Source organism: Plasmodium coatneyi, chromosome 9, assembly GCF_001680005.1.
Source record: "Plasmodium coatneyi strain Hackeri chromosome 9, complete sequence".
NCBI lineage: Eukaryota > Apicomplexa > Aconoidasida > Haemosporida > Plasmodiidae > Plasmodium > Plasmodium coatneyi.
Genome location: NC_033564.1, coordinates 82,563 through 342,024, shown reverse-complemented (window position 1 = coordinate 342,024; position 259,462 = coordinate 82,563). Strand labels below are relative to the sequence as shown.

Genomic DNA, 259,462 nt, shown 5'->3' with positions numbered 1-259,462 from the left:
ATGGAACCCTACAAAATGGCAAAATTGCCGAGTCGCGCGCAAAAAGTATACGTACAAGGTTTGTTAAGGTGTGCAAGTGGGGAACCAGGCCATATGTCCCCAATACGCAGCTCACCTGTTCATGCGTTGCTCCTTTACTGTTGCCACTTACACTCTACATTTAGGCGGAAAAAAACAATTTTCTGCTAGCTGAGTTATAACACTCTTTTTACAAAATCCTTCTTTAACGTATCGCATCAATGTGCCTGTCAAGTGGCTAAACAATACAGGTGGGTAAATTTACGGCTGGGGTTGGCAATACCTTGTCAGGTGTCTCCTCCCCTACTTCACAAATTTATTGTCGTTGAAATGAAGGAAGAATTAACTTCCTCACACTTAGGTGGCACGCTTTGGGGAAACATCCCCAAAGGGGGCTATCACAAAAGAGAGAGGTAAAGAAACACACACAAAACGGGACATCTTTCAACACAGCTCATTGAACATCACGATCCTGCATCACTTACGCGGTTGCAGTGGAATGTGTAAACACGTAACTCATAGTATATGTTTACCTGCTCATTCTTATAAATGTGCAACCTGGTCGGCCTCACACCATCTCGCGGAAAGGAGGTATGCCCCTTCCACCTTTTTTTTAATTCGAATGGGCGCAACGTGAATATAAGGTGAACCATTTTTTCCCTTCATAGGGGAAAATACAAAGGCGTCATTCACAACACTTCAGTTGAAACGTACACGTATAGTAGTATGCCGAACGTTACATGGACATTCGCATGCTTCCCAGTTTTGCATAAGGGTAGAGATGTGCTTGCGGCATGGTTTGGACCCTTCGATACTTGACCATTGTAAAGATAAGAGGAAAAAAAGGTGGAAATTGTCTCGGTTTGTCTAGTTAAGTGTACTGTTCGAACGCGTACACATAAGCATATAAGTGTTTCCTGGGGGGGAGGGCAAATTACCATACCTCACTTAACACAGACATGTCTGTTATGCAGGTCTCTACATTAATGACACTGCGTAATGCATCGGCAGACATATGGAGGGGGTTCACAAGTTGGAAATTTTTATAACATTAAAAAAATATATATATATATTAAAAAGGACATATACATACGATGAACGCAGATAAAAAAATGGCGTTTCTTCACTGCTTCGTCTCTTTTGTGGTGTGAAGAATTACTTTCCAAATGGGAATCCCCACAATTGTGCCTTCACATTTTGGGAAAACAATTCGTACATATGAGTAACGCCCGATAGGCCGCTAAACATATTAAAATACCCCACAAAAAAAGGCCCTGCGTAGAGAGAGGCACCACACTGGGTGTAGCTATACAAGTCAGCACGAAAAGTTGTGTTGCAACAATTTGATGTAAGATTTATTTCTTAGCAAAATTTTGCTTCCCGTCCTTTGTGTGTCACGTATATGTACACGCGCACGCCGGTTGATTGTCCTCCGTTGCCTTGTGCGGACTTTTTTTTTTCTTTTTTTCCGTCCTTCCGTGCGCACATACATATGTGTATAATTCCTCTTTGCGAACGTACGAACCATCATTTAAGGAGGCTCTAAACCAGGCTGCAATTCGGGCTCCTACGCAACGACGGGTGATGATATGAACAGGTGGACCACGTCATTGGCATTTTTTCTGCCCCAAAGTGTTCCATGCATGTGTAAAAATTGCAACGATTTACGCAAGTCATGCATGAACAAAATGTAGAGGGGGCAAAAGTTTGTCCTTTTTGCTCTACAGTGGAGGAAACCCCCCAAAAGAAAGTTCACATGTTGGCAAATTTACAACCTGTTATTATGCAGACACTTTGCCGAGATAAATTTTATGGATGATGGGAGAACTGAAAAGTTTTTTTTCTTTTTTTCTTCGGCAGGTTTTACGTTGTACATGTTGCTTGGCTTACTAAAACGTGTGCAGAGGTGATTTTTTTTTTTTTTTTTTTTTTTTTTTTTTTCCCTCTTGGCAACTGGGCATATTTTTCAAAGGGGTGCATTTTACGTGAGTTGCCTTTTTTTGACTCATAGTTTTTCCCATGTGGGTGCCCACGAAACGTTTTAAAGTAAAATAGTTTTTCGTAAATACGTGGTTACAGGATGAGAACAACTGGTTGTTCTTTTTTTAAAGCTGTCAATATTTTTTCCATTTTTCAATTCAAACAAAATTGTTACATATTTTTTTAAATGGGCTAATATTCTGTTAAATCGGTTTGTTAGACCTATGTCATGACCTGTTCTTGGCGTTCACGGGTGAGGTGGTTTCCGGCCACTTGCGGAAGCCTATCGCCGAAAAGACGTCCACAAGTGGCGGTTGATGTGGAGCGACAGAGATGGGGAAAGGCAAATGAGTGAACTGATACGCACGTACATCGCGCAGTGGCATTTGCATCTTCATTCACATGTGCATGTACATTATGTATATATGCGTAGCTCTGCCGTGCAGACGAATACCAAGTAGGGGATCCCCCTGATTGGAAGCTCTGGCTTGCCACATGTTGCCCCCCATGGACCCACAGGCGCAGTTTCCTCCCTATAGACATGTGCGTAACGCCTTGTGTGAGTGAGTACACACACGCGTGTATGCATATGTAATGCTACGCATGGCTATAAGAGAGGGGGAGCGAATTTACGCCCAGTGGATACCATTTTTTTTTTTTTTCCGAATGCTGAAGGGAAGCTACCCGGGCGCCCCCCTCCCATGGTGAAAAAATTGTTTGTCTAAAATTCCCTCTGTCGATTTTAAAAAATTTCTAATTTTTTTGAAAACGCCATTACACTGATCCGAGACAAAAAAAAAAAAAAAAAAATGCGCACCTGATGAGGGCACAGAATCACGCAGGAAAGAATCACTGCGCAGGGTGATGTGTGCGTAGGATGAGTAAACTCACCAATGCATTGTATACGCCTGCGCGTTGGTAATTTCGCGAAACTTCGAAGAGAGTAAAGTAAATATGAAGAGAAGCTAGGGACTAATCGGAGGGAGATAATTATATGAAACATTTGAACCTTCAAAAGTGTGCGAAGCGACGCGATAAGCTAGGGTAGACAAATCCGGTGTATCTGCTTGTGGGGGTGGGGAGGTGTAAGGCCACGTGAGGGAGCGGACAGCCGAATAGGTCTCACGGCTGGGAGAGGAGAGTACCTCCCCCGGATCCCGCTATAAAAGAGACCACATCAGTTAACAAGGGACAACTGAAGTCAACCCGATGAAAACACAAAAGAGCGAACAAGATGAATGACACGAGGGAAGAAAATTACAAAAGCGGGTCGAAGACAAAATACCCGCAGTCACTCATGATGGATATGTCAAGATCGTACATGAACAGGCAAGACAGAATTAACGCCCTGAATTTGTATATCCAAAAATCATCGTACAACCCTCAATTTTTGCAAGACGATGAGGAAGAAGAAGACGAAAGTGAGAGTGAAACATTAGGAGATATTATCCTGAGAATTCTGTCGATAATATATCCGGACCTATCCCCAGGGTTATGGTTTATAATTCACTTTATCATGAATTTGATTGTTCTATGTGTAAGTTTGAGTTCTTTATCGGAACCGAATTTACACGATCCGATAGCCGAACCGAAATATAATAGGACGTTCATCTATGGGAGCATCTACTGTTGCTTCCTCATTTTGGGTGTGAATATTGCTTCTTTTACACTCATCATGGTGATTCATGCGATAATTCAGAAGGTGTTTTTGGAAAAGCTCCTCCAGCCAAGTGCCCTATGTGCAGCTTTTTACAACACAGTGGATCCGGAGCTGGTGTACCTCTTATGGTCATCTGTTCAGGTCATCTACTGGAGGAGTAACATTATTTTAAAAAAGGGAGCACACGAAAATGAGAATTACTTTGTTCTTCGTATTTTTGGATACAAAGATCAGGACAACCCCTTCATATTTTTAAATAGCATCAGTTGGTTAATAACCTTTCCTACATTATTGTACATTGTATTTGCAGCCAGGTTGCTTTTCCTTTCCATCATATCTTTTGTATTCGAGTTGGGTTTTCTGATGAACGCCCATGATTTATTAGGGAAGTATTTGTCCAAGTATGGCATTCTCAGAAAATTTAATATTGAATGGTTTATGTTCATGGCGGATAAGCAGGAAAATATTAGATCCTTGTTTGGCTACGAACTATACCAGGATGAGAAGATGATCAGACAGCTAGAAACGAATGATATTAGCAAGAAGTTTGTCCAAGATAAGGCTGAGTTGTTACTGTTTAAGAATTTGCCTCGTAACTGTACTTGCTGTAAAATCGCTCTAAATAGGAATAAAAAAAAAAATGCCATGAAGCTTTTGGTCCCTCCAATTTTTGAGACAAAAAATATTGTAAAGACGGAACACTCGACTATTAAAAATTGGCTAGCTTGTCACTATGTTGTGAATACACCTCCTTTGATTTTTCTTCTAAATAATAGTATTCCACTGATAAATAAAAATTCCGTTAAAATAGGTGGAGATATACTTTTTAGACAAATCATCATGTCCTTGAAGATGTACTACCAGGAGAAGAACGACACTTATGCCTTCACGGGATCCGCCATGCATAATATGCCTTCCGATGAGTTTTCTCCAAATAGGAATATCATGACTTTGAATTTGAACAGGGACTCTAATTTAACTCCTCTGCAGGGTCCCTTTCCGTTCAGCCCAAAGAATCTTGTGAACAACTCCGATTCAGAATCCAGAGCGAAGAAGAAAATAAACTTGGAGAATATTTTTAATGACATCGATTTGGACGCCATCCGGTTGGAGGCTGCGCAGGAGGGGGCAACGAACAGAGCAGCTGAGGTGGGGGGACAAACGGGTGCTTCACCCGGGGTTAGCGAACCAGGACCCTTGGCCAAGACAAAAAGTCGGTCCAAGCAGAGGCCCAAGGGAAAGCGAGGATCCAGAAATGGCAGCAGCGTGGCTCAAAGGAGAAGGGATAAATCGGGAGCTTCCGAACGGGGGGAAGATGTGAAGAATAGAGGCACCTCACCTGGTGGAAGTGACCTGGTGGCACAACCCGGTGAGAGACGCTCCCGTGGGTTGATTAGCAGGGGGTCCAGCCAAAAGGCAGAGAAGAGGACGCCCTCCGCGGTGAGCGACACGATCGAAGTGAAGAGGGAGAAGCAGAGAGGCGAGCCCCTGGATGGTGTAACTTCAGGTGCTTCTACCCGTGCGCACCAAGGTAAAAGTCTCCAAGTAACAGACGGGGGGGTGAAAGGGCATCATACATCGAATGACGAACCGGCTGACAAACGGGGTGGAAATGCCGCACGGGCGAATCTAGACAGAGAAGCACGAAATGGTGGTACGGGTGACGGAGAGGCGATTCTCTCCCCCACAGCGATCCGAGGAAAGGATGAAATGGACGAAGAACCAAACTTCAACAGGAAAGGAACGTCCATTTTGGAAGGCACTAAGTTCAACATTTGCATCACGCCGTCCCTGTCCGGCATTCAGGAAAGGGCGGCCGAGAAGAAGGACCCCAACGGAGGCACCATCGGTATTAGCAACCCGCTGTATGACGATCTTAAAGGCGCGGAAGAGGGGACGTTTTACCCACCGCTGGAAAACTACAACAGCATGCAGGTGCAGATAAAGGACTTCACTATCGAGGACGTCCTGCAGAAGAAGTACACCATGGACTCGACGCATAAGTGTGAAATGGGGAGAGGCCCCTCCGAGAAGGGGGCACCATTCGGAACGGGTGAAACATACGATGCGGATGAGGAGGCCCCCCCACGCGACATCGAGGTAGGGAACACAACGCAGCGGCTGGACAGTGAGCACACCGTGGGGGCTCCCCTACAAAATGCACCAGCGAAGCGAAACACCACCCTGAACATTTCCAGCGATGAAAGCAATAAAGATTCCTACACCAGAGAAGTGAACTCATCGTACCAGCTATTCGGAGATAGGAAGAAAAAAACGAACAACAAAATAAAGGAGTCCATAAAATTAAGCAGGAAAATGAAAAACAACGGATCTACAAACAAAAACCCGCAGTACTATCATTCGCATCTCCTGAACGAGGAATTGAACGTTCTGGAGAGGAGCGATGCAATCAACGTGAAGAAATTGAAGGAAAATAGAAAGACAAAATTGTGCCCATGTCTATGCTTTAAGAAAAATAAAAAAGGACGATTCAGCAGAATAAAGAAAGATATTTCTCTGGATATTGACGACCCGTTCGTTATGAATGTTAGAAGTCCGATGCAGATGAGCATAAACGGAAACGAATTCATAACAAAGGAAATGATAGAAGTGTTTTTGAAGCCAGAAGAGACGGAAGAATTCATGAAAGAGTTTGATTTGTCTGGACATGGAAAGATCGACATGCTCATGTTTAGAAATGCAATAAAGAGAGCTATATCTTGTAGAAAAAAATTCATAAAAAGTTTAAAGGGACAAGAAAGTATTCTCAAATTGGTTCGTCGGTTGATGTCTATTCTTCTTTCCTTCTTGGCATCCGTCGTTCTGTTATTCATCTTTGGGGTTTCGGTCGACACGATCATTGTAACAGGCGCTGCATTCATAACTGCTGTGACAGTAATTCTGAGCTATATGTATACCAGCTTTATCACCTCCGTCATTTTTATTGCCTTCTCTAATCCGTACAACATAGGGGATCGTATAAGACTCGACGGGGGAGAAGCCATGTATATTAAAAAGATCAAAACGTATACCACCGAGTTTGAAACGACGACTGGAAAAATTGTTATCTACGAAAATTCAAAGCTCAGTAATGCAAAAATATACAATGAAAGTAGGTCCAAAAATGCTTACATAGATATATCCTTCAAGGTAGACATTAACACTCCTCTGCTTGCACTTAAGGAGCTCAGGAAGAGCTTACAGTTTTTGGTGGATAGTAGACCTAGCGACTTTTGCAAAACGAAGAATTTATACTTTGGCTATTCACTGCAGCCGGGTCATTTCTACGAAATAAGCTTTTGGATCAAGTGCGTCGAGGGGTGGGGAAATTGGAGGAAAGTATTTGAGCTGCGGACCGACATTTACGATTTTATCATTCTGCAACTGAGGCTGCTGAGCATATCTTACAGATTGCCCACACAGAAGGTCGGCTTCACTGCGCCGCTCAATATTATGGACACAAGTAATTTAAAGCCGAACAGGAACAAGCCGTATGACTACTCCAGCCCTCCCAAGGAGATCAGAAATCCGCTCTTCATGCAGTCTGCGAAGCACAAGAGGGAGTTCGACTGGTCAGTTGGTGATGAACAATGCGGTGATGAGCGAAGTGGGGAGATCCCCTCGCGGCAGCAAATTTGTTTGCCCATTTACGGGGCGGACCGGACAGGTGCACTGGTTCAGGATATCCCTACCCATTTTTGCCCCACCGAAGGGGTGGACCGTCCATTACTACACAGGAGGAGAAGCGGCAACACCGAGCAGCGTGGAGCGGGGTGGGCTCAAAATAGTGCAACCGATCAGGAGCAGACGGGCATTGCCGCCACTGGGTTGTTCCTCCCAAAGGGGAGATCCCCTCTTGCGAATCATTTTCCTTATGAAGAAAGTTACACATATGGAGGAGGAGCACCTCCCCAAGGAGGACACACCAATGGGGATGACAACATAGGAGTGGGTACACCACCTGTACCGTTTTGGAAGAATTTCAAAGCGGGTCATCCCGCCATTCCTGTGAAGAATAGGTCCACCGTGTGGGACGACAGTGAGGAAACGATTCCAAAACGATGGCCACATGAAGCAATGCATAACTGGAAAACACATCCAAGTGGTGATGCAGACGGAGTGAATCCCCATAGTGGAACTACCTTCCTGTATGGGCAGTACAATAGTGAACAGCCCAACTATATGCTCCATCCGCAGAGTACTTTGCACACCTCAGAGCAGTTACAAGAAATGAAATATGATGAGGTAGAAGAATACTCCTATGACAGTTCCTCCGGTTATGACAGCTTCGAATACGTAAAGCACTTTACAAATCTTCACGATGGAGTTCGCAGGGGTGTCCCCGTAAAAAGTGGCAAAACCTTTGGGCGCAAAAGGGACTACAATAAGAAGGACGAGTAGTCAGTTTATTTGCTTTAACCATTTAGTGGGGTAAGGAAGTATGTACGGATGCTCCTTTGGCTGTTTTTCCATCAAGGTCAGATTTGTCAATGGGGATTTGCCTTTTTTCCCTCCCTTTACTGTTCCCTACAGGTGCGTTCGCATTTGTGGAGAGCCGTATCTATGGTTCACCAGTGACCTTTCTCCTTTGCAATAAAAAAAAAAAAAAAAAGTTTCAAAATTAAAACCTGTTTGTATTTTTTTCTTCCCCCACCCCCCTTGTCTTAGTGTCGGGATAGTTGTAAAACTTTTCCTGTGTTCCGTACTTCCATTATGTCACCATTTCGACGTCGTCTCCGTGAGATGTTGGCTCCTTTGTGTGTGTGCTTGTGTGTCGGGGGAAATACACGAATACATGCTTGTGTCGGCGTACACATAAGTCCACGCGCCTACGTCTTTTTCTTCCTTCATATGCGGGGGGAGTTAGTATACATTTATTTTCCACCCCTTGTCGTAGTATTTCGATACTAAGCGGGCATATGTACTATTTATGTGCCTATGCCTATGCGTATGTATGTGCGTGTTTTCTTTTTTCTCCTTTTTATGGGATAATTTGATATATTTGTCAATTGTTTAGTTCGTTAGCTGCACACGCGTAAATGAGTCGTTTTTCCTCCCCCACATTATTTCACCCGTCCATCCTCCGCTAGACCTACTTCAACTTTTCCCCTTTTTATCTGTCAACAAAATAGTCAAGTTTTCAAAATTGGCAAAAACGTCAAACGAGGGAACACATAAGAGAGAGAGAAAAAAAAGGCACATGTTTCCCAATGTGGTAAAGGCATCGCGCAGGGGGGGGACCTTTATGTCCCTAACGTTTTCGCAAAATGGTACTGTCCGACGTTACATGGCTGATGTTTTTTCCCGGTCGATAAGGGATAACCAACGGAAGGTATAATTTACTAACTGGTACGCCCCCCATCGAGATTGCTAACGAATTGGTAGAAGCAGCGTGTTTTACCATTTGGGAGGCTCATATTGGGTCGATTTTGTGGAATTGCACTGTTTGTGGCGTGCATGATGACGCTGGTAACCTTTCTGTTTGTCTGGAGAAAAATGCGAGTTGCACTTTGTCGTACTCAGTGCAGTGCCTATGGGCATCATTTTAGCACATCTTTACCGAAGTTCGTTCTTAACGGGTAAGAGCTCAGAGTGCCAACAGAGGGGCAAATGCTTTGGTTCGCACCATCAATGCGTTGAAGTAATAACCTGTATGCAGCGCGTTGTTGTAGAAATGGGCGTAGACAACTTCATGCATGCGCAAATGGGAAGGACGTCCCCGGATTTTCTTCCCATTTGAGCGATGTTGCGATGATCGGGGAGAAAGATCGGTGGGGCAACCTCCACATTGACGCTATGCCAATGTGTCCGAATTCGTTCCCCTCAGTTTTTCCTTTTTTTACGCACACACTGGAAAGTCGAGAAGAAAAATCTACAAATGATGTTGCGCAATTGGCTGGTACAGCAGTTGTAAAAAAGGACCATCGTGCGTGAATTCTTGGGCTAGTGTGTAATGGTAACATGTGCGTCGTGACTAATTAAACTAAATTTGACTTAAAAAATGGCTAACCAATTTGGCTACCATAAAAGGAGGTAATTTTTAAAGGTGCTTTTTTATTCTTTGTGTGTAACCATGTGACTTTACTTTTTTATTTTTTTTTTTTTCCTGCCATTTTGACATGCGCAAATTTTACAAAATGGTTGAATTTATTTGCAGGAGGGAAAAAATAAGGGTAAAATTGACATAACGAAAGGAGGGTTCCAAATTACCGTTGTTTTTCTAACTCGATGAGCAGCAATTGGGCGAGATGTTGTTTTCCTGTGTGCTGCCTCTCGAAATGTGTAGAAAAGAAAAAAATAAAATGAGCAGAAAATATGCTAGTTTCCAAAAATGGGGGAGAAAAAGTGCGCAGCAAAAATACGACGTGGGGGTGATTCCGCTTAAACGTTGGCATCTTTGGGAGTGGCGTATAGATAGCGGCAAAATGGGAAAGCAATGTAGCAGAAAGTAAGGCGAGGCGAAATATAGTGAAACGCAACGGCGCCAAATGTTGGAAGGCGAAACAAAATAACCCGTTGCACACAAAAAATGCGATTTATTTTTTTTTTCCCCCTGAGAGTTGTGTACAACTGGGCAGTCTGTATTTGCCACACGGGCCAGTTTTAATGATTCTACAAATGTCGAATATTCGCCGCGTCGTTTTTCCGTTGTATGGCGAATTGCATATTTCTCCACTTTGCCTGGGCTGTCACGGAAAACAAACAGTTCGCGGAGAAGAGGTATACACGTAGACGTGGACGTGTGGTGTGTATAGGGGTACATGTGTACACTACACACTCCTTATGCGGTACGCGTGTAAATACATATGTGCTTTTAGTCTTGCCAATTTATCACCCATTTCACACACAAATCAAATCGCAGGATACAGCTAAATGTATATGCACACACTTCACGTGAAAAAAAAAAAAAAAAAATGTCGGAAAAAATAAAATAAAATAAATAAATAAAACGGCATTCTACCACGCAAATCGCTTTTACAACAACATGGAAAAAAAAAAAAAATTAATTACACTTTCATCATTCATCCATTTTTTTGTCAACCTTTGGAAAAATACACAATTAACTATATCTGATAGAAATAACATTTTAGCTTTTATCGTCAATATTTTAGATTTACAATTTTAATTTTTTAATGGAAATAAAAGGTACATTTTCAAGTAAAATTTAATATCACAACTGTAACTGCAACATTGTCCGTGATCCGAAAGTTTGAACAATATACCGTTATAGAAGTTTACAAAAAAGTTATGTAGATTTCACGAAGCGCGCACGTCACTCCGCCTTTGCGACTGAGTACATTCGCCAAGTTTCTGCGTGTGCCACGTGTTCCCCGTCATGTGATTGATTTACACGTTTGTGTGCCACGTTTGAGTAACACCTTTGCGTTACTCCACCTTACATGGCTCCCCCCGTTGGGTGAGTCACGAACTGGCGAGCGCGACTATTTTCGTGAACATATGAAGCGGGATAATTTTGCGTCATCTCCGCTGACATATATGCATCGTTACGTAATCGCCCAGTGGTGTAGTCACCTTTTCATCCACCCATTTAGCAAAGGGGTGGTCGTTATTCTCCACTTTTAAAGCCGTTCAAATGCTTCCCCTGTTAGTCATATTTTCCGCCACCACCCCCCTACCTCATTTGAGTACATTCTTTTTTTCCCGTATATAAGTTGCTAAAAATACAAATGCATATTAAACTTGTTTACTCATTCGTTACAAAATCTTTTTGTCGTTAGATCGTTTGAACGCACACACTTTTGTGTGCGCATTTCAGTCTGCCTGTGCATCACGGCTACCTGTGTAGAGGTACTCTGGCTTGTGAGTAACTACTCCTGGCAGAACAGTGCTTGCCCACAGGGCGTGAAATGTATGCATGTGCATTCGTGTGTAATCATGTGCACATTTGTATATGTATGCATAAGTGAGCGTTTACAGTAAAATTTTGCATATTTTTTCAAATTTTATATAAGCTCACGAAATTAGAATAGAGCATGAGAAGACGCACGGAGAAGCCAAAGTCTACGCTTTCCATGTGTTTCGCATTTGCGCATGCTTCTCGTTCTTTAAAGTACGTTCCTTTGTTTATATTCCCCACTGGAACTGCCTTAAACAGTGTGTGTATATGTGTCGTATTTTTTTGGTATACATTTTTACACCTGCTTACGCCTTTTTTTTTTTTTTTTTTGCATATGCTGAAACGTGTGCAGGCTGTACGTGCACATATGTAATGTGTATATATAGTGGCATATACATACGTACGTACAGGTAATTCTACAAAGTTTTTCACTCCAGAAAAAAAGGTATGGCGCGTTGGTGAAATACTGACGTGTGGGCAAGAAGGTGTAGGCGTCCCAAGCATATCCATGCTTACATACATACGTGCGTACATGTGTGGTTATTTACTCTTACAAGCATATGCACGCCTCGCCGTGTGAGTAAAGAGCGGAGGCAGTTGCTTCCTCCTTGCCGCTCGCATACACAACACGAATAGGACTTACAGAGCATACCTGGTGTATTTTTAAAGAAATATATTTTACGATCGTTTGAAGAACGTATTTTTTTTCACACTTACATTTTTGCATTATTTTATTTATTATATTTTTTTTTGTTGCCCCTTCTTTGTTGTTTTTAATTAACCTATTAAAATTGTGCACTCCGTAGAACATTTCGCACGTTGATATACCGCGCATAGGCATTCTTACCTACACGCGTACATGCCCAATTTGCGAATGTAAAATGGTGTAAACATTTTCCGCTTGCACATATCACATTTGCAGCAGAGCATTTCTTCTGAGGAATATTTCTTTTACACGTGGGCTTTTTGGCATCTTTGTGTACTGCGTTCTGCCCATTCGATTTTATTTGGCACAGTTTGATTTGTTCTGCTATGATGTGATATTATATGATTTTATTTTATTTATTTTTTTTTTTTTCGTATGAACGCGTGAAGACATGCATTTTTATGGCACACGGAAACACACATTGATAATACGTAATCACCCTGCATGCAGCTGTCCTAATACATATTTGTTAGCTATTCCTGTGTAACGCAACATAGCTGTGGGTGTATACGCGATATGTACGATATAAGTCATATGAGGCGTACGTGACACATATGCCCCCCATGCGATATGCTGGGAATATCACGCTGGAGTGTTATTGTGTGATGTGCCTGAATTGTTTCCTTCACCGCATATTCCTGACCCTATGTTAAAAGTACATGCACATGAAAGAGGGCATCTTTTTTGCATTTTTTCTGAACCATAAGAAGTGGCAAAAATATGCTGTATAGAATGCGCTGTTATTTCGTTCTGTTTTGTTTTATGTTATGTTATTTTTTTTTTATTTTTTATTTTTACTTTGTTTAACATCCTGTTGTAGAAAATTAAAGCGCGCGCTTTTTTAGTCAACTGGTGTAAGCCATTAACCATATGTGATAAGTTCACCTTTTTTTTTTTTTTTTTTTTTGCATTCACATCATTTTTTTTTTTTTTTGTCCGCTTTATTCTGTGCGAGGTATTAGCACGCAGTCATACACATGCGCGATTGCGTACTGGTGATATACGTCTTTGTGTAACGTTCGTTCGCGTGATGCATATACGTGCGGATGCATACGTTCGTGGGCGTATAAAGTAGGACACATACGTGTATACATGTATACATCCATGCTTGATTACGTACATGCGAACATACATGTGTACGTACATACGCATATACCTACGCATATGCATTTTTCCGTTTTTTTCACCTCTCCCGGGCATCTAAAACATGCACATATTTGAGTAAAAAATTCGTGCCCATCCCCCACTGTGTTGTCACGGGCATCGCGATTAGTGTTCATTAAAAAAAAAAAAAGCAAGCAAAATAAAGCATAATCAACAAATGCGTGATAACGAGAGATAGGAAAAAAATTTATTCAACTGTTTTTTGCGCAACCTTTTTACATGACATAAAAAAACATCCTTTCTTTTTACGTTTTGATATTTTTTTACATCCGTTTGTATGAGTCTACATGTGCATATTTTTTCCGTTGATATTCTTGCGCGTGTACGTGTATGTTTTGTATGCATGGTATGTACGCTTGTTAAGTTAGCTACTTGTGTGCCAGTTAAGGAACACTCCGTGCTCGCGAAGGAATGGACCATTTTGCAATTCTTTCGTGGACGGCCTCCCTTTTTTGAACGTTCTGTCGATATATTGCCAGATCGACGAACGCATTTTTTTTTTGTGCCCCGTTTTGTTGACCCTTTGCCCGGTAAAGCGGCGCTCCCATTCATGCGCTAAAAATAGCCACACATGGGATGCCTGTGTGAATGTATGTATGAATATATATAAATATATACATAATTATACATATACATATATATGTGCATATATGTATCTATATGTTCGTGCATGTGTCCTGCGCGCGCGCTGAGTGATGTCACACTTTTGTACATTTGCGAAATAACTTGCCGCTCCGCGAACGTCGCAGAACGGGCCACACTTTCCGACAGCGGCCGTATTCCTCACCGCGCATACGTATGCCGTGTATTGGCACGCGTGTACAGGTATCCACACCACATCCACTTTGTTATGTTCCATTTTTTCCGCCTCTGCATTTTCTGTTAAACGAGATTTACTTAAACTTCGAAAGAAATTTTGAAAAAAAAAGCGGCGAAAAGTGGCATATTTTACCCAGCGTTACACCCATAACCCCATACCGTGGCAATTTTAGCACCGCTACACCTTTTCCGTTTACACGTATTTACATTTTTTCTAAACAAAATTGGCTGCATAATTTGCTACTGCGCGGTATTTTTATATTCATTTATTTTTACTTTATTTTATTCTACTTTATTTATTTTTTTTTTTTTGTGAACCCCCTGAGTTTGTTCATTTTCTACGTAAATATTTGATAGCTTCCGCACATTGTTTATTGCTTCCTATTTTTTCTGTTATTTATAATACACCGAAGAGGAGAGAAAATAAAAGAAAACAGCCGCTGCGGAGCACGTACAGAGAAATAGCACCGAATCCTGCGCAGCAGCGCACAAAAATACACAAGTACAAATAGCGGCGGTGGCCCACAGGTGCTATAATAAGTACATCCTACATGCGGCGCGCTGCATGTCGTAGTTATATATGTGCATAGGAGTGTACGCGAAATACGTTTTATTTCAAGCGTGGTATATAAATACGGCAAGGGAATGCAAAAATACATGTATGCATTTATATATATGTATTATGTGTTATATACCACGAGCCAATACGCACAATACCGCAGGGTACGTACATATAACATGTGATGGATCGACCGAGCGTGTCATATATATTTATGTGACATGTACAATTTGATTGTGGCCTAATTAATTTTATATGAATCAGCGTATTCCCTGAAAAAATTTTATACCTTTTTGTTTATTTTTTATTTTTCGAAAAATATTTTTTTTCTATGCTCTTCATTTCTTTCTTGTTTTTAAAACATGTACACCACATATGTATATATAGTTACATATTTGAGTTGTGAATATGTGCCATGTATTATGTATGTATAATCCCCCACCCCTCTGTATGTATACATGAGTGTAAACATTATATATACATTTCTTTAATGTACTAAGTGAGATAATTCTACATAAACGCTTCATTTGAAGTTTTTCACACCTATTTTTTCCTCTTTTTTTTTTTTTGTTTCACCAGTGAAGTATATGAGTAACTGGGATACATGTCATGTATTTAATATATATTATAGAATTTTTTCCTCTATTTTTGTTTTTCCCTTTTTTGTGTGCCCCAAAATTTGTATGAACGAGGAAGAGGCTAGCTAGCAGCAGCGTATGCGTGGGTTAGTCATACGTATGTACATATGCATATGTACGTATGTACATTGACGTGGAACCTATCGCCCTTCACACTTTCTGTTTGTCGTAGCCGCGGAGAGAACCCACGGTATCATTCATTTTTGTATGCGCGCAAACAAGTGGGGCAAACATACCTGCAGTACTGGCCGCGTAGCTATAAGCATATTTATAGTGTACGTCCGTTAACCTCCGGCATACACATTTTGCCAACTACGTATAGAAAAAAAAAATACGTACGAGGAAAAAAGATACACCCTCTTTTTTTTCGTGGCACTTAATGAAATATTATATGTACGGAAAAAGTGAATTTTCCTTTTTTCCATTCTTGTATATTTTTTTTTTATGTTTTGAGAATACTTCCTAAAATTATAATCCTTTTTTGTGTGACTTTTGCGCTTTGTGGAGTTATGCGGATGCCGGAACGGAATGCAATAATGCATAGTACGCAGTAAAGTTGCATATATATGTTCTGAGAGCTGCATGCGCAATCCGTTCGTGTAGAAATACAGGAACTGTGTCACACGTGTAGCGTATAAAAGCTACCCGGAAGTATTTGTTTATTTCCTTTTTCCATTTTTTGCACCCCCTCTGAATTAATGAACCAAGTAATTGTGTGTCCCAACTTCTGCCTGCGTGTTGGGACTGTATGTTAATGTTTGAACATTTTTTGAACCCGTTTTTTTAAATATTATTTTTATATGTACAATTAGAGCACCCATTTTCCCGCTGTTTTGTATTTCCACCTCTTTTTTTTTTTTCCTTTTTTTTCCGATTTTTTTCCATTCTTTTCCCAATTTATTCTTTTTTTTTTTTTTCTTACCCTATTTTGCGCGCTTAATCCTTGTATCCTTTTTTAAATTTGCTTAAAAAAAAATTAACCGTCCGTATTTTATGAGTAATTAAGCCATATATCGCGCAGAACATTTGCGAAGTTTTGTGTGTTTTTGTAACACGTGTGCCTTGCATGAGTAGGTGACGTAAAGTTTGATTAAAAAGTTGAACTTTGCGAAACTGGCCCAGTAGACCTACACGCCTGTGTCTGTGAGCGCTTGTGTATGTGCTAAAACACATGTGCACATTTGCGCGGAATTGAGACGCAACGCGTTAGGCGGCACAGCAAACCTTAGGCTGCAATCCCGTCTTAAGGACTTTATAGATGGGAGCAGACTGGGGAGTATGTTTTGTTAGTCGTGCGTGCAACCATTTTGTACATAACCGTAGACATGCTTCGTCGCTTGTTTGTTTGCGGTATGTTTGTGGTTCGTTCGCGTTTAGCATACCATGCTTCGTTTGTTTTGCGTTGTTTCATTGTTGCTTGTTTTGTACGCTTGTTTAATTTTTTTCCTTGTTTACCCCCCTTTTGTTTAATTACCCATTTGTTTAATTACCCATTTGTTTAATTTTCCTTTTTGTTTAATTTCCCTTATTGTTTATTTTCCCATTTTGTTTAATTTTCTTTTTGTTTTATTATTGCAGTTTTCCAGCATTTTAACATGAAATTTTTTTTTTTCTATTTTTTTTTTTTTGGGTAACTATTTTTGAACAAACAAATGTTTATTTTTTTTTTTTTTTTGGGTAACAATTTTTGAACAAAGAAATGTGTATTTTTTTTTTTTTTTTTTGGGTAGCTATTTTTAAACAAACAACTGTGTATTTTTTTTTTTTTTTTTTTGGGTAGCTATTTTTAAACAAACAACTGTGTATTTTTTTTTATATTTTTTTTTGGGTAGCTATTTTTGAACAAAGAAATGTGTATTTTTTTTTTTTTTTTTTTTTGGGTAGCTATTTTTAAACATAGAAATGTGTATTTTTTTTATTTTTTTTTGGGTAGCTATTTTTAAACAAACAACTGTGTATTTTTTTTATTTTTTTTTGGGTAGCTATTTTTGAACAAAGAAATGTGTATTTTTTTTATTTTTTTTTTTCCCAGTAACTTTGAAGTGTACATAGCCCTTGAGTATATGTACATGTTGTAGAAATTAAGATTGTCTTTTTTTTTTTTTTTTTTTTTTTAACGCATATAACTTTCCCATTTTGTGTTTTTGTTTTTGCATTTTCTCGTCACCTTTTAATGCATGTGCTTTTTTTAAAAATTGCATCAAGCCGTGTAATATGTAAACACGTGCATGTGCATACATAGCAGTGTAAGTTTGTGAAGAGAACGTTGCATTTGTTTGCCTGCCCTTTCAATCCCCCTTCCCCGTTGAGGGAAACCAATCTAGACAGACAATAGACAGAGGGAATAATTGCATTTATGCCAGGGCCTCTAGCAAAGGAGAGCACACGCGTGAATCCCTATGTTTTAAATTTGCATTAACTTTATTTTTTAAGTTAAATGTATTTTTTTAGACAATTTTGCACAAATCTGAAGTTTTGTTTTTTCAATTTTTTTCTGCCCCTTCTAAGCGTTTAACTCGCGTTCGCGTATTTTTTTTTTTTTTTTTTTGCGTCGTTCGTGTGTTTCATTTCCATGTTGTTCGTATTTTTTTTGTTATCTGTTTGGTAAACTTGGCGATTCAGCTTTCCCGCCATTTTTTTTTATTTTCCATTTGGTTTACACGCCCGTCCTTTTTCCCCTCCCGTACGTCTAACCAATCGCCTCGACAATGTTCTCCCTAAGAAGTAGCTCTAACAGCAACAAGAAGCAACCCATTGAGGTGGATGGAAATGGGAAGGGAGCCACAAGCAACAAGGGGGAAACCGAACAGGAGGAAGATGACCAAGTAAAGAATTTGTACAATGAAAATCCATTAGCCAATGTAGAAAGTTATATGGATTATGTGCAGCAAGAGACACAGGTTTATCCAATCAGCAGAACTACCACCCCCCATCAGATCAACATTGGAAGTATGGAAAGTGTCCATGAGGATGACGGGACCTTTAACCCGATTGCACAATCGTCAACACTGTTATCTCATGATGAGGATGAGCTAGCCAAAGATATAAACGAGAATGACGATGAGAATGAGGAAGGGGTGATGCGAAGACAGACCAGAAATGTCAACAGAAATGAGTACCCTCTTAGTGGTGAGCAGAGGGGTGAGGAGGATATTATGTTCGATTCGGGAGGAGTGAGGGAATCTGGTATAAATGAAAAGAGACAGAATTCCCCGAGGGATGAGGCCATGCAGGGTGTGTGCGCTCCACAGGATGACAGCGTCCACATGGAGAATAATGTTAGCTACGGTAATGGTGAAAGTGAAAGTGGACAGCAGTTTGACCCCAATTGTGAGAAGGAGGAGCCCGCTGAGGGAAAGGAGATCGAAGCGGACGTCGAAGTGGACGAAGATAAAATGGGGAAATTGCCCCTCGAGCAGAATAACAGAGTGGAGGGAGTCAGTGTAGGGTCGCATGTAGAGGAGTCACGCCTCCATAACGAACTGGTACCCACATTTAACGAAGGGAAGCCAAACGATGGTGAGCCCAATCCGGATGAGAACAGTCTAAACGCCCTCCAACATAGGAACGAAATGTGCAAAAATGAAGAATCGAAGGAAAAATTCGACGAGTCGTTAATTAGTGAAAGCTGTGTATACAACGAGGATGAACAAGTAAAATCGGAGAATCAGCTGGATGGTAAATTGAACGTTGACATGCAAAGGAAGAATGAAAACAGTGAAGGGAACAGCAACGAGCATTTTAAGAATTCATTAGTAAAAGATATGTTAATGCAGAAGGAGAGTGGTACTGAACATCCTTCCCCCATTGACCAGAACAAAACACTTTCCTTGATAGATAACCTCCTTAGCATTAAGGGGGAGGAGGGGGTGAAGAACCAGTGTGGGAAATTATTCCCAGAGGATAGAAGAGACCCGGTTAGCAATGCCTATGGAAGTGTGCCCATTGTGAATGAATCGATTGCGGGTGGAAACCCATGCGGAGGGGCGCATGTAGCAGGGGGAATCCCCGCACATGTGCACGGCGGTGGTGTCGATCCTGTTGCTGGTGTTGGGAAGAGTGCCTACATGAGCCATAGGGAGACCCCCATTAATGAGTGCGTAGGGAATGGTGCCGTGAGAAACAACCTAGTAGGAAGCAACCCCGTTGGAAGTAACCATGTTGGAGGTAACCTTGTAGGGAGTAACCTTGTAGGTGGTGCCCCATTTGGAAGTACCCCCTTTGGCAGCCTCCCGAGCGGAGGAATATACGAGGGCTACGCCATGGCCAGCAAAGAAGCCCAGAATAAAAGTGAAAACATAAGGAAGTCGAAAATCATGTGCCTGAGCTACCTACGTATATTGAAGCGATTAACCTCCATCTGGAGTGAAACGAACAAGTCCTTCGAATACCATTTTGTGAATATCCTGAACAACGTTGAAATGAACAACTTGGATGTGTACCTGTGCTGTTTTTCGAATATAAGAATATCTGCAGCGAAAAGTTTGTTCCTTGATTCGATTGTTGAATGCATGGACGAGCTGGAGATTATAAAGAAGTTAAAAAGCGTGCAGGGTAAGGAGGAGAATAACCTGTATGATAAGAGCACTTCCTTCAGTTCTTCTTCCTCAAGTGGAAATAATAAAAATGGGAAAAGTGAAATGTTAAAACAGATCATGGATGAAGTAGAGAGTAACTTATCCAAAGATATTGTCGACGAGATGCATGACTTGTCCTTGAGGAATCCCTACGTCAGTAGCACTTACCATGGGAACAACAGTGTGAGTAATGTTATGCCAGCAGGACCTCCCCATGTGGAGGATGGAGAGCCTAGCGTATTGTCCCTGTACAGCTGTGCGAATAGGAAGGGTAGCGGTAACCACAACGTGTGTAACGATTCAAGTGGAAACGTCGATTTGAAAAGGGGCAAAGACTTCCAAACCTGCGGAGGTAGGAGTCAGTGCGGTGTATCTGGTGCCTGCTCAGGTGGGGCAGCATCTGCCGGTGGGGGAAGCTTCCCCAGTTACGCTTGCAACTCGCATGGCAACCACTTCGCCTGCCCCAGTGGACACATGCACAGCAACTGCTTAGGCAACAACGGTAACAACAAGGTGAACCCCCTGAGTAATAACTACAGCGCGAATATGATGGGTGTGGCTGGAAATAACCCTCTAAGCTATAGCAACAGCTTCGGTTCCGCCTCCAACTCGTGCAAGAAGAAATGCAGCTACTCGGATGAAAATATTCTGAACAAATTGAACGTCAGCATAGACTACAATTCGTATAACGACTACAGTAACAACTACATTCAGGAGGCCGAGAAGGTGGTAGAGAAATACAAGAATCTGAGCAAGCTCAATTCGAAGGAGAGTGAAAATATGTATAGTACATGCAGCCAGTCCAGTGTGAACGACGTCGGTAACGCTAATGTGAATGCCTATTTGCATTTTAAATCGTTTTTGGCGGAGTATGCAAATATGCAAAAGGGAGGCGGTGCAGAGAAGAACAAATTGAAGGATGGAGACTTGACCTCCAGTGACTTGAGCTTTTTGCGCTGTCTCTGCGCGCATTTGTGCGGATCCGGCAGATGGGAGGTGAGTTTCATCTCATAATGTGTTGCACAATGGGGACGTTCTTGTGATAGGTGCATAGCAACTAGTGGGTGCTCATTTTTCTGTGTCATGCGTAGCTAGTAAATGATTCATTGTTATGACAAGCATCATTTTATTTTTTATTTTTTTTTCCACTTCGTCCTCCTCCTGCAGGATAATGGACCCAACCACGTATTCTCTCATGAGAAGGACGTGAACAAATTTCTCCAGGAGTACAAACTTAGTGACGAGGACAACTTTGACGAGAGGGAGTACTATACGAAATACGGACGAAGCGGCAACAAAGGAGGCATCCTAAGCGGATGTGATGGTAACGCCAATTTTTCATCGAACAGTTTTCAGAGTATAATGAGGAAGAGAAAGTTGAGGGACACGTCTGGTGCGCACCATCATCAGAATTATCACTCTATGCAGAAATGTAGCGGAACCAGTGTAGGGGGTGCGGTGGGGAATGCAAGCGGGGTCACAGATTTGGGGGGAAACTCCACAGGTGTGGGTAGCTATGACCTGAACTACCTCCTAAGTAACACGAATTTGCTGAAGAAGTTGAAGTTTAATTTGTTGGAGGAAAAGAAGGGTGGCGTTGGAAACGTTAACGGTGTTGTAGGGGAAGGTAGCCTGCCCGGAAGCAGCGGCAACAGCCTGCTTGGGGTTATAGACTTCTTGAAGAAGGATTCCAACGACTACTCCGTGGAGGAGAACGGCGGCCCGCACATGAATACGAGAAGAAGCGTGGCCAACAAGAATAACATGAAAAACTACAAGGATATGTTGAATCTGTCTCAGGAAATTTTGGGCAAGAAGGGAACCAACGGAGGTGCATCTGCAGCTGCAGCTGGATCGTCCTCACCGTACAAAAATGGGAACGGTCGTGACCGCGAAAGAGAGCGCGATTCTGACATTTTTCAACATCAAAACTACCCTCTGCATCATCCTTCTCTCCGACACCACCACATAAACCCCAGCGCATTGTACGACTTTATAATGAACACAAATACTTCCTCCAGTGGATATATGGAGAATTCGCTGCGTCATCCAGGGAGCCTCCTTATGAACAGCCAGAACGGGAACCATGGAAATGACAGTAACCTGCGGGAGAATGGAAGCGGTCACCACAACAACAGCATTGGTAATAACAATAATGGCACGAGCACCACGACGGCGAACGGACTACAGAAGAAAAGCAGCTACGATTTCAGTGCAGATTATAATTCAAAGATGAGTGCCAATGAGTCGGAGTTATCACTAAGCAATAACGATAATAGTAGTGAGCTATTGTTGGGTAGTGGCAAAATGGAGGGAGGGTCGTCTGTAGCTGCTGGGTTAGGTAGTGGTATCTCTGCAGGTGGGGTGCACGGAGGGATGAGTCCCTACAAACATAGTAAGAATGAAAATGGAAAGACAGTTGGAATGAATACCCCCAATGGTGGAAGTAAGAATATGAAAAATTTGAAAAGTTCCTCTACCATCGCGCCAGTGCAAGCAACGAACTATGGAATGGGGAAATTGAAGTATGAAATGCCTGTTGGTGTGAACCCAAATGATGACAAAGTGAAGGGAGTTTATTTTTCCAAGTCGCCAAGAGGAGTTGGTAAGTGGAATGCGTACTTTCAGATAGCGAATAATAAGAGGCTCTTTACGAGCTTCAGTGTGAGCAAGTACGGATACAACGAGGCCAGGAAGTTGTCTATTTTGAAAAGAACCGAGTGGGAAAAGGAATACAGACACCACACCGATTTGAAGAACGCAGAGGTGAAGAAGGGGAAGAAGAAATCTAATAATTACCACCACCAGCAAGAACAGGCGCAACAACAGCCGCAACGACACCACGATGTTAACGGCAATTTGGTGAAAAATAATGTTAAAGGTTTGCCAAAGGGGAATAACAACCATTCAATAAATTCCAACAGTGAGGAGTCCATATCGTACGGGAAGGAAAACAAATTGAATGAGGACAGCAGTCTGATGTATTCGAATGACGACGAGGAGGGATGCTTAATTAGCGACAAACTGGCGGCAGACATTTCGAGTGAGCTGAACGATTTGGGCGACTTGAACCATCTGAACGGTCTGAACGGTCTGAACAATCTGAACGGTTTTGACGATTCGCATGTTTTATCTGGTGGGGGTGGGAAGAAGGTGAATAAGTTAAGCATGTCCAGTGGGAATAATGGCAACAGTGGGGGAGGAGGTAATGTTGCTACAGCTGGGGTGGGGGTCGGCGAAGGAAACAATTTGGACGACAATATGGACTTCTTCATCGAGTGTACGAAGGACGATAATGATGTGTTTAACTCCATGGATCTTCTGCGTTCAAGTTTGAATGGCGTGGCCCCAGATGACAGTAATAATAATAATGATGGGAAAGGCCCCTCCAGGAGAAGCGCCCTCAACGGTAGTGGGAAGTTCCCCTCGAATTCGCTAGTAGATTCCTATGGCAGCGGGGCAGAGAACAACAACACCATGAACAACAGCAACAACAGGAACCACAGCAACAACAGCAAGGAGTCCGTGAACTCCTCCAGGGTGCTGTCCAACTCGATTGGGTTGCCAAACAAGTACATCCGCAATTTGCAATTTCCTGCGATTGATTCGCACACGGTGAGCAACTTTTTGGAGGCCGTCACGGACGACCAGAAAATTTCATCTTAGGGGGGGAAGCGACCAAGTGGTCAAGCAACGTCCGAAAGGGGCATGTGTGTGTATTTACATGCGCCTCTGCATTTGCATTGGTAGCTTTTTTTTTCTTTTTTTTAACTCCAAGGTTGCGCCATTGTTTTGTGCCTACCACAATAGCACTATTGTCCATAGAACATTTTGGATAATTTTGCTTTTTTTTTTTAACATTTTTTTTTTTGTGCAAATGTTTTGTATCATCATCCGTGCATACACAGATTTGTACACGCGTGGCGCACGCGCCAACTGTTATGTTGTATGTACCTTTAAACAAATCCCTTTTTAAGTTCCAGCTACGTTAACATAACAGTTTACTTGGGCGTGCACTTTCCCCATCATGCTTTAGGAGGGAAGGAGAAACGGCCCATTGGGCAGACAGATTAATACTCCGTGTTCGTTTTTATGACCCACACGTGGGGTCACACACATATGGGTATATTTTTGCCTTAAAGTAGGCACCGTTTGGGGAGCAAATTGTGATAAAAATGGAAAGTGTTTTTTAAGTTAAAAAAAAGGTGACAGAGGGGTGGACGCAAAAGTGTACACTTGAGAAGCAACACGTGGAGGTGCACATTTTGCAGGTCAAATAAGCTTCACCTATATCAGGATGCCCTCAAAAAGGTGAACCGTTTGTAGAGCTTCCCTTCGTCCATTGTGATAAGATTATGTCTTCTTTAAAGCGCAGTTACTGTGCGCCACTAAGGAGAGGTACTTGTGTATGCCCATGCATGAGATTCTTATGTTATTAATTATCTACTGGATCTACAGATCAGCTTTTCGCTGCAAACTCGTTAGGGGCCGTACAAAATGGGATACACAAGTACGTGCATACATATAAGTACGTCTTGTGTAAGCAAGTGGAAGCATCTTCTTCCCCGATAAATAGGCGCCGCTCTTCGCACGTTATAAGCCCACCCCAGATACAAACACTGATAAGCACATGCTCAACGGGAAGCATATCCTCGGGAAGACTTCCCTTTGCACGGTTTATCGAAATAGAGGTATTACTCACCAACTGTGCGGTGGCTACGTGGGCCAATTGCCCCATTAATTATATGGCCCCCTCCGTGCACCGCTTCAATTTTTGTTTTTTTTTTTCGACCCCCCAGTTAGTTTCTTCGCTTTTGCTTTATTAATAAACTTGTTGATGGCCATTTTTTGTTTCTTTTCGGCTCTTTCAATTCTTGTGTACAACTTTCGCTTCTTTTTACTGAGGGCGATTTTATGTCTCTGTATATTTTCCCTCGTTTGTTCTGAATGCACCTCCTTGGCATTGTGCGCACCATTCGTGATGGTTTCCCCGATTGGAACGTAATTGTCTTCATCTTCCAACTCCATCTGGTTATTTAAGCATGCATTTCTAAGTAGTTGCAGTTTTTCCTTACTTACTTCATCGTCTGATTTGAGGAATTCCTCGTCTTTATTTTCCTGACCGTGTTCATATTCTTTTGTCTCCTCTGCGTCACTGTTTTGGCCATTTTTCTCTGCCTCTTCATTCAACAGTTTGTTAATCGTGTATTCCTCCTTTTTCACGAAATTTTTAAAGTTATCGTCTTCAATGAATGGAGAGAGGTGCACAGGTAAATTTTTCACATCCACGGAGTAGTCACTACATGGAAGGATTTTCTTCCTGTTCAGGCAATCGAATATGTATTGTGGTTGTACATACATCCTTTCAATTTTTTGCTGCTCTATTTGTTTTCCTTCTCCATAGGGTTCTAATATTTCGTGCGTGATTTTGTCATCCCCCAGATGATAAGGCGAATAGGGGGAATTCCATCCGACCGCACCTCCACAGGAGAGGATAATGAGGGAGAGTATCTCGAGCGGCATGTCCGTGTGGATATAATATACTTGATTTTTGAACAGATCCTTGAGGGTATCATTTTGTTCATCTATGTCGTGTTTTATTTCTTCTTCTTCGTGGTGGTTTTCACTTTGGCTTTGTTCTCCTACTTGGGGGGCACCCTCCTCTGGTGCAGTTTCCACAGGGTGGGCGTCTGCTACAAGACCGCTATCCAGTGTGTGCTGACTAGGGAACCTCTCCTTGCAGAGCGAAATTAAATACTCATCGTATGAAAGGTGTTTGAGTTTTTCATTTTTCAGCAGTTCGCTCTGCTCAGGGGGGTATGTCATATTGTGCATTTTGTAAAGTTTGAAGAGGACAAATTTGAGCAGACAGATGTAGTACTCGATAAAATTGGTGATGATGGAAAAGTCTATGGTGTTGTCTAAGTAAGGCGTAAATGTATGGGGGATAAGCCAGGTAACTTTTTTCTGTAAAATTTCTGCCTGTAGGTAGTATCCCTTTACAGTTATAAACCCTTTTTTTATTCTGTTCGTTTTGTAAACGTAGTGATGAAAGTGATTCTTTAGGACTTCACAGTTGGTAACAAATCGGTTCATAATTCCGACCTTCTCGTTGGAAGGAAGTAACGAATAAGCGACTACTGCACTTAGAGCATCGTCTAATTCTTCTATTGCGTAGGAAAATACAGGGAACCTTTCCTTAATTATATGGTCTAATTTATACTTGGGGAAATTTTTTATTAAGTTTTTACATTTTTCCTTATCCTCTAATGCTAGTTTATATTTTTTATACTTTTTCAAATATGCTGTGATTTTTCGAAAATCTTGGATAATTTTTTCATGGGCCAATTTCTTGAAGTCATTTTTGGAGTAGAATACCTTTTGCCTGTAGAACTTGTTTCGGAATTTCAATGGGATTTCCTTAAAATCTTTGGGGTAGATTCCCTTAAAAATACAAAGCTTCCGGAACTCCTTTTCCTTCAGGTATAGCTTCTTTACTATACTCTTCCTGGTGAAGTACTTTCCCTCCTTCTTCTTCTTTACCTTCTTGCGCAGCTTGTGGATATGCATTTTGGGCAGCTGCAGGTTTGGCGAATTGCAAAAGATGCAGTGGTTACGTGGGTCCTACGCGTTTACAATGCGGGGATAGGCTGGTATTTACCCCTCGATTGGTCACTAACCAACGGCAACCGCGCTGGAGGATGCTCCAAAAGGGGAAAAACAAAAATGAAAGAGTACAAAATGTGATACAACAGGAATGGAAAAATAAATGAATAAACGAACAAACAAACCGCTAGCAACGTTTCATTAACTGAGCGGGAATTTTTTAAAACATACGGAATGGTACATTTGTGGATTAATGGAAAGATTGCTACTTAGCGCAGATCAGGCAATTTTTTTTTTTTTTTTTTTTTTCCCGATTCTTTCTACAATTACATATGCACTGCTAATGGTTTGGTTCTCACAATATTTTTTGCGGTTCCCCCCTGCTCCGTTGGTTCCTGTATGCATAACGCGCTAACAATCCTTTCGGTGAATAAAATATGTTCGGCGTTTTTATTTTTCGCGAGGAAACTGTCACGTCGGCAGTGGTTTTTTTAGTCACCCAGCGCGTCATACATTTTGCAGCGCATGGAAAAGCAGTGCGTTGAAAATGCATGGCCCCGTTTACACCCCCATTTGGAGGATATCCAAGCGGCGCACTAATCCCGTGGCAACAGTATTTTTTTTTAATCTTACCCACAATAACCGCCATGTGAACTTAACTTTTTAGGAGTTTTTAATTCGCCTTTCCCATGTTAAGATGATGTAGCTTTTGAAGATAATAATATTCGCGTATCAATAGGGATGATGTTCCCCTTTTATTTGGCGATTATTTACGCCACCACATTGGACGCACCTGAATGGACCTGTTTGCATATGCCGGTAGAACATTCCTGTTCTCATTTTGTTGTTGGTAAAAGCGTAAAATGGGCGGGGGAACTAGAGATGAAAAGGCTCACCGTGTGGGGGCTCATTCCCCCCGCGCATCCCCGTGACCAGTCAATAATCACTGAGTCAATTTTCTCGACATGAAAAAATAGGAACATTACCACATGCGAATGCGCACATTTGGTTTTTCCCTACCTGCTCTGCTTTAAGGTCTAGTGGTAATTTCATCCCAAAAAAAAAAACTTTTCTTTGTGTTCGGAACCCCAAAGGAGTGCCTTATCTTCGTACGGAGGCTCCCCTTCTTGTAACCTTTCTTTGCATCGTCTGTAGAGCTAAAGTAGGGGAACTTTTGCGACCTTTAACAGTTTACCCATTTTCCAGCGGGAGGGAGCACCTGCGCCGTGCGCTGCTGTCCGCGCAGCAAGAGATCAGGAAGCAAATAATGGACAGCAGAAAAAGGGGATCTGCGAAATGCCATTTTTTACACAATTAATGTCAGCCCACCTGGGTGATATATATATTTTTTTTGTTCGATAAGAATGGGGTTCATTTGGGAGCATCTCTCTTTCTGCCTTTTTCCGTTTTGAGTGGACGCGTCGGTAAATTTTTTCGGGTGGAACAGTGGGAGAATTTGCTGCTGCGCGAATGCGCGGTCGCTTATCATAGTTCGCCCTTGCCTCCTCTTTGGTTTTTTTTTTTTTTTTTTTTTTTGTCTACCTTTATGCGGAGGCTCAATGTGGCCCCAAAGAGGGTAGGGCAATTTTCCCCCCCCTTGCGCATGCAAATAACGGGACCTTTCCCCTGGAGCGTTTTCTCCAGAGAGGAATACCCCGTGTCGCTGTTGCGATAAAGTGGGTTCCAATGTTAAGTCTCGGATATGCAAAAAAAAAAAGAAAAAAGGGGTGAACAATAGAGGGTCTATAGAACATCTGCAAAGGGGTAGGAATTTTCTCCATTATTGGCACTTTTCTTTTTTTTCCCCCCCCAATTTACATTGTGGAGGCTTTTTTTTTTTTTTTTTTTTTTTCGCGAAGGGGAGATAGACAAATATGGTTCGTACGGACGATTTTTTCATGTTGAAAAATGAAGAATGTGCAAAGAGAACAAAAAGGAAAAAAATATAAGGATAAGAAAGTTAGGAGTAGTGAGACGAACTATGATCCTTCGTGTAGCGAAAATAAAAAATGGATTGACGAGACTTCGTTCGAATTGAATACAGTGTGTAGTAATATCACTGTAGATTCCTCCGTTGGCAAAAGTAGGGTGCGCGCCGGGGAGGGGGAAGCAATTGGAGAGGTGTTCAAAAGGGTGGGTGCTCACTCCAAGGGGGATGACATCCCAAGTAAGGATGTGCACATCCTAATGGAAAAAATAGACGGAGGGAAGCGTGAAGTACTGCGTAAGGGGGATGAACCCATTGGGGGCAGCAAAACAGGTAGTGCTTTCACAAAGGGAGACCATTCATCCGATCAGCCCAGCGATGAAAATGGCTATGAACGAACGGGCTACGTCAATGTGACCCCCTCGGGGGGGAAAGAAGTAAAGAAAAAGTTTAAACAGAAGAAGTGGTCAAGTAAAAAGAGAGTAGAAAGACAGACAAACGGAACAAGTACAATGCTTGACCAACCGGGAAGCGAAAAGCTGGAACACCTGAAAGACATCCTACACGAACAGCTAAAAAAGAAAAAACAAATTTTGGAGGAAAAGCTAAGGGTGAGGCAGCACGAAAGGAATAAACTAGAGGAAGACGTAAAAAACGCAGGAGTAGAACTGTTTCGAGTGAACAAAGAAAACGACTTTTTAAATAAAAAGGAAGAAGAATTAAGTGAAGCGATAAAGTATATGAAAAATGAGAGGGAGAAGCAACTTGGAAAGCAAATCGAATTGAAAAAAAATTACAACAAACAAATGGCAAATTTGAAGAAAGAGCTGAATTACCAATCTGATGTTTTTAGCAAGTTTAATAATAGCCTTCTCGAACTGAACAATCTGAGGAGGTATTTCGATTTGGTGAATGCCAACACGCGCATTAGTGAAAATGTGTTGGGTGCGGTGCGGCAGAAGCGGCAGGGGAAGGTGAGAAGTGGAGAGGGAGCGCCTTCCTTGGAGGGAAGTGCGTGTGAGGGAGAGGCCCCCCTGGTAATAACCCAGTCAGCCATACAGAAGAAGGAAAATATTCTGAACAAAATGAACCACGATTTGAACGAAATACAAAACGACATTGATACGAAGAAGGACATAGAAAGGAATGAACGGACGGAATGTAAAAATTTGGAAAGACTGATAAGGGAGGAGAAGGAAGAGTATGCACAGTTAAAGAAGGGGAGGCAGGACATGCTGAATGATCTAAACGATTCGATCAGCAAAATGAAACAGAGGGATGAAGCGATTGAAGAAATGAACACAAAACTGATGGAGCTGAAGTCAACCATATACGATATGGAAATACAAAAGGATGTTTTAACAAAGGAACTTACAACGGAAAAGGAGAAAAAGGAAAAAATTCAGTCCGAACTTGGGGCACTGAAAAAGGAGACAGAACGAACAATAGAGGGGAAAGAAAAGATCCAACAGGAGGTACACACCGTTGTGAAGCAAATTGAAGAGGTCAAAGTGGACATACAAAATGAGCGAAACAAGTCTGTACAAATGAACGATGAAATAGGAAAACTAAAAAAAGACATTCGAAACAGGGAGAACAAAATAAAGATAGTAAAAAATGACATTAACAAAAATATCGACAAAATAATAAACATGTATACAGAAGAAATTAAAGTGAGTCATTTTTCCGCCAAATTGAAAAACGATTTAGCCAGCGTGAAGGAAAATATAACAAGAAAGGAAAACGAAATTGAAAATTACAAAAATGGTATTATCCGAATTAAGATACAACAAATTTTGGAAAGTACAAAAATTGAAAATGTGCAAGAAAAGGTAAAAAAATTAAATGAAGAATTTGAGCAAAAGCATGAACTGCTAAGTAACTATGATCTTGTGATAAAGAAGAATCATTACTTGATTGAAAATAAGCAACTCGAGGTAGACAGACTGAACGAGGAATTTGACAAGAAGAATAGAAAAAACTGTGATGACCATGGAATGCCTCTCACATTAAACATAAAAATAGAAAAGCTAAACAAACAGATAAGGGATGTATTAAAGCAAAGCAGACATTTGGAAAAAGACTGGTTTTTGAAACAATCGGAAATGATAAAAATACAAAATGAAAACCAAAAAATGAACGAAGAAATGCTCAGGGGGAGAGACTTAAGACTCATTCTGAATCAGAAGAAATGCGAATTACAGGAAAATTTTAAAAACGCACAAAATGGACTTAAAAAAATAAATAAAAATATTATGTATATACGCTTACAGCTGGAAAAGTTCGCCTCCAAAAATTCTGACACGCTGGGGGAGATCGACAAAATGGAAGACGACATGCTGAAGTGGAGTGAGAAGAAAAATATCAAAGCTGAAGAATATAAGCGGAAAAAGGAAAACTTAAAAAATGATATAAACTCGTTAAAATGTGAAAAGGAAAAATACCAACAAGACCTCCTAAATTATGAAAATAAAATTCTCCTTTTGGAAAACAAAATTGAACAAAAAAAAAAGCTACAAGGGGTTATCAAAGAATACACGGAGAATAAGGACATCCTCCTTTTGAAGAAAAACATACAGGCGAAAAATGATCTCATAGAAAATGCAAAAAAACAACAAAATATTCTCCTCGCGAATATCAAACAGGCACTAAACAAGAGAAACGAACTGGACAATAAGAAAGAAGCTTTCCAAAAAAATATTGACAACGGAGTTAATGTCTCCTTTAAAATAAAGCACGAAATTTCTTTTGCTAAAAAAAATGTCAAGGAATTTAAAGGAAAAAAGGTGTCCCTTTGTAACTACTTAACCGAGCTGATCCACTCGTATGAAGAACTCACGAACCAGACACAACAAGAGAAGACACACCTCCTAAATCTGAACAGACTGTGTGACATCTACGAGGGGATACTGAAGATTCAAAATTGTGAAAAGAAGCAGCGGTTCCAGGAATTGCTAAAATTTCAAAACGCAGTAAAAAATGGTGGCTCTTTGTACAACTCGAAGAAGCCCTATGAAACTCTGCGGAAGAGCTGCGCCTCTTACAGGAGGAAGCTCGTCGTCATTGAGAACAAGTTGCGTGGCTTGGTCACCACGGATGAGGCGTATGCCAAGTTGATTGGGGTGCTGCTCGAGTGGCTTGCCAACTGAGAGGGAACAGCTCATGGGAGGGTTTCATTTGGCGCACACCCCGTTGAGGCCCCCCTTTTGGTGATCCGTTCGTTGTACCACCCCCGTTGGAAGACGTGCAGGATTGCCCCGTTTTTCCTTTCCCCACTGTGGCGTGACTCACCTTAGCAGTTTATTCCCTCCCATATTGAATTGGTAGGCAGCTAGCCACCATGTGCGCATCTTTCCTGGCGTTTCATTTTAGGTCCCCACACTGACCTATTTTCAAAACGTGGCGTTTCTTCTCCCGTGCGCCCCCAACTTTATGCACATTTCATTTATTTCATTTTTTTTTTTTTTTTATGTGACAACCGGGCAACACACTTTACGATCTTCTCCCCCTTTCGAAGAAGAGCCCATTTGGCTAAAAGTGTAAAATTTTTTAATTCAAAAAAAGAAAGTGTAAACAGAGTGGAAAGATGTATGGGTGGCGCTGAACGTGACGGTAAAATATAGCAGCTTCTGAAAAAGGGCGCAATTTCCTAGGGCTAGCGCGTTGGTTAAGGGACCGCACAGGGAAAAAACGTTACCTTGTGCCTAACGGTGTATACACCCAGGTGTTGCCTCCCCAGTTGTCATTCGTCCTTTGGGGCCACGGCACGTTAAACAAGTTAATTCACCCTACCCACTTGGAATCCACAAAACAGTAAAATGCAAGCAAAATGAATTACTACGAAGCATTAGGGAACGCTGCAATAAATGAGGAAAATAAAGAGGATTTTAAAAAGCTAATTTTGAAGAGCGAAAGTTTTATCGATGATGTGCTGCACGAGCAACTTAGGGAACGACAAAAAAGGAGGGATGAAATTCTGCAGGACATTTTTGACATGTGAGTTAGCCAAGGAGGAAAGCGCCTTCACCCATGGGGAGGAAGGATCTGTCCATTCGCGCATACACCACACTTACGTTTTCATTTATTTGTATTCACATTGAGTGATATTTCGACTTAGGGAGATGTATCCCCCGATATGAAAATACATGAGCATGAGTGCTTATGGGTGTAGCCCGATTGGCTCGATACCCAGCACACTTTGCTAACACCGGTGACACGTTACCCCTGCAGGGAAATCCTCGTTCAGAATCTTAAGCTTTTCATTAACATGAAGGACCAAAAGGAAATCGAGACGCTTACCATGCTGGGATGCGATAGTTACGTTTACGCCGACATGTAATGAACGGAAAAGGGCGCAATGGGCACAAAAAGACGACCCAGAGGGAGCATGTTCGTTGTTGCTCCACAAGCATATTTGCGGCGAAGGAACACTCACGCATGTGTGATCATTCCTGGGGCATCCACTTAATCACTCGCGTAGAATATACGTATACCCACGTGATTACTACCTATCTCTACCACCACACATGCTGCACGAACATTTCCCCCATTGGCAGATTAGACAAGAACAAAATTTTCATCCAAATAGGATATGAGTTTTATTTGGAGATGTCCCTCGAGGACGCCATCGTATTCTTGAAGAAGAAGATAAATCTTTACGAGGAGTGAGTGCTGAAGGACTCTACGCGAGTGTAGACGTGTGGGTCCACATCCGGATTATGCATGAAACAATTTTATTTACCCTGGGGGAGGTCCTTTTTTTAATAGTTTCCCCCTTTTTTATGAGACATTTCCCTACCCCCCTAACAAATGGTGTGCCGTTTCCACCCCTTTGCAGTAAAGTGGCCTACTGGAACAAGCAGATATCGCGGGTCAAGGCTCACATACAAATAGTAATCACGCTGAGAATTTCATTCTTCACTGAGCGCTTTTATGAATGGTACATTTTAGTTTATGTTCGCGTGTTTATGATGATGACAAATTTTTATTTCTTCCCTCCCTCGTATTGCAGCTGATGAGAGCTATTTCAAATTTGACTTGACTTGCTTCGGGGACCTCTTGAAGGGTGCCTGAGCCGGTGGACGTATTGACAGATTAAGCGATACTGCGTATTCAATGGATTCGAATAAGTACACCCCCTTTTTTTCGTTTCCTTCGATGGAAAAGAAAATATTTTCCACTTTGTGCAAGCGTGTGTGTATATCTGTATACATGCGTCTCCTGATACTCATATAGTGACGCACATTTAACTTCTTAAGCCTTCCTCTGCGCAAAATTCGTATGTCTCCCCGCACATGTCACAATTTACGCAACAATTGAACGTGTATGCCCAGTATGCGCATAGGTTGTCAATAAGAACGCCAATAATAAACCGTTAGTAGGGGTCATTTTACACTCCAGTGGAGCGTTCGTTTAGCCCTCCGTTTGAATATCCATTCTATATTCAATAAAGTGAAGCAATAAAAAAAAAAAAATTTTTTATATGCCGTTTTGCCTGAACAGTGCTAGCCATGGAACATTTGAATTCGCTTCATTTTTTTTTTTTTTAACAAAACGGATGAGAAGTTACACATTTTGTGGAAAACGCATGTGTGTTCCAGAGTAAAACTACATTTTGAGGAAAAAATTCTGAACAAGTCAGGTATATTTTGCATAAATGTGCAAAATGGGGGAAAAAAAAAAAAAAAAAAAAAAAAAAAATGAGAAATAGCTGTTCCATTTTGTGTATGCCCTCTGATTGCGTTTTTTTTTTTTGCTTCATTTTCCTTTCTTTTATTTACACCCTTTATTTTATTATTATTTTCAACAGTGGAGTGTTACGTTACTGCCAACCTTTTAATCGCACATTTCTTTTAATTTTATTTACAACGTGAAAGTTTGTTTTTTTTTTTGCCAACCATTCTTAACTGTGTCGGTTCACGATGAGTTGACAATTAACTTTGTTGTGTGATCATTTTGAACTTGATGAAAAGGAATACACAGTTGGTGAATGGTGAATAGAATAAAACGAGTGAGAAGTTTTTCCTTTAACGAGGGGGAAGAAACTCCATGGGAAATTGTATGATGTGGGGTCTCGACTGCTTCAGTTTGTGTAGCCTGTTGTGCAGTTCTCTGCGGGAACTGTGAGAATTATTTTAACACACGCACGGGAGTATCGCGCGAGTTGCGTGGCATACCATTCATTTTTGCTTCATACAACGCTGTTAATTTTTGTGTAGTTTTGCATATTTGTTCTTAAATTTGCCGCGTTTTAATCCCTTTCGTTTAACTTCTTAACCCGCGCGCGCAATTTGTCCTCCCCCCCATAATGTCTAACAATGAAAGCTGCCAACGCGAGGCCAGATGAGACCCAGAAAATTACTAATAACAATGCTGAGGAAGAAGTAGAAGAGGAGCCCCTGTACTCAGGGCCCCTAAAGATTGAACAGCTACTGGCGAAGGGGTTCGTAAAAAGGGATTTGGAGTTACTGAAGGAAGGAGGACTACAGACAGTGGAGTGCGTAGCATACGCTCCTATGCGCACATTATGTGCAATAAAAGGCATAAGTGAACAAAAGGCGGAGAAGTTAAAAAAAGCGTGTAAAGAATTATGTAACTCTGGCTTTTGTAATGCCGTGGATTATCATGATGCCAGGCAAAATTTAATAAAATTCACAACGGGATCGAAACAGTTAGATTCTTTACTAAAGGGTGGCATAGAAACTGGAGGGATAACTGAATTATTTGGAGAATTTCGTACAGGTAAAAGTCAGCTATGTCACACGTTAGCTATAACGTGTCAGTTGCCAATAGAGCAATCAGGTGGAGAAGGCAAATGCCTTTGGATAGACACAGAAGGAACTTTCCGTCCAGAGCGCATTGTAGCTATAGCGAAAAGATACGGCTTACACCCAACGGATTGTTTGAATAATATAGCCTATGCAAAGGCGTACAATTGTGACCACCAGACAGAATTATTGATAGATGCAAGTGCAATGATGGCAGATGCCAGATTTGCTTTGTTAATTGTCGATTCGGCGACGGCCTTGTATCGATCCGAATACATAGGTAGAGGAGAGCTAGCCAGTAGGCAGTCCCACCTGTGCAGGTTTTTAAGAGGCTTACAAAGAATTGCCGACATTTATGGCGTTGCTGTTATTATAACAAATCAAGTTGTGGCCAAGGTCGATGCGATGAATGTGTTCGGAGGGAATGATAAAATCCCCATAGGGGGGAACATCATAGCGCATGCTAGCCAAACGAGACTCTACTTGAGGAAGAGCAGAGGAGAAAGCAGGATTTGCAAAATTTACGATTCGCCAGTTCTTCCGGAGGCCGAGGCCGTGTTCGCTATTACGGAGGGGGGGATAGCAGACTACGAGGAGAAGTGACACATGCATGTGCAGACTTCCCCGCGTGCTAGTTGTTGCAAACGTGCATGTATTTTTATCCACGTTGTGGATGTACTTGCCTGTTTCATTATTATAATCCAGATTTGACATCCATGTGAAAGTTTTATGTGTCGGATTATAAGTCCTTTCCCTGTTGCTTCTTAATCACCACTTTATTATTGTTTTACTAGCATTTCATTAGTGCTTCTTTTTCAAACTGTGGAAAGAAGTGGTCCAGAAATGCACAGATAAAAGCCAAGCGCCCTTTCTGTTTATGCCCTTCACAATTTGGAGGGGGCCACGAGCATGCGCAATACAGCCACTTTGTTTTTATATTCCCCTTCACCCTACTAATTAATTTTTTTTGCTAACAAAGATAAGACAACTTTTTTTTTTTTTTTTTTTTTTTTTTCGTTGTAATTACACCATTATTATTAGTAGTAATTCGTCACGTTTTGCACATTGCACCGTATGGGATCGCACACAGGTAGCTCCTTTGGACTTGCTACTTCTGACAATTTCTGGTGAGTTAACCAACCATTCTTAACGCTGTTTGTGCGAGGCAGGAGGTAGCGCAGATATATATCCCTTGGTTTGAACGCCTGTACGTACAGAGGTGCATCCGCGTAGGCTGCGTTACCCCGAGTTATGTTTTTTTTATAAAACCCTACGTGTCAGCATACGTCTGACTTTTCCATGTCAAGAGAGAGGTCTTGAAACGGAGTTACAATTTAGTCGGCATAAGCTGGTTGGAACATTTGGTAGAAATGGGTAATCGGAGGTGGCAACCTTTCATGTGCCTTATTTTGGGATGCAAAATGTATAGTGTGCATGGTGGGGAAGCTCCACGTGAGGAATTTTGCTCAGGGAAGAATTGCGCGGAGGTCTTTTGTGCATATGGATGTGAAGAAGTAAAGATGTTGATGTGCTTTATGCACTTTACAAATGAAGATAATTTTTTTTCCTTTTCTTGCAACGTACATTTGGGGTGGAAATGGCGATAATGAGCCAAAGGAAGAAGGGGGGATAGATAATACCTACACGGTGGTTATACAAATGGGTGTATATCTTTCCACTCGGTTCGCGTCATCGTTGCTCAAGATGCGGCAGAGGGATTGCGTACACTTTCGTTGGTCGTTCCCTTCAACCATTGTGGTTGGGGAGTTGCTAGGGATATAATTCCTAACCTGACCCGACCTGACGATCGCATTTGCCTCGTATTTTCCCACATGGGGTTTAAACCCAAAGCGGTGAGAAGGTGGCATACATGCAACAGCAATTGATGGGTGTATTTTTTACCCGCACCTGAATATGCCGCATCGATCGTATATATGCATTTCAAAAGGGGTTAACAATATTTTGCCACTCCGATGGTTACGCTGGTAAATTAATAAAACAGGCTTAATTTTACTGCGCACCACATATATGCATTTCCTTTGCGTTAGCGCAATGGTGAAAAGCCTTACGATGTGACATGCGTTTGCTTAAAGTGCGCACCCTGACTGGGCTGTTGCGCCTGGAGATGTTTGCGTTGTAATGAAGAGTATCTGCCAAACGTGACAACCACACCGTTGTTCGCAAAAAAAACCGTGGGATCGAAATGGCTTACTTCACCTACCACATTTGCCCCATGTGACATTTTATTCATACGGCTATGGTGTTCTACAAAATGGGGAAAGCACCCCCGCATGGATGGTACATATATTACAGGTTGCTTGAACGTATGCATGTACCGGTGGCGTAGCAAGTTGGGGGAAAATGCGCGCGGAAAACGGGTGCGGAACTGTCAGCCTATGCGCGCCAGGAAATGTAGAGAATTTGATTTTGACTATCCCGCTTAGTAGAGGCGGCTTCCTTGGCGCATTAAATGAAGCGTAAATGGGTGCCATGTGAAATACGCCCTTTCGCGTTGAAACAACGGGTGTATGAGTGTAAATATAAAGGCGCATGCCTTTTCAAGTGCGTATGCTAAAGGGTACATTTGGGGGAATACGTTTTGGCATGCATTTCTCTGCCCCTCTTTTGTACGGCTTTTTGCATGTCGCTGGGTCAGGTCACCAAAAATAGGCCTGGGGCGGTAAACATAAAGTAAAATGAAAATAAAAGCGCTGTGTTCCGCGCGAATTGGAATCACGTAAAATATACGTATTAAAAAGGCAACGCGCATACAATATATAATTATGCGTACATTAATCTGTACACAATTTTGTACGTGCGCAACGTTCATTCGATTTTGGGGAGTTTATACATCCACGCAAAAAACCAACGGGTACCACCAAATCGCAGAAGGGTATATTTATAGGCTGGCCAAGTCAACATTTTTTTTTTTTTTTTTTTCCCCCCGAAGGCAGTGTATCATAAGGATATAACGCGAAAAAAAATGCCAAATGTGTCAAAATGGCAAAATGACGAAAATGGCGAAAATGACAAAATTCCCAAAAAATATAGAGATAGAGAATTTTTAAAGCATATGTAAAAAAAAAAAAAAAAAAAAAAAAAAGTAACGCAAGAAAAAACAATTTTTTTAGGGGAAAAAAATTAAGGCGGAAAAAAAAAAAAAAAAAAAAAAAAAAGTACATATAAATATAAATATATATAACATAACAGTATGAATAAAAGCAAACAGTTTATGTATATGCATATATACATATGTAAGCATGTTTAATTCACATATATGGATATATAATCATTTATATATACCTACTTGCTATAATAAGTACGTACGCATATTACGCATGTACTTGTATATACGTGTATACTTAAATGTACATATATATATAGCATGTATGTAAATGTAAAACATACGTAACATACGTAATGTACGTAATGTACGTGCCCCCTCTCTTGCGCGACGTACTCCGTACTCGTTTTCGTTTTCATTTTCACGTTTATGTTCTTTTTCCCTTTCATTTTCTCTTTCGTTTTCGCATCACGTAATATATACGTTCCTTGTGAAGGCATATTTTTGTTCATGCATGGATAAGCGCGCAAAAAATTTACGCGCAAAAATATCCATGTTAATGTTATATCGCATTGTAAGCGCATACAAAAACACGCGCAAACCGTACAGAAGCGTATAATCTGCGCATACCTATGTACATGCATATATACATTACACGTTCGAACGGTTACATATAATTACATATAGACTCCTCCAGAAAACAGGATCCGTGTTGTACCTGTGGAAGAAGGCCAAGGTGAAGGAACACTCCTTCAGCCGTAAAGCCCAGTGTATAACGGCACAGGAGGTGAGACTGACCAGCCTGCCTACCGACCGACTGCCCATATATGCGCGCAGCAACCATATATTACTTGTAAGCCCCCCCACGTATACCAATTTATTTACCAACCGAAGGGGAAACATTTTAACGCTTATTTAAACTACACTGAGATAGTTCCTTTACCGGACGATCCTCTTAAAGGCGACCAAAACGACGTCATCTGTGCTTTTTCCCACTTTATGCATGTGCCCAGCCACACCTTGTGTATGTTGTACGAATCTGCATGTAAAGGCGAATGCGGCAAATTTGCACCAGATTTATTCACTCTTACACCATTTAGGCGATTCGCCCTGTGCTCCTATTTATTTATTCCCCCCGGAGCAAGTCCTCCTTTTTGTTATCGGCATAAGCGCAGTTGTAAGAAACAGTTGTAAGCAGCAGTTGTAAGCAGCAGTTGTAAGTAGCAGTTGTAAGCAGCAATTGTAAGCAGTTGTATCAAGCCGTCCTTCATTTTTTTTCTTCTCCTTCATATTTTTCATTATGACTTTACATTCCACGCGTGACTGTTACATTCCCACGTAAACGTTCTTACAGAGTAACGTAATAACGCACGTGCGCATGTGCACATACAATCGCAAGTAAAATAGCAAGGATTATATCCCCCGTTTGCACTTGCTCCTTAACGCCCACGTGTTGAAGCGTCTGCAATTCTAACGCATGAGTAGTCTACACAGTTGTTATTTACGCGTGTGATCAGAAGAAAAAAGAAAACACATTTATAATGTTATGTTAAAGTACATTTCATCTTCTGCCCCCTTTTAATTTGTGCATGCCTTGTGTTTTTACGTGGCGGTTTACCAGGCCCAATTCACTGCCCAAGCGTGTGTACAAATATATACGCCTACGCACACACGCATGTATACTAACGCCTGAACGTTCGTGAAAGAACGAGAATCCTTTCGACCACTTATACGGATAGACACCTTCACGCGTAACGACCTATGTCCGCACTGATTGGATAGTCGAAGGACTCATTTGCAACGCGCTCCCACGCGGACCACACAGATTTAAGAGGTTAAAAAGGAACAGAAGTACATGTGAAGCCTCACCCTCAGAAGCGCAAGCAACTTAAGTAGCGTAACTAGCATTAGCAGAATTAGCTGCATTGACGCACCTGCACAAGGCTCTCCCCGAAGTAGTTCACGAAGGTAAAATTAATAAAACGAGTTACTCCCTTCTCTGTGCATGTTTGGCAGTCCACCCAAATGTGCATTCTTATAGTTTGTTATGTGGCACCTTGCCGCTTTGCCTTTACATCGGTTGGTTTGCCTTCATTTGGGGTACTCCCTCGAGATCGCTTTCCACACATTATTTATATGCACATTCCTGCGCGTATAAACACAAAGGAGTAGGAGTGTGAGCGGCATTAAGCAAAAGTAGTGCAACCATTTATATGTATGCACTGTATGTGTGCCCCATCGTTTGGATTAAGCTTTTCCCCCCTCATAATAGCTATAACCCATTTTTCCATTTCAGGAGGACTGAAGCGAGTGCACGAATATCGGTGTAGTATATTCCAAATTTTGTGGAAGGCGTGTGCGTACGTATGTAGATATACAGGCAACAGGCAAACGTATATGTATGTATAGGGGTGCGCATTTAGCGTCTTGTACCGGCACGGTTGTATATTGTCACGGTGTGCGTCTGTCCTTTACGATCCCACACGCATTTCGCACGATAATAGAAGGAGAGCATTTTACCCCCCATCCTGAATACTCCAAAATTTGTAACAAACAATGCAAAGCGATATAATCGTAAGCACAGATTTACCTGAGTATAATAAAAGTAGGATGAACATGAACGGTGTGATGGATATAAGTGGCTATAATGGTAGTGGTACCCCTGGTTGCAGGGAGGAAACGAATGAAGACAACACAAGTGGCATATATGAAAAAGGGAATGTAGTTAATTACGACGATACGAGTAGTGCCACATTTAAGGATGGCATTGAAAGTAGGAACGATTGCAATATTTCTCCAGCAGAGATAAAAGTTCCAACAACCCCCTCCCCCATTAATGAAAAGAATGTGAGTAATTCCACCGATACAACACAGGTGACATCCATTTCTGTAACAAGTAAAACGTATGACCAGGCACAGAGTAGTAACTGCGCAAATGGTAATAGTGAAATATTTGCACAAAAGGAGGAAGAGGGGATGGGAGAAACATTTACGCGTAATGTAGAAAATTTGGGAAGCCTCAAAAGCAGTACACATGATAGTTTTGAGGTGATTTCTGCCAGCGGGGTAAAGTCAGCTTCTGCAGGAGACGTCCACCCGGGTGATAATGTAACTCACGCGGATTCACCTATTAATGAGAAGGAACCACCCATGGGTGAGGGGTCGATGGACTCAGGAGTAAGATGCCCCAGTGTGAACGCGTCAGTCGATGCAACAAGTGATTCCAAGAATAACAACACGCCAGTGCGTAACAGCGAAAATGGCGCAGGTGACCAGAACAACGCCAACGCTGTTTACTCCTCCCTGCGTGTAAACAACGTTAACACCACAAGTGACGTTTCCGCCAATGTGTCAAAGTTGAATTCGATGACCGAAAGTAATGCTAAAATGAATAACGTTTCTGAATGTGCAAATTTGATAGAGGGCAGCGATAAAGTGCCAGACTGTAAAGTGGTCACCCGTGAGGAAGGTGACCAGTTCGAAAGTGGGCCCTTCGAGAAGAGCAGTAACAACCACAGTGTCAACATGCACAGTGCAAGTGCAGGTGGGAGCGGCAACGCCAGTGGTAGTGCAAGGAACGATAGCAGTAACAGTGGGGAAAACGCCAACAGTGGCAACAGTGGTAATAGTGGCAATAGTGGTAATAGTGGTAACGGTGGTAACGGTGGTAACGGTGGTAACGGTGGCTACAGTGGTAACAGTGGCAGCAATAGTGGGGAGGATGGGGAAAACGACGGCGATAAGAACAGGAAGAATGGCCAGCATGACGCCGGAAGTGGTGAAGGTACCGGCCCCATGGAGAACCCCAACGAGGGGAAGAACGAGGAAGACTCCAAAAAAAATGGAAATGGTGATGATCCAAGTAATGATCCCAATAATGATCAGAAGGACGAACATAGTAGGAGCAAAAATGCCGATGCCCTTAACCGAAGTAACAATAGTAGTGATAATGGAAAGAAGAAAAAAAACAGTAACAACGTTGAAGGGAAGAATGGTAGCGGTAAAGGCCATTCAGTGTCATCCCCCAAATCGAACAGTAACAATAGCTCTGCGCCAGTTAGTTCACTAAACGCAGATGCACCCGAGTTTGTTCCATCGACCAAAGGAATGCAGGGAAATTTATCCTTCAACAGTTTAATGTGGAACCATTACTACCAGGATATGTCTAATGGAGCATTCGGAGGAGTGGCAACGAATGGATTGATTAGTAACATGGCTGCCCAGGGAAGCAATAGTATGATGAGTCCAAACGGGATGATAGGTCCCCTTGGTGGAATGGGCCATGGTCCAGGGGATCTAATGAATTTAGCAAATTCGACTCATATGTCAGCATCGAATGGGGGCATAGGTTTAAACATTCCCAATAATGCAGGTGTGATGCTCCCCCAAGTGAATAATCTAACTAGCATGGATGGTCGAAACGACAAGGGGAACCTTCCCACGGGTGGCCTGTCTACTACGACTACCGGAAGTATGAATAACAACGCAGGGAATAAATCCGTGAGCAGTTCTAAGCTGGGAAATAGCAATAATAATGCCAATTCAAGTGGCCATGAAAACAGCGTGACGGCAACTTCGTCCAACATGATACACGGTTCGGGGGGGGCTTCTGTACTAGGAAAAGCAGGTGCAAATAATAGCGGAACGGATTCTAACTTTTTAAATTCAAGTGGGATGTTACCAGGAATGAAGAACATGAGGGCTAATAATTTTATGAACGGTTCAGAGAATTCTGGTCCTTCGCCATTTCACACGATGGATCCACATCAAGGTGGACATCCGCAAGCTTTTCAGCCAAATGGATCCATGATGCATCCACCCAATTTTTACGTCAATCCTCCTTACTTAATGAATAACCGTTCGCATGTGCACCCACCTCATCCTCATCACCCTCACCCGAATGCTTTACCTGGACCCCCTCAGTCATTATTCACTCCTCCAATGTCTTATGGAAACGGTTTAGGATCGGGGAATGTCCCTCATGATTTTCCTTTCCCACAACCACCCCCATCTGTATATGGTTCGTTTGGAAATAATACTAACCTGATGGGAAATAATACGACTGCCTTATCATCCTCGAAGAATGGAACTATGAACATTAATCCGTATAGTTTTATGCCATGTGGATTACCTACGCATCCACCCCCTCCTCAGTTACAGCATAATGGTCCCTTAAATTTGACTGCCCCATTGGAAACACACTTCATTTCAGGCAATTCGGGTAATGGAGGTGCGCCGTTGAAAATGTCCTACAATCATGTGGGTCAGCCGAACAGACGAAATATGTATAACCACTTCAACATGGGTAATATGCACGGTGGGGGAAGTAACCTCACGGATGGCAACTTCGATCCCAGCGTTAGTAATAATAACAGTAACATGAGTAATGTGATGGGGGGTGGAGCGGCCGGGGCGGGCATGTCTTACGGGTATGGAAACTTCAGCGGAACGCATAACGTAAATGGTAGCAACAGTGGTAATCTACTTCCTGTTGGGGAAAACGCTGGAAGTAACAACAATAGTGGTAATGTTAACGGTGTAAATGCGGGTGTAAACAGTAACGCAAATAATGGTGCGAACAACAGTGGCAACAACAGTAGTACCAGTGGAATGCACCTAACCCCAGGATTAGGAAACAACATGGGTATGAGCAACACAAGTGGGAATGTAATCTGTATGAATGGACCGTTGCATATGACTAATGTAAGTGCCACTAATGTAACTCCGTTATCGCATCATCATATGAACCAAATGAACAACGTAATGTCGGGAGGAGCTACAGGTGGAGCTACCATGGGAGCAATGACCGCAGGAGGAATGCACATGGGAAATATTCCACTGAATCACAACATGATGGTGAATGGCATGGAAGGAATGGGTGGCCCGGTTGGAGGAGCAATAGTTACGAAGCAACAGAAGAGAAATAATACATACGGAGAAAGGAACATGAACAATGCAGGTGGAACGAATAATAATAATAGCGGTGGTAAGGCAGGAGCCCATCGGGATAGCAAAGGAGGAGGTGTATCTTCAGGTTTGACTTCCTATGGGAAGCAGGACAGTAAGAAAGGCAACAAGTACAGTGGAAGTGGAGCAAATAACATGAACGTAAATTTTAATGCCCATTCGGGTAGTACTGTGAGTCATGCCATGGGTAGTGGATCGAAAAATATATACGTCAGTGGAAAGGCAGCAAAACAGGAAGCACTCCTCTACGGAAGGGACGAAAATGGAAACGTGACTACGATATCCCCTGGGACGACTTTATCCCAAGGGGGGAACAACCATTTTGGCAAAACATCCACAGGGAATAATAATAACAACGCCATTTTGTTAACGGGTCCAGGTAGTAATATAGCGAATAGTAACAATAATATGAGTGGTGCATTACATCAGAAAGAATCGGATTTAAGTGGTTCTATGAATGAAAATTTAGAAGACATGAGTGGAAGTAAGCTTGTGCAGTACGATGGTATTACGAACGAAGGGGGAAAGGGCTCCTTCAAGGGGAAAGCCGGACCATACAGTAGCGTTAATAGTACCAATGCGAGGAACAAAGGCAGAAACAACAGTAGCAATTCGAACAGTTTGGGTTCAACCCATGTGGCTCTGCCCAGCAGTAACAATGAAACCAGCATAACAGGCGAGAAGAGATTCTTTAACAAGCATGAAAAGAATAAGGAAGATTACAAAGGGGGCAAAAGTTACGGAAGTAACAAAGTGGGTGAAGAAAAAGGGACCTACAGTCATATGGGTGGTGCTGCATCAGGAGTGGTAGGGTCTAAGAAGGATGCACCTAAGGATAGCAATAAGGTGGGCACAAAAAATGTTGACGTGCATGTGAAGAAGCCATATAACGATATGCTTGGACATTCGAATAGCGGTAATATGGCAAATCAGCAACAACCCCTCATAAACAACAAGCAGCAGCAACAGGGAAGTTATGCAACTAGTGGAAAGTATCAGAGCAATGTCGACAAGCGAGTGGGACATATGAGAAATGCTGAAGGGGGAAAAAGTGTAAATGAGAAGAAATTGAAAAATGAGGAAGATAAGAAGTTCAAGGAGAAGGATAGCAACAACAACAACAACAACATGGTAGCAGGAACTGCAAAGGGTGTAGCAGCAAAAGCGGGATCCACACCAACGGGAGGAAGAGACGGAAGTAATTTTACCGTCCCGAATATGAATGATCAGGGTTTACTTCCCAATAACGATAACGTGAATGGTAAAAATTTGCCAACTGTTGGAGGAACCGAGGGGGTAAATGGCCCCTACCCCAATAATAACTACAACGCAAATGCCATGAACAACAAACAGAACGCAAGTTATGCGAATGCGAAGAATGCGAAAAATTTTGATAAGAAGAGCACGGAGTTTTCCTCCTGGGTGAAGATTGCCAAGATGAATCCCACCAGTAAAAAGAAAGGATATAAAAACAGCCTGAACGGGCAACAGGAGAGTGGAAGTAATCACGTTACTGGTGCAGGTGTTGCTGGAGCAAGTTCCATGGCGAGTGCTAATTTGAAACACCACGATGGTGGTAACGCAGAGAAGGGAAGCAGTGGTCACCATGGGATTGGAGGTGCAGCTGGGGTGGGAGACCAAACCAATAACACGTTTAATAATGCGAAAAGCCGAGGACACAATAATGAAAGCGCAGCAGGAGGATACTCCAAAGGGGACAATTCAACAATGAACGGAACGTTGCATGTAGGGCACGAAAATGGACCACAGGGTAATACCCAAACTAGCAGGGATGGAAAGAAGAGAAAAGAGGAGGAAGAACAAAGAGCAGAGAGACACAAAGGAATGGTGAACAAAGTTGTGACCGGAATGAACAACAACAATAATCTTCTGCATTACAGCAAATCCAACAGAAAGGGAAGCGAAGACAAAAGCGATATCATGATAAATAGTAACGCCAAGAATAAGAAATTGCCCCCCTATGGAAGCGCAAAAAGTAGTAGTTACCATGAAAAGGAGGGGGTTAAAGAAAGGGGAGGCAAAATGAAGTACGACAGCAGCAGTAGCGGAGTGAAGAAGGTCGATATGTTGAATGAGCGAAAAGGAGGAGGAGGAGGAAGTGGTGGTGGAACTGTTGTTACGAACACGTCTGGAAATATTTATTCCTCCCACCGACAGAGAGAAAAAATGAAAATCCAAAACGTCGAAATTAAGCAGATTAATGAGAAGGTTATGAAGCGAAGAAGTGAGGATCGTAAAGAAGTCACAGAGAAAAAAGGGGAACCCCAGGAACACGGAAAAAGGGTTACTCACCCAGGTAGCAGTAATAAGCATGCCGAGAGGGAGGAACAACCAGATTTAGTAAAGAAGCAAGGAAGGGATCATGCGTATGAGGGAAAAGGCAAAGTGCATTGTAACGGGGAAGTAAAAAATGCCGAATATGAAAAAGAGATGAATGATCAGGAATCCGTAGTAGTAGCAGGGGTTGGAAGGGACGACGCTTATCAGAATGACAACCTGAAGGAGAATAACGCGCAAATGAAAAAGGAAGGCAGCTATAAGTACGAAGCAGGAACAAACGAGTACCACAGCCAGGCGACCCACCAGAACGTCAATCTGGATGCAAATGCAAATGTCAATCTTAGTGGTAGTGCGAATGACAACTGCTCGGCGTCGACCTACTCGAACTCGAAGAACTCCGTGTGGGATGGAAAGATTTCTTTTGCCGAAATGGCCAAGAGGAAGCCAAAGAAAGAAACGAAAGAGCCAAGGGGAGGAGATTCGAAGAATCCAAAGTCGGAACCTTCTCACAACGATAGGAAGAATATGCACCATGGGTTGAATAATAAAGGAGATAAATCGTCTAAGAGGAGAGACCAGCGTGGAAAGAGGTACGACTCGAACAGCACTATTCGAGACAAGCCATCCGGAGGAGGAACGATGTTGCAGCACAGGGGAGGTGAAAATATTGAGAAGAAAAATTACAACAGTGGTAACATGAATGATGGTAGTAACAGCACCAGCAGGGACAGTGTCCGGGGAGGTGCAAACGAAGTTAGAAAGAGAAACGATTTGAAGGAGCATGTGAAAAAAGGATATGATGGTGGAAGTGCGGCATCCAGCATGAGGGATTCTAGGCGACGTGGAGGTGCCATAGCAGATGCACCACAAAAGGGTTACAGTAACAAGAGGGAAGAGAAGGATATGGTGGACCATATAACGGTTGATCAGAATGGCACGCTATCCGAGGTAGAAGGATCGAATGACACGTATCACAAACGCGTGGTTGGGGAAAGCAAGGACGGATTGCGGGACGGCATTATGGAGGCAGACGAAGTGAGCAAGGATAATGCAACGATGGAGGAGGAAGCAGTTGCGGCGGTTAAAGAAGTCGAAGCGGTCGAAGAAGGTGATGGTCACGTTGAGGTCTGTCCCGATGCCGTTCCCCAACCGGACGATATCCAACTGCAAATGGAAAGCTCCAAAAAAATATTCCACGACGGCGCAGAAAGAATGCTTATTCCCGTTGTCCAGCGTGATACGGAAGATGCCAAAATTGTGGAAGGAAGTAGAATCACCGCAAATAACAATAACGTAACGGATCATAGTGTAAGTAGCAGCGTTGCCAAATTTTCACCCCCAACAGATGTAGATGCAGACGCTTCTATGCATCGCACAGATGAATGGAGCGTGAAGGATGCAAAGAGGAACCAAATGAAAGAAGAATCAGAAAAACTATTCCCAGATGGATTGTCAAAGAGTGAGAAAATGAAAGTGGAAAGTGCAAAGGACGAAAAGGACGAAAAGAACGATTTGGAGGTAGTGGCATGTGAGGGAGAGCGCCATGGAGTACATATAGAAGAGACGAAGAAGGTCCACGTAGTAATTACCGCTGATGAGCATTTCTCCGAGAAGAAAGAAGTGAACACCCAAGGGGTGCAAAATAACAGGTTTAGTGTCCTCATAAATGGTAAAATTACGGAGCCAAGTGGAGACGCGAAATGTGTTGACGAGGGTAGTACCAGTAGCGTTGCTGTGAAGAGTAAAGTACCATTGGAGGGTGTAAGTAATGAAAAGGGAATAGAAGGCAAGGAACAAAACGACGGAACGGGAAAATGCCTGGTGGAGGAAGAAACCAAGTCAGCCATTACCATCGACACGGAAGAATCAGTGAAGGTAACGAAATCGACGAACGAAGATTTGGTGGCAGGAAAAAATGAAAAGAGCAAAACGGGAAAGAAAAAGTATGGCCTCTTTAGCGATATTAAGAAATGGGCCAAGGGGAAGCTGACCGATGCGGGAAGCTCAGCAAATGCCGCCCAGCAGGAGAAGAAAAGCAAGGGGGACGTAACTAAGGATGTAGCCAAGGATGTAGCCAAGGATGTAGCCAAGGATGTAACTAAGGATCTAACTAAGGATGCAACCAAGGATGTAACTAAGGATGACGTTACGATCAAAGTTGACGCCCCGAGTAAGGACAACCAAAAGGAAACCAACGTGGAAAGCGCAGGGGACAAGGGCGAAGTGCTGAAAAAGGAGAACGATAATGTGGTGGCAAGTGTCGACGTGAAGGTGGATGAAACGAGTGGCGTAAGCTGCAGCGCTGATGCCGTGCCAGTTGTTTTGAACAGCGAAAAGAAGGAGGCCGCCCCGTCCAGTGAGGAGAAAGAGGAAATGAGTGAAAGCAATGTGGTACCACCAGGGGATGTGGAGTCCAAGAGTAAAGCTGATGGGTTGTTAGATTCGCTGGAAAAAAAAGCAGACGAATTTGAAGTCGAAAAGGAAGGTGATACTGTCGCTGCGAAGAGTGAGAAAGAACAGGAAGAGTCAGAGAAGGAAAAGGAGAGACAACGAATGAAACAGATGAAGTTGGAACAAATGGGGAAGAGTAAAATTTACTCAAAAATTGATTTATTGGAAATATTTGTGGGAAATAAATGGAACAGTGGAGAGGAGAGGTTCAATTTTATGTTGTCATACAATCCAGATGTGGATAGCCAAAAAGTTGGAAACAACGTCATGGGTTCTTGCAACATAAACCATCATATGGATACGAATGGAATGCAGATGCAAATGCAGATGCAGGTGAATAACCATATGGGTTCTAATGCGCTTGCGCATGAAGGGAAGAATGTCATATACAGTAAGAGATACATGAATATGATTGCTGCGGGTGGTGGACACGGTAGTGGTGGAGGCGTAACTATGGGTAATAACTACCTGGGTGGAAATAATAATCATGGCGTTATGGGTGGCAAGCAATTTGGAATGGGTTCTGCTGGTGGAGGAAAGAACAACGACGATGTGTGGAGATACGCCCAAGGGGGTAAAAGTGGAATGAATAGCGGTGGACACTTTGCAAACGGTGGAGTTAATATGGGCATGAATTTTGGTGACATGAATCATAGTGGTGGTAAAGGTGGCATGGGATCCGGTATCGGTTCTCTAGATGCGCATAACATGGGTGGCGGTGCGTTAGGAAAGATGGGTCAGACAAATCTAGAATGGAGAAAAAATGACGGAGATAAATTGAAGGGATTCTTTGATTCTACACGCGCTGTCGAATCGCCAGATGCATGGAGACATAACAACCATAGTGGTGCAACCAAAACTGTGGCAGAAAATAGCTGGCTGGTGAAGCAAAGTCAGTTGAAAGCAGATAAGTACACATGCATGATGAGGAAGCTAAGAGGTATCCTTAACAAACTGACGTTTGAAAAATTTGACCTCCTCTATGAGCAGATAATCCTAGTAGGAATAACAAAGTTAGAAGAAATCATAGGATTGATGAAGTTAGTTTTCGAGAAGGCAGTGACGCAGCATCACTTCGTTCAGATGTATGTCCAGTTGTGTAAAAAATTGAACGTCCATTTTCATAACATGAAGTTGGAGGATGAGAGCATCGTTCAGTTTAAAAAGATTCTAATTAACCAGTGCCAAGATTCTTTTGAAAATAATCTAAAGCCAATTGAATACCCAGAACACTTAACGAATGAAGAGGAAAGATTCGAATTTGAGCAGATGCATAAGAATAAGGTTAGAGGAAATATGCTGTTCGTTGGAGAGTTGGTAAAATCGGGAATTATTTCCATTCCAATTGTCTTTGTTTGTATTAAGCAGTTGTTGGAGAAGAGGGAGAGTTATATTTCTGCGAAGAATGACACCAATGAAGGAAACCTACACTTGGAAGCGCTGTGCATGTTTTTGAACACCGTGGGGGAAATTCTTGATACGCATGAAAAGGCCAATCAGGAAAAAGTGAAGGAGCTTTACAACACTCTTCACGCCTTGATAAATGATGAAAGCATTACCTTCCGTGTGAGGTGCCTCATTAAGGATGTTATTGACAACAGGAATGAAAAATGGAACAAGAAGTTTGCTCACAAATTGGAGGGACCCACCACACTTAGTGTATTGCACGATAAGATATTAAAAGAGTCTATTGATCAAAGTAGTAGAAGCTTCAATAGCAGCAGCAACATGGGTAGTTACCACGACAGTAAGATGAACAGCAGCCTTAGCAACATGAGAAACAATCTCCTTCGTAACGCCAATTTTAATATGGGTAGTAGCAACACTGGTGGGGGTATGAACGTAGGGGGTAGTGGTGGCCTTGGCGGAAACAGCAGCAACAATTCAGGGTTCAGTATGATGGGTATGCGAAACCTTGCTGGAGGAGGAGGGATGAAAAATATAGACCCTAATAAAAATATGAAGAAGCTATCCCTAAATTTGATGAAGGCCAAAAATGCCAGTACGTCGAAAATGATGGGTGACGATATGATGAAGGGAAGTGCACTCAGCGGTGCAGGCCAAGACGGAGCAGCCAATTCGGGTGGTAGTTTCTTCGACATGATGTCAAAGAATCAGTTCGCCTTCAAGAGTGGCCAGCAGGGCTTTATGAATAACGAAAGTGCAAATGGCATTAGCAATGCCAACAGTGGAGGAGGCGGTTTCTTTAGCAATCTGAATTCGAGGTTCCCGGGAAAGGAAAAGAGCAACAACGGTGGAAACGCAAACAGTGGCAGTGCCAATGAGGGAAACTTCTTCATGAGAAACGTTAACCTGAAAAAGAGCGGCGCGGAAGGAAGTGCAGCTGAAGGTGCCCCTATTGGAGGTGGCACCGTTAGCGGTAGTGCAAATGACGAGACGGGAAAAACTGAGGAACAGCCCAATGACGCCTCAACCGGAGAAGAAACCATATTGGCGGGGGAAAGTGGTTCTCCCAATGACGACGCAGAAAAGAACGCCCAAACGGAGGGAACACCGAACGAAGGAACAAATAGTTTAAATGATGATAACGCCTTCACCGAGCAGTACCTCCCCAAGGTGAACGAAATTCTGGAGATGTCCACCATCACAGGATCAGACGAATGGGAAACCCTAACCAGAAAAATCGAAAATTTGAATATCCCCCCGAAATTTAATGAAAAATTACAAACCAACATTTTAAAGCTTACCCTTAAGAAATACGCATGTAACAAAAACGTCGAAAAAAGTGCAGATTATTTTAACTGGCTCATCTCAATAGTCCTGTTGAATAAAATCGACTTGGAATCTTTTAAACCATGTTGGAAGACCTTCATGTTGGAGAGTGACGAAAACAGCTATGAGTGCACCAAGGAGGACTACCCCCTCTTGCCTTGCTTGGCGAAGAATTTCATTAAGGCGATTGAACTGCATGACACGAACCACCTGCTCTACGATGCGGCCACGATTGACCAAATGAAGAGCGTCATCTGATGGGGGGTGCAAACGCAAAGGGGGAACAAGTTAACCAAGGCTAAACGTAGGGAGATGGAGATATATATATATATATATATATATATTTTTTTTTTTTTTTTTTTCTCCCAAGTTTTCACCAGCATAATGTGCGCTCTGTTTTTGGACGATCATTTGTGCATACTGTATATGGTGGAGACGCGTTGCATCATTTTTACTTCACCCTCCCGCCCATTTGAAGGTGCGCTGCATTTTTCCCATTGAGCGTTATATGCCTATTTTGACAAATGCCCCAGGGGTGTGTAACCCACTTTGCATTCCTTGTTAAAACGTCCAATTTAGAACTTTTTATACATTGCCTCCAAGTGGCAAAACTGTAGTTGTAATTTTTATATAATCGCAATTGCTGCAGATTTGTTCCTTCTGTTGGGTAAAAAAAATCGGATCGATTTTAAAAAATGGAGACGAACACGGAGAGTTTAATTTGCGAAGTGAACGCGTCGACGGGTTGGGGGAGGGGGTTGAAACTACCCTTGGAAGCCTGCTTTGTGTGCAAAAAGGCACGCACAAAAAAAAAATAAAAAAAGGAGATATTATACCAAGCAAATTCTTGTCCACGCAGATGATTATGTTGCTTCGTTTATCATGTAGGGGAGGGCAGTCTCTCCTAAACTGGTGCGATGGTTGTGTCCACCTCGGTAAAAACTACATTGCGCTCCCCACTGGGGAAACTTCCTCTAACAAGTGAGAATAGTCAAAAGGGAATAAAACAATGTGGGGGTGCCCTCCTGCTAAACGTATATGTTTGCAAAATTGTGGTCCATTATGTGACGCACGTCGTGCTGCGCTTTGGACAGGGAAATTTTGGAGTCGTCGGGGAAAATAAAAAGTTCCCTCTGAAGGGTCTTCTTGGCAAAAATCCAAGGTCCATTTGCTTCTTTGTAAAATATTTTCTCAATTTTTACATCATCACTAGTATCTTCAAAGAGCTTCCTCTTTAACTCCTCGTTGTAAACTAATTTCAGTTTTTTTTTTCTCTTCCCTTTTGCATTATCATCACCTGCTGCGGTGTGCATTTTTTCCGTTTCGACAGGGGGATCCTTCGTTTCGCCTTTTCGCTCACTTGATTGGTCAGCACTATTAAGGGCAGGATCGTCGCTTAGGTGCGGTTCCTGCATGGGGGATGGTGTCACCTGTTGATTATCCACGTTATTCTTGTTTCCTTCCTTACCATCCTGTGTATGATGCCCACACTGTGAAGAGGAACTTTCCGCTTGATTTACTACCATTGGAGTTTCTTTTGCAAGCGAATCCGGTGCAGTCGGTTTATTACTCTCCCCCTGTGTCGGTTGTCCATTTTTCGAGGCACCTTCATAAATGCAATGATTCTGAAAGTTGAAAAGTTCCTTTGACAAGTGGGACTTTTCCTTTTCCACGGAAGAGCCCCTTTTGTTCCACTTTATTTTGTTCTGCTTAATTTCTGAATCGACTAGTAGGAAGTGGAAGTCAGCCACTAGGAAGAGCTCCTCGTTATTTATTTTTTTGTTGTTAATGGAGTGCTTAATAGAATTGCTAGCGTGGTTGTAATATAGGTACTTGACTGGGTCATCCTTATTTAGATACTTTTTAAACTGCGCGGAGAGGACCTCATTCAGCTTGGACAGGCTGTGTATGCTACTGGAGTTTTCATTTGTGCATTTGTTTTGCACATCGATTAGTATGTCGAAGTCTTCATCCTTGATGGTGCTTCCTTTGATAAGCAGTACGAGGAGGATACCTTTATAAACGAATGCCACGAGTTTGTACTTTTTCTCTGTACCGAGGCTCACCACTGGCATGAAGATGGACGACCTGGGTGTGAAAACAAGGTTGGTGTGTGCATGAGTGGTCGACGTGTAAACAGTTAAACAGTTAAACCGTTAAACAGTTAGAGAGCATTCACACGTTCATACTGAGGAGAACGGATCCACACTTCGTGGTAAGGGGTGTCGGTTAGGATATTTTTCGCTAATCGGATGGGTCTTACTTCTTGATCCCCAGGAGAAAGGCATTTTTCTCGTCGATCGTGTTGCACCGGGCGAAGCTGGACAAACCTCCATTTGACTGACAAAGGGGGAAAAGGAGGTACGACTTGACGAGGCACGAAGTAAAGGACCAAATAGGATTGGCAAGATTGGTCCGATTACCCTGCTGACACATGCTTCATGTGCTGAAGGGGCTTCCCCAGAGAAGAGCAGATTCAACCACGTGCACACTTCCACTTACGTTGATGGCAGCGGAGGATGCAATTTTCCTAAACGGGTGTTGATTTAATTTTAAATTATTTACCTAAAGGGTGAGGGAATAAAAGAAAAGAAGTGTACCCATGTTCATCATATGTACATGTGTGAGCGCATAAACGTGCATGTCTTTATGTTAAACGAGGGAATGGGCTCCAAACACATAATACCCTTTCCTTTTGGTCCCTTTTTTTTGCGTTCTCACCGTTCCCCCGTAGGACACCAAATAATTGTATATCATCTTTGTGTCACTCATTTCAAGGCTTGAGTAAACCAAGTGCCCTTCGTACAGTAGACATCCATGCTTTATCTGCTTCTGTCCTAGTATAAGTGACGAAATGAGGTTCTGCACAGAAAAAAAGGAGGAACAGATAGGTAACAGATTAGGAAACTTACAACACATTTTGATGAAATAATAAAAGGGCGGATGCGCTCAAGGTGGGCAACCCATTTTTACCTGCACAGTAACGTAGGTATGCTTTTCCACTGGGAAGAAATGAAAACTTTGTAGGCCTGCGGGAGGGGCATTTTACACACACCGTGTTGTGGCAGTCATGTGTATGACACCAAACCGTTTCAACGGGGGGAATATGGGGGTGAAGGTGGTGGGTTTTCACCGCAAATGCGCTTGTCAGACGTGCATGCAACATGGACAAGCAATTGATGGGTATTAGTTCCGTGTTAATGCGTCGTAGCGGTGGTAAAACCTTCTTACCGTTGTGAATGCTCACACACTCATTGTTAATCGAATTTATGTAGGTAAAGACGTAGTCATCTAAGAGCGTCTGGAGGCTCGTTTTTCTGTTCATATTTCCTGCACAAGTTTTGTAGAACGGGACAGGTTAGGATGGGTAAGTTATGCAACCCCCTCTACTCTGCATATAGTGGGTCGATTTAATCACCACATGGTCAGTCCAACATAGGAAGAGATGATGTGTTTTTTTTCCTTTCCTGCAGGTTGCCTCACCTGTCGTTTTGTTCTTCTTATATTTCAAGAAGGTCCGGATGTGTCCGTGCAATAGCGTGAAGGTCGAGATAAAGTTGTCCAGAACTGAGTGCAGTAACTTACACATGAGGAGTTCCATTTTCTCATTTTTGTAAACATTTTTCACGACCAGCGTTACGAATATATGCTTGTACCATTTGTGGATAACAATTAAATTTTCTTTTGTTATTATATGGTCCATGTGTGATTTGCTGAACTGGGAGAGGAAGGCAGAGACACCTTCCATGGTGCTCGTGTGCGTTACTTTGACTTGTTCGTCCGTTTCGTTTGGGTAGTAGTAGATGACCTTCTCTGCCTTTGGGAGGGGGAGGTTTACCACGTGGGGAAATGTGAACAATTCATTCATCGGTCTACCCGTTGCCGTGTCTTCGCAATGATCTACCGATGATGACCACGTGAATCTGTCCCTTCCAGCAACTTCTCACTCGCACTGCTCGAGTGACGTATGAGGAAATGAAAAGAGGTAGAAGGGTTTCCTGAGGAACCTCCCCAAACGAATTAACTATAACAATGTGCACTTACCTGTAGCTCTTCATCTGTGACTGACTTGTCGGCCTTTTTCACGTCCTCATCGTAGATGAAGAGAGCCTCTATTTTTGTTTTTTCCATTTTATCTAGCAGTTTGTGTATGGGGGGAAGGAGATCCCCTTTCCCAGATGGGCAAAATGGGCTACCTGCCTACGCGTTCACGTTTGCCACTATACACAACAGAATTGTTTTTACTTTCCCGGTTGGGATGTTGTGCCGATTTGGTGTTTTTTCACGCGCTGATGTTTTGCCACGCAAGGGAGGGTGGGGGTCCCTAATCTGATTGGAGGTTAACATAAGTTACCCGCTTTGCCTTTGTGGCTTGGGGCAGGCCCTCCCTACATATCCTTTAAACACCCCTGCAAGGCACCCCAACTTGTTCCTTCTCCAAGCCCAGGGGGAAGGGTAGTCATTCCGAATGTGCGAAAAAAAAAAAAAAAAAATTGTAGCTGTTCAGACTGATTCGTCAAATGGAGTTAACATAAAAATATTAAAAAAGGAAAAAGATAAAAAAAAATTTTTTTTTCCAAATTGTTAATGAACATTCTAATAATGTGCATCGAAATGGAAAAAAAAAGAAAAAAAGGAAAAAGAAAAAAAAAAAATGAGAATACACACATGATCAAAAAAATACACAAATTTACGACAAAAAAAAAGGAAAAGGTTGAGGTTTTGTTTTTTCACTTGGGAAGATTTACGGGGGCAGGGAAGTCCAAAGTTGACTGTTCATCAGTCAACAGTTTACGTGCCAGTTTTGTCCGCAGGGGGAAGCGCAAAAGGAAGATTTCTTAAATAAAAAAAATTATACAAAACAGGGGGAAGTTAAAGTCGGAATGAAAAAAAAAATAACAGTTAACCCCCAAGGTTAGTGTCGTTCAGTTAAAACGTTCCAGGGAGGAAATATATTCTATGCGCGTAAGACCTACACGCACATGTGCCATACCTTCCATACCTCCGTGTGGGGGGGGACGCAAAAATAAATATATACATGGGCAAATAAACAAATATATAATACTTATCGTATGTATATATGTATATGTACGTCATGCACGGATGGGCGTGGGGGTCAGCTGTGCAGGGGCACATGATTAAAGAAAGGGAATGTCACAACGAAGTTGTAACAACTGAGGGAAAGGGGGGGCAGGAAAAACAACAAAAAGGAAACAAAAAAAGGACTATTGTCGTAGTGTGTATGTATATGTGTGTGTCGGGGGGTGGATAAACATTTGGAACAAATTACACGCGGTCTGAAACAGATCGACGTTTAAGAAAGTTCAGCATTCGAAACGGTTCATCGTTGGAAGAAGTATTCTTTTAATTATTAAAAAGGAAGGCGGTGGATCGTAGAACAATCTTGGGTGAGTTCCACTGAGGTGCGCACCCTCCTTCTCAGGGGTAACACAAATTCTTCTTCGTTTTCGTTTCTGGGTCTGCAAGATCAACGACTACCTGCAAGGGGGGGACGCCATGAGGGTATCACGAAATTGTTTACTACACAGGTACGTACTAAGTCATATGCACACGTATGTATACGCAAGATAGGTCAGCTAAGCTAACCACATCAAACCGTAATAAATAAATGGCGTAATACCCAAACGGCATCGGAAAAAAAAAAAAAAAAAAAAAATCTGTTTCTTACCTCCTTTCCATCAATTATATGCTTTGAATTCTTGTTCGATAGAATTTTCTTCACGCAGTCGTTGTCCAGGAAGGTAACAAAGGCGATGCCACGGGGTCTGTTTGTGCACACATCGTTGGGCATGTAAATGTCGATGATTTCGCCGAAGGTTTCGAAGTAATTCCTGAGCGTTTCGATCGTGGTCACGCTATCTGTAAGGTGGGGAAAAAAAAAAAAAAACATTCGGCAGATGGGTACCATTTTGTGAAAAGTGCATTGTACGCCATGCAATAATCCGTGCTGGGTCCCTCCGCGACTTACTCAACTTGGTGACGAACAGCTTGTATCCTCGTTTGTTCCACTCGTCTCCGCCGGGTAATTTTCGCACAACTACAAAGGGGTGGGTGGTTCGGTTCAAAAGGGTGTTAAAAGCGTGTGCACATGTAAGGCCTGCGGGGTATTGGTGGTGCCGTTCCTTCCTCCATGGGCCACGAGACACATAAAATAAACAAATTTGAGCAGCTTCTCCTGAGCAATCTCTGCCTTCTCTATCCGCGACTTACATGGCTGACCGGGGGAACGGTAACTCCCGCCTGGGAGGACATTCGGGGGGTACTTCATCATGCTCTCCTCCATGGGGCTATTTTTTCGTTGCAATTTGTTTTTGACAATTGGGGGGGGGCCTGCAAAAAAAAAAAAAAAAAAAAAAAAAAAAATGGTTAAATCGCCTGAACAGTTCATAAAAAGTGAACATTTTACCTTGCCGTTCATGCGAAATTAAAAAAAAGTGTAAAAAATGAAAGCGCCGGCCGCAACGGAGATATGCTCCCATTCCACCGCGATAACTACAACACTCCAACTTAAAGCAGGACTTACTCTGATTCATGTACTGCCCGTTACAGACGTAGTAGGGGTATTCCATTTTCTTCGCGTTGTACAAATTTTCATTGTGGAACATCATGTTATTCCAATTGTAATAGTTAGCCATGTTCCAGTAGTAGTCATTGCCCATGTAGTCCAGACAATTCTGGTAGGGCATTTGCTGGTTGTTAAAATATGCAGGGTCCATATTATAACCCGCGGGGGGGAAAATAGGCACGGGCATATTATTCTTGTAGATTTGTTTATTGTTCATTCGGTTGCCTAGTATGTTATACGTTGGGCATAAATTGTAAAAATTTTGCATCACTAAATTGTTATCAATATTTTTGGACATGTCCCTTATGTTGGTCGTTTTGTTATACACATTGTGGTACTTGTTGAAGTTGTTTAGATTGTCGTGCGTCCTGCTGGGGGACTTTTTGCCGTTCTTCGGGTACTTGGCTAGGTAGTGATCCGACGGGAGGTCTGCGGGGTGGAGCGGGGAAATGACAACCGATTAGCAGGGCGGAATTGGAAAGGCACAATTAACAACACACGATTAGCACGCAGCATTATTGTGGCCACTTTTCGTTTGTCTCCTTACGGAAAAGGTGCTTGGTTTTGCTGTCCCTCATAGAAGCAACGTCCACGACGATTTCCTTGCCGCAGATGATGTGCAGCTTGTCCTTCAGGACCTACGGAAAAGGGGAAAGCAGCAGATAATTGGGGAGCACGCATTCACATTGTGATGAATATGCATCATCGCACGGCATGCATGCTCGTTGTTGTTGTTGTTGTTTTTGGTGGTGTGTGTGTGGGGGGGTATACTCCACTAGTGGAAGCTTCCCCTAAAAGGGCACTACGGATTTGCTCGAAAACTTACCTTATCCATGGAGCTCTGCTTCTCGAACGATACAAATCCAAACCCCTTGTTTTTATTATTCGACAAATTCTTGGATACGTAAATGTCTACTATTTTTCCATATTTGGAAAAGTACTTTTCTAAGTCCTTTTTGCCAGCCTCGAAGGGAAGTCTGGTTACGAAAATGCGTGGGTATCCTTTTAGGGCCTACACGGAGGGGGTACAAATATGGGTGCAAATATAGATGGTATAATGAGGTCGTCCCTTTTTGCCATTAACGTTCCCTCCTATACACACGTTCTCATCAGTTCAGTGTAATTCGTTCAGGTCGCCTAGCCACACATGCGGAGGTGTAATTCCCATCTATGCCACGATAGACGAGTGTATAGAATTACCTCATCTGCAAAAACGGCGTGGTCCTCCTTGGAGCCATTTTTCTTTTTCTCCTTTGCACCATCTTTGCCCTTCTTGTCAAACAGCGCATTGGTGCTGTTGTCACTGAATTTTCCCTTTGAATCTCCGTCTTCCTCATCGGACGAATCGGAAGCAATAGACGGAGCATTATCTGTTCCTGTTTTTTTTTTCTTTTTCTCCTCATTTTGCTTTAACGAATGCATTTTTCTCTTTATTCTGTTATCTATTTCACACTTTCCTTTGTTTATATTACTGGCGTCATCACTGTGGTTGTTATGTTCATTTAATTCTTGAACGTCTATTTCGTTTTTATCACTTGGATCCAAGCTTCCTGTATTTATACAATTTTCCGCAAGGAAATTTTCTTCTTCCCTTTGTAGAATTACACTGTGTCGGTCTTCATCGACCTCTTTTGAACTGCTGTTCGTAGTATCGTCGTCCAATTCTTGTTCCTCCGTGGTGGTTTTTATTACCTCTGCAGCGTGTTTTTTAGAGGGGGTACGTGAAGCCTCACGTGAGGAGCCATTTCCCGTGTTGTCCACCACAGTGGCAGGTCCATTGGACATTTGACTAGCATCTTCCGCGAGATTTTTCGTTTCACTTTGCACAAGTTTTTGTTTATCATTGTTACTCTCAGGACTTACATCTCCAGCATTTGGTGATCTGGTTGGTTCATTCAGTGGGTCCCGTTCTTTCGACGACGAAACGGTTTTGCTCATTCTGTTTGTTCCCCTCTTGGTGTTCTTTCTTTTGGGAACATCTTCTACTCCGTTTTCTTTCCCTCCTTTGGGAAGGTTGCTTCCCTTCTTTCCTTTCCCCTTTTCTTTTTCTTTCTCCTTTCCTCCTTTTTCTTCCTTTGGGTGTTCCACCTCTGCGGGTTCTGCTTGCACCCCAGTTTTGCTTAAATCGTGGTCCTCACCACGTTCTTTACTCGAATTGTGTGGAGCTCCCCCAGCCAAAGCAGCTTTATCAGTACTACAACCTTTGTCCTTTCCTTTGTTTCTTTTAAAAAAGAAGAAACTTCCTTTTCCTTCCTCACTTGGCGATCCTCCTTTTTTAATTTCGTCTGACGTACTCATTGGTTGGCGGAATGATTTTAAACAAAATGACAGTACTTGCGTGGGGGTAAGAAAAAAAAAGAAATGGATGGTGCAGGGGTCACACGCGGTAAGAAGAAATGTCAAAAAAGAAAAAAGAAGAAAAAAGAGAACTCTAATTATATCTTAATCATTAAAACGAATTTGTTAAAAATTAATTGCCGGCGCGATGAAGGAAAATCAGTCAATTCGTAATTTATGCGTGACAGCAGGTGGAGGGTGGGCCATAAAAATAATAAAATTTTGGCTTCTCTTGCTTGAAAAATTGTGCGCCCAAAAGTATGCCATATATATATGCTGTGCTATTGCTGCTACTGTATACTGCTATTCATAGGGGGGGAAATCCTTACTGCGGGGAATTACGCATAAGCGGAACGCGGAGCGGGGGGTTCACAAAAGTGCGTAACAGAAATTTTTCGCCGGGAGGAACTTTGCTTTGTACGGATACTCGTATGTGGATGCCAAGTGGGGAAGTACAGTATGCCTTTTCTGTTTTTTTCCTCTTTTTCGTTTTTTTCCGTTGATGAGAAATCGGGAATGTATTTTTTCTTTCACTTACGACGCGGATGCAAAAGCGATGCGATTGGGGGTACGTGTGATAAAGTCATGTACACATCATTTGCGCATAGAATTGCAGTTCGTTCATTTTGTTGAAAAGGCGTTTTTCTCTGTGTATGCGAATTTGTTTGAACGGGGAGGGAAGCAAATGCAAAGTTTAAAAATTGGCAAAGCGAATCGAATTGAATTCATCTTATTTGTTTTGGATCGATGTGAATAGATTTGAATTTAATTGTAGCAGAAGAAATAAAAAAAGGAAAAAAGTACGCAGTTACATGTACACTCGCCTCGTACACTGCACAGGAAAAATAACGCGGCAGGGCCGTATGCATGTGCGTACGATTATAGGTAACTCTTGTCGAGTTTGGCACGCTTATGCAACTATACCTTTCTTTTCATCACCTTTGCATGCTACATATTTATATTATGTACTACGTCATCGCACGTGCGCACATAAGCAAATGCTTATTCAATCCTCCTGGTAATAACACGAAGCTATTTATCGTCCTTCCCCGCTTTGATAGAAATCAAACCAAATGCCGTTCTCTCCCTCGTTCTACACAAACACGCAAACATATGTGTACTGTGGTGAGCTCCCTTTTATTTTTATTTGCCTGCTTTTAGAAAAGTGTTGCTACGCAGTGTGCTGTGCTATACGTATGCGTTCACGCACGTACGGTACGTATGACGTGGTGTACATGTAGTGTAGTTAAATTAGCATAACTGTTCACACGGAAGGATTGCCTCTGTTCAATCGAGGAGTTTGCACAACATTTTCCTTCACGGTGATCTCTCGTCTGCCCCCCAACAGGGGTATGTTCGATTGCGATGCGCGCAATGCGCGTTAAGGGCTCGATGAGTAAAGCATATAGTGTACACTTTGCACGACGAAGTAGTGAGTGTGCTCGCTGTGTTTTATTCTTTTTAGCTTATCCTCACCCTGGGAGCACGTTTTGCGACCTACCACATGCTACATTCTACATGCTACGTGCAGTTCGTGTCCGCCCTGTTGTGTACAACTGTTCGCAGAAATAACGTCATTTTTATTTAAAAAAAAAAAAGGAAACCCATATGGCGGAAGACATAATAGGAAGCTGTCGAATGAAATACCATTTTTTTTTTTTTTTTTTTTTTTTTTCCTCCTCTAAAATGTTCAACCACTTAGTGGTAAAAAAGGCATGAGTCAATCAGTTGGTCAATCCGTCGGCCATTCGTTTGCCGTGTGGCGAGGAGTTCGCGTAACCTCTAAAGGAACACCTTTTTCGGTGATGATGACCCTGTTATGCTATACAGGTGTAAAAAGGTTAACCCGTCCGGGTGTATTAATAAGCGGTGCGTGTAAGCAGCCAAATGGAAATAAAAGTACAGAACTGTTGTAGGTTCTCCATATCTCCCCCGTTGCATAACTTTTGCTTACCTATGTATGTGTGAATGGTTAGAGGTACATACGGTTGCAGTGCTTGCCTGCGTTTTTACCTCCCCCCGTGAAGTTTTTCTCAGATCGGAACGCGCTCCTTTTTATCGGCGCCGACTAATCTGTACCTTTCCACGTGTAAACGTGAGCATAAACTACTATATGTTCATTTTGACTTGCAATGAGTACCTCTGCGAACGCATATGGAGTTAACACAATTAGTACTAGACTGGCCAGTTGGGAAGGAATTACGGCTAACGTGAAACGCAAGCTCGACTTAACCGTTTCGAGGTCATTTCGTAACCACTACGTAATGCTCTCCTAACGGCGCACTTGGAACAATGCCTCTCTGTGCGATAGTTGCACACGTGTAGCAACTTCAGAAACAATAATTTTAAAAGGCAGTTTCGAAGGGTTAAAAGGGGTTACACATACACACGCAGTGCGATTTTAAAAAAGAAAAATGAATCACAAAGATAGGTTATGTAAGACAGTGGTTTGCGCGTAAACGCACACATATAACTTGGTGTGTGTTAACGTGTGCAGGATAGGAAGTACACACATATGATGGTGTGTCAGAATCCCCTTCTTCCTCCTCGCATTTGGCCTCCTCTTCCACCCCTGTTGTCTGTGCCCCTGCCAGACCCGCGTCCCCTACCTCTTCCTCCGCGACCTCTGCCTATATTTCTCGCTTTTTCTACAAAAGGAAAGGAAAAAAAGAAAATGGAGAATGTACATGGGGACTAGCCAAAGTGTAGCTAGCTATTTTGTATTTAATTTTTTTTTTTTTTTTTTTTTTTTTTTTTTTTTTTTCTGATTGCCCTCTTACGTTCGTTCGTTTCCTCTATGGCTTGATCGATGGCCTCATCCTGCACTCGAATATATTTAACGCTATTCCCCCTGACGTAACATTCAGAGATTTTCCAGAATTTATCCCCATCCTTTGACGTGCAAATTATATTTTTCATGTGTAAATTCATAAAGCGATCGCAAAAGACGAGGAAGCCACTGTACGTTTCTCCATTTTTCAGCTCCACCATCTGAAGGAAGTACAAAATGTTGAAAGGGGAAATGTATGTGGCGTTTGTGGGCACTTTTTCCCCTTTACATTTGCAGGATTAAGAGGGTGTACTCCACTATGAGATGGTGATAACAGGTCAAAATGGGGGGAAGGAAGAATGTGCAAAAAAAAAAGAATGTGGACCCCTACGAGGTGTCCATCTTTACGTAGTGAACGTTTTAACCGTGATGACTTACCACCGGCTGGTTTTGCGAGCACTTCAGCAACGTTAACGGGAACTGCAAAAAAAAAAAAAAAAAAAAAAAAAATACAGACACGTTAAATTTATATTAACAAAATGTAATAATGTACGGTACGCTTGGTACACCGCGCGAGCAGCTCACATGATGTATGTGCTTACAACCATAGTGGACTCCTTTTAACTTCGCGTGAGAAAAGAGATCTAAAGGGTGGGAAAAAAAGGGGGTAAGCAAAAAAGAATTTACATAAAATCTTTCTGTGGGGGAGCAGCGTATGCTGTAGTGATGGACTGTCCGCCTCTTGAAGGGGGAAACAGAACGATGAAAAAGTATACAAATCGTTGTGATCGAGGGAGGTTCGTTACGAACACATATGTGAATCCATTTATGCACATTCATATACACTTGCGTGTAGGTTGATGTCCACCGGGATACCCCCCTAAGTGTAGCACGTCCCCCCAGACGACATTTTACCGTAACTTACTTTGGGCTATTTCTGCGAAATGATGGAGAGCTCTACGCGACGTACGCGATTCGGGTAAATCCCGCACTTCATTTATTATTTTTATTTTTTCTTTGTGGCCCCGCTACGCAACTCATCACTTGCAAGTGGTCCATACGGGAAAAAAACTTCTATTCAGCTGGATGCTCCACACAGATAGGAATGTACCTTAGTGCGCATACATGCATAGGGGCATATGCTATATGGACAAACAAGGACCAATTTTAAAGAGGTGCTCATCGATGCTGATAGATACTTAACGAGAGTGGGCTACCTAATTCATCTACATAAATTGAGTAACGATAGACGTGCAGCTGTGTATCCATACACGGGGGTTCTTTATGTTCCCTCACTCATTATTAAATAAAAGCGGCAAACATAAAAACGTAGATATGCTCACAGCAACACGTTACGTGTAAAATGCGTGCGCATATCTCTTCATGGAGGGTGGCGAACGGGTATTCACAGTTGGGACTTCCCCACAAAAAAAAAAAAAAAAAAGGTAAAAAATGTTAAGCCTCTTTTTTGGAAGTATCCCCTCATGTGGTTATATGAAGCCAAATAGGTGCGCCTGGCGAAACGAATCCACCTGCGCGGCTTTTGGTGACTCTACGGTTCTGCGCAACAGCTGTGTACGCTTTAGCCCTTAAACAAACAGAAAAAAAAAAAGGCGAAGGAGAAGTCGAAATGAAATAAATCCCAAGCAATGCAATCAAACGCAACAGGCACCAAACACTTTTTGTTAGCTACTTCTGGTGAAGTTGCTTAAAAAAGGGGGCATAGCTAGCTCTCCTTTCAAAGTGAACCGTTTTTTAAGCATACATTTTGCGCTTTCAAAAAAAAAGGTTGTCAGAAAAAAAAAAAAAAAAAAAAAAAGGGCAATTACACGTGGGCAGGCAATTCTGTAGCTGTATGGCGAGCGTGTATATATGCACATGTACATCTGTTCATACGCACGCAAGTAGAACATGTACGGACGATTATATTACGGTCACCAGCCAGCTCCCTTTTGTTTTTCCAACAATGTTCAGTTAAACCCTTTGGAGTTGTCACATTTCTGTGATTTTATAAATTTTCTTTTTCAAGTTGCATAATGGGAATATCCCCCATTTGACAGGAGGTAAAAAGAAAAAAAAAAGGTAAACTAAAGAACGTATTTTTTTTGGTGTGGAAATTCCCAGGGCAAATTAGATGAGAGACGTTTTACAACCAACATGGGGAAGAAAAAAGAGTTAAAAAAAAAATTAAGGCAGTGCAATCCGATGCAAAATACACTCTCCGATGAAGTCATATTAGGAGGATGGAGTGCAGGCCCCGTTACATGATCGAATTAAGAACCTTTCTAAGCTTTTTATTCGTTTCATTTTTGGTGGCACACATATTCGCTTTGGTTTTACTTAAAAGGTCGACGCAGTGGGTGTTCAGTTCGGACCACTCCCTGTCCTCCAGGTCTTCCAACTCCTTTTTCTCCCGCTCGTACGTTTTCTTGAAGTTTTCCGTTTCGATGTTGAAGTCCTGTGGGGAAAAGCAAGCACACATGTAGGTAGGCATAACGTCGACGCGCAAATATAAACTTTTCCGCACACATGCAGACGCAGCTCACCTTCATCCGCTTCTTGTAATTGTTCACCACCGTGGCTAGGTCCGATTTTAGCTTGAGGTAGTGGCGCCTCTTCTCATTTATGCCCTTCTCATATTTTATGAGATTTTCTCGATAGTTGTTTAGCTTCTCCTCTGCTTCCTTTTTAATACTATTTTTTTCATCGTCAACTTGCGTGAGTAGATTGGACTTGGTGTCCTCCACTAAGTAGTCTATTTCGTTTTCGAACTTGCGTTTGCTCTCCTTTGTTATTTTTTTTATTTGCTGTATCATTTGGAGAACGTCCTCGTCGTTTTCGTACGAGTCCGCCATTGTTTAGCGCAGCAGGGGGGGAAAGATAAAACAGAAGGGGACGAAAAAAAACAAACATTTCTTTTTATGGTCCGCTCGTTTGCTGATCGCTGAGCATTCGTGTGGACAGATCGGAATGACAAGAAGGGAGGTTCTTTGGTTGGGCACACGACGCAGGTTAAAAATGTTCAAAGTGGTAAGGTAAGGAGGAGAAAAATGACACCTGGATGTAGGATCATCCTTTCCATCCCTCACCCCTTTTACAAAAAACTGTGCAGACACACATTTATGCGTATGCACTGCGGGATGTATTTACACGTCAAAAGAGGTGAAAAAAAAAAAAAAAAAAAAAATATATATATATTTTTTTTTTCTGTAAAATTGGGACAGGTAAATCATGCTTTAATTAACAAGCCCAACATGGGGATGTCGCACAAAAAAAAAAAAAAAAAAAAAAAAAAAAAAAAAAAAGGGAAGCCTTTTCCCCGGCCAAACTACTTCAGTTTATTATACAACTTTGTTTTAGTTCGATTTGTTCTGTTTGGGAATTGGTCTACATTATGCTCCATCCATGAAGGACATGAGAGCATCCTCAGCTTTTGTATTTGCCTGCGCGTGTGCAAAGGGGTTGGAGGAAGGACAATGTTAGTATGTCGTCATTTAAAGTAGGGTCAAGTGGCACATGGGGGAAGCGCAATCCACGCCAACGAAAGAACTGCTTTACTTTTTCATATAGCCGGGACAGCTCCGCTAGAATTTGTCCAAAGGTTGGTCTTTTGTACATGTTCCTGTGAACACACGATTTTATCAACCCCTAAAAGAAAAAAAAGAAAAAAAAAAACATGGCTGCTTTGTTCTCCTCGTTCCTTATTTCAAGTGTCCCAATGGAACTCCTTTTTTTTTTTGTGTGTGTGTCCTCTTTGTTTTACTTGAATAGGCTCTGGGATGTTACTGTAGGTCAGTTCTTCTTTCGCGTATCCGACGGAGGCCTACAGGAGGAAAACGAACGGGGCGGAGTGGAAGGCAAATTAACGGACAGGAAAATATGCGCCCCTGTTGATACACTCCTTTGATGAGCCATCCGATCAAGTGATGCATACCACCAGGTGGGACTTGAACGGGTAGTTAAAAGGGACACTGCGGGTTAACTAAAGGGGGGGGAGTAAAAAAATATTTTAAAAATAGTTCAATCAAGCGGGTTAATGAATTGGCATATATATTCTTTTTTTTTTTTTTTTTTTTTTTTTGAGGGGTTACCATTTCCCAGAGCACAATTCCCAGCGCGTAGACATCCTCGTAAAAGGGCTTTCCTCTCTGGCCTCTCAAAATCTACAAAGGGTGCACATGTGGGTACATGTAAGAGGGAGCGTCATTTCCACTGTGGCATATGGAAATAGTCTCCCGGATGAGACATTCACTTGTTATAGGAAGTGTCCCTTTTGTTTTCATTTGTTTTCATTTTCTTTTTTATCTGGCTAACCTCCGGAGGGGTCCAGAACGAAACGGAGGGGTAGGCACTGCTCGGTGAAGCAACTATTCGTTCGACACTGTACAGGTGTAGCTTATCCTCCTCATCATAAACACGCAGAACATCGGTGAAGTCGTTCCTACAGAACTCCATCCTCTGTACTTTCCTGTCTGCTAACGCAGCATCGAATGCGGTTAAGCCGTTGGGGTACACAACGTATGAGTGGTCGATATTCGTGTCGAGGCACTTTTCAATTTCGCAGATTCCAAAGTCGGTTATTTTTGCGTTTAGCGCTTCGTCCAGGAGGATGTTCGTTGGTTTCAGGTTCAGGGGGTGATTCTATAAACGGGGGGGGCACAGAATGACATGCGGTTATCACATTAATCGGTTGCCAACTTGCCGATTAACCGATTAACCAATTTACCGCTGAAACCGGTGACGACTTACCAGGTGCTTTTCCAAGTAGGAACAGGCAAGGGTGACGTCGCTACGGGGTGGTGGTGGAAAAGTTAGAGGTGGGGATAAATGCAACAAAATGCAGCGGGATGTACTAATGTAGCGTGCCAAATGGATCGTTCTACAAAATCACTTACGTTGTAATTTTTAATATCCGTTGGACACTTAGTCGTCTGTCTTCTTTGGGGGCGCTCTCGGGTAGGTTATAATGAAGCTTCGATTGAGGGTAACTAAATAATATTTTTTTTTTTTTTTTTTTTTTTTGCTTTTTTACATACAAAGAGATTTCTTTCTGAAATGGGGGAAACGCGTACGGCTCGTGCAGTTGAATTTGATCTTGTAAAAATAACTTGGTGTGTAATTTTTTTTTTTTTTTCTTTCCGCTTTTTTTGTTTATTCCTTCCATGTGTGAGTTTGTTTTGCTTTGGTTTATGTTCCATTCGTTGGAGGGGCTTTCCACCGAAGTAGGACCACCATGCTCCTCTGCGTAAACACCACAGAAGAGGTCATTTTCCGATATGAATGAGTTATATTTGTTTTTCATCACGGTGCTGATTCTTCCACTGTGGGATTCGAACGTAGCGTTTTCACTTGGGCAAGTGTTCCCAGGGGAGGTGTTCCCTGTGGAATTACCGCAGGTGGAACTGCCGTCCATGGAACTGTCATCCATGCAACTGCCATCCGTGGAGTTATGAGCCGATATGTCCCCTTCCCTGCTGATGCTGCTTGCACTTCCAAGAGGCGCTCTCACTCCACCCCCGTGCTGCCTCACTGACATGTCCTTCACATGACTATCAGCACAATGAAGATAGGAAAATAAGCAACTGTTTTTTAAAAACTCATAAACGATAAAAACGAATGGATATCGAATAGACACTCCCATCATTAGAGCAATATTTCCATGTCTCAATAAATGTAGTTTATAAAGAATTTTGTGAATTTGAGAAAAATCTTTTACTCTCCCTACTAGTACTTTAATAGCTACGTCCTTGCCTAAATACTTGCCTCTGAAGGTTCTACTTTTCATAATTTTACCGTTCGTTAAATCGTCCTTCACATTCATGCTTTTGGGGTTCAGGGTTTGCTTGCTATTCGTTGCGAGCATATTCTGGTTCTGCTCCTGCTTTTGCTTTGCGTTCTTGCATCTACGGGTTCTAATCTCATAATGGTTCCGAATCAGATGCAGGAACGTTAAGTCTTCGTGCGGTATTATAAAGCTGTAGAGGTAGGAGAAGGCCAAGCTGCTGTTCAGGTAGATGTTACTGGGGTATTTGATTATTTGACTGCGGCCGTAAAAGGGGGCGTCGTCTGTTCTGTTCGAGCAGTATGATGAGGAGGATACGGAGGAGGTGGAAGCATGGGGGGAAGTGTCCAAGGAAGAGGATGCGGAAGATGACGCGGAAGAGGAGGAGGTTGAGGCAACGCAAAATTCTAACTCTGCTGAAGGAGCGAGCATGGAATGTTCCCCCCCTTTGGAGTCCCCTCCCCAAGTTGGCACGTTAGACGCGTCAGACTTGCTGGATTCTTCAGACGAAAGGTCAGGACGACTCGATTGGGAAAACGTACTCGTAACAGAGAAGGATGACAAGGAGCAGGAACCAGACGCGTCATCCTTTGGGTCACCGTATAGTACATGGTCTTCCCCTGCCCTGGAATAGGCCCTCGAGCTCCCCCCATTGAATATATAGCCAAAATCATTTATGAGCGAAAAATTTTTATGGAAACTGCGAATGAATTTTTTTTTTTTTTTTTTTTTATCTTCTCGCCTTTGCTTATTGGTATCCTTATGCGGGTGGCTAGATCTTGGTGGTTGCACCGATTCGTTGGGGGTGTTTATTTCACCCACACGCTCCTGATGATGCTCCTCCTTTGGGTACTCTTCCCCTAGTTCCTCCATCTTCCCGTAGCCATCCTCCTTCAAAGTCCGCGTCGAATTGAAAGACGTGGTTGACGTGCACGAGTTGGGGTCCTCCTCCTGGTATATTGCATCTGCATTGTATAGCATTTTTTTGGTGAACACAGCTGCCTCCTCTTCAGGGGGGACACTGCTGGTGGGGGGTTCCCCAAGGGTGAGCGTATGTTTGCTTTGTTGGCTCGAATTTGCCAGATGGTGAAACATGTGCATTTTCTTCCCGTGTGGTCTACTTCGACTGCGGTTGTCGTTTCCCCCGAGGGGGCCATGTCCTGTGTGTATTTTTTTTTTTTTTTTTTTTTTTTTCTTCAGAAAATGTTCGCACTCCTGTATGTTGACGCACCGGGCGAACCTCTTGTTGTAAGCCATGACGCGCAAATTTTTAATTAACTGTAGCAGTTTGATTGCATGTCCGTATGGGAGTATCCCCAGGTGGTTCCTAATAAATTCTATGTCAATTCTGTTGAGAATATTCCCCGTGACGTTATTTTTGTAAAAAGCAGTGATCCATTTTATGGGTGCATTACATAGAGAGAGCCAGTGGACGACTTCCTTCCTGGACCATGATTCATATTTCTCTATCTTAAGACTACTACTACTATGTTTGGTTAATTGCTTAATCATATGTTTTGTTTTTTTTTCCTCCTTTTTTGTTGACGTATGGGTAATGATTGTTACGTCCATATCCTTTCGTGTGCTGTCACACGGATATGTGTCTGTGTAGCATTTTTTTTTTTTTCCCAACTTTACAAAATGGGGGCGGATAAAATGACTACCTGAATCGGAGGACGTGCAGAATATCTCCTCCAAGTTGTCTCTCCTTTTTAACTGTTCGTCAATTCTTTTTTCAGTCAGTTCATCTGTTGGGAGGTTGGCTTCTTCGTTGTGTGAGTTTTCCATGGGGACTTGGAGTTGATTCATCTGGGAGTTTCCTATGGCATCTTCGTGATAACCACTTAACTGACTTGCACCTTTTCCATGTTGGATTTTCGCAAGTGGTAAAATACAACCCGGTTTGCTCACCGGTAGGGTAGAGGCACATCCTTCATCAGTATCTTCTACTGTACAGATATCTGCCATATCATGTTGATTGTTTTGGTATACACTGTGGGGATCCCCCTCCCCTTTTGGAATTCTTCTTTTTGATTTTGCATGCAAACTGTGTTTATGCTTGGGACCACCCCGATAAACTGCACATGAGTGGATAACCCCATTGGAATAAAAAAAGGAAAACACCTTCTCTGAATGGAAGGGTTTAACTTTCACCTCTCCCTCAACTTTACCATTGACCCAGTTGGAAATATATTTTGTTAATTTTTTATCTATGTATATTCCTATGCCATTTTTCTTTCCGTTTGTGAAAAACCCATAGAATGCTTCACCCGATTTATGTAGAATGAGTCCTCTTCCGTTTGGTACATTTTGGCTGTTTAGTTCTCCGATGTAGTGGTAGGTGCTGAACTCTCGTCCCTTTATCGGTTTGCTGTCTGGGGAGTTCCCCATGCTTCCAACGGGGGGCTAATAACAACTGAAGGGGGGATGGACACCAGTTCGGAGGTGTTGAACGCGGTGTGACGTGCAATTGTTAGACTTCGTTCGGCAGAAAATGCCATTATAATTTCGCTGTGACTCGGCTCATGCCCCTGGTTGGCGTGTCCATTCGGGACGCAAAGAAGATGCACGCACAACACGTGCAAGCATTACATTTTACTGTCACGGCGAGCTAAGCCTGCACAAGGACAAACATTCGAATAGTCATTTGGGCACTGCCATTACACACAGAAGGAGTAAACGGGCAGGACGTCCATAAAGGGGCACAAAAAAAGAGCGCACAAGAAAACGTTGTGGTATCATATCATGCTAAACGTTCTTCACAAAAAGGGATGTAACCTACTGGGGGAAACACCCAATACACGTGTAACGTTAGCGCGTATGTGCATGTGTCGTTTTTTTTTTTTTTTTTTTACAAAAACGGAAGGGTTAGCGGCACGGTACTACCTACGACAGTATACGTGTGTTGTACAGTGGACTTCATCACTGCTGAGATTCGAAGGGGGTACTCTCACTAAGCATGTAATGGTACAGTGTTACAAATATAAAGCATTACGGCATAGCATGCACTTGATTTTTAGCCCTACATAGGAGTACAGTTTAAAAGTTGCAATTCGAAGGCCCCAAACAGATGGCACGAAAAATAATAAATAGGTCGTTCAAATTACGGCGTTTTTCTTACTGTTTGGGAATTCCCCACTAGGGAGAAGGCAGGCACCTAGAAACGCTTTTGCGGGGTGCCTTCCACGGGGCACGTAGAAATTAATGGCAACACTGATTAATCTTCCGTGCATGCGATTGGGCGCCTACCCCATGGGCATTTAACAAGCACCGTTATTTTTGCAGAACATTTTTTGGAAACCTTGCTTGGCGTTGTTAACATTGCGTTGACGCTGAGTTTACGCTGATTTTTTTTTGCGTTTCTTTTTTCACTCCCCTTGTTGGTGTAGCTCACTTAAGCCTTGTCCCAAGGGGAATTCCTCCAAGGGTCTCGACGCTGGGCACATATGCTCGTAAAGGTTATGTAAGTAAATTCTTTTTTTGGAAGAATACCCTGACGAGGGGATTATTTTCTTTGCTCCCTTTCCTGATTAGGAGCGTAAGGTGAACTAACCGCTTGTCGTTCTTGTTACCACCTTTTGGTTATTTCCGGGGGGGAGATTGGTCAGAAGCAGTGGCCTCAAACATACACACGTAGTAACATACGTAAATAAATACACATACGCATGAGCACGTGCTAACGCGGAAAAGTGACCCACCACAGACACCACTGTACACAAAGGCAACCGCACATGCGTGAATACGTGTCCACGCCCCGTTGAGGAGTAGCAGAAAAATGGAGAAGCAGGACGAGGTGGAGAAGCAACCCAATGTGGTGACGCCGGGCAAAGGGGATAGAACGGTCGATAGGAAGAAGTCACGGCGACCGCGTGGAAGAGTGCTGGACAAATTTGAGGAGCTGATCAAACTGGAGAACATACACGAAATGAAGGAACTAGAAATGTGTTACGAGCATCTCACCAAAGAAGAGCTCATCGAAAAGGGAATTCTACTAAACGATCTGACTATTAAAACAGCAACGAAATATAATGACAACCAAAATGCATACATTATTAAGCTAGTTAAAAGGAGAAAAAAAATAAAGTCCAATGACTTAAGCGATGAGGAGAATATAGAAAACTTCAACAACAATATGTTTAGTAAGGGGAGTATTGTACATTTCTCGAGGAAGAGGAAAAGATATTGTCTGGATAAGGAGCACACCGTTGTAAATAAGAATTCTGTTATAAAGGATTCTGTGAATATATACGTGTGCACTGTCCATAAAGTGAAAAAAAATCAAATAAACCTTATCGTTAGATATGCAGACGAGTTGTGTAAAGAGCTAAACGTTAGTGGCACCTACCTGCTGGTCGATAAAAGCTACTTTGATGTGTGTCTGGTCAATAGTGAAATTTCTATGCAGCGTCAATTGCAGGCCATTAATTTGATGAAGGGAAGTTTGGAAACTCCCTCCGATGTGGTGAAGATCCTCTTTTTTGGGAAGATTCCCTCGCAGGATGCGTTTCTGCGGCGGGTTCTGGACATCTTCCGCAGGAAAGCGCAGGCGGGGAAGGAGCTAGAAATTGGGGAATCACCCCAATCGGGGGAGTCACCAAAAGTGGAAGAAGCCCCCGATATTAGTGATAATGCAAATGGGGATTCCCCCGTTGGCTACCCCTCTGAGGAGGACCTCGCCAACGAAGCGAACTACATCCACCAATGCGATAAAACAGAGTGGGGAAACAAAAACCTAAACGACAGTCAAAAGAAGGCCGTGTACTTCTGCCTATACTCGAAGGACATTTTCTGTGTCCACGGACCACCAGGGACAGGAAAAACAACAGTGCTCTGCGAAGTGATCTACCAGTTAGTCAAAAGGAATAAAAAAATTCTCGTGACTGGACCAAGTAATGTCTCCGTCGATAACATATTGGCAAAATGTGTAAACATGAATGTGAAGAATGTAGTTCGCATTGGAATAAAGTCAAAAATAAGAAAGGACTTGTGGAGTTATAGTTATGATGAAAAAATAAAAAGCTGCGATTCGTATAAGTTGTGTGAAGACATTGATAAGGACATAGAAAAAATGAAGACAGAAATCAACAAACTGAAGAATAAAAAAAAAAGTGAAAGGACTCCCTTCGATAGAAAAGGAATAGCTAATTTGAAATACGAAATTAGGATGCTAAACAAAAGTCGAAAAAAAAAAAAAAATATTTTTTTTACAGAAATTATGAACAAAAATAACGTCATTTTTTCTACCTGCTCAAGTAGCTCAAATTATGAGTTAAATAAATATGTGAAAAATACGAATTTTCTTTTCGATGTTGTTTGTGTTGATGAGTGTTGTCAGTGCACGGAGCCTCTCTGCTACATGCCTCTATTACTATCGAAGAAAAATGTTTTCCTTTTCGGGGACCACAAACAATTGGCCCCCTTGGTGAAGCACAACAGTAAGGGCAACAAATTAAACGTCACTCTTTTCGAGAGACTTATTAAAAAATATAAAAGGAGAATTTCCTACTTCCTTAAAATTCAGTACCGAATGAATGACCTAATTTTGAAATGGTCCAACAAGGTTTTTTATGAGGATCGACTCGTTTCGCACGACTCCTGCAAGGCCATCACGGTGGAGGAGCTGCTCCTACCCACTCCAGGGGGTAGGCATACTACCCAATCGGTGAAACAAACGAGTGAACGTAAAAAAGACGCCAAGGATAAACAAAAAAAAATGGGGAAAAAGAAAAAGAAGGGGAAAGAAAAAGAGGAGGAAGAAGAGGAAGAACATGAAAACGCCCAGGTGAGCACAAATTTGAGGGACATGATTCAGAGCTACAGCTATTGCCCAATCACTTGGATCGAGACAGATGGGTTCGATGAATTTCTCGATGATACCAAGGAGCTGGACATGATACAGCTGGAGATGAAGGAGAAGAAGGGTGATAATATGCCCAGCAAAGCGGCGTCAGCACATTTGTCAGGGGGGGACCTTGGTGACAGCGAATGGAGGGAACAAAAACGAGCCGATAATGAAGATGCCCGAGAAGAGGCGTTAAACGGCCTTGGTATATATGAGGACGATTTGGAAGAAGCAAACCAAAGTGGGGACAGCGCTGCAGGGGAGGAAGATGCCGTTGAAGATAGTGAGTCCTGCTCCGAACGGAGTTCCCATGCGGAGGAGGAGGTAGCCACTAAGTCAGAGCAGGAGAAGGCACTACAAGACGCCGTCCAAATTGATATTGACGACATAGTAAACCTGAACAACAAGTCCAGAAGCAACAGAGGAGAGGCCTACGTGGTGTATAAGCTAATCGAGCGGATGCTGCATGCAGACCAGATCAGTGCCAAGCATATTTGCGTGATCACTCCATATTCGAAGCAAATGAATTTGCTGAAAAATATTCTTTACGATAATTTATACGATGAGAAGAATTTCACCTCATTTTATAAAGACATCGAAATAGCGACTGTTGATTCTTTCCAAGGGAGGGAAAAAGAGATCGTCATTTTATCTCTTGTGTGTTCCAATTATTTTAAGAACATTGGTTTTTTGAAAGATTATCGACGGTTAAATGTGGCTATTACTAGGGCCAAGCGGCACGTCGTTATAGTGGGGAATTCCAGCACCATATCGAACGATAAGCTGTTGAATGAGCTGTATGAGACGGTCCTCAACCATGGGAAGGTATACATGGTGAACGAGTTGGTGGACGTGGAGCAGATACCCGTAGGGGGGTAGCCACACGGTAGGTAACCACGTGGTAGGTAAGCATGTGTTAACTAGCCACGTGATAGGGCGAAGAAACATACCCACGAATGGTTAACCCTTTCGGAGCTTCTCCATCAGAAGGAAGACACATTTTGTGTGCACTTTGGACCCACCTAACCGGAGCATCACATTGCGGACCAGATAGAGACGAACCTCTATCCACTCAAAAGAGCAACTCCTCCTCATCGTCGTCCCCATCTGCATTACTTTCAAAGTTGTTGAAGATGAGCTTCCCCCGTTTTACTTGCCCGATGAGATAGCAATCCCTGCTTTTGAATCTCTCCACCAGAAATTTCTTGTTGTCAAATTGGACGTTATTCCAGGATGGGATTTTATCACGAGGGAGAGCATCGCCAGTAGGTACTTTCGATTGGTGCCATTTTCGAGGCGATTTTTTTTCTTCACAGGAGGGTATCTCTCCAGGGAACCCATCCATGTGGTCATCATCACCAGCACGTGTTGTGTTACGTTTTGTTTTAGTTTTTCCTTTTTCCGCCGCGCTCCGTTGGGCGAATTTGCTGTGCGGTTGGGTTGCCTCCTCTGCGTTGTCATGTTCATCCTCTTCATCATCATCTTCCTCATCGTCCAGCGAGAAAACGGAGAAGGGCGCCTGGACGTAGACGTTTTTCTCGTCATTTTCGCATGTGGAGGGCTCCCCCCCGTTTGGAAAATAACCATCCATGTGGATATCATCCTCTTCCGCCTCCCCAACGTCGATGTATCTGTTGTCCTCCCCAAGGGCATTATTTTCCTTCCTTTTTATTTTCATTTTGAAAGATTTTTTCCTTGAAAAAAGGGGAAGCAAACTTGCGTTCTGTTGGTCACAACTTCTAATCGACTGTGCCAAGGGGAGATTTGAAAATGACAGGAAGTTTGTCACGAGGACGGTTTTATCTGTTTGGGGAAATGTGTTGTCTTTGTCTTGACCATGGGTTGGAGTATACCCCGAAGTTGTGTCTCCTCGGTGGGATCGCTTCGTTTGTGCTTCTCCACCGATTTGCCCTATTCCGGCACTATTATGACAATTAAGGCCATTATCATTATCATTGTCATGGCCTTTCCTGTTCATTTTCCCGAGCCGGTGCAGGTACGTTATCGCGTCGGAGGGAAAATGGAAATTAATTATGTGATCCACATTTTGGGTGTCTATACCTCTGGTCAACAAATCGGTGGTCACTAAAATGGCAACGTCCGCGTTGTGGAAGCTGTGCAGATTTTGCATCCGTGAATTTATTGATATGTTTTTGTGAAAGCAGAAGACGGGCCAGTTGTGTTTTTTTAAAAAAAAATATATCCGGATGCAATCCTTTACGCTATTAACAAATACGATCGTTTTGTAGACTGCTCTGTTGTCAATTAGGTGGAACTTCCCCCCTTTTGTTGAGCTTGCAAATTTTTTTTTTTTTCCCCCATCGGGGTTGATAGTTGTACCCTTTTCCGCCTGACCATGTTCAGAAAATTCTGCGTGTTGGTACAATTCTGAGCTAGCTGACCATTCGTGATATTTTTTCAAAACGTGGATTAGCAGATCCAGTCTGTGCTCGAAAGAGCTATTCTCCAGTTTGTTGATTTTGCTGGACAGGGCGGCGTCCTTCAGGCTGCCCCCATGGGGGGTGTCAGAACCGCTATACTGAGTGGAGATCGCCTCATCTTTGGGTGCGATCCCCGAGGTATTTTCCCCTTCCTGTGTGGCCCCCTCCCCGCTGCTAAACAGGTAGTGACTTAAAATTTTATCCCTGTTCAATTCTATCCACTGGGTACGTACGTTTCTCGGGATGTGATAATTCTGCGTGCACACAATTTCGACCAGATTGCTGAACCGTTCTGCCAGCATGCTACCCACGGTGGTGTGTCCCACGGAGGGGAGTGTAGAACTGACGTATATCATCTGGAGTAGGGGCAGCTCTTTCTCCTTTTCCTTCGCTCGGGGGGTAAGGTGAGTGGCTTCTTTCGCGTTCACCCGGTTTTTCCCGTGGGAGGCGTTATTGACGTGGGTATCCCCGGGAGGGTTCCCCCCTTTGGCCCCCTCAACAGGGGACATGTCCAGGTCTCCAAATTGGCCGCGTTCGAAGTCGCTGGCAACGGAGTGAAGTCCACTTGAGAAGGTACTTAAAACTTGGGGTTGGGCAAAGGGAGCCTCCTTCTCACCACCTCTGGTTAATGCAGCCTCAATCGAGGTGGCCACATCTTCCAATCCGCTACTGCTAATATCAATATGGGGGTTGTAAATCTCGGGTCTTCTCTTAACAATGTAAAAAATGTTCATCATGGTATTTCTGTAGGCATTATTTTGGAACAGCATATCTACTTCATCGAAAATTATTATGGAGGGAAGGATCTGCTTAGCTCGTTCATTTTGGTATGCATGTAGAAAGATGTCAGGCGTGGTAATCACTATATCTGCACATGTCCACATAATTTCATCTTTGCACAACACGGGGTTGGAAAGTCGATTAACACGTACCACGTGGATATTCTCAGGGTGGTAGTTCTCTTGTAACTGCATTTGCGCCTCTCCGTTGTGCGATTCTACGTCTGTTCTTTCATCCGTAATGAACCGATGGATATCCTCATAAGGAACGTCATTCAACGTTTGTATGTTGATCCGGTTAAGCACGTCCAGTTGTTTTATCACTCGTACAATTTGACTTATATTGTCTTTATTCACCGTTAGGATGATTACTGGCTTATTAATTTGTAAAGGGTTCCTAGTTAGGTATCGGTAGATGCATTCGTCATTATCTGGAGGGGTGTCCACACAATTGGGTTCTTTCTCTTTACCCTTAAAATTGCACATTAGAATACTTTCCAATTTGGCTAGCTCTTCCCTATTGGTATGGTCACTATTTATGTTGTTCAGGTTGATTTTGTTAATTTTTATTACTTCTATCAGTTTGTTCATTAGGGTGACGCGAGTTTGCTGGGCTTCTGCGTGGCCTCCGTGTCTACTACCAGTTTGGTCCCCCATTGATGTATTTTTTTTTTCCCTTTTCTGCGTTCGGTGCATCCTACCCAATGGAGGAGACCCGCACATGGGTTCTTCACCCAGTTCATATTCATCAAAATGATTTGGTAGCAGGTGAAATTTCTGGTTCATCTTCTTACCGACATGGGTTCCACTACCTTCCAGCAGTACATTCTTCCTGTAGTGACTATACTTCAGGAAGTACTTCCTCATTTCGTTGTACAAGTCGAAGTTGTTGTTAAATTTGAAGTTTCCCTGGACGGAGTTTCCAAACCTTTTTTTTTTTTCCCCATGGTGACTTTCAAGGATCAGCTCCTCCAGGTAGTCATGCACAAAGTAGATATTATTCAGGATGGGTAGCAAGTAGGCTACAGTTTTGCCTGACCCGTCCGGGTAATTTATGAGCACATCTTTCCCCTGTTGTATGGTTAGAAAGCTGTTCACTTGCATTTTATTTAATTCGCTTATGTTAAGTTTTTCCAGTCCTAGGAGTAACATTCGATGGATATTTAATTCGTTCACTTGTTCGTAGTTCCTTTCATATGTCTGTACTTTATGCGGGTCGCTTCCTACTCCCTGGTGGTTGTACTTTTGATACAGTTTTTTTTGCACTTCTTGGTACCTTCTACGGAGTTGCTCATTTGGGGGCGTACCCTTTTGTGTGTACTTCTCCTTACTGGGTTCACCTTCATTAGGGATGTTATTTCCCCACATGGTTGTCTCACATTTGTTTTCTTCTTCCCCTGGGGTGGAAGCAGACATGTTACTTTGACTCAGATGCATCCATTCGTCGGTTTCGTCTGCAGTACCCCTCTCCGAAATCTTTATCCATTTCGTCCTCCTTTTTGTTCTCAACAATTTGGCCTGCTGTAAGTAGTGCAACGTAGGGGATGCTTTTCCCCATTGGGGGCACCTCCACCGGGATAGCCACTTGGTATTCATCTTATCCCTGTGGCAGTTGCGGTTGTGATTTGTTTGGAGGAAGAGTTGTAATGTTGTTGTAGTGTTGTTGTTGTTGTTGTTGTTGGTGTGGAGGGTTACATGGCCTTTTTTTGCACCCTCACCAGCGTTGCAGTTAGCCCTCACACATTTGGTGTGAACGGATTTGCTTAATTGAAGTTAGTTATCCAAAGGTGCAGTCATATTTTCGTTACGAGTGCTACTCAGCGTTGACCTCATTTGGACGTTTGTACAAATCGGACGTGTGTGGAGTCATCCCCACAGGGGCGATGTTCCTTGGGCGGATTATTGTTTCTCCCGAGGGGCCATTTCTACTTTGCACGATTACTATTTCGCCCTAGTGTTACCTGCGTAGAAGTGAGCACATTCATGGTGTAACACTCTTTGTGTACCCTCAAAAAATGACTTCATTTTACCCTTCCTCTTCTACATGCGTTTAACCGCCCCCTTTCGCCAAAAAAAAAAAAGCGGAAAACATGAAACGTCAATTTTGTTTTCCCTTTTTGGTGAGTCAAGTATCGTCCTGCTATGCAATCTGCCTAACCCCAAATTTGGTGTGGAGCCCTCCCTTCGGTGATGTAACGGGGTCGAAAAAGGGAGGCAAAAATATATTTATTGGCCACTGTGTGTTGCATATTGTGCAGATGTTCCACCCTTTAATTCAGCTCAAGAAGGGTTTCCTCCCACCTTCAGGTGTATCCGTATACCGCTACTTTTTTTTGCCATTTCGAGGGAACCCTAAATGTAGCTTCTGCTTTTCTTCACCGCGACCGTCGTTCGGAGTGGAGTACTAGTACCCCTTCGGGGATAAAATAAAAAAAAAAAAAGAAAAGATAAATTAAGGTAAGATAAAAGAGTAAATGAGTAAAAGATAATCGAAAACAAGCGAACCAAGCCTATGTAAAGCGAAAGGAACACAATGAAACTCCACCAGATAGCGCCCCACACCGCAAGAAATGATTGGCCGAAATGACTCCACCGAAGCTGCAGAGATAACCCAAAGGCAGAAAAATAATGGAAGGAAGAAGGACCATAAGATGCTATATGCTCAGCTCCTGGCTCTCCTGTTCATAGCCATAAATATCAAGTGCGTAGTTTCTGTAAGAACACACACTTTTGGAAGCAGGTTAAGTATACAACACAAGAACAACGACTTCTTCCATGGTGGTGACCATAACCAAGGAAGACGAAGGGAAGTCCCCACGTTTGTTAATGTAAATTATAAGAAGAATTTGAAGCTCCCCAGTCGGTGCATCTTTGATCGGTTGAGGAATCCTTCTAAATGCTTATCACCCCTAGGGAGCAGTTTCCAAACTGTGCAGGTGAGCAGCAAAGAAAGGAAGGCGGACGCCTCCCCGTTAGAAGATTTTACCATCACACATAGCAGTTCCGTAGCTGTGCTGGAGGATGAAGTTAAAAATGTAGTCAGAGAAAGGAGGGACCTTTTATCCAACGGGTTTAAGGAGCGCACACAAGATAGTCACACGCTGGGTGCAACAAGTGACGCAGTGAGAGGTTATTCGAAGAAGGATCAAATTAAAGACGATGGAGGGAAAGAAATTGGCCAAGGGAAGAGCCCCAGGCGGGACGAGGGGGGATTCAAGCAAATGAGTCAGACATACGGAAGGGTAGGAAGTCTTGTCGGTAGGAACAGAGGTGCCTATCGGAAGAAGGGAACCCCCCAGGGGGTCGTGGATATACAGAATACGAATGTGCGGAGCTTTCTGCAGGGCGCTGAAGAGAACCGGTGAGCTTGCCCCACAGTTTTGACGATCCATTTTGATGGCCATTTTTGCTACAATTTTTGTTACAATTTTATTCATTTCCCCCCCCCCCCCCCCCTTTGCAGATCGCTGGACCTGCTGAACTACATCTACCAATCGTGGAAGGAGAAGAACTTTGCCAACTTCGTCACAGCGATAAAGGACGAAGGGTTCGATCACACATGTGTAGAAAAATGGCTACATAAAATGTCCATTGGGTTAAATAAAAAATACATAAAAATACAGCTGAGGAGGGATTACGTGTTGGTTAAGAATAAATATTTCGATCCAAATCAAACGAGAGTGAAAGAATTTCACCTAACGTATGGAGACATTAACAAATGTTTGGAAATTTTAATAAAAGACATGAATAAATTTTGTTCCTATGAAATGTCTTCCATTCTTTGGGCCATCACAATTATCCTGATAAAGCTTTTCAAAAGTTCCAACAGTATTGACACCAGTAATTATGTGGCTTACTCGGATATTAAGGCGGTGACAAGTACCCTGTTAAATAATTTTGTGAAGTTTTTTTCGCTAATCGTTTTTCACTTGAATAAGGTGAAGGAGTACTTATCGATCGACGAATCCCTGTGGGTGATTTGGAGCTTGTGCAAGTTGCTGCATTTTAATGTGCTGTCCGCGGGGGGGGCCTCTGCAAATAGCAGTGGTGGAATTGACAACGGTAGAAGTGACCTCCCATTGGGTGACATCTCCGTGGGTGAATCTGTCAAGGGAGACCGCCTTTCCGAAGAATCCCCGTACAGCCCCCACCAAATAACCTACCTCAAGAACAAGTTCCATCTGACTGAAGAAAGTGTGAAACACATACTGGACATATTCAACCACATCTACAAGCACCTCCATGGAAACCTCCAATTTCTGCAGGAAAAGTATTACATCTACATCCCCTTTATCATTTTCGAATCGCAAACGTTGTTGCTAAGAAGTAGCGTCTTGTTGTTGAACAAAATAATGTCTATAATTTTGAGGAGAAAAGTTTTGCTCTCCCTTTTCAATTTCGACGCGTTGAAAAGGGAACACAGAAGGAGGATACATCAGAGGCAACGTGAAGGAAGCACTCTCCTTGGCAGCGTTCCCAATAGGAAGAATAGCTACCCCCAAAATGTGGACATTTTTAAAATAAAGACACTGAGCAAAGTATACAAACTGATAAAGTGTATTTCAAAAATATTTTATCCTTTGAAAAATTCCAATATCCGAAACTTAAATTTGCACAATAATTATAGGAACTTGGACGTGGCTCTTTTGGGAGACTTCGTGCGTGCATGCAATGATGTGTTGGTGAAGTATGTGGACTACTTCATGTTCGTCATAGGTAACGACGGGGGGGAACGCACTGTGGATGAGGTTAGGTCGACTCCCTTGGGTGAACCGGTAGAACTAAAGGACCGACCTCCACCTGTAAAAAACATACGTATGGAATATAAGAACGAGCTGATTTTCATTTACAACTGTTTGAAGAGCTCTCTTGTGTCTCTGATCAAGTTGGACCTGAAGGATAAATACATGTACGAGTGGCTGAACGGGCACATGCACCTGTTTCAGTTTGGCCAGCCCCCCGAGGGGGGACAGAAAAGTCATGATGCGCCAATGGGTAGTACTCAAATGGGTAGCGTTTTAGGTAACCATCATAACGACCACTTCGAAAGTAATATTCCCAGTGAGGAGTCCCCCGATGAGGAGCTCCTGGAAGAGGAACCATCCCTTGTGGATAACACCACCGTCGGGGAGACGAATTCTGAGCATCCCTCATATGGCGAACCACAAACTGGTGATTGCAACCACGACCTTAACAAAGGTGAAATGGTCAAATTAACCCCGTTCGACCCAACCGAAGTTGTAGACGTGAATAGGGATTATGAGCAAACGCTGGAAAGACTCCCCCCTCCAGGGGGAATGTCCCCTCCAGATGGTAACGCCAACTCCAATGACGTATGTCTGGATGTGCTGGCTCTGAGCAAATTCACAAAATTATATAGCACCGAAATGAAGAGGAAGCTGATAGAAAATGTGAAGAGAAGCATTGCAGAATCATTGAAGCAGGTTGAGGGTCTGTACCGAAGTAGTGACACAGACCAGGTGCACTACCCGACCTACGTCTCCATGAACGATATATACATTATAGAGGAAAAGCGAATAGAAGAACTATATAACGAGGAGACAATGACTTTTTACAAAAAAAACAAAAGTGTCAACTTTAGGAATATTATAATGCCAAAACAACTAGCCATTTATGTTAATTACATAGGAAGAAATATGAATTTAGTTGAAACGAAAAAACAGCTGGATGAAATTTTCTACCTCTCCGTCATGTATATCAACACTACCAGGTTTAACTACTGCACTTCTAATGACATAATTCACTTCTTGCAGGGGTTGTTAAATTACTACGATTCGGAGAGGAAAGGGATGAACACTTTATCTGAACAGGTGAACAGAATGTTAGTACTGCTTTGTACCATTGTGGAGAATTCTTTCCTAAAATGGAAATCGTCAAATATTTGCCAGCTCATTTATTTGCTTACAAAATACAAGCATATACACAGGAACATTTTTAACAAGTTCGACTGGCTGCTGAACACGGTTGAGTTCCCTCGCTACGTGTATCAGAGGGCGCAGATAGACACATCCGGGGGGGGTGTGCTTGGCACTGATGGGTATGACAATTTTGGGGAGAGCACATCTGTTCAGTCCGATTCGTCAGATTGCAATGCTGTTCAGTTGGATGCTGGAGATAGCACCGATGTGCTGTCCAACCCATCTGCGCGCCGCACAGAGCGAACGAGCAAGTCCACACGCATTAGCATAAACGAGATAAAATACGATAACCTGGGTTCAGCCCTGTGGGCCATGACTTCCCTCAACAAACACGTAATCAAGAAAAAGTATTTCCTAAAATTCTGTTACCTTTTCTCAGTATACATTTCTCTTCACATGAAATTGTTCTTAAGTCAGATGCAACCACATGGATACCACTCAAACGGGTTGGATACGTCGTCTGAGCAAAACGTGAAAGGAAAACCTCAAAATGACAATGAATTCTTACAACACAATGCCAGTTATTTTAAGCTCCCCTTAGACACAATGACGATAAGTATCTACGTGAACACCTTTGCGAGGAAAATAAAAATTGGGTTCAAACATCTGTTCGATGTTATTAGGAATGACGTGAGAGTTGTGTTGAATTTTTCTCTGAAGGAACTTTCTTACATTATGTACTCCCTGGCCAATGTGGATAGCAATGCCTTGGGGGACACTGTCTTCCATGGGGAGCCCGCTTATCACGACGGAAGTGCTTCTACGGAGGAGAATAAACGCCGCTTTGAGGAATTCCTGCACGGGGGGGGCGCCCTGTGGGTGGACGAGCTGGACGGTATATTTGATTCGGCACAGGGGCTACCCCTGAAGGAGGTACGCAGCGAGGAAGAGGAGCCGACCTCTAACGGGGCACCCCATCTGGATGGCAACAGCAGTGATAACAGCAGTGATAACAACAGTGATAACGGCAGTGATAGCAGTAGTAATAACAGTAGTAATAACAGTAGTAATAACAGTAGTGACCAGCCTGCGAAGGGGAACAGCAAAACCATCGTGCGGAAGAAAAACTTCCTAAAGTTTAACAAAGAGAGAATCGAAATTTCCAGCGAGTTCTTAAACAGCCTGATGGAAAAAGTATATAATTGCGCATCAGCCATTTTGCAAAGAAAAAAAAAATACCTCCAAGAAGTCATCTCTCATGATAACCTCTACATGAGTAATGCCAATAAAAAAAAAAAAATTGAAATAATTGACCTGATGAAATTGGTGTATAGCATTTTTGTTTTCCTAAATCAGCGAATTCAGGTCGGTCGGGTAGATGGTATTAAGTTTGACCTGGCTGAAGAGATCATTCGGCTCTACAGCCTCATCGTGAAGAGATTCCCCAGCACGCTCAATTATATCTACCTCATCATCGATACGTATGCCCTCATAAGCAATGTCTACACGTTGGATGCCTTCACTAGGGGTATCATAAAGGTGGGTTTAAGCGTTGGACTGGTTGGATTGGATCGTGGACGATTGAATTGTCCCCATGTGGCACCTCTGCTGGAGTGCTTTTCTTCCCCCCTGTCTGGCAACACACATATCCTCCTCTTCCTCCCCCTATTTTACCCCTTATAGGAATTCGTCCAAATTTGCGTAAAGAAGGTTGAAGAAGAGAAGATGCTGGATCTGGAGAAGAAAAAAATTATGTCTAGCGTTCAAAATTTGAAGGCCACCAACTGAGGCGCCGCCAGCGGTCATCCGTTTGCACACCACAGTTAACCTATTAAGTTGACTCTTTGCAATTTTCTTCTTTTTATCCTCTCATACGTCATCCAAATCGGATATGCGCACAGCTGTGCTTGCAGATATACACACACTGTCCGGAATTTTGTGCTTTCTTTTTTTTTTTTTTTTTTTTTTTGTGCTTCGCTTTTTTTTCACCATGTTTGATGTTTTTGTCCCGTTTTGTTTTGTTTCCTTCAGCTTCATCTCATCTCGTTCCTTCCACGGTAATCCATTTTGCTAATCGAAAGAGGAACCGACCGGGGGCGAGACCAAAGTGAGAAGCATCATTTGGGCATACCCCCCTTGTTGCGTACTGTTGCAGGTACGATTGTGTGTGTTTCCTTCCCTACTTAACGTGCCACATGTTCGTTGCGCTACATTTGGTACACTTTATATTTCCCCTGTTTAGAAACTGCAACACTTTCTTGAGCCCATCCTTGTTCGCAAAGTCGTTCTTTTGTTTGTTAACCCCACATAATCCATTACCATAAATCTGCCTATACAGATTGTCCAGAAGGTGCAGTCCCGGAGTTGTGCTGCTTTCCCGTCCTTTGCTTAGCTCATTCATATCGTAATATTTTTTGGCATACTCCGGGTACGTTTTTTTGAATACCAACTCGCACGCTTCGTTCAGGTAAATGAAATTGTTGCACTTGTTGCAGACAAATTTGCACAGCTCCCTGTTGGTTCGTGTCATCTGTTGTGTAGCGGTGTGTTGGTCTGGCGAAGCAGATGCAAGGTCGATTTGGAATTTCTTCTATTTTGTGTTCACCCAAGGTTTGATCACTCCGTCGTTCGTCGCATCGTTGCTTTGCTGCTTCATAGCTTGGACTCTTCTTTGCTTCCTCCTCTTTTTTGGTATAACAATTTGAACAGCCCGTTCAAGAATTTGCGCGCCGGTTTCACCCTACACCGAACTTTAAAGTGCAAAAAAAAAAAAAGGTACTCCATTGGGGCGCCCAGATGTAGTGCGCACACCCTGCCCTGACAGCTGATTGGTGACTGTTCCTGTGGGTTAGAAGGATCTTCCCTTTACTTTTTTTTTTTTTCTTTCACATCAGGGGAGATAACCTCCTGACGCGGGAGAAGGTGCATCGTTTTGCTGATCGCAGGTTAAGAAAGAGAAAAAAAAACAGCAGCGTGGAAGGATATGCTGTGCGAACACTACACAATTGCCAACGCGCCCCCCACTGCCACACGGCAGCTACTTTTGCTACGGTCGGTATTAACTGTTGGGGTATTTTCCGCAACGTGTGACCCCATGTGGGTGTTATGTTAGTGTGCCTCTGTTCATTCTGCGAGGTCCGTCCCTCCCCCTTCCCCCATGAGAGAAGCAAAAATGCAGATGGCAAAAAAAAAGTACGAATGTAAGCGCGAGGAAGCAGATTGAACATGCGTGTACCATTTTGGCAGGCATGTTCCCTGGCTTGTTCATTGGTATGTTTCCTGTGGTTAGTGACAAGCGGCACAAAGAGGAAGGAACAGCACTTCATTGGGTCATCCAGGAACGTGGTGAAAAATGTAAGACGTGGAAAATATGAATCTGTTGCTAAAAGAAGGGGATATCGAATTTTTGGAATCCCACGAATGTACAAATGGCTAACGTCATACTACCCAACAGTTAGGGAAGAGCTAATCACAAATGACGGACAGAAAGAAGTGGACATATTTTATGTAGACATGAATGGGGTAATACATCACTGCACACATGCGAACAAGGAGACACTACCTGTGCATGATGAACACGAGCTGTTGTCAAATATTTTGCAGTACCTAAAAAATCTCTTCCATTTAGTAAAACCGAGGAAGTTAGTTTATGTGGGCGTAGATGGGGTATCCCCTAAGGCGAAGATGAATCAACAGAGGAAGAGACGCTTCCTTAGCTTATTTAAGGTGAACGATAATTCTAACGGGGCTAATTTGTTTAACCCTAATTGTATCACCACTGGTACAGACTTCATGTATAAGATTAACCTATCGCTGAACAAGTGGTTCCAGATTCTGAAAAAAAAGGGGATCTTCCCCTTCGATGTGATCTTCTCGGGGTCGGATGTGCCTGGCGAGGGCGAGCACAAGATTCTAAAGTTCATTCGGGAGGTAGGCCAATTGCAGTGCAAACTAATCAGTTTAGCGGAAACGCTGCCCGGAGTGGATGGTGGTACATACTACGCCACGATACCGCGTTGCACCGTTACCATAATGCACCATTATCGTGATGCACCGTTAGAGTCGCTGCAATACCATTGTTGCGTGTCCTTTTCACCGCTTCTCCCCCGCAGAACTGCAAGCGGGACGTCGCCTTCCGAAATTATAGTCACTGCATCTACGGACTGGATGCGGACCTCATCATGCTGTCCCTCGTTACGCACCTCAACAACATCTTCATCCTGAGGGACAAGTACAAAATGACCAACGATTCGCAGGCCACGCTGCTGGAAAATTTGGACAAGGCACAGCGGGATTTCACACAAGCCAAGGATACAGCGGCCACAAATGAGGACAACGTGCACAATACCAATGAGGGGGGCAACATGCACGATAACAAAGAGACGGATTCCACTGTGAGCACCGATCCCCCGCAAAGTGATCCCCTCTGCAGAATCCACCACTACACAAAGGACTACTACGTCCACTGCGAACCGCTGAACAGTTACGATTTCGAAATTTTAGATGTGTACAAACTACGCAATTCTATAAGAACCCAAATAGCAACCTACATAAATAAATTGAAAAAAGAAAAAAATGTCGTCTTCAATATCGGTCGAGTGGTAGACGATATTGTCTTCCTCTCCTTCCTAGTGGGAAATGACTTCCTCCCCCACATTCCAAATATCGATATTAACGAAGGGTCCATGAATGAGATACTTAACGCGTATATTTACTACATATACAGGTACAACAATTATATAACCCTTAAGGATAAGGTACACATACAGAGGCTTAAAATTATCCTGAAGATTTTAAGCGCACAAGAATTTTCCTACTTTTTAAAGAGAGGAAATCAGGAAAATGTTAGGGAGTTCACCGATGAGGGGAAGTACAAGAGTTACTACTATAAGCAGAAGTTCGGGGTGGAGGACCCAAAGCAGATTCAGCACATTGTGAAGAAGTACATCGAGGGGTTGTTTTGGAACCTGCACTATTACCACTTTGGATGCGCTAGTTGGTGTTGGTAAGTGGGGGGCGCTTCACGGGGGCATCACCAGGGGACGTCCTTTCGACACGTAACTAGACTCAACCCGTTGTACAAAATGACGCAGAAATATTACATTTGGATTTTTTTTTTTTTTTTTTTTTTTTTTGCAGGGAGTACCCCTACCACTACGCGCCCCTGTGCAGCGATTTGCTATCCTTTGAGAAGTCCGATTTTTTTTTTCGAAAAGGTAAGGACAGGCATGGCATACCTTCTGTGGGATCGCACACAAATGCGGTTGCCGGTATTTACCTACATATACGTAATGTGTAAGCTTATGTTTCGTCGTCCGCCTTATTACCTGCTTCAATCGCTCATTTTACCGCGCCCTCCCCTTAGGGAAAGCCCTATTCGGCCTACACGCACCTCATCAGCGTGCTGCCCCAGAAGGACAACAACCTCCTGCCCGAGGCGTACAAGTGAGTGCAGCGTGGCAACATGTGCACGGGTGCGCCGTTCATATGTACACCCAAATGATACTCCACGACATGCACATACCCTGTTTACTGTGCCCACCCACGTAGAAATATCTACTCCGAAGACGAGGTGAAGTCCTTCTTCCCAGAGAACGTTCGAATCGATCCCAATGGAAAAAAGTACGTTTTGGGGGGAGGGGTGCATAGACGCGTCTACCCCTAACCTAACGGCCGATCGGGTTGATTGATTTGTGAGGTTGTCCCGAGTGCTTGCATGATCACCCACCATCGTTATGGTCATTGTTATTTTTATTTATTTTTTTTTCTTTTTTCCACCCGCGCAGAGAAACGTGGGAGTACATCGTGCACCTGCCCTTCATAAACTGCAACACAATAAACAAGATAATTACGGAGCGCAGTAAAAAGATTTCCAAGCTCAAATACAAGTTGAGGTAAGTTTTTTTTCTTTTTTTGGAGAAGGGGAAGGATAAGAGAGCTCCCACCGTCTGTACTCCGATATGGAATGAATTAGCATGACATAACCATAGGGTAGAATGGAATGGCACCGTATTACATAACGTCAAATGGTGTGACGCCGCTTCTTTCCCTTTTGTAGAGAACTCACCGGACGGGAGCACAGATACTAACGCGTGAATAAATGGACTAGTGTAATTAATGCAAAGGAAGGAAAATGGAAAAACTGGCGTGAGGCTTCTTTTTTTTTTTTAAGTGGAATGGCACCTACCCAGGGAGTCAGCTCCTCATGTGGGTCCAACTTCGTTACCTCTTATTCGTCTCCATTGAGAGGAGAATCTTCGAGTAGGTACTCGTGGGGATGTTTCTGCAGGGGGGATGCGGTTAAAGAAGCGGTTAAGCGTTTGATCCGTTGATCGGTTATACGGCTGCTCGGTTAGCCGATGTACCTTGCTCACGTGCACCTGCGGACTTACATTTTTTCCACCTGGTCCATTTCGCTGGTGGTGATCATGAGGTCCCTCTTGGGGGATAAGGAGAGGTCGTCCCTGAGGGTGGGGGCGGGGAAAGGGCATATGTTCAACGGGTGCAGGAGCAGTGCAGATTAGCAGTGCGATTGTACAGCGTGCTTTGTGGGAAGCCGTTTTTTCCCGTCGAAGGTTAGCTGTGCACACAGGCCTTACTTGTAGGAGGAGAAGCCGAAGGCACTCGGGGAGAGGTAGTTAAAGGTGAGGCTTATTCTGTTCCTGAGCATGTCGGCTACTGTTTGGAGCATGTAGGAAAGGAAGGAGTACTTCCTCAGGGAAAGAAAAGAAGAAGTGAAGTCGTAGTTCCGAACGTATACCCCCTGTGATATGTAGTAGTTTACTATTTCTGTTGTTGTTTCATTCATTGTTTGTAGCAGTTTTGCTTCCATGTGAAGGGCAATGGAGTTAGCTCTTTCACGGAAGTAATCCCCTTTGTTGTTGAAGTAGTGAACAAAGGACATAGACGAATTGTACAGGTGGAACAGATGATCAACCTTTTTTATTTCTTTTGAAAACTCACTAATCATATTTGAATTTATTTTTATTTTTTTTATTCTTTGTCTATACAATTGGTATAACTGTCGAATGAGGTTTTCCAAAAGGTGTTCATATTTTTCTAGCAAGTCTGTTGTGATGATATGGACGAGGTAAGAGTGCTGCTTCCTTCTAATCTGTTCAATCATTTCCTCATCCTTAACGACTTTTTTGTTTAACTGGAAGAGTAAAAATTTGTTAAGCAGCATATCTATTTGTTTGGCCACTTGGCTCATTTTTATTTTCATTTTTCCCGCATCTGGTAGTGGATCAAAATTGTCCATTTTGAGTTGGCTAGCCAATTTTAAATATTCATGCAGGATTGAAATTTTCAAATTGGAAAAAAAATTATAGATGAAATAATTTTGGCTAGTCAGATTCTTCAGCGCATCGGGACGGTAGTTCTCAAAGATGGAGTAGCTTCTGTTATCCCTGATTGGAGGGTTCCCCCCCATGGGGACCTTCACTCGGTGGTAGACCTTCTTCTTCCCAATTTGGTCACGCCATTTATCCACATCGATGCTGTTCTCTTTTGCAAAAATGAATCTCTCCTTTATACACGTGTCGTACCGGTCCTTCAGGTGACTTCGAAGAAACGACTTTACTATATTCACGATGGATGCCTTTTCCTTCTCCACGTAGTTGTCATGGTGTGATCTACCTGTAGACGCATCGTCATCCTCATGAAAATTGTATATGTAAAAAATAACGTTGTGGTTATCCTTCGTTTTGTTCACATAAAGGAGGAAGTCAATCGCATTCAGGAAGTTGCTAAACTGGGCAATGTCCAGGAGATGCTTATTTAAAATGTCGTGGTAGTTCATGGGGACTACAACAACGTCCGACTGTGCTATGTGTGACGCGAAGCTTTCCATTTTGCATTTCGTGCGTTGTAGGTTTCGCTGGAGGTATTCGAAGGGGGGTTCATCGTCCCCCGGTCCTGCGTGGGCAGCACGCCCCTCATCGGTGTTTCCATCGGTTTTGTTATCTGTTTTGTTGGCTATTTTGTTGGCCGTTTTGTTATCCGTTTTGTTATCAGTCCTGTTAATGGCTCCCTCTATGTGTCTGCCTTGTGAACCCCCCTTCTCGCCGCACGGCCAGACGAGCGGCAGAAAGTACACCTTGCATTTGTTCCTGACCTGCTCATACAGTTTCACCCCCTCCTGGTGGTGCGCCCTCCTCACGTAGTCCACTTGGTTGCCCATTTTGACATCGCTACTGATGACGCTGAAAATGGGGGGCACACCAGGGGGGCCCCGTGACGGGTCCACCCCGTGGTTACTCTTGCAGAGGGTTACTCCATGCAGCACGGCGAAGAGAAGCGCCAAACGGGAAAACAAACTGCGGAACCCGTACAGCAGAACGTGAAAGGGGAAAAAAAAATGCGAAACTCCTCGTTCTACATTGTTCCCATGTAGGCAACTCATTTTGGGGAGGAAGTCAAGAAGGGGTGAAAAGGCCGCCCACTCTTATGCCATGTTTAAGTGTGACAATTACTTTTATTAAAAGGGGAAAAAGGGCGAGGAGAAGGGAAGGCACACAAGGTCGAAACAGCTTACAATAAGCGTAGCAAAGGGAACGTGGGATGGTGTGGCGGTGGACCCTCAAACTATACACAGAGAGTGCAGAAATTCACTGCGCGGAAGAGGCCTATCAAATGGGCGGCAATTATTGTTCCGTTCACCAAGCATGTGTTGCGCGAACGGGGGGGAAATTATTTTAAAGTTTCACAGAGGGTGGGAAGAAAAAATAATTATGTGAATGAATCACATTGGGGGAGGAGGTGTAAACAGTACGGATAGGCCTCACTGAGTCGATTCGCCAAAACGGTTTGCACGTGGCGCTTTAAATCGGAGCCACGTGCGACACACCTACGCAATATGTTGTAAAAAAAAGGAATGCACAAAAAGGGGGGATGAAAAAAGCAATGCGAAATGGGGACTTACCACTTCGCTTGTACGTTACGAAAAAAAAAAAAAAAAAAAAAAAAAATATAGCAGAAGATGCTTTCCGCGGAATACACAAATGCGAAGCTACGTTATGAACGTTTCCTTTTTTGTAAAGAATGACGTGCATAATTCTTCACCCCGGAATGGGCACATACATACGTATGTGAGGCAAAAGGTGGAAACTTCTCTATCGTTCTTCCCCCAATCAGTCGCCAAACAAAATTTTGTCCGTCTGCACCTTCTTATTCTTCGCCTTAACCTTTTTCTTCCGTTCTGCGTTGTTTTTAAACCTCTTCGTGTTGTGGAAGTGAACGTATTTGAGATCCTTGTTGTAATATTCAGGCGTCCCTGGAATCAGCGGTTTTTTTATTTTAAAAAAATCTGTTATTTTGTCAAAGATATCTCTGTTTTTCCTGCCTAGGTAGACGAGCAACCTCCTTCGCTGGCTTACACATTTGAAGAGGCCTCTCAGGCAAGCAAAGTCCTGCGAAGGGGAAATGAAATCGTGGTGGTGTGTAACATGTGGTACAATTGGGTTGACCCCCAAAAGAGGTGCCTGCCCGCGGGAGGATACCCCCTCAGTAGGTATTTCAAATATTCCATCACTTGGCTAGCTATTTTGTTAATAATTTTTTTTTTTTTTTTTTTTTTTTTTTTTTTTGTTCCACTTTTGGCTTGCACCTTTTTGTTCCGCTTCATATGCTCCGTGAGGAAAAATATTTTGAACGTCAAAATGATAATTTGAATTTCGCTACTGCCGCAGTCTTTGTCATGGCGCTGAAAGAGCTTCCGGTACTTTTGCGTAATGAGCTCTTTTAGGAGTTCCTACGAGGGGGAGGTGGGGATAAACAGGCATATTGTTACGCACAGTCAAAGCATATGCAGCGTTTTACTGCAGGTAAAGTCAAACAGGCAAAATTGGCCTTGTCTGCCGCGTCTACTTTCGCCCAACCAACGTACCGGATTAATTTTTATGTCACTTCTGTTAAAGGAGAAGGAACGCTCTACTGTTATGTTTTCGCTTTTTTTTATAATTTCCTCGATTTCTTCCTTTTGTTTTTGTGCCTTGCTTTTTACGTTCGTCTTGGAGGGTCCTTCTTTTGTGTCTTCGTCTGGCATCTCTTCGCGCAAGTTGGGCATCTCACCACTCACAGGGGGCGACTCTTCCTGTCCATCTGACATGGCCCACGTCACGTATATACTGTCGGTGTTCACCCCCCTGGAAGGATTATTCCCGTAGCGCTTTCTTTTTCGAAGAGGTCTCCATGATCCACGGGGGGATGAAACAATTCGCTTATCTACACAGGTGGGTGGTGCAAAGGATGGGGATGCATTTCGAGGCATGGAGTAGCGGTGCGGCGGTGCTGAAGCTGGATGGGTTGGCCGACTGGGGGGAAGAAAACGCAACAGGAGTGGGCACATTTGCACGTGTCGATTTATGCGTTGTGGTTTACACGTTGTGGTTTTCGCTCCTCACCTAAGACGAAGCCATGGCAAAAGAGCACACCTAGTGGTAGCTGCACGTGGAGGACTAGCAAAAGCGCTAAGCATGTCCTTATCCTTTTCATTTAAATTTTTGGCTTATCATAATAATTAGTTTTTCTGTTTCGTATTGATGGATAGGGTTGGCATCTCTACGCACGGTTGCGTGTGTGCTCATGTGTGTGTATTGCAACCGGGCAAGGGACGCGGCCCACGTGCGAACAACTCACTTGTTCAGCAAACTGATTCGCTTCCTAATCAGCCCCGCATCATCCTTCCTGGGGATTCTTTCTGAGTATATGTCCCTAAGATGAACGGTAAAACTGCATTTTGGAGGAAGCCACGTACCCTTAGCACATTCGTATATTTCAAATTAACCTGCCCGGATGGGTGATATGTTTTTTTCCCCTTTTTTTTTCGCACTATGGAGAGGGGAAAATGAAAAGGACTTATATACTTGGTCTTCCAGTAAAACAGGCTTTACCACGTTTTGGCGAAACGCTTATTGCGATGATGTCCCGAAGTGAAAATTTAATCACATTGCTTTAAGGTGTATACCCTTCCTGCTGACGCGGAGTACCGTTACCGGGGTGGGAAAAAAAAAAAAAAAAAAAAAAAAAAAAGGTAACCTTAGTTGAGTGCATATACACCGCTGGGACATGCAACACGGAAGAGCGAGCAGCCAATTCGAACGTTCCGAAAGGAAAGCGCAGAGAGGCAGCCGGAGAAACGTCCTAGCCAGTAGCGTACCATGCACCAAGGGAAAGAATCCATTTGAAAAAAATGCATGAGGAATGAGCAACAACATGTTTGGCTGGAAAGAGCGCGTCCCTTCGTTGTAAATTTGTATGTATGTATATGCATATGCATTTTATTTTTATTTTATTTATTTATTTTTTTTTTTTTTTCACCTTTGGGGGCAGCTTATCTCATGCTGCATCTGTATGCGGAACCCATAGAAGCGTGCCCCCTGAACAAACGACGGGCGATGTAACCCTGGCTGGAGATATTTCATTCCGACCTAGCAACTGTGCCCGCATGTCGCGGTTAACGCTGCATATGAATACCAGTTGGAATATCTCCTCGATTTTGCCCCGCATGTACAATAGCTACGTATAAGCGCCCATTTAGGAAGTCCATCCTCTGACACATAGGTGCGACTTGAATTTGCAGGTTACCCACGTTATTGATTTTCGCCAAGCAGAACATTTATGTGTGGTGCGTGGGACAGTTGTTTCCCCGTGAACGTGTGAGAAGAGACCCGAAGAGGAACCTACGCAACGTTGCCACCTAAGGGGAAGGAGAAAATGCAGATCAAACTAGCCAGCGTGAACACGTCAAGCGACGCAAAGAAGGAAAGGGTAAACATCCATAGTCACATCAAGGGGTTGGGCGTAAACACAAATATATACCTGCACGAAAATGACGTGAATTTAACGGATGAGAGGTATTCGATGTTCTTCGACAATTCGTGTGGACTCATTGGGCAATTCAAAGCGAGGGAAGCATCCTTATTCCTTGTGGATTTAATAAAGCAAAAAAAGCTAGCTGGGAAGTGTATCCTGTTAGCGGGTCCAAGTGGAAGCGGGAAGAGCGCCCTAGCAATCGGGATAAGCAGAGAAATAAATAAAAAAATGCCCTTCGTGTTTTTATCAGGTTCCGAAGTGTACAGTAACGAAATAAAAAAAACGGAAGTCATTTTAGAAGCCTTCCGAAAAAGCATACACATAAAAATAAAGGATGAAAAATTGGTGTACGAAGGAGAGGTGGTAGACATGGTGGTGGAAGAAAATGAGTGCATGTATTCGCTAAATAAAGCTAAACAGATTAACGCCATTATTATTACCCTAAAAACGGTCAAGGGTGCAAAGACGTTGAGATTGGCCCCGAAAATACATGAACAAATTGTTAGGGAAAAAATAAAAATTGGAGATGTCATTTATATCGAAACGAACACAGGACATGTGAAAAGGTTAGGTAGATGTAATGTCTACTCGAAGGAGTACGACATTGAGTTTGATGAGTACGTATCTCTACCTAAGGGGGAGGTTCACAAAAAGAAGGAAGTCGTACAACAAATTTCCTTGCACGATATTGATCTAGCTAATGCGAACCCAACAGTAGGCGAAGATCTAGCTTCCGTCTTGAACTCCTATTTGAGACCTAAAAAGACAGAAATTACGGAAAAGTTAAGAATAGAAATTAACAAAACAGTCAATAAATTTTTAGAAATGGGACTAGCCGAAATTATACCGGGGGTTCTATACATAGACGAAGCACATATGTTAGACATAGAATGTTTCTCTTACCTAAATAGGGCCATAGAATCGCCTCTAGCTCCAATTGTTATAATGGCCACGAATAGAGGTATCTGTACAGTTAAGGGCACAGATAATATTGAACCGCATGGGATTTCCGTGGACCTACTAGATAGGCTTATCATCGTCAAAACGTTTCCATACACACTGACAGAAATTGTTCAAATTTTAGCTCTACGGGCCAAGACGGAAAAGATCAATATTAGTGAAGAGGGGATGAATTATCTAGCCAAAATTGGCAGCCAGTCCTCCCTCCGTTTTGCCATGCTGCTGTTGGAGCCCTCTAGAATTATGGCCAGCATTGAGGGAAAAACGGTTATCGATGTAAAGCACATTGAGCAGGCCGACGCTCTGTTTATGGATGCCAAGACTTCTGCGCATAGGGTGGCTGAGCAGTTCAACAAATTCGTCAATTGAGGGGGTTCATCATTGGTAGCGTCGTGTCGGCGTGCATCCCCTGGTGTCCTTTTTCATTTATTTTCCCAATTTAGGGGCCTAAATTGGTTCACTTTTGCTTACGTGTATATTTCTTTTAACCCATTTGAGATGTTTTCCCCAAGCCAACTAGCTATTTTTTTTTTTTTTTTTTTTTTTTTTTTTTTAAATATGTGCAATTTTATTAGTATGCCTCTTTGCCTTTTCAATGGACTGTTTATTCTTCCCCTCTTTTAACCCTTCCCATGTGGGAAAATAACTACAGTGGTGTTACACAAGCAGGGCGCTGAGAAAACCTACGTAGGTACAATTCTCCGTTAAAGGCGGCCAAACGTGAACGCTTACTTTAAAATGGATTTTGCGAAAAATCGCTAGTTCGAGTTGAACGACGTCGTAGCAGGCGTAGCGAGCGCAACGGGTCGCGGTGAAATGCGCACTCATAAGGTGGATAAATTCAAACGAGGAAGACAAATTTTATTCAATTTTTGTAGAAACATATGTGTTAGTAGAACAATGCAGGAAAAACAATTATAGCGTGGAAAAAGCTAGGGGGGGAAAAAATGGTGACATGTGCGGGAACGCAACGCGGGGACGTCACACGGTTAAGCAACAACTTGGTTGGCACGCTTACCAAACGTGGAGCACCTTGAACGTCATTACAGACGCAGCTAGGAAACAGAATGTTGAAGAAAACCCACACACGGATATAAATACATAGTTGGCGCAATTGCTATTGTTATATCTGCATGATGATTTTACCTTCGAATCAGTTACTATTATGTGAAACATTAGCGATATGACAAACATGCAGGCTGTGGCGACTCCGTATGAGAAGACAAAATCTCTTGACTTCTTCGTGCTGGGAATGAAAAACGCCAATATGGTGTACACTGTCATAACCAATCCTAGGAATATGTAACACCCTAAAAGGTAGCTGACGTTGTTGAAGAGCCCCCCGACCACGAACAGGAGAATGGACGCTATGAGCCCAAGAAGGAAGGTGACCTTGTCTTTCTCTATTTTCATTGTTCTGTTGAATTGATGACAGGTTTACTTGCACGTCAGTTTGTTCGTTACTACGTTGCTCTTCAATTTGTTAATTACTGTCTTGTTCGTCTCGGTTTTTCCAATAAGAAGGAGCAGAAAATTATTTGTGTCCTTGTGAGGGTGTCTAACGGGAGTGGATGAGAGAACACATTTGATGAAGCGGACAGGAGTGAACCAAAAAAAAAGCATAAAAAAAAAAAAAGTGCTAAAACTCGAACATACACGAAAAGGGCTGAAAAACGAATGAACATAAATGTAAAATGTGCGGTTGAATAAGCTTTACCCCTTTTTAACATGTTCTTAAGGAGGATGAAGATTTTGGAATTACATCGTTTTTTTGCTCTTCAGCTTATGGAAAGTTTTATATATCCATACTTACCGCTGTGAAATGGTGTGGCATTGTTTTTTTTTTTTTTTTTTTTTATGAACAAGTCAGAAATAATGCTATATTTTTTTTTTTTTTTTTTTTTTTCCCTTTGTTCAAACCACCGTTGTCCAACCTGACATTTTGGCAGTGTGGCTGGCAAAGGCGTAGCAACTTTTAGCGCTTAGGACACATGTTGCATGTCGCTAATTTGTCTTTTAATCAGTGGGTTTGATGGGTATAGATAGAAACCACAGCTGAGTTGGCATTTCTTCTCTTAAAAAAGCCTTTCTTTTGCACGATGATGAAAAAAAAATTTTGCTAAGATAATAGCCCTTTTTGTATGAACTGTTCATATTTTTTTTTTTTTTTTTTTTTTCCCACTTGTGTGCAACTTTGATTGAACATGTGGCTTTACACTTGGCCACCCCTGTGATGGTGGAAATGCAGACAGGAAAACCGATTAAACGATTTTTATGAGGAATGACAACTAGGGTGAGGAAAATGAAAACCCTGTGGAATGGTCAACCATTTTGTGTACCTCACGATGCAAGTATTTACGTCAGCACAGTTTTAAGGTTCACATGCATGATGTTATTAATTGCTCAGTTCGTAATTGATTGTTTGGGCTATCCGCGAGGGCGTGAAGGGAGAGCTATTTTTTATGTAACCATAATGGAGGGTGGGTGAGAACTGTTGCGCGGAAGGAGGTGTTCAACGTGGCATTTGGAAGAAACCTTTTTGGACGCATGGTGGCTACTACATTGTTGGTGTGGTCCTATTTATTTATTTAGCCCCTTCAAATCGATCGAGGGACTTCCATATTTGGGATGAAAAATAGATTAAAAGATAACAAAATATGCAGCATGCTGCAATTTTGTCTTTTGCTAAATTGTTTTGCTGTTAATTTGGAGAAAAAGAAAGGGCATAGCGCAAGAAAAGAAAAAAAGTCGAAGAGCAGTGTAAATAGCATAACGTGGGTGTAAAACCGCGTGATGCGTGATGCATTATGTGTGCCGACACTCGAGCAGGGGAGTGTGGGGCACACGCAACATCAGGTTGCTTTTACATTGGGGCCTAAACCTGGAACATGCACGTACGTGTGCATATGCGCATTATATGAACACTGTGGGGGGGAAATTCAAAAATGGGGATGTAAGAGAAGGCGCAGGAGTAGACATTAGAGCAAAGACAGAGGGGGAAGAAACAAACATTAGTGAAAAAGCATAAAACATTTAAAAGGTAACAACACACAAGCGGGCACCCACATTATGTACACTGTAGGCCTATGTGCGAACACACACATATAGGCACGTATTTATATATTAAATTAATAACATATAAAATGTGTAGAAATATGTTTTTCTTTCTGTAAACGTGAATGCGATGGAGAGCCTTCTCCTTTTTAAAAAAAAAGGGATAATGAAAGGGTACCACGTGGCAATGTTATCCATATACATGACAACAATAGAGCAACACGTAAATATAACGTGTGCTAAAAAGTAAAAACAAAGCAATGTAAAAAATAACCGTTGCTTGAATTATTTTTTTATATTTTTTTTTTTTTTTTTTTGCAAAGCATGATATGATGGATATGTGTACAAGGCGCGTGTTGAAAACTAAAATTTAAACTTTGGTGGGTTGATGGGATGATGGCATGGTGAAGTTAGGCACTCTCCACTACGTCTTCGCCTAGTAGACTCCCTCCTTGTCGCACATAAATTTGAAGTGGTCACTGTAAGGAATGAAAAAAAAGGGGGAAAAAACAATTTAGTAAAACGAAACGCAGCGATGAGGGAAGCAGACAAATGTATTAATTCGTTGTAGCGAAGCTTGAGGGTCGTCCTTACCCCATGAATTTGTTCATAATTGTCTGCATTTGGATGTTCACTCGAGCGAATTCCATATTCTGCAGCGGGAAAAAAAAAAAAAAAAAAAAAAAAAAAAAATTATTACATCTGTGCAAGACCGTTTGGGGGAGTTTTCAAAAGGTGTATATGTACACATTTGCATATACACCCGAATGGGCGAGAACACATGGAGTTGTCTTCCTCACCGAAGTCAGGGCGTATTGCTGGTTGGCAATGGAGGCCTCCACGTCTTCCGAGGTCAAGTTGAATTCCTCCTCCACTTTTGCGCTCACTATGGATTGTATAACTACAAAGGGGGGGCATAACAATTTTTGCGATGTAAAAAATGGGGAAAGTTACAATGGAGGGTAGGGAAGCATGTTACTGCGATGTGCAACTGCGGTGGTCAGCCCTTACACGGACGGGAACGCGCCACAGCCAAATTTCAACAAAGTCACATTTGTACAAACGCGTTTAAGCCATACCTAGTGCTATTAGCTTGGGATCCAGCTCGTGCTTGTTCGGGATCTTCTTAAATTCTGGGTCGATCTTGTACAGTTCATTTAACATGAAGTGGTGAATTTCGATAATTTTGTCGACACTCAGTGTGGCGGTTTCGCTCATGTTGGCATAGTAACTGAGATAGGGGGGAAGAAATGGGGGCACGTTAGAAATGTTCACGGAATGAGGGAGGGATGAAGCATCTTTTTTTTTCTCATCCACTTAGCAGTTGTAAATCGTCGTGCACATCTACACTTTCATGCGCTAATTTGCACACGCGAAAATGCACTGAATCGGTTTTTTACTTTTCTTGGGACGACATGAGCTTGGAGACGGTCTCTTTCACCTCTGCGGGGGTGGTAAGGTGGGGTCATTCATGGGTGAACATTATAGGGGGAACAAATTGGCCATAAGATGACCGGTCAAATGGTAAGGTCATGCCATAAAAAAAAAAAAATAATAAATAATAAATAAATAAATAAATAAGGTACCTGGGTCGAAGTGGTAGTTCTCCACAACCTTGTCAAATTCGGGCATCTCGATTTGATATTTACCCAGGGGGTCCACAGTGTTATATGTCTTGGCCACATTATAGACGGTCATAAAGCTTTGGGGCGAAAAAAAAAAAGGGGAGAAAGAAAATCGATGTTTATATTGCAGGGACATTATGAAGGAATGTCACTGGAAGGATTACGGGCCATCCCAACAAACAAACACACACACATATGCACACACAACGAACGCCGTTATTACTCATTTGGCAACTTACTCGTAACTGTTATTCTTTGAAACTACGATTAAATCTTTAACGATATTTTTCATGTCCGTCTGCAGCTTGAGCATTTCATTCAAGAGTTGCAGGAGATCCTCTCGGGTCATCTGGGGAAGGAAGTGAACAGAGTGGGTGTTTGGAACTGAAGTACACACTGCCAGGAACTTGGTGGGAGTAAAATATACATAGCTGTGCTGGTTCTACAGGAGTATACTTTTTCCTTTACAGTTGTAAAGCCGACTGTTGATATGTTCTTACCGATTCTCCCTTTATAATCCTGTTTCCGTCCTTATTCAATTTTCCGTCTTTTTTTTTCTTTTCATTTTCATCGTCTTTTTCATCGTGACTGTCGTCGTCCTTCATTAGCATGTACGTCAGGGCAACCACGGCTGCCGCCCCTCCTGCAAAGGAAAAAAAAATATATACACATATATATGGTATAAATGGGGTTGCACAGATGGGACAAATATAAAGGCCCAATATAGCAGTGGGCCTTTCTTCGCACTCTGCATCGATCCGGTCTATTCGCCCCTTTGCAGACGGCTCCTCGTTCCGCAACTGTACACACACATTGAGGGGAGATTTTCCTCTTGTGAATTCCCCCCCAATGCGTGGCACATAAAAAAAAAAAAATTCTTCTCCACTTTTCGACATAATTTACCTGCCAAACTCATAGCCTTTTTCCAGTTCATTCTTCCGAAATGGGGGAAATTAAAAAGAAAAAAAAAAACTGTTATCCAGACTTTTTTTCAATTACATATAAGGTTACGCGGCTTTAACGCAGGAAGGGCTGGTTGGGGGAAGAGTACTTCAGGCAAGGGGGGTATGCCGTCAGGTTGTCACTCTGCTCCTGTCACGTCGTTGTGTAGCCCCACGGGCGAAGGCCGTGTGTCAATGTGGCTGCTATCTTCCGTTCGTGCGTCGGGTTGCTCCCTGTGTATGTTCGAGGCTGCTTATGCGTGGGGCATATGCATTTGCAGCATTCTGGGCAAACGGTAGAGTCTCCTTTTTTTTTTCCTCTTATCTTGAACTGTTTTTCCTTTACTTGCGCACAAGTCAGGGGAAGAACAAAAATGAAGGGGAATACAAATTCACCACACGTGAACGCTAAGCGTGACACTCAGTGCGTAACTCGATCAACTGTAAATAATACGAAAGGAGTGCTGCTTGTGAAGATTGTGATGCCACACGGGAGCCTCGGAAGGATTGTTATGAATTTAGAATTTAGGCTTTACCTATTTTGTTCACTTTATTTTGTCACTCAAATGGTTCAAATGAGGAAGTTTGTGCGTTTACGTATGCGTGCGTAAGTATGTACGTATGTACGAATGTACGTATATACGCATGTACGTGTTTTTTTTTTTTTTTTTTTTTCTCCACTATAACTTACGGGGGAAAAAGCACTCACGGGGGCGGCCAGTCAATCTCGCTTGTGAAGAGCGTGAAGCAGAATTTTCTGCCGATTGGAGGAGAGTATAAATTGACACGGAGAAGTGGCTCATGTGAAGGAAAGGCAATGCCCGAGTGCTCACGTCATTAATAGGCAGCAAGCAATACGCACGTACATGTGAAAAAAATTCCCGCTTGTGAATAAACGACTGGTAGCACCCTTGACTGGTCCGAAAAATATGCATATAAGAAAAAAAAAAAAAAGCATAGAAGGAAGATGCTGTATAGTGTGAAGCGGCACGAATGTACACTCACAAGAGGCTTGTAACTCTATCCTTATGAGATTCCTCTTTTTCACCCCCGGAAATTAAAAAAAAAAATGGTACGCCTTATCCTGTGGCTGCGGTGTAAAATCGTTTAAGTGGTGATGCTGTGAAACGGCGATACGACAAAGTGGCGAAGCTGCATGATGATACCCCAGGGGTGGGGAATAAAAAAAAAAAAAAAAAAAAACGCACCAAGTTTGACCCTTTTAGAGCTTTATCCGCATTTAATTTATGGTGGGAAAAGAAAAAATATGCTATGGGGTAAGAAACGGACCGGGTACAGCCAGGTCACACACCATGGGTGGAAGTATCCCTCCATGGTTGCCCATATTTTGGTGAGAAAATGCCCCGTAGGAGGGAAAGAAGTTGTTGGTGTGGGTGCTGTTCCAGGTTTAACAAAATGGGAAGAGGTCAACAAAGTAGATGCCATTAATGTGTGCAATGGGGTATTTAAGGGGGAATAACCAAATGGGGTGGCAACAACGTATTTGGCGGTGACGAACAACGCCCATTTGTTGCACGCCCAGTGTGTTACCTGTTCAGTATCGAACAGTTGTCCTATACTCTCTTTAGCATCCGTTACGACGCTACGCGGCGGTCTTATATCCGTGTAGTTCTTTCCCGTGTGGAAGAACCACGAATGGTATGCTAGTGTGGCGCAGGATCGTGTAGGTATGCACATCAGTTCGCGTCTCCAACGTAGCGGAAGAAGATTTAGAAAAAGAAAAAAAAATGCTCACCATGAGAAGAGACGCGCTACTGGTGGCCAGAAGGCCGCTTAACGATTCACCTAACCGTTGCACCGCCCACTGTGTTGAAAAAGTCGAAGATTTAAAAAGGGAAGTTAAAAAAAAAAAAAAAAAAAAAAAAAAGCGAAATGGAACGGAGTGACGCGAATTAAAGCAACGACTAGCGGGAAAACCAATCCTGGTGGAGCAAAGTCAGTTTTTAGTCAATTCGTGGAGTTAAGCTGAGATGCACCCCAGGGTTCGCTTATCCCTGGGTTGGAACACAACGGAGGAGGTGCTAAACGCAGCAAAACGGGTCCACCCCCTTATCATGGCATGGGATTACCCCTTTATGACGGCAACCGGCTTCAGGCGAAAGCACTTAGCCGATATGCCAGCGTCATGGCACGTATTGACCACCTCGGAGACGTTTTTGTAAGACTCGGGGGCCTCCTCCATAATTAACTTTGGCGAAGCAACTCGAATGGAAATATTTTCCTCTTTCATTTTTTGCAAAACGTCCACGTAGTTTAGTGTGTTTCTGCTTTTATTTCGGCTTAATGCTCTGCCAGCCCCATGACAGGTCGACCCGAAAGTGGTCTCCATAGCTTTATCCGTACCAGTTAGGACGTAGGAGTAGGTGCCCATGGTTCCTCCGATCAGGATGGGTTGTCCACAGTATTGGTAATCTAAAGGGACTGCAGGGTGGAAGGGGGGAAAGGCTCTTGTGGACCCCTTCCTATGAACTAGCAATTTTTTCTCCTTCCCATCGACGAGGTGGTCCTCCATTTTGGCAATGTTATGTGAGACGTCATATATGACATGCATGTCTAGATCGTCTGGTGATTGGTTAAAAATTTTTGCAAAAGTTTGTCTAGCTAAGAAGGTCATGGAAGATCTATTAATCCACGCAAAATTACAAGCAGAACCCATGGCTTTGAGGTAATTTTCTCCTTCCTTCGAATGGATAGGAGTACAAGCTAGTTGCTTATCAATAACGTCTAGTTTATACTTTGTCATGCTTTTCTCCATTTCGATAAGTGCATCTGTAGCGATTTGGTGACCCAACCCTCTACTTCCTGAATGAATCATTATGCACACTTGGTTTTTTTTTTCTATTCCCATGAGTTTGGCACTCCTTTTGTCGTAAATTTCGTCGACAATTTGAATTTCCGCGTAGTGGTTTCCAGCTCCTAAAGTCCCCATTTGTGTTATCCCTCTTTTTTTAGCTCTCACAGATACGTAGTTACTGTCTGCATACAAACTCCTTCCATTATCTTCGCAGTTCAACTTATCCTCTACCCATGCGTATCCTTCCTTCACACACCAATCCATTCCTAAGCAGAGGGCTTCATCTAGCTTATCCTGATTGCATAGTATACACCCCTGTGATCCTACTCCAACTGGAATGTTGTTAAAAAGGAGCTGCGTCAATTCTTCCTGCTTATCCTTTATGTCATCGTAGAAGAGGTTTGTTCTAATTAACCTTACCCCACAGTTTATGTCAAATCCTACTCCCCCTGGAGAAATAATTGCCTTTTCATTGCTCATGTCAAATGCTGCTACGTTTCCTATGGAAAATCCATAACCTGCGTGTACATCTGGCAACGCTATAGATGCCTTTACGATCCCTGGTAGGGTAGACACATTTGCTATTTGAACAACAGCTGGCAGGAAGGTAGAGTTTCTATTCAGCTGGTACGTCTCTATTTCATCATCTATCAGATGTTTCAACTTATCGTTCACATACATGTGTCCCTCTACGTTCATGTTTGGCACCAGTCCCTTCTTGATTCGGTAGAGGTTCTTTTCGCCCGTCTTCTCAATATACCTGCGGATGTCTCCACGGGGGGGTTCGCTTCTGCTCCCGTGCATTCTTCTCAGGGTAGGGTAGGGAAGTGTGCTATAGTATGTTTGCTCACCAGTCTTCTATCCTTACATGGCTTAGCTTGACGCGCTGCTAAGCCACAACGTGCAAACCCCAGTGCAGCTACTCCGTTTTGTGAGAACGACCAGGTGTGCTAAAAAAATTAAGTGAACAGGAGTCGTCCTCCCATGCGTGGTTCATTCGGGGGTTCCAACTTATTTTTTATTATTTATTTATTTTTTTGTAAACTGTTATATGATTCCCCGTGGGTGCAAATGCGTACAGGATGGACTTACGCCCTTTTTGTTTTCTCCTCACTGGGTGGTGTGACCCATTCGGCTGGCACATCTACCAAGTAGCCCCTCTACGGAACCTACTTAAAAGCGAATGTTCCGCTTCATCCATATGAAGCTCCGTTGGATGTGCAAGCTCGTTTCTGCGCAGGATGGGAGTTTCACCTCTCTTGTGACGCAGTTGTGTTTAGAAAGCTGCCTCGATTGGAGGCGGGGTTAGCAACTCAATGGTGCTTCAACAGGGGGCAATACATGCCACGGGCGGGCACAGGTTAAAATTATTATTGTCATTGCTATTGCTACTGCTATAATTTTTTTTTTTTTTTTTTTTTTTCCCGCTGTGCGAACGATTTACCGAAGAAAAAAAGGAGCAAATCCGAGTGATCATTTAGGCACGCAGGTAAAAGTCAATGAAAGGGTGACTCCCTTTTTCGACGTGGCATTGGCCGGTTGGATGTATTGGTCATCCTTCTGAATCGCCGAGTTGGCTATTCCCACGTTGCGTTTTTTGTACGTGCCTACTAGTTGTATGTGTATGCGGGGGTGACACACATTTTAAGCAGATGGTGAAAGGACGGCGCACACGTGTTAGCCCATCCCCGGGGTGTAAAACGATTCCATGGGTTGGCTGACCCATGTGGAAATAATTTATTTTTACAGTAGTATGTGAACTTAGTGAACTGTGAGGAAATCGGCAGAGGGGGATATTCCCCAGATTATGCTGCGGCGTTGCACCCCCCATGGACAACACACCTTTGTGTGTGCTCCTTAATCGAAGCGATGAATGGGGAAGCAATTTACAGCTTTGGTTTTCCACTCCTAATACACCTACCCATGCAGAAGCAACGTACTTGCTTTCATTTTCAAAAAAAAATTTTACATCAACCTGCTTGTGAAACTTCTGTTGCGAAGTTTTTGCTCTGCTCTGTGAACCACGTTTTGTGGTTAACCAGCATGGCTACAAAAAAATGGCTCACTTGAGCGAACAACCGTGTGTGCACTGAATGTGACACCATTTCAAACGAGTGGCATTGGCTAAGTCGACCAGGGAGCTGATACGGCATTACGTCCACGCGGATATTTCGCTAATGGGGGATTAATGGGACCCTCCTCCCTAGCATTAAACAGCTGCTTCTGCCCCCACGTCCTTTCCGCGCTCCCTATTCATAAAGCTACTTTGCAAGACAATTCCAGCGCACTCTATTTCCTTCCTGGGTCATATATATACATTTGCTAACTTTTGCGTGTAATCAAACTTTTCACTTGTGAAGGGGGGGGTGAGCAATTTTTAAATCCAATTGGGACTGCAGAAAATTCCCCAACCTTTTCACCCATTCGTGGCTACTTATCCTGGTCGTACTGTTCCGTTTCTGCAGAGCAATGGCAAAGTTGTGCGGGGCGATGGTGGGCACGGTCCGGGTGGTGAATTAACGAACGGGCGACGTGACAACAAAGACTGGTGCTTTGCGCTTACAAATCGGTGGGATAAAAAAAGAGGGAACACAAAATGGGCACAAGATTGCCATAAAATAACCGTAAAGTTACCACAACATAAACGTGAAAGGATCGAAAAAGGCAGCGTTCCGCATAAACCTACGCAGAACAAAAATACAACGCGAACAGGTAAATTCCACCCTCCATGCACCGCTCCGATTTGGGGTGATGCAGTCGGTCGATCACTTCTTCCACTGCGTTTTTTTTTTTTTTTTTTTTTGCCAATATTGTTCATGTGTGCGCGAAGGATAATACATGCTGGCGTAATTACAGGTATTATTACGTATATTATACGTCCTTATATGAACAATCCTACTGTACGTGAATTTTTTTTTCTTTTTGTCGCATGGGAAGAAGAATGAAACCAGGCCCTCCCTTCTCTCACTGCCGCTCTTATGTGAAGAAGCTGGGCTTCTTTTCACGCCAATGCGGTGAAAGTAATCTCCATAAAGGGGTACGCGCCAAAGCACAGCGCGTTGTTGGCACTAAACTATTTGCGATGTTCTGAGGAAGAAGGTTCTACCGCACACAGGTCGTTTTGACCTAACGGTGCAACGGCGCATGTCCCTTTTCGTGAACTGAAACCAGGCAACACAGGTGGTAAAGCATAAACTATTATAGCACGGTAGAGTATATATGTTTTTTTTTTTTTTTTTTTTGTGGCCCGCAAAGGGTTCATCAAGTTCGTTCACGCAATGTTTCGCTGACCCTAGCTTCTTTCTCCTTTAAAAAAATAAAAAAAAATTGTGACGACTTGTTTGGCTCAACGACATCTACACAAAGTAACGCATTCGGTTGGTGCCCCGTATACATCCCCCCCATGTTGCACTTCGCCCTGTAGGAAATAAAATACCCTCTAAGAGCAGTGCCTTTGCGTGTACAAGCAGGCCGATTAAGATCAAAAGTTAACAAAATTGCACCATACGTACGTATATTTATATGTAAATAATATATATATGTATATATTTGTTTATTTCCACATTTATATTTTTTTTTCCTTTTTATTTTTATTTTTTTTTTTTTGTCATTTGTAGTAGCGCGGCTCTCCGTCGAACAGAGCGAAGGAAGGCCTTCCCTTTTTTTTTTTTTTTTTTTTTTTTTCCCTACGTGCGTATAACTTGTACATTAAAGGAAATTTCTTTTGTGTTTTTTTTTTTTTTTTATATATATATATGTAGAGAGGGTCCCACCCCAAGTGAGAGAGAGACTCCTCCCCCCATGCATCCGCGTTGAAGAGGGACACAATTTTTTTTTTTTTAACGTAGGCGTCCTCTTCGTTTGAATGTTGATTTTTCGTAGGAGGAATTTCTGCGCGTTCAGGCTGTATTATATTATACCTCATCGTGGTAGTCTTTTCTCCTCAGCTGGGGGATTCTTCGCACAGTGACATAATTGCGGCCGATCGATGTGCGAATGTTCGCCCCCGTTGTGGGTGTCACGTGAACCTTTGCACGAATTTTTACCGGCGAAGTGGGCCTTACCTTGTCTCACCACGCTCCCCACTTTGGGTAAGCCCCCCAATTGGTGCTTTTTTTTTTTTTCGAGTTATCCGCGTGAATGCCCATTTGAAGTTGAAGGCGTCTCCAAGACGGTTCACGCATAAGTAGGTGAATACATATATATACACATTTTCTACCGCGTGAAGAGTTGTGCTTCCCCCACGCTACGCAAACATGGCTGTGTTGTTCCTTTTACTTCTGCTGGGGTTGGCACTACCCCTTGGAATGAGCACAAACGAATACAGCATCAAACACACAGGAGAGTTAATCCTGACAAACCAGCTGAACAGTTTAGTAAACGTAAGAGTGGTGCCAAATGAAAGTACATTTAGCTTGGAGGTAAATAAGGTGATTAATTTTCCAGTGAATTGTATCCCTCATAGTGCAGTAGATTACAACACAGGAAAGAAGAAGAAGCCAATTTATTTTGTCAAGCATGAATTCAAGAATTCGCTACATCTGTATAAAAATAATGTAAACCTGTTGGCGCTAAATTTTCCGGACAAATTCTACATTGTAGGAATAGCTGCAAATAATGGGTTTATCCTAATGATCACAGATGTAGATATTTACAAAGTAGATGTGAAGAAAAAAAAAATATCCGTCTTAAATGTGATATCACAGAAATATGCCAACATAATGAATAACAAAGAAATGTTCTTCACAGGTATCATTGCAGATTCGCAGGAAAATCACTTCTTCGTCATTGCAGCGATAAAGCAAAATTATTTTATTCTCCATATGAAGTACAACGAGCAGCATGACCACATAGAAATTATAAACGTGATTGATACGGTTGGTGGGAGACCGTTAAGAGTGTTGAACGGATTAGCAGTTCTGGATAACAGTCTGTTCATCACGGAGAATGCAGAGCATGTCTTCAGATTGACACTAAACAGGAACAATAAATCTGTGCAGGCGAAGAAGTTACATACCTTTTCGAATGGTGATAAGATAGTCGGTCTCAGTGTCAATGTGATGCCAGACCATGGGGACAAGAACAACAAGAGGGTCTACCTCACTGTGAATGTAAAGCACGTAACGAATGATAAACCGTCATCGGAAGGAAAACTTTACCTTATGAGCATAAAGAAGGACGACTCCGTTGACGTGTATACCGTGCTGGACCTTTACAGTAAGGATATAAATTCGCTATACTTTTCCATTTACGATGTCCACCTGGTGAATGAAGAGGAAGAATACGAAAAGGGGGCCCTCACAAAGGAACTGAACAATAACAAAGCGAAATTCTTAAATTTGGACAGTGCCACCACGAACAATGCTACGATTGACAGTGAAGCAGAAATGGCGGAAAAGAAACGAAAAGAAGAAGACGCCAAGTATAAGCTAACCCTTTACTGGACAAATAACTACAACTGTACTGTTAACAAGGGAATTATCGACTTAAGGAATGTAAAGGAAGGTCCAGGTGGTAAAGGAGCTAAAATGCCATTTGTCAGTATTACAAATCAGTATGCTTTGGCACCCCACGTTACCTCTGCAAGTAGTTGCTCTGGAAAGGAAAAACTTTTCAAGGACATGTGTTACTACGATTCAGTGAATAACTATGTCAGTCTCCTGAACAAATCGGAAGAATACAATGAACATTACAGTGGCAATTTCCTCTTCGATGGGTTGAAAAATTTTATTGCATTTGATTATAAATCCCATATGGATGTCCATGTGTTGACGTACCCCATGAACAACACCGTGTATGTCCATGCAGATAAGACAAATTTTACCATAAATTTGCCTAAACCTTTTGGATTATGTATGGACATTTACAACAGCACAGAAAACAACGTCATCGTGTACATTACAGGAAATGACGATGCACAGAATTACGTGAATAAGTGTGTCATTAACAAAGCGGAAGAGTCCTATCAGTGCTATAACGTGTACAGGAAGAAAAACGAATCGAATGAATACTTCCAACATATTTCTTATATAACGTTCGAGGAAAGCAGCGGTAACACACGGAATTATATCTACATAACTAACAATAAGACACATATTTATAAAATGACAAAACAGAATGACAAGTGGCTATTTGAGGAATGGCTCAACATGGATGATCCCAACCAACGGGTTGGTCCAATAACAACCTCCGTGAACTATTTTTTTGTTAAAAAAAATGTCCTCGATAATTTCCTACGCAAGTATCCTCAGAAAAAACTGCTTGCAAAATTCCAGCACCCCAAGCAGGACGACCTACACATAACGGAGGACGGCTACATTTTCCTCACCACGTCCCACACTGTTATCTTCGTGTCTAATAATGATTCATACGGCCAGGAAAGTAGCTCCAGCATCCACTTTTACACGTCCATACTGAAGGAGAAATACTATCAGTCCTTCTTGGTCGATAGTTTGGTCTTCAATATAGAGAACAGCTCCAGGTTCAGTTACTACCTGGATCACTGACTGCACGCCGGGGTGGAATGGCGAGTGGAAACGCTAGCGGGTGATGCTTCACCCCGTTAAAACCACATTTGTATGAACAGCAGTGCATATGCATATGCGTAATCATAGGGACACACGCATGTGCCTACGTCCTGCGAACGTGCGTACTGCTTATGCACACTTTTCATGTTTCCGTTTTTTGTGCATGCCCCCGAAATGTTATGTTGTATTCGTCTTTTCCTCTTTTTTTTACCCCTTCATTCGTATGCTAGTTTTTCTTTTTTAAAGCTCCATGTGTCTACCGTACAAAGTGTACCATAAATGATAATTAACTCTTTCTCACGCGATGCGATGTGATGCCATTCGATTCAATTCGATTTTATTCCATTTTATTCGATTTTATTTGATTTTATTCGATTTTATTCGATTTTATTCGATTTTATTCGATTTTATTCGAATTTTTTTTTCTTTTTAACGTTTAGTTTATTATGTGCCCCCCTTCTTTGTGATATTTTGAATTATATGCTGTCCATCATGTAGCCATTTTTGCTGCCCATTCGTGTGGCATTTTTTTTTTCATCTTTTTATTTAATCTTTAAAAGTTAAAAGGAGTGAAACGAAACAGAACAAAAAAAAGTGAAATTAAATTTTAGCAAATTATCAATTGTAGAGCATTCCAACAAGCACGTAAATTAAACAAAATTAAATTAATTTTTTTTTTTTTTGACCGTTGCGCAGTTTGGCTAGCTGCATTATTAGCGCATAATCGCGTGTACTGGCGTGTACTTGCGTGTTCTCGTGTGGGGGAATATACTAATCCGAGTCTACGTCACTGAGCGGGTCGTTTTTCCATGCGCTTAAAAGGACTCTCTTGAATTCCTGCTTGTCGATAACCTTATCGTTGTTCCTGTCGGCAAACTCGATCATGTGGTTTAGTTCCGCGTCGTCGATGTGTTCCCCTTGAGTGGGAAGGGGGAAGGTGCGTAGATGGCTATGCACATGTGTGTTCAAATAATAGGTGTGCCACGCGAAGAGTGGACAATCGACGCGTGAGGAACTGCCCCGTCAGAGCGACCATGGGTGGTAGGCCAAACAAATGTTGCCACGTGAGACGCTCATTTCCTTACCTATTTCGGCACACACGTTTCGCAAAGAAGTTAGCGTTATTTTTCCTGCAAAGGTAAAAGTGGTTCCATTTTACTATGCAGTGTGTGCAATCAATCGCCCCCCGTGCGGCACCACCTACACACATTAGTGGGGAAAAAAAAGACTAACCTGTGTCATTCGGGTCGAAGAGCGCGAACATGTTGTCCATTTCCTCCTCAGTGTATCTCTTATGAATATGTTTCGTTGCGATTTCGAAAAATTCATCGAAATTTAATTTATCGTCGATGTTTTTCTTCACTTGGAGGAAGAGATTCTTCACTTCCTCTTTTTTGAAATTCAGTCCAAGCGACTTAAGGGCGAAGTAAAATTCGCGGATGTCGATGTAACCGCATTTGTTTGTATCAAACAGGGAGAAGCATTCGTATATCTCTTTTTCGACGTCCTCATTTATTGGCATTTCCTTGGAGTTCTCCAGCATCATTTTGGGGGGCAGCGGTGTTTCTCCAAGAAGTTAACCTTTTTGTTGCAGGCCCCCGCTCGCTCAGCAGTCAGCAAATAATGCGTAGCCGCCAATTCGGCACTAATCAAGTGGGTGCTAACGCGCGTGATCGTTTATGCTTAGCAGCACATCCACTCATGTGAACGCCCCAAAAAGCTTATGCAATGATTTATCAAAATGGAGGGGGAAAGATAAAGACAGAGTGATCAAGGGAGGAAGTCCACTCGGGGACATAACTGTGTGCCTTATTTTCCTCTACTTTAACACACACATGGTGACGGTCACCTTTACTGATTGGAGAAATTAACCCAGCGAAAGGAACTTTTTGCTGCCAAATATTTTGAAAATTTACAGCGCGGTGAATAAAAAAAAAAAAAAAAATTATTTGCACAAATGATTCACAAAGGGGAAAAAAGAAAAAATAAATAAAATTAATTCACCTTGCAAATTTTTAAGAGGAACACCTTTACTTAAAAATGTGCACGATATTTTTTTAATTCGGCGATACTTGTTTTGTGATATGATCATTTTGCATGCGTCAAGAAGATGTCATTGTGTGTTTTCCATTTTCCGATTGTTATTTTTCCCGTCGTGCCGTTAATTCGTTAAAGCGGGAATGATGGAACAACTTTACACATTCCCCCTCCTGGGAGGTCTCCCTATTCGATGGGGTGTAGCACGCCTCAACATTAATACGTGAACACAACAGAAGAGAATTTTCTCTGTGACATTTGAGAAGAGGTGAGGTGAAAAACCGGAGGTGATGTGCCCCCAGTTTGGGAACTCCTACAGTTCGTATTTCAAAGATCAACATGAGCGCTACATTTTTGTTAACCTTTTTATAAGCGCAAAATTAATGCTTCGTTTGTTCTTATCAGAAAAATACGCCAAAATGGTGAAGAATCGTTGCCAGAAAAGTATTGGCAAGGAGTAGGTACTCATATATTTATATAAATATATATTTTTTTTTTTTTTTTTGTTCCCATTTTTCCACCCGTGAGCGGATTTACCTCCTTCGCAGGGTCGGGGAAAAAAAGCGCGGATCCGTTGAATACATTGATGGGTTCGTATTGCCTCTTCCCCGTAGTGCTTTTTTTCGGATGGCACTTCGGCTTTGAAGCATCGCCCCAGTGCTTCCCCATTTTGTGCGGTTTGCAAAGAACAAAAAAAATGGATCCCCCAATGCAAGAAACAAAGCGCCACTGGGCCGGCCTATTCCCCATTTAAATTTGTGAATTTATATATGCTTCACTTTGCCAAAGTGCATAAAGGTTATAAGCTACGGTACATACGTATACGTTGCAACGCGGTGGGCCCCACTTTGAGCAACGCCGGAAGTGATTTAAGTGTATGTATGGAGTGTCGTAGCCCCGTTAGGTGCGTATATTTTTTTCCCCCAACCTTGCCTAATGTGATATTCAGCATATAATATCTGCTGCTATGTTCCCAAAGAAGCTTTGCAAAGGTGAATTAAAAAAGAAGCAAAAACAAAAACAGGTGCCAAATGGTGGATCCTACCGTGCGGATCATCCACTGGGCCCCCATATAGTAAATAGCAAAAAATGGAAAAAACAAAAAGGCCACAACGTGCGTACTACCGTAACAAAACACATTGTACATATATATTTTTATGCCGCATCCGTGGTGACGATTTCTTCCAAGTTGAAAAAAAAAAAAAAAAAAAACGCTCTCAGCCTCCAGCCCGCAGTTTAAATAAAAATACGTTTAGAGTATAAGCATACGAATTCGTTTTTTTTATAAAGCATCCTAACCTTCTAAAATTGACAAAAAAAAAAAAAAAAAAATCAAAAAAAAACAATTCACCATTTTGCTTGTACATTTAATGATAAAAAAATAAAGCTATGTTAGGAACAAACATACGCACGCGTTGAAATAATTAAATGTTACAGTTTTCCTTTGTTTTCAACCCTTTTGCGTGAACAACATATATAAATTACATTTACCCAAATTTATCACTTGATATTTTTTACCCTACAAATATAAGGCATAAGAGGCCTTCCCCCACATATTCTTAATTCTTCTAAGGAGAAAATCAACCAACCAATTTTGAAACTCGATCGGCAAAATGGTACGTACAAAAAAAATAATGGAAATTTTCGTAGGGGATCTTACCCCTGCGGCGTTTTTCCATGTACCACGGGCATTTCCCCCTACGCGCAGATGCCCTTCAAACTGCATACCTGAGTGTACCTTTTTGCATATATACCCAAGTGTATGCTAATGTGAATACATATTTTGCGAAGCGTTTTCGCCTCCGTTAAACGGTCGCGAAAGGGCTAAACGGGTCGAATAGGCCCAAATGTGCTGCTATTACGCTATATTGTGCTTCTGCGTTATGTTTTTCGAATTGGCTATAAGGTGACTTGCGGTAAAACATGCCTTTGTTCGATCTACATGCCGAAATGTTGCCACCGTGCTGTGTAATTTTATGAAGAGAGATGCGATACATTTTTGGCCCCCATATATTTGTCTGCCCGCAAGCCGCTTATAAAACTGTTCTGTCGTGCTTTTTCCAAAAATGTGTGCAACTTTTTTTTTTTAATCGATGTTCATATTTTTTTGAGAGTTTCCTATACAGCTAGCTTTTTTTTTTTTTTTTTTTTGTATATGCGAATGTAAAAATATGAACAGTTCATATTTTTTTGGTCACCATTTCGATCACAGTTTCCGCGTCACTAACACATTTCCCTCGTTTGGCCTCCCCCCCGCAGGGAAAAGGAATAAAGAAGCACATGAAGAGAGTCAATGCGCCCTCGCATTGGATGTTGAACAAAATGGGCGGCCAGTATGCGCCCAAAACGAGTAGCGGTCCCCACAAGCTTATCGAAAGTATCCCCTTGGTAATTTTGTTACGAAACCGACTGAAGTATGCCTTAACGTTTGACGAAGTGAAAATGATATTAATCCAGAAAATTGTAAAAGTGGACAACAAGATAAGAACCGATTGCACCTTCCCTGTTGGTCTTATGGACGTTATTCATATAACCAAGTCGAACGAATATTTTAGACTCCTGTACGACATTAAAGGAAGATTTGTCCCCCACCGAATTACCAATGAGGAGAGCAAATATAAGTTGTGCAAGGTGAAGAAAATCATTTTGAGAAAAGGACGATTATCCATTGCCGTTACCCATGATGGTAGGAGCATTCCATACATCCACCCAGACGTTAAGGTGAATGATACGGTTCGATTAGACTTAGAAACCGGAAAAGTACTGGAACATTTGAAATTTCAAATCGGCAGTATGGTTATGGTCACAGCTGGACACAGTGTTGGAAGAGTTGGTATCATTTCCTCCATTGATAAGAACATAGGAACATATGATATTATTCATGTGAAGGACTCCAGGGGAAAAATATTTGCCACTCGTTTGAGCAACGTGTTTGTCATTGGGGATAATTCGAAGCCATATATCAGTTTACCCCGTGAGAAGGGAATTAAGTTGGACATCATTGAGGAGAGAAGGAACAAGCTGAAGGCACAGAATAACTAGGCGGCTCTGTTAGGGTTCACAAATGTTGTGCGCCTCCTCTTTTTTGCTAAGAACAGTTAGCTGCGCTGAAAACGGCAGACAAAGGTGTTGCATATCCCTACTGCTAGTTGGGGAATGAAAAGTTGCACAGCTTTACCAAACCCCACATACACACACGTATATAAGAAGTACGCCCTTCTTCAAACCTGCAACTATGCATTGTCGAATTGGTTACGCGATGAGTAAACAATTTCGGCACATGCATGGACGGAGAGAATTTTTAAGCAAAAAAGAGAAAAAAAAAAAAAAAAAAAAAAAAAAGGAATGAATGAATGAAAAGATATCCACCGAGAAAATGTTCTGCGTATGTTTAAACAATTTTTATTTCCATGTTATAAATGACGCAGACACATTTTCGTAATTTAGAGCATTTTTGTTTTTCGTTTTTTTTTTTTTTTTTTTTTTTTGCCTCATATCTGAAAATGAAATTAGATAAGAAGGAAAAATGTGTTAGTGCGCAACAACTGCTAATGTACAATGGGGCAAACCTTGCAATAATTTTATAATTTTTATTTTTTCCTATTAATAAATATTTATTTCAAAATAATTGCTGAAATGATGGAAAAAAAAGTGTTGCTTGTGGGGACAAGTCGGTTCCAATTGTGCTCATGGTGAAAGGCACACTCCGTGTGAGCGTCTCACATTTTGCATGACGAAGGGGGGTAACATATTACTGCACAGTTGTATGTTTTTAAAAAGTTGCAAGGGAGGGAAGCGCGTCCAGCTAGTCGGGAATGCACAACATGTGTGTGCTGATGTGAGGAGGGGCGACGAGACGAAGTGGGATATCCTTTCAGAGGAGAGTTTTATTCGGAGACGATTTTTTTTTTTCCGGACTTGAGCTGAGACGGAACGAAACGTGTTGAACGAAAAATTGCGCTTGATCAGTATACAGATTTTGGCTATCAGTTGGACATGCGTCTTTAGCATTGTGCGAATAATTGGCAACGCACCTGTTGGGTGCACTTGGTGAGTTATACTCTGAGAGTATACTTCATAAGTATACTTAAAGATTGCACATTTTGAGCGAACTCGTTTTTTTTCTCCAAGTTGCTTACCTGCTTATCGCACTTTTATTTGCGCTGGAACGGCAGGGCATTTTTTATGCACAAGCGCAAGTACGTGTTTTGACGTTCCTCTCGCCAAGTGGCATTTGTTCTTTTTTTTTTTTTTTTTTTTCTCCCTCATTGCGGAAGTTAGTAAAGGAGTGACCACGCACTGTGGTGACCGAAAAATACAAAAATAATACCCATTTGTAAATCATTTGTTTGGTACACACACTCACGCGGTACAAGTGTAGGGTGAGTGGCTGTGAAGGGATGATACCCCCCCTAGCAAGTGCTCCCTCACACTGTGGTGGGGGGATTTAAAAAATCCGTTAAAGGTGCTTCTACGTGAATTTTTTTTTGTGAAGTCCACTTCGCGATAAGTTCTTCAACTCGTTTGTTGTAGCCACTTGGCTCTCCCTTTTTTTTCGTTCCCCTTGGAATGACAGTCGTTCGAAAGTTGTGCAGTCTGGTGACGGCGCTGTGCCTGCTGGATGGAGGAGTATTCGCCGCAGGGGATGGGAAGGCCAAGCAAGTGATCGTGACGTACACAAACGCAGGAGGATTTAAAAGCGAACTGAAGAATTTCCAGTATATCTTTCTTAACGAAAATGACGACAGCTATTATGTGAAGAGTTCCGAAATAGGAGAACTGGAAATTGGAGACAAGATTTATTTTTACAAAAGTTTTACCAAAGTGATAAATTACTTTAAGTATCGCATTCCCACGAATATACACTTCGTTTTTGGGTACAACGATGGTGACTTAATTTTATTGAAAAATAACAAGAAGGGAATAATTTGCAAAATAAATGACCTGTTTTATAGTGAGTCTGGGATAAAGTACACGGACAGGAAGAATGAGTTGCATGTGAAGAATGAGCCTTTTTATGTAAAGAAGTTTAGTAACTATGGTCTTGACGATGATGATGAGGAGGACGAAGCGGATGAGCAATTTGACGATGAAGGGCACATGGGTTACCATCGCACGATCAACGATAATGACGACTATGAGGATTATGATGATGAGTTTGTGAAGCGCGCCACAATATGCAACGTTGGCAGTGGTAGCAGCGTTGGTGGTGGTGGTAGCCCCACGTTTATGCCCCGGAAACTGCTGTGTTACCCCTCCAGACGGAACAACAACGAGTTGAAAGCGATTTTCCTGAAAAATGAGGAATACAACAAGCAGTTCGAGTTAAGCCTCACCTACATGAGCAAAGAAAACAACCTCATGTTGAAGAAAATAGCTAGCTACTTCAACACGCTAGTGAAGTTAGAGTTTGATAAGACAAATATAGCCTACTACATATACAACAAAACTATTGCTTGCAATTTTAAGTACCACATGCAGAAGGTATTGAAGAAGAAAGGGAAGAAGCAGCTGGAGGATAAGTACCTAACGTACACTGATGAGCAGGTAAGATCAAACAATGACTTCCTTTATAATACTACACCCCAGTATAAGGATCATCTAGGGGACAACAACATATTGTGGAAGCACTCGAATAAAAATCTGACTCAACAATGTTTCGAGAAATGTCACAAGGTTTTTTTTAATGAAAATGAATTTAACAATTGCTACAAGAATGGTAATTACGTCTACGAAATGTCCCTGTTTAAGGATAACTCGATCAAGCAGGTTAAAAAAGCTCAGGTGAAAAATCTATCCTCTGTCGGTAGGTACATAGCTATGTACTACCATGGAAATGATTATGTGTCTATTTTGAGGGACTTTTCCACGTATGTATATTTCAGGGTTAAGAATATGCTGGACTTGGTTTTGTTTGAAGATGAGGAGAACGAAGTTGGGTTTTATTACATATCCTTCGATAAGGGGAAGCAGATAGTTCACCTGTTCCGGTGTGGACTCAATACCTACCAGGTGAACTGCAAAGAAATATCCTTCATTCCGTATGAGCACGTTTCCTCAGACATTGAACCGAAGGTTTACTTGTCTACCGTCCAAAGTGATGATCTGTGTACCGTTTTTATTAGTACCAAGACGAAACTTTGGAAATTGTATAAAGATAAGGATGGAAATTACAATAGGAAAATTATGGATTCTGTTAAAAACCCTAGTGAAGAATTCTTTGGACACATTAACTGCTACATCGTGGAAACCACATATGAGTGGAAGTTGCTTTACAAGTATTTGAAAAACATCACAAATGTAGAGGAGGACATCGTTGCTTGCTCCTACTTTAAGCACTTCACCGATTCTGAAAATTCCTTGCTGATCTCCTTCATCGAGAACAGGCACTTCATCCAGCGTACCTACCACGTGGTGCGAAACAAAGACTTCATCATTTCCAGCGGAAGGACCAAGCTCACCATACAGGTCAACGAGCTCTTCGACATACTCATGCTCGTCTTCATAATCCTCTGCGTCATCCTCAGCGTCTACACGATCGTGCGGATTTTGTTTACCAAGTAGGAACGGCGAGCGTAGCGAAGGCGTTTCTTCTACGTTTCTAACGCCAGAGCGAAGGATGAGTTTGGAGAGACTCTTCGTGATTTTGTCCTTCCCCCTTTTTCACATTTACCCAATTTCCACATCTACCCAATTTCCACATCTACCCAATTTCCACATTTACCCAATTTTCACATCTACCCAATTTCCACATCTACCCAATTTCCACATCTACCCAATTTTCACATCTACCCAATTTTCACATCTACCCAATTTTCACATCTACCCAATTTTCACATCTACCCAATTTTCACATCTACCCAATTTTCACATCTACCCACTTTTCCTTTTTTCTCTTTTCCCCTTAGTAAAACGAAGGTGGGCAAAATGAAGCACCACTTCTTTGATGACACCAAGGATAGCTGCGCGTCGACCGTTGACTAAGGATCGTCCTTTCTGTTGCCCCCGTCCGATTGGAGAATGAAAGTGGAGATTTTCGCCTCGAGAAGCTATCTTCCATCTGTGCAGGATTCTACTAAGGATAAGACATCTTTGCTGTCCTAACGTCGGTCGCATTGAACTGTGCTGGACCGTCGTCACATGTGTTTGATATGGCTCCGCTAAATTTTCTACTTCTTCACCAGCGTGTCAACACGATGTTTGTGTTTACCCTTAATTTTCTGATCGAGAATATTTTCCTTTGTCGCATTTTCCGAATGGAAATTACTTCCGTCTCTTTCGTATTGGCCCCCTTGCCAGTGCTCTCCGCTTTTTGAATTTTTTTTTTTTTTTTTTTTTTTCGCCTTGTGTGATTCCCGCAAGGGACAGTCCATTTGAACCCCCTCCGTACACCTGTCTTTGTCCTTTTTGTTTTACTTTTTCCGAAGATGGGTATTTTCCCCATGAGGGTTACTACGCCTGATGTGCATTTTAGCGTTAATTTTGTAAAACCGGCGTGAGGCTGCATCGACTTTCACGTCTTAACTAGTCATCCTTTTAACACTCTCCCTGGAGATGTAACTAATGTGTGTATCGCGCTTGGGGAGGGATACCCTTTGATGCGTAGAAGCGACAGACACGGCAACAATTCGTAAGGAAAAAAACTTTTCCGTTTAGTTATTCGATCGGTTTGCTGTGCAGTGTAGCATGTTAGGGTCATCACGTGAGGTATATACTGGATGAGCACAAACTGCTTCGAGAACACTCGATGAGTAGACTGCAACTGTGGGAGGATGATGAAGTCGAACGTGCTCAAGTGTGACTTGTGTTGTTTCTCCAAAGATGGGTTATTCTTACTCTACGCAATTGCAAATAAAATAATTCTAATAGAATCTGTGTCGTTTCACTTAAGTCGGGTTTATGTGAACAGCTACAAAGTCGACTCGATTGAGTTTTCCGAGGATCACATTCATTTCTTGGCGTTAGCAAAGGAGCAGGGGTGCGTCTGCATCTACTCTCTGTATAGCAGTAACCTCGTTAGCATAATACAGGACGCTTTCCAGTCCTACGTCTGTTCCTTTTTCCTGGGCCAGGGGACGAACATATTCATTCAGAAGTATGAGCGGGTCAGAATGCATGATATAGGTGGAACCCCACAGAACACTTATCGATCTGTCTTTAAATGAGCATTTCTGTGGGTGGATCATTCAGGCATCGCGTTGCTTGAGTTGGAAATAGCGTATGTGTATGTGGTGCCCTACATGAGTGCCCCATTTTTGTCCTTACTTTCCCACTCAGAAATGCATAAGTATCTACGACTTGAACGACACGGAGCATTGTCTGGTTACCATCCAACATGTGAAGTCGAAAGGGAAGAAAGCGTATTGTCTGAGCGAAGGACATGATATCCTCGCCTGCCTAACCGAATCGAACAAGCAAAACAGAATAGCGTTGCTCTGTTTGCAGAGCTATAAAGTAAAAAACGAAATAATCTGCACGAACTTCACTCCGAGTGAGATATTTTTCTCCCCACTGAATGACGTTATAGCTTATAGTAATAAATACAAATCGGTGCATGTGTACAAGTCCAGTGGGGACCTACTCTATGTGTATAATTTCGGGGCGAACTTAGCATGTAAGGGGGACACACGAAGTGGAAAATAATTTCCCCGTAAATCGTATTGGGTGACCGAATGCACACTGGACGGGTCACACATATGTGTAGGACATACCACCAAATCGTTACTACCAATACAGGTGTAACTGTCGCGTCGAACAATAAGGAGCGGAATGTCCTCTCACTGGGAATGGAAGACGGAGTTGTAAGGAATGATTCATGCAGCTAAAAGAGCACAACTGTGGGTGATCGAGGCGGGGTGAAAGTCATCCCAAGGACTTTGCAGCTAGGGCGGTTGGCATTCACACTTCATGGGGGATATGCACACCTCGTGCATGAACTCCTCACGCAGGTCACAATTCTACACCTGGAAAACTTGAAAGAAATAAAAAAAATAATTTTAAGCGAGACGGTGATAATGAACGAGCAAATGGTACAGTTTATGGGTCGGCTATAACTTCAATGCGATGTGTGATGGGATGCACATTTAGGTGGCCCCCTCACAACGCGCCTCAGGATAAACTCGTTTTCTACCAATGCTTTCCTCATCACATGGCAGAAAATATATAAAGAAAACACCTCCACGAGGATTTTCCTAAACGGGGTTCTATCGCCTGAGTTGGTTTACATGTAGTGTGTAAAAGTAAAGCATCCATAAGAGGGGGGGACAAAGAAGTACATGCACAGTTGTAATGACTTTTGCGCGTTGGCGTCCACAAGGATGAGCCCCTCCCTCTTCAAACGTAGACTGTCCATATACACATGTGTACCCCCTTTGCTAATTACAACCCTCTACAGCGCGACCCCCCAAAAGGAGAGAAAGGCAAACTTTTCCTTTTACAGCAACGGTAAGAGAGGGTGTTAAATGAGTGGACATACATTAATCCGGATAACCTCCCCCTTAACTGTATTTTTTTTTTTTTCCTTTTTTTCCCCCTCCTGCATGTTTGTACTTTTTGATTAATATACCTATGGATATGCATCCCCTCTATAACAGTCTCGGAAGGAGTTAAGGAAGGTGAATACAAACTGCTGAAGTGTGAGAAGGTGCCCTACCGTGAGGTGCCCTTTTTTTTTTTTTTTTTTTTCTACGCTACGCGGCAATGTTGTTATGCTGTATGCACTTGCGTCACAGTATTAATCACGACGCGAATTCTGCTAATGAAAGCTCCAAGCAGTGGAAATTGCCATGCCTATATGGAATCACCTTGTCCCTACTTTACAGGAAAAAGGAGGTGACTCTGTTCCGAAGGGGATAACGGATGTATTTGCTCCAGTGGGGATCACCTTTTTATCTTTCAGTTTGTGTGGGACCTTCATGTCGGTCATAAGTGGTATGTCCAGATGGTCGCTTAAAAGCGTGGTAATCACTCTGTGTGGTGAGAGTATGCCTTCCATTGGGATGTATTCCTACTGTTGGGAGTGTGTCCCTTTGTGGTCAGACGTCCCCAACGTCCAGTGGGAGAAATAAATGGAATCACCTCCACGGGGTTACTCCCCCCAACCTGATCAAAATCCCCCAGAGAACCATAACAACGTGGTCCGAATTTATACAACGAAGAATTACACCTGTGTAGCCATACTGCAACAGAAAAAAAAAATAACCTACTTACGGTGGGATCATGTTCTGTACAAGGCAAGGTAAAAAAAAAAAAAGTGTGCCTTTTTCTTTGTTTCTCTTATTTTTTGGATGAAATTAATTCGGCAGATTGCTTCTAAAACTGCCTACCCATGAGGATACTCGTTAACCACGCAGGTTGCTCATTTGCACGAATTCGCCGCACTTGTTTGTGTGGCTTCCGAACGAGTGCTCCATCCTGGAAATGCCTTGCGGTAGGTGGAGGAGGGCAATCTTCCGCGAAGCTAGTACCGACCATCGCGTAATGATCACCTGTTCGTTCTAACTGGCGCCACCATCCCCCTCTTCAGGGTTCATGTGCAAAGAGGCAGAGTGGAACTGCCACGGAACGGCCCTACTGGCAAAGAGTGAGGTATGTCTTCACCTGGTTGCACATGTAGGAAGAGCGCACATGTGCATATAACCCCACAGATGGTAGTTCCTAACTACATGTTTGCACATGGCATTGTGTGAATATCTTAACGAATCGTTTTCGTCTGTACAGAAAGGTCTAGTCGTATTTCATGCAAAGCAGATTGCACATTCACGATGAGTGCAGATGACGGAGAGCAGGTGGGGGGCACACTTTTGAGGGAGAAGTATATCATTTCTGGGGTTAAAGGCTGCCTCGAATATCTGCGTTAGGAGGATTCCCATTTGGGTCCCTATAAGTTTACAAGTAAAGGTTGTAGAAAAGAGTAACACACCATTGGAAACCCGTTGGGAAAGATACCCAAAGATGATTCATTTGAAAATGAGAACCAGCGGAAAACATTATCCCTTCGAAATAATGGCGAGACGGAAAAACCTCCACGCATTGAAAACTCCCCTCCCCCCCCCGCTTGTGCCCATTCGAATGTGAAAAGTTGCACACATGAACAGCTGCATAGGTTGCTTCGCTACGCAATAATACTGATTCAGCTGGTGCTCCATTTTTCCGAACGTAACAATCGAAGCGGTCCAATGAGGACACGCAAAAATATTTCCGCGCATGTCAATTTTTCCTTGTCGAAAAATGAAGGGGTTAAAAAGGGAATGGCTTCTAGTGAAGCCTTCGTAAAGTTGTCTTTTTAAATTTAACTAAACTTAAAAAAAAAAAAACATGAAAAAGTACACAAAATATGTGTATGGCAGTATATTGTGTACGGGGTGGAAATCCTGAGCACATTGCGGTACTTTACCAGATGCACACAAATGCACGAGGCGTACACATGCATACAATTTCTCACTGACCATTTTAAGGCGCACGATATGAAGGCATTGATCCTGAAACGGCAATGCATTCACATCACTTGCCCAAAACAGCCAGTCAAAAAAAAAAATACCGGGTGTGCGTGTGACTCTACCGGATAGTGCGACGCTCATGCGAACGTAGTGGATATACACACACCACATTCACACAGCGTCATACATCATTCCTCCTACTGTTCATTATAGCATTCATTTTAATTTGGGGCGAAATGTTTGTATGCAGACGTGCATGGGCTGCTATGCAAAAACACACAAAAGTTGTGCAAACAGTGTCCCACTAAAGGGTTGGCATAGCCATTTTGAGCATATAAGCAATTCAGCTTTACTTTTTTTCTTCTTCTACCATATGAGTGAATAACCTGGATGGACAAATCAGACGGCAGTAGAGGGAACTACTCGGTGAACGAACGGAATGTTTCCACTCCAATCGTACCGAAGCATCCATAACTGCAACTTCTTTCTGCTTTGCCTTTTTCCTCTGTGTAATTATTCTTCTCTTCATATATATGTTGCTTTCAGCTAGCTTTTTTTTTTTTTTTTTTTTTTTTTTTTAAAGGGTGTGAAGTTGCACTTTTTTTTTTTTTTTCAGTTTCATTTTTTTTTTAAACATTTTTATATATCAAATTAAAGTTTTCCAATTGATGCGTATTTACACTTATATATTTTTTTTTTTTTTATTTTCCATTTTGGCAACGGGCCTATGGTACTAAAATTACTTAGAGGTAAATTTCGTAACGGCCTTGGTTCCTTCGGAAACTGCGTGCTTGGCCAATTCTCCTGGTAATACTAATCTGATGGCAGTTTGGATTTCACGTGATGATAAGGTGTCTCTTCTGGTGTATTTACACAATCTGGAGGCTTCAGTTGCAATTTTCTCGAAAGTGTCAACAAGGAAGGAGTTCATGATGTTCATGGATTTCCTTGAAATACCAGTGTCTGGGTGAACTTGTTTCAAAACTTTAAAAATGTAAAGTCCATAGCTGTCATATTTTGACTTTTTTCTCTTCTTCTTTCCGTCAGGACCGGTGGCGGCCTTTTTCGCTTTCGCTGGCTTTTTGGATACCATTTTGTGTGATATATAAAAATGTAAGAAAAAAAAAAAAAATGTTACTTTGCGAAAAAAAAAAAGGAAAATGCGTATAAAAATTGAATAAAGAAATGTGCTGAATTTTATGAAAAATAATTTATGAAATTATAAAAATGTTAAAATATATTTTAAATATATTTTTTTTTTTTTAAATATTATTTTTAAATATTGCAAAAAGGAAAAATAAAATAAATTCAAAATAAAAAAAAAATGACCATTTTGAAAAAATAAAAAAAAGTACATGCGGTGCATGTGTACAGTAAGTCAATCAGGCTGTAATTTTTTATATATATAATGAACATATGGTATTTTTTTTTTTTTTTTTTTTTTTTTTAACGATACTTTTTGTATGCACATGCAACAAGGAAAAAATCGTCTCCGCGTTTCGCTATTTTATATATATGCGCACACACAGAAGAAGGGGGGTGGGGAAAAGAAGGCGCTCGTTTCGTATGGTATAACAGTTTTGTATATCGCGCCACCGTTTGTATCGCCCAGCCGCTTTTATCGCCTGACCCGTTCATATTTTTTTTTAGCATTCCAAAAATCGCCCCCTGCTGGGAAATTGATACGCACTACACACACGGATGTATGTACATACATATATGCACCTTCCCCACTCCGTTTCGCCGCTTTGATCAAAAGGGCGAATTGGTAGTTTAGCGCGAGCTGGAAGGATGTATATTTTCCGTGTGCATGTAACTGCGCACGAGGGGGAGCACAACTGGGCCGCTCACCCAGCGCATGTACGTGCATATATATATGTATGAACAATTACGCGTATGTTTAAATGCTGCGGCGATTTTTATAAATCTGCGCGTACGTATGCAAATGAGGAATTTGCTTGCCACTGAACTTTTAGTTCAAAGCAGCTATTTTCCCCCCCCTGCCCCAGGGTCGATCGCAATTTTGCTACGCAGCTCGCGCTGACTTGAAGGTGAGGGATACTCTCGCTTATGTACACCATACTGCGCGTGTGTGCTTTTAGAAGGAAAGTTTTCCCCGTTCGTACGCTCAGTTTGGTACCTCTCACCCTATTCGTTCGATTTTGTTCCATTCGATTTGCATCCAACAGGGCGAATGGGCCATAAGTATCGTGGCGTGTATCCTTTCCCAAACAATTGGAAAGAAAAAGGGGCCTTTTTAAAAAATTGACAAATTGTACGCACTTATCATGACGAGCATTACAATGTTGCCACTCGCCGCTGTTCCAAAGCGTCTGAGCGGAAAATCACGTTGGGGAAAACAAATGGAACGAAGTAAATTCCAAACACCTTGGAATTGTAAGCCACCATTCTGAGCGACATTTTACCATTGTACAAAACGGAAAATGATTTTTCCAGGAACTTCTTATGCAACCCCACTTTGGGAGTCCTTCCAACCGGTCACTTTATGTTCTTACTCAAACGTCGCGCGTAATTGCGCAGTTGCCTATCGTTAAGGGGGTAATACATCGATGAACCATCGTTGGATCATACGTTAGTTCGTCTTTCTGTCCGCTTTCCACCCCCATGTATGATTATAAATGTGTAGGACTCTTTTTCCGCCTTGAAATTGATGAGACCATTTAATTTGGCAGGAAGTAAGCAGAGGGAGAATTAGAACCATGTGCGCACGAACAAAAGCGTTCACATTTTCGGCAAAAACAAAAAAAAAGAACCCCTCCGTAGGAAAATCAGCATTAAGTTTGTATTTTTCTGGGGAAGACACACCTACAAATGCGTCGGAATATGTCATGCGACACATTTGTTATGTCTTAATGGATGGTGGTGCACACCGGGTACCACTTGCAAAATTTTCCAATTTTGTCTGCTCAACATTTGTTCACGGTGCGTGTGATAAAAGTGAAAGGTTGTGACGTATACGGGATGAGATGGTAAGGGGTGGCAAACACGGCAAAGTGTTTGCTACTAAAATGTGCTCCCATACGGTTCACCTACATTCGCCACCTCTTCAAAATTAGGAAAATCTTAGAATGGTCTTCCCCTCCCGCGATGAACGTGTACCAGTTGTGGCGCGACAAATTCGTAATCACATGCACATGAAATTAGAACATTTCTTAATTTACCTTTTGCTTTCATTTTTTTTTAAATGGGCAAACTGGTTCATTCAGCTCACGGAGAAGGGAAAATTTTGGTGTGCTTCCCCAACTGTTGCGTAATAATAGGGCTAGTAGGACGGCGCATAATTCGGGGAAACAAATTTACCTTGGCGAGCGCGGGGGTAATGAGAATAAATGTCACCAAAGGGGAGAACTACAGAGTTATTATGCCGCTTACACGAAATGACGAACATGAGAGAGAAACCCTTTGTTGAGATGTACGTTAAAATCGCTTTTAAATTTTGAAGACTTTCCCTTGCCGCGGCACTAGCCGCAAAACGGGCACCCTTTGACACTTTTGGCGCAATCAATTTTGCAGGAAAGAATGCACTTACACGTATGGAGTTTGTGTTTACTCATTTTGCAATTTATTTTCATTAACTGGAACTGCGAGGGTATGGCACAACTTGAAGCGAGAAGCACGTATAGTATTATATGCGTATGTGGGTAAATGTTTAGCATATGTACATGACGCGAACCGCCGTGCCCGGCATGTCCAAATAGTGGCGCGGGTGACATTGTCCACTGGGTATGCAAACATAAATATAAATATAAATGTATACATGTATATATGTATATATATGTATATTATAGGCACTAACTATGAGCGTATCCATGCGCGCTGGCATAACTTGGGAACATCCATGCGTAGGATTTTTGTTCGCCCCATACACATGGGATGGCAGGGGGGTGCGCATAAAACGTATGCGTATGTGTGTACAATGTGTTTTTATATATAAGAATATGCATACGCGTATGTGCGAGCGGTGAACTCTGCGAATGCAGTTAATTATATATATTTTCCTGGCGCAGTTGGCGCGAGGGGGTAATTATGCAAAATTTATGGCTCACCGCCGCGCACACTGCATTTATATATAAAGGAGAAAGAAGAATAAAAATGTACACATGTATATTATTATATATATATATACGACGTGTGAACACGGCATGTACGTACATTTATGTATATATGAGAATTGCAGCCTTTTCGACTCAAAAATTATATTTAAGGAAAAGGAATACGAGCTGTGCGGGGGCGGGCCCAGAGCAAACTTCTGCACATAAAGCGAAACAAGCTGAAGAAATTTGCACATAAAAAAAAAAAAAAAAAAAAAAAAAAAATCAAAACGTGACGCAACCGCAGCGCAACGATACCCGTAACGAAAAAAAAAGAAAATCTCAAAACCTGTGCGCCGGGTAACGACCAAATGACGAGCCGAATAATGAGCCAATTTTAGCGCGCCGAGCAATGCCCAAAATATAATAATTAAAATAATCAAAAATCTCAAAATTTAAAAAACCAATACGCGCGCTGAAAATGAAAATTTTAATTAAAAAAAAATTATGAACTGTTCATATATTTTTTTTTTTTTTTTTTAAATAAATCTCCAAAAAATTAAAAAAAAAAAATATATTCCATATATAAATTAAATATAAATCATATAAATACATTTTTTTTTTTCACATTCACCAAATTAACCACATTTTTAGTTTTTTTTTTTTTTTTTTTTTTTTCCTTTTTTTCAACTTCCCCTTTTTTTTTTTTTATATAATATTATTTAAGCGAAAATGTCAGGACGCGGAAAGGGAGGCAAAGGATTGGGAAAGGGAGGAGCCAAGAGGCACAGAAAGATTTTAAGAGATAACATTCAAGGTATCACCAAACCAGCCATCAGACGTTTGGCCAGAAGAGGTGGTGTGAAGCGTATCTCCGGTTTGATATACGAAGAAATCAGAGGAGTGTTAAAAGTTTTCCTAGAAAACGTAATTAAAGATTCCATCATGTACACTGAACACGCAAAGAGAAAGACTGTCACTGCTATGGACATTGTGTACTCGTTGAAAAGACAAGGAAGAACATTATATGGTTTCGGTGGTTAAGTGTGACAGTTCGGAAGAGAAAACTGAAGAGGAAAAACCCCATTTTAGCACCAATCTCCCAGGAAAAAGAGACCCAAACAAGGAAGAAGAAGAGGAAGAAAAAAAGGTTTATTTTTTTTGCCTTATTTATACAACTTTGCAATCGCATTGTGTTAAAAAATGGTATTACCAGTTTTCGTCCCATTGGAGGAACGGACATTGGGAACCATTCAACCAACACACACGGTTGTAATGTAACATAAATAAATATGTGCATAAAAAAAAAAATAAAACGAAAAAAAATGGTATCGAAAATACCGTAAAAAAAAAAAAACAGAACCAAGGATATCTAAGTTGTGAGGCTGTATCGATGCCCATAACTTTTTTATCATGTTATCATCTGCTATTTTTCTTACATGAGACACATCGAAGTTTACAATAAAGCGAATGCATCTTAAGGGAAAAAAAAAAAAAAAGAAAAGAAAGCAAAACAAAATAAAAGAAGAAAAAAAGAACTAAAATTTAGTTTTTTTTTTTTTTTTTTAATTTTTTTGCTTTTTTTTCGTACGACTATTATGTAACCTATCTTCATATAATAGTATGAATTTTTTTTTTTTTTTTTAGGCTTCACTAGAAGCCATTCATCATTGATTGTAGATGAGTTAACAAAATAATTAGACCTCTTTGCATTTGCACACACCTGTGCAAACTATAACTGTATGGTGTTATTTCCAGTTTGTCCTGGGAAAGAAAAGTTCATACATGCTTCTTTGCATGTAACGTTAAAAATTTTTTTTTTTTTTTGCCAAAAGGGTAGAAAAGTATTTAACAGTAAATAGTGCAGCTTAAATTAAAAGTAAAAATATTGTGGAAGAAGTTAAAGTTCTTCGTGAGGATGACACTTCGTAAGTAGACAGCGGAGTGGAGGAGCGCCATTTGGGTGTTTCCCATTTTGTGCGCGAGGATCAGTGTGTTCCTTTTTGGGATGGTGACGTCGTGATTGGAAGTTTGGATTTCCTTCCCTCCCTTCAATAGTTACGGTAATTGGGGTTTTTTCCTCCAACGGATGGTTACACATTTCTTCCTCTTAAGAGGGCCTACCTGATGGTAGAACCGTCATCGTGCAAACACACCTTTTCGGTTGTAGACTTGGCAAAGTCATCCATGCATATTGCCGCTCGGTTGCGCAACGGAAAAAAGAATTATTCCGAGGGAACCAAGCTCATTTCTGCACTGACAGGAAGGAACCCCTTCGATTAGGAATGACACAAAATGTTGTCACTCGTCGGTGTGTGAATTTTGTGTGGAGCCCTTTTTTCCTTTAACCCATTCTGTGACAGGATCGCAGGAATACATCACCAATTCGATCCACATTGTCTACTCAAATTTTTGTAACAGTAAAGGAGTTACAATGTGAATCATGAGAAAAAAACATCCTCGCATGATTTTTGTTTTTTTTCGCGGGGAGAGGGGAACTGAGTAAACATGCATAATGGGGGTTACGGATATCTTCCATTTGTAGTTCCCCCCAAATGGGGGAGGATAACCTAACTATGTTAATTTTTTGCCACACGGTAGGGAGCCCTACGAAGGGAACAAGCACACCCAATTAGGTGCCCCTCCTCCGAAGGCATACCTGTGTAACCTCGATAGTGGGGATGCTTGTAGCTCCCATTTGAAAAAATCCTGCGTGGTGGAAAGTGTATAAAGTAGGAGAAAGGGAAAAACGTAAAAGAAAGGAGGAGAAATTAAAAAAAGAAGAAAAAAAATTGTCACTCTCGAAAAAGTGCCAAACGGTTAAGTACAAGGAGCATATCGAATTTTGTCACCCTCCTGTAAATGGGAAGAGGGGAAGGAAGATAAAACGATCTTCCATAAAATGAATCGAAGAAAGGTTGAATAGTGAAAGTGAAACGGTAGGGGGTTGTCATGCTGTAGGACCACGGTCACACAATGGGAGAACGCTCGGGTGGAAATCCAACGGGGTAGGAAATTTTGAGGTAAAAAAGGAAAAAGTGCGCAAAGCGGGGAGAAAAGCAGCAAGCGAGCGAGGGCGTACCTACTAGTGTATGTAAGTACCCGTACGTGTGCTGCCAACACAGGCGGTGGTACTAAAGGGGGAAGGGTTAAGAAGAACCATTTGGGGGAGGCGCTCCGGTGTGCACATTTTCACATGTAAGGTGTAGCTCTTTGATTTACCCAACACATACTCATAGACACAACGTCGAAAAAACGACACAAAGGCGAAGTAACCATGCTGCCGATAGGCTGGTGTTAACTCGTTCTGAATGTAAAACAACCCATTATGAGGGGGATGCGCACTTGGCATGCAAGTTCAATCACACAAGTGTAGTGAGGTGGGAGCAGGCAAAGTTATCTACTTGCCTAGGTATGTATACACATCTATGTCGTCCGGATGGGTAAGAATACGCGGGACAAAGGGGGAAGCGTGAGACGGACGCGCAATTAAAGCAGGGCCGGCATGCAGCTGGGGTGGACCCTTAAAGACAAAAAATAAAATGGGAAAAATAAAAAAACAACAATGGACAATTCGCTTCCTACTGCGGTAAGAACGTTTGAGGCACCCCACAAAAAATAAAATAAAGTAAAAAAATAAAGTAAAATAAATGACCTAGGGTGACATTGCTGACATGCAATTGATCATCTGTTCGCAACAAGGGGAGAAATAGCTGCACGTGACTGTCCCCCTCAGGTGCCATCGCTCCGCAGGGTGGTGAGTAACAGGGGACGGAAACACAGAGGAGAGCACATCCTGGAAAAGCGCAGAAGAAACAAAGCCTGCCCCTCGGGGAGTGTCTTTCCACTGCTTGATAACACACCCGTGTTTGTTTCTGCCCCCGCCCCGATGGGTAGACACTTCTGTTCATAAATGTGGCATCCGGTTTGGTTCGGTTTGGTTTCGTATGTCCTCTCCATCGCGTCACCTCTCCTCCCTGGTTGCGCTCAACAACCAAGTGGTAGAAACTCCGCACCCCTTCCTACAAGACATTCGTAATGGAAAAACGGGGGGAGCCCTGCCTAAAGGACAATCGGCCAATCGTTAGTTATTCCTAGTGTTGTTCGGATCGATTTCAATTTAGAATCACCCATCTGTGAAGTAGCCTATGTGCGTTGCTACTGTCGAAAAGGTTACTATGACTAGCCAATTTAAAGCCATCTTCAAAAATGCAGCTAATTTTCTCTGAACATGGAGGGAACCATTTCGATGTTATTTTTGTAGGCCCTGCGATAGTTGACATATATGGGTGGCATGTTACGATTTTGTTGGAACATACTTCTGGTGCCATTCTGGGTGATCTTACTGCTGGTGCCGTTTTGGATGATCTTACTTTTGGTGTCATTCTGGGGGATCTTCCTGCTGGTACCCTTCTGGGGGATCTTGCTTCTGGTGGTGATTCCTGCCAAATTGGTGTTAAGCTCGTCGTGCTGACTGTGGATACCATTTTTGTGTCCCTCCTGTGGTTCATTCAAACTGTTGGAGATCTCGTACAGGTTAGTCACTTGGCAAGGGTCATATGCATTGGCCACCACATTCGCATAAGACGTGTTAGACTGTCTATCGCTGCTGATCACGCCAACGATGTCTTCACTGCTGTTTGTTAGGTGTGCCTTATCATTCAACAGAGTGTTGTTTCTTCCTTCATTGGAGTGGTGGTATACCAAGGGGAGAAGAGAAGGAGGCAGCGGCTGTGGAAGGAGTATTACATTGGGTTTCCCTCCTTTGTGTGAAGGGGCGAGGTGACCATTTGGTAGGTGAACGTGTCTACGTGGAGGAAAATCATATGCCCTTTTATACCCATGGTCAATGTGAGTCATTTTCATAGGATCATTCTGCGGGATTATGCACATGGGGGGAGAGGAAAATATTTCTGACATATTTTTCGTTCGTATGTATTCCACATTTTTCTGTTCCATGCTGGTGGTGTGTTCCTTTCGTTTGGGAAATCTGTCTACCTCCTCGCTGGTTCGATTCATTGGTTCTTCATTCGGTATGTAGTACATGGGAAAGGGATTTTCAATTGGAGGGAGGTTATCGAGTGGCTTCCCTCTCATGGTGAATTTTCTTTTTTTTTTTTCGACTAAATGTTCGAACAGGTCTACAAAGTTGTTGCCGTCTGGGCGGACGGAAATGGGATCAAAACTTCCACCAAGAGGGTGGTTATCACTACTGCACAAATCTTGTTGTGTAGGAATATATGGGTGGGCGCCACCATGGTTGGCATTCTCACTCTGGGGGAGAGTCGCACCATTGACTTTCCCCTTTAAGTTTGTTAAAATATTTCCCGTTTTTCTGCGAAAAGGTCTTCTCCTTTGTGCACTTTCCGCTTTTTCATCACCCTCCATATGGTTGTCCTCATCGTCACAATCTCCCCTTGTCATCTTTTGTGCGTGTCGAAGGGGTGCCATTCCCTCACCCTCACCGTCATTGTGCCTCCTGGCAAATTGGTGGGATATCCTCGGGGGGTGTTTGCTGTCCCCGTCCTGGTAATAATTCACCGGTTGCGTTTTCCCCTCAACGTCGTTTTCTACGGAGTACGCCATATCAATGACCTTCTCGTTATAAGCAGGTGGCGTGTCGTCTCTGAGGTTACCCCCTCGCAGATATGGGAACCTCTCCAAAGAGGTAGACAATCCTGGATGTGGGAGGATGTCATTTCCCACCTCGTAGTAATTTCTTACCCCCTGGTTGATGAGGTAGTAGTATTTTTGCTCATTGGAGGGAGACAAAAAAGGGGGTAAATTTTTCTTCTGGTACACTTGTTCGTGTATGTGGTATGGAAGGATGACATGGCAGTTCCTGTCTTCATAGCGAGGTCTTTTATTCTTCACGTAAGGTACGCCATGCAGCAGGTTCTGACTGAGTTGAGATGGTGATAGATACTCCCTCCCAGATGCACAGAGGTGGACGTTTCTTCCGATCATATTGAAGTATCTTAACCAGGGATGGTGCGATGCAATCACCGAGTTTGGCATACGCTCAGCGGGGTTGAACTGTAATAGCTTCTCACATAGATCTCTTGCCAATGGGTAGCTATTAAAGGAGAGAAGGCTAAAATTAATGCCTTTTTTTTCCTTCTTTAGGATAATATCTTTTGTGTTTTTATAGTTCACCATGAGACACATGGGCAAGGGGGTAATGCCCGTCATGAGGATGTAGAAAATAATTCCTATGGACCACATGTCTGATAGGATGGAGTAATTATGTCCTTTAATTATTTCCGGGGCGATGTATCCGTAGGTGCCTACAAGCTTCATGTGTTTCTTCCCTGAGGAGGATTTGGTTCGTGGTTCTTTCCGTCCGGAGTGGTGGCACAGGTTAGGTGTACCGTTTCGTTCATGTGTGCTTCGTTCATGTGTGCTTCGTTCATGTGTGCTTCTTCCATTTGTGCTTTTCTCACAGAAACGCTTGGAGCAGCGCTTGCGAATTTCCCCAGTGGAAGTTCCCTTCTTCTGTTCCATTTTTTTTACATCTCTGTGTTTGCACAACTTGGAGCAATCTGTCTGTATGCCATTTGTAGTACTGGAGGATGGAGAAGCGCTCCTCCGTAGGTTGGTACTTCCAGGGGAGTAATAAAAACGAGGAAATCCACCCAACCTGGGAGGATAAACAAACTGACACGTATCAAAGTCGATTAGAACTAGCTCATAATTATACTCATACGTTTTGTCCTTCCTTTTTTTATTTCTAAACATAAGGTTCTCCGGTTTTATATCCCTGTGGATAATATTATGGTAGTGCAGATAATTGACAGCTTGCAATATTTGGCTAATTATATACTTGCACACACTTTCCTTGACTTGCTTTTTGTAAACCAAAAAATTGAACAGCTCCTTCCCATGTAGCTTTTCCATGATCATATAAAAATTTTTATCGTCGTCGTATATATCGTATATCTTCATGAGATTCTTGTGTTCCTTTAGAGACAGGATGTGCTCAATCATGAACTCCCATGTGTCTCCAAATGCACTAATTACTTTTTTTTTATTTACTATTTTCATTATTTTGCTTGTGTTGTCTTTTTTGTCTACTATGTTCAGGAGGACTGCTCTGTCAAAGGGCAGGTCCATTTCTCGGAGGCACTGCTTGGTGTGTCGAACGTACTTTCTGTAGAGGTTGCTTCGGGCATGATTGGAGTGTGATCTGTTCGGCGCGGACCCATCTGTGGAAGACCACTCTTCACTGTCCACCGTGGGTATATCACCCAAGTCGTCTACACTTTCGCTGCCCGTTTCTAAGTGGTCTACACTTTTGCTTCTCTTCTTCCTTTTCATCTTTCTCCTGACGCATTCCTCCTGCTTTATCCCTCCCCCATTATGATCACCGCTTTGTTTCAGCTGAACTGCCTTCCCGTCTACTTCGGATTCATCTTGTTCGACTTCCCCCTTCGTAATGGCATGTAAGGAATTTCCCTCTCCGTTTGTCTTATTCTCTTCCTCATCCTCCTTTCGCAGCAAGTTAGAAAATATATTCTCATAATGTTTTACGAGAAATTCTTCACATATGGGGAGGAAGTTTCTTATAACGAACAGGTCCTCTATCTTGCTATTTTTCAGCTTGATAATTTTTTTTCTGTTTCGGGGTTGGTTAGCAGCACTAGAATTGGCACCCACATTGGCGCTGCCAAAATTGGGCCCTTCCAGGTTAGGGATTTTTCGCTTTTTCCTCTTTTCGGGGATCTCCTGGACGGTTCCGTTGCTCTCCATTGTGGGCTCAGCAGGTTGGGAGAACAAAAAGTATACTCATGCAGACGCACGCATGTACGTAGATGCGTGAGGTAAGTGAATGGATGCTCTCAATCCTTTGAATGTGTGTGTCCCTTGAAGCGATTCCCACTCTTCCTATCCAAGGAAAAATGTCTTCTCTTTACTTAACACGTGGAAGTAGAGGGGTTGTTCAGTCTTGCTGAACGATAGAGCGCTGAAGAAATGCAACACGCAGAAGCTCCCCCTCTGTTTTACAAAATGGTGGATCCGTTCTAGGTGCCTCTATTTTGTAGGGAATTTATTTTCCACGTGACTTTTTTTAAATTCGTGTGTGGCGTCTCTAGGAACAAAGGTATACCCATGTACATACATGCATATATCTACACACACAAAAAAAAAGGGTAAACGTGAGTGGGATAGAATGGCAGTGGTTTCCTCACATTATTTTGTGCGTCATTTTCTGAGCATAAATACGTGTGAAGGAATTTACACAATGTAGAATGTACACAATGAGGAAGGGAAAATTACACTTTTTTTTTTTTCCATTTTTTTCTTTTTAATTTTTTGCTTTCCTCTTTCGGGTAGTCCACAGCCTTGTGTGACAAAAATGGTTCACTGGTGAATTGATTTTAAAAATAAAATTATTCCGTAGGAAGACAAAAAAAAGGAGGGTGGAAAATTATTTAATTAAAAGCGGCGCTGCTGCCGCTTGGGGGTACGCCAAACTTTTGCGCACCAAATGGGAATTAGAAACGCGGCTCACTACATTTCTACATGCAAAGAATCAATTCGTGTGAGTACATTATTAATCGGCATGCAAAATTTTCGCGTACACAGGTCCAGATACGTAGGCGTACAGCCGGTGCGCTAGGCGTTATAAATTTTCCTAGGAGGGTTCGCAAAAAGTGTATTCTCCTAGGTCCTCTTTTATGTTGCGATAAAAAAGGAAAAAAAAAAATTGCCATACAAAATAGTAATTATACGTACAAATATATATGTCACTTAAAGCGTGTCTGTTTTGGACTACACCATTGGAGGGTACAGCACATATATGGCGATATCTACCCCCGCAGATGATTCTTCAAATGTAGTAGGCATAAAATGGGAAGAACAAATGGAATGCGCTGCTGTGGGAAATTGCGGAGGGAGGGGCGAGAAAAAACGCGGTATAGATGCTCTAATGGGTGCAGTGTTTATATACTCTACTTCCATATCGCGCCATGAATTCGGCCTTGGCTATGCTGTACGTATGTATATATGTACGCGTGTATGTACGTGTGTGTGTACGTGTGTGTGTACGTGTGTGTGTACGTGTGTGTGTACGCATGCATGCACGTTTCCTCGCGACGGGGCAGTAATCACGTGTGAGCTAGTGTACTTATTCTTCAGAAGAGACAGTGATTTATGTACAAAAATGGAAAAAAAAAAAATAATCCACATTTATTAATTCAGTTAGGCAAAAGGATTTTTTTTTTTTTTTTTTTTTTTTCAGCGGCTTGGAAGAATATTCTATGAAAAGAAAAGGTTCACTCGGTTAAACTAAAATTAGCATTTAGCGTAAAACGGCAGGAGGAGAAATTAAAAGAAAAAAAATTGCCACTATCGATGCAGTAAAATATGGGTCACACTAACATGTAGGCCACGTGAAGGCCCTACGAGTGTGTTTGTATGTGCCTATGCATCTGCCCATACAAATGTACGTACAAACGGACAACCATAGGGGCATACAAACCTACGAAGAGGCATAAGCGGCGCAAGGTAGCCACTGACCCTATTTGGTTGACCCCAATGTACACTGTGATGGTATGAAGAGAGGAGAAAAAAAAGAAAAGGAAAGAAATAATGTTAAATGATGCCCATGAACAGCAATAATTTTGAAAGAGCAGATATAATCGTAAGACAGTGAAGAACGGAGAAAAATATGGGCACAAGCTAAAATAGGCAAAATGGAAATAGAAGGGAAATTATGAATTTAAAAAAAAATTAACGCATAAAAATTGAAGTGCTTGGTGGTCTGCGGGTAGAGGCGTGGTTTTGAAAAGGGGCCGCCGTCGAAAATGGGGGGCGGAATGTATGACAAAATGGGTGCAAATATGCGTGGCAAAAATCACAAATCGAAAATTGCAAAGTAGCCAATCACGCAACACCAAGCGGCCTATAAATTTCGAATGTTTTTTTTCTTGCAGACATGCATATGGAAAGAGAAAATGCCCCCCCGAAATGAGAAAAAAAAATTACGATAACATCTGTGCCACCATGTGCCACGCTGCCCTATCACGCACTATATATGTGGACGGAAGGCACTTTATCTTTTTATTTTTTAAAAAAAAATGTTCATTTATGGGAAAAATGCTATTTTTGCTGCCCTCCCCCTTGAATAAAAAAACAACTGCGTTTTTGTAAAAGCGTCGGTGGTGAACATGTGAAGTGGCGAAAAGCCAAATGATCATCAATTTAAGCAGATCGCTTGGGGAAAAAACAGAAACGGGGGTGTTGTAAGGGGGAAATTTCTGCAGACAGGAGGCAAACCAGAAATTTCTCCGTGGCGAAAAAAAAAAAAAAAAAAAAAAAAAAAAAAAAAACGTATATGTCTATTACATATGCAAATGGCAACAGGTGAAATATAAAACATGTGCTGCGCACCTTTTCCAACGCGCGTAATTTTGCAGATAACGTTATTCACGTGTTAAGCGCACATTCAAATGGTGAATTGTGTAAACACGCGTGAGGACATAAAAAATGCATGTGAGTTCTGCGCAGGGGAACCACATGCACGTTGTGTAGCGGGGAAGGAAAAATAGGCGCAAAATGGAGCATAAATGGAGCATAAATCGTTTGATCACATTTTCGCACACGCGGAATGTCTACTTCGTGCCGCAGATGCAGGTGCGCGTAAATACGTACACGGCGTGGTATTTCCAGATGGGAAAAAGGAAAAAATAAAATGATCAAAATGGGAAAAACGCTATGGATACACAGGACTCCGCGTGGACACTCGGTTTGGCCATACGAACATATAACATTCAGTCCGTGTAGACAACTATCTTTTTAAAAAAATAGACAGGCACATGTGAACGTATTACTCGTACATTCAACGATTTTTTTATTTTTATTTTTTTTTTTTACATTTTAAAATTATTTCATCAAATTTATCGTGTCAACATCGCTGCAAAGTTCACCCTGCTGTTGCTGGTGTTAATCACCACGGGATGGTCTGCGCTCTGTGTTTCACTTTTTTTTTTAATTTGCATTACGCGTGGGGGGTATTGCAAAATATATGGCCAACAGGGAAAAGAGGACAAACGCAAAACAGGGCAGCCCATGCAACGGTTACATTAAACACACGTGTCTTAGATGAAAGACAGGGGGGAAATGCCAATAGCAGAATGCCCACCCGCACGTACAAAATAAAATGGTGTCTCTCCTGTCCTATCAAACGTTGACGAAGACGAACAGAAGGGAATGTAAAAAATTAACGAACACTTAACCTCGAAATGGATAAATCGAGTAAGGGTAAAATGTAGGGGGAGAGTTAAAGAAGTTCGAAAGCATAACAGGTGCCTTCTTCATATGCAAGAAGTGCAAATATGAGTTCACATTTATAAAGAAAAAAAAAGAATACAGAGATGCGTATACATTCAAATGAAGAAGAGTCTAAGGCAGGATCCCCCTGACGGAAGTCGTGGACAGTGGGAACACACGCAGGTGCACATGTAGGTGTGCCCATAAAGTTGTTCACCCAAGTGTATGTATACGCGGAACTGTTAAAGCGCTGCAATACGAAGTGGATGGGTAAAATGGGAGGTGGAACAATAGGCAAAAATTAAAAAGAGCGCAATGAATTCAACGCATGCAATTGCAAAACGAACGTTAAGAATATATTTTTTTAAAGCAATCCCATTTGTAGTGTACGCACTCTTCAACGTGTTTAGTGAATGTAATTAAAAGCTGCGTTGTAAAAAAAAAACTAATGTAGAGGGGCAGAATTGATGAATGTCCACTCTGCTGAACGTGCAAAAGGGGGGTGGCCTTGTTCCAGTATTAAAATTGCTACGATGTTGTGGAACAGCGGAGTAAAAATGGCGTAAAAGACGTTATGCCTTTTTAGCAACCTCACGTTCCAGGAATTTTCCACAAATGAAGAACATGGGAAACAAACGTAGAAACAACGATTAGGCTTCCTACAGAAACTAACCCCCTTGCTGCATTTAAAAAAGTCATATGAGTGACTAGCTATTTTGCCATTATTCCGTTGCTACAGTAAAGTAGAATAAAACATCAGGCCTCTTTTTCGACGCTATGTCTTTTTATAGAAAAAATGGACCTCGATTATTTTTTCTGCTTAAAGGTCGGTTTCGAGTCGCAAAAATACCGTTTTACCGTGCTCATAATAAAAACATAATGTGTAATTACAACGCGGAGGAAAAAAAAAAAAAAAAATGTAAAAAATGAAAAAATGAACGACCATTTCACGTAAAGGAAGGGAAACAAATGGGACATTTACAAACATAGTAAGTGCAGCATGTAGGTACCCCGCAATTAGACATTCTTTTACTTGCACATTCCCTAGTTGTCTAAATTTTGGCAATTCACTTTTCCCAGGAAGTGAAAATAAAATCAATGCGTAGCAATATTAGGGGCGTTTTTTTTTTTTTTTTTTACCAATGTGCACAAAAGGAATAACCCCCCGTATATAGGTAGACATTAAAATGGTTAACGGGCCAATAAATGAGTTTCTTCCTTTTTGAAAAAGCTCAGGTGAAGATTGCGGATGTAGAAATAAAGGGGAAGGACATTTATAAAGAGATATGTTTCACTTTAATTTGACATTAAGGGGGAACATTTTTTTTCACCTATTTGGAAGGGAAGAAAAAAATATATATATATGAACAGTTGAACAAAAACAGGAACAACCCCGAGAAGCAACGTCGGGCTGATCTTCCCCTTTTGCTATGTTACCATCAGGAGAAGGGAGTTTTGCGTTTTCCTCAGAATTTTTAATCACAGATAATTTTTATTTCATTCACGATTGCGTTATTTTAATTCTGGACGTGTTACTCTGCTGGTGTGGTTTTAAAAGGTGGTCCTTTCGTTGAGCAGCTAACAGGTGGTGAAAAGAAGGGGTGAAGGACCCCAATCTTTTCATTGCACGTATGTCATCCGAAAGAAATGTTCACCGCAAAGCGTCAGGACAAATGTCCCCTTAAAAGTTAAGTCATTTTAAGAATATTCTTAAGAGTAAATAATGTGACATGGTTTTAGCAAGTTTTTCTTTACCTTAATCGGGTCTTTTTCCTTTTTAAATTGGGAACAACAGCTTTTTCCGACATGAATTAGACGCGTCGGTTGTTTTGTGTGTGCATGAATGTGCTTACAACGTATTGCCTTTTTATATATATATATATATATTTTTTTTTTTTTTTTCCATTCGTTGTGACAATGTTAGAAGTGTTTCGCACATGCAGTGGTGCTATTCCTTGTGAAGGTCTTTATTTTGGGAGCACCTTTACTGGCGTGTGTTAACCTTATGAGGCATTCTCTTTCGCGCAACTAGTGTGAAAGAGCAAAGGTTCGAATTGTTCCCCCGTTGGTGAAAATCCGCTCGACCTGGTCATAAAAAAATATTTTACCTTCCTTTTTCGCCTTATGTGGAAGTGCTATTTGGGAAAAAGAGGAGACAAGATAGGAGGAGTGTCCTCAAATGGACTTTCCCCTTTGCTGCCCATTACATACTTATCACTCTACAGAAATGGAAGGAGGAGTTTCACCGAGCGTGCGCTGCTTGGCTACCTTTTTACAAAAATGCGTTAAAAGACTGATAAATAAGAAAATTGAAAATAGCTTAATGGAAGTCAAAAAAAAGAAAAAAAAAAAAAAAAGCAAAGCAGGGAGAAAAGGGCACAAACTAGCGCCCAAAGCGAACAACGCAGAGTAGCAAAGAAAAAAAAACTAAACACTTGTAAAAAAGAGGGGGGGGGAAAAGCTTAATGAGGGTTAACGGGATAATTCAAAAGACAATGCCATATTTTTATGGACATTAAACTACATGCACATAAATTACGATGATATGTAGAGCTTAACTGGGAGGATAAATTTTACACACTTTTATTTTTAAACAAATGGAAACGTGTGATAGGGGTTGGGGAATTTAAAAAAAAAATAAAAAAAAACTGCAAAAAGTGGCTGCACATTTGACCAGATTGGGAAGGAAAAGAAAGAAAGTGTTTGGAATATTCCTTGTATAACACTTGACACGTGTACATACATGCATGGGGTGGGTGGTTTTCTTCTTGTCTTATTTTTGTTTTTCCTTTTTTTCTTCTTTCATATCTTCTTCTTTCCTTTTTCATTTTCCCCGGAAAGAGATGGGTGGGCACCAATCCCCCCACACTCACATGGTTTCTTTGACCGGCACGAGCCACAACAAGGGGGCATATATTATCAAAGATATCAAATAGAAGAAGGCTGAACGGAGGGGGAAGTACAACAATGTTGGGATGAGAACTGCAGTTTGGTGGAACATTTTAGAAGGGGGGCACAGGAGCGTGATCACACAGCAATGCTCCCTATTCGAAGGGGAGGGGTAGACAAAACAGGATCACTTACTTGTTATTTTAAACGTGTTCCTGTATGACGAAATGTCGGAGAGCCATCCGCCTGGGAGGGAGAGAAGTGAAAGCGGTGAAGCGGTCGAAGGGAGGACAGAATAATGTCGAAAAAGTAATAAAAAGGAGAGCTGCATGTTCCGATTAACACCCTCCTGGAATTCTTACCAAAGTACGCGCTGATGGACCACACGGAGTAGTACAAGCTTTGCACACCCATCCAGCGACCTGTAAGTTTAAAAAAGGAAAAACATATTATGTAGGCACGCATGCATGTGCGATTTTACTACCCATGTGTAGTGTGTGCAAGTTGGTTTAGCGCCACCACATGCGGACTGCTTCCCTGCCAAGTGCATACCTGTGTACCGGTTTGTGTCGATGAAGTCGTAGAGAATACTTTTATCTATCGAGTTGGTGCAATTTTGAAACACGCTCCTACGGAAGGGGGAGGTGAATAAAAAGAGGGAAGTTGTTTTTGTGTAAGAGGTTAGAATAAGAACATTCGCGCAGCTGCCAAATGGTAAACTGTTACTTAAGTGGTGGGTACCTAAAAACGTGGACCTTCAAAACGTCCTGGTAATTGTGTATGTATAGAAGTGAACAGAGAAGCCTGCACGGGGGAGGGGGTACCACATGGAATATGAATGACGAATATATATTTGGGTGCACGCACATATGTGTGCAATCCGTGCGGCTCACAGGTGGCCTGCTCGTTAGTGCCATTTTTAAACTATTACAGAAAGCCAATCGTGGTGAAGAAGAGGGAAACCTGGGCCCGGCCCAGCGACTTGGACAGCTTTTGCGAAACTGCAAAAAAAAAAAAAAAAAAAAAAAAAAAATATATACATACATATAAATGAATGTAAAAAAAATATGTACACATTTGTGTGAATGTACACTACGAAGGCGCTTTTCCTCCCTGTGGGGGTCCTTTTCAAAATATTACTGTAGGTGAAAAAGGTGAGGAGGACTGGAATGACAATGTTGAGGACGCACATGAGAATAGGAGACACTTTATATTCGGATTTGAGAAACAGGGAGAAGTATTTGAACGTCATGCCTGCGGGGGGATGCAAAAATGAGTGAACAGGACGGTATTGTTGCATGCACAGGTATGCTACGTGCACCACGTGGAGAAGAAGGCCTACCTGCGCCAGCTAGGGTAATAATATGAGAAACGAAAACAATGTACGGTATATGACTTGTGGAGAGGCAAAAAACACTCTTCTTGTCGTTTTTCTTGGAGATCAATTCCATCTCCTCGGGACTCTTAACCATGTCGACAGGATTGTTCTGCCATAGGAAACTTATGAACGTCTGTGGCAGAATTGTTAATATAGAAAACTGGAAAATGACAAAAATGTTTTTTATGTTCCACTTGTCATTATACACGTAGAATAGGATGAGACAAAAAAAAGGTCCTAGCATGGTGGCCACTGTGCTGATGAGTTTCTGGTAGGTAAAGATGATGCTCTTCTTGCCTGCGGGTAAACATAAGCATGTGTAAGTACGTGTGTATAATTGCGGGTATATAATTACGGGTGTATAGGTAATGGTGCACAGGCACACACTGGTTAGAGGGAGAGACTCACCCCGGTCTATGCTCTCTATGAAGATCGACTCGGTAATCACGTGGGAACACTCGTGCAGCATCTTCGTTACCGCAGTGACGAATATGATGAGGCCCAAACTGCTAGTCCGTATGAACATGTAGTGAATAATATTCACCAGCAGGTAGGACACAGATATAGCCTGCAACATTTTCTTCCTGTCTTTCTTATGCTTATCGCAGTAGTATCCAACCAAGGGGGTAATAATCAAACATACTGAAGAATTGATAATAGACAACAGACCGATAATTTTATTTTTTCTAAACTTCATATAAATGTAATGGTCATGGAGGAAGGTGTTCCTCATGGAATAATTTATCCTATCAAAAAAATGATGGATGAACATCAGGATGATATTTATGTGCCATCTTCTTTTCCCTTTCCATTTTTTCATTTTCACTTCATCATTTAGTTGGGCAATGTGTCTGTTGGGTGTTGCTTCGGTGCTGCTTCGACCTGGTGGAGCGGGTTCTGACGCTGTGAGCTATTAAACTGGAGGACGTATCAGCCAACGTGGTGAAGATGCTCAGCTTTGGTCTCTTCCGTCGAGGACGTGCTTTACATGTCAGGTGATTCGAACGGGTGATAACTTTCGTACACACGGAATGGGGTGATCATCACGTGTTTAACTAACTGTTTCGATTTGCTTGAAAAAGATGTGCACATGGATTAGCTGCACGGGGTAGTTAACTCGGCGAGCGCTGAGATGGACATGCTTTTCTGCTTAGGCGATCTGCGAGGGGGAAGAGCGCAAGAACAAGAACCGCGGTTAACACACATACGGGGAAAGGGGTGCATCATTTGCTTGCAGCAAAAAGGGGGACACCCTAAGTGGGCCCTCCCCGTGTGCACCTCCATTTGTAGCAGTGTTCGACTGCATTGACGGATAAGCAAAAAATATTTCCTGTGAAGGTAATTCCCCGGTGTGACCCCTTCGAATAGGCAGGTATTATCCAAACGGGGAACTTACCATCTTCCTTCCACTTTAGAGGCATCTAATATAAGAGTAAGCAATTTTGCTTGTCGGTCATTTACAAGCATGTAGGCATAACTTCCACGGGGGGAAAAGTATATATATATCTGGAGTGGCTACGCGTGTACATTTGCTCAGGCATCACGTACGTGTTCTATCCTAAGGAAGAACCTCCTGCCGGTAAAGGTATAGGTGCGTGATGATAATGATGGAGGGGGGGTAGCTTAATGTTTGCGGCTAAAAACGCGTGTATTCTATATACTTAAAGGGAAAAAAAAAAAAAAAAAAAAATTAAATTGGGGATAGATAACCATCGGAAGGAAAAAACCGTACCAACTGTTTAAGCATTAGATTAATAAAAGTTTCATGTGTTAAAAAAATTTGCCTCGGAGCGCCCGCGGACGGTGGGGCTGAAGCAAGAACCCCGTTATGCAGGAAAGGGGCCGAGGAAGGAGCGTAAAAATGAAAAAAAAAAAAATGTCGGGGAATTAACGAGGGGGCACGTGCCCCAGGGCAAAAGAATGGGCAACGATAAAATTACCGTTTCAAGATACGCGTTGGGATGTTCAGACGGAGTGGGCATTACATAAAAAACACATTTTTTTCACCCCACCATTTTTAACCGGTCACTGTTGCATACGCCCAAATGATATAACACCTGCGTGAAACATTCACTTGGCGTGTATTATTGGCGCCCAAGCAGTATAGCGTTCAAAAATGGCGTTTTCGGTGTTGGTTTTTCTTTCCTCATGAGAGTAGCCCACTGTTTACCAGCAGTTTACCTAGTGAACATATGCATACAGAGGTGTACGCTTATTTACCCCCTGGTGAAAGCATGAACAACCTACGTAAAGTAGGGAAGAAGACCCCCCAGTTTTTCCCCATTGTTAAGCATCAAGGATGTTCTCCCTGTTTCGCATAGAGGACGTGATAAAGATTGAGCCCCATTTTATGGAGGAGGAGTTAAAAAATGTGATTGAATTTTTGATAAGAGCCAAGTATGTCGACAAGGTACGATTGTGAGCGAGGCAAAGAACCGGCTGTAAAGGAGCAGAGTGTGTGTCCCATACAGGAAAAGAAAAAAAAAAAGTGACACTTTTTTCCTCTGCTTGTATCGGTCAGCCAAGTTATGCAGCACATTCTTTAAGCGAAGGGGTAAACCCATTTCAGTGTGAACCATTTAAGTGAACCTAAAAATTGGAACAATTTTCCTTCCCCCCTTTTAAGGTGCTGCAAAATGTAGGTCTGTGTGTTGGTCTGTACGACATACTGGAGGTGAAGAATAGGGAGATTCTAAAAGGCACAGGGGAGATTCGATTTGACGTAATTTTCAGGCTGGTATATTTCCAGCCGTTTGAAAATGAAATTATTGAGGGCTTCGTTAAAAACTCCGACTCGAATGGGATCATAAGTAGGACACACATCAATAAAGCATGGTGCACTCATAGAATAAGTTATATGTTTTTTTTTTTTGTGCATGTGTAGCGCCCCATGTATGATGCATTACCCCCCCTATTCGTTTGTAGTCAGCATAGGTTTCTTCGAGAACATCCGGGTGAACTGTGCCAATTTGAAGGAGCCCAAGGAGTTGTAAGATGAGAGCTAAGATATAAAAAAAGAAATGCTTTCTTTTTCGTGCGGATAAAAATGAACGACTTGGGAGCGGCAGCAGTGGGAATGACCTTCCTATGAATGATCACACTTTTTTTTTTTTTTTTTTTTTTTTTGCCCATTTTTGCGTTTTCCCGTTAGTGATATGGAGAAGAAGGAGTGGTTCTGGATGTACGAGGGGATAAAATTTTTTTACACAAAAGATGAGTTGATAAGGGTGCGGGTTCTGGACACCTATTTTAGCGGTAAGCACGGGGGGGAAAATAAAAAAAAAAAAAAAGCGCACTTGACGTATGTGCATGTGAAGGTGTGTACTACATGAACACGCAAATGCGGTGACACATGAATAAATGAATGTGCACTTTATGCAGACCCCAACGAGATGCGGAAGGATGAGACGACTCCATCGATGTCCATAACGGTAAGATAGGGCAGCCGAATGGCGACGCGGCTATACGATTTGTCCCCACATAGCGTTGTCATTGGGGGATTTCTTCCCCTCCTCAGCACGTTTGTTATCTCCTCACCCATTTGTATGTAATCCCCTTTTGAAGGGCACCGTGCAGCAGGACGGACTAGGCTTGGTCAAATGGTGGAACTAGTGTAACCTGGGGTCGATGTTCTATACTAACAGTGGGAAGAAGCAGTCTGTGCGTTTTTTTACGGATGCCCGTTTGGAGTATGACCCATTTGATTCAACAAAAACGTAGCTCATTATCCAAGCTGACACGAAATGGAAGCCAATGTAAACACTATGTGGGCAGGGCACCTTTGAAGTATTGCTCTTGCGTTTTCCTTTTTTTTAAACATTTTAAGAAACCTGTTGGTGAAGGGGACCTCCTTTGAGTGAAGAGCAGTTTGGAAATCCCCTACCTGTGAGTGTGTCTCCCTTAGTGGGACCCGCATTTGTTGGCTCTATTTATATATATATATTTTTTTGTATGATCTCCCGCATGATGGAAATTTCTGCGTACACTTTAACAAGGAGCGTAACTTGTTTAACATTTTCAATATGGTTTGAGGACCATTTGGTCATTTACTTTTCCTCCCATGAGGAGTCGTTTCCAATATGTTGTGAGACGGTATTATGCGTTTTTGTGTGCGGAGGGATGGCACCAACTAGCGGTGCGTACCATCCAATGGTGATAACAATGTTACGGTCATATTCTCATCCCAATGTAGCGTAATACTTTTTAATCGATTTTTATGTGCATCAGATGGTTTTATTTCGAAAGTGACCATGTATGTTGGTACCTCCAAAATGATGTCCTGCTGGAGCAACAAAAGGAGACTTGCTCACACCACCATGTAGTGGCAAAGCGAAGTCATTACGACAGGATAAAAAAAAAAAAAAAAAAAAAAAAAAAAATAGCTAGCTGGAACAAAGACCACATCATACGCACATATAAATTTTTTTTTTTTTTTTTTTTGGTCCATTTCATCGCAAAGGGGGGGTGGTATTCCCCTCAGCTTGAGTGGTCCACCTCGGATAACTCACTCTCGTCTGATTCGACTTTGCCAGGCTGGTAAGTATGAATAAACGAGTGCTTGGATTTTATCCCATTTCCAATGTAGAAGTTAAAAAATTGCTTATTTGAGTAAACAGTAAAGGCGCCATAAAAGATAAAATTGTATAGGACAATTACATCGTAGTGGAGACTGTGATCTCCGTAGTAGTGGCCAGGATTGAGGTGCTTCACTTTCCACGTGGGAGCAACTTGGTTTTCTTTTTGCGCATTGATGCCTCTTAGGATTTTTAAAGGTGGGTTATGTTTAATAATGTGTTTCATTTTGGCGTTACTTGCTCGTCCCCCATTTTTCGTGGGTCCATCTTTGGGGTAGCAGACATGTCCATTTGGGAGGAAGTTATGTTTGCAGTGAACCCAGTTTTCTAGGCGTGAAAGAGCATTTGCATCGAATTGGAACTTTTTATTTTCGATTAGGATATCATCTCCAGCATCGTGGTTGTCATTATCATGGTCAGGATCTCCGTTCCGTTTTTCTCCCTCATCATCTGCTTCGTCCTCCTCTTCACCATTCTCAGTATATTCATTTTCATCTTTCGTTTCGCTAGAATCATCATTTTTTCCATTAGACGCATCGGAGTAATCCTGTTCATCTTCATCTTCATCACTGTTTTGATTTTTCGCTCCCTTTTTTCCCTTGCCAGCTAGCTGTTTTTTTTCTGCCCCTCTGGTGATGTAATACTTCCTAGGCGATATGTGCGTGTGGGACGATATGAGCGAAATGAGAGCTCTGAGGTAGTGCTTTTCTTTTATGGCAATGTTTGGGAAGGCGGTTATTATTTTGTTCATATCTCCTGTCAGCATTTTATTTGTTTTACTAGCCATTTGGATGTACTCTGGGGTTGTAGGTTTTAGGAGAACCCATTCATCTGTTCCGTTCACGGATGCCCAGTAGACGTATCTATTGACTCTCTTGTTGAAGGTGACAAAGTCTTCCTTTTTGTACTTTAGCTGGTGGTTGTCCGTAGATTTATTTTTCCCCTTTCGGTTTGTTGATTTTCTATGGTTCTTATTTCGATACTCCTGCTCTTCTTCATTGTCGTTCTCTTCTTCTTCCTCCTCATCATCGTTGTTATCGTCGTCTTCATCATCCTCTTCCTGCTCCCCCCCGTCTGTTGATTCGGACCCTCCGCTCCTGGAGGAGGCCCCTCCATTTGAATCCTCCGAAGGTGCGGATTTTCCCCCTTTCTTCTGAAACAGGAAGCTGGAGTCTCCCTTTAGAAGGCCTTCCAAAATGTAGTAGTCTTTTTTTACCCCTTTGAGTATTCCCCAGAAATGTAAGGACGCCAGTTCATTTTTATATTTTTCGAGGACATCTTTCACGGATTCATTAATGAGCCAAACAGAATCGCTCCCTATGTGGTATCCTGCCCAGTTAATTAATTTCGCTTGTTCATAAAAATTTTTTAAAAAAGGTAAATGGGAGTATTTTGGCTGCACTTTCTTCTGGAGTGAGAATTTTATTTTGGCTAGCCAGTCCTTTTTATTTTTTATGTAGTCTTGCAGTATGTAATTGTCTAAATTGACGTCCCTCGAGTTGGCATCTTTGGACGTTTTGCCCTTTCCGCGATGGGAAGAAGAGGCATACAATGCGTTAGACGGAGCAGAAACAGAGTCCCCCTTTTTACTTTCCTTTATATGACTAGAGATCATTTCGAAATGTTCATAACTTTTTTCTGGCTTTTCCACGATGATAAAATTGATGACGTCGCATATATGGTTGTACACAGATTGGCCATTTTCGTTTCGGCTTTTCAGATAATCCTTGGCGTTGTTAAGGGAAAGCATCAGGTTGTTCTTCATCCTGTCTGTAATGTTTGTGGAGTACCGTGGGGGTGGAAGCAGTATAACTTCTTTTTAGGAGAAGTGTGTTCTTTACAGGTGTCCTGCAGTGTATCTACTAGAGGCGTGGCTATGCTTGGCTTAACATAGCCTGTTCAGCCTGTTTAGCCTCTCTGGGGAAATCATCGGGGGAGTTACGGAACAGGAACCCATCCTATGACACGCCCCAGTATGCCTTATACGAATGTACGTCCAGATGAGCGTTACAAATCGGAAGATAAAACGACCAAACGGGAAATTAATTTGCCCCACATGACATTGCAGTTAAAATGCTCACTTCTGTTTGTCACTACGGAGTGACTAAACTGTGAATGCTACGTAGGGAAGTGCGTTCTGCGGTGTCACACGAATGGGTTTAATTTTTTTCTTAATGGGGGAGACATGTAGAAGTTTGACCGCATGGGCAAAAAGAACGTTACCCTTTTAGAGGCAGTTCTAATTCTCATTTAGTGCAGCAATGTCACTACGTTGCGTTACAATGTTGGCAGGGGGTGGAAGCACATCTTGGGGATTCACTGTGCAGAAAAGCGAAGCATCACTTTATGTGCATGGTGCCCGCATGCATCTGGGTGGGTGTAATGCGAAGGTCCCTTTTTGATCCCGTTTAGACGCAATGAAGAAGTGAGACGATTCTGCAGTGTTCCAATCGGATTGATGGATGAGTCCTATTGGCATGTCCATCTTTTTAACGATGTGGAAGTGTCCTTTGGGGCACGCTTCAAATTGGGGGGACAAAAAAAAAAAAAAAAAAAAAAAAAAATTGTGCCTCTTAAGACAGCTAGCAGAGGGTATAAAGTGGTCTCATTTCTTCATCTTTTTTTTTTTTTTTTTTTTTTTTTCACCATTTGGAAAATGTGCAAGGGGATACCCACCAACGTAGAGTACAAATTTTCAAAATTGTCCTCGCATCGCTTCGTTGTTCAGAGTGGCGGAATGTAGATTGTACGCTGCGCGAACTTGTAAAGAGGGGGAAAAAAAAAAGGTGTTAGGAAGTTTTCTCCAGGAGGAGCTCATTTATGCCACCAAAGTGTATCTAAAGGATGCACGTGTGCATACGGATGGTGTAAATGAGATCCACGTGGTTTAAGTTCTTCACTGTATTGCTTCCCCGTTGCCACGATCTGACATGTTAACGTGTGCACTTGTGTGTCCCTTTTTTGAGGGATTCTATGGTAAGTGACCTGTACATGTGCTTGTGCGTATCGTTGGGAGGTCATTTAGAAGGGGTGCATATATTTATTCTACGTGCCGTTTTGCCCCCAAACCTGCTTTTACTCATCGAAGTGGCATTCGATTGTGCATTCAATTGGCCTATGTGTAGACCATCCCGATGATGTGAGACAAGATGGATTTCCGAAACTGCGTGTCTAGCGAGGACTACATGTTCGAAATAAAAAACAATGAGCAGCTGTTCGATGGGAGCAGAATGGTGAGCAACATCAAACCGTTATGGAGCTTCAAAGGACACGATAATTCCATTGAGGGGATCCAGCTCGTGGGCGAAAAGGAGTTTGCAACAATTTCGCACGATTGTCTGGTGTCTGTTTGGTCATTAGAGGATGAAAAAAAGAGTGCAACGAAGGTGAAGAACATTAAGCTGGCTAACCCGATACTATGTTCCAGCTACCATGAAAGGATGGGATACCTGTGTACCGGAATGACAAACAAAAATGACAACATATGCGTAATCGACATGGCCGAAAAGAAGGTTAAAGAAATATTAGCTAGCCAATGTAATTCAATTTTTTGCATGAACTATTTTGATGAAAATAAAATAACCTATGGAAGTAAGGAAGGATCCATTTGTCTAATAGATTTAAATAAAAAAAAAAATGTCTACAGATATGAAGAGATAGGTGACTGTTTAAATTATTGCACTTGTAATGAGGAACATAAGGTACACATTTTTAGTTCCTACAAAGGGAACATGCTATTTTTTGACTTCAGACAAGCATTGCCTATTCTTAAAAATGGAGACCTACACTCTAAGTATTCTATCAATACAGTTTTTTCAGATGGAAGTTCCTTGTACTCAGGAGGATCCGACTGTTTAGTGAAAAAATTTGACTTACGTTTGCTCGATGAGAAGAAGCCGTTGGAAATATATGTTGGACATACTTCACCTATTCGTTTTTTATCCTTCTCGAAAAAATATGATAATCTCTTTTGCTCTTCATCAGATAATGGTAGTATAAAACTTTGGCAAACTGAGAAGAATGTGGATGGAATGAACAGGTCAAGTACGTCTCTAGCTGGTCCAGTTTCCACTCCTGGGGAGAGTGCAAGTTGTGCCTTTCTGCCTCCCCTTCCTGGAGACTTAACCACCAAAACGGTTACAGATAGGAACAAAAATGGAGGAAAGAACTTCCTACAGTTGAACAAAAAAACGGTTAGAAGTAACCGATCCAGTTCTATCGTATCTGAGTGCAATTATAGAAAATCTCCTGATTTGTTAAGAAAAGAAAATAGCAACAAAAATTATGACAAAGTGGGCAAGGTGGAACGGGCTAGTATGCTCGACACGCATAGGAAGAGGACATTGACTCCAAATGTGCAGATCATCCACGAGAAGAGAGTCCAAGTCATGTCCAGGAATGAGTTATTCAACGTTATTAAAACGAAGGGTGTAAATAGTAGGAAGGAAATTGCGCAAAATTCTGCGAGTAAGATTTATTTAGGGAACGCCAGGGAGGGACCCACTCAGGGGGAAATCAAAGGGGCGAGAACCTCTAGCAGGTTAAAACTACCACTGACATCGCATCATTGTGCACCCACCTCTAAGAATAGCACCAGTTGTAGGAACTTCAAGGGGAAAAACAAAATTAGCATAAGCGTTTCGAATGACGCCACTAAGGGGGGAGGTAACCAATTGGGATTGCAACCCCACCAGTTCGACATTCCCTTTTTACTTTTCAATGAAAGCGATTTGGCCAGCAGTCATGCGAAGAAAATTCAAATAAGACACTCCACTTTGTCCATGTTGAACCATAGAAGTCGCGTTTCTGCGATGGTGTGGGTGGGTGACTTGGTCTTGTCTACGTCGTGGGACCAGACGGTGAAATGTTGGGACGTTTGTGGGCACGCCGGGGAGTAGCGGTAGGGAAGAGGTACATTGTTGCAGTGGAGGGAGCCTAACTAAATGAGAGCAGCCACGGTTATAATTTATTTAATTGCAGTTGCGCTCCATTTCGGTCTTCGCGTATACATTATGTGCAACGGTGTGGAAGCACCTATGCATGGCTAAGCTGTATTTTCGACCGCTGCTTCTACTGCTACGGCTGTATTTTTGATTATTCTCATCTGATGTGATGGGTTTTTCACTCTCTACCTGGGAAGTGCACACATCCCTGTCGTAGTCCCCTCTTTTGTATAAACGCCGACGAACGAATGACGCCTTCGTTTGGCTTTCCAGTTTGCCTTCCCAGTTTGCCTTCCCAGTTTGGCCGCTTCTCTTCTTCATATTTTTCCCACCCCTTTTTTTTCGCGCACAACACAAATATGTTTTCTTAAATTTTTTTTTTTTTTTTTAAAAACGCAAAAATGTTTTCACGGGTTGGTAAAAAAAAATAAAAAAAAAGGGGGAAGAAATAGATTAGAGTGTGTCAAGGTGTGGTGTCGCAGGAGGGTTGCGAAGTTTTGGCGAAGGGGAGGCAGCGCATCAGGCAAATGTGGAGAAAATTTTCCTTCCCCCTGTAGGTTTCCACCATCTTTTCCTCTTCCAAGAGGTAAGATGGTTAATAAAGATATTAGCGATGTTCTTGCAGGAGTCACAACTAAGCATATAGGTGTGCACGTATAGGTAGGAAGATTGCGACACTCCGTTCATGGGGTCCTTTTTTCCGTGTGCAAAGCATACACCACATGTTCCCTTCATAATTCGTCCTTTTCGTTCGCCTTAGGGTTCGAGTCATCCTGAACGAACTCAGGCAAAGTTTGTCCCTTGAGCATGGTAAATTTAGCATCTCCTCCAGATATTTTTTCCAAAAGTTTTTCCACATTTTCCTTCGTAGCAACCAAATCTTCGTTCAGTTTAGCGTAACGAATTCGCTTGTATGGATTGAAGACAACGACGGAGGGGTAGTTCTTGAGTTCGAATAGGGTGCGGAAGTTGGTCTCCGTGGTGATATCGATCCACATGTATCTGAAGTTGACGCCTCTGCGGGGGGGGGGTGTAAAAAAGTGGTGCAAAAGTTGGGAGAGTAAAGCAACGCAAACAGGGTGAACAATGGGTCAGCCCGATCATAGTTACGCATACATAGGCGGGTGCGCTGGCCTGGACTTACCTTCCATCTATGTGTGGCTTAAACTTCTCCTTCAGCGAGAGGAGCATGTCGATTTCTGTTTTTTCTAATTTGTCTGCCTCTTTCAAATAAATGACACACAGACCTTTGTCGGCTTTTTTGAAGCAAATATCTCCATGTGACATTTTGGTGAATTTAGGCACCAGTTCAAATTTCCATGGTTTGTCAACGGTTTTATCTGGAGATATGTCGAAGCCTCCACCGAGGACAAATGTTTCTGAGTGTACATTTAGCCAATCAAACATGCTAATAAAATTGGGCTTACCCTTATACGTATCTACCAGTTTTCCCTTCTTTAAAATGATTATCGTGGGGAAGGTTTTTACGTTGTACTTCTGCACAAGGTCATTCAATTCGTTGTTTATGTAACAGAACATGAGCTTTTTGTTGAAGCTGTTACTTAAAGCGTTGAGCACATAGTTGGGTTTCTTCTTGTTGCTGAAGACAAGGACCTTGGGCATATTTTCATGCTTCGAAAGGAAAACAGTAAAATCCTTCTCATCTTTAATTACATCAATTTTCGATGGGATGAGGTAAGTGTATTTTTTTAAATTGGCTTCATTCATTTCTTCATTGAATAAAAATTTGGGCATGGGGTTTATAGGGTATATCAACAAGTGGTGATTATTTTTGGTCTTATAATCTGGGACGTAGAGGGACAATTCACTTTCACACAGGTTTGGATTTTCGTCACAGTCGGCTATACACAGGGTGAAGATCCCTTTAAACTTGGATGCAACATCGTTGTAGCTTTTTATTACGTCTTTTATATTTTTGTTCGTTTTTTGAAAGAACAGAACGGAGAAAACTTTTTCGCTTCTAAATTTGTTAACTACTGTGTTGAAGTTGTGATTGTTCACGATTTGTAAGTCGTGCTTTATGGACTCCAGGAGGGACACTGCGTTGCATGTCTTGTATAGGAATAGCAGGAGAAGCACCAGGATGGGTACCTGGGCTGCGCCAAATGGGCCTTTCATTTTGTTCCTCAGGGGGGAGGTGGATTTTTTACAAGGAAGCACTTTGCCAATTTTTTGTTGGCGCTTTTGCAACTCGCCTTTGTGTAGGGGGTTGTACTCAGTTCGTCTATCAAAGATGGATACTTCCTTTTTGATGAATCGAATGTATGTTGTGTATTTTGGCGACTTTGTTGGGTTGCCTAAAGTGTATGCGGTGAGTACCTGGCAAAGCTTACCCCATAAATGGCATACGCGGATACGCTACGTAGTACAGGAAGGGTACTATTACAAGCGCATGCTCAGGATGGTGAGTCCCCCAAAGGGATCAAATCAATCCTCTTTTTCACAGTGGTTCCTTGGAAGGTATCAGGAATATATTCATTCACATGGTGTGGCGAGCTTTACCATTAGGTGACAATCTTGCATATACATAGCATTCTTAAAAAAAAAAAAAAAAAAAAAAAAATCAATGTGATGGAGAAATATACATGCAAAAATGTAGGGAAATTATAAATTTCATTTCTACGGGAATATCACATGCATCTCACTTGTTTACATTTCGAATTGTTCCTCCTGGAGGGGAAGAAAAAGGGAGAATAAAAAAAGGGAAGAAACAAAAATAGGGGCGATAGATGGTAAGGGAAAAATGAAAAAGAAAACAAAATTATTCTTATGGCGAAGCACCCCTAGGAATGAACAAAAAAGCAATGCACGTTTTAGCTCTGGCAGAATTTGTACACTGAAGTGGAGCGGAAAAACGGGGCAACCGATAATGGGGGTGTTTTCATATGACCGTTCCGTTAGGCCCTATTGTTTAGGAAGCTCCCTTATGAAATGCCTTTAGTAATGCGCCCTACAAATGCCCACTTAGGAAAGCCCAAATGACGGAACTTTTTCCGGAGAATTCAACCTTAAAATATCGTTCGCCAACCGTGGCAAGCGAACACACTTCTATATGGTACTATCGCGGAGCGTAGAAATTGCCACTTCCCCTAAAACGAGGTTTTCCAACAATTGTCACCCTTTTTTTCCTGCAGGAAAAAAGTATGTTACGTCCGTTCATTGGCCTTATTTCTGGTTCCCTGACTTTCGGTTTGCGTTCTGCAGAAAGGGTTTCACTTCCTGGCCTATTCGTCTCCCATCGGGTGGGGCGTTTTTATTCTGTTCCGCTAGGCTAAGGTAGCAACTTAAACTTAGCAAAGGAGGTGAGCCAAGCGGAACGAAGTGACACAACGAAACGGCGCTCTGCGTTATGCCTTTGCTCCTATTTCCACACTACGGTTAAGCAAAAGTATGCGGGGATACGTTTGGCCACTAGATTGAGTAGAGCAAATGGGCTACCCACATTTTCACGCGCAGGGAAGGAACCACTCTAGGGTGAAAAAAAGTGAAGGATATTTTTACATGTCATTTTTTTTTGTGGGTACCCAATTAAAGGTTTCATTCGAACGAGCTTCCTCTCCTTTTTTTTTTTTTTTTTTTTTTTTTTTTTTTGTTAAGCGCATAACTGGACTGAGCTTTGCTCCTTCCTGCTTGAAGATATGCGCTCGTGAACCTCAAGTGGTTGCTGTGTTAGACCATCTTGAGGGTCCCGTATTGTGCGAACCAGTTTGATAAGACTTCCTACGTGAAGCAAGGACATCCCCGCAAAATTAACACTTCTGCTTAGGGGGATGTTACATTTTGCTTGGACATCCTAGCGCACATTTTTACGCCTAACACGTCGTTGATCCACCGTATGCTAGTAAGAGCTGGAGGTTTGGTATCACATTGTGCGTAGTGCCAAACGGGGGGAAACAGAAGAAGAAATAACTTCGGCAGAGATTCCTACGTGATGGTTACACCCCTCCGTTGATCTTCCTTCTGGAACATTTTCCTGAACAGCGTTGTTAATTCATTATTATGAGGTGTTAGCACAGAGGTGTATATATTCCCCGCCCTCAAATTTGCGCACAAAATTATGCACGCATGAACATATCGGGCAGCGCTGTTTGACCGCTTCTTGACGACCCCTCCTGTTCAAATCCCCACGATGAAGGATAATGCGAACCAGGAGGCTCGCCCGGAGGGAGAAAGTAACAATGCCCCGAGGGAAGCCAATTTGAAGAATTTCGAAAAGACCTTGTAAGTTTTGCATATCGAGGGAATTGCGCTACGTGAAATTGTTGCACGTGAATGATGTGTGCAGAGGGGAGATCATACCTCAGGGAAGTCTCCCCCCCCTGCAAAGTGTGGCTTTCCCCAAATGAGTGCGACAGCAGCATCACTCCTGAGTCACGCACCCACACTGCATAAATGGGTGCACTTCCCAAACCATGAACCATGAACCGTGACAACCACATGGATATGCACTCTCATCTTTACTACCCCCAATTGATAGCATCCACGACTGGCAGAAGGCACTGAGGCGCGTAGAAGAAGGGAGGAAGTGTTGCGAACACCTAAGTAGAATTTTCCAGGAACTCATTTGCATTGAAAAGGAGTACGAACAGAACTTGAGAAACTTGTGTAACTCATTTAAAGACTTTAGTGACGAATCCTCTGGGATTAAGAACGGAATAGAGAGTCTAAAAAAAAACATCGAAAGGAGATGTGAACAGATAGCAGATTTTGTTAACTATGTGGAAAGTGAAATAATATATAGTACCCTAAACACTACGCTGATAAATCATAAAAATGTGTATGACCAGATTAGGATAGATGGAATGGAAAGTGATAAAATGGTGGAGAGGACTAAAAGGGATACGGTAAAATATGTCCAGAATTGTGTAAGCGCGTACGACAATTTAGTGGATTCTATTCTTGTTTTTCACAACAGCACTTACTACCATCCGTTGAAGCGGATTGAACTTTCCAATGTTTGTATACATAAATATTTACTAGCCAAAAAGAGGGAGTATGAATATAAGAACATCATAAATAATGTGAACCAAGTGGAACTGAAAAAAGAGAAAAAAATGAAAAGCATTTTGTACTCTCTTGAATCGATGGACTACAAGAGAATTTCCTGTATAAAGGATAACGTGATGAAATACCTAATTTTTTTTACCTCCTATATTAGGAACGTGCAATATGATCTAAATGGCTGTATTGATGTGTTTAAAGATGTGGATGCGGGTAGGGAGATCGAGGAGTATTGCGAATTGTATTGTGAGAGGGGTGGTGCTGGTGGGAAGAGACAAAGTGAGAATTCTTTCCTCTACAATAATATTGTCTCCTGGCCAATGTTAATAGATCACCGAAATGAGTTTAACTCTGTTGGGGTGGGATCTTCTTACGGTAGTCGTGGTGATTACCCCGAAAACGACAACTATGTGAGGAGTGGGAGGAGTAAGTATGGCAACTTATTATCCTCCCTCTTCAACGTTAACGCGTATAAGAATTTGATTCAAAGTGAGCACAACGATCGTAGGAGGGGTATGGAGAGAAGGGGGGTCAACAGTGTGTATACAAACATTTTTAACGAAATTGTTTTTTTTAACAAGAAGGAGGTGAGCAGCGAGGGGGAGAACGAAGCGGGGGAGAACAATGCAGGTGAGGATGAGGCGGAGCGTAGTGATCCGGGTGGGAATGCTGACTTGGATAACCTTGGCGAGGTGTCCAACCCGAGTGACGCGCTCAAGCGGAGTGAGGAAGCCCTTCCCCAGGGGGAAGAGAACGAAACAGGGGAAATACCAGCAAAGTCAGGCAAAAAGGAACCTAATGAGGGTGAGGTCAATTCGACAGTGAAGCCCTTCCCACCAGAGGAGGTATCCCCAACGGGGAAGGAGCTCATAGAGGATGGAAATAGCGTGGACCCAAATGAACGTGGGCAGGTTGTTAATCTAGCAGATGGCGCTGCCTCAGAGGATTCTATCAAAAGGGAGTTTGTTAAGGCGGAAAATTGTAACGGGGGTGACATAAATTGCTCAGAAGAGCTAGATAATCAGAGAAGCAACCCCGACGTGGGGGGCGATGGAAACAGTGTCAAACGTAACAGTGTGCACTGCGAGTCTGATCTGAGTTACACGTACGTAAGGGACATGTTAGAAAGGGAGGGGACGCAGAACGAGCAGGAGTCAGACAGTGGAGGAAGCGAAGTGGATTGTACAAACCGATTTAAAAAAATAGAAATTTTTTTTCAATTTTATTTGAAAAATTTATTTCATGGGAATTTTACGAAAATAGAAGAATTCAACATTTCGTCCTATTTCAACGTGTACAATAATCGAATAATTTTTTGTGAGTGTCTGATGTATTATGTTAAGAAGGGGAAGACGTTTTTTAAAAATATGGAGAGCATGATTATATTTGCAAGAATAATTTTGTCCTTTTTGGACTACTGCGATTTGTACTTTGATTACTGGTCTTCCGTCTACATTTTGGTCGCTTCGGAAAATTTTTATTTTGAAGTGGAGGAAAATTACCACTTGGATGTTAAGCGGTTGTTGGAGGAGTGCCATTTTTTTGAGAAGTTTAAAAGGGGAAAGGCAGCCGGTAGTAGGGGGGGGTCCCCAATGGGGGCAATGCAAATGAAGACTGGTAATGTTCATGAAAGGAGAAAAAACACCCATGGGGTGGATGATTTTTTCATTATCGATGAGGATGAGAATGGAAAGGGGGGTTCACCTAAGGCACGTAACGTGCGGGTGTTGTCGAAGATGAGTATGCCGAGTAGCAGAGTGAGGAGGAGTGTTGTGAATATATACGAGAGTAGGGAGGATGTGCAGAAGGAAAACCAGGTGGACGACCATTCCAATGGAGACGCCCCTGCGTTAGCTGGTGTAGAGGGTAGTGGACAGGAAGAAGTAATAACAAGAACGAACGGGTCCAGTGCGTCGAGGGAGGAGCCCCCAAATGATGACTTGCCAGAAAATTTGGAACGGAAGGACCAAGAGGAGAAGAATTGCGAAGAAGTAGTGAACAAAGAAGAAAAGACGCCTGGCGAAATCGGTATTCCCATGAGTAGTGGCAAAGGCGAAAGGGTAGAGAATAGTAGGAACACTTCACGCAGGAAGAAGATCCTGTTGCAGAAATTTGTGTATGCCCACAACCTGTGGAACAACATAAAGTTCTGGGAAGTGAGTCTCTTAATTATCATTTCGGAAATAATCCAAGAAAGTATTTTACTGGAAAAATTGAAATACGAAAACAAAGAATCGCTAATTAAGAAGTATTTTTTTTTTTTTAAATATTTTAATTTCTACAATAGTATGATTGACTTTGGATTATCAATTAACCAAATTGGTTTGCTCCTCAATAAGGTGTTTCACAGTTTCGACTTAAAAAATGACCCCATTTCTCGGAAATATTTTTTCCAAATTATTGACATTGCCACGAATAAGAAGATCACCCTGAATTATATTAAGACGGATGTCGGGAATTTGAACACGGAGTATAAGAAGTACTACTTGCAGTATTACAACAATTATTTGAATGATGATAGTAGGCCGGGGGGGAAGAAGCTTTGATGTGCGGTTCACCTATTGGGGAGGGGGCGAATGTAATCGTGCGAATTTGTTTTTTTTTCCAGCACGAGATTTGTTTGACATGCTGAAAGGAGTTACACTTCGAGGTCTTTTTCCCTTGATGGAGTTACTCCCTCTGAATGCGACACCCACCGGTGCTGTTTACTCCTTTGTCTTTGCTGAGCACTTTTGTGTGCACACATGTGGAAGAAAAGTTACGGATGTTTTGACGAGTTTTGTGGAGAATGCAGTGCTCTTATTTTGGCCTTTCCCAAATGGATGCTTAAAATTGGTCAGGTGAAAAAAAAAAAAAAAATTACCTACAATGTTGCTTTGTTGTGTGGTTTTTTTTTTTTTTTTTTTTTTCCCTTTGGTTACAACTCTGCCATTTTACGTACAAATACATATGATGAGATGTATTTCAAAATGGGAAATGCCTCCACAACGTTACAACCATTTGATCTGGTGACCTCTCATAGGGTAAGCATTTATTTTTTTGCGAAGTGCAGACCGAGTGGCCTGGTTTAAATTTTGTTCACCATCGGTGAGGAAGGATCAGCGGGGCGGTAAAACATCATATATTTTGAAAGGGGAAAAACGGGCGAACCGGCATCCACCCTGCACGACGCAAGACCCTTACAGTAACAACATTATGGAGGGTACACGTTCGATTACGTGCTTTCCATATTGGGTTGTATCCCCTGGTGTACATTTTTCATTTTGTGCTGAATAAACTGTGCCATTCGTGAAACCATTTACACGTATGTGAATAATTTACGTTTTTTTATTTCCATGATAAACATAAAGTCTGCAAATGGGCACATTTTTACAAAATTAATTTATATTTTTTTTTTTGTGCAATTTTTGGGGAACCATTAATATAGGAAAATTGTTATGTTTTTTTTTTCAAAATTTGGTAGCACTTTTTTATTCGCATAGAATGTATACTGTAGGAACATGTATAAAGAACATGCGGACTTTTTCCTATTTATTTTTTTTTTTTTAAATGAAGTAAAATGTTCCTCCTTTTTCCAAAAAGTGTTTACATACATATAAAAAAAGAGGGGGGGATTTTGTACGATAGTTGTCACTGTAACGATAATGTAACATACATATATGCTCTTTTTTGCAACAGAAAAAATTTAAAAATTTCGAGAATATCTGGAACGTAATTGGGCGGTTGGGGCTTAGCCCAACGGGCCGAAATGCGAAGCATATGTTGCTGCGTTTGCACTTAATGCGCGGTATCCCTTTTTTATATGCATGCTTTACGGCGAAGCGTAAAAAGGAGTGCTATATCTGAGTCAGTTCCGTGCGGGCATACAAACGTACTTGCATCAGAGCATGCCATTTCGGCGGCATCATTGTCGTCACATACGTTTATGCCCATTTTCATTTGGTTCGCGCGCCGCTGCATGGTAAATGCTCGTATAATAGGTACATAGAGGATATCACTATATATTATATTATGTAGGAATTTTTCGTGCGCTTTCTTTGAATGGCCCAACCAAGTCATACATTTTTAACGCACCTCGCGTTGCTTCGATCGGCCAGAGAAGCGTGAAGGTCTGCATTTAACCTCTGAGAAGACTATACATATATATATATTCGTACAATACCATGGGCCTTTGTAATTTGACCGAGCTACGCCCAAAAGTACTGAAATTTTTACAAAAATGTGAATTCACACAATTGTTGCAAAAACCCATTTCAGCCATTTGGAAATGATTAAAGCGAACTTGTAACTTTTGAATTTGTTACATTTATGTAGCTACAGTTTTTTTTTTTCCTATTTTTTTTCCGTTTATTTTATTTTTTGGTGCCAGGCGTATAACCCTTGCATTTTTTTTTTTTTTTTTTTTTTTCACCTATGAATGAAAAAAAAAAAAAAAATGGTTGAGGAGTTACATACCTCTGTTAAGGTAAAAAAAAAAATTAAGGGAAAATTTGTTTGTACTATTTTACGTGTATATATATATTACTTCTTTATTCGTATACAATTGTGGGAAAAGCGGAAATTTTCTCAGCCCCTCATTTAAGAGAAAAATTTAAATAAAACCAACACTTGCAAAATTAAAAAAAAATATTAAAAAATAAATAAAAAAAAAAAAAGAAAAAAAGAAATGCAAATATAAATGAACCATAAGAAAAAAAAAAAAAATTTAATTTCCCAAATCAGTTTTATGTATTCATTTGTACACTATACATTTACGTATATACGCATATGCATATGGAATGAATGCTTGTGCCCGTATGCGTACGTTTCCTCCTGTTAAGGAAAACTAATTACAGACGCATGCGTGTTATATGATATGCCTCTTTTGTGTATGCACAGTAGGGGAATACACATTTTCCATGATCATCACGTGCGTGCCCTCCTGTTTTTTTTTCATTTTACAGGATTATCCAATTGTACCTCTCTTGATTTTAATGCGTGTTTTTGTCATAGCAAATTTGCAAAGTTGAAATTGTGTCCTTTTTCCTTTGCCCTTTTCTCTGGCCTTTTTTCCTGCTTGTTCCTTTTGAATTTTTTCCTGCCTTTTTTGTTTTTATATTTTTGGCTTGCAATTTTGGCGCGTCAACTTGCCAGATCGTCCAACCAGTTGTCCCTACCTTCAGATTTAGTTCCATTTCTCCTTTGAGAAATTCCCACGTATGTATCATCACACGGGGAAGTGGACATATCAAGGGAAGGAGCTAAACATTTGTGCGCCTTTTGTTTGCAACATGGTATAGTGCGTCGTTGTTTACATATATGTACTCGTATTTATGTGTACGTGCATTTGTCGCACATTCATGCGAGCTGGAAAATGTTTTTTAAAGGTGCATGGGTGTGGCGATAGAGCAAATAAAATAAGCGCATGAGCAAATGATCCTGTGAGTAAGCTGGCAGACAGGTGAACAGTGTAGCCAAGGAGAAAGAACAAGAATAAAACAAGAGAAGGCAAAATTGACACATTGAAATAGGCTCTCCCCGTCTTTTTTTATTATGAATAAAAAACGGAGACAAAGTGGGGAAGGCTGCCCAATTCTACCAACTGTAACCCTATGATGATTTATTCCTTTTGAATAAATAGGACTGTTCGCGTATTTCAATATACGTGTATGTGTGTTTATGCACTACACCCTCTAGTAGGAAGTGTAGTGCGCCCTCCAACGATGTTATCGTGAGGACAGAAAAGACAAACTTTGACTGGTCAATTTGTTAACGAAGAGAAGATTATCTCATTAGAATGTTTGCGTATATTTTGTGGACATAATTTGCATGAGTAAATATGCCCATATGTCGCGTGCATAAATTGGGCTTCTTCATTTTTATTTTATTTTATTTTATTTTATTTATTTTTTTTTTTTTGTACACAACACCGCGTTGGTGTGCGCTAGAGATAAGCGGACACTGGCGCTTGTGTGACCTTTTTTCGTGACTGAAGTGTTATTCGAAAGGTAGAAAGTAGCGTTGTGGATGGCATCTGACTGTACGCACCTGGAGCGTGAAGCATGCCTTATGTGCAGACCAGTACAGACCAACACGCACGCATTACCCATTTGGGGTAAACCATAACTTAACAACACTGCAGATTGGACGTTCCCAAGATGTTCCGAAATGTACGTGACTATTTCAAAAGTGCCAATGAGAAAAGTGAAAACGGCGAAAATGGAGCAGATGCTGGAGTGGATAACAAAAGTGGCGGTAATGCCAATGGGGTGAATGACGAGAGTGGGGAAAGGGGTGCCCTCTGCGATGAGGCAAACCAGGAGGACTACCTAAATGGGGGGTCTTACAAAGATATAGGTGATATTTGCAAAAAGGAATCCAGCACTGAGAATAATTTCAGTAAGAATTATGACAGTTACAACGATCTGGATAACGATAGGAGGGGGTGCAGTACCAGTGACGAGGGAAGTCGTAAAAATAAAGACGTCTTTACTAATGGGGATAGTTACAAGAAGAGCGAACCGTTTGTGAATAATTTCGAAGTTAGCGCGAGTTGCGCTGTGAGCGACGCGGTAGATTCGGAAGGCATAAACACCAGCAGGAGGGATAAGCACAAACTGGACTTAAGCGATGAAGCCCTGAAGAGGAGGAAATTGACCGAAGCGGGGGAGGAAAATAAAGTCAATTGCGATGGGGAGGATGACGAGAAGTTAAGTGAAGGGGGAGAAGCGGCTGCTGATAAGGAACAGCCGGTGGAGGAGAACCCCCCTAGCGAAGAGAAGGTGAATTATTTGCAAGAAAAACTACAACAGCTTCTTTCCGAGACGAAGCGATATACGGAGAAGCTGTCAGGTCAACGTGTAAAAATGAGTATGCAGTCAAAGGGGAACAAAACGAGACGTTGTGCAATGACCGAGAAGGAGGAAGATTATATGTTATTGAAGGATGCCAACGAGGAGGACGAAACGTTTATCATGAAACAGCCAGCTAATATCAACGGGTGCATGAAGCCTTATCAAATAGAAGGGCTAAATTGGTTGTACCAATTGTATAGGCACAAGATTAACGGCATTTTAGCCGACGAAATGGGGCTAGGAAAGACCCTGCAAACTATAAGCTTGTTATGTTACTTAAGATTTAATAAAAATATTAAAAGGAAAAGTATCATTATATGTCCAAGGTCGACTTTGGACAATTGGTATCAAGAAATAAAAAAATGGTGCACAGAAATGAAGGCGTTTAAATATTACGGGAGTAAAGACGAAAGAAGGGAATTAAACAAGAATGTGTTACACACAGATTATGACGTGTTGCTAACGACTTACGAAATAGTAATTAAGGATAAGAGCGCTTTATTCGATATCGACTGGTTTTTTCTCGTAATAGATGAAGCACATAGGATAAAGAATGACAAAAGTGTGTTAAGTACATCTGTTCGTTTCTTACGATCGGAGAATAGATTGCTAATTACAGGAACCCCCCTGCATAATAATTTGAAGGAGTTGTGGTCGTTGTTAAATTTTTTAATGCCAAAAATATTTGACAATTCGGAAGAATTTGACAACTTATTTAATATATCAAAGATTAGTTCTAACGATAATAAACAGAGTGAAATAATCACCCAGCTGCACACCATTTTGAAGCCCTTTATGTTGAGGAGGCTGAAAGTGGAGGTGGAGCAGTGCCTTCCCCCGAAGAGGGAAATATATGTCTTTGTGGGTATGTCAAAATTGCAAAAAAAATTATATTCTGATATACTTAGTAAAAATATTGACGTAATAAATGCCATGACGGGGAGTAAAAACCAAATGCTTAACATACTTATGCAACTGAGGAAGTGCTGTAATCATCCCTACCTTTTTGATGGTATTGAAGAACCTCCTTATATTGAAGGGAATCATTTGATAGAGACATCTGGGAAAATGTCTCTCCTGGATAAGCTCCTGCCAAGACTGAAAAAAGAAAATTCACGTGTGCTTCTATTTTCGCAAATGACCAGAGTTTTAGATATCATAGATGATTATTGCAGGTGGAAGAAATATGAGTACCTTCGTATCGATGGATCCACAGTGGGGGATGAGAGGCAAATAAGGATCAATCAGTTTAACGAACCGAATAGTAAATATTTTATTTTTTTGCTGTCAACGAGAGCAGGAGGTATTGGAATTAACTTAACCACGGCAGATATTGTCATCCTGTTCGATTCGGATTATAACCCACAGATGGATATCCAAGCCATGGATAGGGCACATCGTATAGGTCAGAAGAAAAAAGTCATCGTTTACAGGTTTGTCACGCAAAATTCAGTGGAGGAGAAAATTGTCGAAAGGGCAGCGAAAAAGTTAAAGCTAGACTCGCTTATTATTCAAAAGGGAAAGCTAAATTTGAATAACAAAGAAAATAACAAACAAGAATTACACGACATTTTAAATTTTGGTGCCCCTGAGGTTTATAAAACGCAAGATGTGTCTTCCATTTCGGATGAAGATATTGACATCATTTTAGCCGACGCTGAGAAGAGAACTATGGAAATTGAAAATAAATTAAAAAATTTGGAAAATATTTTTGACTTATCGAATATATCGCTAGATGGAGGGTTGAACATGTACAACAATTTGACAAAAGACGGTTCGGATGAATCCAGTGACGAGGATTATTCAGATTCTGAGGATGGGGATGAAGAAGACGACGAGGAGATAAATTATTCGGAGGGGGAACACCTCGAAGGAGAAGGCATTGACGGAGTTATCAGAAAGAAGAAGAAAAAGAAGAAAAACTTCAACAAAATAAGAAGTACGATAAAAAAGTTCCTGAAAAATAATAAGAAAAATATGGCCTTCCTCGATTTAGGAGAAAGAAAAAGCAAATGGAAAGTTATGAATTCCACATGCACCAAAATTAACAAGAAAAAATTGGAGCTGCATGGGTGGAGAGCAGAAGCCAGAGGGGGACATGATTTCCAATTTTTTAATAATGAAAAATTAGATGAATTAGAAAGGTTGGAAGAAAGGTGGAGCAAGTACCGTGTTAGTGAAGATAAAATTAGGAAAATTATCGACGCGCAAAGAGAGGAAAAGGATTTTGAGAGGTATCCAAATTTTTCCGATTTTCTCGATCTGCACGGGAAGAACATTTACGAAATTATCAACTTGATTTATCCTAACATTTTTGATGAGCAAATGGAGGAGGAGGGTGATGCGGGTGACCCCAGTGGGAACGGTGCAGAGGGGGAAAGTACCACCAACCAGGATGGCGCTAACAAAGCAGGGGATGCTGCTGGCGGAGCTAGTGACAGCTTAAGCGAGGTTCAACAGATGAAGAAGAAAATTATCAAACTTTTTGAGGTGAAGAAGAAGCTAACCATGGTTCGGTTCAGGGACAAAAGTGTAAAGGTTTGCTACGAGTACATAACCAACTTTGTTAAGAGACACTTGGGAGAGAACAATAACAACGAAAGTAGTAACAACAAGAAGAGTAAGAACAGCAAGCCGGTTAGGAAGGCCATCGACCATGACTTGGTTAACATAGATATTGACCAGATAAGGAGTGAAAAAGAGGAACTTCTGAAGGAGGGATTTGCCAAGTGGAATAAGGCGGAGTTTAACAAGCTGATGAGCGGGCTGATCATTTACGGCAGCGACGACATCGAGTTCATCCAGGAGAAATACTTTGGCAACTCGAAGAAGACCCTGGAGGATATAAGGGCCTACTTGCGGGTCTTCTTCCGTAGATATAATCAGGTCAAGGGGGTAAGGAATGCATTTGACATCGCGCCTAGCATCAGGCGTGACGTAGTACGTGCTGCCACCACTGATTATATTTGCACTGCAAACTGTGCCTTCACATTGTGCCATTTTTGCCGCTCCTTTCTCAGGGTAAAAGACTCTTCGAGAGAATTCAAAAGTCCGACCTACAGAGGCAGTTGATACAGGAGGAAAACGATCTCATCGCAAATTTTGTAATTTAAAGATTTATTCAAAAGCGATAGCGCGTGCAATTTGTGTATTTACTATACATGTGTGTACTTCCTAATGTGTGTAAAAAGAGATCCTTTTCATTCTGTGCACATCGTCATGGAAACCCATTCCTTTATCCAATGGCAGGTTGAAAAGCAGCTGTCCGATGGAGTCGACACCATTGACAAGCTGGAGCTGCCCCCGAATCTGTCCTACGAACATCTGCAGAAACTGGAGGAACCACCACCCCCCACAGGGGAAGTTAAGGAAGAGAAGGAGACCAAAATTGCCCTGAGTGAAGAAGAACTAGCATATTACGAAAGAGAAAATAAAATATTACTTTGGTTGTTGTACCAGGAGGGGGTGGTTCACACAAAGAGCATTCACATTTTGGTAAGTTCTTTACATGGGGGGTGAACGTGAAAATGCACGAAATGGTTGCCGGTTTTTGTACACCAAGCGGACGCGTTCATATGTTAATTGCGCATTATTGTAAAAAATTTTTTTTTTTTTTTTTTCCCCCTTTTAGACGCCTTATTATTGGGGTCAAGCTCAGGATTTTTTTAAGTACGCAAATACCCCATACGAAAGCGTCGAGTATAGGTGCCGCCTGATCGTGGATGCCATTGTGCAGATGAGCAGAAGGGTAAGTCCGCACGTTGGTTGCTGCGAAATAGGTGACCTTTGGAAGGGGCACATTGCCTTTTGCCGATAGGCATGGCATATATATACGTATGTGCGTATGTATAAACGTGCGCTACACATGTCCTCGAAACGTTTCCATACCCCTTTTAGAACTCTAAAGCCTCGAGTAGCAAGGAAAAGAAAAAGTGACAAATGGGACGTTATTCCAGTAGGTGTCCTCGCCTATATTTTGAAGTTTAGTGATGTAGGACTTGTTTCAGTTGTTAATTTATTTTTTAAAATGCGTTGCATTTATGCGCGAGACAATATTATGTTATATGCGCGTTGTGTGTACACGGGGTAGTGACCATTTGAAGCCCTGCGTTAATGGCTGTGCACACGAATTTGTAGAGGAAAAGGAGAAAGTAACTAGCACGTTGAAGTTATGACCTTTTTTCCTCGCCCAATTTGTTGTATGTTACGTGCTATCTGCTACGCTACGTTGTTGACTTTTTTTTCTTTTCCCTTCATCCTGTAGGGTCATTTTTTTAACTTAATTGCACAATTTTTCAACTTAATTATTATTATTATTTTTTTTTTTTTTGTTCCATATGCGTTTATGAGCTCTGATATATAATCATGGCACACACGTGTACTATATTATAAGCATATACATTTTTTGGCGTAGCTGTATGCAATTTTTTATATATGTTAAAATTTACACGCACACGTGAATTGCATCCTATTTGGTATAATATTATATACGTGTACATATTTATTAGAAGCTAATTATACTATAAATATGTAGGCGTATACATGAGAACAAAACTTGGTGATTTATACATATGTGATGAATCGAAAGTGATATATTTACAACTTTTACTCACATTATTTTTGAATTGTCAATTTAGTTTTTTTTTTTTTTAATAATTCTGCTGAAGTTTCTTCAGGCTTAGCTTTTTTCTTAGCTTCTCTTAGCATTTCTTTTTTTTTTTTTTTTTTTTTTCTTCAATGGTATTGCCTCTGTTCTTCAATTTTTTGTCGTTTTAAAGTTTTACAAACTTTGCACCAAACCAAGGAGAAGGAAAAAAAAAAAAAAAAAAAAAAAAATTGAATTATGAATAATGAATTATAAGCGAATTTAAAACTTTTAAGGGAAGAAATAACTTCTTTTTGTTACTCCCTTGGAGCCATTGTACGGCTAAATTGCGCAAAAGCAATTATAAAGAGTTCGCTTTTGTGAGGCCCATCGTTGGAAGCAAGCAGTATTTTTCGTCGCCTTTAGATATGTTTGTATAGATACCCCCCAGCTGAGGTGAACCAACCTTGCTCCATTTCGACTTCTCCGTGTTGCTGCTTCAAGCATTCGTCCTTCGTGGAAGTTACCTCACTACCCCTAACCGACTAGCAGGTTAACCAGCATATCTCTTTACTACTACCTCCGCCTTACCGCCCGCTCCCCAAAACATGTCATATTCAACAAAAAAGAAAGAGAGCAAAAAGTCTATTCAGAAAAATGCGAACAACTTTGAATTTAGCGCGGACATTCAAAATGACATTAGCATAATACAATCCTACGCCGCACGGATCTCAAAAATTGTAAGTGAACAGGAGAAGAGTTTTTTTCTTCCTTTTAGTCAATGCGAAATGGGTGCCACTTCTTTGTGATAATGAACTGGAAGGAACAATTGGGGAAATTTCGCCCCTTTGCAAACTTACTGTATGTTGAATTGGAAGTGCCTATCTAGTTCACATCCTAATGAACGTCTTTTTTTTTTTTTTATTTTCCATTTTCCACTGTAGAATGAAAATGAAGTTTGTTCCGTTGAAAGTTCGGAAAAAGTGTAAGCAGATGAGGAGAGACGCATAGGAGGAGGAGGAGGATAGGAGTCTCCTCTTGTATGTACAATTCTCACGTTCGTTGTGGAGGGGCGTGTCCTTATTTCACACATATAATGGGACGACCTCTCCGCAACGGTGTTAAATCGGTCAAGTAAAAGTGGACATTTTTTAAACCGTAAATGTACATATATACACACATTTGTGTCCCCCCTTTTCAGCCAAGAAATTGTGCAGGAGGGAAAAGTGAAAATCCAGGAAATCCAGAGAAAGATCAAGAGTTATTCTAATAGCGCAGAAAATGTCCCTCCAGATGAAAGGGTAAGTCCCTGCCCTCCAGCAGAGCGTATATGTACCTTCACTTATTCCAACGTAGATGAGTGTGGGGGGGTTGAATATGCCAATGTTTGTGCGTACATGTGCAATGGGTAACTCGGAGAAACAACATTGATAAGCCAGTATGCACAGAAAGACTTCTTTGCACATTTGTAAGTAATACCTCCCCCCCACTTTTTCTTTTTTTTGCCCCTTTTACGCCAAACTAACAGATGCGAATGAAGCTCATGCTTCAGAAGCTGTCCAACTCATACCTAGCAGCGGTGAACAATTTCCAAAGTGCGTCAAAAAATTATATTAACAAAACAGTTTTAAATGACATGTTATCAAAAAATATAAACCCATCGAGTAACAATTTGGAATACGATTCTCTCACCAACTTTTCTCGAAACAGTGATTCAAATTATGACTCCAGTAGAGACAAATTTAATGTGAACATTTACGATTTTAATTTTAACGAGAATGAGAATTATGATGGGAGTTATGCCCCCGTCCCCTGGGGCATGGAAAAGGAAAGTACTGGAAAAAAAATGAAGAAGAAATATAAAAGTAATATTTTCACGGGCAATAAAAAAAGCGAAGTTAATGAGTATCTCCTGCAGAATGATGCGTATGGACAAGAGGATGCTTACTTGGGAAGCGGTGGATACGGGCCAAATGTAAACCTGGAAGACCCCCCCCAGGAGAGGGAATTCGTTTCGATAAAAACGGTGGACATTGAAAATGAGATATTAAGTCAGAAAAATAAGGAAATAAAAAAATTACATAAAGACATAATAAACATACAAGAGTTGTACAAGGAGTTATTTGACCAGGTGAATATTCAAGGAGAAAGCATCGACAATATAGATTCCCAAATAATTACCACCCATGATAACATTCTTATGTCGGGTAGGGAAATTGAAATAACGAGGAACAGGTACTTTAGGAACATCCGGTGCATGGGCTTCCTTTTTTTTGTTCTAGTAATTTTGATAATAATTATTTTGGTTGTCTTTAGGGTTATATGATGGATGATCCCCTTGGGGTTAAGTAAACAGTAAATGCAAAAATGGGTGGGTGAGTGTATACCTTTGTGGATAAGTGGCACACGAAGTTGTAACTTTGCCACTGTAAGTATGTGCTTCGTTTCCTTGAACAGGAGTTTTTTTTTTTTTTTTTTTTTTTTTTTTTATCATCTCTCCATCCATTTGGCTGTTTCATTATTACGTATAAAATTGGGAGCCATTTATGGGAAGAAAATGAAGGGGGCGTCTTATACTTTCCTTCCCTTCGCCCTTTAGTTATATAGCGCCGCTGTGTGTCGCATCGTGCCATAGCTGCATACCCATCTTACCATATTCCATGCCGCGTGTTCCCTTTTGTGATGTTCCCCAATTCTTTACCCCCTTCCCCGATGGGCGAATCCATTCGGCTGGTGAAAGGACCACGTGGGCTACGTTCACCCGAACTTCCTTCCCCGTGCAATATTCCGCCCGATTTGTTTTTGGGGGGGTTTGTGCCTCCTGTTTACGCCCATTTGTAGTATTTTTTGAAGTCTGCCCACTTTTGAAGTTTATCTATTTTTTGCGCCCTCTTTTTTTAACCCATTTTTTTTTCGTGCCCCCCCCCCTCTTCACGGGTGACAGACAACTGCGCGTAATTCCACGCCTTCCCTTGATGACTCTTTTTTAAGTTTTGTAAAAGGTTTAATTATAGTTTTGTTGGGGAAAAACACGAGATGGTAATTTTTGCGCTTTTTCGTTTTTGTCACTTTTGGGCAATTAACCGTTTTGTACATTTTTTTTTCAACATTTTTTGTTATAAAACACAAGGGGGACGCATTGTGAATGGACAAGACAGAAAAAGGGGAAAAAAATTGTCAGACTGGTGTGAGACAGTTTTACGTTACCTGTACCTTTATGTAGAGCTTTGAACGAGGGGGAACCAATTTGTACGTCTGTTGTTCGTGCGGGAATGTGTGCACCAGGGGGGTGGAGGGCTTCCCAGCGGATGGTTTGGATAACTACCTACGCGGAAGTATGGAAAAGTGCACGCATAATAGGGATACTTAAGTATGCGCGCACGTAGGTTTGTCCAACTACGCGGGAATTGTATTTATTTATTTTTTTTTTTTTTCCTATGCGTGAAGAATTCACCCGTTGTTATTCCAAAAAAGGAGGCATTCTGCGATAGGAAAGATGTAAGTTAGGAAGGCATACTCTAAGGTACACGTTGTGTTCATAGTCATAGTTGCATTTACATTTGCATTTGCGTGGTGAGCGAAAATTGGTGGCCAGCCAACTCTTGTAGGTAATTATACGCCACCACGTGTTCGCTTGCACCAAGCCTTGGACTAATTTTTATGTTTATATTTTTTGCTAAAATGGAGGAAAAAAAATGCAAAAAAATAAATGATCCATTCGTATAATTTGCAATGTAAGAGTTAACCGTGTGATGAGAAAAAAAAAAAAAAAAAAAAAAAAAAACATCTGATGGGAAGCCCCTAAAGGAGGAAGGATCTATCCCAAAATAAGTGACAAACTTACAATTCTTACATTACGAAAATGCGAAGGGGTGGAGGCAGTCCAAAAAATGCAACTCAATTTTCTAAATCGCTTAACGAGTTATCCAACGTGAATGAAGTAGAGGGATAAATAGTGGATCCTCCAATTGGCTTACAACAGAATCTACCCCTTCCTCTTCTTAAATAGGGGAAAGTACCCTACGTGATTGACAGATACGCCAGCATATCAGCACAACAGTGAGGGAGTCTATGCGTACAACGAGCGTATGTACCTACAGATGCGCTTTGTATGGCCTTCATCTTTACCAGGCGTGGTGAAAAACTCCTCGTGGAGACCCAAACGGAAGGGACACTAGGAGTTCATCTTGGTCACTGGAATTTGTAGAAAAGGCCTAACTTTTCAATTCTTCTAAGGAGTGATCGTCAGTAGAGAGGACAACCTCTACAGAGGAGTGTCATAGAGGAGCTTATTCACGTGGGTCAGTGGACCGGAGACTGAGTTATGCCACGCGGGGAAGCAACTGTGCTGGCTGACCAAAGTCAATTCACATTCTGTAGGGAGATACATCTATCTACTTCGTTAAGGGGGTGAAGGAAAGGACAAATATTTGTGATCATAGAGGGGACCCCCCGTGTAGGTTAATAATATAGAAGAGTTTCCCTACGTACGATCGTGCATACCCTGTGAAGAGACAAAATGCCGACGATTTCCGTGTATGAGGAGGACCTGATAGAAAAGCTGGGGGAAAAAATCGAAGAGGAAAAACTGAATGATATATGCTTCGAATTCGGCATAGAAATTGACGACATAGAATACAAAGGTGAGAAGAAGATTTACAAAATTGAAGTGCCAGCTAACAGGTACGACTTGGTATGCGTAGAGGGGTTATGTCGAGCGTTGAAAAGTTTTATAGGGAAATATGAAAAGATCAGTTATGCCCTGTTAACAAATAGTGAAGAGGCGTGTGTGAAGGAAAAGCACTTCATACATGTAGACGAATCGGTGGACGAGCGCAGAAGTTACGTCGTTTCGGCCGTTTTGAAAAATGTAAAAATTAATGAAAATGTTTACAATAATATTATAGAGTTGCAGGAAAAGTTGCACCATAATTTGGGGAAAAAAAGAATTTTGCTGGCAATAGGAATTCACGATTATGACAAGATAAAGTTTCCTGTGACATACAAATTTGAAGAGAAGGAAAAAATAAATTTTATTCCTCTGAATGAAACGAAAAATGTGAATGGAAATAATTTTTTAAAATTTTATCAAGACAATATAAATTTAAAATCTTATTTAAAAATAATTAAGGACTTTGAGAAATTTCCAGTTATCGTCGATGCAGACAATCAGATATTATCCCTTCCCCCAATTATCAATTGTGACCATACGAAAATTACCTACCATACGAAGAATTTATTTATTGAATGCACAGCTATAGATAAGAACAAAGCGGAAATAGCTGTTAATATTATTTGTTCCATGCTGTCAGAATATTGCACGCCAAAATATGCTATTCACTCCATCTTCGTTCAGTATGATAAAAAACATAAGGCGGAAAAGGGGAATGGCTATTTATACCCAATTTTTAAGAACAAAACTTTGACGTGCCATATGGATTATGTGAGAAAATTGTCTGGAATTTTAGACCTTTCCGTGAAGGATGTCGAACCGTTACTAAAAAAAATGATGATCTCGTCGAAGGTTATTGATAGCAGTACATTCACTGTGGAGGTTCCCTTCTACAGATCAGATATAATGCACTGCTGTGATATTGTCGAAGATATAGCCATTGCATATGGGTATGGAAATATCGTATCGGAAAAAGTTGAAATTGCAAAAAAGAATTCACTAAGTGCATACACGGAGTTGTTCAGGAATGTTCTATCTGAGTGTACCTGCACGGAGGTCATGACAAATGCTTTGTTATCGAAAAAGGAAAACTATGATTGCATGTTGAGGAAGCATAAGGACTATAACGATGAGAAGATAAACTTGGATGAGTACAACCCTTTGGCTCCCCCAGTTAAAATCATGAATTCCAAAACGTCGGAATATGAAATTGTTCGAACTTCTCTAATTGTAAATATGTTAAAATTCGTATCCGCAAATAAGCACAGGGAACTTCCCTTACGCTTCTTTGAAATTGGAGATGTTTCTTACACCACGTATAATAAGACGGATACCAACGCTGTGAATAAGAGGTACTTATCCGTTATCTTTGCCGATAAGTTCACGGCCGGGCTGGAGGAAGCACACGGCATGCTAGAAACCGTTTTGAAGGAGTTCCAGCTTTTCAGTGATTACAAAATTGAGGAGAAGAGGAAGGAGAATGTGGCCATTCGGTCGGACGTGTTCTACAAGTTGGTGCCTACGAAGGGTAAGGTGTCCGCAGACAGGTGTCCGTCTGCATATCGTCGAATATGTGCGAATATCTACGCAAACGCGTGCGATGATTACTCTTCTTTTGTTCTTGCTTCCAAATAATACTCTCCTTTTTTTTCCCCTTCTCAAAATCACCACTGTGCACAGATCCCTCCTTTTTGGACGAACGAGTAGTTGACATTGTCTTGTGTCCACACAATTTGAAGTTTGGAATTCTGGGCATAATTCACCCCAAGGTTTTGGAAAATTTCTCCATCGACATTCCAGGTAGGGCATGTTCTTCTTCCATAGCGTTAATGACGGTTTAGTTTGTCATGCGTTTGGATAAGTGGTCTTGTGTGGAATATTCTGCATGATGCCCCCTCCCTATAGTGCTCCCTCTTCTGCGGCGTCTGTCAAACTTCGCTCCATTTTGCCAACTCTTCCCATGTTCCCCTTTACAGTGTCCGTCATAGAGATAAACATAGAAACCATAATGAACGTCCTAATCATTTGAGGCGTAGAGGACGCACCCCCCTTTGGATTTTAAAATCCGGAAAATGCCACAAAAAGGAAACTCAAAACAGTGTCAATTATGCTCCTTCAATTTATCATCAAAATAATTGAGCGCAAAGAGGTACGGATTGTCCGGATTTGTCTTCACTAATTTTGCGATGAACTCGGAAAGGACTTCCTCGAAGTACGGGGGAACATTGTATTTGTCCAGGTTCAGCTTGTCCACCTTTTTAAATTCGAACGGGTTTGTGTTCTCCATAGTGAGGCGGGGAGGAAGAAGTAAGGAATGGGAAGAAAAGAATACACGAATGGAATCTTGATTTAGCCGTAACAAATTAAATGACCATTTGTTTAGCCTTTATATGTGAATCAAATGTGTACATGTGTCTATGCACTCGTTTTCTATGTGCACATTTGCATTTCACGGAGGCGGCAGAGAGACACGCGAAAAAAAAGAGGTGCACACTACGCAGGTGTGAAGTGATGGATATGGCCTGCGTACCGTGCTATCGTTCCTTAGTGAAAATTGAGCAGTTTGCGCCCTTCCTCCAATAGGCTATACGCAGAGCTTGAGTCAGCGTGTGATAGTTTGTTTTACGCGAACAGGTGCTGATGGCGCAACGGGGGAAATTATCCCCTTGGATCAAAAGTCAATTTTAGAGTAACTCCTTTTTTGTTTTATTCACCTTTTTTTTTTTACTTTCTCCATAATGCTTCACAATTGTTAACATTTATCAAAACTGAAATTTTAATTTTGTAATTAAAAGAGAAAAAAAAAAAAATGTCATGTTATTGTATTGTCTACAGGTATGTTATTTTAATTTTTTTAAGCATATTGGTTTAAAAAAAAGGGGAAACAATGAGTAGAAAAGAAAAATACAAAAGTAAGGACAATAAAAATTGAGCTATAAAAAAAAAGGAGGGGGAAATAAACGCCTTTTTTAATCGTGCAAATTCGCGTTATGGCTGCAAAAAGGCACATGTTTGGGTAAATACAATATGGAAAAAATAATTCATTGGATGAGTTATAAGAAACCCTACCCAGTTTTCAGTACACACTTTCGCACAGCTTTGATCACCATGTGGGGAAAAGTGGCACGTGTGACTGTGCGCGCAGGAAGTTTCAATAGTGTACTGCGTAATAACTACGTGACTATGCTATATGTTATGCTATGTTCTGTTTTTTTTTTTCCTTTTAATGGGGGGACAAGCAAAATTAGTGCTGCCGCAGGACGAGCCCTTATTATGGTAAAGTGTGTTCCGTCCTGCTTGAATGGTGAGGACCTTCACCTCGTTTGTGGGTACTTCCATACGGAGGCACACCTTTCCGATGGGCGTGTCCTTCACAATTTGGTGCTTCAGTTCCCGCCGTGGTTTACATTACTGCTAACGTTTTTCATGTCGTAGTTTGTCAGATTAATTAAATTATCCAGGTTGTGGTTGTGCGAATTAAGACTCATGTTGTTGCTGATGAGGTTTCGGCTCGGGTGGAAGTTCGCATGGAGCCCCAAATTTGTACCACCTCCCATGACTGCATGGATACCTCTAACGAGGGGTGCATTCCTTGCACCCTCATTGGTACTAAGACTGCCATTGGGAAATCCCCTTTGCATTTCTGCGAAATCGCTCTGACCATTAATATCCACTATTTTATGACTTTTCCCAAGCAAGTGTTGTAAATTTTGGGGGTGGTAAAAATCATTGCGGGCGTTACTTTCTGCAACTACGTAAGGAGGGATGGAATACCCACTGAAGGAATGGTTTCCCTGAACGACGCGATTATTGGGGATGCTACAATTCTCCGTATCGACTGCATTGGTGTCATTGTAATTGATGTAACTTCTTAACATATTGGGATGAACTCTAGGGGGTTGTTCAAACGCACTGGGGTAGACGTTACCTTTTGTTGTGTAGCCATTTAGGTGGTCGCCACTCATTGCTTTCCTGAAAAGGTCATCATTACTGGAATGGGCGAAGTGGTTATTTATGCCAATATTTCCATTTACAGTGTGTTCATTTTTTTGGGTGTATCTATTTGTGATGCTGCTGGTAGTACTGCTGCCTTGGTTATGCTGTGCATTGAACATGATTTTATTCGAATGAGGCTCATTTGGTAGGGTAAACCTTTTCAAGTTGGCGTTGATCCTGTCGTTAGAGGGTGGGAAATTCCTCGCATTTATGGGGTTCACATCACCCGTTATGTGTATGTTTGCGTGTGTGGTGCCCTGATTGGGGCCGTTAAATGGGTCATCTGCTCGAATCGTGTTGACCCCGTTGATACCGTTAATTCCGTTCACTCCGCTGAAGTGCTCCATTTGGTTGACCAAACAGGAGTGTGCTATGGATTGAAACAATTTTTCCACCTCCGGGTTAACATGCACAAAGGAACACTGCCAGAATTTAAAGATGGGATTTTTAATAAGCTCAATGAAGGTAATGAGTAATCCCCAAGGGTGAGGTCTATGCACTATTAGTCTCTCTAGCAAAATGCCCGTAATTTGTTCATTTACAATTTCCATTTTTGAAATGTTAAAAATCCAGAGGAGGAGACAAGAAAAGTAGTGCGTGTGTGCATTGGGGTATCTCAAATGGTTGGCGATGGAGGAGAGCAAATAATATCTCCCTTCCATGTCTAACGTATAGGTGAGGTGTAGGATTATTTCCAGTGCAGGATGGGACTCCGATACCTTATCAATCATTAAAATTTGAGAAGGAAGGGACATACCAATATATAACACTAGGGCATTTATCAAGGCTATATTGTACTTGGTTTTCAAATATAAAGCTTTCATTTTATTTTTTACAAGTAATTTTTTATGAATTTTCTTTAAGCAAGTTACATTTCTGGTGACGAAATAATCATCGATGTACTTCTTTATGTTATAGTCGATTAGGATAAATGTAAAGTTGTTTAGGATAACTGGGACTATTTTCATTTCTGGTAGGAGGTCCACTTTCAAATTTGGATAAAACGGATGCGGCAGTTTAAGATTCCTTGGGAAGGCGGACAAAACAAGGTTTCGTAACTGGACACAATTTAACGGGATGGAGTTACAGAAGGAGAAATTGTATACACAAAGGAATTCTGGAAAATCGTGCAGCAAAATTAGCAGCATTCTCAGTGTCGCTCTGTAGAGTATTTTTATGGGGGGGGTGAGATAGGCATTCTTTAGAAACACGTACAGAAATTCTAACAGGTAAATTAGTAACTTATTATATATACACCATCCTTTTGACGTTTTCAATATTTTTGGTAGAAATAATTTGTGGCTAATCAGTTCTAGCCAGGCGAAGACAAATGTGGGTACACGTAATGGGTTCAGAATACATAAATAATATCCCAGGGCTAGGATTAACTTATTGTAGGACTGCTCAAAGTATTTCTCGTTTTTATTTATTTCGACTAGGATAGATAGAAAGAGGCGAAAGTATGGTCTTTGGTTGAAGTTTTTTTTATTCCTTCTCGACTCCCTCACTACAATTCTACAAAATACGTTCATCACTTTTTGAAACAGGATGAATGGCGAAATTTGTTGCGTATCGACTAGCTTCATCATGCAGATGATCATTTTCGCCAGGCCATCGAGAGACAGAGTGTCAATCGCATCGTCCAATTGGGAATTTCCTTCCATTCTGACAGGCTCTACGCAGGCGTAGCCGTTCCGCAGATCGCAGTGGTAGTGGTAGACGTCCTCATCGTCGCTTTCGTCATTATTGTGGGTATCTTCCACATCGGCTTCATCCGAACTGGTTTCTACCACGTCGGCTTCTTCTTTGTCCTCCTCTAACTGCTCCCACTGTTGCTGCTCTTCTTCTTCCATCTCGTAACAATCACTTCCGTGGTCACCATCCTCGACCTGCGTTGCGTCCTCCTCGTCCGTTCCGTCTGCGTCTTCCTCCTCAGTATCCGTTTCGTCTTCCTCATCGCTCTCAATTTGCGTTTCTCCTTCTTCGTCGTTCAGCACCACCACATCGTCCTCCTCACCGTCATCCTGATCATCTTCGTCATCTTCAATCTCCTCTTCCTCGTCGTTTTCGTCATCTTCCATATCGTCCGCTTCGAACTCATCCAGTTGTGCTTCCTCCTCTTCCACTTCATCATACTCATCATCATCGTATAACACCTCATCCATTTCATCCTCCACTTCCTCCGTTTCGTCTTCCCTGTCCGATTCGACCTGACTTCCGTCCTTATAACCGTCCTCCAAATGGGAAGCCATTAAATTTTCACTACCATCATTGTTCCTCCTCCTCATCTCAAAATGGGTGTCCGATTTGTTAAATTCTTTTTCAGAGTTTGGCACAAAGTCGACATCAGTGGATCCATTAATGGCAGAAGATAAGTTCCTCAACATTTCGTTTTTTTTTAACTGCATTTGTTTTGCCATTCTCTGCTTTTTTGATAAAGGGTCAAGGAAGAATTCTTCTTCGTCATCTGAAAAAGACTGCCCATAATTGGAAATATTGGAATAGAAGGTTAAGTTTGTTGATTCTGTGTAGGAATAATTGTCATCAGAAACTTGGGAACATTTGCTGCTGCTGTTATTTTTTTCGTCGCTAGTTGTTTGTTCTTCTTGTCTGCCATTTTTGTCAAACTGTTGTGTGCCCTCTTCTGCATTTTTCTTTGTCACATTATTTTTGTACAAGTGGGATGTTTCTTCTTTTCCTCCACGGGTTTTAGTTTCTCCATTGGGGAGGCATACTCCTTTCGGTTTATTATTGTCCCCTTTTGTGGGCCCCCCTGGATGGGATGGCTTCCTCCATTTGGGAATTCCCTTCTCTGTGATGTTAGCGAATTGTCATTGTTTTGCTGCGCACAATTTGTAGCGTCTAGATAATCCGACTCATTGTTTCCATTTGATCGGTTAGCATTATCTAACACGTTGATGGTGCTAATACAGGTCCCTCCTTCCACAGCTTTATAAATACACACGGCAAAAAAATTATCGGTGTTGTTATCAATTCGTAGCAATCCTTGGTTGGATATGTTTTGGAAAAATTTAACATAACTCTGGTTAGGGTTATCCACATTCTTAAGATTAATTAATTTTATCCACTGGAAGAAAAATATACTTATGATCTGTTCATGTTGTTTTGGAATCTTCTGCGGTTTGGGAACTATCCTTATACCTCCCACCCCTTTGTCTTTGAAATATTTTTTATTTTTTCTTTTTTGCAGTATATTCCAGTCCGTGTTCAGGCAGAAATCGATTATCTGCGTGAGGGTGGTTATGTATTCTGGGTTCATTAAAATTTTTAGATTTTTCCTATATTCCCTTTTTGTCTGTCGCTTGGACTGGCAAAGCAGTGCATTTGATCTGTTTCCCTGGTTCGTTTTACTTATCGCAATAGTGTGCACGTTGCTCTTATTGTTGGTGCTGGTGCGCGTACTGAGGGCAGACTTGGTCTTCTCGCCTTTCTCGCGCAGATGCACATCTTCACCGGTGTGCATTTTGACGCCTTCCATGTCTAGGAGACCAAAGTTGTCGACGCTTTTTAGTTCATCTTGAATTTGATCGAAATGATGATCATCAATTATGGTGCTTAAAAGGTCTTCACTTAACTGGTTATAGTCCCTTTTAAAATATTCCAGTGGGTTTTTCAGCAACTCGCTTTTTTTTATTTCGTTCAGATGAGAGTTGTTATTTGTCCTTGTGCATTTCAATTCGAATGTGTTTTGTTCCGCTTCTCTTCCGTTTGGTGTCTCATTTGAGTAATACAGGTCATCCTCCCGCTTTGCCCCACGCTCTCCCTGCGCGAGTTGTGAATTTATACCATTTTCTACTTGTCCCTTTTTACCCTCCGCATCGGTGACACTCCTATCCATACCCATTGGTAGCATCATTTGATCTGTGTTGACACCCCTAGGCACGTTTTGATTCTGCTCCTCGTCATGTTCATCATTCTCATCATCGCTTTTTAAATATTCCTCATAAACGTGTAACAGGTCTGAAAAAATGACGGCACCTTTTTTTCCCTGAATCTTTTTAGCCTCTTGAGTTAACATTTCGATGGCGACGTTAATATCAATTGGGGGGGAGTCGTTGAAAAAAATAATTTTGTTGGACAGAATGTTTTGCTCCTTCAGGTTATTTAAAATGATAAATATATTTTCAAAATCCTTGTATCTGAAAATTTGAAAGTCGATTAAAATATTTCTCAACAGTAGGATGACAAATTCTGCATTGGCATTGATGTTATACATGTCGGTGCTGAGTTGTCTTACAAGGTAATTTTTATATTTCTGCATGTCGACCAGGTTGTATCTTATGAAGCCAGCTATCACATTTGCATTCAGTTTGTGCATTCCATTATGGTGAGACTTTGCTTCTGACTCGTCCTTACTTTGGTGGCCCCCTTTATTTGAGTTGCTATTCGTGGGGGAGGAGAATTCGCTTCCCAGTTTTGTTACATCGTCTGATTCTTTCTCCGTCACCAAGTTGGATGCGGAAAAAGGGGACTTACCACAACTTGGTGAGTTCTCATTCGAGGGGGCAGTAGAATGATCGGACATTATAATATTCGTTATGTGTTCCTTTAACGGGGGGCATTTCTTTTTTAGCTTTTCCAGGATGCAGAGAAATACTTCCAAGTATATGCCAGACGGGTCATTGGATCGATACACCCAAGGGGTTTTGTTACTGTTCGGGGGGATAATCTCAAAAAGGAATTTATAAATTCTGTTCGAGTATGAAATGATTGTCTCGTCCTTATGTTGTGTTAACGATGCTATTTCTGGGATGGATTTAATTAGGTTAAATATGCTTCCATCCACGGATAGACTATACAATATGTGAAGACTTATTTTGTTAATATTTTCGCAAGGCTTCTCCTTATTTATGTTAAACAATATGGGGGGTAAAATGAGGATGTCCTTAACGGCATCTTTCAGTTGGTTAGTCGCAAGTTCTAATTTGTTCAGAATTTTATGCAGCTGCGGATTTGTGGCTAAGGCCGATGCAGATGGTGAATTACATTGGGGGGTGGTATTTTCATTCGCGTTCCGTTTTTCGATGTTTACACTTTGCTCAGTCTTTATACCACCATTTGTACTGTAATCCGTGTTGGTGTTTCTGGTTACCGTGGGGTCACCTTTTGGCATCCCAATTGGGGGTTCATTAACTGTTCTCTTATCTTCGTTCATATTTTTCGGATAGTCCATTTTTTCTTCCTTCTTCTGTAAGTTCGAATTTGCGAACAGGGCATGCATGAGGGTACCACCTCCTTGTTGATTATTGTCTACATTCACGTCGTTTACTTTTGTGTATATTTTAGTCAGCGCTTTCGCAGCGGCATGTAATTTTTTCAGCGGGGCTATGTTTAGGAAATCTTTATATATTTGGAGCTGATTATTCGTCACAGGCGATCCCAACTTTAGATGGTGGGCCATTTCTAGTTGCATTCTTTTCGTGTTCATAAGATGAATGGGATCATTAAGAGCGATTCTGTTTTCTTTGGCTACTTGTCTGGATAAAAGGGTAGGTTCCAACGCTTCATTAATGTCTTTAATAGCTTTTTCAATGACTGCTTGTTCGACCAAACTGCAACCTAATTCTAGGTTATCTGCAGATAGAATTTGAACCACTTGTTCAATTAACACCTGGTCGTTGCAATCTTTCGTGCTTGTTTTTTCTAGCCAGTGTCTTAAATGGTGCGTTAGAGAAATACGCAGAGGTTCCTTACACGTAACTAAGGCTAACGAACCAGCTAGCGATGAAATCATAATATGGGCCGCTTTCCGAATTAAGGTTTCATCTTTTTCTAGGCAGAAATCTTTGCACACAATTTCTCTCGTTGTAATGCAGGATATAGCTACAGATCGGTCTAATATAGCTGCGATGATTTCCCTAATGGCTTGATAAAACGCTATAGTAACTAGGCTTTTTAAACCGGGTTGGATTTGAAAAAGGGCTATGGAGGGGGATATAATCACTGCACTGTTCAGGCTCTGCAAAAACTTACTACTATTAATTTTGTTATTAATTAAATTGTTGTCAATGGAAATGTCTCTGTTATCCATATTGTCGTTACTGTTGTAGTAGTTGGCAGTGCCGTCGTAGTAGTCGTTGTTGTTTTCATAGTAATCGGCATTGTTACCATAATAGTTGGAATTGCCGATATAGCTGGCACTAGTGGGGTAGCTCACATTGGGGGCGTGTTGCTCATTCATCGTATTTATATTTTGACCTCCACTGTCAGCCACTTTTCTGTGATAGCTTGCGTTTATTAGATTTATATCTGGGGGGGGAAAGGTGGAAACTAAGGTCATGTCATTTGTCAGGGCATCAACTCTGTCTCCATCATCTTTGCTCCATTCGGAATCCACATAATCAACGTTATAATTTGGAAGGTTATTGTTTAGCATAGTGTACTCCATTTTTTCTGGGATGAACCTGGCGTTCGGTAGCGCATTATTTGTCACACTACTTGGTACATCCCTGGCGGTAATATTTGCAGCATTTTGCAACTCTTCCAGACTGGGGTTTAGAGTCAATCCACCTTCTACCCTACCTATATGACTATTAATAAGAGTTGTTAGGCCTTCCCTGCGTGGGAGATTCTTCAGGTCCTCACTTACAGGTAAGGAGGTGCTATTATCCTGACTGTTGTTATCACCTTTCTGCATGAGCAACTCACTTTTCCTATTCTGTGAGACACTTCGCTTGCTCAATAAGGTAGTCTTATTCTGAAAGGAATGAATATCTAAGGCGAGATTTTTAAACAGAATTTCTACCTCAAATATTGTGTAGGTTTTCACATTTGGGAGTTCATGAATTTCTGTTAGTAAGCATAGCATAGTTGTGGTCCACGGATTGGGGGGCTTAAAATTTTTAGACAGTTTTATGGATTCTAAAATTCTGCATACCATTGGTAGTATGCAAACTAGGCATTCTTTTTCATACGCTTCAAATAGAACTAACTTTAAATCTAAGATTTTCGATTTTAGGGGTCTATTTCTGCCTAGGGTTATGAACCCTAACCAGGAGCCTAAATTTTTTAGGACTGTTTTAAATGCACTAACTTCTTTCAATTCGTTTATATATTTGAACAGGATGAGTATGCAATCGTACGTCATATTGATGATGGTGTCGATAAGCATAGGATAGCTTAGTTTATCAATAAATTCGAGGAAAACTTCATGGAGGTTTACTTCCTTGGAGGCCCTGGATTTGACAATGTAAAAGGCTAGCCAATTGTAGTGCTCTGGTTGCATGACTTCTTTTAATATTTTTATTTTCTCATCAATATTGAATGAGCAGAGGGTGTTGAAAATGCTAAACACTTCGCCTATTATTAGGGGCGATGGTACAATAATATTCTTCGTTAAATCGGTGTTGTCCATTAGGCATTCTATTTGGCCTAATCCGAACCCCCCAATGTTGCTTAGACTCAAATTGGGTGGTAGCTTAACCTGCACTCGATCGTAGAACGATTCTATTATTTGGCAGAGCTGCTCCTCTTTGTCCCTGCTGCTGAGCGGGTTCTCACTTAAGAGGTTTTTGCCAATGCTCATGCTGGTGCCATCACCTTTATCACCATGCAGGTTAACATTCGGGTGTTTGATCCCTTCGGGTGTGTTGGCATATTTGGAACCATCGACCACATTGCTCATTCCGATTTCTCCTCCTGCATGTTCGCTGAGAATGGAAGCATTACTGAGGGATACAATTTCCCTACCCCCAAGGTTGAACGGGTTACCTTGGGTGGTTAAAATTTGGTTAATTGGGTTGCTTCCATTTGGAGATACGTAGGACCGGTTGGCATATAACTGATTCATGGCACTAAAAGGGGTGCTTGCCTTATCACCGTTTAGTAGGTTCACATTGGTAGAGATGTTCTGGTTCTTCACAGGGGAGGAGAAGCTGTTTATGCTTACATTGAAGTTACCGTTTAGGTTATCATTTATGTTTTTATTTTTAAAAGCATGGTCAGTACTAGCTAGGGTGTGCGGATTGGATTGCAGATGCGGGTGTTGCTGCACAAGGCTTGAGTTGCTTGGTAAGATGTCACTGATGTAGGATAGCACACTGTCATTCGTTATGTTGGCGCTATTCCCCTTGAGCATATTGTTTAGCGCGTTGGCAATAGCGCTATTATTATTGTTACTGGTAGAGGTGCTGCCACCCGTGAGGATGTTACTTACAGTTGCATTGTCAACAGGACCGCTAGTAGCCATGGTTATTCCCATGGAGGAAATTAAATTATTTACATTCTTCAAATTGTTTGTATTATGGGTTGATATATTTTTGACGTCATCATTAGACGCCTGAGATATATGCGCATCTGTTGTGCTACTGTTTGCACCAATTTCGGCGAGGTGCTTTATTTTTAATATTGTAGACGCATCTATGTAAGGTAAACTTCTAAAGTGCTCTGGAAGGGTGTTCAATAAATTGCTGCAATGAATGACGTATTGCGGGTTGTACTGCCTTAAGGTAGTAACGGCTATCAAGGAAGACAAAAAACTAGGGTAACAAATTAGAGAATCTTCAAATTGTTCCAAAGCTGTAATTCCAAAATTGAACATTTTAGAATCATTTCCTTTATTGAAAGCTTCCAGAATGCACTTCAAAGCAACAGCCAAGGTATTGCCATAGGATAGCAATAAGTTGTGCTTTACTAACTTGCCAAATAGCTGTGCAGTGGTGTCCAGTTCTTCTGACGGATATTTTGGGAAGAACCTACACTCATTAAACAGAATTAATAACATTGATTTATACACATCATTATTTTTGGACCCTTTGGGAGAACATGACAGGCTCTTCATGATATCTATCATCGTGTCCACTGTAATTTCCCCCGTGTACAATTTCGCGAAATAACCATTCACCTCAACCTCGTGTTCACTGAGGAACGCATTGTCCACCTGAACATTTATGTTGAAATTGTTATTCATTTTTTAGGACATGTTTTGTTTTTACTGTACCTATGGTGTGCACTGTATAACGTGGTATTGTATGTGTATGTGGATTGTATAATGTCGTATCGGGCAATTTATATTTTTTCGCAGCGCCTCTTTCCTGATTCGCCTTCTATTCCCTCAACCTTCTCCTAATTTGTACGCGTACAATATATACGCGCCGGCGTATGTATACTTTGGAATGTGCCTCGTTCGAATACAAGTGGGGACGAGCGCATATATGTGCGTATACACACGTATGTAAGGGTTTATGCCTGTATGTACGTGCCGGTTTATGTGCAGGCATGCGGCGTGAACATATGCAAGTATGAACACATGCACTTATGCATATATGCATGTATAATCTTTTTAAAAATTTTTCCTTTTTTGCCCTTTTCTCACTTTGTGTGTTGGCGCGATACTGTTTTCTTGTCGAAAACACGTACACAGGCTTTTTGCAAGCTCAGTAAAAATTGTGGAGCGTTTTTTTATCTTCTATATGAGCGTAAAATACAGCAAAGCAAAATAAATCTTAAAAACAATTTTTTCTTTTTTTTTTACAATATATTGTGTTATACATTTGCTCATTTGGTTACGCATTCGTTGGTTCGTGTGCTCGTTTTGTCGCTCGTTCATTTATTTGTTTTATTCGCCCACTGACTGTTTAATATATTTTTTTTCTTTCCATAAGGAGCTTTTATTTTTTCTATAAAGTATGTATATATTACATTTTTTATTTGCTACATTTTTTTTTATAAATATGCAAGGATGATGTGTTGGTGCAATCTTCTATTTTTTAAGCTCACATGAATCACCATAACATGGATGAAACGTCCCTGGGAGATATGCGTACACCAACGTTTGGGTGTCCTTCATGCGGCGCTTCCTTGGTGCAATTAAGCGTACTCGAGCGTGTGCCACGTGTACACTTGGGAACGCATTTACGTGCGAATCGCGCACACGTATAGATATGCGCATAGTAAAAGTGTAGTTACTTGTATAGGCCCACGTACAGGTACAATTATGCTGGCGTTTATTGGCACACTCAAGCGTGTACGCTTTTATTTCACATATAAGGCGGCAGGCACACTACGCGCTATAAGGGGTTGGGAACCTTGTTACAGTCGCATGCAGCAATTTTTCACAAAACTACATCCTTTCTACATGCATTCCTGGGTGTCAATTTGGTTCATTCGCTATGAGGATATGTATGCATGTATATATATGTGCACAATGTATGTACATATGTGCGCGCCTACATGTTTTAAGTGTTCCTCCTTATCGCCTTGGCTTTTCGTTTTTTCAACTTTTTTTTATTTTCCCCCCTTGTAAATTTTTCTTACCACACTTTTTTTCGCGTTATGAAACTTAAGCGATGTCATATTTTTTTTACACTAAGCAACGAATCATTTTTAAAACATTATAAGTGAAAATTTTCCATTTAAATTTGAAGAAAGGAGTTTCCTCCGATGGAGGGATTGAACTGCCTATTTTGTTCACAATTTTGTGCAGTATGCAAATGGGGGCTAGCACCTTTCAGTTCTATGTTTTTTTTTTTTTCTTTTTTCATTTCATTTTTAAAAATTTCTTTTATTAACCTTTAATTTGCCAGGGTCTTAATTATAACATAAATTTCACAAGTGTGTGCACTTTTTCATCATGTTTACGATTTCGTTTATGTACACATGTTAGGATAGAGATAAGATTCGCCTGGTGTTGGAGTGCGCCACGAATATTAGTAAAATGTGTACCACGGTTTGTTTAATTTTATGTAAACATGTTTATTCGTTTTTGTGCCCGTGCTTGCACGAATATGTAGGAATCTGTTCACAAGCGGAGGTGAGGGAAAGATGAAAAGGAAACCAAAAAAGGGAGCAAAAAAAGGAAGAAATTCCGCGGAGGGGTCTTTTTTAATGCCACTTCCGCGTTGAAAAATGCGCACAGGGTTTGAAAATTGTACACATAGTACATGTAAACGCAAACAAAGAAATGCGTGTTAGCACAAAAGTAAATATCATTGCGCGGTACACATTTCGGCGATATTCTGGAGTATAATTGACGCATCCATGTGGTGCATCAGCGTAGGCCAAATCGATCTTAGGGGTGAATAAAAGTTTTCTTTGATTGTGCTGCTGGGACATAAAGTGAGGTTATTACTTTGCGTCAGGGTAAAGTTGTTAAAAGGTACGCTATTTTGATAAATGGGAAAATGTGCAAATGCTGGAATGTTCAAATGTAGGGATTCATACACATGTAAAAGTTAGTAGCACGCGAGCGAGTGTTTTGTTGTATACACAAGTAAAGTCTTAATCATTAATTTAGTAGATTCAGTTTAAGCATATGTGAAGAGACGCGCCTGGGAGCATTTGCTTATTCGTTGGGATAAATGAAACATTTTTTTCCCCCAATAACTGTGTACATTCTGTCATGAATTTTTGCTTTTTTTTTTTCACAGTTTTAATTGTGTTATTAAAAAAATTAGTTTTTGAATTATTTTATTTTATTTTTTCATATATTTAGGTAAAGTACAAATGCACGCCCATAAGCTTATGTTGGTGATCGTCAGATATACTTTAAAGAATATAAGATTTATTTTTACAAATAGGAATAAGTGTTTATTCTATTTATTCAATTAATACAAAACATATGTAAAAAAAAAAAAAAAAAATGGAGGGAGTAACAGAAACACATGCCTGGGATGGATGAGGATGGATTCATCCACGCAGGGTTGGGGGGGGTAATCTGTTTTGTTGATTGATGTGTACGTGTATGCCCTTGTAAATACGTTCATACATAAACCTATGCATATACATACCCAAAGGCGTACACACACATATACATTTAAAAGGAGAATCAAATAAAATTTTAATTAAACTTTTTTAACCACTGATGGGGGCAGGTGGAAAAAAAGAAAAAAAAAAAAAAAAAATACCTTAGCCTTAAAGGCAGATTTTGATAGTTGAAAATCTACCCACATTTAAGTATCTTTAATTTGTAATTCTTCTTTCTTTAATTTTTTTAAATACTTTGGATTTTTTTTAAGGAAATTTTCTCTGGACAATTTCCCAAATTCTCCCTTGGCAATTTTATATTCCGTTCTGGTAAAATTTTGGTAGACACTGAATCCGAAAATTTTGGAGGTGCAGTAAGAAGGAGTTTTCAAAGTAGCATAGTAAGGATAGGTTTGCAAAAGTATATGAGGAAAGGATGTTCCAAAGAAGGAACCATCCAAATATACTTTGTCCTCTTCATGTATTTTGTATATCTCTTGACACAGTGGACAATAAATATGCACTTTAGCAATTTTAATTTGATCGAACAGACCAATTGGAAGTACATTATGTTGAGAGCAACTAACTCTTGGGCAGCTTCCAAAATCGCCCTTGATATATTTATCCTTCATTAACGACAACCCTTTAGGGGTTGTAATAAATCTTGCGTGGATTAAAGAATATAAACAGACGGCATCCTTTCCAAATACGTTTTTAGCGTCATCTTCATCAGGAGCGTCTCCAGCTATTATGGACAATAAATGGTTAAAATTGGGCATCTCCGATTTTAGGCCATATAGATTGAAGGAATCTGTAATGTACTCATTATCTACCTCGACTAGGAAATTACTGAGGGCTCTACTGTTGAACCATTTTACCCACGATGTACTTTTATCTGACTTGGAATCGTTGCCATCTTTGTTCGAATCGCTAATATTCATTTTGTCCTATTCGCTTTGGGTGTGCGTCTGTGTCTGCTACTGCCGTTTGGTATGAACTGCTTTTTCCTATCTTACCTTATGCATACACATATGTACACATTAGTAATACATGTGCAGCGTGTTATCAGGTACGTACGTAGGGAATGTTGCAATTTTACTGGCTACAATTTCCTCTATCCTTTCGGTATCGAGCGAACATAAAAAAAGGGGAACCAATATTACGCTTCACTTATGATGACAGGTTGGTCAAGATATGCGAATCTTTTAACAAACTTCCACAAATGAGCTCCTCAAATTCATAAGCATGGGTCTTTATTTTGAATATCTCGACATGCGGTTTTTTGTTCTACTTTTCTTTTTTTTTACAGGTGGTTGGAATACGTTTCTCCGTTCGATCCTTTCCGTATTTGTGAAGACGATTGGCACAATTCGCTCCAACACGTGCTGTTATTACTTCTTTGAAAGGGCAGTTGCAGGGTGCAGGGGCTACTAACTGGTAGTCTTACATAAGCATATATATATATATATGCACGTGATGTACATTACCCGTGGGATGGACCTTCCCTTTAACCTTTAGGGGAAGGGTCGGGAACTGCTAAAACTTACCACCACTTAACTTGGCGAAGAAGGTACAAGAATTGTATCCATAAATGAGGGTAAAGCGCACAAATTCAGAGGATACATACATATAAATAATAATTACATGTACGTACACTCATGTATGCATTATATGCATATCTTCTCATGGGGAAATTAATTACGCTCTGGTTATATTTTTCTATTATGTCAGTATTAATTAATAGCATAGAGATACGTACCCTTTGGCATTTCCTTTTTTAATTTCATCATGGAGTAGGGAAAAAGAAAAAAAGAGAAAAAAAAAAAATTAGAGATATGCAATGTTTGGCGATAGCGGCAATGGTGGTGCAAATGCGCAATTATTTTTATTTTTCCTTTGCGATTTCGATTGGTAGGGGGGCTTAATTTCCGCCCTCCCCCACTTTTGGCAGATTGCTGTGAACAAGGAAAAGCGCGTACGTGTGAAATTATATTATGAGTAATCTATGCTTAATAAATTTCATGTACATTCATAGCGCATCTTATGTATGCACATGAGAAGAATTGTTTATGTGTTATGTTCATTAGGCATGCCAAGGTGATAACCACCTCGTGAAAATAAGAACCCCACCCTGCGTGCCCATAAGAGCAGGTGCAATTTTCAGCTGTGTGGAATTTAAGAACGTATATATGAATGTAGCTTCCGTTTTGCGAAAGAGTTTTTATTCACCGCAGAGCGAAGTTAAAATTAATTCGGCAGTGTGGTATACACCTTCCCCACATGATGTGTTTTTTTTTCTTTTTTCCATACGGGTTATATGAATAAGAAGTTATATGCTTATCTGCACATTCAATGATTGATTGATATGTGAAATTAAAAAAGGTGCAACCACGATTATGCGTACAGCTTAGGAAACGGAGAAAACGAGGGATGAGTTGAACACTATATGAATTTTTTCTTTTTGTAAGGGGAAGGAATATAAAGTGAGAGCGGCTGTGTTGTGCTTTAAATGTGTTATCTTTTTTCATTTCCCATTTTGTGATAATGGCGTTGCTACGTGGTTGGTCCATCTTTGAGTTGGGATTAGTGAGAAGTGGCCGTTGGGTTAGGACACACCCCAGCTCATTTTTCATTCGCACGCGTTGCACAAACATTCAGGAGGCATTTTTAACAGTGTTAACATTTTAATTTGTAAGACATGTCAATTTCGCGCATCGAAGAGGTGTCCTAGCACGGGCAATATATAGTGGTGTACAAGTGCGCTCATATGAGTTTTCACAGTAGGTCGATTCTTAGACGAAAGAGTCCACCCCCGTTATCCGCTCTACAATACAAGGTGTGTTTAATTTATATTTAAATGGAATTAAAAAAATTGTAAAGTTATTGGGGGGTATTTCATCCCCGGTGTGTGCTCATATTTGCCTTTTTTCTTTTTTTACAAGAGTGGGTAAAAGACAAAACTGCAATGTATGCAGTGTTTAAAAAAAAAAATTCAAATACGAGCGTGTGGACAAATGCATTTTGCGTATTCACATCAAACGTCAGCGATGCATCGAGGGATGCATTTCGCGTTAGCAAACGCTTAAGCGTAACTAAAAAGAAAAAAAAAATATATATATATCAAAATTTCTGCAAAACGGGGGATATCCCATGAGCAAGTAGTCCCCTTATAAAGTGTATCAATCGTTTGCCAGTACATATGGGAGCGCCGTTGGGGGGCCATTTCACCCGGCATGGGGATTATCAAACGGATTGTACGCTTCGCCAAGAGGTGTAGCTTCTATTGGGGATAAGTCTGAGTTACAAAAAAGAGATGTTCCCCCTATTGTGCAGGTGGTAAATAGCTACTCCATCCTTCTTTTTCCCCCTCTCCTCATGCACACTTCTTATCGACAATATTTTTCACGCCATACTCCTCGTACTCACTTTTTGTCATGCAAAACTGGGGAAACGTGCCGAGGGAGGACAAAATGGAAGCACCTATAAAGCAGTTGCATTTCCGATCGGCCCCTTTACTATAGATAATTTGCGTGCTTTTCTCTTTTATTGTGTCTATAAAAGGTAGGTACGATTTTAAAAGTCCAACAAAGTTATGAAACATGGTGGATTCTCCAGTTACTATGAGGAAGTTCAGAACTTCATCTAAGTTCATATTTGCAGATATGAAGGATAAAATTCCTTTTTTGATAAAATCTTGTAGACCATCGAATATTTCAAAGTAGGTCTCAATTTGATCTGAGTTGCATATGTTGGAGCTTTTATCAACTGGGTTGTCTGATACCTTCTCAACAACTGAACTGCTGGCATTAATCCTGTAATTATGTTTGTATAAAACTGGAAGTTTTAACGTTTTTAGGGAATCATAAAATGCGTTAAAGTCCATATTATGTAGTGTTGTTACTCCGGTTAATTTTGTTATACTATTTTGGTTGTATTTTTTTTTAAAAAATATATATGGGAAAATAAGTCTTAACGATTCGCATGTATTCTGATCTATAATACTACCGTCTGGTAATTTATAAGTAGTGTTATTTTCATTCTTGTTTTCATTTCCTTTACTTTTATCAACTATGGAATGACATTCGTTGGTTATGTTTTCTTTTATATGACTAGCTACATGGAGAGATCCCCAAAGATAATACGATTTTGTAACCAAGGGGCATTTTAAAATTCTAATTTCGTTGCTCTTCTTTTCACCATTTTGACTTTTCTCAATAGTAAAATAGGGATATATTTTAATATTTTTTACATTTTCTAGATAGGCTAGATAAATTCGATCGATTAGGTCTCCTCCTATGGGAACCTCTTCGATGTGTTTTTGAAAGATATACCCTTCTTGTACTCCACACAAGTTGGTGCAATTTCGTTCAACGTTGAGGACTAGGCCAGATGTCCTCGCGCATCCATAGCAGGACAAGACACTTCTTCTGGAGAGGAATAACTGATATACATTATGCGTCTCGAACATTAATTCTGTAAATTTTTCCCTATACTGCCTATCTGTTTTGTTTGGCTCTGTTAACAAAATGGGATGGTCTTGAAAATTATCATCCAATGCTTTACTCCCTGATATGTCTTCTAGCAGTTTTTCCATTACATCAAAATTGATGTCGTACCTGCTGCTATTATTATCGTCATATATGTATTTCATGCCGTATAGCAATTCCACATTATCTCTTTTTATTTCTGGTAATAAAGGGAAAATTGTGTGTTTTAGGGTAGCATTGTGGACTATCGGTAACCCTAGAATTAAGTTAGAACTGTACCTGGGTGAGCACTCACCGGAGTACCCTGCCCGCATCTCCCCATCGTTCACATCTAAAATTATGGTCTGTATGTTCTGAAACATTTTTCGGAACGCACAGGGAGGACTGCGGGGGCCACCACATATAGGGGAGGAAGAGAAAAAAAACAGGTGTTACCCCTTCTGTGTTTTGTATCTTGTTTGTGTAGGTTTTTTCCCCATGGACTGCCCTCTGCACAATTGTCCTCACCAGTGTGCCGAGAAATAATCACTTGGTTGGTCCCAATGTTGTCATTAACTGCGCCTTCTTTACAACATTGCAAAGTAGTCACCTGATTATTTTGCCTTCAGATATGTTTTCACTTCTTTGGGTTCGCTTCCCTGCGTTGTGCTTACTCATCGATGTTTGCTTGCGCGATCGTTTACACTTTTTCATTCCTACGCAGAGACAATTGTAGATTCCCGCACTTATGTTCGCTCTTCTTCGCATAAAATATCGTGGGCGTGATGGCAGCGCATCACCTGCTACTTCACCTCACATCCCCAGGTCAACACGATTTAAGTGCGAACATGTATTTGTCACTACTACCACCGCTATTACGGCTACTACTACTACTCCTGTTGTCACTTATCAAATTTGAGTAATTAATAAACATGCTTGACGGAGTTTCTTTCCCCCGGTTTCGCGGCGGAAACGCAGGCATATTTCGGGGTTGAAAATGCATGCACTGTTGGCAATACGCTTTGTTGTTTTTTCCCCTTTGTTGAGTACGGTGCGCGGGGTGACAAAATAGGCGCAAGTCCCTTGCAATTGCTCCGCAAAATGGCACAAATGTACAAAATGGTACAAAATTGGAACCCGCGGTAAGGGCTTGTGTACTTACAAAAGGAACATATAAACCTTTACGTATTCACCTAATCGGATGCATAGGATAGCCCCTCCGTGGAGACTTAATGAAATATTTAATTCCCAATGATTATCAAGCCATTTTTCGCTTTTTTTTTCGACCAAGCTAGCTATACACTTTGTTACCAGCTTGTGGAAAACATAACACCACAATTTCTTTCTTTGTATTGATTATATTTTAAGCGGTTCTTCGTCCCATTTTCTGTTTGATGAATTGATTTGACGACATCCTATGGAGTGTTCACCGAGTTGCTCATTTTTCGGGGGGTCTACCAGCTGAAGCTTAAGTGTAGATTGTGTTAATGCGTACGTGCGTTGCGTGTATTAACTGCACTAGTAGCATGGCATAAAAAGGGTTGTTGAAATTAACATCATTTTTTTGCAAAATCTTTAACGTTGTTGTGCTTAGGGGAAAGCCTTCTGCATGTTCACCGAAGGTCCACTGGAAATTCCGTTCTATCGTACAATTTTTTTCACAATTTTGCAAAACGGATGTTGCATAATGTGCCTGCACGTATATATAATTGTGTGTGCTTACATTTCGATACGTGTGTATTACAGCGGACTCTAAGATTGGAAGCATGCCATTTTGTCTCTTTTCGCATCCCTCCAATTTTGTAGAACGCGCCAAAAGATATCATGTGGGAGTAAATGTGTGCTCAATTTTGAGTGATTGTCCATTTTTTTGGTAAGTCTCAGTGGGGAATTACATAGGGTGAGTCTCGGTACGATGGTGTGGGGGTTCATTTACCCTTCACCTTTCTCTTAGCCGTAATATGTGGAATTTTAAGCGCAAAGTGGAACTTTAGCTTGGGTTTTATTTCTCGCATTTTCAACAACTGTGAGCATTTTTATATGCCCTTGGAAGGATAATTCAGGAGCAACGGCGGAAAGGTGTCACTATTTTGGAAAACTCCCAATGCTAGGAATTTCGAGGTTATTATTTTTCCCTTGTTACGAATGGTCCAAAGGTCTTCTCCCTTTTTTGACGAGTTAATTTACCCAAGTTGAAAAAAAAAAGTGGCAAAATTTTGTATTTGTCCTTCTTCGACGAAGAAATGTGTACATACATAAGAGATGGTGCAATTTTGCGATTCGCGGGATGGTTAAGCTCGTAATCATCTCTGAGAGGGGGAAAAATAAAACCGTATGGTAAAGTATAATCACCCTCTTGGGAATAGCGTTACAACATGAAAAAGGATCTTTCTATGTCATCTTTGATGTCCTTGTCTAGCGTGATAATTCACTGCGTTATAGCATCGCGCAATTGTATTTTTCCATTTTCCTTTGCCCTTAAGGGATATGTAACTGTTTGTTCATTTGGTCTAACCTTTTCGTTTGTCTGCTGTTGTCCATACAATTTTTTTTTTTTACTCTTTAAAGGGAATTACATTGCACTACATTAGAAAAGGGTGAAGATTGGCCATTTTATTCCCCAAAACAGGGTTACACCTATATATATGTACAGGTCTACACACTTGCATTCATTTAGACATCTTTTAGCGCCTTTCTTAATAGTATCATAAATCTAGCCCAAATGAAAAAAGTGGGAGTTTTCCTGTTTGTTGTTCTTATCAAAGAAATAATTTCATTGAAAATATGTTCGAGGAGAAAATACCCTAACGTGGAAAACGGGGTGTACCAGCTGGACAACCGAGGGAGGCCGATCAAAATTGTGGATGTGAATTACCACCATGTGTGGGAACTACCAAAGGGGGGAAGTGTTAATTCTTACACAGTTGTTAAAAAAAATGGAAAGGTTAAAAAGTTTAGCGAAGGAACAAACATAATTTATGGAACCACAAAAAAGGTCAACGGGGGACGGGGCAGTGAAGGGGAAGAAGAGGAGGACGAGGCTGCTGATGAAAATAAAATAAAAAAGGAAATTGCAAAGAGGAAAAAATTGAATAATATAAAAAATGTGTCTAATGTAGCTAAAAATGAAAAAGATGTGGAAGAGAAAAAAAAAGAAAAAAAAAAACTGCAAGTGCCTCGTGCCATGCATATAACAGCGGAAGATGTCCCGGAGGAGGAACAGGCGAACGAGGAAGAGGGGTAATACGAATTTTCAAAAATTTCACAAAAGGAAATTCATAATCATTTGATGACAAATGTTAACTCAGGAGTTAACATGAGTTTGCATTGTGTTTGACCTGAGGGAAAAAATTTCCAAAGCGGACAACGCGGAACTCCTCCTGCAAGGACGCGTGAATGAAGTTCTTGCATTGTGTAGAACAGATTATCCTACAGTTTAAAAAAAAAACGTGCTCCCTTTTCTTTTACATTTTTACGTTATCATTATTTTTTTTTTTAATAATTTTGAAGATATGGCAGTATAGCAAAAGAATTAGGAGGTACATAAAAGGGGGCACAAAAAGCGCGCATGACTACGCATGTTTGCGTGTCTACTCGTTTCGCTGTTCTGCGGGACGCGCATTGCAATTGTTAATGGAGATTGATTCGTGGATTGCTTTATTCTACCTCATCTTTTTTCATCCCATTTTATTGACGTTATATTTGCAGCTAAGATAAAGGAAAATTTGGAGAGGTTATTCAATCAGGGGAAGAAAACAAAAATGATAGAAAAATAAAATAAATTTACACATGTGTAACGAATAGATTGAGTTACACTAGACAGTATATCGTTGTGTTTTCCTTTTCAGCCATTACGAGGAAAGCAAAGCCCCATCTTCCTTGAGTGCCGATTTGTTAGACGTTAAAATTCCGACCAGTTTGGAAAAGTTGTTGATGGACGATTTGGAAGAGGGGAAATGGCTCTCTAAAAAGGCTGTTCACGATAAAATATGTTTGCGGGATTACTCCAAACAGTGTCCTTCTTTATGGGAGAAAGTATCAGAAACGCAGTGCATCTCGCCCAAGTGAGGGGATAATAAAATGGGACGACAAAAAATATGTGTGATTGGGCGTGCACATTTGTGTTATGAACAAGGGAAAAACTTCCCCATTGGGTACATACATATGATATATCCATTTTTATCTGTCATTTTTTCCCCCTCTTCTGTGAAAGGGACTACGCAGGGCCCTGCTCGCACCTGATGACTTTTGAACCCATGAACGCAAAGGAGAAAAGTCTCATAGGAATGGACTGTAAAGGTGAATCATTAAAAGGAAAGAATCTAAAATTTGCACATATATTGGTGAAAAGTTAGCCATATTGATGATCTTTTTCTTTTCTTTTTTTATTGAAGTAAATTGGTTGTGCCTTAATGAGTTGTGCGGAAATAGCGGACGGGATTACTCACAGGATTGTCCAGAGAATTGGACGTACACCGGAAAATGCGAGGCTCCAGAGTAGGCTTAAAAAAGGGAAAGGAAAAAAATGCATAGGGAGAAACAAATATGATAGCAGTTACTACCGTTGATTATAGATACCAATGAATTTTGCATTTATTTTTGTTTTCCCCTTTTTTGAAGAAACTATTCCGGAGGATGCAACAAGACGATGGTAAACGGATTGGCTGTTTTCATGCATGTAGAAATATGAACTATTGGTTCTTATGGCCTGACTTAGGTGGACATAAATTGTTCGTTGAACTGCCACTTCTTTGTAGGATTTTGGGGTCTTCACAAAAAAGGAGAAGGAGGAGTTTTCGTCCGGTATTTTCAAGATTCTATAAAATGGGGGCAAACATAGGACCCTTTTCTGTGTTTAGTACTGTGTTTTATTGAGTTACATTTTTTCTTTTTAATTTTCTCATTTTTGTGCAGCTTGTAAAGTGGTAAGCTAGGACTTCCCCAACTGATGAAGATGATACACGTAGAACAGATTTATGCGCCAAGGGGGAGAAAAAGAAATACTCACGAAAATGCCTTACACACTTTTGAAAACATTTAAATGTTAAATTTTTCTTTTATAACTACTTTGAATACGAATGCATAGGTGTGGCCTTGCAAAGAAGAGACATGCGGTGAGTTCGTTCGAGGGGGAAATTGAAAATAGCTCCTCTGTGTGTGCAAATATACACAGCGTGATGACAACATTGTTGGTTACTAATGGGATGTGCGCTAAACGGGTGGCACTCCACAGATGGGTTCATAAATCCCGCAGGAAGTGCCAAAATGATGTTTAATTTAAAAAATGCATTTTTATTCCCCCATTCCCACCCACTTTGCAGAAAGGGATTACTCAATAACGTGTCCTAAAGGTTAAAAAAGGGAAAAAATCCAAATAATAATTTTGCCAAAATAGGTGTATCACAATTTTCCCATTTTTATGTCTTTCCAAAAAACATGCATGAATTTACGACAGGCTGGTCCTACAATGCGAGCAAGGATACCTGCAACAGTAGCCACGGTTTCGAAGGGCTGATTTCGAAGGAGGAAATGGAAGCCATAAGCAACATGTCTTACCACGTAAGGATAAAATGGAGTGCCCCAATCGAGTTTAAAATGTGCTAATATTGTAATGGTCTTAAGGTGGGAAACCTGCCACTTCTACTAAACAGTTACCCAAATTTGACAATTCTAATAAGCTGCCATGACGGATGACAATACAACCCTGCCAACCTTCGTAGCAAAGAGTAGCCTTTTCCACGAAGTACGGAATCGTCTGGCCATGCAAGAACAAGTGCACCCTTGGCTACGACCTCTATGACTGCCCCCGAGGATGGATCAACCTGATGAATTCAGGAGTTTGTAAAGCCCCAGATGATTACATCCCCCCGGCTAGCTGTCCTCGTATAACCCATTTTGACTATATGAGCATAAATGAAAAGGAGGCATTTAGCAGGAAGTGCCATGTTAAGTGGCTATGCGTTGAAAATTCACAGAGAGATTATTCCAAGTGTCCCAAATATTTTGACTACGGAACTGAAGGAAATGATAAAGGGCTGTGTATTCCAAATGAGAAATATAAAGGGCCATGTAAAGAAGCACAAGATATACTCTCCTTAAATCTGGAGCAAAAATATAATTTTGAAGAAACTTGTGAAGCTCAGTTTCCTAATATGCGGAGCGAAGATATTCCTCAAGCGAATGAGGATGTTATCGACCCCACTACGATGGAAAAACTACTCAAGGGAACAGACACCACGGATAAGGGAATTACCTTGGAGTAGTTTCTACGAGTATGGACAGGTAAATTCATATGGGTACACACACGTGCACATATTCAATTGGGGGTTCCCCATTTTGAGTTAATTTAAAAAAGTTAAAATATTTTTCACATTAATTTTATTGAAGGTACAAAAATGGGAAGTAAAAAGGGGGACAAGATAAACAAAAATGATACACACAAAAAAAAAAAAAGAAATGAAAAAGAACAAAGAACAAAGGAGCGATGTTGGGGCAAATATAATGTCACTACGAAGCTCGCTTTTAACTCAAATTGAAGTCAATAACGAAACGTAGTTCTTTGATAAAGGTGCGTTAAGACGCATTATTTTGCAACAATAGCAGCCGATGGGAACCTTTAAACCTTCCAAAATGGTTTTCTCAATAGGCTACGAAAAAAGTCATTTTTTTCTGATGGCAACAACTTTTACGTTATTTTCATCTGGTTTGAAGCGTTAGCCTGGAAGAGAACCCACGTTTCTGCTTCTTTTGTGTTAGAAACTTATCTGTTCCTCCAAAAGTGGAATATTTAACAGTTTTTTTTGGGGGGGGCAGAAAATACAAAAAGTAAAACGTGGTTATATGTTAGTCCCTTTATATGTCTACCGATTTGTGTGAAGTTTAATTATTTCCCTTTATTTAGGATCCACCCTTTCGTGTGGCAACCGTTGGCGCTAGGTATGAACCCGTTTTACTTGCATGCCATTCAAGGGGGGAAGCATCCTTCAGGGGGGTAAAATAATTTCCCGAATTCTGCCTATTGCGCAAATATATTCCAGGCAGACGAAAAACGGTTTTCCTTATGAGGCTTCACTTTTTCAGTCTCTCCAAATTTGGGGGAATTGTCTTCCTATACTTGAGGGAGAACTCCAAAACCTTTTTGTGAACCCTTTCCCTGAGATTTTCATCCGGTATGTGGTCGAGAATTTCATTAACGAAGGCTTTCATCATCATTTGTCTGGCAATTTTTTCAGATATTCCTCTTGTCATTAAAGAAAAAATGGGTTCTTCCTCTAAATCGCTAATAGTTGCTCCATGGTTTGCACATTCAATATCACTTGGAATAATTTCCAGAGTTGGTATAGCAACGGCACTGGCTCCAAAATTTAGTAGTACCGACCTGCAGAGGGTATTTAACTTGGCCTTTATTGCATCTCGTTCAATTCGCCCTCTGCTCCTCCAAACGGCATGGCCTTTATCAGATACTAGAAATTTGAACAACTGATTTGTTTCCATATTAGGGTGTTCATGGTGAAACATTTCATACTGACTAATGTTTTGTTTATCCTCTAGTAAGGATAATCCGTAACTTTCTTGTTTACATCCTTTTTCCCCTTCAACTTGTAAATTTACTCTTGTTGATAGGCTACCCAGAAGTACATCTGCGAATTTGTAATTTGCCTTGAATCCATTTTTTACTGAAACGTTGTGAAAGTACCACACATTTTTACCTAATTCTTGGGATAACGTGTGCTTGACGTTTGATTTTTCTTCCATGGCTATTCTGGAGAATGCGTTTACGAGGCCTCCATTATTCTGGTTTAACGATATGTGCGATTCGTGGATGTTTATTTTGCTATTCCCTTTGACGTAAACGACGAGTCTGGGGGTGGTCACTGGGTTGTGCATATAATTGGTTAGTTCTTTTTGTGTGTACTTCTTTTCGCTTTGTAAAATTGGTTGTGTGTTTTCTTTTGCTTTGGGTGATGCGTGGTGGGCATCTTCCCCACCGTTAACGTAGTTGTCATGTTGTTCTTTTGTGGTCGATTTATTTGTTGCTTGGACGGATTCGTCCTCTGGCGAACTTTCATACACTGAGTAGTCTCCCTCCTTGGTACTCGCTTGATCGTCTTCATTCTTCGACGTCTGGATGAATATGACGTGAATAAACTTGTCACTTAAGTCGATGTCTTTATCTAGGTAAACCACAGCGCAATCTTTTATTGAGGCTAAATTTAGGGCGGAAAATTTGGCCATACCAAAGTCACTCTTCCTGTAATCATAAATGGGATAATCGTTATCGAATTTTCTGGACTGCTTTCCAATCTGACCCCTCACAAAAGGTTGCGTATTTTTTTTGTACCAATTGGAATGTTCGGGAATGTAATACAACTCTTTGTTAATTAAATATTCCACTTCAGGATCTTTGACGTTAAAAAAGCTACCCACAAATATTTTGCTTTTTTTCGTTTGTTCATTCTGGTTGATAGTGCTGGAAGGTTCAACTGAGTTCTGTTCACCTTCATTCTTTGCATCTGCCTGCTTCAGTTCATTGTCTAAGTTTTTCAAGATGGCTATATCATCGGACAGGTGTTCATCCACTATTCCGTCGCGAACGACTAAAGTGTAGAAAGCGTCTTTGCGTTTGGCAGAATTGGCACAATTGACATAATTGGCATGATTTATGTCCTCGTTTAGCCCCCTGGGGGGGTTGCCTCTTGGCTTCCTATCATCACCGGTGGAGTCACTTAACTCAGCACTGTTCTGGTCACTCGCGTCTGCTTCGCTGCAAATTTGCTCATTCGGATTTGCAAAAAGTCTTCCATCGGGGGGGAATTCTCCCTGTTCAGGGTCAGTTGAATCTGATTTATTCCTATGGGGATCCTCCTGGTGAGCACTTTTCCCACTGCGGAAGGCTACCTCATCGATTTTCATCTTATAATTTGTTAGTTCTTCTTTCGAGATTTTCCTCAAACTTATGCTGTTATTAAAATTCTGTTTGTAGAATTTTTTTAGATTTACTTGTTGCCTCCAGGCTTCCAATTTTCGGTTGGGAGTTGGAACATCAGCGAAAGCACTTTTTCCCGAATTTTGTAAAATTTTCCACATACAATATTTGGGATCATCAATATTTAGGTAAATTTTCGGGATGGGTACGCTGTTCGAATTTTCTACTATTTCTCCTTTCTCGTCATACTTCCACAAATTGATAAATTCTGTGTCTTCTAAAATGTTTTGATTATATTCTTCTTTGAAGACTTGAATTTGGTCATCAAAGAGGTTTCTCGTGTGGGTTAAACTCCGCGAAATTTCTTCGTCCATTGGGTCTTTTTCGTTTTTCTCCAATTGATTAGGGGTACTTTTCTGGGGTTCTGCCACACTGGGGGTATCATTTTGAGTGCTGTTACTGCGTTTCATTTGTAACTCAGATTCGGGGATATCCACAGGAATCTGGTCATCAGTAGGTTTCTTTCCATAATGAAGGGGGGGGTTATTCCCTTCTGGAGAACATTCCGCCTTATTTGAATTCTTTTCATTCCTTTGTATTAGCTTCTCCTTTAGTTGGTCAAATTTGTTAATTAGATAATCCGTTTCTATGGCAGTTTTATCGCGTATCAGTATTTGCAGTGTGTGTAAATTTAGGAGAAAGTTCAAATTGGGGAAAAAATGTTGATTGTAGGAGGAAGATATCAGCATTAAGTCGTTAAAAAATATATTTCTCTTAACATCGGTTGGTGTGTTGAACGAATATATTTTGTTTCTTTCTTTTCCGAATGTGTCGATATTACGGGCAGTGAACCCACTAGTGGTTAGCGCGTTAATAGGAGAATTATTGTAACACTTTGGAGAGTTAAAATTCGATGGCACATATTTCGATTCGGTAGAAATGTCTTCTTCGTAGGTTTCTAATTTGGGGATATAATATTTATATGTATAGAAGTCCCTTTTTAAATTAATTGGGTGTGTGTATATAAAATTATACTTGTATGTTAAGTAGGGTTTTTTTTTTTTTTGCCACTCCTCCATTTCGATTAGTTCATTGTTTTTAATAAAATTGTCTACGCTGCCTATGTTTTCATATTCCGTGTTGTGCATGTTGGATAGGTAGTCATACATTAAAGTCTTGTTGTACTTTTTCTCATCGTTCCGTAGGTACCAATCGTTCATGGTGATATTTGAGACAGTTCTTTGGTGGTTTTCTGTAATTTCTTCCTCACCATCTTCTTCTTCTTCTTCCACTTCGGGGGTAAATTTTTCATACAATTCTTCATACTTTCGTAGGCGCCTTTTGAAGTTCCTGCGTTTGTTTGTGTCTTCTTTCTGGGTAGATAGGTTAATAAAAAATGGTTTTGAAATTTGCGGGATGGGGGTTCCACCGCTATTAGTAGGTCTTCTTCTTAGTTTGGACACGTCCGTGTTTTTATAGCCCCCCCCGTGTGTTCCATTTTGTGTTCGACTGGCATTACCTCCATTTTGATCACCTTCAGCTGTGTCATTGGAAGAACGCTGTTTACTTGGTCTAGCAAAGCTGCTTCCGAAATGGATGGCATAAAGTTTTCTTCTTACTTTGTTCTTGTTCCACTCGCGGCCTGCCGTATAGAGCACGCTTCCTCCCCCTTTGGGGACGTTATTAAAAGTGCAGTTGTAATATTGGGGCTTTAGTTTTGCGCTTCCGTGTGACTTTGCCTCCGTCCTAAGACTAGCGGTACTAACGTGGGCATCATCAAAACATCTGCATTCCGCATAATGGAATAAATTCACCACATTACTACTTAGCAGGAGGAGAACCAGAACACAGCTCCCTATGATGGCTTTAGGCATAGTTCCCTTTACGTATGTGAATAAACTGCATTTTTATAAAAAGGGGTAAAATTCTTAAGTTAAAAGTGGTTACCCTTGAATGGTGTTAACATTGTCCCTTCCTCTTTTGAAGTACACTAATTTGTGTAATAAAATGGGGGAGGGAAAAAAAGATCAATTAACATGACAAACATGTAGCTTCAATCATTTTGAGGCGAATGGCAAATTTCATTTTATATACACAAATGAGGCGCAACTTCGAATAAGCCGGATTTATAGGCATAATTGTATGAATGAGAATTCGCTGCCCCCCACTTTTGCGACTTTTTCTCCCATTTTATTTGCAGAAGCGATTGAACATGCGCAGTTACATAAATACTTGTTGCGAATTGTATTATAAAAAAAATTATTTTCACAAAAATTAGCACTTTTGCAAAGGGAAGGCTATGCACGGGGAGAAGGAAAAAGTGAGGCGAAAGAATTAGGAACCAATTTGCATTTTCCACTTTATAAAACAAACGTGACAAAGGAAACGCTTAAAAAAAAAGTAGTCTAACACGTTAGCAGTTCTCCCTTTAAGAAGTTGTTTCAAGTGATAGAAGCAAACCATTTGAGCGGTTCACATGGAAGGAAGAGGTACGGGTAAATGTGTTCAAAAGTGGAAATTAAAATTTTACGAATTGCAATATGCACTGTTAAATAATTTAAAGAAAAGAGGGAGGGATGAAATATATGTGCTTTTTTATGCAAAATTTTGCACGTTTTCCTAACATATTATGCGCACAGCTTTGAAGTGTGGAAACGAAATGAGAGATGGTCTACTGTTCAAATGAATACACACATTAGGAGGAAAGTGTTCCAATGACGCGTTCGTAGTTTTTTTTTTTTTTTTTTTTTTTTTTTTGCATCAATGGGAGAAGGGGAAAATATGCCGATGAAAAGTCCCCATTTTATAAAAGCCTTAATATCTAGTTTAACCTTTAATGTGCGTGGAGAAGAGTGTATTTTTATGCACAGTTTTAAGGAACAGTTAAGTGGTCTTGTTGCTTTTCTATAAGGTCGCTACTATTGTGATAGAATAAATGGAAGTCTACGTGCGCATATACACCGGTTTTATTGTGCATTGTTCTTCTTTTACCTTCCCGTCTATTCCTTTTTTATTTTTCAATTCATTATGGGTAAAAGAAGGGCGCAGTACCAATGTACGATGTCCCTGAAGATCAAATTAAAAGGGTGAAAAATAAAAGGAATACAGTTCTTTATATCCTGCGAGGGGGGTGGTAACTCTCGTTTGACTTGCGTACTTCATTACAAGCAACCTAATGTGATGGTACTTGCAGTAATTTATTTCGCTCAAAAGGAAAACACACGTAATTGGCGCACCGCAGAAAAATGCGCCTACATATACGAATGAGCAATTACAGCTGATCGTTCATTTGTAAAATACTATACCATTTGCACAAACTGAAAGGACAGCACAACATGATTCGATAATTTTTAATATTTATGTTTTGTGAACCCTTTAAAGGAGATTCAAATGTTATAAATTCGTCCCCGTTATTTCAATTTTTGCCACAACATAATGGCGAATAATTTGCGAGTACGTACATGCATATCTATACCTTCTTTTTTTTTCGAATGTTAATTTTTAAAAGGATAAATTTTTAAAAGATTTTTTTCAAATTTTTCGCAAAAGGAGATAAGAAATTTGTCCTCTGTGAATAATTTTATACGATAGGAAAAGCTTGAAACTACGCGTAAAATTCCAAACGTGTAGCGTTAGCGCATCTGTTGTGTGAAAAAATGTCAAGGATGTAATGGGTGCGGTAAGTAAAATTTACTTGGTGAGCACGGATGGCTGAGTGGTCTAAAGCGTCAGACTCAAGATCTGATGAACGTAAGTTCGCATGGGTTCGAACCCCATTCCGTGCAACAAAAAAAATAAAAGTTATATATATATAATATATATTATAATTTAATAATATATATATATGATTATGATATATTTTTACTTTATTCAAACGGATTATAATTTAACACGATGTAGTAAAATAATAAAACCCACATACGAAAGAAAAATGCGGAAAATGATATTAAATCTGAAAATTTTTTTTTTAAGGTGATTTTGAAGAATTCTATGAAATCTCCCTTTTAATTGCAGAACATTCGCAGGAACGTAGTGTTATTTAAAAGAAGCGCTTAAATATACTATTAAGGCCGCTTGAAGGAAAATGTAGTAAAAACTACATCGATGATAACGGTCCGGCACAGAGAAAATGCTATGTTCCTTTCCCATATTTTCTATGCATCTTTGTTGTGCACATTTTATGGGAAGAAATGGACCAATATAAATTCGAACAATACTTACACTTTTCAATTGGATTGCGCGATCTACTTATAATTCGTAAATCAGTATGATGCGCGATTGGACAGAAAACGCTTACATAAAGTGGTCTTAAAACTTATTGCACCAGTGTTTATTGTTTTAAGGGAATTTCAGTGGGATGTTCAATTTTACCAAATCTGTTTTCGATTGAAAAGCTATGTTATTATCTATGTGACAATGCCTTATCCGTTGATGAAGCTACACCACATCATGGTGTTATGCAGATAGTCATGGACACAGCAGAAGGGTATTCTCAGAGGCAGTACATATAACAAATAAAACCAAAAAAGTGTTAACGTATATTAATCTTCCTGTTAGCTAGGAGCTGTGTCGCATTTAATGTTGTTGTTTGAGAAAAACACCATAACAGAACGTTCGTTGCGATAAGGCTTATATGCAGTATATATACTTCTAACAGGAAAACGCTTCTTTAAATTCGCTCATCGTCATTTCATCCATGTTCGGGAACGCAAATATGCTTCCGTAAGGTTATATATATTTGAGATTTTTTTTTTTTTATTTTCTCCATTTCATATATTTTCAACTTGGTTACATATTAGTAAAAGATGTAAATAATACTTTCCCCGTAGGATAAATTACCTAAATAGGTAAAATGAAAGGAAGGGGGAAGAGGTGAAAAAGCATATAGGTAAAAAATTATACTTGATAAATATGAACCCGGGGGAAGAATTAAAGCATATTTGAAAAGGTTAGAAAAAAAAGAAAAAAAAAATTTATCTTGCTTTTTTTATGCGTTACTGTGCTCAGCACTTTGCGTCAACCGGGAGTCGAACCCGGGTCACCTGCTTGGAAGGCAGGTATCATGGCCGTTAGACTATTGACGCGATGTTATAAGATCTTTTCAAATTTGCTATATTTGTTCAAACTTCATGATGAGCTCATTCTCTCCTCTGCTTTCTGTATTGCAATGGGGGGTATGCACCAAAACGAGCGCAGAGTAAGCGCTGCTTGATCGACACCCTATAAATTAAAAAAGTCAATTTTTTTCATCTTATATGATTAGATGGGCATATTCATTACAGTATGTTTATCCTTGTCAATGCGCTATTTTTTACATTCACGAGATTTCTCAGGATGAATTCCGAAAATTTGTTTTGCCAAAATTTATACGCTTCACCGTCAGGCCAACTGGTGGTATAACGCATTTTGTTCTACATTGTTCGTAAAGACTAAAATGCAGAAAAAAAATTGACGGAGAGGAGGAAGAAGTATGGACTTCACATTCAATAGTTAGCAATTCAACAAATATGCATTCTTTGTACGTGCATGTTCATATATATGTAATGATATTGAGCTCATTCCTTTTTATGAATTTTTCCCATGCGGTCCTATTAAAGAAGCATCTCTTAGCACCTCTACATGGTGATATAGCGTTCATGTGGAAAAGGGGAAACGGAAAGGCAAAATGCGGGGGTGAATCCTTTATAACAGGAAAACGCATTAACAATAATTCCGATTTGTTAATAACATAAAATTAGCATCCCCTTTTGGCATTCCCCATCCGTTATATCATCAAACATAAAGATAAATGCGCTTTTGCAGACACATGCTAATGTTGAAGTTCAGATGCGTATACATGTTCGAATGTACACTTACGAGCCTTTTGTTTATATAAAAATTTTCAATAAAGCATAAAGAAAAAAAGGACAAAGTAAAAGCAGCAGTAATGAAGGTGAAATAAGATGATGATGGTTGATTTACCCCCAATTTGGCTAACCTCCAAAGGTGAATGCGCTTTTTATGATTTGTCCTACGGTCTATGACTTCATAAAATAACAAAATGATGAAGAGATAAGCAAACATAGATATTGACAAAAACTTATTTTCTGAACAATAACCCCCTTTCAAATGGCAGTTTTTTATGTGAATTGTGATTTTGTATCTAATTAGATGCGCACATGTTTAATGCAGTAGGGGTGGTGGATTGCTTCCTATTCTTTGCATCCATTAAGACGGTAATATATCATTTTTTGTTTTTAAATAGTCCGGAAAATTCCATCAATTGTGACACGTTCATAATAAATGCTGGAAAAAAATTAACGCGTTGGAAAAGCTGTCTACTATTTGTAGATAAGATTAAAGCCCTATATTCAAACGGGTTAAATGATTAGCATAAAAAAAATTATTTGATAGAAACGATTACCCTTTTTTTTTTTTTTTCTTTTTTTTCTTTTCTGATTATAATCACCTTCTTTTCTATTTTGCAAAGGTTCAACGGACGGGATGCAGAAAATGTAAATTCTAATCATACTGCATCCTTTTTTATAACGCGCGCGCGCTTTAGTTTGTAGTTTGGCTTATACACACATGGAAGGAAAGAGAACAGGAAATTTTTAAAATTTCTCCTTTTGCTTAATTTTTTCCACTTAGACATACTAATGGGGACTGAGGAAAATTGCCTTTTCTTCACACCTTGAAAGCATATATAGCGTACTTTCAGGTCCGCCATTCTGAAAGTGATTAACTGTTATGTTATACAAAAATGTCAGCTACTTTTATCATTTAAATTTAAACCTTTTTTATGGAACATGGACACACAGGCTTCACATACATATGGTGTTATATAGTACCTATTTCAACAGATACGCATACGTGTGTGTGCATTTTTATCTTAAAAAATGGCAACCTTTTCGTGTAATTTCTAAATTATGCATTTTAATAATGGTAATAATAACATTGCCATTTTTCCTATTAATTAGGGACGTTGTAAACGAGAGGGGCAGTAAGCCCGCGTTTGTTCCTTTTTTTAAAAAGGGGGCAACTCAAATGACCGAACGGGAAGTAACGTAAAAATATTGTTCCAATATAGGCGTAAATTAAAAAGGGTCAATTATGCGAATCTCCTTTGCGTTTTTGCAAATACATTTTTATGGTAACTTTTTTTTTAGCATTATCTGTAAAACTGAATGCGGCTTGTAATAAGCGGCGGAATCGATAATCCATGATTTAATTTAAAATAATTCATACCTATCATGGATTGGACTTTGCGGATTGTAAAAATGAATATAAGTTTCTCCACCATTTTTTTATTGCCACATTATTTTGCCCCGCTCGCATATATCGCATTATACAAGCATATCACCACCACCATTTGTGCGTTAATTTTAAATGATGTTTTATGCTTTTGGGTAGGGGCAAGAACGTAGAAATATTTGTGCAATGCGTAAGCACAATAGCGGGGTTCTACTTGGCATATTGGGCACCCAGCATATGCTTTAAACTTAAGGAACGTTTTCCTCAAACTGTTATTTGTATGTTAATTAAGAAATCGTTAAGAATATATAGAAAGGGTGCAAACACGAATTTATACTCGTGATTGTTATTTGCGCATTTATTCATAATTCATTTTGTGGGGATAAAGCCTCAAAATTGGGAAAGTCGCACAAAAAAAGGATAGCTTGAACATGCTGCGCATATATATAATAATATACAAGTAGTAATACAGGCTTTACCTGCAAGAGAAGCATACACGCCTATCCTTGCGCCGATTATTGTTGCGCGCAAAGTTGGTAACCTCTTTGATACACTAATATTGCTCTGCTGTAACCGTATGCACAAGGTATTTTTATACATATGTAAAATACCATGGGCTTTCCTTTTTTTTTCCATTTTCGTAATACGCATATAACATTCCGCATCGCGTAATTTTTTTGGGCCCATTTTCAAAAACCGTTTTTTTAAATGAGCGCTATTTAATTTAATTTATTTTAATTTTCTTTTTTTTAATTATTTCCGTACATATTTTTTTCCCCCACTTGCGCATAAAATATAAAATTTTGTTTTATACTTCTCGTAAAAAGTGTTAGCAAAACTCTGCAAAAGAAGAAAAAAAAAAGGCCTTTATTCAAAGTATAAAAAACTATCGTACTTTTATATTTAAATAAAATATTCTTCACATTTTCCAAAAATTCCCCCCAATATTTAATTATCAATCGTATAAGGCAAAATGGCAGCAGTTCCAGTGTCAGAATTAGCAGAATGCGAAAAGCAGGAGCTTTTATGTACCTACGCCGCGCTGATACTACATGAAGAGAAGATGAGCATAACAAGTGAAAATATTGTAAAGCTTATAAAAAAATCAAACAACACAGTATTGCCATACTTACCAATGCTTTTCGAAAAAGCCTTAAAGGGAAAGGATATTGAGTAAGGAAAAAAGGAGCAAATAAAAATGTACATCCATATATGGAGCGTTCGTATTTATGCTGCAAGTTATGTACCAATGCGTGTATGCTGATTGTAAGGCAAATCCTATGTACACGGTCCGTTGTGCAGTTTACAAGTTATGCCATACGTATCATACGTATTGGTAAACCCGTGATTATGGATTAAGTGCAGCTATATAATGGCACACATGTATACATATGTGCAGTTTGGGGAAACACTGTTATTCTGCATACTGCATAATTGCTATCATGAGAGAACCACCCTGCGTAAAATACCACGTTACCTTATGTGTGGAACCTCACATGCGTTTATCATCACCAATGACTTGGAAAAAAAATTTTTTTTTCTTCCTTTTTTTTTCTCATTTTTTAGGGGCCTACTAAGCAATTTAAGTGTTGGCGGAGGTGCCCCAGCTGCATCAGCACAAGCCGCAGCGGATAAGCCAAGTGACGATAAGAAGGAAGCTAAGAAGGAAGAGAAAGTAGAAGAGGAGGAAGAAGAAGATGACTTAGGATTTTCATTATTCGGTTAGATTTGTTGTGAACGGGAAAAAGAATGATACACACGGAATGAGTTATCCATTAAAGTGTAAGAAGACAAATTGGAAAGAAAAAAAAAAAAAAGAGGACCCAACATATGCCCATTTTAACGAATTATTGAAATGATTTCATTAATTTGTTGAAGAAGAACTTTGATTGTGTAATTTAAGCGAAACTTTTAGCTTTTACATAAAACTTTTTTCTCTCCCTTTTTTTTTTTTTTTTTTTTTTTATTATATTTATTTTTTAAAATATGGAAAAAGAAAAAAGAAAAAAAGGAAATAATTTTCATTAAAACTATGTAAAACGGGAAAACCTTCTATTAAGCATATAAATAAAACCTTACTTTTTTTTTTAACAACAGTGCAAACGAGGTCGTAGGGAAGGAGCTTTTAGCAGAAGGAGGTGTGTAAGCCTTGTTATGTAAGGTTGCATCCGAAAGTGTATACCCATCTGACTTCTTGGGGTAGTTCCTATTTTATCTAAAAGATGGATTAAAAAAATCGATGGTTTAATGTACGAATCGGATAACGCTTGTGTTAACGTGTTTTTCTTTAAATGTCCCCTTTTTTATGTTGTGCGGGTGGTATAATATAAGGAGGTTGTTCATACCTCTATAAGTTATGTTCAAAATGGTTTGGCTATTACATACAGCTACGATATTAGGTGCAAGAGCGGGTGTTCTGCTCTTCGCATAACAGCATGATTTCGCGACATATTAGTGCTATTTCGCGAAATGGCTTTAATGAATGGAAGTTAATGGGGATAACCCCGTCATGGTTAAGAAGTGGTTCAGTTGTCCTTTATATTTTCAAATCCTTTTGAAGTTTATGCATCCATCGCAAGAAGGGGGGTGTCGAACTTTGTAAGTAAACGGCAGAACTGCATTGTGACTAATTAGTTAACCATCGTAGGACACAATGTGCTTTAGTGTGTTCACTTCAGAACTTCCAAATAGTGGAATGATCCAAAGAAAAGGACAGTCGCGAAAAGACTGTTAATTAAAAGGATGAATCTGGATAAATCGTGGAAGTGAACGAACACACAGAGAGGTACAATAACGGACGTGCACATTGGGAGAGCAGTTTTTCCTCCTGTATGATGCATTCACTCTGACACCATTTTTGCTTTGCATAAAAAGAATAACCTTTACCAATTTTCGATCCTTTTATAGTACGATACATTTGAAAAGAACGATAATGGAAAATATAGTCGTACAGTAAAGGATAATAACACATAGAGAAGGCAAAACCACCAGGTTAGAGTGTCTCATTTTTACTATTTAGCGTATTAGAAAGGACAAACTGTAGTTTCTCAGTCGAGGAAGGGTTGCATGTACGTGTTAAACCTAAAAGGTTGGGAACAAAATTCAAAGGATCACGGAAAATTGGCGAACATCAAGAAAAAATGAAGGGGAGTGCTGGCCGTTGGAGTAACGAGAGAACGAGCTTGTTCACACGTGTACGTACAAACAAAATTAGTGCACATTTTAAGGAAAAATTAAAATGACCCTCAAATAGGTGTTGCCCATATAGTTACGCATGGACGACATGGTACACACCAGTGTATAATCGGAAGTTCGAATTTAAGAGAACGTGAAAATATGCATAAGAAGCATTTTCAGGAAGTTGCCAAATGATGGAGCTTTCGCTTAAAATAGAGCTGACACCACTATTTGAGGCCGCTATAAATTACAATTCTATGTGCTATTTCGACGTCTTCAGTTCGTCCACATTTTAAGCTTTGTCATCAAGAATGCCTTTACCATTGGGATGCTCTAGGAATGGTAAAATTTTCAACAGGTTAAAAAGATCTCTAACAGGAGAATGAACATTTGTTCATTTTTTTCTCAAAATATATTTTCCAAGAAAAAATCATACATATAATTTAATTATTAATTTCATAAAGTTTTATAAATGAAAACGTTTCTTTATAAATATGTGTGGAGATTTAAAAATTGAAAAATGGGTGATATAAGTTGTTTTAATGCATATAAGTGTATATTTTTTTATGAGTCTCAAAGTCTCTCATTTTTTTTTTTTTTTTTTTTTTTTTTTTTGGTGAGGAATAATTATGAACCCTTATGAACAGTTAACAACAATTTTTATTAAAAAATTCGTTCTTTCAATTTATTAATAAGCTCAAAACTCTGTTCACATTTTTTACGTGTTGGTGCGACTTATTTTATCATTAAGGTTAGCAAAATTGTGAAAAATGCTGCATGGGTCATTTTAAAATAAAACGTTTAAGAATAATAATCATCCCTGTCTAGTAGCCGCCCATAGAACGCTGATAGTCGTAATAATCATCAAAATCATCATAATATTCATCATCGAAATTCATATAATAAAAGTCATCATCTTCATAATCTTCATAGTCTTCATCATCATCATCGTCGCTGTCGTCACTATCATCGTCATCATCGTCTTTTTGTTTAGCCGCTTCTGCCCCTTTAGATGCTTCTGCACCTTCAGCCGCTTCCGCACCCTTTGCCGCTTCCGTACCCTTTGCCGCTTCCGTACCCTTTGCCGCTTCTGCACCTTTAGCTGCTTCTGCACCCTTTGCCGCTTCTGCACCTTTAGCCGCTCCTGCATCCTTTGCCCCATCCTTCTCCTCCTCTTCTTTTTTTTTTAACTTTTCGTTCGTAGTATAATACGCTTTATTTAACTCGCATTCTCGTTGTTTCTGTTGCAAGTACTTTTTCATGGTTCTAGGTCCAAAATTCCACTTCCTTTCAAACAGAAACATTCGCTGGCACTTTCTCCTTTTCCTCTTCTGTTGTTTATCTTGTACCTTCTTGAGTTTCTTATGATAAGTTGCTTTCATAGCATTCCATCGTCTTTTCTTATTATATTTATACTTTTCATAATTGATACCTACAATGTCCAATTTTTTATCCAAAAGTCTTTGGTCCTTGTCGTAGAACGGGCCTATACCGGGTAAAGTGTCTTTCGATGGTTTTTTGGCTATTTTATCTCTGGTTTTTGTTCTTTTTTCTTTCCATTTTATCTCCATTTCTTTTTCTTCCTTTTTTATTTTTGCCTCCATTTTTTTTTTTTTCTTTTCCATCTTAAGATCGTCCTTTTTAATTCTTTCGTTCACTTTGTCCAGATAATTTAATAGTTGCTTCCTCGCCTCGTGCTTTTGCCTCAGTCTAGTGGACGTATTTCTCTGCAGAAAAAGTTGGGGGGGTGGGAAGTTTGTATTTTTTGTGTGCGCATTGCTATTGCACCTTTTCCGCGCTGATCACGTGTTTTAGCGTATATTTATTATGCACACTCCTTTTGTGCACTTTGCGATACATTCACCAGCAGCAAAACGAATGCAACGCGCGCAGAGTGCGTAACAAATTCTGCTATTTCCAACTTACGCCTAATCGCATCAAAAGAACGATGAGCATAACCGCTTGAAAGAGAGTCAACCCGCTGCTTGTGGCTTCCACGCTCTCCGCTTTATTTTCGACTTCCTCTGTTTTATTTTCGTCTGGTTTGGGATCTTCACCGATTTTTGGTTTCTTCATAAGAAAATCTTCTTCGCCATTATAAAAATAATCATCACCATCTACATAATAACTTGGGAATCTCCCGTGATACATGCCACTAATTACGGAGGGGTGGGGGGGGTATGGTTCGGACACATAATACTTCTCTTTAAGGGTACTGAATGGTTTATCCACGTCCACCACGGAGTACAGGGTGCCCATGCTATGAGCCATTTTTTTTTCTATATTATGTGTAAATTATGCGTGAATCTATGTACAAGAATTAAACAACACATTAATATTTGTACTCCTTTTTTTTTTGAATAAAAAATTATTAGTAAAAATGTCCCTTTTTTTAATTCTTTTTTTCTCTTTTTTTGTTCTCCTATTTTTTTGTGTGCTTTTATAATTAAGAATAAAAAAGAAAATGAAAAAAACACACTATATATATTATTATGTTTAATGATAAAAAAAAAAAGGTAAAGTGTATATATAGTATAAAATGTTGCTACACAGATGTTGTTCTTAATTGCAAAATGCTTAATATTACTTTAAATCTTATAAATAACAATTGCACTGTCAGCTCAGCTTGGAACACAGTGTAATTTTTTTTTATTTCCTTCTATTCATTAAATATTTACATTTTTCTATGTGTAACTGTAAATTTTTCCCCTTTCTATTGTATGTAGCCAAAATGTAGAATATATTATTCTAACCATTTGGAACGAAAAGTGAGCGCTGAGTTCCGCTCCTTTTTTGGAAATTGCTCCTTTCATTCTTCAAAAAGAGAAAACATATTTTAAGTAAAATTTTTTTATCGGAAAAATATATATTTTTTTTGAACTTCCTCCCCCTTTTTCTCATTAAAAAGGGATGGGCCAAGGTAAAATATAATGCGAAAAAGGGGGGGGGGGTCTGAGTATTCGGCTCTAGAAGTTCCGACATCGAAATTGTTAGTAGTAAATTTAAGTTTTTTTTTGTCAGCAGATGTTGGAAAGAAAAAAAAAGAAAAGATGGAAGAAAAAGAAAAAAAGGGAAGGGAAGGAAGGAAGATTATTTTAACGGTCCCTATACCACTTTCTCCTTTCTGCAATTTTTCATGTACACAGAAAGAGGAAAATAAAACAGTAGGGAAATTTCCTTAATTTTCTCTTTTTTTTTCCTTTTATATGTTTTTGCTCTTAATTGTGTAACAAGAAATTGAAAGGTAAAGGAATGTTTTTATAAACAGTACTACAAAGGTGGAGATAACATAGTCATTTATGCCCCCTTTTTATATGTGTATATTTATATATATCCAGTTATTGGTGTGTTGCTCTTTTTTATTAAACATTCGTGATTTAATTTTCATCACAAATACGGATATAAAGTCTATAGACCATTCTCTGCATTAAGTTCGTCCTTATGCACTGGAAATGTATGAGAGAATCCTTTCTGTTCATTTTTTTTTTTTTTCTTTTTTCATTTATTTCCATAAAATTGAGTTTATCCCTATATGCCCCTACACATTATAATGGTTCTATAAATAGAATGGGTAAGTGTTGAGATAAAGGAAAAGGGGATATAAACTTTATTTTTAGCTAAACAGAAAATTAGTTCCGCATAGACACAAAGGAAAAAAAAGAAGGAAGGTGGAAATGTGGTCCCCATTATTTGTATGATCAGCTCTGTAAGCAAAAATGTATATATAGCATTTTGAACGGGGAAATGAACTAGGGAAATTTTTTCCAAAAGAAATGGTGCACACGCAACGGGTATACAATGCTGGACTGTTCCTTTTATAGAAATGTTAAAAAGTACATTTAGGGGAAAAAGGATTTTTCTTAGAATGGGCGCTAGATACACACACCCCGAATACGTATATATACATGTATATACCTGTATATATGCATAGCAGATATGGGAACCTAATTCAAGTTTACACTCCAATGAACCTACTATGCGCGGTAGCATTATTTATTTTGAATTCCTTCCAGAGGCTTTAAGCGTTCATTTTTTTAACTTTCCGAGGAATGATTCAATTTCCTCGTTTCTCAACTGTCCACATCGTCCTGGTGTGCGAACATATATTTGTTCATGGAATGTACGCAGTGGAAAGAAATAACACTGTGTACGGGGCTGCCATGATATGTAATGCACATCATGAACAACCTTTCCTTTTGGCGACGTCTTTCCCTTATATATGATTTGCTTTTGTTTATCCCATATGGGTTCCCTAGCACGTCTGGGGTACATAGCGAATGGGGGAAGTTCCCCTTTGGGACTACAAAAAGAGCATTGTGCTACCTCGAGCTCGTCCAAATTACCTTATCGAAAGGAGTGAAACTTGCAATGGGGTTCGTACCCCCTCGGTGAGCATGGTTTTTCCGTCTCTATCAAAAGGCGTTTTCACCCGTTCGGTTGTTCACCCCCTTCCGCTTGATCGAACATGCTAAAGTCCAAAAAATTTGCTTACCCCTTTATATGTTATATATACCACTTCGATGGGGCAACCCCTCATTTTCAGCTATTTGTCATTTTGGCCATTTAGTAAAGTATGTACTTTGAGGTGGTAAGCCTAATTTATTGGGTGCAGCTGTGTTGCAATTTTGTTTAAAGAAAAGAAGAACAGGTCACGGAAACAGAATTGTACGCAAGTTTAAAAAGAAAAAAAAGTAACTTAAAATGAACAAAAAAAAAAAAAGTAAATATTCGCGAAAATACGGGCATACACATGTTTGCGAAATTCACAAACCGTGCTTGCGAACTCACACAGGTGTGCCACAAAGAATACAACGAATTTAGGGCATCGCGCTGCACTCAGAGAAATTGTGCGAACTGCATGTGCGGCCCTTCTTTTTTGCTACCGCCTCAAAATTTATATTTGGACCTTGCAACTGGAATTCGATTCAATTTGTGTGCCACTTTTTTGACAATTTTTTTCGCAATTTATTCTGTGTGACAAAATTTATATTAGGGCAATTTTGGGACAATTTTTTTTTTTTTTTTGCAATTTTCCTTTGACACGTTTTTTGTGACAAATTTATATTAGGGCAATTCTTTTTTGACAAATTTTTTTTTTTTTTGGACAATTTTTTTTGTGCAATTTTTTCTGTGTGACAAATTTATATTAGGGCATTTTTCTTTTTTTTTTTGGCTAATTTTCTCTTGGCAAATATTATACCTAAAATCGAATGAACACACAAGGAAAGGATGCAGCTTTCCCTTGTTTTGTGTGAAACTGTGCATCTAACAGATGTATATAACATAAAAGGAGGCGGACCTTTTTTGCGAGAACCTTCGCGCGAACCCTCGCGCACAATCTTTGAAAAACTTTTTTCAAATATGTCCATTAATTGGACCTTAGGAAGGGAGGAAGAAATTATTATGTTAAAATAAAAAAAATTACTAAAACAAAAATTTATAAACAGAGTAAATTAACATTTAGCATCCTTAATAAAAGAATTTACCAACAAGTCAAAATAAAGTGGAAGAAATTATTTTTTTTACCTTATATTGATTACACATTAGAATGAATACTTTAGTACAGTGAAAAGAAAAAGAAAAGGAAGGAAGAGAAAATGAAGGGAGGAAGAAATACAATTTTGCTCTTTACACTGTATAAACTATACAGTTATTTATATCACCCCCGAGGTAGCCATTCGTCCAATATCACATATGATGGTAACTTATATTCTGTCCTTGCTGATGCTGCTGTCTTCTACTATTTGTTCTTATTCTGTTAGACTGTGTTGTATATGGGATAGAATATTCGGATGGATCTGCTGTTGAACGTTCTGTTAAATACTCTGTTGAACCTATTGTAGGAGGTTCAGTTGAATACACTGTCGAAACATCCGTTGAATCGAATATAGAGTCTGTTGCTGTGTATTCGGATGCTGAGTCGAATGTGGAACCATCGTTCTCCGTGAATATGTCTAAGTTCCGCCTGGTGAATTTCCTCTTTCTTCCAGAAGAGTTACTTATCCAGGAAAATAAAGAAGTATACTGAAAAAATGGAAAGTGAGAAGTGGGTACCATATGTATATAAACAGAACTTACCTTAATTCATATTATTCAAAGGAAAAATACTCATGAATCGTATTATATATATACTATTTCGCGTATTGCAGCAGTAATTACTTTATATAAAAGAAAAGTAATCAAGGGCAGCCCCATTACTGCTAATGCAGAAGAGGAAAAAATGACTGTTAGTATATTCTTAGGTATAGGTACTAATTTACTGCTCAAATCTAATATCTTCCCATGTTCCCCGTTTCCAAATTTCTCCTTAAATTCGGTGTAACATGCATATTTTTCCCTTACACATTTTTCACGTAAAGTTCTATAAGCTGAAATAATACTTTGCAGGTAATAATAATATCCATAAGTACAATGATACTGTTTTTCCTGTAATTGTTTCTGTATAGTTTCATAGTCATAGAGGAAATCAAATACCTCTTTCCTCTGATTAAAAGTTTCCTTGTTAATATTAGTACATATGGTTCTATATATTTTCTCAGGGTGCAGTTCAGGTGGCAAGTCCTTCAATGCTTCATAAATTTTTTCCATAATACCCTTGAATGATTCACTGCCGCCATTCACTTCTTTCCATACTTTATCCCCTAACCAATAATAAAAAAGGTAATATACAGGACCATCCACTTTCCTCTCCGTTACTGTTCCTGCTGAGTCCTCTTCTTCGTTCGCATTATTAAGTACACGACACCAAGCTTTTGCAATGTTCTCAATATGTTCTTTAATCTTGCTATATTCGTCCAATGCAGGCGTTAATTTACCCTTCACCGTTTCCACGTTACACTGAGCTGTACCTTGCACATGGTAATCTATTCCTTTGTCGAACTCCCTGTACTTCTGTTTCGATGGTAACAAGCCGTTCAAATCTTCCATCTAAAAATATAATTAACACAAAGTAGAATGTACACATAAATGTTATTAGATATTTTTGCATTCTTTATTACATTACATAGAAAGGGCGGTATTCATAATATTTATGTATTCTGGAAAAACAAAAATATAACCCCTAGTGCTCCACGTGCTCTTCCTGCTGCTTCTAGATTCTTCCATAACCAATACATTTTTTAAAACAAAATGGTTCATATATATTTTTATAGAATTAAAGGGTACATACACATCTTGCCCTTTACTTTAGGTTTATGAGCGAATATGACATTTTTACTTCTTTTTTTTTGAAAAATACACAATATTCAAACTTTCGATGGGCACAACAATAATATATATTATATGTGTATGCATTAAATGATCATGTATATAAGTGAAGGAAAAATAAAAACAACTGTACAAGAAATTGAAAAATAGAAAAGAAAAAATCAGGTTCTTCATGTATATTTTTTATGTAGACTCATCATATTCTTGGATTACGCACGATTCCTTGCAGTATTATATTACCCTCTACTACCCTATTCTTCTACTATGTAAATGGAAAAGCACAATTTCTTCCTTGAGCAAAAATTTTCGTGTGTACCTTTAGTTCATTTTTTTACTGTTTCTACAGGGGTGTTTATAAATTGTTAATATATATATTGTACAATTTATATATGCAAGGAGTCGCCTTTACCCCTTCCTTAATATGTACATTCTGGAATATTGAGTAAGGAATATAAAATTATGGAATAGAAGAAAATGGATATAGTACAAAGAATTACGTCAATTATACATGTAAGGCAGAAAAATATGAATGGTAACAGTATTTCATACTGCACGCTGCCTTTCGATTGTAATCCCCCTCAGTAGTAATAATTTGCTGCCCTTTTCCTACTTTTCCTTTTTTTTCTTCGGATGAATGCACCGTAATTTATATGAAGTATACATTATATGACCAAAGCCTTTTTTCCCCTCTTCTAATCCATACTGTGCAAGTTCATCTTTTTTTTTTTTTTTTTTTTTCTCTGGTTTAAATTTTAAGGTTCCTTAAGGGTTTATATAATTTTAAAATAGGAATGGTTTTAAAGGAACTGGTTTTCTAGGTTTCCCCTTCTCTATGGTTATCATGATATTATATATAAATGATCATATATGTGTTCCATTATTATCATTTGTGCCATCATTTACTATAATGTACGGTCATAAGCAAAGAATAAATGAATGTAATTTATGCCATTATATAATGTGCATTTCTTCTATCCCCTGTATGAAATATAAATAGTGGTGTTAAGCAATAATAAATATATATATATAAGGGGAGGGAAGCGGAATCAACAAATCCTTACTGCTGTCAACTTCCGCGAAATGAAACAATGAACAGTTGTATATGTTTCCATTTGTATACATATAATAACTATGATGTCGCTTTCTTCTACTTATGGCTGCAGGAAGAGGCTTCTATAGAATATTGAATGAAGAAAAAATACGAATAAGTGGATCCCCCTTCAGCTTTTGAGAATAGGTACCTTCCATCCTACGCTAATACATATATGTTCTCAACTATTCAATTGTTACATTTTCCTATGGAGGTATTTTAGACAATTATTCCGGCTATGTACTCATTCACATGCTCATGAATTATTCATCCTGTTCTGCATACAACAGAACAGTTGTTCTTATATTAAATATGTACATATAATTGTGGTACCTCCCTGTATACGATAAATATAGTATGGTAATTAAAATCTAAAATGTTGAGTAGAGTGTTCTTGTTTGTCTAATGTTCCTTTAAAATTGCCTGGTTATTTATTCAACGGTTCTATGCTGAACAACCCAATAAATTTAACTCACTGCTTCATTCAAAATTATCATTCTACTTCTACTCTACACAAATTTGTTATACAGCATTCCTTCTAAATAATGTATAGTTTTATATAGAACAGATGATATATGCTACATACATATTATGTACGAAGGTATAATGAATAAGTTATTGATAAGTTTTTGACACTTATATATAATGGTGGAATCCATTTTTCATATAGAATACAGCTTTAGAGTTGAAGAATCAAGATTCACGTAAAGTAGGAATCGGGGTTAAGGATAAGGTGGGTTCCGGATTAAGGGTGAGATGGGTTGCAGGTTAAGAAGTAGGTGGGTCCCGGATTAAGGATGGTAGAATAAGGGGTTAGGGGTGTTAGAATGAAGGATGTAGGGGTATTAAAATGAATGGTTAGGGGTGGTAAAGTAGAAGGAAGGTTGTTAGGTGGGCTGTTAGGGTGATGGTAGGTGGGTTGTTAAGTGGTAGATGGGTTGTTAGGATGGTGGTAGGTGGGTTGTTAGGTGGGTTATTACGTGGGTTGTTAAGTGGTAGGTGGAAGGAGGTATTTTTGTTAGGTGGGTGGAAGGAAGGTTGTTAGAAGGAAGGTTGTTAGTGGTGGTTGGTCGAAGGAAGGGTTGTTAGGGTGCTGGTAGGGTGGAAGGAAGTTTGTTAGGTGGCAGATGGGTTGTTATGGGTGGTGGTTGGTGGTAGATGGGTTGTTAGGTGGCAGGTGGTAGGTGGGTTGTTAGGGTGGTGGAAGGAAGGTTGTTAAGGGTAGTGGTAGGGTGGTTGGTGGAAGCAAGGTTGTTAGGGGTGTAAGAGTAAGGTTATTCTAGGTTGTGGAACAACAATATGGCCGGCTTTAAGCAGTTAAGTGAGCAAAAAAAGAAAATAAAAAAATGAAAAAATAGAAAAAAACGGAAGGGAAGATAGAAAGAAGGACGGATAACAGGATATTTTTCTTTTTTTTATCAGTGCCAACTTGTTTGGTATAATGTGGAAGTATGTTATAAATGTTTCTGTTATGGGAAGCATTTGAAATGCACCAAAGGAGTTAAGAACACCAAGTTTGTTAAGCACATAAGCTTGTTAAGCATATCGAATGTACATGGCTCATATTAGATGTCTAATCAGGAGTTTCCATTAAACCAAAATTAATCCATGCTTTGTTTAGAATATGCATTAATTTTATATATTTTCCATTTTTTTTCTTTTTCACACCTATTTATATAAATTTATGAAACGTTTCTCTATGTAAATTTATGAAACGTTTTGCTATGTAAATTCATAAAAAAGATTTGTTACACATATTTAGGTACATCCTTGTGAAATTATTTTTTTCAATAAATTTGATTAAAATGTCTTTAATAATTTATTAAAAGCTAATGCTAATTCTAATGGTAATGCAAAAAAGTTACAATAAAAAAAATATACAGTGTGCCATGGGAGGAAAAATTCATTATTTTATTTCAGTATATAAATATATATTACAGGCGAAAAAAAGTAACACATTCTGGCCTGAAAAAAAAAAAAATATTCCCAGTAACATTGTGTATTATTATAATTTATTACGTGAACATGCATCATTTAAAATGGTTTATTGTTGTTTAATTTTTTTTTGATTCTTTCTTGGGGGGCATATATTTTTCCTTCTCGCGTGATTCTTTTTTTACCACAACGCTGAATCATTTATTCCGTGTGCGTCCATAGGTTTAGGGGCTCAAGCGATAAAATAATGCGTAAGTTTTCTTTTTCAATTTGCTCCACATTATATTTTTGTACTTCCATCTTTCAATAGAAGGAATTTTTTATGCAACATAAGAGCAGTCCATTCTTTCTTTCTTTTTTTTTTCCCCAAAAAAAAAGAGAACGCAACTTATGTACCTCATATTTATGTAGCAACTTGTACTATACACTTAGCTCCAAGTGGAAACTTTCAAAACAATTTTTTATTCTCAATATATTTGTATTTATTTTTTCTTATATTTGCTTCTTTTTTTTTTTTTCCTTTTTTTTTTTGTTATTTTGTGGAATGGTGTACATAATACTTGTTTATTAGTAAACTTCAATGAAGAGTTCATGTAATTTGTTCGTTCTTACATCTGTACTTTTTAGTGTGTAGTTAGAAAATATGCCCCCGCCCTTCTTTATATTATTACTAATTTGTCCTTTATTTTTTTTTACACTTAAGGTACATTATATTTCAGTGCACATCTATGCTATATATGTATACAGTTGTATATATGTGCCTAGTTATAAATTTATACATACATGTGTAATTGATTTTATTTGAAAGAAAAGGAAAGGAGCCCTCTTTCAACCTCCGTTTTAAATAATGCATTATGCACACATTTTGTTTACATAATGTTTACACAATTTCTTTTTCATACCAACATGATCCAAACATTATCTTGCTAATATATAGTTTATTTTTTCGTCTTACCGGAAGCATATGATCGCATCCAAGTGAGAATGCAGTAGCCTAGGACACATGAATAATTTATTCCATGAATAATTTATTTTTGACCAAAAGAATAGGAGGTCCTATTTAAATGCAACAGTATTGGATAAATGCATAATTTCTTCTGCTACAAGTTCATTTCGTACCAGAAGCATAGGAGATCCTATTTAAATGGAATAGTATAAGAAGAAAAATGTACACTTCAGTCCGCTTCTCCTTCATCAAATGGTTTGCACTGTACTTGTTATGGAATAATTACGAATATGCGAACGAGGTTAGACTTAACAGTTAACTTGAAAAAGAAAAGTTGTCTGTGTGTATATGTCTATGCACATGTTTGTGTGATTTTCGTGCATTCTTATTCATACTCGTCCAGCATTTTCAAAAGAGGATGTTTTCCTTATAATACTGATATTTCAGAAACTTCCCAAGTCGCACACATATATTTTTTTTCTGTGCTAATTTTCCGCTTATATTAACCTTTTCATTCTTTTTCCTTTAGAACAAGTTTGGAAAAACATGGAATAACATAATCCGCAGGAAAAATGTGTCGGATGTACGCGGCAGTCGTTTATTATGGGAAAAGGGTAATACATATGTGGACAATAATAGCAGCTTTTCCTCATTAGAAGACATTATGTTGGGAATAAGCAGTGACGAAGAAAGTAACGTTGGAGGGACAACAAAAATACTGTTAGACAAGGACGGATTTATGGAAGAACTCAATAGTATAATGACGGATGAGGAAATGAAAAGACCAATTTCTTCCCTAACCAAAGGTGGCAAACGTAAACCAAATTCCGAATTTTTAGCTAAAGGTGAAAAGTACACATCCACTAAATGCAGTAGCAGGAGCAAGGACAACTATTCAGATTATTATAATTATGATGGGGAAGGCAAAGAATGTAAAAACAAAAAATATAAAAATAGAAAATATGAAAACAAAAAATATAAAAAGAAAAAATATGAAGAAAAAGAACAGGCGTATGGTTGCAAATATCGTGACGGTCGCAAACAGCGCCATGGTAATGGGGACAATCGTAAATATCGTGATGATCGCAGATATCCACAGGAGCGGGACAATCGTAAGCATGGTCATGATGATAGAAACAATCGTAAATATCGCGATGATCGTGACGATGGTATATTTCTTCAAGATCGAGACAATCGTAAATATGGCGATGATCGGGATGGTCAAGGAAATAAAAAATATCGTGATACATATGATAAATATGATAAGTATGATAAGTATAATGGGGAAGACTATCGTCATAATGATGATGACAGTTATAGAAAACCTTTAAATTCTAAACGACGTACATTCCATAATAAAGGAAATAAGTCACCAAGCAAATATCCTGCCCAAGACGACCTTTGCCCTAAACCATCGAATGATAAATATGGAAATGTGAACAAAGTTGGGAAAACACATAATCCAGTGAACCTACACGATGATGCAAAAAAAAAATTACCCAGAACATTAAAGAACCATTTTGACCATTCAAAAGGATACGGTTCAAAAAGTTACTACGGCGATGATGATGATGATTATGGTGATGACTATGATAACGATAGGGAGGATGAAAGTAACTTAATGGCTGTATCATCAAAATATCCTAATGAGCATGAAGGGTCCTCTAGTGGAAAAGGAATTCATACAACTGATGAAATTCGTTCTTATATGGACGAAAAACGACAGGAAAATAAAATTCCCGTTAGTCCTAGTGCAGGTTTATGCAGAAACACCGCGTTGTGTAAAATGATTAGAAAGTCAGATACTAAGGTTAAATTAAAAAAGTCACGAGACATGAAAAATAAGGCACCCGACGCAAAAATGGAAAAAAAACCCAGAGCATTCTTCAGTAAATTGTTACATACCATATGGAAAAATAAAAAGTTGCTGTACCTTACATTGATCCTCTCAGTTCCTTATCCATTAGTTTTGTACACTTTGATTTTCATCGCTTATGGCATATACGCTTATTTTGCAGAATCTGTAATATTATTTATCATATTAGCTATTGCATTTCATATAATAATAGGACTTGTCTTCTCGAACATTGCCATTTCAATCATACGACCTGAAGGAAAAAAAAAGACATGTCAAATAAAATCTGGAAATACAGAACTTCTTCACAAGAAAACTACAAACACAGAAAATTTGAGAAATCAGGAGTAATATAAGTATTCCACTTTAATGGGTAATTTTGATGTTACTTTGTGATTTTATATATTCATTAAATCAATTTTTTATGATGTTTTGTAATCTATTTATGATGAGGTCTATACACATTATTACAACTTATGCCAGAGTTTTATTTTTAATTATGATATTGTTTATTTTTTTTTTTGTACACATGGTTCCTGCATATGTTGTGCTGTATGTTTATATAATCAGTTATTCATGGATATAATGAAAGGAAACGCGTTCTAAGAAGAATACGTCCTACTGTGTTCTATATATTCACATATAATCCACGGGATGTTTACATTATATATGTAATATACTATTTAATGATTACCATAGATACCTTATGCAGAGAGTACTTCTTCTTATAGAATGTTCCCTCATTTCTTTTTTATTATGAATTAATATTTTTATTTATTCCTTTTTTTTTTTTTCTTCTTTGTGTAAATTCACCACGTATATATTTTTTCTCACATTTGCTTAGACACAATACATAATACAATATTATGTGCTTTGCTTAATCTTAGGAAATGATAGTTCGCAGTACCCTATATAATTCTATTTTTTAATTAATACAGCATTTCCTTATTATTTTGGTAAATTACACGTAAGGAAATAATTTAAGTTATAAAAAATAATAATAGATATTATTGCTTCTGTTGAATGGAAAATAATTAAATCGCGATTTTCTACCTTGTTAAAATCAAATTCATGTATTTTTCTTTTTTGTGCTATGATCCCAACCTTTGATTCATGTGAAGTACATGTTACCTTAACTAAAAAAATTAAATGGTTGATTCGTAGAAATTATATACGTATATATGTTTTCTTCTTTTTCCTTTTCCTCACATTTAATGTGTGGCCCCCTGCGAATGTCCCTATTTAATACAATATAAGAATGCGTTCCTCATGTGAAATGCGATTCAGCAAAGAATAATCATAAAACGTCCTTCACTCTTATTAAAAACGTTTATATTCGCGCGTTCTGACCAGCCTTAGTTACTCGACATTTATATAAAAATAATTCATTACATCCTCTTTTGTCAGCCTATTCATAATTCTTTTAACCAGGTGTATATATCCGCATTCCACCTTAAAATTGCACTATTCTTGGTATTTATTAGTATTATTCCTGGAGAACCTACCAAAATGAGAAAGACACTCTCTAGATGCAAATAGAATTAAGCAAATTTCACATCACAACCGAATTTATGTTCCATACAATGTTTATTTGTCAACCTAAAAAGATTTGAATAAACTCTTCTCTTTTATTTTTCCTTCATACACCTCTAATGTTGTGCCCTGTGTGGGAACTATGTAGCAACAATATTTTCTATACCGTAATAGTATTAAAAAGAGAAAAAAAATTAGATGCGTACAATCACAAATACGTTGTAATAATAACGCCTTGTGATAAAAAAAAAAAATGATCCATTTCTGTGGAATGTTCACTTACTTATATTGAATTGGTTCCTTTACCCTACTATGTAAAGAAATGAATAGTAGTAAAAAAAAAAAAAAAAAAAAAGGACCGCCATAGAGTAATATTATCCATTATTATAAATGTAGAAAAAAATTACGATCCTAACATTGTTACATTAGCAAATGTAAAGAAAAAAAAAAAAAAAAAAAAACTCATCAACCACGTAATCCTTCTTTCTAAAAATGGGTGAGAAACCGAATTAACAAATTATCATGTCTAAATAAGTTACTGTGATACTTTTCTTAATACACATGGGCCACTGTCATACATGTGATGGCATCTTATACCCATATCCTTCCGTGTGCATCTGCCAATAAGGAAAGGTAACGTCACATATTGATAACATCCACTAGACAACGCATTCTTATCATTATAATATGCTATTACATTTCTTCATTCGAACAATTAGCATATTATGGAAATTCATTTTTATCATATTGTCTGAAATTATTCTTGCAGTCCCCTTTTCCTATTGTACAGAAATGATACAATCCTTTTCATCTGAGGTGTACCAGTATGAATAAATTAGCCTCTACTTTTCCTAACAATATACATTGTTCAGAACAATGCCCTCCCATGTCAGTATACATAACATAAAATTATTGTACCGTCCTTTATCGGCGCTTTCTTCTTGAGTAGTGCGCAAAGTACGTTTATAGAGAATTCTTTTACGCATATCATAGAACACATAAAAACAATGATATAATTCTCGTCATGAAAAATATTAAATTGATGTTACATAATATGTCTTTTCAGGGTGTTCATGTATTTATCATAATGAAGAATATTCATTTTTCCATAATTTTTGCGCATACATTCGTGGCATGTTGATTTTTATATATTTTTATGACGGTTGATTAACTCTATTTTACATAAATCATTAATCTAAATTCATTTCTGTGCTAGAATATGCACAATTATTATGTCTTTAATATGAAAATGGGGAATTTAATGGATCCTTCTTTTTACACCCACTACGTTTTAGCTACTTCATAGAATATTAATTCTGCAAAGTAAATATTACATTATAATGATACATTTATAGAAGAACTTTCCAGAAAGATATAGAAAATATTTTCAATAAAACCATAGAGTTCAATCCGTACACTGAGAACAATTTTCTCTATATAGCCCACTGAACACAGTAAACGAGAATTTAACTATGTAAATAAAATATTTATAAACATAATTTCTAGTAGTCCATTTCATAAATAAAAGGATCCATATATAAAAATTGAATGATATAAGTCTTGTGTTCAAAAGAATGAATTAAAATGCATTTCTTAACAAGTCTAAAACATTATTCTTGAATTATACATTTTTTCACCCTTAAATATAAAACTTTTTTTATATAATAGGGTAACACAATAATTTTAAAAAGGTATTTAATGTCTTTCCTGTAACCCTGATATGATGTGAAGTAACGTAAATTTAAAAGTAGTAAAAGGTTTAAATTATATGAGAATATTCATCACTCTTACATATAACTTAATATATAAGTAGCTGCTTATTTTAAATGAATACTATTACCCAAGAAGAAAAAAAAGGATATTGTTACTGGTACGTTATATCGATTTTTAAAAAATTTTGATAAATTTGCTGAAAAGAAAGGGAAAAGTAAAATATAACAAAATAGGCAAAACGTTTAATTACGTAAAAAAAAAAAAAAAAAAAAAAAAAAAAATGTGTATATATATACATGTATAAGGCACACATCAATTTGTGACAAAAAATAAACTAATTCAAAAGTACCTTATTTAAACATTAATAAATAAAATTTACACGAATAAGTTATGTGTGAATGAAAGTTAGTATTTTATTAATGATGCTAGGAATAATAAAAAAATATATTGTCTATTCAAAATACTCGAAAGAAAATATTCATAAAACTATATATATATTATAAAACAAATACTTGCTATATGTGCTTCCTTATTTATTAATTAATTCATGTCCTACTGAAAAAAAGAAAAAAAAAAGAAATTAGCTTTACACATCATTATATATCGAAACGCTTTAAGAATTCTAGTTATTATTTATACAGATTAGTAATATGTTCTTACACATAGCACTCTGAAAATAATTTTTCATTAATGATGAACTTTGAGGTACTCGTGAACACTTTTCTTATATAGCAATACATAATAATAATAATAAAAAGTGTTCGAACTGCCAATAAAGGAAGAACTTTACTCATATATTTTTAAAGCTTTTTTTTTTCGATGGCATGATATATTTTACATATAATATCCTTTTTCTTATTTCGTAAAATATTATTTTTATTGAAGTATTGAAATATTGCGTTACTTTTAATGGCTCTTTATTACTAATATACGCAGAGCACACTAATGCAAGAGCCTTATAATACTCATAATAACCACGTAAATAACCTTTCATTGTATTATATATATATTAATAAGCGAGAAAGTGTGAAATATATTCACTGAAATATAATAATTATAAAAATCATCAGAAGGAAAAATCAGGAATCAAGTAAAGCAGTGTGTTAATGAATTAAAAATCATAGAACTAGTTAAAAATATATTCTTTTATCACACCATATGAAATATATCGTCATTCATGTTCTCTTTCTCATTAAAAACCTTCTTCCATTGTGCATTCCTGCCTTAAGTTTTTTTCGATAAATATGCGCCAAATAAAAATTTAATGAAAGCATTATTGTAGCACGATCTTTTTTATGAAATTGAACTTTATAAAACACGTTAATTAAAATTAAGTATACACTCGAGGCAGAAATATAAGAAATTGTAAAGAAATTATCCATGTTTATAAAATAAGTTATTTTATGTAATTACATGGAATATATCTTTCATTAAAAAAATGTGCTATTGAGTAAAGTACTAGTTACAATTCACATTACTCAATTACTCATTCAACATATATATGTACTTCGACGTAATTTCCCTTTTAAATAAACACACAGGTTGTTTATAGATATTACTGCTACACTAAAATATAAGTGTATATATATTAAAGAATTATTTTATGCTTATTACTTTTTACACTATATAAATATATATAGTCTTATATTATTCCTTACACAGTAAGTAACGGAAAAAAGAGCTTATAAGAGTGGCTAAACTTCAATAGATTATATAATTCATCCCAAATTTAACAACATTTATAATAATTTAAAGCTTCATAGTAAAATCTATGGAATATTATATATACACTGTACGTAATTTCATTCGCAAATGTGACCCTTTAAATTCGCACAATTTTTACTATTTTCTATTGTACTTATATATTCAGATTAAGATGGAGAATCTTCATGAATTACAGCGGTAATGATAGTATTACATTCCTATCTAATCTTTTTTTTTTTTTTTTTTTTTTTTTTTTGTTTTCCTATATCAACATTATTGTATTCATTTACTTGAACATGGTACATGAAATAAAAGAAGTTATTAGAACATCCTTTATATTAGACGTGTAACTATTTAATTATTAATAGTTATTACTTATGTGTAACAATATGAATACACATATTTAGTATTATATATACGAACATGCCTTTTCAAAAAAAAAAAAAAAAAAACAGAATGTGAAAACAATATAAATAAGTTCAAGGAATATTATAGACTTGAAAAATTACACATTATACAAAATATCATTACTTCAGAAATATTTTTTGAACACATAATCTAGTAGTAGTAGCTATTATTCACACACGATTTACATGTACACACTACTGAGGATTGTTTGAATTATAATAAACGAGATGGTTAAACTTTCAACAGATATTAGGCACTCTGCTAAGAGATTCAACCTGGTCAGGACACAGAAATACTATTGAACCTAAATTAACATAATTCTGTAGTTTATCTTACTATCGGAAGAAATATATACACATTTAAAAAAGTTATGTACCTTTTTATAAGTGTTATTATATAGAATACACAAATGGAAAAAGTCTAAGCATTTCTATATTCTGCTACAGTTTGAAATTATATTGGGCAAGAAATTTTAAAGAACTGTAGTGAAGTATTTAAATAGTTGTGCGTGAAATATAAAACATACATTTGGAAATGGATGACATGATAATGGGTAACAGTTATATTTAAAAGGATATGGAAAAAAAATATAGAGTTTACTATAGAATTAAAATATTGCAATAATAATTATTATTTTCCAGATGGATTACTGTGCGACTTATTTGCTATATATATAAATTCCTCCTAGAATTAAGCTGTGCGTATATTTATGAGAAATGATTTTAATATACATAGTATTAATAATAGAAATTGCTTTAGGAATGGCTGATGAACCAGTAAGTACGAATTCCTCAAGTCAAGTCAGTGTAAAAGATCAAAAACATACAGGTTCGGATGCAAAGGAAATACTGAGTAATGCTGTATTCGCAGGAGATAGTATAGTGGAATTCGTTCAAAATGAAATACTTTGTGCTCATATAAAGGATAAAGATCATGTTATTTGCGAAAATAAAGAAATAGCCATTTCAGTTGTAGTCTTTTTTGTTTCGACCGTGCTTAGTATCATATATACCATTATTTCCAGAGTAAGGAATAATATTCTTTAAATTTTTCCATAATATATATAAATATTTCATGAATGTGTGGAAGAATACTTTACACAATAAATGTATTATATATGTGTTTTGTAATTTATTTTTTTCCAGAGTATTAAATATGCAAAAAAGTTACGTAGACGTAAAAAACACTTAAGAAAAAGAAAAAAAAATAGAGCAGAAGAAGGTGAAGAAGATGATGAAGATGACGCCGAGGAGGATGACGATGAGGAGTACGATGATGACGATTATGACGAAGAAAACTATGTATATGAAGCAAACACATTACAACGACGAATGCATGAATGGCTACGACATAATGACTCAAGGCATGAACATGAAGTATATCAACAGTTAATGAATCAAGGATCAATGCTACAACCACAAATGCTACAACCACAAATAGTACAACCACAAATTCTACAACCACAAGTAGTACAACCGCAAGTAGTACAACCACAAATGTTACAACAACAAATGCTACAACCACAAATGCCCCAATCACAAATACTACAACCACAAATGCCCCAATCACAAATACTACAACCACAAATGCCCCAACCACAAATACTACAACCACAAATAATACATCCGCAAGTCCAACCAGAACAAATGCTACAACCACAAATAGTACATCCTCAAATCCAACAAGAACAAATTATACAACCACAAACAGTATATCCTCAAATTCAACAGGAACAAATTCCCCAACCACAAACAGTATATCCTCAAATTATACAGCCACAAATTCCACAATCACAAACAGTATGTCCTCAAATTCAACAAGAACAAATGCTACATCCACAAATAGTACATCCTCAAGTCCAACCAGAACAAATGCTACAAGCACAAATGGTACATCCTCAAGTACATGAAAACGAATTAGACAAAAAAAAAAAGAAAGAAAAATGTATATCTTCAAAAAATGAACGAACTCATTCGAATGATGATATACTTAATTTAGGTTACCATCAGAGGACATAATAAAAAATAGCATATATTGAATAATATGTTTTGCATATTAACAATTAAGGTAGTGACAACCCATGTAAATTAAATTTAGAAATAAATAATTAAAAAATAAAATAAAGCAGAAAATTGTAGGAAATATTGAATAACATAATTAATATATAGTTAAGGTAAAAAAGGATTATATATAGAACATTTTAACATTCGTCTTATTGAAATAACATCATTAATGATAAAAAAAAAAATATGGCGAAAGTTAAGTCCTCTAATAAACACGTAATAATAAGGGGAAGTAAATGAAGTTTCAAATAAAATATAATTCAAGTTGAAATTTTATAAAAGGGTGTACTATAATGGGTTATATCAAAAACAAGCACTACGATATCTGTACACACAAATACTGGAGCACAATTATTACATAATTATATATAAAAAGCACTTTTTAATGTGTACTACAGCCAACCATACTACTAAAGAGCTAAATGTGAATAATAATTTCTATTAGAAAAAAAAAAGGTGTATGCATAAAAATAACAGATAATTCTTACAGAATTTCACATATATACAGTAGAACTCAAGAAATGGTAATGGATATAGATTTCCTTTTAATTTTTACTTATTCCAAGTTATGGCGTAATAAATAAATTAGTAACTTAGAAGGTATATATAATGGAAGAATAAATAATAGAAAAAAAAATTATAAACAGTACTAAGATATATTTATATAAAAAGAAAAAATCATTAACATGATTAACACGTATGATATTTTTTAATAAAAAATAAGATTTAAAAATTATTTTTATATGTATTTTACCAAATTGAAAATATAAGTACTATGTCCGTGTGTTATATATAAGGTAATTCCATAAAATAAATAAAATTATACTTATTTAAAAAGAATCCAAGACCAAGCAAAAATGTGAAATATACTATCAGCATATTTAATGGGAAGGATATTTTATTCAAGGGCTCATTAAGCAATGCAGTGTGGCAAGCGTTAAGAATAAATTGCTAACATCAAGATAATAAGTATCAGAAAATAAATTTTAAATATATAATGGAGTATTATTTCATAAGAATATTTTTATGCAGATATCAAAGTGCTTTACTGAATATGTAAAAAAATGATAATTTGTTAACTAGAAGCATAGAGTGCAAAGGAAGACTTTACCACATTAGGTACATTCTTTTTCTTCAGTGAATATAAAATAAAAATAAATTATCCAAAAAGGCATACGTTATAAATATTCCTTCATTATACATACAATACGAGAAACTTATATAATATACATTTTTGTAAAGAAATACTGTATAAAGTTTATTTGAAGTATTCAGTTAACGCTTGATTACAGGGAAAGTTAAGAAGGTTATTAGACACGAAAAAGTACATATTAATTAGATAGAAGAAATTGAAGTTCCTCAGTATTTACCATATTTGTATTTTCATTATTTGAAAATTTATTATTATGTATATTCATTTGAGTTTCTCTGTAACATGAACATATTTGCCATTATTTGAATGAAGACTTCAAAATATTCCGAAGAGATAATTCAAGTCTTCATAATGAAAACATGATTGTGTAATAACTAAAAAATCGTTCTCATCAGAATAGCACATTTGCCAAAAATCTGTATGTTCTGAATTTTCAATATTTCAATTTATTAAGCGTTCAGTAAATATGTGATCGGTGTGGACATTTGTGACATGGTTATTAATGAAGGAAATAGTGCACAGAGGAATAAATATTATAATAGCGACAATTTATTTGTCACACTTTCAAATTCCATATCAATATAACCAATATCTTTACAACACTAAATGAAAAATATAGTAACATATAAATGTAGACAATTTTTTAGAATAACGTGTATGATGAAATAATGTAGTAGGGTCTATCAAATAAAATATCTGCTGAAATATAGGAGCAAATATTATTTGTAATTATTATTTTAATAAGTGTATTATTGGGAATTCATAAATTTTTTATTCGAAATAAAGTTTTGGAACTAAGAATACGTGAATAATTTTTACTCACAGACCATATATATATTTATATATGTGTTTAAGCATGTGATTATAAAGACATATATAACTCTTTTAATATTCTTTCATATTTTTATCTACCTTTTTCGTTTTCATTGAATTTGATTTGTCTATGCCACATATATTCTATTCAAAATAAATAAGTGGACAACAAATCATTTAACTCATGTTTTTCCATTTGAGATATTACTAAGGTTACAGAATTTATACCCTGTGAAGTATTCCACTGGGAGGATTTTTTTTTATGTTAATAAAATGTAAATTTCATACGCCATATTTTGGATTACATATTGGCGTATTAAGAAAAGGAAATATGAAACATTAATTCATATTTCGTTCTACTTTTCTCACGTTATATATATATATATATATATATATATATATATATATATATATAACTGTTACTAAATTATATTAATATCTGTAAACTTTAAACATATAAAAACAATAACTATTTAATGATTACAAAAAATTATCAGGATGATGATATTTTAATGATCATCATGGAGTTCTATCTCTTTATACTAAAACATCCATAAGATACTTTGTTTGTAAGGCAAAAATTACATTAGTTGTTAATTCAGTAACGATTCCAACATATTATAGAATACTATGAATAACCGACAAGTCATGTTTTCATTATCTTTTCAACCCACCTATTTTTTCATTTTCAAAGTAATGTAATACCCTTTATGTACATTTAAAAATTTGCACACTGATCTGCATTGAAACCTGATATTTTTAATAATTCTATTTTTTTTCTTGTATGCTCTAATGATATAATACAATTGCATGCTTTGCAATAACATAGTAGTTATATTTAAGGGGGTGTTATTTATTATAAATAATTCATTATTATATTGCACACTTACCAAATATTAAGTAATATGTGAGTTCTCGGTATACGGGACAGTTACATATAATGTACCATTATAAAGCTTATGCTATTGTAAATTTAAACGTAATGTACAAATACAATATGTAAACATATATATAATATGTACACATTTTTAATTATTAGCATTCACTCTAAAGCTGTAAAAATAAGGTATTCCCTGTGACAGTGTCTCTTTTTAAAAGCTAATCAACAATTTTGGAATGTTATTAAACCTTTTTAATAATTATTGTCAATTATTATTTTACCATTATTTCTTTACAAATATTATTTCGTGAAATTATTAATGAGAAAAATTGGTTTATATTTAATTATATAATTTTTATATAATCGAATAACTATCAATCTACTCGTTCATAAATTAGTAGATAACAATTTTACATTCGTTTTCGGTAATGTGCAGCGTTAATGAACATTTCGTGTGTTTGTCTTTACTAGTAACATCTAATATATATTTTTACACATTCTAAAATGACATTGAAGCACTTTTGTACAAAAAATTATAACTTCGTCTAATCCCCAAACTTAAGATGGACGCAACATTATAATAAGGTGATGAGATTGTACAAAAGGATAAAGAAAAAAAAAAGCAGTATTACAAAATATAGATTGTCTATATATTAAGCCTCCTATGAAATAAGTAGACTTCTGTTATAAACACTGAAGCAATTCATGTCTAATTTGTTGTGCACATTTACCTTTGACGTTTTATTGCTAGTTTTTTTTTTTTTTATTATTTTTTCTTATGTACTTTTTAATCATTTTTTATTGAGGTTATTAATTTTAATTTTTTTCGGCGATATAATTTAATGATTCTATATTTTTTTACATGTGAAAAAAGAAAGAATTATAAATAGGCAACTTGGTATTTTCAGTAAAGCTTTGATTCTATAAAGTTATTATTATAATAATGTATTCCTTAGAACATGGTTTCACAGAACAATGCAAGATCATACATCTAAATTAATTATGCCTCACCTAATTTTTAACAGAAGTGAGCGAATAGAATGATGAATAGAATAAAAAAAAGAATAAATTTAAATGAAAAAATCATAAAAACAAGTACTGGTTGTTAACAATAAATATGCAATAATACTGACACATTAACAAAACAATATAAATTTCATAGGAAAAATATAGTAGATAAATAATTTTTTAATACTTCCAATGTATTGCATTGTAATTATATTTTCAGCAATAAACAATTCGTATTTCACGTTAATTTCGGAAATTGTAATGTTTAATGGAATATTTAATAATCATTCATTATAATATTACGGTATTGCATAGTACAAAAAATTTACAAATGATTAAGGCTAAGAATTATAAGAAAACTTAGATTATTAATAAGAATGTGTAAATTAAATTACAATGCATCATCTACCAGAATTAAATATTCTCTAAACCCTTTAAAAAAAAAAAAAAAAAAAACATTCGCACAAAGCAATGCTATGAATCCATTAATGATAAATAAGTAGCTTATTGTTAATTTATTCTGAATAAAAATGTGTAAATCGGGAACTCCATTAAATAAAAGTATAGATACACATTCAAATATAATGTGTAAATACAATATGATAAGAAATTAACGAGTTACTCATTAAACCTCTTATTTAAATTTACATTAGTAAAACAAACTGATATACAGTCAAAGTAAAATTTATGACCTCATGGTTATTATTATTATTAAATACTTTTTCATAAAACACACACATCCAAATTAAAAATAATACCTATAATACAAAACACATATGTGAGAGAAATAAATTTGCCAAAAAAAAATTATTGTATGTTACCTCAAATTATTATGTAATATGTTATTAAAAAAAAAGAGGAATTTTTTTTGCTTTATATAAGAATGTATTTATCGAATATAATTTAGAAAATTTGCTAAAACATTTGAGTCTTATTTTATAATATTGTTATTCCACCCATCAATACTTCAAATATAGGGAACTGGATGGTACAATCCTAGTTAATGTAAAATAATACTTAACACACCAATCCTTAATTATAGAAAAAATTAGAAAACTAAAAATCGAATAACTTAATTCACATATCTTTTATCACATTGTTCTTCAGAAGAACTTATAGCTTATAAATAATTATCTCATATCTAATAATATTAAATATTACTCATACTGAAATATAGCAAATATTTACAAAATTTGTCTTTACATTTGTAAGCTCATATATTTTTAAAGGAATTCTCATATAATGGATTTATTCACATTTCTAGTAATAATATTGATATAAGGTTTATTTATTGTATATGCATATATATATAAGCACAATAAATAATATGGGACCCATTTAAATTATAATTAAAATAAATGAAATCAAAAAAAATCTTAAAGGAAAAACATAGAAATAAAGTATGAATATAAGTAATTAAAAATCATAAAAATGAGTGTAAATCGCATAAATTCAAATATCTAGTATATTGAATTAATTTTTTATTCTATATTATCTTCTTAATTAAAAAAATTTCAGTATATATGTGCATTCCCTCACACGGCTAATATTGCAGGTAAGCACCCCGCATCTTAATACATAACACAAAACTAATGTATAGCCATCCATTCATTGTCATTAATACGAAACACTACAAAAAATATACCAAGAAAAATTAAATATAAAGTTTAGGCATATAATATAAAATAATTATATTAAAAATTTAAAGAATTAGCTATTTTCCAAAAATAAAGCTCCATAATACATGTAGTTATAATGTGTACAAATTCTTCCTATTAATAGAATTGGCTTGAGAGTAAAAATAAAATTAAGAGCCATCCTTATATACTTTTTCATTACGTACACTTAATTTAATATTACTTCTGTTGCTGATTAAACACATATATTATTCGGAAAATATAAATCTAATTATTTACGAGTAAATATTTAGATATATTTTATCAGCCTTTTAAGCTAATTAAGTATATTTATTTTTTCGTCGCTAATTTCAGCACAGTAACGGAAAAAAGAGCTTATAAAAGTGGCTAAACTTCAATAGATTATATAAATCATCCTAAATTTTACAACATTTATAATAATTTAAAGCTTCCTAATAATCTATGGAATATTATATATACACTGTACGTAATTTAATTCGCAAATGTGACCCTTTAAATTCGCACAATTTTTACTATTTTCTATTGTACTTATATATTCAGATTAAGATGGAGAATCTTCATGAATTGCAGCGGTAATCATAGTATTACATTCCTATCTAATCTTTTTTTTCTTTTTTTTTTTCCCTTTACCAACATTATTGTATTCATTTACTTGAACATGGTACATGAAATAAAAGAAGTTATTAGAGCATCCTTTATATTAGACGTGTAGCTATTTAATTATTAATAGTTATTACCTATGTGTAACAATATGAATACACATATTTAGTATTATATATAAGAACATGCCTTTTCAAAAAAAAAAAAATACAGAATGTGAAAACAAATATAAATAAGTTCAAGGAATATTATACACTTGATAAATTACACATTATACAAAATATCATTATTTCAGAAATATTCCTTTTACACATAATCTAGTAGTAGTAGCTATTATTCACACACGATTTACACGTACACACTATTGAGGGGATTTATTTTAATAATAACAAATGCGGTAATTATTGCTTTCAGTAATACCAGTAATTGGACAGGAAGAATTATTCAAATGAGACACAAAGTCGTACACACGTATGAACATTATTCTTTGATGCTTCAGCTAAGAGGGGAAAATATATAATCATTTAAAATATTCATGCACCTATTATGAAGTATTTTTTTGTAAAATACATAAATGGATAGAGGCTGAAATTTCCTATAGTTTTGTTACTACTTGAAATTTTATAGGACACGAAATTTTAAAGAATAATCGTACATAATTTAATCACATGTTTGTAAAATGTCCAAAGTTTAAAAAATACCAAGTGCATAATAATAGGACAACATTATAGTTTATGAAATATGGAAAATATAAATTGACTACTAATGAATTAAAAGAAAATGTAATCATCAGTTTGTTTCAGATGGATTGTCATCTGTCATTTTTAATATATATGTTAATTCCACTTATAATGATGTTGTGGAAGAATTCATTGAATCTATAGTGGTAAAGTTTTAATATTAAAAATGGTCGTTACAATGGCAACGGAAGCAGCAACTGTAAAAGCGAACGAGGAATCCGTAGAAAGAGTTAAAAGCACCGTGGGTCCCATATTATTGTATATACTAGGTCCTATAATAACGATTTGCGACCAGTCAGTAACTTTCCTTCAAGAAAATATATTGTGTCCTCTTGTTAGAAATGACCAAAAGCATATTCTATGTTGGAATAAAGAAGTAGCATTTCCAATCTTATTTTTTTTTGCTTCAACTGTTTTTAGTATCATTTATACTATTACTTCAAGAGTAAGGGGAAGATTTATTCAGAAAAATTCATAATATACATAAAAATTTCATATATATCATTAAGAAATATTTATAAAATAAATGTGTTGAACATACGTTTTGTTATTCCTTTTTCATTAGATTTATAGAATTTTAAGGGATCCTAATGGTGGCAAGGGAAGCTCTAAAAAAAAAAGAAAGAAGAAGGAAAAAAAAAAATATGAAGATGAAGAAGAAGATGAAGAAGAAGACGATGAAGAAGATGATGATGATGACGAGGAAGAAAATGAAGAAAAAAAGGGTAAAAGGCATAGATCACAACGGCAGAAGCAGATGAGACAAAGACATGGAGAGCAAATTTATGAACAATTAATGTATCAATCTCCAATGCAGTATGCTCAAATGTATCCAAATTTAATGCAATATCCGCAAGTGTACGAAACCCCATTGATATATCCACAAATGCAGCAGCAACAACTAGAGCTGCCCCCGATGCAAATTCCGCAATATCAACAAGCACAAGTGCAAATTCCACAACATCAACAAGCACAAGTGCAAATTCCACAACATCAACAAGCACAAGTGCAAATTCCACAATATCAACAACCGCAAATGCAAATTCCGCAAAATCAACAACCGCAAATGCACATTCCGCAAAATCAACAACCGCAAATGCACATTCCGCAAAATCAACAACCGCAAATGCAAATTCCGCAAAATCAACAACCGCAAATGCAAATTCCGCAAAATCAACAACCGCAAATGCAAATTCCGCAAAATCAACAACCGCAAATGCAAATTCCGCAAAATCAACAACCGCAAATGCAAATTCCGCAAAATCAACAACTGCAAATGCAAATTCCGCAAAATCAACAACTGCAAATGCAAATTCCGCAAAATCAACAACTGCAAATGCAAATTCCGCAAAATCAACAACCGCAAATGCAAATTCCACAACATGAACAATCTGGAATAAATGCAGTTGAAGCAGATAAGGAAAAAAGTAAAGAACAAACAAATATAGTAACCGAACGTGAACATACACAATTGGATGGTAATATATATAATTTTGGTTACCATCCAAGGTAGAAGTAACTTTTAGAAGAAATAAAAGACAACCATAAACTGAATTACTTGATATTGTATATTAACTGTAAAGGTATATATTACGCTTTTAAATTTTATTTCAATATTAGAATAAATATGAATAAAACAAGAGCAAAAATATTAAACAGTATAATGTGAAAGTAATTTAATTAAGTAAAACAGAGTTAAAAATTATACCATTTCCGCAACTATATCCATAATATTACAACATTAAAGACAAAATATTATTTGATTTCCTCTGTAGAAATATAAATTAATGATAGTAATATATAATACACAAATTTGTTATTTAGTTTTAATTAATTTCGAAGTTCCTGCGAAATAATAGACAATGGGGCTATCTAATTGATAAATGAACTCATTCAAGTGTAAAACTGTTAATAAATTATATGAGTGAAGAATTTATTTTTGATATATCATTTAGCGAAACATATTAGTGGAACAATAAATTTACAGAATTGTTAAGACTAAAAAAAATATTACATTAAGGAATGATAGAAATTCGCAGAAATTTTTTACAACATAGAATATGACTTAAAATTTTATTACATGTGTATTTTAAACCTATTTGGTATATTAAAATAAGGATGCAAAAGTAACTTAATAGCACAAAAATGCTATATAAATAGTGAACAAATAGGAGTAGAATTTTCTATTTACGTATAATACATATTAATATAGAAAAGGAAAATTAATAAATAATTTAAATGGCCCCTACGTATGGATCTTATGTATAGAAGAAAATAAGGTTATAACAATATATGTGACCTATACAAACTGAGATCGTACATAAAACAACTATGTAAAATACATGGAATAACAAATAAAATGCTAATTATTGCCATCAAGAATTAATCTGAAGTAACGGAAGATTTTATACATTGAAACATTATATTTAATGAAAAGAATAGATATTTCAAGTATGTCTTATATTATACATTACGGATAAACGTAAGAATAAGTTATTTAAGGTCATGAATTTTAGAAATTATATAGAATAAATGAATAATCCCTAAGCATGAATATATCGGTTTGTAAGATTCAACTAATATTTTACATAAAGTTCTATAATTACTTCATAATGTTTTAAAGATTTAATTTAAGCGAACACTTAAATAGATAATTAAGTCTTCATGAAATAACACATCCTTTTGTCGAATTATTAAATTTTGCTTTATTTCATATATTATGAATTTCCCTTTGTGTTTGTAGTTTCATATATGTGTGTACTGTATATACATCTTGTATAATTGCTATTAGTAAATAAAATGATATACAAAGAAATACAAACCGTTGTGAGGATGACTTAATGTCTATTTTATAGAATTACATATCAGTAAATCAATAAATGTTAGGTTATTATATTAGAAATTTCACGTTATACAATTACGTTAATGCTCCATTTTATTAGGATCAACAGAATTCAAATGAAGGGTGTTATAATATTTGATATAAGACTGATCCATTATTACTATTCTTAAACAACTTTACTAGCAATTATTAATTTATATAATATTTTATTAAAGCATTTGAATGTTACTGATGTGTGGCGAAATTAAGAACAAATAGATGTGTTAGGAATATTTATATTCAAAGGAAATATCCACATATCTTCACACATATATAGTTGAAATAGTGCTGCAATACATAGCAATTTTGTAATGGTTATATATATTTTAACTATTCAGCTCTTTTACGGAAAAATTATTTTATAATTGTCATATTTTTATAATTCATAAGGAATAAATGTACAATAAAATTTTAAATAAAATATACTGTGCTTCTGCAGAATTAAAGTGAATACTGAATATATTTCTTTGGAATATGAAATCATAATGTTACTTTTCAAATTAACACAATTAAATATATGATACACTATATTTTTTGTAATATATTCTAAAATAATTATCTATTTAGTTATTTATTTCTATGTAAAAATAAAACATATAGAAGTGTTAATATTTCTTATTAAATGCATTCTTCAGCGTTTATAGTAATTGCACAAGAGTTCCCTTTCATTAATTTATATTAATATTTGCAAACCTTCTAGGAGCTAAAACGTTACGCATGTTCAAAAAAAGCAATTTGTGGGGAAATATAATGTTGATATTCATTTTGTTTTCCTTTGTACATTCAACTATATATATCATATATTTATTTATTATGAGTATATAATAGTCTTTTTTCGCAATTTCAATAAATAACTAGGTAACGACAAATATTTGTAAGATTTATATGAATTTTTTAAAAATTTGCTCCCAGATTCTTCAAATGATGTATTACTTATTTAGTGCGTACAGTAAAATATAGATGTAATACACTTTTTCTAAACATAATATGTTTAAAAATTATATTTCCGTTTTTGTTGTCTAATACAGTTGTAAAACTTTAGGAGACCTGTAACTCTATAAAATTATAATATGTAACAAATTTTTAATATGACTAATGTGTTATAATATACCATGAGTCCTAAACCTGACGCCGTAATTTGCTATTTAATGCAGTAATTAGAATTGTGCAACAGTACCTTTACGAAGTGTTTCGTTAGAATTATAATTGTAGTTTGAAACTAAAATAATTATTCGTTTTACACATTTTTAGTTATTGTTATTATTTTTTAAATAAGGGCAGAATAACATTTATAACGTAGCTTATAATTATACAATAATTATTATATATGTAGTGTGATTAATATTTTTAACTTATTATGAACACCTTTTATACAGTAGTTCTTCTGGTAAATGTGAATAAAAGGATAATGTGCTCGTTTATAATTTTATAATTTTTATTGAGTTATAATAATTATAATTCACTGCTTCTATCATTAATAAATAATACTTTTAGGCTTTTTTTAAGTAAAATTTTTAATTATAGTACGTTTTACATGTTTTATTTTTATAAATATCATATATGGATTTTAACATATTGCGAAATAACACTTAAAGATTATAGTTCAAATGTTTATAACTTTATATGTCCTTAAATTTATACAAATGGTGATATCATATTTATTGCTGCGTGGACTCGAATTTTTTATAAAATTTTGAGCGCATGAATAAATATGTACTTCTTTAACGCAAGGTGCTTTATATTGACTTATTTATTTGACCTGGGACCATATTTTAATAATTCTTTTATTAATGAAGAATAGTAAAATTGTAAAACATTCTTTTATTTTAGATGTCTTTAAAACAGGTAATTTCATTAAATCCATTATATATATTCATTAAAAATTATAGGCGCTAATAAATTTGTACACATTTCATAAAGGATTGCTTTAAAAAGAAAAAAAATAATTATAAATCATTCTCCAGACATCGAAAATTACTGAATGAATGCAACAATATGTCCGAACACAATTGGAACATATTAGCTGATCCTTCTTTGAGTTGACGAATATCAAAAGGAAAAAAATAGAATAGCAGCCTGATAGATTAAAATTGATCGAATTACAAATCATGTATTATAATTGGTGAATGCTATAGAATTTCTTTGTCTTTGAGCTTTAATTATTAAAAAGGCACATACGAAAATGCTAATGGAATATTCTTTGCACTGAGCTCTTAATATAATTTCAAGTGCTTATTTTTTTAAGACAAAACATACGTGGAATCCAATTTAAGAACTTGCAATTTATAAATGTTATAAATCTTTTTATTTCTAGATTCATTAGCACTTAATGAAAATAGTACACTGAAACAGTATATTTTTTATTTATTATTAAACAACTATGCATATAATTTTACGGAAACCTTATGAATAGTTGTTAATCGGGAAAATAACATTTAAATGTGTATCGTGTATAAAATAAAAATCCCTGTTAAACGTGCTTATTTTTCATAATACCACAATACGCTTTTATATGTGTCCTCAATACAACACTATTTATTAATACGGATCTTTCATAGTTTTACTAAATATTCAACGATGCTTATAATTCAATTCAGGAAATCATAAAATATATTACATATTTTAAATGAATACACATTCGTCACATAAAAACAATAATTATTTTTACTGCTATATGCTAGTATAACAGTAACTTCTTGTTTTTTTAAATATTCAATTAACCCTTTTTATAAAAATACCTATGTTTATTATAAATTACTGAAGATCACAATTTTATCAAAAAAATGTAGTAAATCTGTATATACTTAATTTTAGAAAAATAAAGCACTAAAGATTCCGTTGTATATTTAAAATAGGTAAGATTGTCACTATTTATAAAATATCATTATAGTATTTTATTCTTAAAAACTGTATTTAATAATAAAATAAAAGAAAACATTATTTATAATGTATCAACTTCTAATCACATATTTTAAACTTATGCAGTGAATCAGTGGATCATTCAGTTAATGCGAAAAAGAAATGTTCACAAAGAGGAAATATTTATAAGAACAAATGAGCATCGGAGTGTCATATAATAGCAGTTATTAACGTTATAATGAGAACTATATATATTGCAAAACAATTCCAATTTTCTAATGAGATGAATGAATTATTCCATGTAATAATCACATATAACCTTTAAAATATGTCTTTTCATAAACCATACAATTTATCACCTTAATGAACATCTTTTTATATTGAATTACAGGTGAACAAATGTCCGTAGTATGAAAATATAATAAGGAATATCTATTATACAAATCATGAAAAATTGCAGCAATTTGTTAATTATAAATATTAATGACTATGTATACTAGCGTAGTATTCAGGAATTTATTTGAAATGTATATTTTTAAGAAAAAAGAAAAAAAGACCTTCATACAGCACACTGATGCTAAAATTCATTAGTTCCTACTTCAAAGCTTTATAATTAATTTTTTTATCATTCAGAAAAAATAATAACATATATATGCGAATAATTATTATATATGCGTAAGCACATTGCGTAGCGATTGAATAAAAGAGCTTATTTATTAAACACAATTTTAATAAATTAAGTTAAAAAGACATAATTAAATTTTTACATCTTTAAAGTTCTTATTATTAGTCATATTTTAACGAACCAATAACATTATATATATTAAATTACCCGAATAAAATACTCTTGTGAGTATCAATGTATTTTAAAATTAGGAAGAATAATATTATATACATTCTTTAATAAACTAATGTGTGTCTTGCAGTTTATAAAAATGCTGCATTAAGAATGAACACCTGTACGAAAATATAAGAATGATATCAAACTTTTCAGTATTATTTTATAAAATTAGAATTTTATACATTTTTACTTCAATTAAATCGAACATCATTATGAACTCTCTATGCGAATGTGAATAAAAATTTTAATGTTCGCATTTTTATTTATGTGTAAATAATGGAAAACATAAAAATGAATATACGTACAGCCAGAATCTATTACAATTTTATTCATTTGGGTAAAACATGTTTTTCATACAATATACATTTGTGAAGTGGCACAGGGAAACCTTATATAAAAGGAATGGAGGTGTTATAATACTTCTTATGGAACACACATATATTTGAAATCACCCACATGAAGCAGCATTATTATGTATTTTCCCATTTTAAGGTATAACTTTATAAATGTGTGTAATTAATAAATAAACATTCTAACTCACAAAGTTTGGAATTATATAATGTATAATTGATTAATAATAGTTATTAAAAAGCTCACAGAATAAAATTACAAAACAGGGAATGGCTTAAGAGAAAACATTTGAATGATATAAATAAACTTGAGTATGTGTTCTATGACATAACACGTAAAGTCAATTTCATTATTTCATTTATTTTTCTAATGAATAAGAATATCTTACCCTTTTTTTCACAGTTACCACTACAGTTTCAGATAAGTATTACCTCTATTTTAAGATATAAAAATGTAAAATTAAAAGAAATCCTTTTGTTTTCAATAATTTGGAACTTCGCAAAATACGATAGAAAAAGTTAAATATTTATTCAATTCAAATACTGAATGTTAATAATAAAAAACAAACTTACGCAGTATATGTTTAAATGAAAAAAAAAATTTAATTATAGCAAAAATCCGCGCATTCTACACATCCCTGCTTTTTGCTGTATTCAAGCGTGCTTAAAACTAATAAAGGAATTGAAAGTTAGTCGCTATAATGTACTATTATAATAATTTAAATTGTGTAAATATACGTTCAAATAATATTTACATATTAATAAAAAATTATATATATATAATAATACTATAAATATTTAAAAAAAAAATATTTTTTTTTCATATTCCTTATTTAAATATATTAAATATTACAGTGTTGTTTATATTCTTAAGATCTTAATATGTAAAATATCTACAGAATCATATTTCTTAATGAAAAAAATTAAGCAATAACTGTGGCATACATAAAGCTTCCTAATAATCTATGGAATATTATATATACACTGTACGTAATTTAATTCGCAAATGTGACCCTTTAAATTCGCACAATTTTTACTATTTTCTATTGTACTTATATATCCAGATTAAGATGGAGAATCTTCATGAATTGCAGCGGTAATCATAGTATTACATTCCTATCTAATCTTTTTTTTTTTTTCTTTTTTTTTTTTTTTGTTTTCCTTTATCAACACTATTGTATTCATTTACTTGAACATGGTGCATGAAATAAAAGAGGTTATTAGAACATCCTTTATATTAGACGTGTAGCTATTTAATTATTAATAATTATTACCTATGTGTAACAATATGAATACACATATTTAGTATTATATATACGAACATGCCTTTTCAAAAAAAAAAAAAAAAATACAGAATGTGAAAACAAATATAAATAAGTTCAAGGAATATTATAGACTTGATAAATTACACATTATACAAAATATCATTATTTCAGAAATATTCCTTTTACACATAATATAGTAGTAGTAGCTATTATTCACACACGATTTACACGTACACACTACTGAGGGGATTGTTTTAATAATAATAAACGAGATGGTTAAACTTTCAACAGATATTAGGCACTCTACTAAGAGATTCAACCTGGTCAGGACACAGAAATACTACTGAACCTGAATTAACATAATTTTGTAGTTTATCGTACTATCGGAAAAAATATATGAACGTGTATAAAACTTATGTACCTTTTTACAAGTGTTATTATATAGAATACACAAATGGAAAAAGACAGAGCTTTCCTATAATATGATTAGTATTTCAAATAATATTAGACAGGGAAGTATCAATAATAATTGAATATGATTTAAGAATTTGTGGTGAAAATGTAAAATTATCAATTCCTAAACCAGTACGTAATAAAAGCAATTTGATATATTTAAACAATAATGATAAATATGCAAAAGCCGTGAAGCAGTAACAAAAGTTTTTAACCAAAAGAATGCTCCAGACAGATAATCCTATAACGTATCCTATTGATATATTTTTTCATATAACATAAAAAAATGATAATTTATCGTAGTATAATAAGAATATTTTATGTTTTCAGCTTACATTTCGCTCTTGCAATGACAAAGGAAGAACAGGCTATTAAAGTTAATGGTGAGGCATTAGCAAAATTAGCAAATGAAACAATTTTAGGTGTACAAAATATGGTACCAAAAGTTATTGAATGGCTTAATGGAATGCTGGGTGGTAAGGTGGGGAATTCTAGTGGGGTATATGAGAGTGTTTGGCAGAATCCCAAGGTAATCATTCCAGTTATAGCTTTTTTTCTTTTTGTACTTTTTGGTACTGCTTTCATTATTATGGCTAAGGTAAACAGTAATTATGTTAAAAAAAGTTTATACCATAAAAATGAGTATATGTTTTATTTTTATGCAATGTTAATAATTATAAAACAATGGCATTATATGTTTTTCACTTTTTTATTAGTATGTTTTACGCAAGAAGAAATCTAATAAACACAAAAAGGGTTCGGAACGAATTTCAAAGTATGATTCTGCGGCACAACCACAAGAAGAGGAAGCAATTGCCGAACCTTTTATGCCACAATTAATAAATCAAGTTCCAGTGTTATATCCATCAATGTATCCAACTCCAATGGTGCACCCTCAAATGCTCCAACAGCAAATGATGCATCAACGAATATCCCAACCATTGTTGGTACATGGACAAATGCCACAATATCAGTTTCAACCACAACAAATGCGAGAGCAAAGTGAACACCAACAAATGCAGCAAGAACAATATGAACAAGAACAGTATAAACAGAAAAGATTTTTACAAGAGCAGTTGTTACAGGAACAACTGCAGGAAGAACAATATGATGATGAAAAAATTGAACAGGAAAGGATGGAACAAGAACGGTGGCAAGAGGAACAGTTGTCTAAAGAAAGAATGCGACAAGAACGATGGTTACAAGAACAATTGCTGAGAGAACAATATGAACAAGATCAATGTGGTCAAGAACAAATGCAGAAGAGTGAAAAAAAGGGAATAGGAAAAACAAGAGGACGAAAAGAAAAATATGATAGTAATAGAGAAAATGAAGGATATAAAAGAATGTGCAGAAAAGAAAAAGGAGAAAGTAGGGAAGGAAAGGATAAAAAAGAAACAGAAGGGAATGTAATAAGAAATGAAAGAAAGGGAAGTACTGAAAATAATGAAAGGGAGAGAAAATACAAAGATCGTTCAAAATATGAACATGTTGATTTAAATAACAGTGCACATTATATAGGATATAGCCCCATACAAAAATAGCATATTATGAGAAAGACAAAAAAGTTATTATAATTAAATTTATATTGCTTGTATTAACTATTAGATAAGAAATAAATCTTATTTTAATTTTATTCAAATGTAATAAAATAAAATATCATGAACATATATGTAAGTAAATAATATTTTTTTAAGGGAGGTATAATAATGTGATAAATTACTGCGTTTTTCAAAGAGAATCCTTCTGATAATGATAAAACATGGTTAGTTCATTCCACTCAAAAATTTAAGATAATAGAATAGATGAAAGATTAATTCGAATCATTCTTTTTCCAAATTTGTAAAACTTTTTACAATATTAATTCAATTGAAGAACATAGGGTCTAATTAATGAGTGTATAACCCTGATGTATAGAATTATCACAAACAGGAGAAGAAGCTTTGGACGTATGCTCATGTAAATAGAATTATAAGGTGTTTTAAGTGTGAAGATAAGAAAATATTAAGAAAGAGAATCAATTTCAGAAAGTGAAGATAGCTTTAAGATAGTGTAAACTGCGTGCACTGTAATTCAAACTGTGCAAAAAACAGATACTCCTTTTATTCATTTTCTCACAGTAAGTTAGTGGTTGCATGGGGAAATTTTATATTATTATTATTATTATGTAACATTGCAATAAAATGTATGACGTACAAGAACTTGTAGATCTATAGAAGGAAGTATATTTTAAAAGGTTGAACAGAATTATCAAATTGTTTGCAGTACCTATAAATATCTTCCACAGTAGTACAGGAAAATAGGATTGTAAATATATTTATAATATATACATATATATATTGATTGCCTATCTAAATTAAACATATATATTTAATAGAAACCTGAAGTATATAAAATAGTAATGAAATGTAAGCTACTATAATTAAAGGAAGTTTTAAAGAAAACAAGAAAATGTGATATCATTGAAACATTATATTTAATGAAAAGAATAGATATTTCAAGTATGTCTTATATTATATATTATGGATAAACTTCAAGAATGAATTATTAGCATTGGGTCCATATATATTAGCGAATATACAGGACAAGGTATGAAAATTTGCAATTTGTGAAAACTTGCCAAGTATTTACCTCCCATTGAAAATAGCTATTTCATTGTACCTTGAAGATGTAATTTCAAGTAGAGCATATGAACGTAATTAATATATAACAGCTTAACAGTAATATGCTTCAGATCGACAGTGTTGTGGATTATGTTCACTCCATGAAGTATTAATTTACCTTTTAAGAGCAGATTAGAATATGTGTGCACTACGTCTAAAACCTCATAACATTGTTACTAGAGAATCATATAAAATAATTAGAAATACAGAATATAATACGGAGAACATATTTCATAGTTCCTGTAATTATATATCAGTTAATCTAGCAATAGTATGGTATTATGTAAAAAAGCGATAGCATAAATCGAATTGCAACTTTACATTGATAAGAATAATACCCTGGAGAAGAGTGTTATCACATTTTAAATGAATGAAATATAAGAATATTCAGGAAAAAATAACTTGTAGCTATTAGTTGGTAAAATGCGTAATTGAAGAATTTTTCCTTCTTTTTTTGAGATTATTGAGATAGTATATTCACTGAACATTTTCATGTACTTATAAGACATTTGTAATAATGAAGCAGGGATATATATAACTATTTAGAAATGGTTATGTATATCTTACCTATAAGTTTTCAGGAATATATGTTTAGTAATTGTCATATTTATTTTAGTTGTAAGAATAATAATACAATAAAGTATACTACAGGCATCATTATATTTTTGTTAAAATAACATAATGACTAAATTTAATTTCAATTAAGTTGTAGTCAATATGTAATTACTTTAAATTAGTGAAGATTTTTATATCCCATATAATTTAGGTTACTCCTAGAAAATAATGTTTCTATTTTGGATATTCATCTTTGTTAGACAAACCTAATACTCGATATTATCTTATACTTCATCCTTCCGCTCTCATATTATATATATTTAAACTTTATTATATTTGAATTTATTTATGTAATTTTTTTCAATATATAAAGTGTGTATTTTCGCAGAAGATTTTTGACGTTATAATATTATGAGTATTATCATTAATTTGTTTCGTTACACGCTGTATTATATGTTTTACATATTTGCTGGTTCCAGCAGTATCATGATGATAATTGTAATTTGTCTTATTTCATGCAGTATAGTGTAAATATGTATCATTCTTATTTGAATGTTTTTTTTTTTTTTTTTTTTTTTTTTTTTGTGTACTAACTTAGATTTATTTTTTTTTTTTTTACGAACTTTCGGCATTTTAATTAAATAGCTCGTGTAGAACTGCTTCTAAGACTCTAGCAATTGCGTGTTTCATTTCAGTTAAGAGGTAGATGGAAAAAAAATTACAGAGGGGTCACGTAAAAATTATAGAAAAGGGCCCGAATTAAAGCAGCTTCCCCCCCTCCTCCTAACTTTGGCAAAGACATGTATATACGCGTGTGGGGGTGCACCCATGTGATAGTAAAACACCGAATGAACAATAACTACTTGTGGAGCTAGCCCTGCAGCATGCGGTAATTGGGGGGACCACCTCGTGCATGCAAGTGTGACTTGTTCCACTGCATGTGGACGTTCTTTTTAACCTTTTAACTCTCACATTTTTAATCGTACCATGTGCTGACTCATTAGTACCACACTGTTATACACTCTTCCAAGGCCTTTGCGTTTACGGACCGCGCGTAACCCATTTTGTGAAAAAAAAAAAAAAAATTCAGGAAAACAATATCAGAATTGTACGTAATTTTAACAGAAAAAAAAGTAACATAAACAAACAAGAATAAACAAATTTGCGTGCATAATCTTGAAGTAAAAAAAAAAAAAGAAATACATGTTAGTGTGCACAAGCACATTTATGTGCGAATTTCACAAGCCGTGCTTGCGACCTCACAGAAGTGTACCGAGAAAGATAGAGCAAATTTAAAGCATGGCGTTGTACCTTTTGGAATTGTTCAAATTATATGTGCCCCTATATTATGTTCCACCCTTTGAACATCACTTGGACTTTGCAACTAGAGAAGTAACCATTTTTGTGCGTCCGAACATTACACTTGAACATATATTTGCGAACACACATGGAAAAAAAGAAGGACGACCAGTGTATAAATCGCAAAGTGCAAAGAAATGTAATGAACGCTTCCGACATATGAATGAAGGAAAAAATGAAGGACTATGTATTTTGTGTGTGCGCGTGCATCGAATGTTCTTACACACTGTTAAACTATTGCATATATATTTTGTACTTATAGACACACATGGGAAAAGAAAGGAAAGGAAAGGAAAGGAAAGGAAAGAAACAGAAGGAAAGGAGCAATTACTACTATTGACCATGAACGAAAGAGGGTGAAGATGGGGAATACTGCAGAAAAGTGTTATTATTATTAAAGGAGGCATATACACTTCCTTTTTTTTTTTTTTTGTGCGTATGCATATTCTGTGAAAGGAAGAAATTATGTAATAGAAGATTACGCATACACAATGGTAACAACTGTAGAAGCAACATTATCGGTAATTTTATCATTTAGAAGTACATTCATGAATGTATATGTACATATATGCTACTTATATATATATATGTCTGCAATCCCTGTTAATGACATTTGCAGGAAGAAGTTTTACAGGAATTAACTTCCAGAACTAAGTACTATAGTAAATTTGACAATGGGAGTACATCCTGTACATGTAGTGACACCAAGGGAAATATGAAGAACGTGTTAGAAGGAATCTCGGGAGTTAGTGCATGCGCTGATAAAATTGTGAATGGTGCTTGTTGCTTATCTTCAATGAGTGGAAACACCTGGCCTGGTAATATGCAGTGCCACTTTTTGTACTTCTGGGTAGGGACTGTATTATTGAATATATGTACAGTTACATCATCATTAGGAAGTGCTCTTGGGGAGGTATTCGATAAAATCAAAATGTGGGCAGAACTGAGGTGCACTGATTATGAGTACAAGAGTAATATTGACGAGGAGTTCTTCAGAAAGAGAAAATTAGTACTTGATTATTTCTTGGACCGTGGTGACATACAACACTGTTTTACAAATAAGCAATCCCAATGTGCAGGGAAATATGGCCAATACCTACAAGGAATTATTCCAATATATAAAGAAATAAAAAGTGATTGCGAAGGGACTTCTCAGAGTGATCCATATTGTGTTTACATTAAGGGCATGTTCAACGATGATAGCAATAGTCCAGAGAAGGTAGGAGAGAAGTGTGGTGTGGTATTGAGAGCGGAGAGTTCATCATCTCACCAAGGACTTGAACTCAGACCTCAAACCAGTCTTGATCATCAGGAGAGTGCTGTATCTTCCTCTGCGGCAGCTTCCCCTCAAGGTAGCAGCAATAACACGGCTGCAACCATATCTGGTACACTGATCGCTACAGGGTTACCAACAGTTGTATTTTTCTTATATAAGGTAATAATTAAAAAAATATGTATTGTATGTGCACATATATATATGTGTATATATATAGTTATATACTACGTACATAATACATGCCCCCTCCCTTCCATCACGCTTCTTTCTCTTCTCCATTCAGTATACTTCCTTACCATCTTTGTTTCGTAATTCTTTTTTTGGAGGAGGAGGAAGCAGCAGCAGAAAAAGAAGGTCCACGATCCACCACAAATTAAACACGTCCTTATCAGAGGACGACAGCTCGACATACGATTACAGGGATGGTACGACGGAAGCTTCAACAGAAACTTCAGTGAAGGATTCTAACACGGAATACTCTGCCCCATATACCACTACTACAACACAACCATCATCATCCAACAGAAGAGGAAGAACCAATGCACCATATCGCCGGACAAATATAGGTTATCATCCCTAGGTAAAAAGAAGGTTTCCTAACCAATCAATAGGGTATAAAAAATTTCCTTTCGATTCATATTAATTGCACAAGAACGTGTAAACACTTTCATACAATACACAAAACGAAAAAAAAAAAAAGTTAAGAAATAATAGAAAAATAGTAAAAAGTAAAAAATTAAAAAAAAAAGAAATCTATTATTGCTGCTCACATCATAAGTAGCACATATAGATCATTGAAATGGAATATTGGAATGTGTAATGTCCTTCACTTCTCCTTCCCACCTTTAATTATAAGTTGTGTACAACGTTATCCCTCACTATTTTAAACATGGACGTTGCATTTTTGCACACATAGTTCTATAACCAAGCGTTCGTTTTCATTATAATAATCTATATCGTGTATATTCTATGTGAGTACACACTACATACCACTTCTTATGGGGATTAACTTCTCATATGTAGTTGAGTAGTATAAAGGAACAGGTGTAAATTGCCCAATATAAAATAAGTATATATACTGTGTGGAAAAATTTTAGTAGTAATTTTTGATTACATGCAGAAAATTCTTAAGTCGAACAGCACAGTTCATAGTTGTTAATTTTAAAGGAGAGAAATATATTTTAAAAAGGCGACGAGGCATATATGTGAATAATGAAGAATAATGTAATGGAGCACAGGAACTCACACGAAGAGTATTACTATCGGGTAAGGGGGGAGGAGAAGTAAGAACGAAATATTCTTTTAGAGCAGAGTAGCATAATTTTAAAATTTCTAATTTTTAAAAAGGGAGAAATATATTTTATAAGCAGAAGGGGAATTTTGAATACTTTTTAAGTGTGTGGGGGGGAACGGATTAGGAACTTAGTATACATAAGGTTACCGTATGTTTATAGTGATGTGTGAGGAATTGAGGAACAATTTCATAACATCTCAGAACTAGTAGGATAGGCTAAGGGCAAATATGAAGATAAGTACACAATGTACAAAGAGGTTTATGCATTAAAAATATGGGGAAGCAGAACCAAATTAAGGAATAAATGGCGGTAAGTGCAAATGTGAAAAGGGGAAGAAGAAATGTGGGTTGAATATATTACATGTAATGTTTAAAAATGTACATATATATATTCCATCTTCTCCTAATTCCATATTTATAGGACGGGGATGACCAGTGTTTGAAGACTTTACCTTCAAAGGGAATATATAAAAAATTTGATGGGGGTCCAGAGGAATGCAGTAAAGTAGGTGACACGAGGAAAATGGAGGCCGCACTAGGGGGAGATTGTATAAAAGGAGAAACTCTTAATAAAATTATGGAGGCACTTTGCTATATGAAGAGAGTAGGAAGCAGTGGGATGGAGGGCCTGCAGGAATGTAAATTCCTTTACTACTATGTGGGTGAAGTATTGTCTGGAGTATGTTTAAATGATAGCGACTTCAAGAACACTATGGCAGATGTAGAGGGCGCAATAGATGCTCAGTGGAATGGATTGAAAAATTGTTTTGAGCTCCGTATTGATAGCAGAGAAGAATTCAAGCACAGAAAAGTCATATTTGACTACTCGCAAGACTATAAAAACATTAGAAACGTAATAGATGGAAGTGAAAAAACATGCTTCGACCAATATAAAACGTATCTGCAGGCTGCTGACAGAGCCTGCAAAGGAATGCAGTCTCAATGCAAAACAGAAAGCAGCACCCAGCAGAAAGGATATTGTAACTTATTCAACGGAGTATGCAAAAATAATGGTTCTGCTAGTAAGGGGAACAATATTCCAACACCATCAGAACTAATATCCGAATTAAAAGGGAAGCTAAGACAACTACCGGGAGCTGTCCATACAGCTGACTCACACCCAGGATCACCGACTGCTACAACCACCCCTACCAGCACCGCTATCGTCCCTTCCGCCGTCGGTGGCGCTGCTACAGTAACACTACCTGCCATTGCTTTC

General features: G+C 39.2%; 51 protein-coding genes and 2 non-coding genes across 53 annotated transcripts; 27 read left to right on the top strand and 26 right to left on the bottom strand.

Annotated features, from left to right (window-relative positions):
- Positions 1–3,232: 3,232 nt before the first annotated feature.
- PCOAH_00024000 (Uncharacterized protein) lies at positions 3,233–8,059 on the top strand (the record flags this gene model as incomplete). Its single annotated transcript, XM_020059205.1, has 1 exon — positions 3,233–8,059. One exon carries the CDS (start codon positions 3,233–3,235, stop codon positions 8,057–8,059), a length of 4,827 nt encoding a protein of 1,608 aa, XP_019914743.1.
- Positions 8,060–18,110: 10,051 nt separating this feature from the next.
- PCOAH_00023990 (Uncharacterized protein) lies at positions 18,111–23,645 on the top strand (the record flags this gene model as incomplete). The annotated part of the gene is made up of 2 exons (XM_020059204.1): positions 18,111–20,975; positions 21,147–23,645. 2 exons carry the CDS (start codon positions 18,111–18,113, stop codon positions 23,643–23,645), a joined length of 5,364 nt encoding a protein of 1,787 aa, XP_019914706.1.
- Positions 23,646–24,746: 1,101 nt separating this feature from the next.
- PCOAH_00023980 (Pescadillo-like protein) lies at positions 24,747–26,549 on the bottom strand (the record flags this gene model as incomplete). Its single annotated transcript, XM_020059203.1, has 1 exon — positions 24,747–26,549. The coding sequence occupies one exon, from the start codon at positions 26,547–26,549 to the stop codon at positions 24,747–24,749; it is 1,803 nt and encodes a 600-aa protein (XP_019915052.1).
- A 1,944-nt stretch (positions 26,550–28,493) lies between these two features.
- On the top strand, positions 28,494–31,661 carry PCOAH_00023970 (Uncharacterized protein; the record flags this gene model as incomplete). Its single annotated transcript, XM_020059202.1, has 1 exon — positions 28,494–31,661. One exon carries the CDS (start codon positions 28,494–28,496, stop codon positions 31,659–31,661), a length of 3,168 nt encoding a protein of 1,055 aa, XP_019914745.1.
- A 680-nt stretch (positions 31,662–32,341) lies between these two features.
- On the top strand, positions 32,342–33,553 carry PCOAH_00023960 (Prefoldin-like protein; the record flags this gene model as incomplete). Its single annotated transcript, XM_020059201.1, has 5 exons — positions 32,342–32,508; positions 32,743–32,847; positions 33,069–33,176; positions 33,350–33,404; positions 33,524–33,553. 5 exons carry the CDS (start codon positions 32,342–32,344, stop codon positions 33,551–33,553), a joined length of 465 nt encoding a protein of 154 aa, XP_019915093.1.
- A 1,276-nt stretch (positions 33,554–34,829) lies between these two features.
- PCOAH_00023950 (Recombinase rad51) lies at positions 34,830–35,882 on the top strand (the record flags this gene model as incomplete). Its single annotated transcript, XM_020059200.1, has 1 exon — positions 34,830–35,882. One exon carries the CDS (start codon positions 34,830–34,832, stop codon positions 35,880–35,882), a length of 1,053 nt encoding a protein of 350 aa, XP_019915013.1.
- A 5,017-nt stretch (positions 35,883–40,899) lies between these two features.
- Positions 40,900–52,053, top strand: PCOAH_00023940 (Uncharacterized protein; the record flags this gene model as incomplete). Its single annotated transcript, XM_020059199.1, has 1 exon — positions 40,900–52,053. The coding sequence occupies one exon, from the start codon at positions 40,900–40,902 to the stop codon at positions 52,051–52,053; it is 11,154 nt and encodes a 3,717-aa protein (XP_019914883.1).
- A 770-nt stretch (positions 52,054–52,823) lies between these two features.
- Positions 52,824–55,926, bottom strand: PCOAH_00023930 (Uncharacterized protein; the record flags this gene model as incomplete). The annotated part of the gene is made up of 8 exons (XM_020059198.1): positions 52,824–53,883; positions 54,059–54,135; positions 54,298–54,360; positions 54,517–54,657; positions 54,769–54,824; positions 55,027–55,125; positions 55,279–55,612; positions 55,840–55,926. 8 exons carry the CDS (start codon positions 55,924–55,926, stop codon positions 52,824–52,826), a joined length of 1,917 nt encoding a protein of 638 aa, XP_019914808.1.
- Positions 55,927–57,234: 1,308 nt separating this feature from the next.
- Positions 57,235–60,679, bottom strand: PCOAH_00023920 (Nucleic acid binding factor; the record flags this gene model as incomplete). The annotated part of the gene is made up of 8 exons (XM_020059197.1): positions 57,235–57,294; positions 57,485–57,675; positions 57,785–57,853; positions 58,027–58,146; positions 58,340–58,810; positions 58,929–59,019; positions 59,208–59,393; positions 59,582–60,679. 8 exons carry the CDS (start codon positions 60,677–60,679, stop codon positions 57,235–57,237), a joined length of 2,286 nt encoding a protein of 761 aa, XP_019915154.1.
- A 2,565-nt stretch (positions 60,680–63,244) lies between these two features.
- Positions 63,245–64,096, bottom strand: PCOAH_00023910 (U6 snRNA associated Sm-like protein Ls; the record flags this gene model as incomplete). The annotated part of the gene is made up of 4 exons (XM_020059196.1): positions 63,245–63,366; positions 63,499–63,709; positions 63,927–63,968; positions 64,091–64,096. The coding sequence occupies 4 exons, from the start codon at positions 64,094–64,096 to the stop codon at positions 63,245–63,247; spliced, it is 381 nt and encodes a 126-aa protein (XP_019915072.1).
- Positions 64,097–65,748: 1,652 nt separating this feature from the next.
- On the bottom strand, positions 65,749–66,343 carry PCOAH_00023900 (Uncharacterized protein; the record flags this gene model as incomplete). Its single annotated transcript, XM_020059195.1, has 2 exons — positions 65,749–65,946; positions 66,035–66,343. 2 exons carry the CDS (start codon positions 66,341–66,343, stop codon positions 65,749–65,751), a joined length of 507 nt encoding a protein of 168 aa, XP_019914940.1.
- Positions 66,344–66,880: 537 nt separating this feature from the next.
- On the bottom strand, positions 66,881–71,661 carry PCOAH_00023890 (Uncharacterized protein; the record flags this gene model as incomplete). Its single annotated transcript, XM_020059194.1, has 8 exons — positions 66,881–66,931; positions 67,047–67,136; positions 67,252–67,311; positions 67,423–67,470; positions 67,580–67,651; positions 67,803–68,129; positions 68,238–68,277; positions 68,384–71,661. 8 exons carry the CDS (start codon positions 71,659–71,661, stop codon positions 66,881–66,883), a joined length of 3,966 nt encoding a protein of 1,321 aa, XP_019915016.1.
- A 1,384-nt stretch (positions 71,662–73,045) lies between these two features.
- PCOAH_00023880 (Uncharacterized protein) lies at positions 73,046–75,991 on the top strand (the record flags this gene model as incomplete). The annotated part of the gene is made up of 1 exon (XM_020059193.1): positions 73,046–75,991. One exon carries the CDS (start codon positions 73,046–73,048, stop codon positions 75,989–75,991), a length of 2,946 nt encoding a protein of 981 aa, XP_019915158.1.
- Positions 75,992–76,184: 193 nt separating this feature from the next.
- On the bottom strand, positions 76,185–79,928 carry PCOAH_00023870 (Uncharacterized protein; the record flags this gene model as incomplete). The annotated part of the gene is made up of 1 exon (XM_020059192.1): positions 76,185–79,928. One exon carries the CDS (start codon positions 79,926–79,928, stop codon positions 76,185–76,187), a length of 3,744 nt encoding a protein of 1,247 aa, XP_019914980.1.
- A 974-nt stretch (positions 79,929–80,902) lies between these two features.
- On the top strand, positions 80,903–85,999 carry PCOAH_00023860 (Uncharacterized protein; the record flags this gene model as incomplete). The annotated part of the gene is made up of 3 exons (XM_020059191.1): positions 80,903–81,693; positions 81,796–85,771; positions 85,895–85,999. The coding sequence occupies 3 exons, from the start codon at positions 80,903–80,905 to the stop codon at positions 85,997–85,999; spliced, it is 4,872 nt and encodes a 1,623-aa protein (XP_019915118.1).
- Positions 86,000–86,390: 391 nt separating this feature from the next.
- On the bottom strand, positions 86,391–86,741 carry PCOAH_00023850 (Uncharacterized protein; the record flags this gene model as incomplete). The annotated part of the gene is made up of 1 exon (XM_020059190.1): positions 86,391–86,741. One exon carries the CDS (start codon positions 86,739–86,741, stop codon positions 86,391–86,393), a length of 351 nt encoding a protein of 116 aa, XP_019914708.1.
- A 695-nt stretch (positions 86,742–87,436) lies between these two features.
- PCOAH_00023840 (5'-3' exoribonuclease) lies at positions 87,437–90,300 on the top strand (the record flags this gene model as incomplete). Its single annotated transcript, XM_020059189.1, has 7 exons — positions 87,437–88,141; positions 88,324–89,206; positions 89,351–89,427; positions 89,577–89,656; positions 89,762–89,833; positions 89,998–90,105; positions 90,270–90,300. The coding sequence occupies 7 exons, from the start codon at positions 87,437–87,439 to the stop codon at positions 90,298–90,300; spliced, it is 1,956 nt and encodes a 651-aa protein (XP_019914851.1).
- A 133-nt stretch (positions 90,301–90,433) lies between these two features.
- PCOAH_00023830 (Uncharacterized protein) lies at positions 90,434–92,615 on the bottom strand (the record flags this gene model as incomplete). The annotated part of the gene is made up of 3 exons (XM_020059188.1): positions 90,434–90,494; positions 90,604–90,675; positions 90,811–92,615. The coding sequence occupies 3 exons, from the start codon at positions 92,613–92,615 to the stop codon at positions 90,434–90,436; spliced, it is 1,938 nt and encodes a 645-aa protein (XP_019914921.1).
- Positions 92,616–93,342: 727 nt separating this feature from the next.
- Positions 93,343–94,705, bottom strand: PCOAH_00023820 (Ribosomal protein S15; the record flags this gene model as incomplete). Its single annotated transcript, XM_020059187.1, has 4 exons — positions 93,343–93,621; positions 93,819–93,962; positions 94,098–94,435; positions 94,615–94,705. 4 exons carry the CDS (start codon positions 94,703–94,705, stop codon positions 93,343–93,345), a joined length of 852 nt encoding a protein of 283 aa, XP_019915055.1.
- Positions 94,706–95,926: 1,221 nt separating this feature from the next.
- On the top strand, positions 95,927–97,354 carry PCOAH_00023810 (RuvB-like helicase; the record flags this gene model as incomplete). Its single annotated transcript, XM_020059186.1, has 1 exon — positions 95,927–97,354. One exon carries the CDS (start codon positions 95,927–95,929, stop codon positions 97,352–97,354), a length of 1,428 nt encoding a protein of 475 aa, XP_019915132.1.
- Positions 97,355–97,605: 251 nt separating this feature from the next.
- Positions 97,606–98,398, bottom strand: PCOAH_00023800 (Uncharacterized protein; the record flags this gene model as incomplete). The annotated part of the gene is made up of 2 exons (XM_020059185.1): positions 97,606–97,611; positions 98,132–98,398. The coding sequence occupies 2 exons, from the start codon at positions 98,396–98,398 to the stop codon at positions 97,606–97,608; spliced, it is 273 nt and encodes a 90-aa protein (XP_019914790.1).
- A 2,077-nt stretch (positions 98,399–100,475) lies between these two features.
- On the bottom strand, positions 100,476–102,598 carry PCOAH_00023790 (Uncharacterized protein; the record flags this gene model as incomplete). The annotated part of the gene is made up of 9 exons (XM_020059184.1): positions 100,476–100,518; positions 100,634–100,692; positions 100,840–100,940; positions 101,119–101,270; positions 101,440–101,482; positions 101,626–101,741; positions 101,904–102,013; positions 102,165–102,307; positions 102,568–102,598. The coding sequence occupies 9 exons, from the start codon at positions 102,596–102,598 to the stop codon at positions 100,476–100,478; spliced, it is 798 nt and encodes a 265-aa protein (XP_019915123.1).
- A 2,093-nt stretch (positions 102,599–104,691) lies between these two features.
- Positions 104,692–106,224, bottom strand: PCOAH_00023780 (tRNA-splicing ligase RtcB homolog; the record flags this gene model as incomplete). Its single annotated transcript, XM_020059183.1, has 1 exon — positions 104,692–106,224. The coding sequence occupies one exon, from the start codon at positions 106,222–106,224 to the stop codon at positions 104,692–104,694; it is 1,533 nt and encodes a 510-aa protein (XP_019914986.1).
- Positions 106,225–109,676: 3,452 nt separating this feature from the next.
- Positions 109,677–111,926, top strand: PCOAH_00023770 (Uncharacterized protein; the record flags this gene model as incomplete). Its single annotated transcript, XM_020059182.1, has 1 exon — positions 109,677–111,926. The coding sequence occupies one exon, from the start codon at positions 109,677–109,679 to the stop codon at positions 111,924–111,926; it is 2,250 nt and encodes a 749-aa protein (XP_019914707.1).
- A 767-nt stretch (positions 111,927–112,693) lies between these two features.
- PCOAH_00023760 (Uncharacterized protein) lies at positions 112,694–113,661 on the bottom strand (the record flags this gene model as incomplete). Its single annotated transcript, XM_020059181.1, has 3 exons — positions 112,694–112,864; positions 113,033–113,077; positions 113,181–113,661. The coding sequence occupies 3 exons, from the start codon at positions 113,491–113,493 to the stop codon at positions 112,719–112,721; spliced, it is 504 nt and encodes a 167-aa protein (XP_019915054.1).
- A 1,588-nt stretch (positions 113,662–115,249) lies between these two features.
- Positions 115,250–117,026, top strand: PCOAH_00023750 (40S ribosomal protein S4; the record flags this gene model as incomplete). The annotated part of the gene is made up of 2 exons (XM_020059180.1): positions 115,250–115,600; positions 116,244–117,026. 2 exons carry the CDS (start codon positions 115,598–115,600, stop codon positions 117,024–117,026), a joined length of 786 nt encoding a protein of 261 aa, XP_019914920.1.
- Positions 117,027–118,553: 1,527 nt separating this feature from the next.
- Positions 118,554–120,968, top strand: PCOAH_00023740 (Uncharacterized protein; the record flags this gene model as incomplete). Its single annotated transcript, XM_020059179.1, has 2 exons — positions 118,554–120,544; positions 120,893–120,968. The coding sequence occupies 2 exons, from the start codon at positions 118,554–118,556 to the stop codon at positions 120,966–120,968; spliced, it is 2,067 nt and encodes a 688-aa protein (XP_019914787.1).
- A 788-nt stretch (positions 120,969–121,756) lies between these two features.
- On the top strand, positions 121,757–124,751 carry PCOAH_00023730 (Uncharacterized protein; the record flags this gene model as incomplete). The annotated part of the gene is made up of 12 exons (XM_020059178.1): positions 121,757–122,089; positions 122,262–122,598; positions 122,721–122,785; positions 122,933–123,013; positions 123,140–123,198; positions 123,379–123,428; positions 123,578–123,627; positions 123,806–123,914; positions 124,104–124,221; positions 124,337–124,413; positions 124,510–124,571; positions 124,704–124,751. The coding sequence occupies 12 exons, from the start codon at positions 121,757–121,759 to the stop codon at positions 124,749–124,751; spliced, it is 1,389 nt and encodes a 462-aa protein (XP_019914797.1).
- A 1,410-nt stretch (positions 124,752–126,161) lies between these two features.
- PCOAH_00023720 (Histone H2B) lies at positions 126,162–126,515 on the bottom strand (the record flags this gene model as incomplete). Its single annotated transcript, XM_020059177.1, has 1 exon — positions 126,162–126,515. The coding sequence occupies one exon, from the start codon at positions 126,513–126,515 to the stop codon at positions 126,162–126,164; it is 354 nt and encodes a 117-aa protein (XP_019915143.1).
- Positions 126,516–130,206: 3,691 nt separating this feature from the next.
- On the top strand, positions 130,207–130,518 carry PCOAH_00023710 (Histone H4; the record flags this gene model as incomplete). The annotated part of the gene is made up of 1 exon (XM_020059176.1): positions 130,207–130,518. One exon carries the CDS (start codon positions 130,207–130,209, stop codon positions 130,516–130,518), a length of 312 nt encoding a protein of 103 aa, XP_019914979.1.
- Positions 130,519–133,689: 3,171 nt separating this feature from the next.
- Positions 133,690–137,223, bottom strand: PCOAH_00023700 (CAMK protein kinase; the record flags this gene model as incomplete). The annotated part of the gene is made up of 1 exon (XM_020059175.1): positions 133,690–137,223. The coding sequence occupies one exon, from the start codon at positions 137,221–137,223 to the stop codon at positions 133,690–133,692; it is 3,534 nt and encodes a 1,177-aa protein (XP_019914849.1).
- Positions 137,224–143,614: 6,391 nt separating this feature from the next.
- Positions 143,615–145,832, bottom strand: PCOAH_00023690 (Uncharacterized protein; the record flags this gene model as incomplete). The annotated part of the gene is made up of 9 exons (XM_020059174.1): positions 143,615–143,688; positions 143,830–143,880; positions 143,997–144,056; positions 144,187–144,263; positions 144,376–144,438; positions 144,566–144,635; positions 144,775–144,888; positions 144,977–145,309; positions 145,421–145,832. The coding sequence occupies 9 exons, from the start codon at positions 145,830–145,832 to the stop codon at positions 143,615–143,617; spliced, it is 1,254 nt and encodes a 417-aa protein (XP_019915183.1).
- A 1,150-nt stretch (positions 145,833–146,982) lies between these two features.
- On the top strand, positions 146,983–148,624 carry PCOAH_00023680 (RNA polymerase Rpb7; the record flags this gene model as incomplete). The annotated part of the gene is made up of 6 exons (XM_020059173.1): positions 146,983–147,422; positions 147,639–147,822; positions 147,938–148,001; positions 148,164–148,267; positions 148,394–148,443; positions 148,577–148,624. 6 exons carry the CDS (start codon positions 147,312–147,314, stop codon positions 148,622–148,624), a joined length of 561 nt encoding a protein of 186 aa, XP_019914841.1.
- An 864-nt stretch (positions 148,625–149,488) lies between these two features.
- PCOAH_00023670 (Uncharacterized protein) lies at positions 149,489–151,351 on the bottom strand (the record flags this gene model as incomplete). The annotated part of the gene is made up of 1 exon (XM_020059172.1): positions 149,489–151,351. One exon carries the CDS (start codon positions 151,349–151,351, stop codon positions 149,489–149,491), a length of 1,863 nt encoding a protein of 620 aa, XP_019914709.1.
- A 1,384-nt stretch (positions 151,352–152,735) lies between these two features.
- On the top strand, positions 152,736–154,484 carry PCOAH_00023660 (Uncharacterized protein; the record flags this gene model as incomplete). The annotated part of the gene is made up of 1 exon (XM_020059171.1): positions 152,736–154,484. The coding sequence occupies one exon, from the start codon at positions 152,736–152,738 to the stop codon at positions 154,482–154,484; it is 1,749 nt and encodes a 582-aa protein (XP_019914852.1).
- A 776-nt stretch (positions 154,485–155,260) lies between these two features.
- Positions 155,261–156,668, bottom strand: PCOAH_00023650 (Uncharacterized protein; the record flags this gene model as incomplete). Its single annotated transcript, XM_020059170.1, has 2 exons — positions 155,261–155,546; positions 155,674–156,668. The coding sequence occupies 2 exons, from the start codon at positions 156,666–156,668 to the stop codon at positions 155,261–155,263; spliced, it is 1,281 nt and encodes a 426-aa protein (XP_019914982.1).
- Positions 156,669–158,679: 2,011 nt separating this feature from the next.
- Positions 158,680–162,097, top strand: PCOAH_00023640 (Uncharacterized protein; the record flags this gene model as incomplete). The annotated part of the gene is made up of 2 exons (XM_020059169.1): positions 158,680–158,771; positions 159,028–162,097. The coding sequence occupies 2 exons, from the start codon at positions 158,680–158,682 to the stop codon at positions 162,095–162,097; spliced, it is 3,162 nt and encodes a 1,053-aa protein (XP_019915119.1).
- Positions 162,098–165,688: 3,591 nt separating this feature from the next.
- PCOAH_00023630 (Uncharacterized protein) lies at positions 165,689–170,320 on the top strand (the record flags this gene model as incomplete). Its single annotated transcript, XM_020059168.1, has 5 exons — positions 165,689–169,279; positions 169,405–169,488; positions 169,634–169,879; positions 170,016–170,132; positions 170,282–170,320. 5 exons carry the CDS (start codon positions 165,689–165,691, stop codon positions 170,318–170,320), a joined length of 4,077 nt encoding a protein of 1,358 aa, XP_019914774.1.
- Positions 170,321–171,577: 1,257 nt separating this feature from the next.
- On the top strand, positions 171,578–173,295 carry PCOAH_00023620 (Uncharacterized protein; the record flags this gene model as incomplete). Its single annotated transcript, XM_020059167.1, has 4 exons — positions 171,578–171,709; positions 171,914–171,954; positions 172,171–172,270; positions 172,498–173,295. The coding sequence occupies 4 exons, from the start codon at positions 171,578–171,580 to the stop codon at positions 173,293–173,295; spliced, it is 1,071 nt and encodes a 356-aa protein (XP_019914906.1).
- Positions 173,296–175,488: 2,193 nt separating this feature from the next.
- PCOAH_00023610 (Phenylalanine--trna ligase) lies at positions 175,489–177,670 on the top strand (the record flags this gene model as incomplete). The annotated part of the gene is made up of 3 exons (XM_020059166.1): positions 175,489–177,169; positions 177,322–177,441; positions 177,618–177,670. 3 exons carry the CDS (start codon positions 175,489–175,491, stop codon positions 177,668–177,670), a joined length of 1,854 nt encoding a protein of 617 aa, XP_019915065.1.
- A 72-nt stretch (positions 177,671–177,742) lies between these two features.
- On the bottom strand, positions 177,743–177,928 carry PCOAH_00023600 (Uncharacterized protein; the record flags this gene model as incomplete). Its single annotated transcript, XM_020059165.1, has 1 exon — positions 177,743–177,928. The coding sequence occupies one exon, from the start codon at positions 177,926–177,928 to the stop codon at positions 177,743–177,745; it is 186 nt and encodes a 61-aa protein (XP_019914720.1).
- Positions 177,929–179,027: 1,099 nt separating this feature from the next.
- On the bottom strand, positions 179,028–188,566 carry PCOAH_00023590 (Uncharacterized protein; the record flags this gene model as incomplete). Its single annotated transcript, XM_020059164.1, has 2 exons — positions 179,028–182,291; positions 182,342–188,566. The coding sequence occupies 2 exons, from the start codon at positions 188,564–188,566 to the stop codon at positions 179,028–179,030; spliced, it is 9,489 nt and encodes a 3,162-aa protein (XP_019915040.1).
- Positions 188,567–191,546: 2,980 nt separating this feature from the next.
- On the bottom strand, positions 191,547–192,281 carry PCOAH_00023580 (Casein kinase II subunit beta; the record flags this gene model as incomplete). The annotated part of the gene is made up of 1 exon (XM_020059163.1): positions 191,547–192,281. The coding sequence occupies one exon, from the start codon at positions 192,279–192,281 to the stop codon at positions 191,547–191,549; it is 735 nt and encodes a 244-aa protein (XP_019914908.1).
- A 2,432-nt stretch (positions 192,282–194,713) lies between these two features.
- PCOAH_00023570 (Uncharacterized protein) lies at positions 194,714–196,189 on the bottom strand (the record flags this gene model as incomplete). The annotated part of the gene is made up of 1 exon (XM_020059162.1): positions 194,714–196,189. The coding sequence occupies one exon, from the start codon at positions 196,187–196,189 to the stop codon at positions 194,714–194,716; it is 1,476 nt and encodes a 491-aa protein (XP_019914973.1).
- A 1,992-nt stretch (positions 196,190–198,181) lies between these two features.
- On the top strand, positions 198,182–202,069 carry PCOAH_00023560 (Uncharacterized protein; the record flags this gene model as incomplete). Its single annotated transcript, XM_020059161.1, has 13 exons — positions 198,182–198,327; positions 198,375–198,453; positions 198,484–199,046; positions 199,317–199,345; positions 199,515–199,539; positions 199,655–199,870; positions 200,020–200,105; positions 200,201–200,303; positions 200,427–200,457; positions 200,564–200,609; positions 201,128–201,157; positions 201,262–201,365; positions 201,527–202,069. 13 exons carry the CDS (start codon positions 198,182–198,184, stop codon positions 202,067–202,069), a joined length of 2,001 nt encoding a protein of 666 aa, XP_019914843.1.
- An 805-nt stretch (positions 202,070–202,874) lies between these two features.
- PCOAH_00023550 (Uncharacterized protein) lies at positions 202,875–206,606 on the bottom strand (the record flags this gene model as incomplete). The annotated part of the gene is made up of 1 exon (XM_020059160.1): positions 202,875–206,606. One exon carries the CDS (start codon positions 206,604–206,606, stop codon positions 202,875–202,877), a length of 3,732 nt encoding a protein of 1,243 aa, XP_019914765.1.
- A 1,827-nt stretch (positions 206,607–208,433) lies between these two features.
- Leu_CAA lies at positions 208,434–208,517 on the top strand (the record flags this gene model as incomplete). The annotated part of the gene is made up of 1 exon: positions 208,434–208,517. It is a non-coding gene; the product is annotated as a tRNA-Leu (tRNA).
- A 1,227-nt stretch (positions 208,518–209,744) lies between these two features.
- Positions 209,745–209,816, bottom strand: Gly_TCC (the record flags this gene model as incomplete). Its single annotated transcript has 1 exon — positions 209,745–209,816. It is a non-coding gene; the product is annotated as a tRNA-Gly (tRNA).
- A 2,900-nt stretch (positions 209,817–212,716) lies between these two features.
- On the top strand, positions 212,717–213,912 carry PCOAH_00023520 (60S acidic ribosomal protein P1; the record flags this gene model as incomplete). The annotated part of the gene is made up of 2 exons (XM_020059159.1): positions 212,717–213,138; positions 213,532–213,912. The coding sequence occupies 2 exons, from the start codon at positions 212,939–212,941 to the stop codon at positions 213,689–213,691; spliced, it is 360 nt and encodes a 119-aa protein (XP_019914781.1).
- A 2,054-nt stretch (positions 213,913–215,966) lies between these two features.
- Positions 215,967–217,413, bottom strand: PCOAH_00023510 (Uncharacterized protein; the record flags this gene model as incomplete). Its single annotated transcript, XM_020059158.1, has 2 exons — positions 215,967–216,869; positions 217,069–217,413. 2 exons carry the CDS (start codon positions 217,411–217,413, stop codon positions 215,967–215,969), a joined length of 1,248 nt encoding a protein of 415 aa, XP_019915186.1.
- A 9,126-nt stretch (positions 217,414–226,539) lies between these two features.
- Positions 226,540–228,525, top strand: PCOAH_00023500 (Uncharacterized protein; the record flags this gene model as incomplete). Its single annotated transcript, XM_020059157.1, has 2 exons — positions 226,540–226,620; positions 226,849–228,525. 2 exons carry the CDS (start codon positions 226,540–226,542, stop codon positions 228,523–228,525), a joined length of 1,758 nt encoding a protein of 585 aa, XP_019915046.1.
- A 5,723-nt stretch (positions 228,526–234,248) lies between these two features.
- Positions 234,249–243,966, top strand: PCOAH_00023490 (Uncharacterized protein; the record flags this gene model as incomplete). The annotated part of the gene is given in 6 exon segments (XM_020059156.1): positions 234,249–234,557; positions 234,678–235,530; positions 242,717–242,781; positions 242,868–242,993; positions 243,013–243,423; positions 243,961–243,966. 6 exon segments carry the CDS (start codon positions 234,249–234,251, stop codon positions 243,964–243,966), a joined length of 1,770 nt encoding a protein of 589 aa, XP_019915102.1.
- A 7,416-nt stretch (positions 243,967–251,382) lies between these two features.
- PCOAH_00023480 (hypothetical protein) lies at positions 251,383–252,640 on the top strand (the record flags this gene model as incomplete). Its single annotated transcript, XM_020059155.1, has 2 exons — positions 251,383–251,694; positions 251,813–252,640. The coding sequence occupies 2 exons, from the start codon at positions 251,383–251,385 to the stop codon at positions 252,638–252,640; spliced, it is 1,140 nt and encodes a 379-aa protein (XP_019914756.1).
- Between the last annotated feature and the right edge of the window lie 6,822 nt (positions 252,641–259,462).